We start from the raw sequence: 288,358 nt of genomic DNA, 5'->3' as shown, positions 1-288,358 counted from the left end.
GATATAAAAAGTGACCAAAAATTCACTATTTTGGATTTTGGAATTTTTTTTGCACGTACACCATTGACCATGCAGTTTAATTAACGATATATTTTTATAATTCAGATATTTCCGCACGCGGCGATACCACATATGTTTATTTTTATTTACACAGTGTTTTTTTTTATGGGAAAAGGGGGGCGATTCAAACTTTTAATAGGGAAGGGGTTAAATGATCTTTATTCACTTTTTTTCCCCACTTTTTTTTTGCAGTGTTATAGCTCCCATAGGGACCTATAACACTGCACACACTGATCTATTACATTGATCACTGGTTTCTCATAGGAAACCAGTGATCAATGATTCTGCCGCTTGACTGCTCATGCCTTGATCTCGGGCACTGAGCAGTCATTCGGCGATCGGACAGCGAGGAGGCAGATAGGGAGCCTCCTGCTGTCCTGTAAGCTGTTCGGGATGCCGCGATTTCGCCGCGGCTATCCTGAACAGCCCACTGAGCTAACCGGCATACTTTCACTTTCACTTTAGACGCGGCGTTCAACTTTGAACGCCGAGTCTAAAGGATTAATAGCGCGCGGCACCGCGATCAATGCCGTGCGCTATTAGCCACGGCCCAACCCGCTATTATAGATCGGGAGCGGACACATGACGTTCCAGTACGTCATGTGTCCTTATGGAGTTAACTTACTAAGCGGTGACTAGGGTATTACTAGGGAAGCGGACCCTGACAGGGACTGTGACTTTGGGGCCCCCCCAAACAAGGCACAGTATGAAATACGTGCCAGGACACCACAAACCCCCTTACTTAAAACAAGTAGACCCCGACGCCTGTCCCCTAAGGCAGAGGGACTAGGACAAGGACAGAATTATTAAAGAGTCTATACATCCTGACAACATTTTCTTTTAATTTGCCTAGTATTCTTACTAAACAATTATGAAGCTATCTAACATTTAGTCTCTAGCTCCTTAGAAATCTTTATAGCTCTTTCTATACATTTATGAGGCTAACTAGACGTTGATAAAGCTCACTAGACATTGATGAAGCTGTCTAACATTTAGTCTCAAGCTCCCTGGATTTTTATACAGAGCTCTCTATACATTTAGTCTCAAGCTGTCTAGACATTTTTGAAAACTCACCACATTTTCTTTTGTTTTGCCACGATCAGTCACCTGTTAGTACACAAAAGTTATATTGGCTTGCCTGAGGCTATCTACCAATAAGTTTAGCCACCAGGGTCTATTGGCTACACGCTTCTTACCTCTAGAACACAACAGTATACCCTTACCTAGGTTACCTTTAGAAATATGTGTTAAATTTTAGCACTCGAAAGCATCTACTGGCCAGGTAGAGCATTTCATACACGTAATAAAGAAAAGAGAGATTAGTGTACCTAACAGTGGCAGGAATAGAATTTCAATAGGCTACAATTCCTAAAGTGTTTCTTGAGTGTGAGACATATTTTTATTTTACTTTGTGTATTGAAGAAGACTGAGATAAGTACATTTGAGTGAGCTATTTGAGGTACTATGTGTGCACGTACTGCTTAAAAGTTAGTCTTAATACCTTAAGGGTAGTTCACCCTGAGTAGTCCTTTGAGACTCTCGCAACATCACCCCCGGGCTGGCAGGAGTCTCTTCACATAGAGATTCTGCGGAAACTTCAGTCTCCGAGGGACCAGCTTGAAGGCTGGACACAGGAGCAACATCTTTGGTTGGACTGGGAGATTCTCTGAAGTCAGGTAGAAAAGGTGTAGCAGGACTTGGAGTAGCCACAGGAGCAGGACTGGTGCTGGGGGAAGCAACCAATGGTGGCTGACTGGATGGAGCAGCTATTGGTAGCTGGCTGGGCGGAGCAACCAGTGGAGGCTGGCTAGGTGGAGCAACAAGGGGCGGCTGGCTTGCAGCTGAACATGGCATACCCCAAAACATGACAGGTTGGTGAGAAGAGAATAAAGGAACGTCCATACTGGGATGAATTCCTTCTCCTGGTACATATTCCCTGGCTGGCCTGGCTGGAGGAGGAGTAGGGAGAAGTGCAGGAGGAGGGGGTCCCGGTAAGTCTTCCTTCAAGCACACTTATTCGGTTTTGGTGGACCACCTGTGGCTCAAACCCTTTTTTCTGTATCTCATACACATCTGTGTCGGGATAAGGAATTGCAGTAATAGTATAGGGTTCTGTTTCCCATAGAGAACCCAGCTCATGAGTTCTTGGGAATTTCCTGAGCCAAACTTTGTCTCCCAGCTGCAGGGGTTAAGCCGAGGCATGCCGACTTTTTTTGCTGTCGGCCCTGGGCTTCGCCCATTTTTTCTCCACAATGTCTCGGGCTTCTTTGATTCTCCTGCGATGTTCAGAGACCCAGTCCTGCAAGACTTGAGGGGAGTTATTGAAAGGGGCCTGTAGCCCAAAAGTTCTGTCCTTCGGCAATTGACCATGTCTTCCCATCATGAGAAAGAAGGGGGTATACCCTGTAGAACAATGAGTAGTGTTGTTGTAGATTTCCAATAACTCAGGCAGTAGTCGGGGCCACTCTTCATGTTTCGAGACAGAAGCTGCTCGGAGCATATGGATAAACACCTGGTTGATCCTTTCACAGAGCCCATTTCCTTGAGGATGGTAAGCTATCGTTCCGAGCTTCTTACAATCATGCAGCTGGCAGAGTTCCTGGAACAACTGAGCTTCGAAGGCCGTCCCTCGATCAGTGAGGACTGCTTCGGGACACCCCAAGGGCTGGATCCAGTGGCTGTAGAAGAGTTATGCTACCGTCTTGGCGGTCAGATCCTTGACGGGAACAACAACCATCCACTTAGAGTAATGTACCACCATGGTCAAGGCATAGCAATAGCCAGATCCAGTGGGGGTCAGCTTCACATGGTCAAGGGCAACCATTTGATTAGGCCTCTCAGTATGGATGGGGTGCAAGGGTGCTCTTGCATCTTTTTGGGGGTTCCTGATGAGATTGCACGTGGTGCATTCAGCACACCATATTTCGATGTCTCCTCGCATTCCTATCCAATAAAATCTTCGGCGAATAGTGGCCTCTGTCTAATGGATTCCAAAATGCCCCGACTGGTCGTGATATGCATTCAGGACCATAGCTGCATCTCTTCTGGGGATTACAATTTGATGCACCCGTTCTCCAGACACCGGGTCCAATGAGTTTCTGTATTGCAGCCCCTTATGGAGGAATAGGCGATTTCGCTGTCGCCACAACTGTCTCAGTTCAAAGTCCCCTTGCTGCTTGTGGAGTCGAGTGGGCACCTTCTTGTGGAGGCAGTAATTCAAGAGGTCCCCTATGACCCAGTTTTCATCCTGCAGAGTCTTCCACGTGTATTGGTCTTCAGGGACTTCCAGAGGTCCGGGTTCGTCACCCTCTTGGGCCGTTAGAGCATTCTGGCTCATGAACCGTTGGTAGAAGGGTGGCATTTCCACATCTTCCCATTCGTCCCCTGCGGGGGGTTCTTCACCTGGGGCCATCCGGGAGAGAGCATCCGCATTGACATTGGATTTTCCACTGCAGTACTTAATACTGAAGTTATAATTGGCCAACCGGGAGACCCAGCACTGTTCAATAGCCCCCAACTTAGCAGCGTTCAAGTGGGCCAAGGGATTGTTGTCCGTATAGACCGTGAAGGGGGTGGCCACCAGATAATCCTTGAATTTTTCAGTGATGGCCCAGACCAGGGCCAAGAGCTCCAACTTGAAAAAGCTATAGTTGTCATCGTTCATTTCCGCGCCTCGAAGATGACGGCTGGCGTAGGCTATTACCCTCTCTTTACCATCTTGGAGGTGAGATAAGACGGCTCCCAGTCCTTCGAAACTGGCCTTAGTATATAAGCGGAACGGCTTACCGTAGTCAGGATAGGCCAAGATAGGAGGTTCTGTAAGAAGGTACTTTAAAGCTCGGAAGGCAGTTTCTTGGTCTTCAGCCCATTGTATCGGGAGCCTCCCATTATAATTTTCCTTGGCAGTACCCCTCAGTAAGGCAGTCAAGGGGCCAGCAATTTGTACAAAGTGAGGGATGAAACGTCAGTAGTAGCCGGCAAATCCCAGGAAACTTATGACGTCTCGTACTGTCTTGGGTGTAGGCCAGTTCCTCACAGCACTTCTTTTCTCGGGGTCAGGTTGGACACCATCGGCACTTACGACATGTCCTAGATAGTGCACTTGTGGCTTTAACAGGTGACACTTGGATGGCTTGACCTTCAGTCCTTGCCGTATAAGGACCTGGAAAACTTCTCTCTTTTTTTTTTTTAAATCTGATATTTTTATTAAGATCTTAAACATTTTTAAAACAAAAACAGTACACTAACAGTAACCCCCACCCACCTTACAAACAAACCATTCATCTCTCCCCAATGCAGCATCAATAATACATACTAGTAGTGAACTAATTAATTTAATTTATTTATCAGTGATATAGAGGATGGCATTAACAGCTCTGTTTCTATCTTTGCAGATGACACCAAGCTTTGTAGCACGGTACAGTCTATAGAGGAGGTGTATAGGTTACAAGATGACTTGGATAGACTAAGTGTCTGGGCATCCACTTGGCAAATGAGGTCCAATGTGGATAAATGTAAAGTTATGCATCTGGGTACTAATAACCTGCATGCGTCGTATGTCTTAGGGGGGATTAAACTGGCAGAGTCACTGGTAGAGAAGGATCTGGATGTACTTGTAGATCACAGACTACAGAATAGCACAATGTCAGGCTGCTGCTTCCAAAGCCGGCAGGATATTGTCATGTATAAAAAGAGGCATGGACTCAAGGGACAGGGACATAATACTCCCCCTTTATAAAGCATTGGTACGGCCTCACCTGGAATATGCTGTTCAGTTTTGGGCACCTGTCCATAAAAGGGACACTGTGGAGCTGGAAAGGGTGCAGAGACGCGCGACTAAACTAATATGGGGCATGGAACATCTTAGCTATGAGGAGCGATTAAAGGAGTTACAATTGTTTAGTCTTGAGGAGAGACGTTGAAGGGGGGATATGATAAACGTATATAAGTATATAAATGGCCCATACTAAGAATATGGAGAAAAACTGTTCCAGGTTAAACCCCCCCCCAAAGGACGAGGGGGCACTCCCTCCATCTGGAGAAGAAAAAGTTTAGTCTCAAGGGGCGACACGCCTTCTTTACCATGAGAACTGTGAACTTATGGAACAGTCTACCTCAGGAACTGGTCACAGCAGCAAAAATTAACAGCTTTAAAACAGGATTAGATACATTCCTGGAACAAAATAACATTAATGCTTATGAAGAATATAAAATCCCATCCCTTCCCCAATATCGCGCCACACCCCTACCCTTCAATTCCCTGGTTGAACTATTCGACCGTACTAACTATGTAACTATGTAACTAGAGGTTCAAATATACCCATATCCCGATGAAATCGCTCCCTCACTTCTTGCACACATAACCTCAGCAAGCGGTACCTACAGGCATTCCAACAAAGCCACCAGAGAAGGATAGAGATAAAAAAAAAAAAAAAAAAGCTGATAGGGAAAGGAGAGAAGCCACATACATAAATCATCAGAATTCAAGCCAAGCATACCATGGCAAGTACAGCCCAAGGACTCACAATCATTTAGGAACCAGTCGTCGGGGGGGGTGGGGGGCAAAATGGTGTACCCAGGGTCCCCAAACACCCTCAAATTTCCTTTCAACGTTACGTTTAATATATATCCCTTTCTCCAAGCGCACTGCCGTAATCTTTTAATAAGATCAGCTACTCCCAGAGGTGACGGTCTGATCCAGAACTGCGCGATCAGTTTCCTGGCTTGATACAGCACACGTAAGATCCCCACTTCTCTCAAGGAGGGTTCCTCATCATAACTAATAAGGCCAAGTAAGCACACCTTAGGTTCTCTATGCAGTGTAACCCCATAAACAGCCCTGATAAGATGTATCACATCAGCCCAATATGTATCTAAGATGGGACACGCCCACACCATGTGAAGCAGGTGAGCCTCCAACTCACCACGCCTAGGACAGGCAGAGTCAGACCGCACACCAATACTATGTAAGAACAGTGGGGTCCTATACACCCTGTGCAAAAAGAACAACTGCGACAGTCTATTAGACTCTGACATGGACAATGACGGGGTAAGCGACAAAGCAGTAGACCATTCCTCGTCACTCAGCCCACCAAGGTCTCTCTCCCACTTAGTTCGGATTGTTAAGGGGAAATGTTCATGGTAATAACTCAAGAGCTCACCGTACAGCCAAGAAATAACTCCAGCAGATTCCCTATTAGTAACTACAGATTCCAGGACGACTGTTAGCTTGTACCTCCATCAGCCACAGCCGATTCTGAGATTCGTACACATGACGGAGTTGCAGGTATCGATAAAATGATGAGCGCGGTAAAGCGAACTCATCCTGCAAGTCCTCAAAAGATCGGACTACCCCTTGTACAGCCAACTGCCCCACTTCACACAGTCCCTTTCTCTCCCAATAACCAGCATCCACAAAAGAACAGAAAACCGGCAAGCCCGGGTTACGCCACAGCGGTGTACACGACATGAAACTTGTAATACCCAGTAGCTTACGCGTGTGGCCCCAAAGCTTGCAAAGGAGCTGGGTGGTGGGAGAGGAATCCGGAGGTCTGGTCAGGGCTCCAATTTCCAGAATATACAATGGCACCCTCCCTCCATGTTTGGCCATAAACAATCTACCCGTAGGACCCAGGAGAGACGTCTTCGCCCACCCCCTAACCTGATGTAGTTGCGAGGCAAGATAATACAACCAGGGATTAGGAAACGCCAGTCCACCCGAAGGTTTTCCCCTTTGTAATGTCTCAAATTTGATCCTAGCAGTCGCACCCTCCCACACCAACTGCCTGAAAAGCCGCTGTATCCTATGAAAGTAAAACATTGCTATCCACACAGGTGAGTTCAGCAGCACACACAATAACTGCAACATGAGCACCATTTTTATTAGATTAGTCCGGCGAACCACTGAGATCGGCAATTTACACCAGACAGCTACCTTCTGAGAACTCCTGTCCAGTAGGGGTGTCAGATTCCGGAGTATAAAATCATGTAAAAGGGGTGTGATGGTAATACCCAAATATTTAAATTCCTTAACCACCTGGATATTAGAGAGGGCTATCTGAGGAATACCAGGCAAAGGATCCAGGGGCATCAGTACCGACTTATCCCAATTAATGAGCAGGCCAGAGTAGATACCAAACTCGTTAATAATAGACATAGCAGGGGTCAGGGACCTAGCAGTATCACAAAAAAACAGTAACATATCATCTGCGTAGAGCGCTACTCTCTCGTCCATGGATCCATAACGGAATCCAATTAGATCAGGTGAGAATCGCAGGAGGCAAGCCAGCGGCTCTATAGCTAGTGCAAAGAGTAGAGGCGACAGGGGGCACCCCTGCCGCATACCTCTCCTCAACTCAAATGATGGGGAAAGCCATCCATTAACCCGAAGACAGGCAGTCGGGCATTGATAAAGGAGTTTAACATAGGAAAGAAACCTGGGCCCGAACCCCATAGCCCCCAGCACCTTCCATAGATAATTCCATTTGACGCTATCAAATGCCTTGGCAGCGTCCAATGAAAAAAATCGATCTAGCCCCTGCACCCTCCTGAGTCATCTGCAAATTAAGATACACTCTCCTAATATTATCTACCATAGATTTACCTGGCATTAAGCCAGTCTGATCCCCATGGACGAGAGACAATACAACCTTAATAGTAGGGACCTACAGAATTAAGATAAGGTGACATTTTTACCAAAAAATGTACTACGTAGAAACGGAAGCCACCAAAAGTTACAAAACAGCGTTTTTTTTTTTTCAATTTTGTCTCACAATGATTTTTTTTCCATTTCAGCGTAGATTTTTAGGCAAAATGACTGACTTCATTACAAAGTAGAATTGGTGGCGTAAAAAATAAGCGATCATATGGATTTTTAGGTGCAAAATTGAAAGAGTTATGAATTTTTTAAAGGCAAGGAGGAAAAAACGAAAATGCAAAAATGGAAAAACCCTCGGTCCTTAAGGGGTTAATATTTATAACCATTATCATTGTATATATGTATATTGTATTATTCACTTGTTTGGCGTCGCAGGACCATAGGTCATGTGACCCGTTACTTAGAACTCTATGGTATGTTGAAGGACCTTAGGTGGTTCTTGTGTCACATGTTCACCCACAATGTCTTGTAACGGTGAGTGACAGTTGTTATGGACCAATCCAAAACGGCCGGCCCCTGCCCATATAAGGGAGCTGCGGACATTATTCGCTCTCTTGGGTTGCTGTCACTGAACGAGGTAGGACCTCCGCAACTTTCAAGTACGTTTTCTAGGCCAAAGCCTTGAGGCCTCGGCCTATACCAAAGCGGTTATACTTCAATCATTCACCGCTACTCTCTGCAAGATCACTGGACCTAAATGCACCCCTAAATCCAGCTGATCTATGCTACGGAATCTTCTAATAGCTAAATTGAGCTTATCTGATCCCAACCAACTGTCAATTGCTGATCAACTAGAAATAGAATCTGTTATCTGGACTGTTATTGCTATTGCCTGCTTCAGAAAATCTTCAGTAAATGTTCCTGCAAGTTTTCCGTTAAACAGGGGTTGTGGACAATCCATTTACTATCGCTCTTGGGAAGGGTGGCGATAGGCCCTAGCAACATTACAGTATTTAACCCTCACCCTGGCATCACGAGTGACAAGGGTTATCGCGCCCTTTATTATCCCTAACAGGAACACCCCAACTACCCTACATCCCCACCAAGGCACCACAATTGTTTTTTTACAAATAAGTAACGCAGATCATAAATCAATAAAAGGAGAGTTGAGGAGAGAACATTCACATCCCCTTGTTGAATTAATGAGAGGGCCCCCTGTCCCTAAACCCATGACAAAAATGTATAAAATGTTGATGCTATCAAGGTTAGATGGGAAAGGGACTTGGGGGGGTTTATATTCAGATTCATGGGGCAGAGCCATTGTAAACATGAAATGTACATGATATAATAAGGCCCATGTAATAGTACAGTCTAAGATTTCGTATAGGATGTATTATACTCCATGGGGATTGAAGCGTATGGGCCTCAGACAGGATGCAAGCTGTCCAAAATGTCAAATGGAGGATGCTAACTTTTTGTATCTTATATGGAATTATTTCTATATTCATACATTTTGGAATCATCGATCTTATTGAAAAAAGGTATAACATTAAGATCGAACGAGACCCTTAGATGCTTATCCTTGGAGATGTCGGGGAGTCTATATATAAGAAAAGTTTAATTAGACTATTTCCTTATGCAAAGTTGCTGTCCGGGCATGCTGGGAGTTGTGGTTTTGCAGCGGTTGGGGGTTCACAGCTTAGAGACCACTGCTATAGAGGGTGCAAATGTATCCGAGCCCTGGAACTCAAATAATGTGAAATATGAGATGATCAAAATGGAGGCCCTGCACTAATTACTTGGGTTCTGGGGTCTGTAAGGTCCATAGTAGAAACATCAGGTTCTGTCCATAGCAGATACTAAATCATGGCAGCTCTAAGAAACAAGCAGTCATCGTGACATCAGACATGTGATGTCATAGACAGCTGGAGTCCTGACATTCCACTGACAGCCGCCCGAGCCTTCATTCTGTAGATTGTTACAGTGCGATTAGCAACTTCTATTTCTTCTTCTTGACTGAGATGGAGCTAAAAGGTTTGGGGTTCGTCCCCCTTCTGTTGGCGTTTTGGTGTGCGGCCTGGCTTGCCACCAGCTACATCGTGACGGTCGTCCTCGGCCATGCCGCCTCGCCACTGATGCACATCAGGTAAGATAAACAAGCACAAGATTCTTATTTCATGGGTTGGGAGTGAGGAAATATCCACAATAACATTGGTTTCTTTTCCTTCACAGTGACGTGGGAAATTTCTTTCCCGAAAACATATTATTGAGAATTGGTTTCATAGGGACATCCATTGGCACTTTGGTACTAACCTTTCTTATTTATAAGTATATGGTTATGCATACTGAAGAGTTCAGGGGTCATCAGGTCCTGATCCAGAGGATCCTGCTGGCCATTGTGTGGGCCTCCTGTTTTGGTACAGCTGTCATGCATGTACTGTCCCCCGAAGAATATCCCAGGATACACTTTGTCAGCACGATAATTTCCATTACATGTGAAGCCTTATACTACCTTGGGCAGTCCATCCAGATGTATAAATTACCAGGAGCAAACAAAGTCATCCACCATAGTAGATGCACCTGCTGTGGCCTGGCTTTTACCTGCGCAATTTTCTACTTTGGATATAAAACATTACAGGAATTATTCTATGATGATGAAGACTGGGACGAGATCCGTGAAATCACCACCATAATCATGGAGTGGGTGATGCTTCTACTGATCCTGATAAACACCGTGACCTATTATTCCACCATGCAGAGGTTAATGTTAACCGTCTCCAGGAACAGCTGCAAACTCTCTCTTAGAGTAAGAATTGATGACTTCGGGGTGTAGACCACCACGTGGGCCATCAAGTGGACTTCTGGGAGAGATACTGCACAGGACACGGAAAATCCATAAAAAAAAAAATATGAGCTGGTAATATTACCTATACAAAAAAAATAATATGAGCTGGTGATATTACCTATACAAAAAAATAAAAAAAATGTAAAAAAAAATATTAGTGTGTGATGTGTAATACCTACCGTATTTACTCGAGTATAACCATTTTTCTTGCTGAAAACGCCCCCCTCGGCTTATACTCGAGTGATCTCTCCGCCTGTCAATCCCTTTTCAGTGGTCTTCAACCTGCGGACCTCCAGATGTTGTAAAACTACAACTCCCAGCATGCCCAGACAGTCATCGGCTGTCTGGGCATGCTGGGTGTTGTAGTTTTGAAACCTCTGGAGGTCCGCAGGTTGAAGACCACTTCGGCCTTCGTCATCATCCAGGCCCCCCCCCTCTTTTGTTTTGTACTCACCCCCCCAGTTTGGGTGAGCTGGTCCGGGCCATCTATGCTGCAGGGACCATCCGGTGGGGAGGGATAGTCGTTCCGGGCTGTCCATTTTCACCGGAGGGCCCTCTTCATGCGCAACGTCCCTGTGCGTCGTCGTCAAGGCAACATCACTAGGACCAGCTCACCCTAACTTCCTGCCAAGGGGAGGTGAGTACAAAACAAAAAGGCCACAGTGGTCTTCAACCTGCAGACCTCCAGAGGTTTCAAAACTACAACTCCCAGCATTCCCGGACTGTCTGGGCATGCTGATGAAGGGGGGGATGATGATGAAGGCCGCAGTGGTCTTCAACCTGCGGACCTCCAGAGGTTTCAAAACTACAATCCCAGCATGCCCAGACAGCCGATGGCTGTCCGGGCATGCTGGAGGTTGTAGTTTTGCAACATCTAGAGGTCCCCAGGTTGAAAACCACTGATGAAGGGATTGACAGGCGGTGATGATGCAGGGGGGGGGGGGGGGATAATGACGGGGGTCTGGATGATTACATGGGGGGGATAATGACGGGGGTCTTTCACTTTGGAGCCCTCTCATATTTCAAGGGAACAGTTATGGGTTACAATTTTTTTTCTCTTCTTTTACCCCTTAGGGAAAGGTAAATTTGGGGTCTACACCAGCATGTTAGTGTAAACAAATTACATTTTTTACACTAACATGCTGGTGTTGCCCCATACTTTTAATTTTCCCAAGAGGTAAAAGGAAAACAAAATTGTATATTTTGACGCAAAGTGCTCTGCAGGCGCATAACATGGCTCAGAAGGGAGAGTGTACCATATACATTTGAGGCCGAAAGTCACAGCAGTTCTGACATAAACATAAAAAAACACCCACATGTGACCCCATTTTGAAAACTACATCCCTCACGTACAGTAACAAGGGGTATAGTGAGCCTTAACATCCCACAGGTGTTTGACAAATTGGAGGTGAAAATAAAAAAAAATTAAAATTTTTTTTACTAAGATGCTGGTGTTACCCCAATTTTATCATTTTCCCAAGGGGTAATAGGAGAAAAAGCCCTGCAAAATTTGTAACCCCATTTCTTCTGAGTCAGAAAATACCCCACATGTGGATGTAAAGTGGTCTGCGGGTGAACTACAGGGCTCAGAAGAGAAGGAGCGCCATTGGGCTTTTGGAGAGAGAATCTGTCTGAAATTGAAGGCCATGTGCGTTTAGGCCTCCATGGTGCCGGAACAGTGACCCCCCCCCCCCCTACATCTGACCCCATTTTGGAAACTACACCCATAATAAGAGGTGCAGTGAGCATTTACACCTCACAGGTGTCTGATAGATTTTTTGAGCATTGGTCTGTGAAAATGAAAAATTAAAATTTTTTATTTGTACAGTCCACTGTTCCAAAGATCTGTCAAGTGCCAGTGGGGTATAACCCCTTAAGGAACCAGCCCATTTTCACCTTAAGGACGCAGCCATTTTTTGCACATCTGACCACTGTAACTTTAAGGCTAGGTTCACACTACGGAATCTCTGGGCAGAATTTCTGCTGGAGATTTAGCCGGTGGCACTAAGACCGCACAGACTAGATTGCTGTCCCCATAGATGGCAATGCATTTCTGGGTGGATCTTTAGGGAGATCTGCTCAGAAATGCATTGGCATCTATGGGGACGACAATGCAGTCTGCGGGGTCCTAGTGCTGCCAACTTGATCTCCGGCAGAAATTCTGCCCAGAAATGCCACAGTGTGAACCCAGCCTAAGCGTTAATAACTCTGGGATGCTTTTACTTTTCATTCTGATTCCGAGATAGTTTTTTCGTGATATATTCTACTTCATGTTAGTGGTAAATTTTTGTCGATACTTGCATCATTTCTTGGTGAAAAATTCCAAAATTTGATGAAAAAATTGAAAATTTAGCATTTTTCTAACTTTGAAGCTCTCTGCTTGTAAGGAAAACAGGCATTCCAAATAAATGATATATTTATTCACAAATACAATATGTCTACTTTATATTTTCATCATAAAGTTGACAGGTTTTTACTTTTGGAAGACACCAGAAGGCTTCAAAGTTCTGCAGCAATTTTACAATTTTTCACAACATTTTCAAAATCTGAATTTTTCAGGGACCAGTTCAGTTTTGAAGTGGATTTGAAGGGCCTTCATATTAAAAATTCCCCACAAATGACCCCATTATAAAAACTGCACCCCTCAAAGTATTCAAAAGTGTGTTAACCCTTTAGGTGTTTCACAGGAATAGCAGCAAAGTGAAGGAGGAAATTCAAAATCTCAATTTTTTTACACTCGCATGTTCTTGTAGACCCAGTTTTTGAATTTTTACAAGGGGTAATAGGAGAAAAAGCCCCCCAAAATTTGTAGCCCAATTTCTCTCAAGTAAGGAAATACCTCATATGTGTATGTCAAGTGTTCAGCGGGCGCAGTAGAGGGCTCAGAAGGGAAGGAGCAACAATGGGATTTTGGAGATTGAATTATGCTGAAATGGTTTTTGGGGGGCATGTCACATTTAGGAAGCCCCTTTGGTGCCAGAACAGCAGAAAACCCCCACGTGGCATACCTTTTTGGAAACTAAACCCCAGACGGCACGTAACAAGGGGTCCAGTGAGCCTTAACACCCCACAGGTGTTTGACGAGTCGGATGTGTAAATGAAAAATAAAAAATTTTCACTAAAGTGCAGTTTTTTTCCCCAAGTTAACCATTTTTGCAAAGGGTAATGGGAGAAAATGACCCCCAAAATATATAACCCCATCTCTTCTGAGTATGGAAATACCCCATGTTAGGATGTAAAATTCTCTGCGGGTGAACTACAATGCTCAGAAGAGAAGGAGTCACTTTTGGAAAGTAAATTTTGCTGAAATAGTTTTTGGGGGGCATGTCACATTTAGGAAGCCCCTATGGTGCCAGAAGAGCAAAAAAAAAAATACACGTGGCACACTATTTTGGAAACTACACCCCTTAAGGATCATAACAAGGGGTACAGTGAGCCTTAACACCCCACAGGTGTTTGACAACTTTTTGTAAAATTTGGATGTGTAAAGGAAAAAAAATAATTTCACTAAAATGCTGTTTTTTCCTAAAATTTTACATTTTTACAAGGGGTAATAGGAGAAAATTACCCCCAAAATTTGTAACCCCATTTCTTCTGAGTATGGAAATACCCCATGTGTGGACATCAAGTGCTCTGCTGGCACACTACAATGCACAGAAGAGGAGGAGTAGATATGAGCAAACTTTTCAAAAATTCGATTAGGCCGATTCGCCGAATTTTCCCCAAAAGTTTGTTTCGATCCGAATTTATTCGCGGTGAATCGATATTAAAAAAGACTGTTTCTAGCCTACATACAGCCTCTATAGGGGTATAGAACACTTTGCTGTGTCCTAAAAAGCATATGGAGTGTGCTGGGGTAGTGAAATAATACTGTTATTCAGAATAGCATGCAGATTATCGGCATCGCTCTTAGAATCACTGCCGCACAGCAGCACAATGACAGAGCCTGGTGGTGGCATCAGTGTCAGGAGACCATATAGTGACTGAATGACATAACGTGGACATGTTGGCAGCAAGAGGAGACCATTTAGTGGCTGAATGGACAGCGTGGAGTTGGCTGATGCACTAGTACACTACACACCAGGGCTTCGCAATCCCCCCCAAAAAACAACACAATATATGACATTTTTGACAAAGATTTCTCATAGGTAGCACCCGCTATCCAAAATTTAGAAATTTCCAGACCCAGGCCCCACCTCTGCGGCATCAGGAACCCATATATTGCCTGAAGGACACAGCCTGGAGTTGGCTGATGCAAGAGTACACACCAGGGCTTCACAATCCCCCCCAAAAAACAACACAATATATGACATTTTTGACAAAGATTTCTCATAGGTAGCACCCGCTATCCAAAATTTAGAAATTTCCAGACCCAGGCCCCACCTCTGCGGCATCAGGAACCCATATATTGCCTGAAGGACACAGCCTGGAGTTGGCTGATGCACCAGTACACACCCGGGCTTCACAATCCCCTCCAAAAAACAACAACATTTTTGAAATTTTTTAAAGAAATACCTTTCTATAAGAACAAGCGCATATCCAACAGTTCACAAGACTATATAATGCAGGACGGTGGACCACCCAAAGACATTCTTCTCAAAAATAATAAACCACATAATGTTTGAAATGTTTTTACAAAAACTAATTCAATATGTGTGTAAGCGCATCTGTCTCCAAAAGATCAGATCACCAAAGGACTTTTTTCGCCCAAAATGATAAAGCAGAGTTAAAGGGGTACTCCGCCCCTGGCATCTTATCCCCTATCCAAAGGATAGGGGATAAGATGTTAGATCGCTGCGTTCCCGCTGCTGGGGACCCCGGGGATCACTGCTGCAGCACCCGGCCATCATTACTGCACAGAGTGAGTTCGCTCTGTGCGTAATGACAGGCGATACAGGGGCCGGAGCAGCGTGACATCATGGCTCCGCCCCTCATGACATCACGGCTCGTCCCCTTAATGCAAGTCTATGGCAGGGGGCGTGACGACCGCCACGCCCCCTCCCATAGACTTGTATTGACGGGGGTGGTCCATGACGTCACGAGGGGCGGAACCGTGACGTAACGGTGCTCCGGCCCCTGTATTGCCCGTCATTACGTGCAGAGCGAACTCGCTCTGCGCAGTCATGATAGCGGGGTGCTGCAGCAATGATTCCCGGGGTCCCCAGCAGCGGGACCCTGGCGATCTGACACCTTATCCCCTATCCTTTGGATAGGGGATAAGATGTCTAGGGGCGGAGTACCCCTTTAATCCCTGTCCGTATTATTATTTTTCATTAAAAAATCACACGCAACAAGCGTTCCGTTGTGTAACGATTAGCATTCTGGAAAATGTTATTTTATTACTGATATAATTATCAGTAAATAAAAAAAAAACAACAACACTACCCAAGAGTGTTTAATTACCCCATACATTGCACCAGGAGCAGTCAGGAGTGGGCCTCAGCAGTACCCAAGAGGCTTTAATAACCCCCTACCTTTGCACGATCAATTGCGAGATCGAGCAATACCAGGTGTGTTATGCCCTCTGATTTCCGGGGCCGCAGGCGCGCTCCACTGAACGGATTAGCGTGTCTCTATCTTTCATCGACCGGTGCTGGTAACCTGCTAACTCCCGGAAAGGTAAGCTGCCACGAAGCAGGTAGTCTCCCCCGGGCACGTTTGGCTCCAGAATTTCCACTACTGCCACACCACGCTGACTGCCAACCGTGCTACCGCCTTGCTGACTCAAGGGCAACCTGCAACTCTCTTCTCCCGATGATGAACCCCCTTCTCCTGAGATCGAGCAATAACAGGTGTGTCATGCCCTCAGATGTCCGGGGCCGCAGGCGCGCTCCACTGAATGGAGTAGGGTGTGTCCATCTTTTTTTGTAGCACCCGCAATCCAAAAATGTTTAATTCCCAGACCCAGGCCCCACCTCTGGGGCATCAGGAACACATTTATTGCCTGAAGAACACAGTCTGGAGTTGGCTGATGCACCAGTACACACAGGGCTTCACAATCCACCCCAAAATCAACAAAATTGTATACATTTTTTTTTAAATTTACAACTTTGTGTAAGCACAAGCGCATATCCAACATTTCAGAAGACTCTATAAGGCAGGACGGTGGACCACCCAAAGACTTTCTTCTATAATATAATAAACCACACAATATGTTCAATTTTTTTAAATAATTGAAATTCCTAGACCCAGGCCCCACCTCAGCGGCATCAGTAACCCATAGATTGCCTGAAAGACACAGCCACGAGTTGGCTGATGCACGAGTACACACCCGGGCTTCACAATCCACCCCAAAAAAATGCAATTTTTTTTTTAATTGTCTGACAAAATACCTTTTTGTTAAAACAAGCGCATATACAGCAGTTCAGAAGACTCTATAATGCAGGACGGTGGACCACCCAAAGACATTCTTCTATAATATAATAAACCACACAATATGTTCCATTTTTTTAAATAATTGAAATTCCAAGACCAAGGCCCCACCTCTGCTGCATCAGTAACCCATATATTGCCTAATGGACACAGACTGGAGTTGACTGATGCACGAGTACACACTACACACCCGTCACCCAGGCTTCACAATCCACCCCAAAAAAACGCTAAATTTTATCGAAATTGTCTGACAAAATACCATTTTTTTTAAAACAAGCGCATATACAGCAGTTCAGAAGACTCTATAAGGCAGGACGGTGGACCACCCAAAGACATTCTTCTATAATATAATAAACCACACAATATGTTCAATTTTTTTAAATAATTGAAATCCCAAGACCAAGGCCCCACCTCTGCTGCATCATTAACCCATATATTGCCTAACGGACACAGACTGGAGTTGACTGATGCACGAGTACACACTACACACCCGTCACCCAGGCTTCACAATCCACCCCAAAAAAACGCTTAATTTTTATCGAAATTGTGTGACAAAATACCTTTTTTTTTAAAACAAGCGCATATACAGCAGTCCAGAAGACTCTATAATGAAGAATGGTGGACCACCCAAAGACATTCTTCTCAAAAGTAATAAACCACACAATGTTTGAAATTTGGTTAAAAAAAATATTACATGTGTGTAAGTGCATCTGTCTCCAAAAGATCAGATGGCAAAAGGATTCTATTCACCAAAAATGATTAAGCAGAGTTAATCCCTCTCCATCTATTTTTTTTTTTCATTAAAAAATCACACGCAACAAGCGTTCCGTTGTGTAACGGTTAGCATTCTGCAAAATGCAATTTTATTACTGATAAAATTACCAGTAAATTTAACAATAACACTACCCAAGAGTGTTTAATTACCCCATACATTGCACCAGGAGCAGTCAGGAATAGGCCTCAGCAGTACCCAAGAGGCTTTAATAACCCCTTACCTTGCCCGATCAATTGCGAGATGGAGCAATAACAGGTGTGTTATGGCCTCAGATGTCCTGGGCCGCACTAGCGCTCCACTGAACGGATTAGCGTGTCTCTATCTTTTAAGGACAGGTGCGTGTTGCACCCTGAAACCAGTTCGTGATAGGGATCTGGGATTGCAATTATTTAACCTTAAAACGAGGAATTACCAGTAAGTGAGGGTCATAAGCTGGCGTTTATTAAGTCCCTGCCCTTTGTACACACCGCCCGTCGCTATAAGCGATTGTAGTGAGTTGGTTAGTGAGGTCCTCGGATCTAGTGTTGCTCGCAAATTTTTGCAATGCGAATTTTATTCGCGAATATCGCATATTCGCGAATTTGCAAATATTCTCAAATATAGCACTATATATTCGCAATTACGAATATTCTTTTTTTTTCTTTTTTTTTTTATTCACAGTACACATCACAGTGATCATCCCTCTCTGCTTCCAGCTTGTGTGGTGTAAAGAAGGCTCTAATACTACTGTGTGAGACTGGCGTCCGAATTTGCGCATATGCGAAAATTTGCGTAAGGCCCAAGGCCAGAGGCACCAGGGAGGCAAGTAGTTCCTGAAAGACACAGAATGAGTCCAGCGGATCTTCAACGGTTGTTGGCAGGGTCATGTCGAAGTAAGCCACCACCTGCTGGTTTAGGTCCTGCTCCATGTCCACCTGCTGCTGATGAGTTGCTTCACTATGCGGCTGAAGGAAGCTACTCATCAGCGACTGTAGACTCAGGCTGCTGCTGATTGAGCCGGTACTGCTCCTGCCACCCCTCCCCTCCCCAGCAACCGTGCCAGTGGAAGGTGAGCGCAGAGGGCCCCCCGAGTCAGACCTGCGAGTGGATGGACCATGTGGACGTCATCGCGCTGATGAATTGTGACAATTCGGGGGTCACAACGCAAGCAACTCATGCATCGTGCCATTTGTGACAGTGACTCGCTGTGACTACCTGCCTCCATCTCCACTGCATACTGCCACGGTGTGTCTGGGTCCTCTGTCTCGCCTCCCTCGTAATAACCCTCCAGCTCCTCTGGCTGCTCCTGCTCCTCCTCTCCTGTCCAATGACCAGAAACACTGGCCATCTCATCCACCGTAAACTGTGCTCCGCTCTGCCCCTCATCATCCTCCTCCAGTTCATCCCCCACAGGACTCATGTAGCCTTCTGATGTAGGTGCAACGTCTCCATTGCCATGACCAGCCATGTTTTCAATAATTTTTTGGAGTAAATGTAGGAGTGGAATTACGTCATTCATGGCGTAATTCGAGCGACTAACAAAAATGTGGCTTCCTCAAAAGGCCTCAGCAAACGGCAGGTGTCACGTATGAGCTGCCACTCGTTCACATTGAAGTTACACAGGGGAGTACTCCTATCTGCTTGTATCATCAAAAAATCTGTGATGGCTTTTCTTTGTTCGTATAGTCTGTCCAACATATGGAGGGTGGAATTCCAAAGTGTAGCAACGTCACAAATCAGACTATGTTGTGGGATACCGTTCTGACGCTGCAGCTCAAGCAAAGTGTGCTTGGCGGTGTACGAGTGGCTGAAGTGCATGCACAGTTTCCTTGCCATTGTCAGGACATCTTGCAAATGGGGTAAAGACTCGATGAACTTCTTGACAACCAAATTCTACACGTGTGCCATGCAGGGCGAATGGTTCACACTTCCTTGTCGCAGCGCGGCCACAATGTTCTTCCCATTGTCGGTCACCATGGTTCCCATTTCCAGATTTCGTGGAGTAAGCCATACTCGGATTTCTTCCCTAATGAACTTTAGCAGTTCCTCCCCTGTGTGACTCCGTTCGCCAAGGCAAACCATGTGAAGGACGGCTTGACACCGCTGTGCCCTACACACGTGGTATGATGAAGGGCCACCGAGATTTGGACGTGCACTGGAGGCCGAGGACACGGGGAGGAGGTGGAGGAGGCGCACACTGTAAAAGGACCAACTGCCTGGGAGCCAGAGAGTGGAGGAGGAAGCGGTGTGACCTGTCCAAGTTCCTGTTGTGGCTGTGCAGGAACAACATTTACCCAGTGGGCCGTAAAAGACATGTATTGTCCCTGCCCGTAGTTACAGCTCCACACGTCGGCGCTGCCGTGCACTTTTGAACACACCGAAAGGCTCAAGAACTGGCCCACCTTCTCTTGTACAAACTTATGCAGGGCTGGTACTGCCTTCTTCGCAAAGAAATGACGGCTTGGGACTCTCCACCTCGGCTCGGCACAAGCCATCAATTCCCTGAAAGCTGCAGAGTCCACCAGTTGGAAAGGGAGGGACTGCAACACCAGCAACTTCAGGAGCCCATTCAACTTCTGCGCCGTTGGATGAGTGGGCGCATACTGTTGTCTCTTGGACATGGCTTCGCCGATCGATTGTTGGAGGAATGGCTGACTACGAGCGGAGGAAGCAGGAGCGAAAGAAGGAGGGTTTGACACAATGCTCCCTTCGGCTGAGGTGGTGGAGCCTTGGCTGGATGACGGAGGGAGCGGATGGCCACTAGGTGATGTGGCAGGCTGGACCGGTACCTCGGAGCCACGGTTATCCCAGGCCGCTTTATGGTGGCGAATCATGTGTTGATGCAGGGCCGTGGTGCCGAGATTGGGACCCTGGCCACACTTCACTTTCTGCCCACAGATTTTGCATGTGACTACGCTAAGGTCCTCCGGATTCTTTATGAAGAACAACCACACCGCAGAGTAGCTGATTTTCCCACCCGCAGTTCGCACTATTTCACTGCTATTGGCGCCGTCTCTAGAAACCCCTGTTCCACTACCTCCCTGAATGGTAGCTTGCCGCGAAGCAGGTGGTCTCCCCCTGGCACGTCTAGCTCCTGAATTTTCACTACTGCCACCACCACGCTGATTGCCAACCATGCTACCAACTTGCTGCCTCATAGACAAAGAGCAAATCTCTTCTCCTGATGATGATGAAGCCCGGCTTCTGCACCCGGCTCCCAATTGCGATCGGCTTCATCATCATCATCATCATCAAAAGATTTGTGCACGTCACTGATGTCCTCCTCGTGTTCCACAACAGTGTCTGCCTCAGGACCATGAACAATTGAAACACCGCCTCCCACGTCACTCTCCTCATCACTACTTGCCCGCCTTGCGGAGCAAGGGACGCATGTCTCCTCACATTCTTCGCTGCCCATTAGATGCTAACTGTCCTCTATTACATCATCCTCGCTAAATAGTGGAGCTGAACCCAAAACATGAGATACATCTTTGGGAGAGGGAACAGCATAGGACAAAGGCAATGGGATTACAGGGACTGCTCCCGGGCCATGCCAACTGAGGGTTGTGTCTGAGGAACCCACCGACTCTTGACTGGGGTTGTCAGATGTCGCTTGTGATGATGGGGATGAGTGTGCAAACCAATTGACGAGGAGAGATGGGTCGACGACACGACCGCTGGGTGTTAACGGGAGCTCAGGCCTATTGCTGCGACTCCTGCTGCCGCTCGCCCCAAGTCTGCTGCCAACTCTGCCTGACGTATGTAGGCCTCTGCCCCTTCTCTGTGCACGTCCTGGCACTTCCCTGCCTGACATACTTAGTGCGTTTATGAGGGTATAGAACAGCAGCAGGCGATTACTTACGGCTGTCCTTTCAAAGTATATAGGCCCTAGACAGAATAACAGTTACTAAATAGTACACTAATTTGTTGTATTTAGGCCCTTTGCACTGATGAGCGCACTGTTAAGCGTATTTATACGCAGAAAAAAACAATTTTTTTGTTGTATACACCAGCCAGTGTATACTAATGTGTGGAATAGCACAGAATTTAGCACCGAGACAGAAATACAGGTACTAAATAGTACACTACTTGGTTGTATGTAGCCCTTTGCAATGATGAGCGCACTGTTAAGCGTATTTGTACGCAGGAAAAACTTTTTTTTTCTTTAATACACCGGCAGGTATATAACGTGTGGTATAACACTTAATTTAGCAAAGAGACAGAAAAAAAGGTGGTATATGGTACGCTATTTGCTTGTATTTAGGCCCTTTGCAATGATAAGGCCACTGTTAAGCGTATTTGTACTCAGGGAAAAAAAAAATTCTTTAATACACCGGCAGGTGTATAACGTGGGGTATAACACTGAATTTAGCACAGAGACAGAGTAACAGGTGAAAAATGGTAAAAAGGCACTAAAGTCCACACTAATATGACTTATTTCTGAACAGCAGCAGGACCCAACAGTGCAGCACCACAAAAAAAATAATCCAGGGATTAAACCCTAAATTGCACTCTGTCACACAATTCTGAGCAGCAGAAGATTTGTGGAGAAAAAAAAATCAATAGAGCTGAAAAATGAGGAGATAAGATGGTGGATAAAGTTCAGGCAGCTTGGAGATCTGTATGAGGCAGCTGACAGCTATCTGCCCCTCTCTGCTGCAATGCTCTATAACGTGAATAGGAGGTTTAGCAATCAATGATCCTTCTCAGAGTAACAGCACAGCACTCTGCACTCCTGCCTTTCCCTAATGCTGATGTGACTAGCAGTTTCAGTGTAACGCTGTGGTATGAGCTATTCACACGCACACAGTCCCGTCCTCTCCATCTGAGTGCATAGATGAAATGAAGTGAGACAAGATGGCCGCCGATTATATAGGGGCTGTGACATCACAGGGGTCAGTGAACACTGATAGGCTCCATCTCACATGTGGTTCAGGGTCAGCCCGCCTACCTTCATTCCCGCCGCTGTTTCCCGCCCTCCCATAATCCCCTGCCCCATGTACTCACATGTGGATCCGCCATCTTAGCTCTACAATAGCCTGGAACGCTGTAAAATGGAGTTTAATTAAGCGATTTGTGCGATAGAATCGCAGCGATATTCGTAGCGAATCAAATTTTTCATGAAATTCGTAACGAATTCAGGTTCGTCAAGTTTGATTCGCTCATCTCTACTTATTACATTCTGTGAGGGTTATAGTTTCCAAAATGGGGTCACATGTGGGAGGGTCCACTGTTCTGGCACCACGGGGGGCTTTGTAAACACACATGGCCCCTGACTCCCATTCCAAACAAATTCTCTCTCCAAAAGCTCAATGGCGCTCCTCCTCTTCTGAGCATTGTAGTTTGCACGCAGAGCACTTTACATCCACACATGGGGTATTTCCATACTCAGAAGAAATGGGGTTACAAATTTGGAGGGGCATTTTCTCCTATTACCTCTTGTAAAATTTGAAAATTTGGGGGGAAAAATGCATTTTAGCGAAATTTTTTAAAATTTTATTTACATATCCGACTTCAACGAAAAGTCGTCAAACACTTTTAAGGCTCACTGTACCCCTTGTTAAGTGCCTTGAGGGGTGTAGTTTCCAAAATAGTATGCCATGTGTTGTTGTTTTTTTGCTGTTATGGCACCATAGGGGCTTCCTAAATGTGGCATGTCCCCCAAAAACCATTTCAGCAAAAATTACTTTAAAAAAGCCAAGTGTGCTTCTCTTCAGAGCATTGTAGTTCGCCTGCAGTGCACTTGACGTCCACATATGGGGTATTTCCATATTCAGAAGAGATGGGGTTACAAATTTTGGGGGGCATTTTCCCCTATCACCTCTTGTAAAAATGGTAAATTTGGGGGGAAAATGCATTTTAGTGAAAAATGTATTTTTTTTTTAAGTATACATCCAACTTTAACGGAAAATCGTCAAACACCTGTGGGGTGTTAAGGCTCACTGGACCCCTTCTACGTGCCTTGAGGGGTGTAGTTTCCAAAATAGTATGTCATGTGTTTTGTTTTTTTTGCTGTTCTGGCACCATAGAGGCTTCCTAAATGTGACATGCCCCCTAAAAAAACATTTCAGCAAAATTCACTCTCCAAAATCCCATTGTTGCTCCTTCGCTTATGAGCCCTCTAGTGCACCCACAGAGCACTTTATGTTCACATATGAGGTATTTCCTACTCGAGAGAAATTGGGTTACACATTTTGGGGGGCATTTTCTCCTATTACCCCTTGAAAAAATTTGAAAACTGGGTCTACAAGAACATGCGAGTGTCAAAAATGGAGATTTTGAATTTTCTCCTTTACTTTGCTGCTATTCCTGTGAAACACCTAAAGGGTTAACACACTTACTGAATGTCATTTTGAATACTTTGAGGGGTGCAGTTTTTATAATGGGGTCATTTGTGGGGTATTTCTAATATGAAGACCCCTCAAATCCACTTCAAAACTGAACTGGTCCCTGTAAAATTCCAATTTTGAAAATTTTGTGAAAAGTTGGAAAATTGCTGCTGAACTTTGAAGCCTCTGATGTCTTCCAAAAGTAAAAACTTGTCAATTTTATGATGCAAGCATAAAGTAGACATATTGTATATGTGAATCAATATATAATTTATTTGGAATGTCTGTTTTCCTTACAAGCAGAGAGCTTGTTAGGAAATGCAAAATTTTCTAATTTTTCATGAACTTTTGGAATTTTTCACCAAGAAATGATGCAAGCATCGACAAAAATTTACCACTAGCATGAAGTAGAATATGTCACGAACAAACAATCTGGGAGTCAAATTCATAAGTAAAAGCATTCCAGAGTTATTAATGCTTAAAATTACAGTGGTCAGATGTTAAGGTCATAATGGGCTTGGTGGTTAACCCCTTAAGGACGCAGCCCATTTTCACCTCTAGGACGCAGCCCTTTTTTGCACATCTGACCACTGTCACTTTAAACATTAATAACTCTGGAATGCTTTTACTTATCAATCTGATTCCGAGATAGTTTTTTCGTGACATATTCTACTTTAACATAGTGGTAAATTTTAGTGGTAACTTGCATCCTTTCTTGGTGAAAAATCCCCAAATTTGATGAAAAAATTGAAAATTTTGCATTTTTCTAACTTTGAAGCTCTCTGCTTGTAAGGAAAATGTATATTCCAAATAATTTTTATTTGGATTCACATATACAATATGTCTACTTTATGTTTGCATCATAAAATTGACAAGTTTTTACTTTTGGAAGACATCAGAGGGCTTCAAAGTTCAGCAGCAATTTTACAATTTTTCAAAACATTTTCAAACTCGCTATTTTTCATGGACCAGTTCAGGTTTGAAGTTCATATTAGAAATTCCCCATAAATGACCCCATTATAAAAACTGCACCCCCCAAAGTATTCAAAATGACATTCAGTCAGTGTTTTAACCCTTTAGGTGTTTCACAGAAATAGCAGCAAAGTGAAGGAGAAAATTCAAAATCTTCATTTTTTACACTTGCATGTTCTTGTAGACCCAATTTTTTTATTTTTACAAGGGGGTAAAAGGATAAAATTTATACTTGATTTTGTAGCCCACATAGCTCATATGTCTATGTAAAGTGTTCGTCGGGCGCAGTAGAGTACTCAGAAGCGAAGGAGCGACAAGGGGATTTTGGAGAGTACGTTTTTCTGAAATGGTTTTTGGGGGCATGTTGCATTTAGGAAGCCCCTATGGTGCCAGAACAGCAAAAAAAAAAAAAAAAAACACATGGCATACCATTTTGGAAACTAGACCCCTTGAGGAATGTAAGAAGGGATAAAGTGAACCTTAATAGCCCACAGGTGTTTCATGACTTTTGCATATGTAAAAAAAAAATATTATTTTTTTACCAAAAATGCTTGGTTTAGCAAAAATGTAACATTTAAAAAAAAGGTAATAGCAGAAATACCCCCCAAAATTTGAAGCCCAATTTCTCCCGATTCAGAAAAGACCCCATATGGGGATGAAAAGTGCTCTGCTGGCGCACTACAGGTCTCAGAAGAGGAGTCGTCACATTTGGCTTTTTGGAAGAAAATTTTGCTCTGGGGGCATGCCGCATTTAGGAAGCCCCTATGGTGCCAGGACAGCAAAAACACAACAACACATGGCATACAATTTTGGAAACTAGACCCCTTGGGGAACGTAACAAGGGGTAAAGTGAACCTTAATACTCCACAGGTGTTTCACGACTTTTGCATATGTAAAAAAAAAATTTTTTTTTTTTACACTAAAATTCTTATTTTCCCCCAAATTTTACATTTTGACAAGGGATAATAGCAGAAAATACCCCCCAAAATTTGTAACCCCATCTCTTCTGAGTATGGAAATACCCCATAAGTGGACGTGAAGTGCACTGGGGGCGAACTACAATGCTCAGAAGAGAAGGAGCATCATTGAGCTTTTGGAGAGAGAATTTGGCCATGTGCATTTACAAAGCCCCCCGTGGTGCCAGAACAGTGGAACCCCCCCATATGTGACCCCATTTTTAAAACTACACCCCTCACGGAATGTAATAAAGGGTGCAGTGAGAATGTACACCTCACTGGCATTTGACGGATGTTTGGAACAGTGGGCTGTGCAAATTAAAAATGTTATTTTTCATTTTCACAGACCCCTGTTTCAAAGATCTGTCAGACACCTGTGGGGTGTAAAGGCTCACTATACCCCTTGTTACATTCCGTGAGGGGTGTAGTTTCCAAAATGGGGTCACATGTGAGTATTTATTGTTTTGTGCTTATGTCAGAACCGCTGTAAAATCACCAATTTAGACCTCAAATGTACATAGTGCACTCTCCCTTCTGAGCCTTGTTGTGCGTCCGCAGAGCACTTTGCGCTCACATATGGGGTATCTCCGTACTCAGGAGAAATTGCGTTACAAATTTTGGGGGCTTTTTATCTTTTACCGCTTGTGAAATTTAAAAGTATGGGGCAACACCAGTATGTTAGTGTACAAAAAATTTTTTTTTTACACTAACAGGCTGGTGTAGACCCCAACTTTACCTTTTCATAAGGGGTAAAAGGAGAAAAAGCCCCCCAAAATTTGTTAGGCAATTTCTCCTGAGTACGGCGATACCCCATATGTGGCCCTAAACTGTTGCGTTTAAATACGACAGGGCTCCAGAGTGAGAAAGTGCCATACGCATTTGAGGCCTAAATTAGGGATTTGCATAGGGGTGGACACATGGGTATTCTAAGCCAGTGATTCCCAAACAGGGTGCCTCCAGCTGTTGCAAAACTCCCAGCATGCTTGGACAGTTAATGGCTGTCCGGAAATGCTGGGAGTTTTTGTTTTGCAACAGCTGGAGGCTCCGTTTTGGAAACAGTGCCGTACAATACGTTTTCATTTTTATTGGGGGGGAAGGGGGGGCAGTGTATGTGAGTATATGTAGTGTTTTACTCTTTATTTTGTGTTAGTGTAGTGAAGTGTTTTACTCTTTATTTTGTGTTAGTGTAGTGAAGTGTTTTACTCTTTATTTTGTGTTAGTGTAGTGAAGTGTTTTACTCTTTATTTTGTGTTAGTGTAGTGAAGTGTTTTACTCTTTATTTTGTGTTAGTGTAGTGAAGTGTTTTACTCTTTATTTTGTGTTAGTGTAGTGAAGTGTTTTACTCTTTATTTTGTGTTAGTGTAGTGAAGTGTTTTACTCTTTATTTTCTGTTAGTGTAGTGAAGTGTTTTACTCTTTATTTTCTGTTAGTGTAGTGTAGTGTTTTTAGGTTACATTCACACTGGCGGCGGATTACACCGAGTCTCCTGCTAGGAGTTTGAGCTGCGCGGAAAATTTGCCGCAGCTCAAACTTGAAGCGGGGAACTCGCTGTAATCCGCCGCCAGTGTGAATGTAAATTGTACATTCACATGGGAGGGGGGGCAAAACTACAACTCCCAGCATGCACTGACAGAACGTGCATGCTGAGAGTTGTAGCTTTGCAACAGCTGGAGGCACAATGGTTGGAAAATACTGTGTTAGGAAATAGAACCTATTACCTAACTCGGTATTTCCCAACCAGTGTGCCTCCAGCTGTTGCAGAACTACAACTCTCAGCATGTACTGATTGCCAAAGGGAATGCCTGGAGATGTAGTTATACAACAGCTGGAGGCACACAAGTACAACTCTCAGCATGCCGAGACAGCCTTTTGCTGTTCCTGAATGCTGGAATTTGTAGTTTTGCAAGATGGGGTTCAGGCTAGAGATCACTGACAGTGGTCTCTAAACTGTAGCCCTCCAGATGTTGCAAAACTACAAATCTCAGCATGCTAAGACAGCAAACTGCTGTCTGGGCATGCTGGGAGTTGTAGTTTTGTAATATCTGGAGGGCTACAGTTTAGAGACCACTGTCAGTGATCTCTAGCCTGAACCCCATCTTGCAAAACTACAAATCCCAGCATGCCAACCCAGCAAACAGCTGTCAAGGCATGGTGAGAGTTGTAGTTTTGCAACATATGGAGGGCCACAGTTTAGAGACCACTCTCCAAACTGTCACCCTGCAGATGTTGCTAGGCAACAGACTCCCGGACACACCGCCGCCATACTCACCTCCACCGCCGCCATGATCACAGTCGCCGCCGTCATCTGGAGCTCCGCCGCCAGGTAAGTGACCGCCGCCGCCGCTACTACACGGTTCCCCCCGCTGTGCCCGGACACCGATGGGTGGGCATAGCGGGGGGAACCGAACTTTTATCCTCCCCCCCTGCCCCCAGTCTGCTATTGGTCGGTCGCTCCGGCCGATCAATAGCAGGGATAGGAGGGGTGACAACCCTGCCACCTCACTCCTATCCCTTCAGGGGGATCGAGAGTGTTTTGGACACCCCCGATCCCCCTTATTTTATCGCGGCACCGCCGTTGGTGGGCAGGGGGAGAGCGCTCCCCCTGCAAACACCATAGATGCCGTGATCAGAACTGATCACGGCATCTATGGGGTTAATGCTGCCGGGATCGGCGCGATCGCGGCCCAGGCAACTGCGGTGGGACTCCGGCTGTGATTGACAGCTGAGTCCCACCGGCGATCTCCTGCGCTGCCCACGGCAGAGCAGGAGATTGCTTGGACGTATGCATACGTCCAATAGCGGGAAGGGGTTAAGGGGTTAAAAGAAGTAAAACAAAATCAAACCTATATAAGTTGGGTGTCCTTATACCGTAGGGACCTACAGAATAAAGTTAAGGTGTCATTGTTACCGATAAGTGCGTTGCGTAGAAACGGAAGCCCCCAAATGTTGCATAATAATGGTTGGGTTTTTTTTTCAATTTTTGCCTCACAAAATTTTTTTTATGGTGAAATTATTGATATCATTACAAAGTAAAATTGGTAGCGCAAAAAAAAAACAACCTCATATGGGTCTGTAGGTAGAAAACTGAAAGCGTTCTGATTTTTTAGAAGGTGAGGTGGATGAAATGAAAGTGAAAAAACCCTTAAAAAGTCCTTAAGGGGTTAAAGTATTTTTTTAAATTAAAACATAAGGAAAACTCTACAAGTTGGATGATGATACTGACCTGATGGATAAGTATAACGTCAGTTGTGACATCACGTTGTATGGTAGGTGATGAAAAAATCCCAAATTAGAAAAATTGCATTTTATTTCAATTGAATTTTATCCCACAATTTGTTTTCTATTTCACAGTAAAATTGGTCCCACAAAAAACAAACTCTCATGTGACTCTAGATGGAAAAATGTAAATAAGGTTAATACTCAATTATATAATCTGTGTTATTCTCTGCAGATTCTTGTACCAGGAGATCAGAGGAGAATCTTATATCTTCAGATTATAAAGCAGATGATGATATCACACAAGATACATATGAAGAACATTCCATTATCCCAGATACACCCTCAGCCCTTCACAGCCAAGATCTGTCATCTCATCCTTATATACAGGTCCTGTCTTCTCAGTCATCACAGGATGTTCAGCAAAATAAAGGTCACAGAAGGGGTGTTGGACATCAACAAGCTCATACAGGAAAGAAACCATATTCATGCTCAGAATGTGGGAAATGTTTTACTTTTAAATCAGGTCTTGTTGTACATCAGAGAACTCACAAAGGAGAGAAGCCGTTTTCAGGTTCAGGAAGTGGTAAATGTTTTACTCAGCAATCAAATCTTTTTACACATCAAATAACTCGCACAGGAGAGAAGCCATTTTCAAGTTCACAATGTGGGAAATGTTTTACTTGCAAAGGAGATGTTACTCGACATCAAAGAACTCACACAGGGGAGAAACCATTTTCATGTTCACAATGTGGGAACTGCTTTACTAGGAAATCAAATCTTGTTCAACATCAAAGAACTCACACAGGGGAGAAGCCATTTTCATGCTCAGAATTTGGGAAATGTTTTACTGGCAAATCAAAACTTCTTAAACATCAGAAAGCTCACACAGGAGAGAATGCATTTTCATGCTCAGAATGTGGGAAACGCTTTACTGACAAATCACATCTTGTTCAACATCATAGAACTCACACAGGAGAGAAGCCATTTTCATGCTCAGAATGTGGGAAATGTTTTACTGACAAATCAAGTCTTGTTAAACATCAAAGAACTCACACAGGGGAGAAGCCATTTTCATGCTCAGAATGTAGGAAATGTTTTACTGACAAATCAAGTCTTGTTAAACATCAAAGAACTCACACAGGAGAGAAACCATTTTCATGTTCAGAATGTGGGAAATGTTATACTGGCAAATCAAATCTTCTTAAACATCAGAAAACTCACATAGGAGAGAAGCTATTTTCATGCTCAGAATGTGGGAGATGTTTTACTGAGAAATCACATCTTGTTAGACATCAAAGAACTCGCACGGGGGAGAAGCCATTTTCATGTGCAGAATGTGGGAAATGTTATTCCCAAAAATCAAGTCTTGTTAAACCTCAAAGAACTCACACAGGAGAGAAACCATTTTCATGTTCAGAATGTGGGAAATGTTATACCGGCAAATCAAGTCTTCTTAAACATCAGAAAACTCACATAGGAGAGAAGCTATTTTCAAATCACATCTTGTTAAACATAAAAGAACTCACACAGGAGAGAAGCCAATTTAGAGCAATAAATGATGCAGATAAGACATCTATATATTCACCATGTACATAGGATATCTGACATTTATACATATATCATATACTGCATCTCCAAACTTGTTACCAATTGTTAAGAAAAGTTTTCTTTTAGAACGTAGTCACCGATCCAGCGATGTCATCACTATAGTTTACATGGTAGGAGAAGAGTGTGGTATATGGTTGTGATATTACATAGTTACATAGTTAGTACGGTCAAAAAAAGACAAACGTCCATCAAGTTCAACCAGGGAATTAAGGGGTAGGGGTGTGGTGGGATATTGGGGGAAGGGATGTAGTTTTATAATTCTGCATAAGCATTAATGTTATTTTGTTCCAGGAATGTATCTAACCCTGTATTAAATTTATTAATCGTTCCTGCTGTGACCAGTTCCTGAGGTAGACCGTTCCATAAATTCACAGTCCTCACGGTAAAGAAGGCGTGTCGCCCCTTTAGACTAAACCTTTTCTTCTCCAGACGGAGGGAGTGCCCCCTCGTCCTTTGGGGGGGTTTAACCTGGAACAGTTTTTCTCCATATTTTTTGTATGGGCCATTTATATACTTATATACGTTTATCATATCCCCCCTTAAACGTCTCTTCTCAAGACTAAACAATTGTAACTCCTTTAATCGCTCCTCATAGCTAAGATGTTCCATGCCCCATATTAGTTTAGTCGCGCGTCTCTGCACCCTTTCCAACTCCGCAGTGTCCCTTTTATGAACAGGCGACCAAAACTGAACAGCATATTCCAGGTGAGGCCGTACCAATGATTTATAAAGGGGGAGTATTATGTCCCTGCCCCTTGAGTCCAGGCCTCTTTTTATACATGACAATATCCTGCCGGCTTTGGAAGCAGCAGCCTGACATTGTGCTATTCTGTAGTCTGTGATCTACAAGTCACCCAGATCCTTCTCTACCAGTGACTCTGCCAGTTTAATCCCCCCTAAGACATACGACGCATGCAGGTTATTAGTATACACAGCCCCCCTCTATATACACAGCCCCCCCTCTATATACACAGCCCCCCTCTATATACACAGCCCCCCTCTATATACACAGCCCCCCCCCCACTATATACACATCCTCTATAGACTGTACCGTGCTACAAAGCTTGGTGTCATCTGCAAAGATAGAAACAGAGCTGTTATTACCATCCTCTATATACACAGCCCCCCTCTATATACACAGCCCCCCCACTATATACACATCCTCTATAGACTGTACCGTGCTACAAAGCTTGGTGTCATCTGCAAAGATAGAAACAGAGCTGTTAATACCATCCTCTATATATACACAGCCCCCCTCTATATATACACAGCCCCCCTCTATATACACAGCCCCCCTCTATATACACAGCCCCCCTCTATATACACAGCCCCCCTCCATATACACAGCCCCCCTCTATATATACACAGCCCCCCTCTATATACACAGCCCCCTCTATATACACAGCCCCCCTCTATATACACAGCCCCCCTCTATATACACAGCCCCCCCCCCACTATATACACATCCTCTATAGACTGTACCGTGCTACAAAGCTTGGTGTCATCTGCAAAGATAGAAACAGAGCTGTTAATACCATCCTCTATATATACACAGCCCCCCCTCTATATACACAGCCCCCCCTCTATATACACATCCTCTATATACACAGCCCCCCTCTATATACACAGCCCCCCTCTATATACACATCCTCTATAGACTGTACCGTGCTACAAAGCTCGGTGTCATCTGCAAAGATAGAAACAGAGCTGTTATTACCATCCTCTATATACACAGCCCCCCCTCTATATACACAGCCCCCCCACTATATACACAGCCCCCCCTCTATATACAGAGCTGTTAATACCATCCTCTATATCATTGATAAATAAATTATACAACAGTGGGCCCAGTACTGAACCTTGGGGTACACCACTAATTACCGGGGACCAATCAGAGTACGAATCATTGACCACCACTCTCTGGGTACGATCCATGATCAGTGTTCAATCCAGTTACAAACTAAAGTTTCCAACCCAAAGACCTTAACTTACCTGTCAGACGTCTATGAGGGACAGTATCAAATGCTTTAGCAAAATCCAGAAACACTATATCCACAGCCATTCCTCTGTATACAGAGCCCCCCTCTATATACACAGCCCCCCTCTATATACACAGCCCCCCTCTATATACACAGCCCCCCCTCTATATACACAGGCATTCCTCTATATACACAGCCCCCCCTCTGTATACACAGCCCCCCTCTATATACACAGCCCCCCTCTATATACACAGCCCCCCCTCTATATACACAGCCCCCCCTCTATATACACAGGCATTCCTCTATATACACAGCCCCCCCCCTCTATATACACAGCCCCCCTCTATATACACAGCCCCCCTCTATATCCACAGCCATTCCTCTATATACAGAGCCCCCCCTCTATATACACATCCCCCCTCTATATCCACAGCCTTTCCTCTATATACACAGCCCCCCTCTATATACACAGCCCCCCCTCTATATACACAGCCATTCCTCTATATACAGAGCCCCCCCTCTATATACACATCCCCCCTCTATATCCACAGCCATTCCTCTATATCCACAGCCCCTCTCTATATACACAGCGCCCCTCTATATACACAGCACCCCTCTATATACACAGCCCCCCTCTATATACACAGCCATTCCTCTGTCAAGGCTTCTACTCACATCTTCATAAAAGCAAATTAGATTGGTTTGACAACTTCTATCCTTAGTAAACCCATGCTGGCTATCACTTATAATACTATTATCCCCTATGTATTCCTGTATGTAATCCCTTATAAGTCCTTCAAACAATTTACCCACAATGCACGTTAGACTTACCGGTCTATAATTGCCTGGTGAAGACCTAGAGCCCTTTTTGAAGATTGGCACCACATTCGCCTTGCGCCAGTCCCTTGGCACAATACAAGACACCAGAGAATCTCTAAATATCATGAACAAGGGTACAGATATTACTGAACTTTTATTAGTAGTAAATAAAATATTGAAAACAAATTAGAAATAAATGTAAAAAAAACCCTCCCCTAATAAAAGTTTGATTACACCCCCCCCTTCCTTTTCCCATTTCAGGAATAAAATAATGTAAACAAAAATAAACATATTTGGTGTAAATATCTGAACTATTATAATATAATGTTGTTAATTAAACCGCACAGTGAATGGTGCAAATGTATAAAATAGAAGAAAAAAAGTATAAAAAGCGATACAGATCACGGTGCAAATAAAGACGATCCCTCATACAGGAAAATAAAGTGTTATTGGGGGGGGGGGCAGAAATATTACAAAAAGTTATAATACAATATAATATAAAATTTAAAAATAACAAATAATATAATACAATAATACAAAACCTATATATATTGCACTGCATAAGAATGGAAGCCACAAATGATGTATTTTTTTTGTTTTTGTGGTAAAATGATCTATCTACTTACCACCACTACCTACCTACACCGTCTACCTACCAACTCTATCTACCTACCGCCATTATCTGCCTTCATACTGGCATTATCTACACTATTTAGGGCACTGAGGGTAGGAAAGAATTGGGAAATGTGCTGGAAACGTGCGGCGCCTAACGTGTTTCTCCGGCAGATTCTGTGGGGACGAAAAGGAGAGAGAACGAATTCAGGAAGACGTCCCCTGTGATTCACTACATGTAACTGCACTGTAATCACTTATATGCAGAGGTGGCTCTCTAATTAGGCGATTTAGGCGGCCGCCTAAGGCCTCGCGGCCGCCAAAATGGTGTACTTAGTGACCTGTAGGGCCCCCTGCCACTATACTATACTATGACAGCAGGTCGGACCCTCAGGCACAGTCCGCGGTCCCCGCTGCCAGTACCAGGCCTGGCGCTAGTCTCAACCCCCATTCCCTCCCCCTCCCCCCGGCGCTAGCTTCTACCATCCGCTGCCGAGACGTACACCCCTCCGCCCCCTCTCAGCGTACAAAGCGCACGCAGCGCAGGCACTACAGGCACGCTCCCTTGTAGTGAGCGCAGCACTGCCTCTGCCGGGGCCCTCCTCACTGATCTTCATGGTGGCCGCAGCTGAATGAGGAGGGGTTAATTTAGTTTGGGGTCTGGAGGAGCGGCGGGGGCTTATTGTTTGTTTGTATGTATGATGTGTGTATGTTTGATAGATGTGTGTAAGCTAGATGTGTGCGTGTATGTGTGTGTATGTGTGATGTGTGTGTGTATGTTATGTATGTATGCTAGATGGATGTATCTATGATGGGTGGATGTATGATGTTTGTGTGTGTGTATGATGTTTGTGTGCATGATAGATGTATGCATGAATGATAGGTATGTGTATGTATGATAGATGTGTATATGTATGACAGATGGGTGTATGATGTGTAATTTTATCATACATACACCAGTCTCATACACATCATATGTAAATACATATACTGTTCATCAATGTGGGGGGCCAGGAGGTGATTGGGTATGGGTCAGACTTTGGGGTCTCAAGAGTTTGGCAGGGGAGCCTAGAGCGGAATTTGGGGGGTCTGGGGAGGGGGCAGAGAAGCCTGGAGAGGACTTAGTGGTCTAGGGAGGGGGAAAGAGGAGCATGTAGGAGGACTTATGGGTCCGGGGGGGGGGGGGGGGTTGGAACAGAGGAGCCAGGAGGAGGACATAGGGGTCTGGAGGAGGACAGGTGTGATTCAGCTAAACTTAGAAGAAACAGTGTGTAACAGTATTGGTATTATTATTATGAAGGGATTATTATATTTGGAAGGTTGTGTGTGGCATATGTGAGTTATATTCAGAGGGTACATGTTTTTTTTTGAGGGTTTATATTCAGGGGTACAGTGGGTGGCAGTATTACGTTCATGGGCACAGTGTGGCAGTATTATACTGTATTCAGAGAGTACAGTGTGTGGCAGGATTGTATTCTGCGGGTACAGTAGGTGGCAGTATTATATTCAGGGGGTATAGTAGGAGGCAGTATTATATTCAGTGGGTACAGTGTGTCAGGATTATATTCAGAGAGTACAGTGTGTGGCAGGATTGTATTCAAAGGGTACAGTATGTGGCAGTATTATATTCAGAGAGCACAGTGTGTGGCAGTATTATATTCTGGGAGTACAGTAGGTGGCAGTATTATATTCAGGGGGTACAGTGGATGGTAGTTGTATATTCAGGGGATACAGTGGGTGGCAGTATTATATTCAGGGGGTACAGTGGGTGGCAGTATTATATTCAGGGGGTACAGTATTTAGCAGAATAATAATGATTATTGTCTTCATACAGAGGATGAGGATCTACTGACAAAGTGAGGAGTTAATGATGTCCGGGCGTCAGACTCTGCAGAGAAGATGGAGCTGGAAGATGTCCTGACGTTTGAACCAGTTGGAGAAGAAAAGAAAAGACAACAGAGAAGACGTCACTCAGGTCACTGATATCATTGTGTTTTCTCCTGACTGTCCCATCAGAGCTGTAGTCACTTGTTAGTTCTGCAGTGATGATAGGTGACGATGTAGCCTAATCTGTGGCTCTCCAGCTGTTGCAAAGCTACAACTCCCATAATGCCTGAGGCTCTCCAGACATGAGGGGAGTTATAGTTTTACAAAAGCTGGAGAGCAACTGGAACCAAGGTGATTGGTGGGGGTCCCAACAGTTGGACCCCCTCTAGAAAAATGGGCTGTTTATTCTTAAATGCCTGGGCCTATGTTTTGTCTGTCTGGCCCTGCCTGTTAGTCACTTATATTGTTGTGTATTCCCCTGACTGTGTCCCATCAGTGCTGTAGTCACTGATATCTTTGTATGGCCGAGAAAGGGGAAGGAGAGCAAAGAAACGGGAAGGAGAGCAATAAAAAGTTGACTCCTTGGCTGACATCAGAATTGAAGTTTTAAGCCAATCCAATGCTTTCCTATGGGAAAGTACTGTGATTGACTGAGATCATCAAATTAGATTGTCAGCTAATTTGACGCATCCAGCGCTTGCGGACTTGTGCAACTCTAGAATTAAGGTACCTTTTTTCTAAATTTAAAGGGGATGTGGGGTGCTAAATAGTTTACCACTATAGGGTCAGGAATACACATTTGTGTTCTTTGAGTACCCTGTTGACAACTTTATTTCAGTTTTAGGAGACACCAACAAGAATAACTGAGTAGTCAGACACATTTTTTTTAAATCTATACCCAATGTTGGTGTATAGATATTTTGTAGAATAATTGAATTAGAAAAATAAGATTTCAAGAGCTGTGAATAGCGAGGTAATGATATATATTAAAATTTGCCTTAAAATATGCAATTTATACAGTTAATTTTAATATTGCCTGCTTACTTTTTTTTTCTTTTTATGGCGCTGGGGGGGGCCTCAGATTTATTTTCAACTAAGGCCTCAAAAAGTCTAGAGCTGCCTCTGCCCCTCACGGAACGTAACAAGGGGTATAGTGAGCCTGAACACCCCACAGGTGTTTGACGAATTTACGTTAAAGTTGGATGGGAAAATAAAAAACTTTTTTTACCCTGTTTTACCCTGTTACCCTAAATTTTTCATTTTCACAAGGGAAAGTAGGAAAAAAAAGCCCCCCAAAATTTGTAACCCCATTTCTCCTGAGTAAGAACATACCCCATATGTGGATGTAAAGTGCTCTGCGGGCGAACTACAATGCTCAGAAGAGAAGGAGCACCATTGGGCTTTTAGAGAGAAAATTTGTCCAGAATTGAAGGCCATGTGTGTTTACAAAGCCCCCATAGTGCCAGAACAATGGACCCCCTCCCACATGTGACCCCATTTTGGAAACTACACCCCTCATGTAATGTAAGAAGAGGTACAGTGAGCATTTACACCCCACAGGTGTCTGACAGATTTTTGGAACAGTGGTCCGTGAAAATGAAAAGTGTAATTTTTCATTTGCACAGCCCACATTTCCAAAGATCTGACAAACGCCAGTGGGGTGTAAATACTCACTGCACCCCTTATTAAATTCTGAAAAAAATTCTTATAGAATTGTCATGAAATTTGGGGATTTTTCACCAAGAAAGGATGCAAGTAACGACGACGTTAAAGTAGAATATGTCACGAAAAAACTTTCTCGGAATCAGAATAATCGATAAAAGCATCTCAGAGTTATTAATAAAGTGACAGTGGTCAGAATTGCAAAAAAGGGCTCAGTCCTTAAGGGGTTAAGGACCCAGCCCATTTTAACCTTAAAGGGGTACTCCGGTGAAAACCTTTTTTCTTTTAAATCAACTAGTGGCAGAAAGTTAAACATATTTGTAAATTACTTTTATTAAAAAATCTTAATCCTTCCAGTACTTATTAGCTGCTGAATTCTACAGAGGAAATTACTTTATTTTTGGAACACTGATGACATCACGAGCACAGTGCTCTCTGCTGACATCTCTGTCCATTTTAGCAACCATGCATAGCAGATGTATGCTAAGGGCAGCATGGTGGCTCAGTGGTTAGCACCGCTGCCTTGCAGTGCTGGGGACTTGGGTTCAAATCTCACTAAGGACAACAATAAATAAAGCGTTATTATTATTATAATAACGTCAGCAGAGAGAACTGTGGTTGTGATGTCATCAGAGAGCATTCCAAAAAGAAAAGAATTTCCTCTGTAGTATTCAGCAGCTAATAAGTACAGGAAGGATTAAGATTTTTTATTAGAAGTAATTTACAAATATTTTTAACTTTCTGCCACCAGTTGATTTAAAGGAAAAAAGGTTTTCACCGGAGTACCCCTTTAAGGACCAGCGCATTTTTTGCACATCTGACCACTGTCACTTTAAGCATTAATATCTCTGGGATGCTTTTACTTTTCATTCTGATTCCGAGAGAGTTTTTTTGTGACATATTCTACTTTATGTTAGTGGTAAAAAAAATTGTCGATACTTGCATCATTTCTTGATGAAAAATTCCAAAATTTGATGAAAAAATGCAAATAACTTAGAAACTCTCTGCTTATAAGGGAAATAGACCAAACACATTATATATTGATTCACATATATGTCTACTTTATGTCTTTATCATAAGTTCTGAAGTGGATTTAAGGGACCTTCATATTAGAAATACCCCATAAATGACCCCATTATAAAAACTGCACCCCTCAAAGTATTCAAAATGACATTCAGAAAGTGTGGTAACCCTTTAGGTGTTTCACAGAGAAAATTCAAAATCTTCATGTTTTTAACACTTTCATGTTGTTGTAGACCCAGTTTTTGAACTTTTTTTCATTTTATTTTAAAAGTTTTATTATTTTACAATAAGAAAAACATAAAAGTCCTATACAGTCAGTAAAATACAACCATACCAGACAAACCATAGAACAGTAATACAAAAACAAGATCATATCACGGTCAACACGTAGAAAATGAGGGGTAGTCCCTCAGATATGACCATAAGGATCTCCATCAAATAGGTATTACAACTGTTGGAAGCCAGTCTAAGGCACTTGTGGGGAAAGGAAATAAAGACAAATTCTCATTTGAGATGATGTCTAACCATATGTGAACTTCACAAAAGGTACTAATAACCTCTAAATAGTGGGGTATTGCTCAGGTAGGCTCCCTCATGGGTTGGGGAAAGAAAGAAGGGGGGGGGGAAGAAAAGAAGAACAAAAGTGAAAGAAAAAGAAAAGAACAAGAAAATAGCGTATGAATGACAGTGTCTCAAAAAGGAGAGACGTAGTGGGGGCTCTGCAGCCAAAGCTCCCAACATTTCAAGAATCTCAAATCACCATTACGTGAAAGGGCAGCAGTTCGTTCTAGTTCACAGGTGTGGTTTACACAATGCAGAATTTCGGATAGAGTGGGTACAGAGGAACCGGCTGGTAACCGGCTGTTGCCGGTTGTCCCTGATCAATACAACAGCTGGCTAGCATACAAATGAGTCGCATTGCACAACGGCTTCCTAAAATCCTATCAACTTATTTTTGTTTTGTTATCTCTTCCTTTGCTTCTCTTAATTCAATTCCTTGTTTATTTTTTTTACACTTACCTATTTGTCTAGACTGAACCGGGGGCATTGTCTCCCTGAGCACTAGACCTTATAAGGCTGTTATATGTTCAACTAGTTGACATGCTTTATTTCTATGTATACAACTGTTACTTCTGCTTTATGACAAATTCGAAAACAATAAAAACTTATTGAATAAAAAAAAAGAAAAGAAAAAGATGACCCACACCAAGAGGAATATTTCCTCCACACCTCAGTGTACATTTTAGAGGTAGAAAGCTTATGACTTGCCAAGAGGGTATTGATCACTCTATCTGAGAATCCCTTCTTCTCTAGCAGGAACTTTTCAGAATCCATGCTGATAGATTGAGGTTCTGAACCTGTCTGTGTAGAATTGGTCCCTGAGAGAGCAGGTCCTGGTGAGCAGGGAACATAACTGGCTTGTGCAGCCTCATGGACTGTAGCAGAGCAAATCATCATCCCCTCTTGGGCCAGAATAGAGAAACTAAGATCAGGGTGCACTTCTCTCAACTTAGTTTTTGAAGGACCCTGGGAATTACCGGAATAGGAGGGAAGGCATAGACTAGACTGAAGTTCCATGTCTGAGCTAAGGCATCTGTCACCACTGGATGGTCCCTTGGATTGAGGGGGAAAAAAATTCAGTTTTTTTCAGGTGGCGAACAAGTCGATCTGGGGGACACCCCATTTCTCTGTTATCAATCTGAAAGCCCAGTCTGCTAGACACCATTCCCCGGGATCTAGGGTCTGCCTGCTGAGAACATCTGCCTGTAGATTCCAGACTCCTGTGAGATGTACGGCTGTTATGGATAAGATTCTGTCTTCTGCCCAAGAAAAAATGTTCTTTGCTATTGATTGGAGATGACTGTGTCTGGGGCCTCCATAATGGCAGATAAAGGACACTGCCGTGGTATTGTTGGAGTGAAGAAGAATGTGTCTGCCTCTGCAGGATGGTTCTAGGTGTTGGAGAGACATCCACATGGCTAGAAGCGCCCTTAAGTTTGAGGATTTCTGAGCTAGTACAGGTCCCCATCTGCCCTGAACTGCATGATCCACTGTGTGGGCTCCTCACCCCCACGTGCTGGCATCTGTGGTAATAATTAGGGGATCCTCCTGAAACCAATGAACCCCCTGACTCAGGTTTTCCTGGGAGAGCCACCAAACTAACATTTTTTTTATTTTTTTTTATGGGAATCAGTACATTCTCCAAGGAAAATAGGGATTTGTCTCATACTGCTAGGAGCCATCTTTGTAGTGGTCTTGAGGGAAATTGGGCCCACCTCACTGACGGGATGCAAGACGTTAGGTGACCCAATATGGACATTGCATAATGGATTAAGAAATACCTTCTAGCACAAAATTCTGTTATTAACTGCTGAATCTTCAACTTCTTTGCTGGTGGGAAGAAAGATTGTTGAACAGTAGAGTCTAGGAGGACTCCTAAAAATTGTTTTACTGGACTGGGAGAAAGATCGGACTTTTCTAAGTTGAGTATCCAGCCCAGGATCTGAAGAATCTAAATGTTCCTGTGAATGTGGACCTGTAATCGAGGAACAGAATCGTCCAGATAGGGAATAATAATAATAAACTCCCTCCTCAGAAGGGACACCACCTCCGACATGAGTTTTGTAAATATGGGGGGGCAGAAGAAAGCCCGAAGAGCAGACAAACTAGTAGTGACGGATTCTGCCCTCCCAGGAAACGGCAAACCTCAGGAACTGCTGAGATTCCCTATGAATTGGAAGATGCTAATAGGCGTCCTTCAAATCTATAGTTGCCATTACTGAATTTTTCTTTATTAGAGCTACTGCTGATTTTATTGTTTCCATTTTGAATTTTCTGTACTTTACAAATTTGTTCAGGGGTTTAAAATTTATTATGGTTCTGAACTTCCCACTGTTTGTTTTTTACCAAAAACAGGTGAGCGTAATGTCCCTGTTTTAGTTGATGTAAGAGAACTTAGACAACCGCGCCCAATTTTAATAAATCTTGAACCCCCTGAAGAATCTGCGAGGAATGATTTGAAGTTAGAGTCATTACAATTTTTGAGGAGGAGGGGAGGTAAATTCCACTATGTAGCCTTCCTGTATAATTTTCACAATCCAGGGATTGGGAATTAAAGCTTCCCGATTGTGGGCAAAAGAGGTTAACCGAGCCCCCCACAGGAATGGCATCATTGTTTCTTGGTATCGGATTCAGTCTGGGAGGGATTAAGAATGAATCCTCTACCTCTGCCACCCTTGCTATAAGACCAGCGTCCTGTTTTTCCTTTCCCTCCTCTATAAGATTGACTTGGTTGGCATAGGAGACGAAAAGGAGTCTTCTTTTTAGGTTCTGCTTTCTCCCGAGGAAATCCTTTTTTATTATCAGCTGCTTTAGCTGAGATGAAGTCTAACTCAGGACCAAATACAAACTGACTGTGAAAGGGAAGAGAGCATAACTTGGATTTTGATGCTAGATCCCCAGACCAGGACTTTAACCATAAGACACGTCTTGAGGAGTTCGATAACACAGCTGTACGTGCAGATAATCTGACAGACTCGGCAGAAGCATCCGATAAAAATTTTAGGCCATCTTGAGGAGAGGGAGAGATCCAAGAATCTGGTCACGAGGCGTATCACCTTGAAGATGCAGGGGCAGTTGATCTAGCCACACACCAAGGGTTCTAGCAACACATGTGGAAGCAATGCTAGGACGTAAAAGGGTTGCAGCAGCTTCCCAAGTCTTTTTAAGAAGAGCTGGGTAGCGTTCTCAAAGGGTAAGGAAGTGTGTTTTGCCACCTTCGCAATAGGGATGTCTACTTTAGGTATAGTGTCCCAATCTTCCGAATCCTTATTATCAAAGGGATAGCATCCTTTAATCCCTTTGGAATGAAGGATCCTTTTTCAGGTTTGGACCATTCATCTTTAATGATTTTATGAATGTTGAATTGTTCTAGGCTCCTGAACTTTTTCTATACCAAAGGAGGATCTAATGGCTCAGATTAGTTCCTCAGTATCCTCAGGACTAAACAGGAATGTTCTGAAGCCAAGGTCCTCCTCTACCTCAGGACATTCAACCACTTCTTGTTCTTCAATATCCTAAGTAGCGGTACTTTCCACTGAGTCAAAAAAAGTAATTATCTTAGGCTGTGGCACCTTAACCACAGCTGAGGTAGAAGCGACGGGCTGAGATGATTTAGCAGCTTGAATCTCTGTGTGGATAATCTCCTTAATCTCTCTCATAAGGTCAGGGGTTTCCTCCCTAACTAAATTATCCAAACATCTTTTACATATCGGCTTCTTAACACAGTCCTTATTACACAATAAAAATTTCCTTTTAGTATGTTTAGGTTTAGGGACAGTAACATCCTTTTCTCTCTGAAATAAAAACAAGGGAGGAAAGGATCAGAAAAAAACAACTGTAGATAGGCTTGTGTAAAGACCACATAGCCCTCAGTACTCCCGGATCCCGGATTCTGCAGCATCTCACCCTCAGAGACTTTTGGTGGAGTAGACATCGTGGGCTCTGGAAGCTCCATACAGCGAGCTGAATGAAGCAGAGGACGCTAGACTAAGGATCTTTTAATAGAGGACACTGTCTGTGGTCTGGAAGCGATCCCGTTTGAATTTGCCCACCTCTTAATCCTCTAGGGCAGGCCGGAGCATGTGACACTGCCCCCTCTGCAAGTGACATAAGACACCAACCACGGGACTGGGGATCTGCCCGGAACTGACCCCACGATAGCGGAAATGAGGTCAGACGCCGGCCGGCACTGGCATTACTTCCACGGAACCGGAATAAAGGCCCCGTGCGACGCTGGAAAAAAAAGTCAGCACGGGAGCGGAAGAGAAGCCGGCTCTCTGATCCGCACCCACTCTGCATAAGCCCGACCTGGATGCCGCAGAAGTAGGTAGGGAAAAATAAATATTCTGTCAAGCGGGATCCGTCTCCCGCACCTCTCAGGTTACCTGCCCGGATCGGGACAGGAAAAAACACTGGAGGGGAGAGGAAGGGGAGGGTCTTTTAACCTCTCAGTGTTTTTCCCTATCCAATCAGGCAGAGGCAATCTCAGGGTGCTGTCGTGGAGACGACTATAGAAAATAACAGTATGATGGTATAAGTCACTGCAGTAGTAATATGTTGTCCTGCTGGTTTGGGGTTATTAGTTTATGTTTCTAAACCACAACCTGTGAGAAAATTCTGCATGTGCCCCTGGTGAGCGGCGATACATACACTATATATGCATCACCATTCTCTTACATTCATAGGCTGCAGGTGGATGCACAATATTCTGCCTAGCATGGTGCTTCCAACCCGTGCTGCACCAGTGATGGGGGGGGGGGGGGGGGTACGACCAAATGCACCTTTATCTGTGTAGACAAAAAACATTGCATCGGCCCTGACTAAGATAAAGAAAGCCCACTCAGGACCTCAGGTGCAAATGTTTCCTGACCAGGTTTGACATTATCTGGGCAAAGGGCCCAACTTGCCACAATAAAGAGTCATGGGGGGGTGAGGGGGGCATAGGGGCAAGGGTGGCATGGGGGCGAGGGGGGCATGGGGGCGAAGGGGGCATGGGAGGTGAGGGAGACATGGGAGGGCATGAAAGGAAAGGCGACAATCTGACAGAAGGCCTCCTCGAAGGGTCCCAAAATGGTGATTTCTCTCAGAACCTAGTGGTCGGCATTTATCATTGTAGGTTTAAGGTGCAAATAAACCCTGCTTGCTCCTTTTTTGTGCCTTTTCTAGACACGAAAAAACAGTCTAAAGACAATGATAAACGTCGGCCAGTGTCAATTAGGATAATTAAAGACAAAAGCTCCTCGAGATCTCTGACCACAATCTCATCTTGTATAATATGGGAGAGTCCACGAGAGAACGTGTCCACCAGCGCTTCCTTATCCCAGCACACTTCTGCTGCTACAATACAGAACTCTATTGAATTCTTGGCCACAGTTCCCGTCCCCTGTTACATGGACATGAGCTGCTCTGCCGCAGAGGGAGAACGGACAGGGGGATTAAAAGGGTACTCCACTGCCCCAGTGGTCAGAACATTTAGTTCCAAGCGCTGGGTGTGGGCTGCGGGGGTCATAATGTCACACTGTGCCCCCTCAGTGCAAGTCTATGGGAACGGGCGTGATGGCCTTGTACACATAGGGATATTTCTTGTCCATATTCCAGCTGTAGTATCACATTAGTTTGCATTTTGGGTGAATAGAAGAATATACAGCAAGAGACAGGACAGAGAGATTAAACAATTCTACACAATTATTACAGCAGAAGAATCTGTGACTCTGCTCTATATTAAGTGGTTACTACTCACCTGGGCGGTTACCTGTAGGAACATCCTCCTTATACTGCTCATCACCGCTCACATCTGTCTCTTCTTCTTCCTTTATGTCTGTAGCATTAATATTGTTCAGATCTTTCTCTGTAGGAATGTCCTCCTTATACTGCTGATCAAGAGGACGGGGACACCTCTCTGGTGCTGTTCTCTTACTGGATCTGACTGTAGGGAACACATACAGAGACTGATTTCATTCTTTACATACAAATAATGAGAGGATGTGTGTATATAGTCATGTCTATTACCTGGTGATGTGAGGGGCTGCTGATCCTCCATCATGACCTGATCCTTGTACTGATCCTTGTGTCCTTCTACATACTTCCACTCCTCCATGGAGAAATAGACCGCCACGTCCTGACACCTTATAGGAACCTGACACATAATGATACAGTCATCACCCCGACCCCTCCGGTGGTGTTACTGTATAATGTCCCAGCATTCCCAGCAGTGTCACCTCTCCAGTCATCACCAGACCCCTCCATAACTGTATAATGTCCCAGCAGTGTCACCTCTCCAGTCATCACCAGACCCCTCCATAACTGTATAATGTCCCAGCAGTGTCACCTCTCCAGTCATCACCAGACCCCTCCATTACTGTATAATGTCCCAGCATTCCCAGCAGTGTCACCTCTCCAGTCATCACCAGACCCCTCCATTACTGTATAGTGTCCCAGCAGTGTCACCTCTCCAGTCTTCACCAGACCCCTCCATTACTGTATAATGTCCCAGCAGTGTCACCTCTCCAGTCATCACCAGACCCCTCCATTACTGTATAATGTCCCAGCAGTGTCACCTCTCCAGTCTTCACCAGACCCCTCCATTACTGTATAATGTCCCAGCAGTGTCACCTCTCCAGTCATCACCAGACCCCTCCATTACTGTATAATGTCCCAGCAGGGTCACCTCTCCAGTCATCACCAGACCCCTCCATAACTGTATAATGTCCCAGCAGTGTCACCTCTCCAGTCATCACCAGACCCCTCCATAACTGTATAATGTCCCAGCAGTGTCACCTCTCCAGTCATCACCAGACCCCTCCATTACTGTATAATGTCCCAGCATTCCCAGCAGTGTCACCTCTCCAGTCATCACCAGACCCCTCCATTACTGTATAGTGTCCCAGCAGTGTCACCTCTCCAGTCTTCACCAGACCCCTCCATTACTGTATAATGTCCCAGCAGTGTCACCTCTCCAGTCATCACCAGACCCCTCCATTACTGTATAATGTCCCAGCAGTGTCACCTCTCCAGTCTTCACCAGACCCCTCCATTACTGTATAATGTCCCAGCAGTGTCACCTCTCCAGTCATCACCAGACCCCTCCATTACTGTATAATGTCCCAGCAGGGTCACCTCTCCAGTCATCACCAGACCCCTCCATTACTGTATAATGTCCCAGCATTCCCAGCAGTGTCACCTCTCCAGTCATCACCAGACCCCTCCATTACTGTATAATGTCCCAGCAGTGTCACCTCTCCAGTCTTCACCAGACCCCTCCATTACTGTATAATGTCCCAGCAGTGTCACCTCTCCAGTCATCACCAGACCCCTCCATTACTGTATAATGTCCCAGCAGTGTCACCTCTCCAGTCTTCACCAGACCCCTCCATTACTGTATAATGTCCCAGCAGTGTCACCTCTCCAGTCATCACCAGACCCCTCCATTACTGTATAATGTCCCAGCATTCCCAGCAATGTCACCACTCCAGTCATCACCAGACCCCTCCATTACTGTATAATGTCCCAGCAGTGTCACCTCTCCAGTCATCACCAGACCCCTCCATTACTGTATAATGTCCCAGCAGTGTCACCTCTCCAGTCATCACCACACCCCTCCATTACTGTATAATGTCCCAGCAGTGTCACCTCTCCAGTCATCACCAGACCCCTCCATTACTGTATAATGTCCCAGCAGTGTCACCTCTCCAGTCATCACCAGACCCCTCCATTACTGTATAATGTCCCAGCAGTGTCGCCTCTCCAGTCATCACCAGACCCCTCCATTACTGTATAATGTCCCAGCAGTGTCACCTCTCCAGTCATCACCAGACCCCTCCATTACTGTATAATGTCCCAGCAGTGTCACCTCTCCAGTCATCACCAGACCCCTCCATTAATGTATAATGTCCCAGCAGTGTCACCTCTCCAGTCATCACCAGACCCCTCAATTACTGTATAATGTCCCAGCAGTGTCACCTCTCCAGTCATCACCAGACCCCTCCATTACTGTATAATGTCCCAGCAGGGTCACCTCTCCAGTCATCACCAGACCCCTCCATTACTGTATAATGTCCCAGCAGTGTCACCTCTCCAGTCATCACCAGACCCCTCCATTACTGTATAATGTCCCAGCAGGGTCACCTCTCCAGTCATCACCAGACCCCTCCATTACTGTATAATGTCCCAGCAGTGTCACCTCTCCAGTCATATCCATCTGTTATTACATAGATAAGAATGAGGTCATGTGACATCACTGCCAGAATCCCTCACCTCTCCAGTCATATCCATCTGTTATTACATAGATAAGAATGAGGTCATGTGACATCACTCCCAGAATCCCTCACCTCTCCAGTCATATCCATCTGTTATTACATAGATAAGAATGAGGTCATGTGACATCATTCCCAGAATCCCTCACCTCTCCAGTCATATCCATCTGTTATTATATAGATAAGAATGAGGTCATGTGACATCACTCCCAGAATCCCTCACCTCTCCAGTCATATTCATCTGTTATTACATAGATAAGAATGAGGTCATGTGACATCACTCCCAGAATTCCTCACCTCTCCAGTCATATCATCTGTTATTCCATAGATAAGAATGAGGTCATGTGACATCACTCCCAGAATCCCTCACCTCTCCAGTCATATCATCTGTTATTACATAGATAAGAATGAGGTCATGTGACATCACTCCCAAAATCCCTCACCTCTCCAGTCATATCCATCTGTTATTACAAAGATAAGAATGAGGTCATGTGACATCACTCCCAGAATCCCTCACCTCTCCAGTAAGCCGGAAGAGTAGCTGTACTGTGAGGTTTATGATCCTGTCGGCCATCTTGTTCCTGTCTCCCTCCATGGTTGATGGGTCATCCAGGAGAATTCTCTTATATAGAAGATATCAGCAGAGGATCCTGGATTGGAGAAACCTGAAGGGAAGAAGAGGAGACGATGATAAACCGCACCAGATTCTATGGAGAAATAAAATCCATTTCCTGGAGATAATCTGGAGAAACATCTGAGGAGACATTATTGGAGTTTTCAGATTTCTCTATAAAACAAAATCCATTGTCCGAGGGCTGTAAAATAAGAGACTAGAGCGCACTCCCCTCTCCCGTCCAGTGGTGGCGCTCTGGTCCTCCAGGTCTTCTGAGGTCGCTCTCCCTGCTCTGCTGAAGATGTTGTGAATCCATTTCTCCTAATCTCTGAGGCTGCGGTGTATTCAGAACGTCTTCATCAGAGCAGGGAGAAGAATAGAGGGATTCAATATGACATTGTCCAATGAAGAATAGTGAAATGTGTCCACTAGGGGGCACAATATACATCACAATTACATCAGGATTTTATGTGAATTGTGATATGTCCCCCCGGAAGAACCTGCTATTACCTGCAGCAGAGGCCGAGCATCATATACCGTTACACACGCAGGGTCTGGGCCACCACCGGAGTCAGTGTTTCCCAAGCAGGGTGCCTCCAGCTGTTACAGCATTTGGCTGTCAGGGCATGCTGGGAGTTGTAGTTTTACAACAGCTGGAGGCACGCTGGTTTGGAAACACTGTCTTAAGTAATAATAGGGGCGCGGGAGAAACTTAAAAAACCTGATGCTTACATAGTCCTGTATGGAAGAAGTGGCTGATACCCGGAGAAAAGAGACTGACCAGGTGACAGGATGGGCGGGTAAGTGACCTGATACCTTCACCATCCAGACATCCCCTGGGGGGCAGTATAGGCAGGAAATCAGGAAAACAACCGCTGGTCGGCACGGCGCTCCCTAGAGAAACAACCGCACAGCGCCATGTCTAAGCCACGCCCACCTACATTATTTTATTACAAAAATGTGATATAAACTTATTAGGGGAGGGGCTTCTATTACAAACCCTGAATAACGCTCTGACATAGTGATCAGTGTTATCGGTGCTCGGCTTATACAGGCTGTGGAGGTGTCTGTATACTTAGAGCACCGATCTGAGCACAGAGCACGGTAAGGGGCCCTCCGGCCGTCATCTCAGCTGATCTAGACTCCGCCCCCCAACAACTGCATTTTACTCATTTTAGATCCTGCAATCGACACGAGGCTGAAGTTGGTTTCTTATTCGTCCAGTTTCTTATTCACTGAAGTTGGTTTCTTATTCTCATTGTCTTATAGATGACTGTGACTAATAAACCTTTTCTCCTCTTATTTCTCTGCAGTAAATCTGTTTTTTATACATAAATGTTGAATATTATTTGGGAACAATCAGGTTCAGAAGAAAAAATCTAGATTGTTTGTATTTTTCCTGAAAAAAACAATAGTAAAAAATGGATGAAAAAATTTGCATTTTTAATAAGTAACTGATGATTTCAAAGGGTTAAACGCGATTGGGCCACTGAATTAAGTATGGAAATATAAAGAGTAAGGACCCTCCATAATACCCAACTGTATCCAGCCTGGCCCAAACAGTGGATTGGCATTAATACAGGTGCCAACCTTGCCAACTATATACATTTTCTGCATTTTGAATAAGTAACTGATGATTTCAAGGGGTTAAACACTGTTGGGCCACTTACCTAAGGGATACTAAATAAAGAGTAAGGGCCCCTCTATAATTTCCAACCATATCCAGCCTGGCCCAAATTGTGGATTGGCATGAAAACAGGTGCCAACCTTTCCATTTATATACATTTTCTACATTTTGAATAAGTAACTGGTGATTTCAAGGGGTTAAATGCCATGTCTAAGCCACGCCCACCTACATTATTTTATTACAAAAATGGGATATAAACTTATTAGGGGAGGGGCTTCTATTACAAACCCTGAATAACGCTCTGCCATAGTGATCAGTGTTATCGGTGCTCGGCTTATACAGGCTGTGGAGGTGTCTGTATACTTAGAGCACTGATCTGAGGACAGAGCACGGTAAGGGGCCCTCCGGCCGTCATCTCAGCTGATCTAGACTCCGCCCCCAACAACTGCATTATACGCATTTTAGATCCTGCAATCGACTTTGATCATGGAATCTAAAGGGTTAACGGCGATAAGCGTCATTAGTGGTGAGTCCTGGCTGCTTATAGCTCCTGAGCTCACCTCAAAGTCCCATATGGGGTGGAGAATGTAAATATACATCGTGTCCTTAAGGGTTAATAATAAACATCCCCAATAATCCTGATCTGATGGTGACCACACACACATACCTGTATCTATAGAGGAGCCGTGTGCTTACAGGACCTGCGATGATGTCACCGTCATGTGATCAGTCACATGGAGGAGGAGGAGTCACATGATCAGGGGCTGCTGCTCTGAGAGATCTCCACGCACAACACAACAGCAGTGACTGCCCCACCAGGACCTGCTCTGTATCTGCTACATGCTGGAGGTGTAGGACCTGTGATGATGTCACAATCATGTGACCAGTACATTTGGGGGCGAAGTTTAGCAGTTTAGCTGTGACTGTGGCTGAAGGACCTGTGGGGAGGATCATGTGACAGTAGTGGGCGGAGCTCAACAGTGCAGGATAGAAGAGATTGCGATTGAAGGACCTGTGATAATGGTCATGTGACAGCAGAGTCCTTCATACACTGAGCAGATGAGCCTAGAGCAGCAGCCCCTGATCATGTGACTCCTCCTCCATGTGACTGATCACATGACTGTGACATCATGCAGGTCCTATAAGCGGCTCCCGTACAGTCTGCTGGTGGAGGTATGTGTGTGGTCACATGTGGAGGCTGTCAGATGGGTTTTTGAACTATTAACCCCTTCAGGACTCGGTAGTTTTGAGTTTTAACCCCTTAAGGACACAGTGATTTCTCTTTTAAAAAATGTTTTTCCTTCTAATAGCCATAATGATTGCAAATTCCTCCTTACAAACCCATATGAGGCTTCTTGTACTTGTTGTTTCTTTGCACCACAGATTTGTACTTTGTAATGACATCACTCATTTTACCTCAAAACAAGGGCCAAAAAAATATTAATTGTTGGGTGAAAGTAATTTTTAAAATCTGGTGTCTTCTGTTTGGACGCAGTGCACATTACGGTAATAATTCTCTTTATTCTGTAGGTCCAAACGATTACAATGATAAATGATTTATATAGGTTTTATTTTAACACTTTTAAAATATAAAAAAGTTCTAACTTTTTGTACAAAAATTATTTTGCATCAGCTTACATACACTGATCAATGCTGTGATGCTGAAGCTGCCTGCAGGATTGGAGCGTCGTTCAGACAGCGTGGAGCGAGGTTAGGGACCTCCACCCGTTCTCTCAGCTGACCGGGACCCCGCTATTTCACTGTGGGTGTCCTTATCAGCTCCACTGAGCTACCGGAAATAGATTTTTGGCATTGGTGATGTCCGGCATTAGCAATGAGTCCCAGATGCTGATAGCAGGTAGGACCTAGGGGCTATAAATTGTGCTGAACCCCTGACTGTGCTTCATAGACTGGCAGCGGCCTCCCTCCCCTCCAAATCTTATCACTTTAATGACAGGAGTCCCTGCTCTGAAAAAGGTTTCCTGTAGGGATCGACCGATTATCGGTATGGACGATATTATCGGCCGATAATCACGATTTTGGGCATTATCGGTATCGGCAATTATCTTGCCGATAAGCCGATAATGCCCCGGCCCCCGCGCCGCCCCCACCGCACCGCGACCGCCACCCCCCCCGAACCACCGCACCACGTCGCACCCCCCACCGTGATGCTGGGCGGTATACCGGTATGGATTTTTGCCCATACCGCTATATCGGTCGGGCCCCTCCCCCACCCTCCGAGTCAATAAAAAAATTAAACTTGCCCATAATGGGGGTGGTCCGGGCCATCCATCGTTCCTGTAGTGTCCGGGGGCGTTCCAGGTGAAGAGTGAACCGGTCCGGGCTGTCCTTCTTCTCCGGCGGTCATCTTCTCCACTCCGGGCAGGCTCCGGCCTAGTACGCTGCATAGACGGCGCTACGCCGTGACGTCAGGTGCGTCGCTGTGCAGCGGCGTCTATGCAGCGTACTAGGCCAGAGCCTGCCCGGAGTGGAGAAGATGACCCCCGGAGAAGAAGGACAGCCCGGACCGGTTCACTCTTCACCCGGAACGCCCCCGGACACTACAGGAACGATGGATGGATGGCCCGGACCATCCTGACAGGTAGGGGGAGAGAAGCGGGTGGTGGTGGCGGCGGTGGCCTATGGCCCCGCAAAAGCCACTGCAGATCATTGATTTAAAGCGCCCGCTTTAAATCAATGATCTGCAGCGGTGTCGCAGGGGGTTAAATAGCCGATAACTTATACCGGAATATCGGTATAAGTTATCGGCTATCGGCCCTAACCTCCACCGATTATCGGTATCGGCCCTAAAAAAACGATATCGGTCGATCCCTAGTTTCCTGCACAAGAGCAGAAGGTATGTCAGATTTGAAGCGTCTCCTGCTCTGGAGCTGGGCCCATGGCTATACATTATATACCTCCTGCCCAGTCAGCCATGAAGGAGTTAAATGGTGGTGATGCATTGCCACTTAACTTTTTTGGGGCCACACACTATACAGATAGCTGCTTATTGTCCCTTCTACTCGCTGGGATAAGAACAACCAGTCTATCTAGGGTTAAGTGGCGCACAGCACTGCCAATTCTATCCTTAGGGGCCAGACAGTAAGCAGCCATCTATATAGTCCCGGGGGAGGGGAGCAGTGATACTATGAAATATCACTTAACTCCTTACACTCCATGGGACGGGCGCTTTGGGTATAATGACCTGAACTGACAGCTGGGTCATCAGACTTGCGGTCAGTTGGGGACATGTGACCATAATATAGAGGATCTGCCCCGACAAGTATTCACCTCATCATCCGAGAGCAAGAAGATAAATCATGTGCAGGAATATCCCCTCAAATGTCTCCATATAACATCCTGGAATTGTATAGAATTAAATGTTTATTCACAATACAGGTTCCTATAAGGTGTCAGGACGTGGCGGTCTATTTCTCCATGGAGGAGTGGGAGTATGTAGAAGGACACAAGGATCAGTACAAGGATCAGGTCATGATGGAGGATCAGCAGCCCCTCACATCACCAGGTAATAGACATGACTATATACACACGTCCTCTCATTATTTGTATGTAAAGAATGAATTCAGTCTCTGTATGTGTTCCCTACAGTCAGACCCAGTAAGAGAACAACACCAGAGAGGTGTCCCCGTCCTCTTGATGAGCAGAATATGGAGGACATTACTACAGGGAAAGATCTGATCTATATTAATGCTACAAACATAAAGGAAGAAGAACAAGAGACAGATGTAAGCAGTGATGCACAGTATAAGGAGGACATTTCTACACGGAAATATCTGATCTATAATAATGCTACAGACATAAAGGAAGAAGAAGAGACAGATGTGAGCGGTGATGAGCAGTATAAGGAGGACATTCCTAAAGGGAAAGATCTGATCTATAATAATGCTATAGACATAAAGGATGAAGAGACAGATGTGAGCAGTGATGAGCATTATAAGGGGGGCATTTCTACAGAGAAAGATCTGATCTATATTAATGCTACAGACATAAAGGAAGAAGAAGAGACAGATGTGAGTAGTGATGAGCAGTATATGGAGGACATTTCTACAGGGAAATATCTGATCTATAATAATGCTACAGACATAAAGGAAGAAGAAGTGACAGATGTGAGCAGTAATGCACAGTATAAGGAGGACATTCCTACAGGGAAAGATCTGATCTACATTAATGCTCCAGACATAATAGTAAAAGCAGAAGAGACAGATGTGAGCGGTGATGAGCAGTTTAAGGAGGACATTTCTACAGGTAACCACCCAGGTAAGTAGTGATCACTAAATACAGAGAAGGGTCACAGATTCTATTCAGTCACCGTCTACAATAATGTTTTGGGGGAAGTAGTGGTGTAACTAGAATCTCTGCGACTACAGGGCAAATTTTGGAATACCACCCCCCTCCCCCAAAACATATCTCAGGCTGGGGCCTCCCAGCTCCTCTGGGCACAAGTGACCTCTGCTCCGTGCAGGGATTACTGTCAACCACTGCATGAAGAGGTGCCCGACATGCCTCTCTATAAATCTCTATGGGAGAGCCGGAGATATACAAACGGGATGCAAGGCAGGAAATCGCGGGGGTCTCAGTGGTCGGACCCCTCACGATCAGACATTTATCCCCCCAGGATTCTGTGACTAGGGGATAAGTTCTCATGTACTAGAGTTTTCCTTTAACACGATAACGACCATGGACGAGTATACATGTCCAGGGGGATGCACGTTCCAGCACCTGGAGGAGTATACATGTCCATGATTCTTGTGGGTACTGCCCAGTGCACCCACGAGATCGCGGCAGGGACTCGGCTGTAACACACAGCCGGGACCCTGCCGCACTGCCGGGACCAAAGTAAACTTCAGTCCCAGCAGTTTAACCCTTACAGCCGCGGTCGGAAGTGACTGTGGGCTATAAGTGTTTTGACAGAGGGAGCTCCCTCTGTCTTCCCTGCAGCACCGCACAACGATCATGGGGTGCTGTGTGTAACCCCTGGCAGGCAGGGGCCTGCCGCACTGCCGGGACCAAAGTAATCTTCTGTCCAGGCAGTTTAACCCTTACAGCCACGGTCGGAAGCGACGACAAACTGTAAGGAGTTGTACAGACGGAGGAGGCTCCCTATGTCTCTCTCCTGCAGCACCGCGCAACGATCGCAGGGTGCTGCTTGTTACCTGGACTTACAAGGACCCCCAGGTCTGCCCCGTTTATTGCCAGAGGCACGTTCTGATATGCTGCCTGCTAGTGTAAAACTGACAGGCAGCATATAACTGCAATGCTAAGTATTCCAAAGCATTTACAAAAGTGTAAAAAAAAATATATAAATAAATAAAAGTGTAAAAATAGTTTAAAAAAAGTATAAAAAGAAAAAAAAATTATTAAATAAATATAATGAAAAATAAAAATGCATAATGTGTAGGATTACACGGCGCACATCCCATATTACATGCTGCGGATGCCCGGCAGTCACAATAGTGAGCTCCCTGCTGCGGCTGGGTATCTTTGTGTGTCCACTCATAGCGGTGGATTTCCCGCTGGCAGTCATGAGCGGACACACTGAGCTACCCAGCCGCAGCAGTGATCTCACCCTTGTGACTGCCGGGGGCATCCGCGGTGTGAAATACTCTGCGCTCTATGTGACCCTACACTGCGTCCCGTTCATACTGCGTTTCAGCGTTATGTTACAGGTATCCATCAGCATCACGTCAATAATAATGATGCTGACATATACTGTAGCAGCTCCAGTCATTTCTGAATGAGACGGGTCCAGTATACATTGGATCCCTTTTCTGACATGACAGCGGACACCGATACTGCAGAAATGCCGTATGAATGGGGACGATCACCCAAACACCCAGTGATGGATATATTCACCATGAGCGGATGATTATTCCCACAACATGGCGGATATATCCATCAGGAACTATAACTGTCACAGACAGCCGCGCGTCACTGCTAGAAGACCAAGGACCAATCAGAGCGCTCCCTGGTCCAGACAATACACTTGTGGGGTTCTGTATATATAATGGGGTCACTTCTGGGGGTGCAGTATATATAATGGGGTCACTTCTGGGGGTGCAGTATATATAATGGGGTCTCTTCTGGGGTGCAGTATATATAATGGGGTCACTTCTGGGGGTGCAGTATATATAATGGGGTCACTTCTGGGGTGCAGTATATATAATGGGGTCACTTCTGGGGGTGCGGTATATATTTTGCAGATGACACCAAGCTTTGTAGCACGGTACAGTCTATAGAGGATGTGCATATAGTGGGGGGGCTGTGTATATAGAGGGGGGGGCTGTGTATATAGAGGGGGGGCTGTGTATATAGAGGGGGGCTGTGTATATAGAGGGGGGGCTGTGTATATAGAGGGGGGCTGTGTATATAGAGGGGGGGCTGTGTATATAGAGGGGGGGCTGTGTATATAGAGAGGGGGGCTGTGTATATAGAGGGGGGGGCTGTGTATATAGAGGGGGGCTGTGTATATAGAGGGGGGCTGTGTATATAGAGGGGGGGCTGTGTATATAGAGAGGGGGGCTGTGTATATAGAGGGGGGGGCTGTGTATATAGAGGGGGGCTGTGTATATAGAGGGGGGCTGTTTATATAGAGGGGGGCTGTGTATATAGTGGGGGGGGCTGTGTATATAGAGGGGGGCTGTGTATATAGAGGGGGGGGCTGTGTATATAGAGGGGGGCTGTGTATATAGAGGGGGGCTGTGTATATAGAGGATGTGTATATAGTGGGGGGGCTGTGTATATAGAGGATGTGTATATAGTGGGGGGGCTGTGTATATAGAGGGGGGCTGTGTATATAGAGGGGGGGCTGTGTATATAGAGGGGGGGGGCTGTGTATATAGAGGGGGGGGCTGTGTATATAGAGGGGGGGCTGTGTATATAGAGGGGGGGGCTCTGTATATAGAGGAATGGCTGTGTATATAGAGGGGGGCTGTGTATATAGAGGGGGGCTGTGTATATAGAGGGGGGCTGTGTATATAGAGGGGGGGCTGTGTATATAGAGGGGGGGGCTGTGTATATAGAGGGGGGGGCTGTGTATATAGAGGGGGGGCTGTGTATATAGAGGGGGGCTGTGTATATATAGAGGATGGTATAACAGCTCTGTTTCTATCTTTGCAGATGACACCGAGCTTTGTAGCACAGTACAGTCTATAGAGGATGTGTATATAGAGGGGGGCTGTGTATATAGAGGGGGGCTGTGTATATAGAGGGGGGCTCTGTATATAGAGGGGGGGCTGTGTATATAGAGGGGGGGCTGTGTATATAGGGGGGCTGTGTATATAGAGGGGGGCTGTGTATATAGAGGAATGGCTGTGTATATAGAGGGGGGCTGTGTATATAGTGGAGGGGCTGTGTATATAGAGGGGGGCTGTGTATATAGAGGGGGGGTACAGTCTATAGAGGATGTGTATATAGAGGGGGGCTGTGTATATATAGAGGATGTGTATAGGTTACAAGATGACTTGGATAGACTAAGTGTCTGGGCATCCACTTGGCAAATGAGGTTCAATGTGGATAAATGTAAAGTTATGCATCTGGGTACTAATAACCTGCAGCATTGTATGTCTTAGGGGGGCTGTGTATATAGAGGGGGGCTGTGTATATAGAGGGGGGGCTGTGTATATAGAGGGGGGGCTGTGTATATAGAGGGGGGGCTGTGTATATAGAGGGGGGGCTGTGTATATAGAGGGGGGCTGTGTATACTAATAACCTGCATGCGTCATATGTCTTAGGGGGGCTGTGTATATAGAGGGGGGCTGTGTATATAGAGGGGGGGGCTGTGTATATAGAGGGGGGGCTGTGTATACTAATAACCTGCATGCATCGTATGTCTTAGGGGGGGCTGTGTATATAGAGGGGGGGCTGTGTATATAGAGGGGGGGCTGTGTATATAGAGGGGGGGGCTGTGTATATAGAGGGGGGCTGTGTATATAGAGGGGGGCTGTGTATATAGAGGGGGGCTGTGGATATAGAGGGGGGGCTGTGTATATAGAGGGGGGCTGTGTATATAGAGGGGGGCTGTGTATACTAATAACCTGCATGCGTCGTATGTCTTAGGGGGGCTGTTTATATAGAGGGGGGCTGTGTATATAGAGGGGGGGCTGTGTATATAGAGGGGGGCTGTGTATACTAATAACCTGCATGCGTCATATGTCTTAGGGGGGATTAGACTGGCAGAGTCACTGGTAGAGAAGGATCTGGGTGACTTGTAGATCACAGACTACAGAATAGCACAATGTCAGGCTGCTGCTTCCAAAGCCGGCAGGATATTGTCATGTATAAAAAGAGGCATGGACTCAAGGGACAGGGACATAATACTCCCCCTTTATAAAGCATTGGTACAGTCTATAGTGTATAATACTCCCCCTTTATAAAGCATTGGTACGGCCTCACCTGGAATATGCTGTTCAGTTTTGGTCGCCTGTTCATAAAAGGGACACTGCGGAGTTGGAAAGGGTGCAGAGACGTGCGACTAAACTAATATGGGGAATGGAACATCTTAGCTATGAGGAGCGATTAAAGGAGTTACAATTGTTTAGTCTTGAGAAGAGACATTTAAGGGGGGATATGATAAACGTATATAAGTATATTAATGGCCCATACAAAAAATATGGAGAAAAACTGTTCCAGGTTAAACCCCCCCCAAAGGACGAGGGGGCACTCCCTCCGTCTGGAGAAGAAAAAGTTTAGTCTAAAGGGGCGACACGCCTTCTTTACCGTGAGGACTGTGAATTTATGGAACGGTCTACCTCAGGAACTGGTCACAGCAGGAACAATTAACAGCTTTAAAACAGGATTAGATACATTCATGGAACAAAATAACATTAATGCTTATGAAGAAATATAAAATCCCATCCCTTCCCCAATATCGCGCCACACCCCTACCCCTTAATTCCCTGGTTGAACTTGATGGACATATGTCTTTTTTCGACCGTACTAACTATGTAACTTCTGGGGGTGCGGTATAGTAACATAGTTCATAAGGTTGAAAAAAGACCAGAGTCCATCTAGTTCAACCTATAACCCTAATGAGTCCCTTCTGAGTTGATCCAGAGGAGGCAAAAAACCCTCAGACTAGAGGTAAAAATTCCTTCCTCCAAATATCAGAATAAATCCCTGGATCAACGTTCTGTCCCTATAAATCTAATATACATAACCTGTAATGTTATTATTCTCCAAAAATACATCCAGATCCCTTTTGAATTCTTTTACAGAGTTGACCATGACCTCCTCCTCCGGGAGAGAATTCCACAGTCTCACTGCTCTTACAGTAAAGAACCCCCGTCTGTGCTGGTGTAGAAACCTTCTTTCCTCTAGACGTAGAGGATGCCCCCTTGTTATAGATACAGTCCTGGGTATAAATAGGTCATGGAGAGATCTCTGTACTGTCCTGATATATTATATATATTATTAGGTCTCCTCCTTGTTATATACACAGTCCTGGGTATAAATAGGTCATGGAGAGATCTCTGTACTGTCCTTGTATATTATATATATTATTAGGTCACCTCCTTGTTATAGATACAGTCCTGGGTATAAATAGATCATGGAGAGATCTCTGTACTGTCCTGATATATTATATATATTATTAGGTCACCTCCTTGTTATAGATACAGTCCTGGGTATAAATAGATCATGGAGAGATCTCTGTACTGTCCTTGTATATTATATATATTATTAGGTCACCTCCTTGTTATAGATACAGTCCTGGGTATAAATAGATCATGGAGAGATCTCTGTACTGTCCTGATATATTATATATATTATTAGGTCTCCTCCTTGTTATAGATACAGTCCTGGGTATAAATAGATCATGGAGAGATCTCTGTACTGTCCTGATATATTATATATATATATATTATTAGGTCACCTCCTTGTTATATATACAGTCCTGGGTATAAATAGATCATGGAGAAATCTCTGTACTGTCCTGATATATATATTATTAGGTCACCTCCTTGTTATATATACAGTCCTGGGTATAAATAGATCATGGAGAGATCTCTGTACTGTCCCCTGATATATTATATATATTATTAGGTCACCCCCTTGTTATATATACAGTCCTGGGTATAAATAGATCATGGAGAGATCTCTGTACTGTCCTGATATATTATATATATATTATTAGGTCTCCTCCTTGTTATAGATACAGTCCTGGGTATAAATAGATCATGGAGAGATCTCTGTACTGTCCTGGTATATTATATATATTATTAGGTCACCTCCTTGTTATATATACAGTCCTGGGTATAAATAGATCATGGAGAGATCTCTGTACTGTCCTGATATATTATATATATTATTAGGTCACCTCCTTGTTATATATACAGTCCTGGGTATAAATAGATCATGGAGAGATCTCTGTACTGTCCTGATATATTTATACATAGTTATTAGGTCACCTCCTTGTTATATATACAGTCCTGGGTATAAATAGATCATGGAGAGATCTCTGTACTGTCCTGGTATATTATATATATTATTAGGTCACCTCCTTGTTATAGATACAGTCCTGGGTATAAATAGATCATGGAGAGATCTCTGTACTGTCCCCTGATATATATATTATTAGGTCACCTCCTTGTTATATATACAGTCCTGGGTATAAATAGATCATGGAGAGATCTCTGTACTGTCCTGGTATATTATATATATTATTAGGTCACCTCCTTGTTATATATACAGTCCTGGGTATAAATAGATCATGGAGAGATCTCTGTACTGTCCTGGTATATTATATATATTATTAGGTCACCTCCTTGTTATAGATACAGTCCTGGGTATAAATAGATCATGGAGAGATCTCTGTACTGTCCTGGTATATTATATATATTATTAGGTCACCTCCTTGTTATATATACAGTCCTGGGTATAAATAGATCATGGAGAGATCTCTGTACTGTCCTGATATATTATATATATTATTAGGTCACCTCCTTGTTATATATACAGTCCTGGGTATAAATAGATCATGGAGAGATCTCTGTACTGTCCTGATATATTTATACATAGTTATTAGGTCACCTCCTTGTTATATATACAGTCCTGGGTATAAATAGATCATGGAGAGATCTCTGTACTGTCCTGATATATTTATACATAGTTATTAGGTCACCTCCTTGTTATATATACAGTCCTGGGTATAAATAGATCATGGAGAGATCTCTGTACTGTCCCCTGATATATTTATACATAGTTATTAGGTCTCCCCTAAGCCTTCTTTTTTCTAAACTAAATAACCCTAATTCTGATAATCTTTCTGGGTACTGTAGTCCTCCCATTCCCCGTATTACCCTGGTTGCCCGTCTTTGAACCCTCTCCAGCTCCACTATATCTTTCTTGTACACTGGTGCCCAGTACTGTACACAGTATTCTATGTGTGGTCTGACCAGTACTGTACACAGTATTCTATGCGTGGTCTGACCAGTACTGTACACAGTATTCTATGTGTGGTCTGACCAGTACTGTACACAGTATTCCATGTGTGGTCTGACCAGTACTGTACACAGTATTCCATGTGTGGTCTGACCAGTACTGTACACAGTATTCTATGTGTGGTCTGACCAGTACTGTACACAGTATTCTATGTGTGGTCTGACCAGTACTGTACACAGTATTCTATGTGTGGTCTGACCAGTACTGTACACAGTATTCTATGTGTGGTCTGACCAGTACTGTACACAGTATTCTATTTGTGGTCTGGCCAGTACTGTACACAGTATTCTATGTGTGGTCTGACTAGTACTGTACACAGTATTGTATGTGTGGTCTGACCAGTACTGTACACAGTATTCTATGTGTGGTCTGACCAGTACTGTACACAGTATTCTATGTGTGATCTGACCAGTACTGTACACAGTATTCTATGTGTGGTCTGACCTGTACTGTACACAGTATTCTATGTGTGGTCTGACCAGTACTGTACACAGTATTCTATGTGTGGACTGACCAGTACTGTACACAGTATTCTATGTGTGGTCTGACCAGTACTGTACACAGTATTCTATGTGTGGTCTGACCAGTACTGTACACAGTATTCTATGTGTGGTCTGACTAGTACTGTACACAGTATTCTATGTGTGGTCTGACCAGTACTGTACACAGTATTCTATGTGTGGTCTGACCAGTACTGTACACAGTATTCTATGTGTGATCTGACCAGTACTGTACACAGTATTCTATGTGTGGTCTGACCAGTACTGTACACAGTATTCTATGTGTGGTCTGACCAGTACTGTACACAGTATTCTATGTGTGGTCTGACCAGTACTGTACACAGTATTCTATGTGTGGTCTGACCAGTACTGTACACAGTATTCTATGTGTGGTCTGACCAGTACTGTACACAGTATTCCATGTGTGGTCTGACCAGTACAGTACACAGTATTCTATGTGTGGTCTGACTAGTGATTTGTACAGCGGTAGAATTATTTCCTTGTCGTGGGCATCTATGCCCCTATTGATGCACCCCATGATTTTATTTGCCTTGGCAGCAGCTGCCTGACACTGGTGACTACAGCTAAATTTACTGTTAACTAAGACTCCTAAGTCCTTTTCCACGTCAGTTGTCCCAAGTGTGCTCCCATTTAATATATAACCCCAGCCCGGATTTTTCCTCCCCATGTGCATTACCTTACATTTATCAGTGTTGAACCTCATCTGCCACTTCTCAGCCCAAACCCCCAAACTATCCAGATCCATTTGTAACCGTGCACTGTCCTCTATTGTGTTTACTGCTTTACAGAGTTTAGTATCATCTGCAAAGATTCCACCATCTTTACTCATTTCCTATATCTCCACCCAGTTGGCCCCAGCTAGAAGCCCCGCCCTCCTGTCCTTGTGGCCCTATTCCTGTTATGTCTTTACCTCTAATATGTCAGGTTCTTCTTCTCCTTCTGGTTCTCTCCCGAGTGTCCACATGTCTCCCCGGCCGCCGCCATCTTGTAGAAGGAGGTTTATAGAGAACTGTGGATCCAGGCTCTATGGTGGGGACGGGCTGCACCTCAATAGGTAGGGGGCGCTGTGCTTGGGGAGGAGATAGTGTAGATCAGTGGTTCTTAACCTGGGTTCGATCGATCCCCAGGGGGTTCGGTGAGTCAGGCTTCTTATGCACTACAAAATTCTCAGTTTTTAAACATCCGTATGAAGTTCTGTCTGAAAACCAGCTGAAAACGGCAGTAACAAAATCTTATACGGCCGTTAGAAAATCCCATTATAGTCTATGGGATTTTTCTCATATCCGTTTTAATCCATTATAGTCCGTTATTGATAACGGACGTTATTTTGTGACGGAAGATAGTAACGGGAGAAATAGTTCATGAACTATCAGTCATTTTACCAAAATATCCACGGCGAAACGGAAAAAAAAATCATTGTGCGACAAAATGTAAGAAAAAATTTCATTTTGTAACTTTTGGGGTCTTCCGTTTCTACGCACTGCATTTTTCGGTAAAAATGACACCTTCTCTTTATTCTATAGGTCCATACGATTAAATTGATCCCCTACTTATATAGGTTGGATATTGTCGTACTTTGGAAAAAATCATAACTACATACAGGAAAATAAATATGTTAAAAATTCTCATCTTCTAACCCCTATAACTTTTTTTTTTTCCGGGTACGGGCCGGTTTGAGGGCTCATTTTTTGCGCAGTGATCTGAAGTTTTTAGCGGTACCATTTTTGTATTGATCAGACTTTTTGATCACTTTTTATTCATTTTTTTATGATATAAAAAGTGACCAAAAATACACTATTTTGGACTTTGGAATTTTTTTGCGCGTACACCATTGACCGTGCAATTTAATTAACAATATATTTTTATAGTTCGGACATTTTCGCACGCGGCGATACCACATATGTTTATTTTTATTGTTATTTACACTGTTTGTTTTTTTTAATGGGAAAAGGGGGGTGATTCTATATTTTATTAGGGAAGGGGTTAAATGACCTTTGTAAACTTTTTTTTCACTTTTTTTTTGCAGTGTTATAGCTCCCATAGGGACCTATAACACTGCACACACTGATCTCTTATACTGATCATTGTTATCCCATAGGGACCTATAACACTGCACACACTGATCTCTTATACTGATCATTGTTATCCCATAGGGACCTATAACACTGCACACACTGATCTCTTATACTGATCATTGTTATTCCATAGGGACCTATAACACTGCACACACTGATCTCTTATATTGATCATTGTTATCCCATAGGGAGCTATAACACTGCACGCACTGATCTCTTATACTGATCATTGTTATCCCATAGGAGACTATAACACTGCACACACTGATCTCCTATACTGATCATTGTTATCCCATAGGGGCCTATAACACTGCACACACTGATCTCTTATACTGATCATTGTTATCCCATAGGGGGCTATAACACTGCACAAACTGATCTCTTATACTGATCATTGTTATCCCATAGGGAGCTATAACACTGCACACACTGATCTCCTATGCTGATCATTGCAGGGATCAGTCAGAGAGGCGGTCGATTGTCCCGATCAGCCCGACTGAGCTGCCGGGAATGGTTTACTTTCGTTTTGTTGATCGCCGCGTCTAAGGGTTAATAGCGCGCCACGGGTCCCGGCTGTTGTTAGAGGCCGCGACCCCGCGTTATAGATCGGGAGCGGACTCATGACGTAGCGGTACGTCATGAGTCTTTAAGGGGTTAAAGGGGTACTCCGGTGCTCCAGCATTCTGAAAGCTCAGAGGCAGTGATCATGAAGTTGTGGCCATGCCCCCTCTCACATGAATGGGGTGTGTGCGACATTACAAGGGGGCGTAGCCGTAACATCGCGACCACTGGAATCTGGCTTTTGTTTAGAACGGGGGGTGCTGTGGGAGATCCTGGGGGCCCCAGCAGCCGGACCCCACGATCAGACATCTTATCCCCCATCCTTAGGATAAGAGATAAGATGTCTAGCAGTGGAGTACCCCTTTAAATCCCTTCATTCTTTCCCTCTAATACGGTAATGTTCCGGTTTGGGTCACCTGTGTGGGTCCAAATGGAGGTATAGGTGCGGCTGGCGAGCCGAGAGCGAAAATCATTAAAAATAAAGGTTCCCCTTTTAACTTGGTTCCAGGAAAATTTCACTAACTTTATTGGGACATAAGTCTTTCTATACACATTAATAGACAAAAGACCAAAAATGTTATACTGTCTGCCTAGACAGGATAGGGGATAGGTTATAGATCACGGGGGTCCGACCCTTGGGACTCCCCGCGATCTCCTGAACGGGGCCCCATTACTCTTCCGGAAGCAGCTTTTCCGACCCCCACAGGATGCCGCAGCCGATACCCCCCCCCCATGGGATACATGGAGGGGGAGTGTCAGCTGCCACTCCATGCAGTGTCGGTCCGCCCCCTTCAAGCAGTCCCAAGGGTCGGACCCCTGTAATCTATAATGTATCCCCTATCCTTTGCCTGAATTCTCTGGCTGGCATGAGGATTATAAAGGGGGCGGTTTGGATGACTGTTCCATTATAACCTGCGGGGTCAAGTGGATTGGGGGGCACGGTCATTTGGTCCCTGACCGGGCCCCATAGCAGTGCTTTTCCCTGAGGCTGTGTCCACATGATTGTCATAGACGGGTGTCCCTGCTCCTTGTAAGGCAGTGGTGTCAAACTATGGCCCTTCAGATGTTCCAAAACTTCAACTCCCGGGCATGCTGGGAGTTGAAGTTTTGCAACATCTGGAGGGCCGCAGTTTGAAGACCACTGCACTAAGGGATACCATGAGAGGGAAGCATTGATTTGCCTTTTGGGGACAGTGTGCATCCTCTGGGGGAGGCAGAGAGACCTTTTGGTGTCGAGGCATGCTGGGAGTTGATGTTTTGTAACATCTGGAGGGCCACAGTTTGACACCACTGTTGTATGGCTGCTCCGCTATCATAGTAACTATCTTTCTTCAGTTTTGCAGTAAATCTTATTTAAAAATGAAGGGTACAAAGTACTATTGCTTAGAAATGCAAAAATGTCCTGGGTTGTTAAGGGGTTAATACTGATAATATAATCTGTGTTATTCTCTGCAGATTCTTGTACCAGGAGATCAGAGGAGAATCTTATATCTTCAGATTATAAAGCAGATGATGATATCACACAAGATACATATGAAGAACATTCCATTATCCCAGATACACCCTCAGCCCTTCACAGCCAAGATCCGTCATCTCATCCTTATATACAGGTCCTGTCTTCTCAGTCATCACAGGATGTTCAGCAAAATAAAGGTCACAGAAGGGGTGTTGGACATCAAAGAGATTGTGCAGGGGAGAAGCAATATTCATGTTCAGTATGTGGGAAATGTTTTAATAGCAAATCACAACTTATTCAACATAACAGAACTCACACAGGAGAGAAGCCATATTCATGTTCAGAATGTGGGAAATGTTATACTCATCAGCCAAGTCTTATTAGACATCAAAGAACTCACACAGGGGAAAAGCCATTTTCATGTTCAGAATGTGGGAAATGTTTTACTTTTAAATCAGGTCTTATTGTACATCAACAAACTCACACAGGAGAGAAGCCATATTCATGTTCAGAATGTGGGAAATGTTATACTCATCAGCCAAGTCTTATTAGACATCAAAGAACTCACACAGAGGAGAAGCCTTTTTCATGCTCAGAATGTGGGAAATGTTTTGCTCAGAAATCATATCTTGTTGTACATCAAAGAACTCACACAGGGGAAATGCCATTTTCATGTTCAAAATGTGGGAAATGTTTTACATTTAAATCAGGTCTTGTTGTACATCAACGAACTCACATGCGAGAGAAGCAATTTTCATGCTCAGAATGTGGGAAATGTTTTGCTCAGAAATCAGATCTTGTTAAACATCAAAGAACTCACACAGGAGAGAAGCCATTTCCATGTTCAGAATGTTGGAAATGTTTTACTCAGAAATCAGACCTTGTTGTACATCAAAGAACTCACACAGGAGAGAAACCATTTTCATGTTCAGAATGTAGAAAATGCTTTACTCAGCAATCACATCTTATTCAACATCAAAGAACTCACACAGGAGAGAAGTCAATTCAGAGCAGTAAATGATGCAGATAACACATCTATATATTATCCATGTACATAGGATATCTGACATTTATACATATATCATATACTGCATCTCCAAACTTGTTACCAATTGTTAATAAAAGTTTTCTTTCTTATATGATTTATTATTCTTATATTCATCTCCACACACTGGACTTATAATAAATGTAATATTGTCCCTGACGTTGTATATAGGGAATGTAACGCGTCAGTGTTGTCCCCGCCCCCTTCTCAATATGATTATAGAGACTTTAATTCAAGGCATCAGACAGGATCCGCGCGTCTCCCTTGAAGATCGTCTCTTCTGAACATAAGATGCTGTAGATACTTTTTTTTTTGTTGCAAACTGTTTATTAGATTTTTTCAATTTTATAAGAACAGCAATAAAAGTAAGATTAACTACATTGCACAGGTGTAACAGACATGAGTAGTGCAGTACCCTCAGAGTCAAGAAAGTAAAACACAATAAACAGGTCATAATGGCAAGGTCATAAATGACTTTGATGTTAACCTCTCCACTAGCATCAAATACCGGCATAAATAGGACAGAGCATACAACCACCCATGTGCACCGACAACACAAGACCAATAAGCTGACACACAAACAAACAGACAAGCAGAACAAAATATAACAATACAACACACGAAAAGGGGGAAGAGGGGAGGGGGCCACGAAAGACAAAGAAAAGGAAAAGATAGAAGACCTGCAGACACATGTGAAACCCCAGGAAGCTCACTCCAGACCAGCTGAAAGACGAAGAGGACCAAGGGAATTAGTAAGGGACGCCAGGGAGTACCATTCAGTGTGACGGAAAAGTAACACTATGGCATCAATTGGGTTTTGGTATAGTGAGCGGACAGGAAAGTACGCCACTTTGCAAAGAATTTCCTCGCATTGTGTTCTCTGTGTCCAGTCTGTCCACCTAAAAGAAAGTTTAAGTTCTACCACATGGGCTATGACCGGCATGGGAGTCTTTATCCAGTCACACATAATCATGCGCGCGGCCACCAGGAGAATGACGTGGAGGAATTTTGGGATAAATCGTAGACCCACCTCTGCAACAGAAAGATCAACAGACTGGAACAGAAGTGCCGGAGGAGTCAATGGAACCCGAACGGTCCAATACCTAGTGATATAGTCTACAACGTCCCCCCAAAAGCTCTGCGACTTGGAACAGGACCAAATGCCATGATAAAACTCTGTGTCGGGAGTATTGCATTTCGGACAGGCAGTATGTCTGTCTGGGAATGCAGAGGTAGCCGGGATATTAAAGCCCAAGTAGCCAAAGTGCATAAGCTTAAAAAACGTTTCGCGCCAGCGCTCATTGATGACATTATCCGCTCGCGTACGTCAGGATCCTGAAAAATCGACTCCTATTCAGCAAAAAGTGCATGTTTGGAGACCTTTAAAAGACGGTCATTAAAGTATTTATACAAAGCCGAAATAGACGCCTTCCTAGTTTGTGGACCTACCTTTTCTTCAAAAGAGGAGGAAAACAATTCGGAGGACGGTTCCTGAGCCGGGATGTGCAAAAACAGAGAAGTTGAGACACTTGGAGAAAATGAGAAGGCGGCAGAGAGAAGTTAGTAATTTCCTGCGGGTGGAGCCACCGTCTTTCCTCAGCATGCATCAACTGTCTTGCCACATTTATCCCCTTCCTACGCCAAACCTCAGACAAACTGTTCTCTCTGCCGTGGAGAAATTCCGGATGACCCCAGATATTGAGACGCCCAGATAGCAGAAAAGGTAGACCATAGACCCTATGAACAGCTTTCTACGTTAACATCGTGTCCATAATTACTAATGAATGCATTATATGGGTGGGAAGGCATGGGATGCGGGTATGGAGGCAGGACACCAAATTCCAAGGAGAAGTGAGCTCTTCCACCAAAAAATTGTTGGAATGAAAGCTAGACTCATGGAGCCAGTCCATGACATGTCTAGAGAGGCATGAGAGGTTCTATAAGTCCATGATATGTCTAGAGAGGCATGAGAGGCTCTATAAGTCCATGACATGTCTAGAGAGGCATGAGAGGTTCTATAAGTCCATGATATGTCTAGAGAGGCATGAGAGGCTCTATAAGTCCATGACATGTCTAGAGAGGCATGAGAGGTTCTATAAGTCCATGACATGTCTAGAGAGGCATGAGAGGTTCTATAAGTCCATGACATGTCTAGAGAGGCATGAGAGGTTCTATAAGTCCATGACATGTCTAGAGAGGCATGAGAGGTTCTATAAGCCCATGACATGTCTAGAGAGGCATGAGAGGTTCTATAAGTCCATGACATGTCTAGAGAGGCATGAGAGGTTCTATAAGTCCATGACATGTCTAGAGAGGCATGAGAGGTTCTATAAGTCCATGACATGTCTAGAGAGGCATGAGAGGTTCTATAAGCCCATGACATGTCTAGAGAGGCATGAGAGGTTCTATAAGTCCATGACATGTCTAGAGAGGCATGAGAGGTTCTATAAGTCCATGACATGTCTAGAGAGGCATGAGAGGTTCTATAAGTCCATGACATGTCTAGAGAGGCATGAGAGGTTATAGCCACGGAGGTTGAAAAAACCCACACCGCCATCAGCCCTGCTAAGCATAACTTTTTGTAAGGCAATTCGCGGGCGCTTACCCGCCCATATAAAGTGTGTGAAGGCTGAGTTTAGAGTAGTCACAGCCTTATGTTTCAATAAAACAGGCAGGGTTTGTAACTGGTATAAGAGTAGAGGAAAGCTGATCATTTTCAAATGACATTTGCCTAGGAAGGAGATTGGTAATTGATGCCAGCGACGAAGCTCATCCTGGATCTCCTTGAACAAAGGGAGATAATTCAAGGTGTAGAGGGAAGAGGGGTCTCTACCAATTTTTATACCTAAGTAAATGATATGGGGCTTGACAAGATCCCCGGGTATTCCAAGGGTATTCCAGTAAGAGGTAGACCAAGAGGGTCCCCGCGGGAGTAGTTCACTTTTTAGTTGATTGATTTTATAACCAGAGAAGGTACCAAAATGAGCTAAAGTGGACACTCAGATTGGCTAGGAACATCAAAACATCACCCACAAAAAGGGTCAATTTGACTGTTTTGCGCTGGATTGCAATGCCCTGATACAAATCAGAGTCCTCCAGGTGACAGGCTAAAGGTTCCAGATTGAATAAGAGAGGGGACAGGGGACATCCCTGTCGCATACCTTTAAAAAGAGGGAAGGAGGGAGACAATATGCCTGTGTAAATTTGTGCCTGGGGGGGAAGCATAGAGACCCCCTAAAAATGTATGGAAGTGACCAGTAATGCCAACCTTGTCCAACACCATCCCAAGCCAGTCCCACCTGACATTATCGAATGCCTTTTCGGCTTCAAGTGCCAGTTACAGTGGTTGTTCCCCAAGCTTAGGACGGTGCTGCATCCTATCCACGACAGTTAACAATTTGCAGATATTAGTCACTGATGACCCAAAGCCCACTTGGGAAGGACCTATCAACAAGAGCAGAAACACACTTAAGCGATCAGCAAGCATTTTAGATACTAGCTTAAGGTCTTGGTTAATAAGGGATATGGGATGGTAGGATTGGGGCAGGAGGGGATCCTTGCCGGGCTTTAGAAGGAACTTAATGACGGCTGTGTTTGAGTGCAAAGGCCGAGAGCCAGAATGCAGGAGATGGTTAAAGTAAGACGTTAATGGGGGCTTCACTTCATGAATCAAGACCTTATAAAATTCACCGGAGAAACCATCAGGGCCCGGCCCTTTCGCATTATGGAGACCTTTAATGTTCCGCCGAACTTCGTCTTCAGTGAAGTCTCTATTAAGAGCATCTCGGTGATCGGAGGACAGCGAGGGCAATTGAACAAACTCCAGAAATGTCTTACCAAATACCATATCCACAGGGGAAAATGTCATGGTATCCTGGTACGTAGCGCACTGTGATGTACGTTTACGTTTATTTTTGGTTTCGACATAGATGTGGTGGTGAAATAATTGATGTTATTACAAAGTAAAATTGTTGGCGTATAAAACAAGCCTCATATGGGTCTGTAGGTGGAAAACTAAAAGCGTTCTGATTTTTAGAAGGTGAGGAGGAAAAAATGAAAGTGCAAAAATTGAAAAACCCTGAATCCTTAAAGAGTTAAAGTTGTCCTCTTATGACCCCTATAACTCTTTTATATTCCAGTATACAGGACTATATAAGGATAATTTTTTTGCGCCATAATCTGTAGTTTCTATTTATATCATTTTGTTTTGATGACAATTTTGATCATTTTTTTATAAATTTTTTCCTGGTATATGAAGCGACCGAAAATCAGCACCGACCTTGTACAGGACTGACCGTGCAGTTTAATTATTATTATATTTTAATTTGGACATTTACGCACGCGGTGATACAAGTTTGTTTTTGTTTACATTATTTTATAGAAAAATGGGAAAAGTGGTTCAAACTTTACTAGGGGAGGAGCTTATTCACATTTATTAACACTTTATTTTAGTATATTTTTCAGATTGTTTAGTCCCCTTAGGAAACTATTGCATGTGAACCTTAGATTGCAGTAGGGATCAACCGGTATCGATTTTTTAGGGCCGATACCGATACTCTGTGGAGGTTAGGGCCGATAGCCGATAACTTATACCGATATTCCGGTATAAGTTATCAGCTATTTATCTCCCCCTCCCACCGGCAACACCACTGCAGATCATTGATTTAAAGGGGGCGCTTTAAATCAATGAACTGCAGCGGCTTTTGCGGTGCTAGAGACCGCCGCTGTCACCCGCTTCTCTCCTCCTACCTGTCCTGGGGTCCTTCTGAGTCCTATCACCGCCACTGTGACCGCCCCACCACCACCGCACCCCCCACCACCGCGCCGCACCCCCCCACCGCACTGCCCCTGCCAGAGACCGCCGCCGCTGCCCCATTGCCTTCCCCATTCCCGATCATATAAATTCCGGGGTCCGCGCTACTTCTGGCTCCGGCGGCGTCCTCCTGAGCTGTCACTGTGCGCACTGACTGTGACGTTGCGTTGAGGACGTCACTCGTCATTGCGCAGCGCACAGCGTAACACAGGATGCCGCAGGAGCCAGAAGTAGCGCGGACTCTGGGAACAGGTAACCGGTAACTGGGGATGGGGGAGGCAATGGGGCAGCGGCGGTCTCTGGCCGGGGCGGTGGGTGCGGCGTGGAGCAGGGGGCGGTGCATTATCGGCAAGGTAATTGCCAATACCGATAACGTCCAAAATTGTGAATATCGGTCGATAATATCGGGAAAAACTGATAATCGGTCAATCCCTAGATTGCAGACACTGATCAATGCCGTCATATAGAACAGTGTTATTGGCGCTCTATTACTACAGGCTGCTGAGGCGGTCTACTGTAAGAGAGCGCTGATCGGATGAGCTGGAAGACAGTAGGGACCCTCCGCCTGTCCTCTCAGCTGATCGGGACCCTGCAATTTTGTTGTGATGATTGCAGGATCTAAAGGGTTAGTGTCAGAAATGTGACCAATCAGCGATGTCCGTCATTAGTTGTGGGTCCTGGCTGCTGATAACAACCGGGACCCACCAGGTATGAAGCGTGCTCCGCTTCATTTATGGCCAGTGTCCTGAAGGGGTTAATAGATTCCTTACTATACCCTGTTATAAACCTCATATAGGTAAATATCCTCAGGTGTCACCATGGAGGATTTCCGAGCTCTTTATTATAATCTTCCTGACAACATGGCCGACACTACATAAACAATAAATCTCCATATAATGGCCGTCCTTAGTATAGGTTATTCATATAGGAAGAGTTATATGGGCTTCAATGTCTTTAGTCTCATCTCACCCTCTTGGACTTTCTTCCTAAAGGGCCGGTTACCTCATCCAAAATGGTGGATTTCATCCTTCCAAGATGGCCGCTTCTGTCTCAGCTTCTCACAGCCTCCATTCTTCTCCTTCCTGTCCGTCCGTCCATGTCCCTCCTCTATAATGAACCTATACTAATAGTCATGGGTGTGTCTATTATAATGGAGGGTGTGTCTATTATAATTGGGGGGGGGGGGGTGTCTATTATAATTGAGGGTATGTCTATTATAATGGAGGGTGTGTCTATTATAATTGAGGGTGTGTCTATTATAATTTAGGGTGCCTCCTTTATAAATGAGGGTACGTCTATTATAAATGTGGGTGTGTCTATTATAATTGAGGGTGTGTCTATTATAATTCAAGGTGTCTCCTTTATAAATGAGGGTGTGTCTTTTATAAATGTGGGTGTGTCTATGATTGAGGGTGTGTCTATTATAATTCAAGGTGTCTCCTTTATAAATGAGTGTGTGTCTATTATAATTGAGGGTGTGTCTATTATAATTCAAGGGGTCTCAATTAAAAATGAGGGTGTGTTTATTATAAATGGCCAGTGTGTCTATTATAAAGGGGGGGGGGGGTGTCTATTATAAATGGGGGGGGGGGGTGTTTTTTATATAGCGCAAACAGATTCCGCAGCGCTGTACACTCATATTGGTCCCTGTCCCCATTGGGGTCACATGTTATTGAAGTGTGGGAGGAAACCGGAGGAAACCCACACAAACATGGAAGAACATACAAACTCTTTGCAGATGTTGTCTTCTGTGCTACAAGGTAACAGTGCAAACCACTGAGCCCCCGTGCTACCCCATGAGGGGGGTTTATCCTAATATATATATATCTGGTTCATTACGAGTCCAATCCTCCTCCCTTGTGGGCCGGCATGGTATACATTAGGTGGTGGGTGTTTTCTTATTGGATACTTCATGTGTATATATGGTATATCCTCCGACTGTACTGAAATAGTATTGTCCTATGTCATTAGATTCTATATATACATCCAGCACTGTACAGTGTATCTCAGTGATAACCAGTAACCTTGATAATGAGAACATGTATTGAGAAATATCCCATTACATAATATGTAACATATGTGAATAAAGAGCGATCTGTCAATCATGGCTGGTGGGGGCGGAGTAACTGCGAGGACCCCCCCCCCCCCCCCCGATTCAGGCAGCATGAAAGTGATGAAAGTTCTAGAATCAGAACATTTTCCATACACATCATTATTCCCCCATGTGATCGTGTGGTGCAGACATAGAAGATAACTCACTTCTGTACGGCCGGGTTCACACTGCAGAATCTCCGCGGGCATCACTAGGACGGCACAGAGTAAGCGGATCTGCCGAAAGATCTGATCAGAAATACATCACTGTCTATAGGGATGGCAATGCAGTCCGCGTGGTCTCCTAGTACCGCAAGCAGAGGGATGAGATCGATAAGGAACTCTGAGGGAGATTCTCAAAGAATTTTGCGCCAAAAAAAACCAATTTCTGCCAAAATTTTGGCATGAAAAGTATCGGCCACATTTTCAAAGTGCTTTGTGCTGCGGCTTACACTGTTCACGTCAGTTTTGTAAAAGTGGGCGTGTCCACATATATTGTCTGCTTTACATGATATTTGGGGTGAGAGTCCAGTTTACATCGAAAATTTCACTCCAGCTTTTTGATATCACAGAATTGGTTGTAGGTTTATTGTTTTTTTTTTCTTAGTTTTTTTGGAAAAGGTGTTATTTAAGTAATTATTAAAAAAAAGAAATAATTATTATTGAAAAATGTAATTAAAAAAAACCATATATATATCAAAAGCTGAACTGTGAGCCGCTCACCGATAGCACGCTCACCTCTCCACCTGTGCCCCGGGCCGCCCGGTACCACCTCCGGCTAAGTGCTTGTACGAACAGAACAATAAGGTCCGGCACTAGAGTGATTGCAGGTAAAGACTGTTTGTCGCTTTATTGAAGATATCGCAGTACAAAGCTGGAAGTCTAGACTGCGATATCTTCAATAAAGCAACAAACTGTTTTTACCTGCAACCACTCTAGTGCCGGACCTTATTGTTCTCTTGTGAGATGTTTCTGACAGAATTTTCTGGGATATAAAATTTGGTGCAAAAATCTGCAATTTTGGTTCCAAAATCAGCAATTTTGGCGCAAAAAAAAATCCAATATGGCTGCAACAAGAAAATTTTTTTTTGCCACAAAGAAAAACAAAAGTGGTACAAAAATTAATTTTCACATATTTTCAAAGCAGCACAAAAGGCCTTTGAAATTGTGAGGAGAAAAAAAAAGGTGAATAATATCGCTGGAATAGAAATTACAGTATTAAACATTTGTAACAAGGTTTAATGTATAATATTCTAGTACCAGGTGACGTATATACAGATGTGTTATTTTGATTCTGTTTGCATTTTGTATAACAGACATTTCTGTAGGTGTACAACAAGATGTGCTTTCCGAGTAAAACATTTCCCACATTCTGAACATGGAAATGGCTTCTCACCTGTGTGAGTTATTTGATGTTAAACAAGATTTGATTTCTTAGTAAAACATTTTCCACATTCTAAACATGAAAATGGCTTCTCCCCTGTGTGAGTTCTCTGATGTTCAATAATATTTGATTTAGAAGTAAAACATTTCCCACATTCTGAACATGAAAATGGGTTCTCCCCTGTGTGAATTCTCATATGTCTAACAAGCCGTGATTTAGAAGTAAAACATTTTACACATTCTGAACATGAAAATGGCTTCCCTCCTGTGTGAGCTGTTTGATGTTCAACAAGATTTGATTTCTTAGTAAAACATTTCCCACATTCTGAACATGGAAATGGCTTCTCACCTGTGTGAGTTCTGTGATGTTCAACAAGCCGTGATTTAGAAGTAAAACATTTCCCACATTCTGAACATGAAAACAGTGAGTTCTCTGATGCTGAACAAGCCACGTTTTAGAAGTAAAATATTTTCCACATTCTGAACATGAAAATGGCTTCTCTCCTGTGTGAGTTCTCTGATGTCCAACAAGATGCGATTTCTGAGTGAAACATTTTCCACATTGTGAACATGAAAAGGGCTTCTCTCCTGTGTGAGTTCTCTGATGTACAACAAGATCTGATTTAGAAGTAAAACATTTCCCACATTCTGAACATGAATATGTTTTCTTTCCTGTATGAGCTTGTTGGTGTCCAACACCCCTTCTGTGACCTTTATTTTGCTGAACATCCTGTGATGACTGAGAAGACAGGACCTGTATATAAGGATGAGATGACAGATCTTGGCTGTGAAGGGCTGAGGGTGTATCTGGGATAATGGAATGTTCTTCATATGTATCTTGTGTGATATCATCATCTGCTTTATAATCTGAAGATATAAGATTCTCCTCTGATCTCCTGCTACAAGAATCTGCAGAGAATAACACAGATTTTATTAATAATTGCGCCCATATTTATAGTCTTTTTAGTACAACATTATAAGTGCAGCATGTGACATCATGGAACCTTTTCAACAAGGGAACCACCAGTAATGGCGGACATCAGCGATATCGCTGATGTCCACCATTAACCCCTTAGATCCCGTAGATCAATACAGATCACGGCACCTGTGGCAGTGCGGCACTTGTAATCACTGATCTGATTGTAGGTGGCACAGAGGTGCCCTCACCTGCCTCCACCGCTCTCCCGGGGTCTTCTGCACTGATCTGCCTTCCAGCAGACCAGAGCAGAAGATCGCTGATGATACTGATCAGTGCTATGCCTATGTATAGCACTGAACAGCATTGGTAATCTAATGATTGCAATAGATAGTCACCTATGGGGACATAAGGAGTTAAAAATAAAAGTTAAAAAAATTGAAAAACCCCACCCTAATAAAAATTTTAATCACTATTTTCCCCTATTTTACTCAAAAAAGCATCAAAAAATGATAATATAAACATATTTGGTGTTGCTGCCTGAATAAATATCCGATCAAATAATGTTAATGATCCCGTGCGGTGAACAGCGTAAACGTAAAAAAGTACAAAAAAATTGCTGCTTTTTGGTCACATCACATTCAAAATTAATTTTTTTTTTATAAAAAAGCGACTAAAAAGTCACAAATACACAAAAGTGAAATAAAAAAAAAAATACAGGTCATGATGCAAAAAATGAGCCCTCATACCGCCCGGTATACGGAAAAATGAAAAAGTTATTGGTGGTCCAAGTAGGGAGACTGATTTTGTAAAAAAATAAAAAAAAAGGTTTGTGATTTTTTTAAAAGCAGGACAATAAAATAAAAATATGTGATCACGGGGATCATTTTAATCATTGACCAACAGAATAAAGAAAACGTCATTTTTACCGTAAAGTGTCCAGCAGTGTTTTCATTAAAATTTCCTCACAAAAAATAATAATTTGGGTTCGCTGTACACTTTATGGTAAAATGAGTGATGTCATTACAAAGGACAATTGGTCCCGCAAAAAACAAGTCCTCATATGGGTCTGTGGATGGAAATTTAACCCCTTAAGGACTGAGCGTTTTTCCACTTTTGTTTTTTCCTCCTTACCTTTAAAAAATCATAACTCTTTCAATTTTGCACCTAAAAATCCATATTATGGCTTATTTTTTGCACCACCAATTATACTTTGTAATGACATCAGTCATTTTACCCAAAAACCTACGGCGAAATAGAAAAAAAAATCATTGTGCGACAAAATTGAAGAAAAAACGCCATTTTGTAACTTTTGGAGGCTTCCAAAAGTAAGGGGCGGTATGAATGCTCATTTTTTTGCGCCGTGTTCTGAAGTTTTTAGCGGTACCATTTTTTGTATTGATCGGACTTTTTGATCGCTTTTTATTAATTTTTTCATTATATAAAAAGTGACCAAAAATACGATATTTTGGACTTTGGAATTTTTTTTGCGCGTACGCCATTGTCCGTGCGGTTTAATTAACAATATATTTTTATATTTTTTACATTTCCGCACACGGCGATATCACATGTTTATTTTTATTTACACAGTTTTTTTTTATTTTATGGGAAAAGGGGGGTGATTCAAACTTTTATTAGGGAAGGGGTTAAATGATCTTTATTCACAATTTTTAAACTATTTTTTGCAGTGTTATAGGTCCCATAGGAGGCTATAACACTGCACACACTGATCTTTTACATTGATCATTGTTATCCCATAGGAGACTATAACACTGTACACACTGATCTCTTACACTGATCATTGTTATCCCATAGGAGGCTATAACACTGCACACACTGATCTTTTACATTGATCATTGTTATCCCATAGGAGACTATAACACTGTACACACTGATCTCTTACACTGATCATTGTTATCCCATAGGAGGCTATAACACTGCACACACTGATCTCTTATCCTGATCATTGTTATCCCATAGGGGACTATAACACTGCACACACTGATCTCTTATCCTGATCATTGTTATCCCATAGGAGACTATAACACTGCACACACTGATCTCTTATCCTGATCATTGTTATCCCATAGGGGACTATAACACTGCACACACTGATCTCTTATCCTGATCATTGTTATCCCATAGGGGGGCTATAACACTGCACACACTGATCTCTTACACTGATCATTGTTATCCCATAGGAGACTAGAACGTACAAAAAAGAACAGGACAATGTGAACAAGAGTGAAGGTAATGCAGCAAATAAAGAAAAATCGGAAACCAGCGTAGCTCGGCATTTTTCAGAATACAGACACAATGTGAATGAACTTAGATGGCAGGTACTTGAAAACATAGAGGGCGAGAATAAGGAACAAGTAAAAATGAAACTATTGAGGAACGAGGTGCGCTGGATACAAAATCTGGGTACTTTAAAACCGGACGGGATTAATGAGATCTGCAATTTCAATGTATTTTTATAACTAAGCGTATACTGTAACTGTACTGTTGTTTTCATGTGGTTTTTTATGTGATTTTAATTCCTTTTGATACGTTTTTGTAACTTTTGTATTTCCGCTGTAGAATTAAGATCTCGCGAGAATGTAAACGTATTTAACTTGGTGATGGGCGTTTTTCACATTATGCTGGACAAAGAAGGTGTTTCCTTCAAAACGTTGCATGGACTTACACACCTGCTGGTGTAGGAGATGGCCGTATACAGGTTATACAACTAAAGACAACTTGATGAGCTGATACATATCTCCTGCTGGACACTGCTGATTTATTACTTTGTGCACATGGGTGAATATTCTAATGTTGAAAAATTGTATATCTTCTGAATATATATATATATATATATATATATATATAAAGAAAACTTAAGCATCAATTGAAACATGTGTTACACCCTTTTTTCTATTGGATGCATTTTTTCTGAATACAGAGCACTCGGGTAACCACGTTTACCCCATGCACAGTGAGCCCCCACACTTATGATTGTAATCCCATAGGAGACTATAATACTGCACACACTGATCTCCGACACTGATCATTGTTATCCCATAGGAGACTATAACACTGCACACACTGATCTCTTATACTGATCACTGTTATCCCATAGGAGACTATAATACTGGACACACTGACATTACACTGATCATTGTTATCCCATAGGAGATTATAACACTGCACACACTGATCTTTTACACTGATCATTGTTATCCCATAGGAGACTATAACACTGCACACACTGATCTCGTACATTGATCAATGGTTTCTCATAGGATCGATGATTCTTCCGCTTGACTGCTCATGTCTGGATCTCAGGCACTGAGCAGCCATTTGGCGATCGGACACTAGGAGGCAGGTAAGGGACCCTCCTGCTGTCCTACAGCTGTTCAGGATGCTGCGGTGAAATCGCTGCGATCCCAAACAGCCCGCTGAGCTAGCCAGGGGTAGTTTACTTTCACTTTAGACGCGGCAGTCAACTTTGAACTCTGTGGCTAAAGGGTTAATAGCGCGCGGAACCGCGATCAGTGCTGCACGCTTTTAGCCACGGCCGGGCCCGACCCGCTATAAACAATGGCCGGGCCCTAGCCGCTATGACGCAGGGCCACAGCGTTATAGAACGGGAGCGGACTTAAGGGGTTAAAAGAGTTATGGATATTAGAAGGTGAGGACGAAAAAATTAAAATGCAAAAATAAAATTGGCCTGGTCCTTAAGGCCAAAATGGACATGGTCCTTAAGGGGTTAATGATAAATGCATTCTAAGTATCAGTAAAGGCCACACTTTGAAACCACTGATCTAAAACAAAATCCTGTCCGGCTGCAGCATCATCTTTGTCCCAGCTGAAGCACAGACCTGGCAGGATAAGTACTCCTCTGTGCTCACTCCTGTCCTATCAGACTGCAGCATGAAAGCAGAGAGGAGGGGGTTACAGAATAGCCTGCAGTGATTGGATAAAGAGATCCGGCACAGCAGACCCAGGGAGGAAGTGAATGAATGGTGAGTGAGGGCGGGCTCAGTGCTTGCCTCAGACACTCCCCTTCCTGAACAGTGGATGCCAGAATAGGTGAGCAGCAGAACAGAGGGATTTGTGAGCCAAATACAGAAGACAAATAAAACAGATCTGTATAGTATCTGGATGACCTAGTGAGTAACATATATGAGCATTATATTTTCTGTGATTACTGCAGTCGGTGGCTGAGTAGAATCTGTGACTGTTCTCTGTATTTAGTGGTTACTACTCACCTGGGCAGTTACCTGCAGAAATGTCCTCCTTATACTGCTCATCGCTGCTCATCTCTGTCTCTTCTTCTTTCTTTATGTCTGTAGCATTAATATAGATCATATCTCTCCCTGTAGAAATGCCCTCCTTATACTGCTTATCACTGTTTACATCTGTCTCTTGTTGGTCCTTTATGTCTGTAGCATTAATAGAGCTCAGATTTTTCCCTGTAGGAATGTCCTCCTTATACTGATCATCACTGCTCACATCTGTCTCTTGTTCTTCCTTTATGTCTGTAGCATTAATATAGATCAGATCTTTCCCTGTAGGGCTGTCCTCCTTATACTGCTCATTACCACTCCCATCTGACTCTTCTTTCTTTATGTCTGTAGCATTAATATAAATCAGATGTTTCCCTGTAGGAATGTCCTCCTTATACTGCTCATCACTGCTCAAATCTGTCTCTTCTTCTTTCTTTGTCTGTAGCATTAATATAGATCCGATCTTTCCGTGTAGGAATGTCCTCTTTATACTGTTCATCACCGCTTACATCTGTCTCTTCTTTTTTCTTTATGTCTGTAGCATTAATATAGATCAGATCTTTCCCTGTAGGAATGTCCTCCTTATACTGCTCATCACAGTTCAAATCTGTCTCTTGTTCTTCCTTTATGTCTGTAGTATTAACATAGATCAGATCTTTCCCTATAGGTATGTCCTCCTTATACTGCTCACATCTGCCTCTTCTTCCTTTATGTCTGTAGCGTTAATATAGATCAGATCTTTCCCTGTAGGAATGTTTTCCTTATACTGCTTATTACGGCTCACTTTTGTCTCTGGAGCATTAATATAGATAAGAACTTCCCCTGTAGGAATGTCCTCCTTATACTGCACATCACCGCTCACATCTGTCTCTTCTTCTTCCTTTATGTCTGTAGCATTAATATAGATCAGATCTTTCTCTGTAGGAAAGTTCTCCTTAAACTGCTTATCACCGCTCACATCTGTCTCTGTAGTTTTAATATTGTTCAGATCTTCACCCTGATTCATAAGATGTGAAAGAAATATTGTAAAAGTCATCAGACAGTAGGAGAAGTCACGTGGGATGTTATAGATGAGCAGGAGATGAGGAGTCATGGAGGGTGAGGGGGCTGACCACAAGAGCTTCACAGCCCTTCTACAGATCATAGGGAATATCTCAATCTACCTGATCATCCTGTGGAAGAAGAGGACGGGGACATCTCTCTGGTGCTGTTCTCTTACTGGATCTGACTGTAGGGAACACATACAGAGAATGAATTCATTCTTTACATACAAATAATGAGAGGACGTGTGTATATAGTCATGTCTATTACCTGGTGATGTGAGGGGCTGCTGATCCTCCATCATGACCTGATCCTTGTACTGATCCTTGTGTCCTTCTACATACTCCCACTCCTCCATGGAGAAATAGACCGCCACGTCCTGACACCTTATAGGAACCTGTATTGTGAATAAACATTTAATTCTATACAATTCCAGGATGTTATATGGAGACATTTGAGGGGATATTCCTGCACATGATTTATCTTCTTGCTCTCGGATGATGAGGTGAATACTTGTCGGGGCAGATCCTCTATATTATGGTCACATGTCCTGAACTGACCGCAAGTCTGATGATCCAGCTGTCAGTCCAGGTCATTATACCCAAAGTACCTGTCCCATGGAGTGTAAGGAGCTGATAAGGACACCCACAGTGAAATAGCGGGGTCCCGGTCAGCTGAGAGAACGGGTGGAGGTCCCTAACCTCGCTCCATGCTGTCTGAACGACGCTCCAATCCTGCAGGCAGCCTCAGCATCACAGCATTGGTCAGTGTATGTAATCTATAGATCCCATGTAATAGTCTACTACAGGGACTAAAAAACTGGGAATAAGGTAAAAAGAACATTAACTTACTGTGAATAAGCCCCTCCCCTAATAAATGATTGAATCTTCTCCATTTACCAATTATTTTTTTATAATAATGTAAACAAAAAAAATTCTAAACATATGTGGAACTGCATGGTCAATGGCGTAAACTAAGAAAAATACAACTTCATCGATCAGAAAAAAATTCATAAAAGCGATAAAGTCTCATCAAAACTAAAGTGGTTCCGATAAAAATTACAGATCATGGCGCAAAAAATGACTTTCATACATCCCCGTATACGGAATAATAAGAGAGTTATAGGGGACAAGGTAGGACAATCTGATACAGACTCATTATTGTACAGAAAGTTAGAATTTTTTTATATTTTTAAAGTGTTAAAATAAAACCTATATAAATCATTTATCATTGTAATCGTTTGGACCTACAGAATAAAGAGAATTATTACCGTAATGTGCACTGCGTCCAAACAGAAGACCCCAGATTTTAAAAATTGCTTTTTTTTTTCACCTAACAAATGATATTTTTTTTGGCCCTTGTTGTAGGTTTTACATTAAAATGATTGATGTAATTTTAAAGTACAAATCAGTGGTGCAAAAAAACATCATCAACAACAACAAGACTCATATGGGTTTGTAAAGAGGAAATTACAAGCATAATGGCTGTTAGAAGGCGAGGAGGAAAAAAGTTAAAATAACACAAAAATGAGAAATCGCTGTGTCGTTAATGGGTTAAAACTCAAAACTGCCGGGTCCTGAAGGGGTTAATAATACAAAAAACATCTGACAGTACTCCACATGTGACCACACACATACCTCCACCTGCAGACTGTACAGGAGCCGTGTGCTTACAGGACCTGTGATGATGTCACCGTCATGTGATCACTTGGAGGAGGAGTCACGTGATCAGGGGCCGCTGCTTTAGGCTCATCTGCTCAGTGTATGCAGGACTCTGCTGTCACATGACCATTGTCACAGGTCCTTCAATCACAATCTCCTCTATCCTGCACTTCTGAGCTCCGCCCACTCCTGTCACATGATCCTCCCACAGGTCCTTCATCCACAGTCACATCTCTACTGCTAAACTTTGCCCCTAAATGTACTGGTCACATGATTGTGACATCATCACAGGTCCTACACCTCCAGCATGTAGCAGATACAGAGCAGGTCCTGGTGGGGCAGTCACTGCTGTTGTGTTGTGTGTGGAGATCTCTCAGAGCAGCAGCCCCTGATCATGTGACTCCTCCTCCATGTGACTGATCACATGACGGTGACATCATCGCAGGTCCTGTAAGCACACGGCTCCTCTACAGATACAGGTATGTGTGTGCGGTCACCATCAGATCAGGATTATTGGGGATGTTTATTATTAACCCTTAAGGACACGATGTATATTTACATTCTGTGCCCCATATGGGACTTTGAGGGGAGCTCAGGAGCTATAAGCAGCCAGGACTCGTCACTAATGACGGTCATCGCCATTAACCCTTTAGATTCCATTATCAAAGTCGATTGCAGGATCTACAATTAGTAAAATGCAGTTGTTGGGGGGCGGAGTCTAGATCAGCTGAGATGACGGCCGGAGGGCCCCTTACCGTGCTCTGTGCTCAGATCGGTGCTCTAAGTATACAGACACCTCCACAGCCTGTATAAGCCGAGCACCGATAACACTGATCACTATGGCAGAGCGTTATTCAGGGTTTGTAATAGAAGCCCCTCCCCTAATAAGTTTATATCCCATTTCTGTAATAAAATAATGTAGGTGGGCGTGGCTTAGACATGGCGCTGTGCGGTTGTTTCTCTAGGGAGCGCCGTGCCGACAAGCGGTTGTTTGCCTGATTTCCTGCCTATACTGCCCCCCAGGGGATGTCTGGATGGTGAAGGTATCAGGTCACTTACCCGCCCATCCTGTCACCTGGTCAGTCTCTTTTCTCCGGGTATCAGCCACTTCTTCCATACAGGACTATGTAAGCATCAGGTTTTTTAAGTTTCTCCCGCGCCCCTATGATTACTTAAGAGTTTCCAAACCAGTGTGCCTCCAGCTGTTGTAACACTACAACTCCCAGCATGCCCTGACAGCCAAATGCTGTAACAGCTGGAGGCACCCTGCTTGGGAAACACTGACTCCGGTGGTGGCCCAGACCCTGCGTGTGTAACGGTATATGATGCTCGGCCTCTGCTGCAGGTAATAGCAGGTTCTTCTGGGGGGACATATCACAATTCACATAAAATCCTGATGTAATTGTGATGTATATTGTGCCCCCTAGTGGACACATTTCACTATTCTTCATTGGACAATGTCATATTGAATCCCTCTATTCTTCTCCCTGCTCTGATGAAGACGTTCTGAATACACCGCAGCCTCAGAGATTAGGAGAAATGGATTCACAACGTCTTCAGCAGAGCAGGGAGAGCGACCTCAGAAGACCTGGAGGACCAGAGCGCCACCACTGGACGGGAGAGGTGAGTGCGCTCTAGCCTCTTATTTTACAGCCCTCGGACAATGGATTTTGTTTTATAGAGAAATCTGAAAACTCCTATAATGTCTCCTCAGATGTTTCCCAGATTATCTCCAGGACATGGATTTTATTTCTCCATAGAATCTGGTGCGGTTTATCATCGTCTCCTCTTCTTCCCTTCAGGTTTCTCCAATCCAGGATCCTCTGCTGATATCTTCTATATAAGAGAATTCTCATGGATGACCCATCAACCATGGAGAGAGACAGGAACAAGATGGCCGACAGGATCATAAACCTCACCCTACAGATACTCTTCCGGCTTACTGGAGAGGTGAGGGATTCTGGGAGTGATGTCACATGACCTCATTCTTATCTATGTAATAACAGATGGTTATGACTGGAGAGGTGAGGGATTCTGGGAGTGATGTCACATGACCTCATTCTTATCTATGTAATAACAGATGGATATGCCTGGAGAGGTGAGGGATTCTGGGAGTGATGTCACATGACCTCATTCTTATCTATGTAATAACAGATGGTTATGACTAGAGAGGTGAGGGATTCTGGGAGTGATGTCACATGACCTCATTCTTATCTATGGAATAACAGATGGATATGACTGGAGAGGTGAGGGATTCTGGGAGTGATGTCACATGACCTCATTCTTATCTATTGAATAACAGATGGATATGACTGGAGAGGTGAAGGATTCTGGGAGTGATGTCACATGACCTAATTCTTATCTATGTAATAACAGATGGATATGACTGGAGAGGTGAGGGATTCTGGGATTGCATGTAGGGATATTAATGTGTCTCTCCATACACAGGATTACACAGTAGTGAAGAAGTCCTCTAGTGGGCGCTGTCGGGCCCCTGTGTGTGAAGGATGGGGAAGAACCCTGAGCCCAATCCCGGGGCCCCCACCTCACTCCCTGATACATGAGGAAATGGATGAACAGAAGATCCTAGAACTCATCAACAAGATGATGGAGCTGCTGACTGGAGAGGTGACCCTGCTGGGACATTATACAGTAATGGAGGGGTCTGGTGATGACTGGAGAGGTGACACTGCTGGGAATGCTGGGACATTATACAGTAATGGAGGGGTCTGGTGATGACTGGAGAGGTGACACTGCTGGGACATTATACAGTAATGGAGAGGTCTGGTGATGACTGGAGAGGTGACCCTGCTGGGACATTATACAGTAATGGAGGGGTTTGGTCATGACTGGAGAGGTGACACTGCTGGGACATTATACAGTAATGGAGGGGTCTGGTGATGACTGGAGAGGTGACCCTGCTGGGACATTATACAGTAATGGAGGGGTCTGGTGATGACTGGAGAGGTGACACTGCTGGGACATTATACAGTAATGGAGGGGTCTGGTGATGACTGGAGAGGTGACACTGCTGGGACATTATACAGTAATGGAGGGGTCTGGTGATGACTGGAGAGGTGACACTGCTGGGACATTATACAGTAATGGAGGGGTCTGGTGATGACTGGAGAGGTGACACTGCTGGGACATTATACAGTAATGGAGGAGTCTGGTGATGACTGGAGAGGTGACACTGCTGGGAATGCTGGGACATTATACAACTACGGAGGGGTCTGGTGATGACTGGAGAGGTGACCCTGCTGGGACATTATACAGTAATGGAGGGGTCTGGTGATGACTGGAGAGGTGACCCTGCTGGGACATTATACAGTAATGGAGGGGTTTGGTCATGACTGGAGAGGTGACACTGCTGGGACATTATACAGTAATGGAGGGGTCTGGTGATGACTGGAGAGGTGACCCTGCTGGGACATTATACAGTAATGGAGGGGTCTGGTGATAACTGGAGAGGTGACACTGCTGGGACATTATACAGTAATGGAGGGGTCTGGTGATGACTGGAGAGGTGACACTGCTGGGACATTATACAGTAATGGAGGGGTCTGGTGATGACTGGAGAGGTGACACTGCTGGAACATTATACAGTAATGGAGGGGTCTGGTGATGACTGGAGAGGTGACACTGCTGGGACATTATACAGTAATGGAGGGGTCTGGTGACGATTAGAAAGGTGACACTGCTGGGACATTATACAGTAATGGAGGGGTCTGGTGATGATTAGAGAGGTGACACTGCTGGGAATGCTGGGACATTATACAGTAAGGAGGGGTCTGGTGATGACTGGAGAGGTGACACTGCTGGGACATTATATAGTAATGGAGGGGTCTGGTGATGACTGGAGAGGTGACACTGCTGGGAATGCTGGGACATTATACAGTAATGGAGGGGTCTGGTGATGACTGGAGAGGTGACACTGCTGGGACATTATACAGTAATGGAGGGGTCTGGTGATGACTGGAGAGGTGACACTGCTGGGACATTATACAGTAATGGAGGGGTCTGGTGATGACTGGAGAGGTGACACTGCTGGGACATTATATAATAATGGAGGGGTCTGGTGATGACTGGAGAGGTGACACTGCTGGGACATTATACAGTAATGGAGGGGTCTGGTGATGACTGGAGAGGTGACACTGCTGGGACATTATATAGTAATGGAGGGGTCTGGTGATGACTGGAGAGGTGACACTGCTGGGACATTATACAGTAATGGAGGGGTCTGGTGATGACTGGAGAGGTGACACTGCTGGGACATTATACAGTAATGGAGGGGTCTGATGACTGGAGAGGTGACACTGCTGGGACATTATACAGTAATGGAGGGGTCTGGTGATGACTGGAGAGGTGACCCTGCTGGGACATTATACAGTAATGGAGGGGTCTGGTGATGACTGGAGAGGTGACCCTGCTGGGACATTATACAGTAATGGAGGGGTCTGGTGATGACTGGAGAGGTGACACTGCTGGGAATGCTGGGACATTATACAGTAATGGAGGGGTCTGGTGATGACTGGAGAGGTGACACTGCTGGGACATTATACAGTAATGGAGGAGTCTGGTGATGACTGGAGAGGTGACACTGCTGGGACATTATACAGTAATGTAGGGGTCTGGTGATGACTGGAGAGGTGACACTGCTGGGACATTATACAGTAATGTAGGGGTCTGGTGATGACTGGAGAGGTGACACTGCTGGGACATTATACAGTAATGTAGGGGTCTGGTGATGACTGGAGAGGTGACCCTGCTGGGACATTATACAGTAATGGAGGGGTCTGGTGATGACTGGAGAGGTGACACTGCTGGGACATTATACAGTAATGGAGGGGTCTGGTGATGACTGGAGAGGTGACACTGCTGGGACATTATACAGTAATGGAGGGGTCTGGTGATGACTGGAGAGGTGACACTGCTGGGACATTATACAGTAATGGAGGGGTCTGGTGATGACTGGAGAGGTGACCCTGCTGGGACATTATACAGTAATGGAGGGGTCTGGTGATGACTGGAGAGGTGACCCTGCTGGGACATTATACAGTAATGGAGGGGTCTGGTGATGACTGGAGAGGTGACACTGCTGGGACATTATACAGTAATGGAGGGGTCTGGTCATGACTGGAGAGGTGACACTGCTGGGACATTATACAGTAATGGAGGGGTCTGGTGATGACTGGAGAGGTGACACTGCTGGGACATTATACAGTAATGGAGGGGTCTGGTGATGATTGGAGAGGTGACACTGCTGGGACATTATACAGTAATGGAGGGGTCTGGTGATGACTGGAGAGGTGACACTGCTGGGACATTATACAGTAATGGAGGGGTCTGGTGATGACTGGAGAGGTGACACTGCTGGGACATTATACAGTAATGGAGGGGTCTGGTGATGACTGGAGAGGTGACACTGCTGGGACATTATACAGTAATGGAGGGGTCTGGTGATGACTGGAGAGGTGACACTGCTGGGACATTATACAGTAATGGAGGGGGCTGGTGATGACTGGAGAGGTGACACTGGGAATGCTGGGACATTATACAGTAACACCACTGGAGGGGTCGGGGTGATGACTGTATCATTATGTGTCAGGTTCCTATAAGGTGTCAGGACGTGGCGGTCTATTTCTCCATGGAGGAGTGGGAGTATGTAGAAGGACACAAGGATCAGTACAAGGGTCAGGTAATGATGGAGGATCAGCAGCCCCTCACATCACCAGGTAATAGACATGACTATATACACATGTCCTCTCATTATTTGTATGTAAAGAATGAATTCAGTCTCTGTATGTGTTCCCTACAGTCAAATCCAGTAAGAAAACAGCACCAGAGAGGTGTCCCCGTCCTCTTGATGAGCAGAATATGGAGGACATTCCTTTAGGGAAAGGTCTGATCTATATTAATGCTACAGACATAAAGGAAGAAGAAGAAGAGACAGATGTGAGTGGTGATGAGCAGTATAAGGTGGACAATGACATTCCTACAGGGAAAGATCTGATCTATATTAATGCTACAGACATAAAGGAAGAAGAGACAGGTGTGAGTGGCAATGAGCAGTATGAGGAGAACATTCCTACAGGAAAATATCTGATCTATATGAACGCTACACACATAAAGGAAGTAAAAGAGACAGATGTAAGCGGTGATGAGCAGTATAAGGAGGACATTCCTACAGGGAAAGATCTGATCTATATTAATGCTACAGACATAAAGGAAGTAAAAGAGACAGATGTAAGCGGTGATGAGCAGTATAAGGAGGACATTCCTACAGGGAAAGATCTGATCTATATTAATGCTACAGACATAAAGGAAGAAGAAGTGACAGATGTGAGCGGTGATGAGCAGTATAAGGAGGACATTCCTACAGGTAACCACCCAGGTGAGTAATAACCACTAAATACAAAGAAGGGTCACAGATTCTATTCAGTCACAATAATATTTTCGGAAAGTATTTGTGTAACTAGAATCTTTGGGACTCCAGGGTAAATACTATCCCCCTCCCCCCTATATTGACTCTATAGCAGCGACTTGATCCCATCACCACTACATAGTGACTGAATAATACCGCCATACTGTTCATGAATCACATTATATACAGACTAATATTACTCCATATAGCAGTAGATACCAGCTCTCTGTCTCTCTGAAGTCGCTATCTTTCCTTTTTCATCCTGAGGAGAGGGGATAAGTGTCTGATCATGGGGGTCCGACCGCCGGGACCCCCCCGTGATCTCCTGCCCAGCACCCCAGATCTCTCCAGGCACAGGTGACCTCCGCTCCGTGCAGGGATTACTGTCAACCACCGCACCAAGAGATGCCCGACATGTCTCTCCATGAATCTCTATGGGAGAGACGGAGATACACAAATGGGATGCCAGGCAGGAGATCGCGGGGGTCTCAGTGGTCGGACCCCCCCAGTGATCAGACATATATCCCCTATACACAGGATTCTGTGACTAAGGGATAAGTACTCATGTACTAGAATTTTCCTTTAAAGGGGTACTCCGGTGCTCCAGCGTTCTGAACTTTTTGTTCAGAAGGCTCAGAACCAGAAGCAGTGATCGTAAAGTCATGGCCACGCCCCCTCGTGCCGTCACATAACGAGGGGGCGTGGCCGGGATGTCACGACCACTGGAATCTTTAAATCCCTTTATTCTTTCCCTCTGATACGGAAATGTTCCGGTTCGGGTCACCTGTGTGGGTCCAAATGGAGGTATAGGTGCGGCTGGTGAGTCGTGAGCGAAAATCATTAAAAATAACGGTTCCCCTTTTAATTTTGTTCCAGGAAAACTTCACTGTCTGCCTAGACAGGATAGGGAATAGATTATAGATCACGGGGGTCCGACCCTTGGGAGTCCCCGCAATCTCCTGAATGGGGCCCCAGCAGTCTGTCGGAAGCGGCCGTTCTGACCCCCACAGGATGCCGCGGCTGACACACCCCCTCCATGTATCTCTATGGGATACATGGAGGGGGAGTGTCAGCTGTCGCTCCATGCAGGGGTTGGTCCGCCCCCTTCAAGCAGAGTGCCTGGGCCCCATTCTGGAGATCGCTGGGAGTCCCAAGGGTCGGACCCCCGTGATCTATAACGTATCCCCTATCCTTTGTCTGAATTCTCTGGCTGGCATGAGGATTATAAAGGGGGCGGTTTGGATGACTGCTCCATTATAACCTGTGGGGTCAGGTGGATTGGGGGGCACGGTCATTTGGTCCCTGACCGGGCCCCATAGCAGTGATTTTCCCTGAGGCTGTGTCCACATGATTGTCATAGACTGGTGTCCCCGCTCCTTGTAAGGCAGTGGTGTCAACCTCCAGATGTTGCAAAACTTCAACTCCTGGGCATGCTGGGAGTTGACGTTTTGCAACATCTGGAGGGCCACAGAGTGAAGACCACTGCACTAAGGGATACCATGAGAGGGAAGGCTTGATTTACCTTTCGGGGACAGTGTGCATCCTCTGGAGGAGGCAGACAGACCTTTGGTGTCCCAGCATGCTGGAGTTGAAGTTTTGCAACATCTGGAGGGCCACAGTTTGACACCACTGTTGTATGGCTGTTCCTCTATCATAGCTAGAGATGAGCGAACTTACAGTAAATTCGATTCGTCATGAACTTCTCGGCTCGGCAGTTGATGACTTATCCTGCATAAATTAGTTCAGCTTTCCGGTGCTCCGGTGGGCTGGAAAAGGTGGATACAGTCCTGGGAGACTCTTTCCTAGGACTGTATCCACCTTTTCCAGCCCACCGGAGCACCAGAAAGCTGAACTAATTTATGCAGGAAAAGTCATCAACTGCCGAGCCGAGAAGTTTTTGACGAATTGAATTTACTGTAAGTTCGCTCATCTCTAATCATAGCAACTATCTTCAGTTTTGCAGTAAATCTTATTTAACTCCTTAAGGACTCAGGGTTTTTCCATTTTTGCATTTTCATGTTTTCCTCATAACCTTCTAAAAATCATAACTCTTTCAATTTTGCACATAAAATTCCATATTATGGCTTATTTTTTGTGCCACCAATTCTACTTTGTAATGACATCAGTCATTTTACCAAAAAATCCACGGCGAAACGGAAAAAAAAATCATTGTGGGACAAAATTGAAGAAAAAATGTAATTTTGTAACTTTTGGGGGCTTCCGTTTCTACGCACTGCATATTTCAGTAAAAATTACCCCTTCTCTTTATTCTGTAGGTCCATACGGTTAAAATGATCCCCTACTTATATAGGTTTGATTTTGTCGCACTTCTGGAAAAAATCATAACTACATGCAGGAAAATGTATACGTTTAAAATTGTCATCTTCTGACCCCTATAACTTTTTTATTTTTCCGTGTATGGGGCGGTATGAGGACTCATTTTTTGCGCCGTGATCTGAAGTTTTTAGCGGTACCATTTGATAGGACTTATTGATCGCTTTTTATTCATTTTTTCATGATATAAAAAGTGACCAAAAATACGCTATGTTGGACTTTGAATTTTTTTTGCGTGTACGCCATTGACCGTGCGGTTTAATTAACGATATATTTTTATAGTTCGGACATTTACGCACGCGGCGATACCACATATGTTTATTTTTATTTCACAGTTTAATTTAATGGAAAAAGGGGGGTGATTCAAAGTTTTATTAGGGAAGGGGTTAAATTACCTTTGTTTCATTTTTTTTTTTTGCAGTGTTATAGCTCCCATAGGGACCTATAACACTGCACACACTGATCTCTTATACTGATCATTGTTATCCCATAGGGACCTATAACACTGCACACACTGATCTCTTATACTGATCATTGTTATCCCATAGGGACCTATAACACTGCACACACTGATCTCTTATACTGATCATTATTATCCCATAGGGACCTATAACACTGCACACACTGATCTCTTATACTGATCATTGTTATCCCATAGTGACCTATAACACTGCACACACTGATCTCTTATACTGATCATTGTTATCCCATAGGGACCTATAACACTGCACACACTGATCTCTTATACTGATCATTGTTATCCCATAGGAGACTATAACACTGCACACACTGATCTCTTATACTGATCATTGTTATCCCATAGGGACCTATAACACTGCACACACTGATCTCTTATACTGATCATTGTTATCCCATAGGGACCTATAACACTGCACACACTAATCTCTTATACTGATCATTGTTATCCCATAGTGACCTATAACACTGCACACACTGATCTCTTATACTGATCATTGTTATCCCATAGGGACCTATAACACTGCACACACTGATCTCTTATACTGATCATTGTTATCCCATAGGAGACTATAACACTGCACACACTGATCTCTTATACTGATCATTGTTATCCCATAGGGACCTATAACACTGCACACACTGATCTCTTATACTGATCATTGTTATCCCATAGGGACCTATAACACTGCACACACTGATCTCTTATACTGATCATTGTTATCCCATAGGGACCTATAACACTGCACACACTGATCTCTTATACTGATCATTGTTATCCCATAGGGACCTATAACACTGCACACACTGATCTCTTATACTGATCATTGTTATCCCATAGGAGACTATAACACTGCACACACTGATCTCTTATACTGATCATTGTTATCCCATAGGGACCTATAACACTGCACACACTGATCTCTTATACTGATCATTGTTATCCCATAGGGACCTATAACACTGCACACACTGATCTCTTATACTGATCATTGTTATCCCATAGGGACCTATAACACTGCACACACTGATCTCTTATGCTGATCCCTGCAAAGCCATAGCGTTGCATGGATCAGTGTTCTAGGGGCTCGATTGCTCAAGCAGCTCAGCTGTAGCTCAGGCTTGGAGCAATCAAACGCCGATCGGACATGACAGAGCAAGGTAAGGAGACCTCCGCTCGCGTCCTAGCTGATCGGGACATCACGATTTTATCGCAATAGTCCCGGTCAGCCCGACTGAGCTGCCGGGAAGTTTTTACTTTCAATTTAGACTCGGCGATCAACTTTGATCGCTGCGTCTAAAGGGTTAATAGTGCGCTGCACGACATTCGGATCGGGACCGACCCTGTATGATGCTTGACGGCATGACCCCGTTTTAAATACCAGGACCGGGCGTAAGGCATACAGGTACGCCCTACGTCCTTAAGGAGTTAGGGTGCGTTCACACAGAGTAATTCAAGCGTAATCTACTCTAGTAATTCCTCTTGAATCCTCCGCTCCATATTAATGCTCATCTCCTCTGCCCATTGACTTTAATGTTTTTTCCGCTGTCCTGTTCACACTGTGGAAATTCTGCTAGCGGAATGCCGATGCTGAATTCTGTTCCGCTTGAAGGAAGAGCATGTTCATTCCTCAAGCGGAAACCCCTAGCAGAAATCAGTAGAAGTCAATGGTAAAAAAAAAAATTTCCGTCCGACATCGTTTTCGCGTGGAATTTGCGCGGAAATGGCTGAAAAACCCTTCACTTCTTTCTCCCCCATTTCTGTGCGCTAATTCTGCGTGAAAATAAAATTATTTTTTCCGCCTGTAAATTTTTTGGCGTGAATTCCTCTTGGTTTACTCCTTGTGACCGCACCCTTAAAATGAAGGGTGGATTTACTAAGTACTATTGCTTAGAAATGCACAAATGTCCTGGGTTGTTAAGAGGTTAATACTCAAAAATAAAATCTGTGTTATTCTCTGCAGATTCTTGTACCAGGAGATCAGAGGAGAATCTTATATCTTCAGATTATAAAGCAGATGATGATATCACACAAGATACATATGAAGAACATTCCATTATCCCAGATACACCCTCAGCCCTTCACAGCCAAGATCTGTCATCTCATCCTTATATACAGGTCCTGTCTTCTCAGTCATCACTGGATGTTCAGCAAAAAAGTTACAGAAGGGGTGTTATACATAAAAGAGCTCAAAGAGGAAAGAAGCCAGTTTCATGTTCAGAATGTGGGAAATGTTTTACTTTTAAATCAGACCTTGGTGTACATCAAAGAACTCACACAGGAGAGAAGCCATTTTCATGTTCAGAATGTGGAAAATGTTTTACTGACAAATCAAGTCTTCTTAGACATCAAAGAACTCACACAGGGGAGAAGCCATTTTCATGTTTAGAATGTTGGAAATGTTTTACCCGGAAATCAGACCTTGTTGTACATCAAAGAACTCACTCAGGAGAGAAGCTACTTTCATGCTCAGAATGCGGGAAATGTTTTACTAAGAAATCACATCTTGTTCAACATAAAAGAACTCACACAGGGGAGAAGCCATTTTCATGTTCAGAATGTGAAAAATGTTTTATTGACAAATCAAGTCTTCTTAAACATCAAAGAACTCACACAAGGGAGAAGCCATTTTCATGTTCAGAATGTGGGAAATGTTTTCCTGGGAAAACAAATCTTGTTCAACATCAAAGAACTCACAGGGCGGAGAGGCTATTTTCATGTTCAGAATGTGAGAAATGTTTTACTAATAAATCAGGTCTTGTTGAACATCAGAGAACTCACACAGGTGAGAAGCCATTTCCTTGTTCAGAATGTGGGAAATGTTTTACTAAGAAATCAAATCTTGTTCAACATGAAATAACTCACACAGGGGAGAAGCCATTTTCATGTGCAGAGTGTGGGAAATGTTTTACTCGGAAAACAGACCTTGTTAGACATCAAATAACTCACACAGGAGAGAAACCATTTTCATGCTCAGAATGTGGGAAATGTTTTTCTCAGAAATCAGATCTTGTTAAACGTCGAAGAACTCACTCAGGGGAGAAGCCATTTTCATGTGCAGAATGTGCTAAATGTTTTCCTGATCAATCAAGTCTTATTCAACATCAAAGAACTCACACATGGGAGAAGCCATTTTCATGTTCAGAATGTAGAAAATGTTTTACTCAGCAATCACATCTTGTTCAACATCAAAGAACTCACAAAGGAGAGAAGGCAATTCAGAGCAATAAATGATGCAGATAACACATCTATATATTCACCATGTACATAGGATAGTTGACAGTAATACATACTTATATATATTTATACAATATATGCTTCATCTCCAAACTTGTTATTCATTTTTTAAGAAGTTCTCTATATTATATTATTTATTATTCTTATATTCATCTCCGCACACTGGACTTATAATAAATGTAATATTGTCCCTGACGTTGTATATAGGGAATGTAACGCGTCAGTGTCGTCCCCGCCCCCTTCTTATTATGATTATAGAGATTTTAATTCAAGTCAAATCTCAGCATCCCCCGGGTTCAGTAAACATGGGTGTAATTCTTTTCCTTTTCTTTGTCCTCCCCGGGGTATAAAATCCCTAGAGATCTGATCACATCTGGTACAAGATCTCTTTACTTTACACTTTGCGCCATTATTACACGGATTGAAGACCCAGTTACACGCTCGTAAATTCCCATATATGTCGTGGATTGGAAGGAAAAAGGTTCTTAAATCTTATATTTACCAATAATATTTTATATTTTTACAGTCCGTCCCTATCATAGTACGGAATTGTTATTTTTCTTCTATCCGATGGTTATTTAGTAATTTTGTTATGATTCAGAAGAGACCACGTGTCCCGTATAGACGCTCACCCTGAAGACATTAGACGGCGGTTTTGTGTTTCCGGATTTACACACTTATTATAAAGCTTTTCCTCCGTCTGGATTATTAGAGCTCGTTCGCTCTTCTTTTTCTTATCCTCCCCTTTATATTCCTCCTCATGTGGATATGGAATTCTCCTCAGTCCCTCCTTCTATAGGGCCCATTTTGTGGCCCCCGCACTCCTCCTTGGCCTCTCTAGTTCTTTCCTCTTTTATATATAACTTTGTCGGTATTACGAGACTGCTCTACGACTGATTCTGATTTCCCTTCTCCCCTAACCCCACTTTCTTTACTCCCTATGGTTATTACTAAACACATTTTAAAATGATAAAAAAAAATACAAAAATAAACTAAAGCAGGAAACAGGTCAAACACACAGCCAGGGGTCAGGAACCAAAGCTGGTAATCAGGAATAGCCAAAGTCAGAACCAGGATTAGGAACCAGAGTGGATGTCAGCCAGGCCAGGGACATAAATGGAATCACAAACGAGAACAACAGTAACGCTTGTCAGGATTCGGCAGGCTGGAGGTGGATCCTCTGTGTCAGAGAGGGATTGGCGTGGACCGTGCCGGCGGACCGGTTCTAAGTTGCTACTGGTATTCACCAGAGCCCGCCGCAAAGCGGGATGGTCTTGCAGCGGCGGTAGCAACCAGGTCGTATCCACCGGCAACGGCTCAACCTCTCTGACTGCTGAGATAGGCATGGTACAAGGGATTAGGCAAGAGCAAGGTCGGACGTAGCAGAAGGTCAGGGCAGGCAGCAAGGATCGTAGTCAGGGGCAACGGCAAGAGGTCTGGAACACTGGCTTGGGACATACAAGGAACGCTTTCACTGGCACAAAGGCAACAAGATCCGGCAAGGAAGGGAAGGGGAAGTGAGGTTATATAGGGAAGTGCACAGGTGAACACACTAATTAGAACCAGGCGCCAATCAGTGGAGCACCGGCCCTTTAAATCGCAGAGAGGCGGCGCGCGCGCGCCGGGACAGAACAGACGGGGAACGAGTCTGGTAAGCGGGCCGGGATGCGAATCTCGAGCGGGCGCATCCCGCATCGCGGATCGCATCCCGGCTGGGGACATTATCACAGCGCTCCCGGTCAGCGGTGACCGGGGCGCTGCGAACAGGAAAACGTTGCGAGCGCTCCGGGGAGGAGCGGGGACCCGGAGCACTCGGCGTAACAATGCTCTTGGAGATCAGACTGTCAATGCCCTTACATGGTCTTTGAACTGTTGCTGTTAAATAGCCAGGACTCAGCAGGGAAGGGGCTGACTGATTGAACAGTAGCCAGGGAAATAAGTAGCTGCTCATTAACATCAGCTAAGGTTTTGTTGTCTGAGAAACCAGCAGTGGAGCAAAGGAAAGACAAGAGCCCTAACAGTACCCACCTCCAGGGATGTGGAAATCCTATAGCCCGACGCCCGGGACAAGTAGTTTTGGGTGCCGGGCAGGTGAATTGTTTATAGATTTAGCCCTGTATCGGGCAGGGAGAGACAGACTTCCCCCTTATTTTTCTTTAATGTCGGTGTGAGGCGCAGGAGCTGATGGAAGTCTCCACCTCACACCAACCTCAGAGTGTATGGAGGGGGCGGCGGCCTCCAGCTGACTGCAGAGACCCCCCTTATCTCCCCTCCTGGAGGATGGACGGAGCTCAGAAGACACAGCAGGGGGAGAGAGAGGACGTAGACAGCTCCATGCACAGCTCCATCCCCCGCACACAGCTCTATCCCTCCCCCTCCCCCTGCTCTGTCTAGACAGGACCTAATCCACCACGGGGAGGTTGCTTGTTTGCACGGGGAAAACACAGAGCAGGGGGGGAGGGGGAGGACGGAAATCTCACCTCACACCGGCCGGGACTACAGCTCTGATGTCCACTCATGGCGGCTCAGGTGAGGAGGCCGAGAATACAGGCGGCGGCAGGAAGGGTGGTTGTATATGTATGGTGTGAGTGTATGTGTGATGTGTATATGTAATGTATGATGTGTGTATGATGTCTATGTGTGATGTGTGTAATGTGTGATGTGTGTGTATAATGTCTGTGTGATGTGTATGTATGTAATGTATGATGTGGGGGGGGGGGCAGTGGCAGGTGTGTGTGTGTGTGTATGTATATGGGGGCAGTGGCTGGTGCATGTATGATGTGTATGTATGTAATGTATGATGTGGGGGGGGGCAGTGGCAGGTGTGTGTGTGTGTATGTATATGGGGGCAGTGGCTGGTGCATGTATGATATGTGTATGCATGTATGTTTTGTATAGGAGCGGACTGTCACGTCGGGCATTAGGGCAGTTGTGCCATCTAATTTTATTTATTTTTAGTGGCACCCGCACTAAATTGCACCCCCAGAATCCCACCCCCTTCATACTCACCCGCCAACCAAGAGCCCCACGGATGCAGACAAACACGCCCGAACCAAAACTACAACTCCCAGCATGTTACACCATAACCTAAACTGTAGAACTATAAAGTGTAACATGCTTGGAGTTGTAGTTTTGGTTCGGGTCAGCTGCAGAGCTATAGGCTGCATCAGGGCATGCTGGGTGTTGTAGTTACTAACTGTAATTCCCAGTATTCCTTGACACAGTCTATGGCTCTGCAGCTGACACGAACCAAAACTACAACTCCCAGCATGTTACACAAGAACCTTAACTGTACTATACAGTGCAACCTGCTGCAACACCCACACAACCATAGGCTGTATCAGGGCATGCTGGGAGTTGTAGTTATCTAGTAACTAAATGCAACTTCCAGCATTTTCTGACACAAAATGCACCATATAAACTGGAGAAGCAGAACCCCCCCCCCCCCCCCAGTAACACATAAGTCCCTATTGAGAAATAGTGATTAAAATATTTTAAAAAGTTTGTATACATGTGAATAAGCCCCTTTCCTAATAAAAGTTTCCAATTTTCTTTAACCCCTTAAGGACCGAGCCCTTTTTCACCTTAAGGACCGGAGCGTTTTTTGCAATTCTGACCACTGTCACTTTAAACATTAATAACTCTGGGATGGTTTTAGTTATCAATCTGATTCCGAGATTGTTTTTTCGGGACATATTCTACTTTAACTTAGTGGTAAAATTTTATGGTAACTTGCATCCTTTCTTGGTGAAAAATCACCAAATTTGATGAAAAAAATGAAAATTTTGCATTTTTCTAACTTTGAAGCTCTCTGCTTGTAAGGAAAATGGATATTCAAAATATATTTTTTTTGGGTTCACATATACAATATGTCTACTTTATGTTTGCATCATAAAATTTATGAGTTTTTACTTTTGGAAGACACCCGAGGGCTTCAAAGTTCAGCAGCAATTTTGACATTTTTCACAAAATTTTCAAACTCGCTATTTTTCATGGACCAGTTCACGTTTGAAGTGGATTTGAAGGGTCTTCATATTAGAAATACCCCATAAAAGACCCCATTATAAAAACTACACCCCCCAAAGTATTCAAAATGACATTCAGTAAGTGTATTAACCCTTTAGGTGTTTCACAGGAATAGCAGCAAAGTGAAGGAGAAAATTCAAAATCTTCATTTTTTACACTCGCATTTTCTTGTAGACCCAATTTTTGAATTTTTAAAAGGGGTAAAAAGGAGAACATTTTTACTTGTATTTGAAACCCAATTTCTCTCGAGTAAGCACATACCTCATATGTCTATGTTAATTGTTCAGCGGGCGCAGTAGAGGGCTCAGAAGGGAAGGAGCGTCAAATGGTTTTTGGGGGGCATGTCACCTTTAGGAAGCTCCTATGGTGCCAGAACAGCAAAAAAAACACATGGCATACCATTTTGGAAACTAGACTCCTCAGGGAACGTAACAAGGGGTAAAGTGAACCTTAATACCCCACAGGTGTTTCACGACTTTAGCATATGTAAAAAAAATTATATTTTTTTTTACCTAAAATGCTTGGTTTCCCAAAAATTTTACATTTTTAAAAAGTGTAATAGCAGAAAATACCCCCCAAAATTTGAAACCCAATTTCTCCCGATTCAGAAAACACCCCATATGGGGGTGAAAATTGCTCTGCTGGCGCACTACAGGTCTCAGAAGAGAAGGAGTCACATTGGGCTTTTTGAAAGCAAATTTTGCTCTGGGGGCATGTCGCATTTAGGAAGCCCCTATGGTGCCAGAACAGCAAAAAAAAAAACACATGGCATACCATTTTGGAAACTAGACCCCTCGGGGAACGTAACAAGGGGTAATGTGAACCTTAATACCCTACAGGTGTTTCACGACTTTTGCATATGTGAACATTTTTTATTTTTTTTTACCTAAAATGCTTGGTTTCCCAAAATTTTTACATTTTTAAAAAGGGTAATAGCAGAAAACACCCCCCAAAATTTGAAGCCCAATTTCTCCCGATTCAGAAAACACCCCATATGGGGGTGAAAAGTGCTCTGCTGGCGCACTACAGGTCTCAGAAGAGAAGGAGTCACGTTTGGCTTTTTGAAAGCAAATTTTGCTCTGGGGGCATGCCGCATTTAGGAAGCCCCTATGGTGCCAGGACAGCAAAAAAAAAAAACAAATGACATACCATTTTGGAAACTAGACCCCTCGGGGAACGTAACAAGGGGTTAAGTGAACCTTTATACCCCACAGGTGTTTTATGACTTTTGTATATGTAAAAAAAATTTTATTTTTTTTACCTAAAATGTTTTCCCAAAAATTTTACATTTTTAAAAAGGGTAATAGCAAAAAATACCCCACAAAATTTGAAGCCCAATTTCTCCAGAGTACGGCGATACCCCATATGTGGCCCTAAACTGTTGCCTTGAAATACGACAGGGCTCCAAAGTGAGAGTGCCATGCGCATTTGAGGCCTAAATTAGGGATTGCATAGGGGTGGACATAGGGGTATTCTACGCCAGTGATTCCCAAACAGGGGGCCTCCAGCTGTTGTAAAACTCCCAGCATGCCTGGACAGTCAGTGGCAATCTGGCAATACTGGGAGTAGTTGTTTTGCAACAGCTGGAGGCTCCGTTCTGGAAACAGTGGTGTACCGGACGTTTTTCATTTTTATTGGGGAGGGGAGGGGGGCTGTGTAGGGGTATGTGTATATGTAGTGTTTTTTACTTTTTATTTTATTTTGTGGTAGTGTAGTGTAGTGTTTTTAGGGTACATTCACACGAGCGGGGGTTCACAGTAGTTTCTCGCTGGCAGTTTGAGCTGCGGCAGAAAATTTGACGCAGCTCAAACTTGCAGCCGGATACTTACTGTAATCCTCCGCCCATGTGAGTGTACCCTGTACGTTCACATTGGGGGGGGGGAACATCCAGCTGTTGCAAAACTACAACTCCCAGCATGGACGGTCTATCAGTGCATGCTGGGAGTTGTAGTTTTGCAACCGCTGGAGGCTCCGTTTTGGAAACAGTGACGTACCAGACGTTTTTCATTTTTATTGGGGAGGGGAGGGGGGCTGTGTAGGGGTATGTGTATATGTAGTGTTTTTTACTTTTTATTTTATTTTGTGTTAGTGTAGTGTAGTGTTTTTAGGGTACAGTCGCATGGGCGGGGGGTTCACAGTAGTTTCTCGCTGGCAGTTTGAGCTGCGACAGAAAATTTGCCGCAGCTCAAACTTGCAGCCGGATACTTACTGTAATCCTCCGCCCATGTGAGTGTACCCTGTACATTCACATTGGGGGGGGGGGGACATCCAGCTGTTGCAAAACTACAACTCCCAGCATGTACGGTCTATCAGTGCATGCTGGGAGTTGTAGTTTTGCAACAGCTGGAGACACACAGGTTGTGAAACACCGAGTTTGGTAACAAACTCAGTGTTTTGCAACCAGTGTGCCTTCAGCTGTTGCAAAAGCTACAACCCCCAGCATGTACGGACAGCGGAAGGGCATGCTGGGTCTTGTAGTTATGCAACAGCCGGAGGCATACTACATTGGCTGGGGATGCTGGGGATTGTAGTTATGCAACAGCTGGAGACACACTGGTTTACTACTTAACTCAGTGTGCCTTCAGCTGTTGCAAAACTACAACTCTCAGCAGTCACCGACAGCCAACGGGCATGCTGGGAGTTGTAGTTATGCAACCACCAGATGCACCACTACAACTCCCAGCATGCACTTTAGCTGATTGTGCAAGCTGGGAGTTGTAGTTACACAACAGCTGAAGGTACACTTTTCCATAGAAAGAATGTGCCTTCAGCTGTTGCAAAACTACAAGTCCCAGCATGCCCATAAGGGCATGCTGGGAGTTGTGGTGGTCTGCCTCCTGCTGTTGCATAACTACAGCTCCCAGCATGCCCTTGTTGCATGCTGGGAGCTGTTGCTAAGCAACAGCAGGAGGCTGTCACTCACCTCCAACGATCCAGCAGCACAGGTCAGTCCCTCGTCGTCTCCGCCGCGGCCGTCGCTCCTGGGGCCCCGATCCCAACAGGGACGCCGGGGATCGGGGTCCCCAGCATCGGGGGTCGTCTTCCCGCACCCGCTCACGTCCTCCGGAAGAGGGGCGGAGCGGGTTGCGGGAGTGACACCCGCAGCAGGCGCCCTGATTGGTCGGCCGGTAATCCGGCCGACGAATCAGGGCGATCGTGAGGTGGCACCAGTGCCACCTCACCCCTGCTGGCAATGGCTGTTCGGGGCCGTCTCTGACGGCCCCGATCAGCCAGTAATTCCGGGTCATCGGGTCACTGGAGACCCGATTGAACCGGAATCTGCCGCAGATCGCTGGACTGAATTGTCCAGCGATCTGCGGCAATCGCCGACATGGGGGGACATAATGACCCCCCTGGGCGATATGCCGGGATGCCTGCTGAACGATTTCAGCAGGCATCCGGCTCCGGCTCCCCTCCGGCTAGCGTATCCATACGCCCTCGGTCCTTAAGGACTTGGAAACGGGGGCGTATGGATACGCCCTATGTCCTTAAGGGGTTAAGTAAAAATAATGTACAAAAATAAACATAAGTGATATCGCTGCATGTGGAAATGTCCAGGCTATTAAAATATGATGTTAATTAAACCGTACGGTGAACGGTGTAAATGTAAATAATTGTCCAGAATTGCTCATTTTTGGTCACTTCATATGAGAAATTTTTTATAAGGTGATCAAAAAGTTACATCTAGACTTTTCTGGGCTTGTCTGGGGTGTAAGAGGATCTACAGCTCTCCCTCCTCTAATATCCCGGCATGCTGCGATCACCTATTAACCCATTAGATCACCGCTGTCGGCAGGGTCTAAAGGAATCTTATATCCATCCCTGGTGGTCTAGTGGGGGGGGGGGGGGGGGGGGGATCAGACTATTTTGGTTGAAATTATTTTATCTGCCAGGACAAGTGGATTTTCTTGAGGGACAAGTAGATTGTGTTCCGCTTTAGTCCCTTGGACAAGTAGTTTTTTTTTAAATTTCCACACCCCTGCACCTCTTAATGAACCCTCCACATAGGGGAGCAACAGATTTGTGAAGGAATGTAGCATGAAAGGTACGGAGAAGGGAAGAAGCGCGAACATCTGTAGCTGGAACCCAGGACCGTTCCTCTGGTCCATAGCCTTTCCAGAGGATTAGATACTGGAGGCCGCCCCTGGACATATGGGAGTCACGCATACTGCAGACCTCATAATCCGACCTCGTCAAGGAGGTAGTGAGGTGTAGTGATTGCATAACAACAACTTTAAGAATGAAATGTGGAAGATCTCGGAAGTCCGCATGGAGGGCGCGAGGTTAAGTTCATAGGCAACTGGGTTAACTTGTCAAAGTACGCAGTAGGTCCCAATATACAGGGGAGTCATGGTTTTGGTAGAAGTGCGGGGAGTCACGTTTCCGGTAGACATCCATACCCTCTCTTGGCCTTCAAGGAGGGTGTCACTAATTGCCTTACAGTCAGTTTTGAGCTTCTGCTACATGGACCTCTAGAGCGATACTTGGATTTTAGTATATGCAACTTCAATAAGATTCTGCTGCACTGTGCACACAACGGAATTTTCAGATCAGACTTGTCCAGAAAGACTTGTGTAAGACTTGTATAATCTGCAATGTGATTGAGGCCCCTGCGATTGATACAGGGCCTCAACTCACCAATCCCAGGGGCCTCAACTCACCAATCCCAGGGGCCTCAACTAGATTTTTGGATGAACCCCTGGGACAGTCCATCTGTAACATACCCCTCTATGGCTTGGTTCTCTGCCACAAACAGAGGGTAGACTCGGCCCTTTGGGGGTACAGCACCTGGTTGAAGCTCAATGGTACAATCATGGGGTATGTGGGGAGGTAGTGCCCCCCGCCTACATCTTATCAAACACATTGCTGTACTCCTGGTATACTTTAGGAAGAGAAGATCTTTGTCCTGTACAATTATACGACAGACCGAGGAGATACAAACCAAACAAACCTATCTATATATACAGGTAGAAGCAAACTAATCACCTGATACCCAGAGTTCCTGAGGCACAGGTAACCACAGGCAACCAGCTACCAATGGGCTTTAGTCCAGCCCCTGATATATAAAGGGCTGTAGTCTCCACACTTAGGGGGAGATTTATCAAAACCTGTGCACAGGAAGAGTTGGGCAGTTGCCCATAGGCCTGTGAAAAATGAAAGAGGCGATCTGATTGGTTGCTATGGGCAACTGGAGAAGTTTTCCTCTGGTTCTGATAAATCTTCCCCTTAGTCTCTTGGTTCCTGGACAGTAAAGCACCAGTCCTGTACAAGTTCAGTCCAGTCCAGCTAGGCCAAAGCCTACAAGTCTGCAGCCACATCTAATCTTTAAGTCTTCTATGTCTACAAGTCTCTACTGTCCCTACCAAAGTCCTAACAGTAGTACAGTGACCTCCATCATCATTATTACCACTACAAGTCCAAGCCTGAGAAGTTCTCTGTGTCCCGGTCACCTCTGTAGGAATCTGAATGTATGTACAAATCAAGCCTGTATGTTTGGTGTGCCAGAGATCAATGCTGGGACTTGTAGTGTTACCCTGATGGTGGTGGGATGTCACATTTATGTCCATGGTGGTTTGGAGTCGCAAACAGTAGTCCCTTGTAACTTCCAAAGGCCCCTACACCATCTTGGTAATGGAGGGCCTGGACTTGATAGTGGTGTAGCAGCATCCTCGGCGTGCACCCAAGTTTACTGTGTGCTGGCAGATGGAAGTCGGGGCCCTTGGTGTTTTGGGTTAAAGAAGAAGTTTTTTTAAGTTTTAGATAGCGGGGGGTCCGAGTGCTGTGCCCCCCCCGCGATCTCCTGCTTAGAGCCCCAACATTCCTTCATAGCGGCGTGTCACAACCTCCGCCCCAAGCAAGGGCCGCCACGCCCCCTCCATATATCTCTGTGGGAGAGCCAAGGATAGCCAAACAGCTCTACCATGGAGATAAATGGAGGGGGCCCCCTCTTTGGGCGAGGGGGATGTGGCCGAGGCTCCGTACAGATGATCGCGGGGGGCCACAGCGCTCGGACCCTCATGATCTAAAACTGCAATTCCTTAGTGTGCAGCGGAATCTTAGGGTCTATTCACACGGCAAAATTTCCGCTTGCGGAAATTCAGAAGTTAGATGAATGGGAGTACGGAATCCCATAAATTCTTATAGGTTTTTATTTATTTATTTTTTATATTCTGTTTGACGTAGCGAGATTGTTCTCCCACCTATTATTACAGACTCCTGACTCCAGATATACAAAAACGATGGAAGACGGCGCTCCAAATGGTGTCCAAATAATTTGAGGTTTATTGGTCCATACACATACAGGGGATGCAACGTTTCCACCTGACCATCAGGTCTTTCTCAAGAATAGTGAATACAAGATTTATCAGGTGTTATATAGGATGACAAATTAGTGACATCATAAGGAGGTGTTACCCTCATACATATCAGTGGGAGGGACCAACAGTGACATCATAAGGAGGTGTTACCCTCATACATATTAGTGGGAGGGACCAACAATGACATCATATAATACAATGCATGGACATAGAAGAAGGATCGCACTCACCAGGAATTCAACTCTTTAATCTGTAACCAGTACACCAGGCGAAAACATAAGTGGAGGCGGGGGGGGACAGGAGCTCCGGAATAAGCTTTTTCACGCCTGTTTGGCGCTTCATCAAGCCGGTGAATGACTTCCGTCTCCGGGCGACACCTAAAATAGGCGTCACATCCGGAGACGTCACTCATCACGTGATACATGTAAACAGAGGATATCATGTGACTCCCAAAAGTAAGTCCTGGCTCCGCTCGTACAACAAGCTAAAATACACATTAAATATAAATATGTAGACCAAAACAGAATCATGTAAAAACATAAATGATCTATACTAGCATTGAATAATGGCAAAATGTTCCCAATGATGATATATTATAACAAAGGTGCTAGTTCTACCCGGTCATTAAAGCCCAAACTACCAGTAGCTTCCAATTTAAGGATCCAGTGAGCTTCACGACGTAAAAGGTAAGTCTGACGATCGCCACCTCCTGGGAAATCTCTCACCCTTTCTATACCCGCAAACTTAAGGACACTTGGATCCTTTTGGTGGGTTTCTTCCATGTGGGCAACTAACCTAGGGACACCAACTCCAGTCCGAATTGAACGTAAATGTTCACGGAATCTCACATGGAGGGGTCGAATGGTTTTGCCCACATAGAAGAAGCCGCAGGGACAAAAAATGCTGTAGACCACGAAAGAGGTACGACATGTGATTAAATCAGTTATTTCATGCAAAAAAAAAAACAACCGTAGATTAGTACACAAGAATTGGGAACAATTAGTACACAAGAATTGGGAACAAAATGAGCAATTGCCACATCGGAAATTGCCCTTAGGCATAGAACCAGAAAGCCATTCACAACCCTTTCGGGCTGGTTTTTGTCCAACAGATTGGACGTGCTTCAATTTATCGCCTAGTGTTCGATTTTTCCTATAAGTAATGAGAGGACAATTTTTGGTAACATCCTTGAGATCAGTATCTGACTCAATAATGTACCAATTATTTCTAATGGCATTAGCGACAGTGCGATTCATCTGGGAGTTAGCCAATGAAAATATAAACCTCTTTGGTTTCAGGTCTACTCTACCCTTAGGTCTAAGTAGATCCGTCCGTCTAACTATCATAGCTCTGTCAAAACCGTCTTCAATTACACTTTCAGGATAGTGTCGTTCAGTAAGTCTTTTCTTTAAGTCAGTAGCCTGAGTCAAAAAAGTTGTGTCGTCACTATTTACTTTACGCAAACGGAGAAATTGGGAGTAAGGAATGCCGCGCTTAACATGTAAGGGGTGGGAACTATCAAAATGGAGCAAGGAATTGCGAGCAATCTCCTTGCGGTAGCCCTCAGTGGTAAGCGCGCCATTCCTCACGACCAATTTTACATCCAAGGAACTCAGGTCAAAACCCCCAAAAACAGATGTAAACAACATATTTTCCTCGTTGGTTATGTTCAGAAAATCAACAAAAGAAGCAAAACGCTCTTCGGATCCCTCCCAAACTACCAGAATATCATCCACATATCTTAAATAAAGTTTGATATTCTGAACATAAGGGTTAACTGAGGAAAATATGTAACGTCGCTCAAAAACCGTCAAAAAAAGATTGGCATATGTACAGGAGACCGGGCTGCCCATAGCAGTCCCGGTCTCCTGCCTATACCAAGTGTTTCCATCAATGAATTCATTATGCATCAAAATAAACATTAAGGAATCAGTTACAAAAGTGATAAAGTCTTCAGTCTTGTCCGTCTCTGTCAAAACCTCACGGATTGCCTGTACACCCGCACCATGCGGGATGCGGGTGTACAGGCTCTCGACGTCAATGGAAGTGAGTCTGTAAGTCTCTTGCCATGAAAAATCGTGCAAGTGTGTTAGGAGGTCCCCTGTGTCTTTAACATAAGATGCTGTAGAAGGTAAAAGGGGTTTCAAAAGCCACTCTATATACTGAGAAAGGTATTCAGTCGCCGAGCCGATCCCCGCCACAATAGGGCGACCAGGGGGTCGGCTCAGCGACTTGTGAACCTTTGGTAAATAATACCATTTGGCAAACTGAGGATGTTTGGGTATAAATTTTTCTGCAGTTTTGACATTGATCTGTCCTGTTTCTACTTTAGTTCTCAAAAAAGTACGTAGTTGGATGAGGGTTTTATTAGTAGGATTATTATCTAGGCATTTATAGGTTACTGTATCTCGCAGGAGGTGAGCTTTCTCAGCTTCATACATTGCAAGTGGCATTGCCACTGTACTTCCCCCTTTATCCGCCTTTGTAATCTTCAAGTCAGACCGAGACCTTAACCAACTGAGCGCCCTTCTCTCCTTTAGTGACAGGTTTTGCTCCATACGGGGGTAAACCAAAGCCTTCATGTCGCGTTCAACCGCCCGAATGAACAGATCAATAGAGCTGCCCATAGGGATGGGAGGCGAATACGTGGAAGGGTTACCACCCCTAAATGCCAATATCTCTCTCTGTCAGTTAGGAGGGAAGGAGGCTCAGTGGTATCTTCAGATAGGTGACATAGCAGATCGAGCATTTCAAGGTCACCCGGGGATGCCCCCAAAATCGGGGAGAAACCCAGGGGACCAACAATAGCTGGAATTTCGCCCTCTCTAGGTACCTGTTCATTAGAAAATTTACTCTTGTGGAAAATTTTGTGCAAATTAATTTTGCGTGTGGCTTTTAACAGATCAATTTTAAACTGGACTAAATCAAAAGGTTCCTGCAAACCAAAATTTAACCCCTTGGACAATAGTGAACAACAATCCTTAGGTAATGGAATGTCCAAAAGGTTGACAACTAAATCATTGTCAATAGTCACTGGTCCTTCCTCCATGACACCTCCTTCCTCTTCACTTGGGCACCTCCTTCTCTTGCGGCCCCTACCCCTTCTGGTTCTTTTCCTAAAGGGCCAGAACCAGAGGGGACATTGGTGACATCACATTTGGGGCTTGGATTTTTGTCCATCTTTACAGGACGTCTCCTATCCTCCATTCTTTGTGGACGGGACATATCGTCCGACTGACTAGCGTCAGAATCTGAAGTCCAAAAATCTGACGGTTGACGGCGTTGATTGCCTCTTCTGCGATTGAAAGGAGCCCTTCTACGTTTCTGGTTCTTCTTATTCCATTCAAAAATTTCGGCCGTATCATAGTCGGCCTTGTCTCTAACAAATTTCTCCCTTTTACGTTCCATTATTTCAGACTGAGCAACGGCTATTTTTCTCTCCAACTTCTTAAGGAAAGCATAGTAAATAGAATCACTCACTCTAGTATGATATTCTTTCTTGGTTTTACACAAATCCATGGTAATCATTTCATATTCCAATTTATTCTTGTTTAAAACCAATTTGGTCAGATTGGTAGCATGCTCACAATGCGCCTCATCCCATTCGCCATAAACACTGGATCGTCTGTAAACTATAATATTACAATACTATATAATACAATAAAGTGTTTCATAACAAATAAATATTATTTTCATCACATATAACCTCCCGCCCCTATCAGTTTTTCCCATTTTACCCTAAAAAAGCATAAAAAAAATGAATACACATATTTGGTATCGCTGCGTACGTAAACATAAAAAAATTCCAAAATTGCTGCTTTTTTGTCATTTTATTCCCTCAAAAATATATAAAAAATTAATAAGTCAAACCTAAGCAAAAGTGGCACCAATAAAAACTACAAAGCTACACATCACTGTGCTAAAAATGAGCCCTCATACTGCCCCGTATATGGAAAAATTAGAAAGTTATAGGTGGTCAGAATAGGGCAATTTCAAACATACTAATTTCGTTAAAATAGTTTGAGATTTTTATAAAGCGGTACAATTATAGAAAAGCATATAACATGGGGATCATTTTAATCGTATTGACCCACAGAATAAAGAAAACATCATTTTTACCGTAAAGTGTACAGCGTGAAAACAAAACCTTCCAAAATTGGGTAAATTGCGTTTTTCTTTTCAATTTTCCCACATAAATAATATTTTTTGGGTTGCGCCGTACATTATATGGTAAAATGAGTGCTGTCAATACAAAGTAAAATTGGTGATGCAAAAAACAAGTCCTCATATGGGTCTGTGGATGGAAATATAAAAGAGTTATAATTATTAGAAGGCGAGGAGGAAAAAACGAAAATGCTAAAATAAATTGGCCTGGTACTTAAGGCCAAAATGGGCCTGACCCTTAAGGGGTTAAGGTAGTGCTGGGCGGTATGACCATAAATGCATATCACAGTATTTTTGCAAGTTACGGCGCTTTAAAATGAATGAAATGCGGGCCGCCGGCACTTAAAATTTATGACTTGCGGGCCGCGGCGCCTTAAATGAATGACTTGCGGACCGCACTTTAAATGAATGACTTGCGGGCCTCTGGTGCTTTAAATGAATGACTTGCGGGCCTCTGGTGCTTTAAATGAATGACTTGCGGACCGCGCTTTAAATGAATTACTTGCGGGCCGTGCTTTAAATGAATGAGATGTGAGCCACGGCAAGCTTTCACCTCACTTTAAACCGCGGCCCGCAAGTCATTCATTTAAAGCGTTGCGGCCCGCAAGTCATTTATTTAAAGCGCGGCCCACAAGTCATTCATTTAAAGCGTCGTGGCCCGCAAGTCATTCATTTAAAGCGCGGAGGCCCGCATCTCATTTAAAGCACCGCCGCAACTCAATTCATTCATTTGAGGGGGAGGGGCCTGACGAGTATTGCGGTATAGGAAAAATTCATATCGTGCAGGGAAAAAATTTCAGTATTCGGTATGAACTGGTATACCGCCCAGCACTAGGTTAAGAAATACCCCATAAATGACCCCATTATAGAATCTGCACCCCTCAAAGTATTCAAAATGACATTCAGAAAGTTTATCTCTTTAGGTGTTTCACAGGAATAGTAGCAAAGTGGAGGAGAGAAATCAAAATCTGCATTTTTTACACTAACCTGTTCTTGTAGGCCCATTTTTTCATTTTTAAAAGTGATATAAGGAGAAAAAGCCCCCCTAAATGTGTAGCCCAATTTCTCTTGAGTATGGAAATACCTCATATGTTGACATAAAGTGCTCTGCAGGCGCACAACATGGCTCAAGAGGGAAAGAGCAACTGTGGGATTTTGGAGAGTGAATTTTGCTGTCATGGTTTTTGGGGGCCATGTTGCATTTAGGAAGCTCCCATGGTGCCAGAACAGCAAAAAAAAACTTCACATGGCAACTATTTGGGAAACTACACCCCTCAAGGAACGTAACAAGGGGTACAGTGAGCCTTAACACCTCACAGGTGTTTGATGGGTTTGCGTTAAACTTGGACGAAAAAATTAAAAATTAGATTTTTAACACTAAAATGATGGGTTTCCTCCAAATTTTTCATTTTCACATGGGGTAATAGGAGATAATGGACCCAAAAATTTGAAGCCCAATTTCTCCCAATTATGTACACAATAAGTACACAAAAATAATTTTGCTGGAATTGAAATCGGGGGTCATGTGCATTTACAAGCATCCCATGGTGCTAGAACAGCAGAAACCCCCCACATGTGACACCATTTTTGAAACTACACCCCTCAAGGAATGTAACAAGGGTTACAGTGAGTACTTACACCAGAGGTTTTTGAACAGTGGGCTGTAAAAGTAAAAAATTTGATTTTTAACACTAAATTGCTGGACAAAAAATTGATGGACACACAGGCAGAAATTAAAGAGCGTAAAAGGGAGAAATTTGTACAGGACAAGGCCGACTATGATTCGGCCCAGTTGTTTAAGTGGCACAATACCAACAAAAAAGCCACTAGGTGCCCATGCTTCCCACCTAATTGTAGATGAGGTAATGCCCACAGGCCACCTGCGGACTATTGAACTTCGGACTCGGATGCTACCGGGTCCGATGAGACAATCAGCATGCAGAACTCTTGTCCCCAAGTTCCAGTCTCAGGTTCATTCCCTTTAGAAGGAAAACGAGGAGAGGGAGAGGGAAAAAAGGATAAAAATAGCCTCTACCAAGAGGAAGGGGGTCACATGGAAGGATTAGAGACTGCCCCCGATCCATCTAACGTAATGAATCTGACGGACATCCCTCTCATGGCTGAGTGCATGTTACTCCTATCCAAAGGCTTGAACTTTGGCCTCAACCAGTCCAAAAATTTCAGAGATTCCTAGAGAGGGAGATATTCCAGCTACAATAGGACCTCTAGGTTTTTCACCAATTCTAGATATGACCTCTACGGACAGAGACACCCGTAATACACTATGCAAGCTGGCATATGACAACATACCCAGCACCAGTCCCACCTGGTCTGAGGTATCCCCATTCAGAGGTGGTAACCCGTCTAAATTCTGCCCGTCCGCCCCAGCGGGAAGTTCTATCGACTTGTTCGCTCGGGTGGTGACAAGGGACGTGAAAGCGTTGCTTTACCCCCGTCCTGGGGATAACCTCACTCCGGATGAAACTAGAGCTCTAAAGTGGTTGGCGTCCAGAGCGGACCTCAAAGTAGTCAAAGCTGATAAAGGCAGCAGCACTGTGGTATTGACCACTGCCGCCTATGACGCAGAGAAGCACCGCCTTCTAAGTGACGCCACCACTTACAGACCTATACCAGGGAATCCAACCAACAAAACTTTAGACCAGCTCAGAAGTTTCCTCTGTATTAATTGTGAAAAGGGCATTATCTCTAAAAAAAAACTGCAGAGAAACTTCTCCCTAAGGCTCCACGCCACCCAAAGTGGTATTACTTGCCCAAGGTACATATGTCGCAGAGCCGACCCCCCCCCCCCCCCCCCGGACGCCCTGTTGTGGCTGGGAACGGCTCTGCGACCAAATACCTTTCGCAATACTTACTTAAACCACTCTTGTCTTCCACCCCCACGTTTATCAAGGACACAGGAGCCTTACTTAATACCCTCACCGACTTCCACTGGCCCGAGATGTACCAACTCGCGTCAGTGGGCGTTGAGAGCCTGTACACCCGCATCCCCCATGATGCGGGTGTACAGGCTGTCCGTGAGTTTCTGTCGGAAACAGACAAAATGGAGCAGTTCATATCCTTTCTGTGACGCATTGCGTTTCATCCTTACCCATAACGAGTTCAAGGACGGCGAGGACTGGTACAGGCAGGAGACCGGCACGGCCATGGGCACGCAGGTCGCCTGCACTTATGCCAATTTGTTTCTCACCATCTTTGAACGCAGGTACGTCTTTTCACCCTCGAACCCCTTCTGTAAGTACATCAAAACCTTCTTGCGGTATGTCGACTACATACTTGTAGTCTGGGACTCCACAGAGGACGAGTTTTAAATTTGTCGACTATTTAAATCAGTCCAATAAAGAAAATATGCTGTTCACCGCAGTGTTTGGGGGTTGCGAGCTCGATTTTCTTGATGTTAAGCTGAAGGCAGTGGGGAACACACTTACCACTGATGGTTTTCGTAAACCCACTGCAAGGAATGCGCTATTACATTTTAAGAGCTCGCACCCCCTCCACGTGAAGAAGAGCATCCCCTTCTCCCAATTCCTCCACAGGATTAATAGTAATGACAAAGTCTTTGAGAATCCAGCCTAAGACCTCAGAAAGCATCTTATAGCACATCAATATTAACATCATTGACACCGCCCTCCAACGGGTCAGACACAGGAGTAGATCTGACCTCTTGTTTGACAAACATAAACGTACTGCATCCCCAAAACCTTTCTGTTTCTCCCTTGAAAATTCCAACATGAACCAACACTTAGCTGGTGCCATACGGCGCCATTGGTTCATTCTGGAATCTGACCAGGACCGAAATGAAGTTGTCCAACACCCTCCTTTAATCGCCTATAGAAAGAATGTCACTATAGGAGAAAAACAAAAGAAATTGAAGAGCGTCAGTGACCAGAATCATCCAACTAAAAATTGGCTCACCAGCGGTCCCCTTAAGGGCAATTACCCCTGTAAGACGTGCCACCATTGTAGACACATGTACACGGGTAATACGCTAACAATAGGAGGATGGCACCACCGAGTTAGTGAAATGATCACCTGCAGATCCACCCACGTGGTTTATGCCCTTCTTTGCCCTTGTGGTAGGTTCTACGTGGCCAAGACCATCCGGCAGCTCCAGGTGCGGTTCCGTGAGCATGTTCGCTCTCTCCGGACCAGACTTGGTGCCCCCAGGTTTATTGCCCACATGAACCAGACAGACAATGGTAATCATGATGAACTTAAATTTGTGGGCTTAGAAAGAATATTACCATTCAAAAACGGAGGGGATAGAGGAAGACTCCTCCTCCAGCGAGAAGCCTGCTGGATAGTGTGCCTGAATGCTACAGGCAACGCCGGTCTTAATGACCGGAATTAATGTGGTGCATTTTTGTAAATTTCACGATTGTATTTATTAATAATATATCTTGTCTAATTAATTGTATTTGCACTATAGAGTTAGAAACTTGTTGTAGTACTCACAATAGTATTTTTATATGTTGTTTCGGTGCTCCGGTCATGTGACCATGACTCCATTCACGTGACTTAGACACTCACCATTTTGCCGGGCGACTGTCTGACGCCGCCCCTATATACAGGAGCGCGGCGCCAGAAGATGTCATTCTGGCTACAGGAAGTGCGCATAGATGCACGAAACGGCTTGTTCCGGGTCCCTGCTCTCCATCCCGCTCCCCCACCTGTAACATCGTGTATATGACGTAAGAAAATAAAGACCTGGATGGTGAGTGCGGCTCCTGTTTGTTGTATGTCTTCACTTTATGCTTCCTGTTCAAGCTTCGCACCTCCGCTACAGGCTACTTGTCAGTCCAGTCCCGTCCCGTGTGTCGCTGCATGTCTAAGTGGCTGCTTAGTTTTGTATGTGCCGGCGTTCTGTCCTCCTTTGGCTTACTAAATTGCTGGTACTAACCAAAATTTTTTTGTTTCACAAGTAGTAACAGAAAAAAAAGCTCCCCAGAATGTGTAGCCCAATTTCTCCAGAATAAGGAAATACCCCATAAAAGGCAGTAAAGCACTCTGCGGGTGCAAAACAGGGCTTAGGAGTGAGACAGCACCGAAGAGATTTGAGGCCTAAAGTGGTGATTTAACTGCAAAGGCCGAGGATCTGACATAAAATAAAAATAAATAAAAAAACCTTGACAAGTGACCACAATTTTTAACCTCTTAAGGACCTGTAGGCCCTACGCCCGGTCCCGGTGTTTAAAACTCACACCGGGTCGGTCCCGGCTGCTATTCATAGCAGGGACCCTGGCCTAACAGTGCGCGGCATGCTATTAACCCTTCAGACGCGGCAATCAAAGTTTACCGCCACGTCTGAAAGTGAAAGTAAATGCTTCCCGGCAGCTCAGTCGGGCTGATCGGGACATCCCAATAAAATTGTGATGTCCCGATCAGCTAGGACGCGAGCTGAGGTTCCCTTACCTGTTTCCACCGTGTCCGATATGGGTTTGATTGCTCCAAGCCTGAGCTACAGGCCTGAGCAATCAAGCCCCTATCTTGCTGATCCATGCAAAGCTATGGCTTTGCAGGGATCAGCATAAGAGATCAGTGTGTGCAGTGTTATAGGTCCCTATGGGATAACAATGATCAGTATAAGAGATCAGTGTGTGCAGTGCTATAGGTCCCTATGGGATAACAATGATCAGTGTGTGCAGTGTTATAGGTCCCTATGGGAGCTATAACACTGCAAAAAAAGTTAAACAAAGGTCATTTAACCCCTTCCCCAATAAAACTTTGAATCGACCCCCTTTTCCCATAAAAAAAAACTGTGTAAATAAAAATAAACATATGTGGTATCGCCGTGTGTGGAAATGTCCGAACTATAAAAATATATTGTTAATTAAATCGCACGGTCAATGGCGTATGCGCAAAAAAAATCCAAAGTCCAAAATAGCGTATTTTTGGTCACTTTTTTTATATCATAAAAAAAATGAATAAAAAGCGATCAAAAAGTCAAATCAATAGAAATAAAAACTTCGGAACACGGCGCAAAAAAATTAGCCCTCATACCGGCCCGTATGCGGAAAAATAAAAAAGTTATAGGGGTTAAAAGATGATAATTTTTAACATATAAATTTTCCTGCATGTAGTTATGATTTTTTTCAACCTATATAAGTAGGGGATCATTATAACCGTATGGACCTACAGAATAAAGATAAGGTGTCATTTTTACCAAAAAATGCAGTACGTAGAAACGGAAGCCCCCAAAATTTACAAAATGACATTGTTTCTTCAATTTTGTTGCACAATGAATTTTTTTTCCATTTCACCGTGGATTTTTGGGTAAAATGACTAATGTCACTGCAAAGTAGAATTGGTGGCGCAAAAAATAAGCCATCATATGGAATTTTATGTGCAAAATTGAAAGCGTTATCATTTTTAGAAAGTAATGAGGAAAAAAATGAAAATACAAAAACGGAAAAACCCTGCGTCCTTAAGGGGTTAATAAAGATAGGTTACTTGTAGAATCATATTAGCTGTTGGAAACACTTATAGGGAATATAATTAGAAGTCAATCTTTTTTTAAATTAAATAAAATTATCAATGATACTGACTCACGAAGAATTGAGTTTCTTAGCAAAAAGAAATGGGAAAGGGAAATGGGTGAAATATCTAAACTTGAACGGAGCTCTATAGTAAAAAGTCTGAAAATTGTTTCGAGATTCGAATTGTAATGAGAATCATAAAAAAATAATTACATTCAAAACTATTCATAGGTTATATTATACACCGGAGATGTGGTGTGAGAGCCTCTGCTGAATGTCCTTGTTATATTATACACCGGAGAGTCTATATAATGTGGTGTGAGAGCCTCTGCTGAATGTCCTTGTTATATTATACACCGGAGAGTCTATATAATGTGGTGTGAGAGCCTCTGCTGAATGTCCTTGTTATATTATACACTGGAGAGTCTATATAATGTGGTGTGAGAGCCCCTGCTGAATGTCCTTGTTATATTATACACCGGAGAGTCTATATAATATGGTATGAGAGCCCCTGCTGAATGTCCTTGTTATACACCAGAGAGTATATATAATATGGTATGAGAGGCTCTGCTGAATGTCCTTGTTATATTATACACCGGAGAGTCTATATAATGTGGTGTGAGAGCCTCTGCTGAATGTCCTTGTTATATTATACACCGGAGAGTCTATATAATATGGTGTGAGAGCCTCTGCTGAATGTCCTTGTTATATTATACACTGGAGAGTCTATATAATGTGGTGTGAGAGCCTCTGCTGAATGTCCTTGTTATATTATACACCGGAGAGCATATATAATGTGGTGTGAGAGTCTCTGCTGAATGTCCTCGTTATATTATACACCGGAGAGTCTATATAATGTGGTGTGAGAGCCTCTGCTGAATGTCCTTGTTATATTATACACCGGAGAGTCTATATAATATGGTGTGAGAGCCTCTGCTGAATGTCCTTGTTATATTATACACCAGAGAGTATATATAATGTGGTGTGAGAGCCTCTGCTGAATGTCCTTGTTATAATATACACCGGAGAGTCTATATAATGTGGTGTGAGAGCCTCTGCTGAATGTCCTTGTTATATTATACACCGGAGAGTCTATATAATGTGGTGTGAGAGCCTCTGCTGAATGTCCTCGTTATATTATACACCGGAGAGTCTATATAATGTGGTGTAAGAGTCTCTGCTGAATGTCCTCGTTATATTATACACCGGAGAGTCTATATAATATGGTATGAGAGCCCCTGCTGAATGTCCTTGTTATACACCAGAGAGTATATATAATGTGGTGTGAGAGCCTCTGCTGAATGTCCTCGTTATATTATACACCGGAGAGTCTATATAATGTGGTGTGAGAGTCTCTGCTGAATGTCCTCGTTATATTACACACCGGAGAGTCTATATAATGTGGTGTGAGAGTCTCTGCTGAATGTCCTCGTTATATTATACACCGGAGAGTCTATATAGTATGGTGTGAGAGCCTCTGCTGAATGTCCTTGTTATATTATACACCGGAGAGTCTATATAATATGGTGTGAGAGCCTCTGCTGAATGTCCTTGTTATATTATACACTGGAGAGTCTATATAATGTGGTGTGAGAGCCTCTGCTGAATGTCCTTGTTATATTATACACCGGAGAGCATATATAATGTGGTGTGAGAGTCTCTGCTGAATGTCCTCGTTATATTATACACCGGAGAGTCTATATAATGTGGTGTGAGAGCCTCTGCTGAATGTCCTTGTTATATTATACACCGGAGAGTCTATATAATATGGTGTGAGAGCCTCTGCAGAATGTACTTGTTATATTATACACCGGAGAGTCTATATAATATGGTGTGAGAGCCTCTGCTGAATGTCCTTGTTATATTATACACCAGAGAGTATATATAATGTGGTATGAGAGCCTCTGCTGAATGTCCTTGTTATATTATACACCGGAGAGTCTATATAATGTGGTGTGAGAGCCTCTGCTGAATGTCCTTGTTAAATTATATACTGGAGAGTCTATATAATGTGGTGTGAGAGCCTCTGCTGAATGTCCTTGTTATATTATACACCGGAGAGTTTATATAATGTGGTGTGATAGCCTCTGCTGAATGTCCTTGTTATATTATACACTGGAGAGTCTATATAATGTGGTGTGAGAGCCTCTGCTGAATGTCCTTGTTATATTATACACCGGAGAGTCTATATAATGTGGTGTGAGAGCCTCTGCTGAATGTCCTCACTATATTATACACAGGAGAGTCTATATAATGTGGTGTGAAAGCTTCTGCTGAATGTCCTTGTTATATTCTACACCGGAGAGTCTATATAATGTGTGAGAGCCTCTGCTGAATGTCCTTGTTATATTATACACCGGAGAGTCTATATAATGTGGTGTGAGAGCTTCTGCTGAATATCCTCATAAAAAATTAAATAGGCATATGTGTTTTATGTTAAAGGGGTTCTCCGGTGCTTACACATCTTTTCCCCTATACAAAGGATAGGGGATAAGATGCCTGACCGTGGGAATCGCGCCGCTGGGGACCCCCATGATCTTGCACGCGGCACCTCGTTTGTAATCAGTCCCCGGAGTGATCACAGGGCAGGCGGCGTGTGACGTCACGCTCCGCCCCTCAATGCAAGCCTACGGGAGGGGTGTGATAGCTGTCACACCCCCTCCCACAGGCTTGCATTGAGGGGCCAAGCGGGACTTCACACGGGGGCGCAGGCGTGTGATCTGTGATCGCCCGTAATCAGACCCAGAGCGAACACACTCCGGGGACTGATTACAAATGGGGTGCCGCGTGCAAAATCACGGGGGTCCCCAGCAGCGGGACTCCCGAGGTCAGGCATCTTATCCCCTATCCTTTGGATAGGGGAAAAGATGTGTAAGCACCGGAGAACGCCTTTAACATAAAACACATATGCCTATTTAATTTTTTATGAGGATATTCAGCAGAAGCTTTCACACCACATTATATAGACTCTCCGGTGTGTGATAGAACGAGGACATTACAAACGGGGACTGAGTTCAAACGGGGTGCCGCGTGCAAGATCACGGGGATCCCCAGCGGCGGGACTCCCGCGGTCAGTCATCTTCGTCTAAGCACTGGAGTACCCCTTTAAGTGATTATTTACCCAGGGTCTATGGAAGTGTTGCACATGTCTTTTTTATTTTTTATTTTTTACATATGTATGAAACGTAACATTATGCAATAAAAAAAAGTAATGTAAAAAAAATATATATATTTATCGTTGTGATCGTATGGACCTGATTTATATTTTAATGCACAGCGAATGAAAGGTGTTAATACCATGTAAGATTGGTGTCACAAAAAACAAGCTCTCAAACGGCTCTGTAGATGAAAAAAAAATAAAAGAATTACGGGAATGTGGAGAGGAGGAAAAAAGAAAACACAAAAGTTTAAATTTCCTGGGTTGATTTAATAAAATCTGTGTTATTCTCTGCAGATTCTTGTACCAGGAGATCAGAGGAGAATCTTATATCTTCAGATTATAAAGCAGATGATGATATCACACAAGATACATATGAAGAACATTCCATTATCCCAGATACACCCTCAGCCCTTCACAGCCAAGATCTGTCATCTCATCCTTATATACAGGTCCTGTCTTCTCAGTCATCACAGGATGTTCAGCAAAATAAAAGTCACAGAAGGGGTGTTGGACATAAACAAGCTCATTCAGGAAATAAACCATTTTCATGTTCAGAATGTGGGAAATGTTTTACTTCTAAATCAAGTCTTGTTAAACATAAACAAAATCACACAGGGGAGAAACTATATTCATGTTCAGAATGTGGGAAATGTTTTACTCGGAAATCAACTTTTGTTAATCATCAAAGAACTCACACAGGGGAGAAGCCATTTTCATGTGCAGAATGTGGGAAATGTTTTACTGAGAAATCAAGTCTTGTTAAGCATAAAAGAACTCACACAGGAGAGAAGCCATTTTCATGTTCAAAATGTGGGAAATGTTTTACTGAGAAATCAAGTCTTGTTAAACATAAAAGAACTCACACAGGGGAGAAGCCGTTTTCATGTTCAGAATGTGGGAAAGGGTGTGTTCAAAAATCAGATCTTGTTAAACATCAAAGAACTCACACAGGAGAGAAGCCATTTTCATGTTCAAAATGTGGGAAATGTTTTAGTCGGAAATCAGGTCTTCTTCAGCATAAAAGAACTCATATAGGGGAGAAGCCATTTTCATGCTTAGAATGTAGAAAATGTTTTACTCAAAAATCAGATCTTGTTAAACATCAAAGAACTCACACAGGAGAGAAGCCATTTTCATGTTCAAAATGTGGGAAATGTTTTACTCAGCATTCACATCTTGTTCAACATCAAAGAACTCACACATGAGAGAAGCCAATTCAGATCAGTAAATGATGCAGATAACACATCTATATATTAACCATGTACATAGGATATCTGACATTTATACATATATCATATACTGCATCTCCAAACTTGTTACCAATTGTTTATAAAAGTTTTCTTTCTTATATGATTTATTATTCTTATAATCATCTCCGCACACTGGACTTATAATAAATGTAATATTGTCCCTGACGTTGTATATAGGGAATGTAACGCGTCAGTGTTGTCCCCGCCCCCTTCTCATTATGATTATAGAGACTTTAATTCAAGGCATCAGACAGGATCCGCGCGTCTCCCTTGAAGATCGTCTCTTCTGCACATAAGACGCTTCAGATACTTTTATTTATCACAAACCCTAGACCAGCGTTTCCCGTCTTGACGTCTATTTTCGGTCTCAGATCATAAAATCCATTTTTCTATATGAGAAGTCGTCAATATCTCAGCGTCCCCCGGGTTCAGTAAACATCGGTGTAATTCTTTTCCTTTTCTTTGTCCTCCCCGGGGTATAAAATCCCTAGAGATCTGATCACATCTGGTACAAGATCTCTTTACTTCACACTTTGCGCCATTATTACACGGATTGAAGACCCAGTTACACGCTCGTAAATTCCCATATATGTCGTGGATTGGAAGGAAAAAGGTTCTTAAATCTTAATATTTAATCCCTTCAGGACACAGGGCGTACCTGTATGCCGTAATTTCGGGGAACAGACCGGGATGCCTCCTGAAATCATTCAGCAGGCATCCCATGACAATGCCCAGGGGGGTTCTGAGACCCCCACACCCGCCCATGTCGAGCAATTGCCGCAGATCGCCGGTGAATTCAAACCCGCATCTGTGGCGATTCTGGTCATATGGGTCACGTGTGACCTGATGACCCAGAATTAGAATGTGATCGGCGGAGTACTATACACCACCAATCACCTCCTGTAGCTGGGGGGAGGTGGCGATCCGGTCACCTCCCCAGGAGCGCTACTATTGGTCGGACGATCAATAGCAGCCGGGAGAGGAGGGGTTAATGTCCCCTTCTCTCAGCTCTGCTCGCCCACCGAGCTCAGCCAGTGGGCAGAGCTGAGAGAATAAGCCAGGGACCCCCTTCTCTATGAAGATCTGTGCCCCTCAGGGCTGAGGAATTGATTTTAGTGCAGGGTGATTTTCAGTGCAGGGACAGGTAGGTTAATAAAAAAAATAGGTCCTAAAGGGTCCACCACAGGGCTTCAGGGTGCTGAATTTGGCCCCCTTTGTAATTTTTTTTTTGGGCCACAGCATTTTATTTTTTTCTTATAACGGTGTGTAATTTATAATCACACACCATTATATATATAGGTTACACCAAACACATACACTACACACCTCCCGCCCCCCCCCACATAGGCCCTCCCTTCGCACCTCAAGGTGATGGCCCGCCGGGCATATTCGGCAGAGGAGGCATACGCTTTACTTGCCTCCAACTCCGAATCTGCCAGTGAGGAAGAGGAAGATCCTACTTTTCTGTGTTTTTCCTCGTCATCTAGCACTGATGATGAGCACCCCAGAAGGAGGCGGAGACGCCGTCAGGCGAGGCCACACCCCCTTTGATAGTGACCCATTGGCCGACACTTGTACGAGTGTCCATGCCACTCGTAATAGGAATCCGACCCCCCCAGACAAGCATACTGGAGCCCCCTACTGGTGAACCTGTCTGGAAACCCCCAGAGGGATATCAGCCACGGATTCCTGAGTTTGTTGGTGACTCAGGAATCCGGATTGGCACGGCCGGATACACTGAAATAGACAATTTCAGTTTTTATTTCAGTGACAACGTTGTCAATCTAATGATGGAGCAAACAAACTTGTACGCCCAACAGTTCATTGCCCACCACCCTGATTCGCTTTTGGCCAGGTACAATGAATGGTACGCCATTAATGCACCCGAACTGAGGACATTTTGGGGCCTCTTGATGCATATGGGCCTCTACCAGACCCCACTCTACGGTAGGTCCTCTACCAGACCCCACTCTACGGTATGGCCATGGCACGAGGACGGTTTGAGGCCATTCGGAAATGCCTGCATTACACTGATAATGCGGCATGTCCCCCCTGAGGTGATATGACCGGCTTTACAAAGTGAGGCCGGTCATAGATCACTTTGTGGCCAAATATTCGGAGGCCTACGTACGTACGTACGTACGTACGTACGTACGTACGGGAGCTCTCTGTAGATGAGTCTCTTATCAGTTTTAAGGGGAGGCTTATCTTCCGCCAGTATATTCCCTTGAAGCGGGCGCAGTATGGCGTGAAGCTCTACAAACTTTGTGAGAGTACCTCAGGGTACACTCTCACGATTAGAGTATATAAGGGACAGGATTCCCGTATTGAACCCCCAGATTGTTCCCTCACTCTGGGTGTTAGCGGGAAGCTTGTGTGCGACCCTATGCACCCATTGCTGGATAAGGGTTATCACGTGTAGGTGGACAACTTTTATACCAGCATCCCTCTGTTCACATCCCTTGCCGCCAGATCCACGTCCGCTTGTGGGACCGTGCGGAAAAACCAGAGAGGCCTCCCTCTAAATTTTGTACAGACACCTATCCCCAAGGGTGAATCCCGTGCACTTACCCATGAAAACCTGTCACTGGTCACGTATAAGGATAAGAGGGATGTCCTTTTGCTGACCATAATTCATGGTAACGGCAGCTCACCTGTCCCTTTGCGAGGTACCACAACACCGGTCCTCAAGCCGATTGTATTCTGGACTACAATTGTGATAGATGTATATGTGTGTATATGTAAATTTTATATACTGTACATGTAAAATGCCTATTTAGGATGAGGCCATGCTTCTCTGTTACTTGTCCACCTCTCCCCCATCTTCTCTCTCCCATCTTGCCCCCACCATCGTGTAGAGGAAGCTGCTGGCCACGAGGACAATGCTACTTCCACATCTGCTCTTTCCTGTCTCACCCCTCCCATCGTGTGGAGAATCAGAAGAAATAAGCCCGCCAAACTGTTCAGGAAAGGCATAGTAGGGGGTGGGAACTTATGTTAATTACAAATGTAATATAAGCTTGAACGATTTGAAATAAAGCTCAGTGACGAGCACACAGAACACAGAAGCATTTGAAACTGACAATGGCTCCGTTTGATTTACTTCGGTATATACATTCTGTATAGGGATTTGGCTGGGAGTTAGATAGCTACAAGAACACTGATAAAATCCATGTCACAATCAGTATATGGGGGGGAGTTGATCTCTATGATCAAGTCCTCAAGCCATATAATGCCATGCGGAAAACACGTGTATGATACAAAAAGTTGCACTCTACATGGTACAGGTTGCCATGTATAACTCTTTTGTACTGTCCCAGTATGCTGGCAACACAGGGACATTCCTCCAGTTCCAAGAAGTCAGGCAACCGTGAAAGAGCAGGCCGGAGTTCCTGATGAACTGGAAATATAGGAGCCAGGATCGTCCCCGGCCAGCACTTTCCAGGTGATGTACCCCACACTGTAAATAAGGGCCGATCCCAGAAAAAATGCAGAGTGTGTCACAAGAGGGGGATACGGAAGGACAAGAGGGGGATACGGAAGGACAAGAGGGGGATACGGAAGCACAAGAGGGGGGATACGGAAGGACAAGAGGGGGGATACGGAAGGACAAGAGGGGGATACGGAAGGACAAGAGGGGGATACGGAAGGAGAGGAGGGGGATACGGAAGGACAAGAGGGGGATACGGAAGGACAAGAGGGGGATACGGAAGGACAAGAGGAGGATACGGAAGGACAAGAGGAGGATACGGAAGGACAAGAGGGGGGATACGGAAGGACAAGAGGGGGATACGGAAGGACAAGAGGGGGATACGGAAGGACAAGAGGGGGATACGGAAATACAAGAGGGGGATACGGAAGGACAAGAGGGGGATATGGAAGGACAAGAGGGGGATACGGAAGCACAAGAGGGGGGATACGGAAGGACAAGAGGAGGATACGGAAGGACAAGAGGGGGATACGGAAGGACAAGAGGGGTATATGGAAGGACAAGAGGGAGATACGGAAGGACAAAAGGGGTGATACGGAAGGACAAGAGGGGGATACAGAAGGACAAGAGGATAAGGAAGGACAAGAGGGGGATACGGAAGGACAAGAGGGGGATACAGAAGGACAAGAGGAGGATACGGAAGGGCAAGAGGAGAATACGGAAGGACAAGAGGGGGATACGGAAGGACACCACCACTCAATGTGACACTTGCCCTGATCATCCGGGCATCTGCATTAAGGAATGCTTCAGGGAGTATCACACTTCCATGGACTACTACATTTTCCCTTTTCATTTTAATTTTCCATAATTTGACCCAAATTAAAAATACAGAGTGTGTCACAGGAGGGGGATATGGAAGGACAAGAGGGGGATATGGAAGGACAAGAGGGGGATACGGAAGGACAAGAGGGGGATACGGAAGGACAAGAGGAGGATACGGAAGGACAAGAGGGGGATACGGAAGGACAAGAGGGGGATACGGGAGGACAAGAGGGGGATATGGAAGGACAAGAGGGGGATATGGAAGGACAAGAGGGGGATATGGAAGGACAAGAGGGGGATACGGAAGGACAAGAGGGGGATATGGAAGGACAAGAGGGGGATATGGAAGGACAAGAGGGGGATATGGAAGGACAAGAGGGGGATATGGAAGGACAAGAGGGGGATATGGAAGGACACCACAACTTAATGTGACACTTGCCCTGATCATCCGGGCCTCTGCATTAAGGAATGCTTCAGGGATTATCACACTTCCATGGAGCACTACATTTTCCCTTTTCATTTTAATTTTCCATAATTTGACCCAAATGTACCAAGTCCAGAGTACATTCCAAATTTTAACCCCATAAACCACAAAATTGCCCATAAAAAAAAAATCTCATTAAAAAATAAAAATAAAAAACGGATAAGACCTCTAGGGGTATTTTTTCCAAAAATGGGTCATGCGTCACCGAGTCACTAGCATCGGGGTCTTTTTTTTTTTTTTGTTGCCTCAAATGTGCAGCGCTCTCTCCTTACCTGAGCGGGGTGCACATTTGAGGTAACAGAATAGGGACAGCCACACACATCACATTCCCAGAATGATGATTCAGAGCATAGGGTTTGGGGCGGGCATCATTTTTACTTTTGGCTATACTCTAGGCCATCATTCTGGGAATATAATTGGCACATCAGTAGTTAAATTATAATTTTCATCCCCCCCCCCCCCCCATAGTACACTTCATCCATTCCTGGAAAATAAATTTAGGGAACACCCGTCTAGTTCCCCCTATACACCTTCCCCAGGGGGTGTACTGTCTGTAATGGGGTCACATGTGGGTGTTTCTTTCTTGTATTTTCCTCTGAATATATATAACCGTCAGCTACTGATATACCATAGGCCTCAAATGCAAACAGACCTCTATGACTCTTGAGCCTCTATGACACCCACATATGGGGTATTTCCATACTCGGAAGCAATGGGCTTACAACATTTGGGGGGCATTTGGGGTAACACCAGCATTTTTGTGAAAAAAACCCTATTTTGTCATTTTACGGCCCACTGTTCAAAACACCAGGGAAGTGTAAATACTCACTGTACCCCTTGTTACGTTCCTTGAGGGGTGTAGTTTCCAAAATGATGGCACTTGAAGGGGGGTCCCACTGCTCTGGCTCCATGGTAGCTCTGTAAACGCTTAAGGCCCCTGACAAAATTCTCCCAAAGCCGAATGGCGCTCCTGCTGTTCTGAGACCTGGTGTGCACCCGCAGAGCTGCTAACATCCAAATATGAGGTATGTCCTTACTCCAAAGAAATGTATTTACAAAAATTTGGGGTAACCCGAGTATTTTAGTGTAAAAAATCTAATTTTTCCTTTTCAAATCCCATTTTTATGAACATTTATCAAACACCTGTGGGGTGTTAAGGCTCACCGGACCCCTTGTTACGTGCCTTGAGGGGTGTAGTTTCCAAAATAATAGCCATGTGTTTTTTTTTGTTTTTTTGCTGTTCTGGCACCATAGGGGCTTCCTAAATGTGACATGCCCCCCAAAAACCATTTCAGCAAAACTTGCTCTTCAAAATCCCATTGTTGCTCCTTCCCTTCTGAGCCCTCTACTGCGCCCGCCGAATACTTTACATCCACATATGAGGTATTTCCTTACTCAAGATAAATTAGGTTACACATTTTAGGAAGATTTCTCTCCTATTACCCCTTGTAAAAATTGAACAATTGGATCTACAAGAACATTCCAGTGTAAAAAATGAAGATTGTGAATTTTCTCCTTCACTTTGCTGCTATTCCTGTGAAACACCTAAAGGGTTAACACGCTTACTGAATGTCATTTTGAATACTTTGAGGGGGGGAAGTTTTTATAATGGGGTCATTTGTGGGGTATTTCTAATATGATCCACTTCAAACCTGAACTGGTGTCTGAAGAATTCTAATTTTGAACATTTTGTGAAAATTTGCTGCTGAACTTTGAAGCCTCTGATGTCGTCCAAAAGTAAAAACATCTCAATTTTATGATGGAAATATAAAGTAGACATAGGGGGAGATTTATCAAGAAATGTCTATGTTAGATCACATTTCCACCATTTTTTTGTCTATTCTTTGACTAGCGTTCCCCTTATTCATCAATAATGCGCAGGAGTAATGATGGATAAGGTGCAGCTCTCCTGTCTAAACGCCTTTTCTAAAAAAGAGTCAGACCAACAACCAGAGGCCTGGGTTCCCAACGTACATGTACCTATAGGGTATAAGTACAACAGCAAAAAAAAATTTTTGTATCAATATATCAGAATAATACTTATTACCATCAACCTATTGTGTACTCCTACACAAATATCATAGCAGAAAAAGAGAATGGAGACACTTATAATGTAAAAATTATATAACTTTATTAAATATACATTAAAAATTAATTAATATAAAATCACAGATAGGGAGAAGCATCCACAAAGTGGGAAGACAAAGGCGTTGCTCACAGACAGATCCACATTAGTAAGTTATATAAGGAAAAGTAACATGGTGCATAGTCACACATGTGTGCAATAACAGCACATATATAGGCACAACAATGCTCTAATTATCATACAGTACAATGCACACAGTGAAGACAATAGGCATACCAAACTGTAACATCCAGTTCCTAACAGGGTCTGCTGGAGCAACGCCACCCCAACGCACGTTTCGGCGAGTCCTTCGTCCTGGGGGTGGCGTTAACTCAGCAAGCAATCCTATTTAAGGTGGTGTCCACCAATCAGAATTTGCCATAAAATTACCTTTAGAGGAATCACCTGTCTGTCTGCTATAGTTGGCGCATAGGGTGCAGCCTCGGCCGGGCGACGCCACTTCCGGAATCCGCGTCACACGCCAGATCACATGACCCGGTCACATGACCGCATCACATGACCGACCCTACAGACACAGACCCGGAAGAGCGCCGTCCCCCGGACCGCACTCATGCGCACAGCAGACATGAACATACTGGGTCTATTGATCAGCATTAACCCCGACGGCCCCGAACCCAGAATTGGGCGGAGCCATCGTATCCAGGCAGACCAAGAGATCCAGCATTTGATAGACTTAAGCTTCATATACACTAACATAGGAAACTGTCAATGGGGGTATATAACATTCATCAATAAATAGAAGGGTCATTGTTAATTTGCTGTCATAATTGAAAAATTCATAGATAAACATTTAAAAAATATATATATTATAAAAAAATATATTGCTATATATATATATGTATTCAAAATAACAATAAAAATTATATTAATAAATAATAATTAGTGTGAAAGAATAATAGTATTATAATTGTGAATAAAAATTGTGAATATTAATTAGATGTTAATAGTGGTAATAAGGTGTAACTGTGCTAAATGGTTATAGTGCCATAAGAGGGGAGCATTAATAATAATAGAAAATTATATGGAAAAGTGAATGTATGAGAAGTATATGTGATGTATAAAATATGAAATCAAACCATTATATATATATGCATATCCATACACATAAAATGTGATACTGTGTTTAATATATAATATGAGAAGTGAATGATGATATAAAATAAATAATAAAAAAGGGGAAGTAATAAATTAATACTACTGTAAAGTGCAAGTGCAATATAAAGAAATATATATGTAATGTATGCATAATTATATATATGCATAAAAAACATTTATAAAGAAAATGTGAAAATTATATAAAAGTTTATAATCATAAATGTAATAAAAATTGTTGTGATAATAAAAATGTATTCATACATCAATCAATTAAAAAGATGAAAATTGTTTAGTGAATAATAAATACAGTGCAAAATTATATATATAGAGATGAGTGTATATGTGCATGAGCCCATATTTGCACCTACAAAAATACACTCATAGCGATAGTGAAAAAAGTGAAAAAAATATATATATAAGGGTATCTACATACCCAAATATCAAGTGATACACAAAAAACGTGAATGGTGAAAAACAAATAAGAATTAGAAAAATGAAAAAATTGAATGGAATACAAGGAAATGTATAAAAAAGGGGAAGTGAGAGGAGGAGGGAAAGAGGGGGGGGGGGAAGGTGAAAAAAAGGGGGGGGGGAAGGGAAAAGAGAGGAGGGGGGGGGACAGAAAGGAAGGAGGGAAGGGAAAGGAGGAGGAGGGGAGGGGAAGGAGAAACAGGGGAAAAGGGGAGAGGGGGGAGGGCAGGGGAAAGAGAGGAAGGGGAGAAGGGGGAAAAAAGGGGGGGGGAAGGGAAGGAAGGACAGGGAAAACAGAGAAAAGAAAAAAGGAAAAAGAAAAAGAAGAAGACCACATAAGATCTCGCACACTAAAATAAATAATTAACGACAGCAAGATTAAATCCATACATTATATCCAATCAAGATAAGGTACAATGTCTACCCCATATGTCAGTCCCCATAACATTCATAAATCTTGTTAATAGTCCGCATATAGGATCCCAGGATTCCAAAAAAAGGGGGGGCTATTGGTCACGCGATGATGTAACACCACTGAAATGAAAAAGGGGAAAAATTGGGAAAAAGTTTATTAGTACATAAAACCCATTAAAATAATTAAAAAGCAAAAGCTGCTGAGAAAGACGTCAGGTGGTCAGAGAAATGGCGAGAATGGCAATTACCTCATTTAACCCTTGTGGTTGTAAGGAGTTCAAACGCCAGATCCACTTGCTTTCACATTGTGCTAATATTTTTGGGACATCACCACCCCTCATGCCTAGATCAATCATATCGATGCCCTTTACTTTCAATGCCTTAGGGTCCTCACCATGTTCAGCCAAAAAATGTCTAGGAATAGATTTCAACTCCTCAGGATGTGCTTGTTCGGATGCCAGTCTAATGTCTCTCACATGTTCTCTAATACGAACCTTTAAGGCTCTTGTGGTGAGTCCGACATATATTTTTGAACAAGGACATGATGCGTAGTAGATTACAGCTTTCGAATTGCATGTAATATGATGTTGAATGCTGAAAGTCTTAAGCCCTGATGAATCTATAAAACTATCACTTTTTTCTACATTCGGACACGCAACACATTTTCCACAAGGGAAACATCCATTTTTAGGACCCCTTCCGCCAAAAAGGTTTACAGTACTAGTGATATACTCACTTTTCACTAAGATGTCTTTTAGATTTCTGGCTCTTCTTGCAGTCATCTGAATCCGTGGAGGTATGTAATGCTGGAGGATAGGGTCCGTTCTTAATATAGGAAGATGTTTTTCAATGACCCTTCTCATGGTGTCCCACTGATCATTGTAATCTGAGATATATCTTACTGTGTCGTCCGGAATCGGTTCCTTCTTTCTATGTAATAATTGATGTCTCGATGTTGCTTTGGCTCGTTTGTATGCATATTTTAAGCATCGCTGGCTATAGCCCTCTCTCTTTAAATCTTTTCTGTAACAATTTTTGCTTGTTCTTCAAATCTTTCATCTGAGGAGCAGATCCTTCTAATGCGTAGATATTGTCCCACTGGAATGGCTTTTACAACATGTTTTGGATGAGCAGATGTTGCATGAAGGTAGGTGTTAGTCGCAGTCGGTTTTCTGTAAATATCAGTCTGAAGGAATCCATTGGAGTCTTTAATCAGAGTCACATCTAGAAAAGGAATCGAAGTATAGTCATATGAGTAAGTGACTTTAATATTTTTGGTGTTGTGGTTGAGTTGACGCATGAATGATTCCAATTCATCTGTTGTACCCTGCCAGATCATGAGGACGTCATCAATGTACCGTGCCCAGAAAAGGACACGTTCCATTGAGAGGTCCCCATGATCTGACAGGAATAGATCCCTCTCCCACAGCCCCAGGAACAGGTTTGCATACGAGGGCGCACAAGGCGCCCCCATAGCAGTGCCCTGGAGCTGCAGGTAGAGGGATCCATTAAATGTAAAAAAATTATGAGTAAGGACAAAGTCTAATAGTTGACATATGAACGAAGACATTTCAGATTTGACATTACTACATCTTAGAAAAAATTCCGTAGCTTCCAATCCATCCACATGACGAATACACGTGTATAAAGATTCAATGTCAATGGCTACCAACAGGGTATCCTTTTCGAGATGTAATCCTTCAATTCTCGTAAGGATCATAGTATCTTTTCACAAACGAGGGAAGGCATTCGACTAAAGGCTTTAGTTTATCATCTATAAATCTAGATACATTTTCCGTCAAGTTACCATTACCTGATATTATTGGTCGTCCAGGTGGTCTCTTCAGGTTTTTGTGCACCTTAGGCAATAGATATAACGTGGGTATTTTCGGATGTGAAACAATGAGGGCTCGATGTAATTCTGGTGAAATAACTCTCTGGGTTTCAGCGTGTGTCAGAATCTCCCCCAAACTATTTTGGAAGGAAATAAGAGGGTTAAATGTTAGTTTTTTTATAACACGTACTTTCCCTCAGTTGACGACGAGCTTCAGCCTCATACATATCTTTTGGGCCAGATAACCGTGTTTCCGCCTTTGTCTGCAGGTTTAATTATAGCATCCTTCAAATTTTTTAGTTTCTCAAGGCTTAATCGTTGATCATTAGTGAGGTTGTCATGAGTAACTGTCTTAGAGATCTTTTTGAAATCTTTGTCAACCATTTTGACAAATGTTTCAACGACCGGACAGACAGACAGTGACGGAAAATTTTTTGACTTAGGTTTAATACACGTGGGTACCTGGTCCTCAAGTGAAATTTCTTGTTCCATAAGAAGTTCGTCTAAAGTGCGCAAGGCCTGTCTCTCCAAGGGTGAAGTGAAAATGGTAGCGAATTCATCTTTATGGTACCATCTTTTAAAAATCAGGGATCGTGCAAAAATATGTAAATCTTTCAGGGCTGTAAAATGATTAAAACATGAGCTAGGTGAGAATGTCATTCCTTTAGATAGCACATCAATATCTACCGAGGTCAATTCATATTGAGATAAATTAATTACCTTGGATGTGTCGTCAGTCGGAGTTGGTGTCTCCCTTGAGTCAAATCTTCGTTTGGAGTTATCACGCTGGAATTCCTTCTTACGTTTTTGCTGGTTATTAAAGTGGTTAGATCGATATGACGGGCCACTATACTCACTACTCGACGAGATGGACGAGACAGACATTGCCCTCTGTCGTTGTTGGGGTCGATCTCCCGTGCTCCTTCTCTGCCATTTATAAACTGTCTAAACGCCTTTTCTAAAAAAGAGTCAGACCAACAACCAGAGGCCTGGGTTCCCAACCTACATGTACCTATAGGGGTACGCCACGGGGTGAGCGTTGGTATGCGAAAGCAACGACAAATACTGGCCATGGACTGGCAATTACTTGTCAGCGCATAGCCGGGCAAACCTCCAGCTGTTGCAAAACTACAATTCTCAGCATGCAGTGACAGAAGGGCATGCTGAGACTTGTAGTTATGCAACAGCTGGAGGTTCACTACTATAACTTTCAGCATGCCCTTTGGCTGTCCGTGCATGCTGGGGGTTGTAGTTATGAAACAGCTGGAGGCACACTGGTTGCAAAACACAGAGTTTGTTACATAACTCAACCCATGTGCCTCCAGCTGTTGCAAAACTAAAACTCCCAGCATGCATGGTCTGTCAGTGCATGCTGGGAGTTATAGTTTTGCAACAGCTGGAGGCACATGGGTTGGGAGTTGGAAAACAGATGATGTTTCCCAGACAGTGTGCCTCAACTACAACTCCCAGCATGCCCAGACAGCCGAGGGGCATGCTGGGAGTTGTAGTTTTGCAACAACTGGAGGAGAACAGATTGGGGACCAGATTGGAGACCAGATTGGGGACATCTGCTGGGCCATGTTCTGGCTCCTGCGGCGTCCTGTGCGCTGCGCAATGACAAGTGATGTCCTCAACGCGACGTCACCGTCAGTGCGCACAGTGACAGCTCAGGACGCCGCCGGAACCAGAAGTAGCGCGGACCCCGGGAACAGGTAATTATAAAACCCAGGATGGGGGAGGCAATGGGGCAGCGGCGGCGGTTGGACTTGGGAGGACCCCAGGATAGGCAGGGGGAGAGAAGTGGGCGGCGGCGGCGGTCTCTGGCCCCACTAAAGCCCCTGCAGTTCATTGATTTAAAGCGCCAGCTTTAAATCATTGATCTGCAGCGGCTTCTGAGGGGGGAGGGGGGAGAAATAGCCCAAAACTTATACCAGAATATCGGTATAAGTTATTGGCCATCGGGCTGGTAACAGCGGGACTTCTGTCAGTTAACCCGTGCGATGTCGCGCATCGCGGGGTTAACTGAATGCCGTCTATAGACAGCAGAATGCCTGAGGGACCTGCGCAATTCTCTATAGATGGGATTCTGTGGGAAGGGGTTAAAGGTTGAATTGTGGAAGGTAGAAATTATTCTCACACCTACTGGTAGGTGGTCTAGCTTTGCGCCTAAAAATTTACCTTTACGCACAAAATAGCGACTTTTGACAAAAGTCGCAAATGATAAATATGTGACCACTGCAGGGTCAGAAAGAGAAAGTTCTACGGGTCGGCAAAAAAGAGTAAAACTGTCTATATCAAAAGGCGCATAAAAGTCTCAAAATATGCTGCTTGCGCCTGAACTGCGCCAAAACAGACAAAAACATGCTCTAAAAGCCATGATAAATCTCCCCCTATGTCTCATCTCTAAACATGTCACTTTTCAGATCCAAGTCATTATATAGTCATTTTACCCCATGTTTATCTACTAAGGGAGTATGAAAAGCTTCTAATACCTTGTTACCTAATCCTGGACTCCCCGATTGCTGTAAGAAGTGGGAACAGGATTTAGATAAGACTTTTAGTGAGGAACAATGGATTCACGTCTTTACACTGAGCTAAAAAATTTCACATAATGGCCCCGAGGCGGGACATCGCTGCGTCCGCTGATAGGCTGAAGCTCCGTGTGACGTGCCGGGCTAACAGGAAGTAAGAAGAATACAGCCCGGGGACCGAACACCTGTACCGGAGTGTACCGGAGCTCCGGGGGCGCGTTGGCAGGTAAGAGAAAGTGCGTTTTCTTTTATTTTGCAGCCCGGATGGGATAAAAGGAAAAAAGTGTGCGCCGGAGTACTCCTTTAAATATGAGAAACATTGTTAGAATTTTGAGCAACTTCTTGAAGAGGTAAACTTTATTACTTTGTATTCGTTATGCAATTGTTTATGTAAAAGAATAAATAAAGAACCTTTTTCCTTCCAATCCGCGACATATATGGGAATTTACGAGCGTGTAACTGGGTCTTCAATCCGTGTAATAATGGCGCAAAGTGTGAAGTAAAGAGATCTTGTACCAGATGTGATCAGATCTCTAGGGATTTTATACCCCGGGGAGGACAAAGAAAAGGAAAAGAATTACACCGATGTTTACTGAACCCGGGGGACGCTGAGATATTGACGACTTCTCATATAGAAAAATGGATTTTACGATCTGAGACCGAAAATAGACGTCAAGACGGGAAACGCTGGTCTAGGGTTTGTGATAAATAAAAGTATCTGCAGCGTCTTATGTTCAGAAGAGACGATCTTCAAGGGAGACGCGCGGATCCTGTCTGATGCCTTGAATTAAAGTCTCTATAATCATAATGAGAAGGGGGCGGGGACAACACTGACGCGTTACATTCCCTATATACAACCTCAGGGACAATATTACATTTATTATAAGTCCAGTGTGCGGAGATGAATATAAGAATAATAAATCATATAATATAGAGAACTTCTTAAAAATTGGTAACAAGTTTGGAAATGATATATATATATATTACTGTCAACTATCCTATGTACATGGTTAATATATAGATGTGTTATCTGCATCAATTATTCCTCTGAATTGACTTCTCCCCTGTGAGTTCTTTTCTTTGATGCTGATGAAGACTTGACTTCTGTGTAAAACATTTCCCACATTTTGAACATGAAAATGGCTTCTCTCCTGTGTGAGTTATTTGATGTACAACAAGATGTGGTTTCTGAGTAAAACATTTCCCACATTTTGAACATGAAAATGGCTTCTTCCCTGTGTGAGTTCTTTGATGTTTAACAAGATCTGATTTCTGAGCAAAACATTTTCCACATTCTAAACATGAAAATGGCTTCTCTCTTGTATGAGTTCTTTGATGTTTAACAAAACTTGATTGAAAAGTAAAACATTTCCCACATTCTGAACATGAAAAGGGCTTCTCTCCTGTGTGAGTTCTTTTATGTACAACAAGAATTGATTTCTGATTAAAACATTTCCCACATTCTGAACATGAAAATGGCTTCTCTCCTGTGTGAGTTCTTTGATGTGTAACAAGACTTGATTTAAAAGGAAAACATTTCCCACATTCTGAGCATGAATATGCTTTCTTTCCTGTATGAGCTCGTTGATGTCCAACACCCCTTCTGTGACCTTTATTTTGCTGAACATCCTGTGATGACTGAGAAGACAGGACCTGTATATAAGGATGAGATGACAGATCTTGGCTGTGAAGGGCTGAGGGTGTATCTGGGATAATGGAATGTTCTTCATATGTATCTTGTGTGATATCATCATCTGCTTTATAATCTGAAGATATAAGATTCTCCTCTGGTCTCCTGGTACAGTCATCTGCCAAGAATAAAACCGATTTTATTATCAGTATTAAAGGGGTTCTCCACCATAAGGTTATTTAGTACGTACCTGGCAGGCAGTAATGGACATGCTTAGGAAGGATCTGCGCTTGTTTTGGAGCTAAATGGCTATGTTGTGAGATTACATAACACTGTGGCTTTTTGTGAACTGGTATTTACTGTTTGAGTTTCCTTCTTTGCCTACAAATCCCATAATTCCATTTTCCTCCCTCCCACACATCACCCACCCCACCCATTGAAACATAAATGAGCTGCATCCATTCCAAAGGCCTGTGGTTTTCAATCAGGGTGCCTACAGCTGTTGCATTAGTTGTAGATTGATCTCTCTCCCACCAAGCGATCGCTCCACCCATTGAAGCAGACAGGCTCCCTGTCATCAGGTGACTAGTGATGTCAGGTCTCGGCCGCATTGCAACCTGGGAAAAATCTGAGACAACAGTCATTTTGTATGCTGGTGAAAATAAATATTGGGGTGAAAATCACAGAAGAATTGTGAGAAAACCGTCACACACAGGTACAGACACTATATTATGAACTACACTAACTTTACAGCCCCTGTATCATAGTAAAAAAAATCCTGGAATACCCCTTTAACCCCTTAACAACCCAGGAAATTGTGTTTTCATTTTTTCCTCCTCTCCTCATAGCCATAACTCTCTTATCTTTCCATCTACACTGCGTTTTAGGGCTTGTTTTTTGTGGGACGGATCTTACATTGTATTAATGTGCATTAAGATATAAGTCCGGTCCATATGATCACAGCGATATCTAATTTGCATAGTTTTCGTTACACTTTACTACTTTTTAAAAACAATTACAACAAAAAGCAAACAGTGTAAGTACAGACCATGGAAGTCTATGACAAAATCCCATTCAGCACAGCATGATGTATACAGAGTGAGGACAGCTGCATAACACAGTCACTGACTACAGACACAATACAACCTAAACCGGGGACCTTAAAGGGGTACTCCACCCACAGACATCTTATCCACTATCCAAAGGATAAAATGTCTGATCGTGGGGGAAGAAAGGAAGAAGAAAGACAGAAGAGGAAAGGGTTAAAAGGAAGAGACAAGAGTGAGGAGGACAGAAAAGAGGTGAAACCCGAGGGAGAACCACACCGCCCCCCCCCCCCCCATACCTTATGGAACTTATCAGGACACTTTCTTATTCAAGGTGAGGGTTTTTTTCAAAAATATTGCAAAACTTAACCTATATTTACAATTTAGTTGTTTTCTGTAGATTTTAAGTCTTCAGATTCGTTCACACGTTTCCATGGTTACATGGTTTTTCTGCAATTTGCGCAACTATGGCAATAGCCAAATTTGGAAAATCATGGCAAATATACAATGTATGGACACAGCCTTAGGGAAGGTGTATAACTACCATATATCCTGATCCCATAGAGATAACAGCAGCAGTATACAGATAGAGCTGGAGAGGAGGCATATATCTACTATATATCCTGATCCCATAGAGATAGCAGCAGTATACAGATAGAGCTGGAGGGGGAGGTGTATAACTGCTATGTATCCTGATCCCATAGAGATAACAGCAGCAGTATACAGATAGAGCTGGAGAGGAGGCATATATCTACTCTATATCCTGATCCCATAGAGATAACAGCAGCAGTATACAGATAGAGCTGGAGAGGAGGCATATATCTACTCTATATCCTGATCCCATAGAGATAGCAGCAGTATACAGATTGAGCTGGAGGAGAGGTGTATAACTGCTATGTATCCTGATCCCATACAGATAGCAACAGTATTCAGACAGAGCTGGAGGGGAGGTGTATAGTTACTATATATCCCGATCCCATAGAAATAGCAGCAGCAGTATACAGATAAAGCTGGAGGGGAGGTATATAACTACTTTATATCCTGATAACATAGAGATAGCAGCAGTAGTATACAGACTGAGCTGGAGGGGAGGTGTATAACTACTATATATCCTGATCCCATAGAGATAGCAGCAGTATACAGATAGAGCTGTGGGGGATGTGTATAACTACTATATATCCTGATCCCATAGAGATAGCAGCAGTATACAGAGCACTGTTTCAGACAGAAAAGAAATTCAAAATGAAAAGAACTTCCTCTGTAGCATACAGAGGCCGATAAGTGCTGGAAGGATTAAGATTTTTAAATAGAAGTAATTTACAAATCTGTTAAACTTTTTGGCACCAGTTGATTTAAAAAAAATTGTTTTCCACCGGAGTACCCCTTTAAGCATGAAAGACACAGAGAAAGGCAGGAGCGCGTACATCTGTAGCTGGGACCCAGGACCGTTCCTCTGCTCCATAGCCTTTCCAGAGGATTAGATACTGGAGGCCGCCCCTGGACATATGGGAGTCAAGGATACTGCAGACCTCATAATCCCACCCCGGCAAGGTGTAGTGAGGTGTAGTGATTGCATAACAACAACTTTAACCCCTTAAGGACGCAGGACGTACTCAAACGGCCCCTTTTCCGAGTCCTTAAGGACTCAGGATGTTTGAGTACGTCCTGTCCATACCCGGCCCCCCCACCGCTGCTGAAATCGTTCAGCAGGCATCCCAGCATATCGCCCAGGGGGGTCATTATGTCCCCCCATGTCGGCGATGGCCGCAGATCGCTGGACAATTCAGTCCAGCGATCTGCGGCGGATTCCGGGTCAATCGGCTCTCCAGTGACCCGATGACCCGGAATTACTGGCTGATCGGGGCCGTCAGAGACGGCCCCGAACAGCCAGAGCCTGCAGGGGTGAGGTGGCACTGGTGCAACCTCACGATCACCCTGATTCGTCGGCCGGTTTCCCGGCCAACCAATCAGGGCGCCTGCTGCGGGTGTCACTCCCGCAACCCGCTCCGCCCCTCTTCCAGAGGATGTGAGCGGGTGCGGGACGTGCACACCGGGAGCTGGGGACCCCGATCCCCGGCGTGAATGCTGGGATCGGGGCCCCAGGAGCAGCAGCGACGACGAGAAACTGACCTGATGCGGCTGGATAGTTGAAGGTGAGTGACAGCCTCCTGCTGTTGCTTAGCAACAGCTCCCAGCATGCAAAAAGGGCATGCTGGGAGCTGTAGTTATGCAACAGCAGGAGGCAGACCACCACAACTCCCAGCATGCCCTTATGGGCATGCTGGGACTTATAGTTTTGCAACAGCTGGAGGCACATTTTTTCTATGGAAAAGTGTACCTTCAGCTGTTGTGTAACTACAACTCCCAGCTTGCACAAACAGCTAAAGTGCATGCTGGGAGTTGTAGTGGTGCATCTGCTGGTTGCATAACTACAACTCCCAGCATGCCCGTTGGCTGTCGGTGACTGCTGAAAGTTGTAGTTTTGCAACAGCTGAAGGCACACTGAGTTAAGTAGCAAACCAGTGTGTCTCCAGCTGTTACATAACTACAATCCCCAGCATCCCCAGCCAAAGTAGTATGCCTCCAGCTGTTGCATAACTACAACACCCAGCATGCCCTTCCGCTGTCCGTACATGCTGGGGGTTGTAGCTTTTGCAACAGCTGAAGGCACACTGGTTGCAAAACACTGAGTTTGTTACCAAACTCGGTGTTTCACAACCAGTGTGCCTCCAGCTGTTGCAAAACTACAACTCCCAACATGCACTGATAGACCGTACATGCTGGGAGTTGTAGTTTTGCAACAGCTGGATGTTCCCCCACCTCCCCAATGTGAACGTACAGGGTACACTCACATGGGCAGAGGTTAACAGTAAGTATCCGGCTGCAAGTCTGAGCTGTGGCAAATTTTCTGCCGCAGCTCAAACTGCCAGCGCGAAACTACTGTGAACCCCCGCCCGTGTGACTGTACCCTAAAAACACTACACTACACTAACACAAAATAAAATAAAAAGTAAAAAAACACTACATATACACATACCCCTACACAGCCCCCCTCCCCAACAAAAATGAAAAACGTCTGGTACGTCACTGTTTCCAAAACGGAGCCTCCAGCTGTTGCAAAACAACTACTCCCAGTATTACCAGACAGCCACTGACTGTCCAGGCATGCTGGGAGTTTTACAACAGCTGGAGGCCCCCTGTTTGGGAATCACTGGCGTAGAATACCCCTATATCCACCCCTATGCAATCCCTAATTTAGGCCTCAAATGCCCTGTCGTATTTCAAGGCAACAGTTTAGGGTCACATATGGGGTATCGCCGTACTCGGGAGAAATTGTGTTACAAATTTTGGGGGGTATTTTCTGCTTTTACCCTTTTTAAAAATGTAAATTTTTGGGGAAAAGAAGCATTTTAGGTAAAAAAAACATTTTTTTTTTTTTACATATGCAAAAGTCGTGAAACACCTGTGGGGTATTAAGGTTCACTTAACCCCTTGTTACGTTCCCCGAGGGGTCTAGTTTCTAAAATGGTATGCCATGTGTTTTTTTTTTTTGCTGTTCAGGCACCATAGGGGCTTCCTAAATGCGGCATGCCCCCAGAGCAAAATTTGCTTTCAAAAAGCCAAATGGGTATTTTCTGCTATTACCCTTTTTTAAAAATGTAAAACTTTTAGGAAACCAAGCATTTTAGGGAATTTTTATATATATATTTTTTTTTTTACATATGCAAAAGTCGTGAATCACCTGTGGGGTATTAAGGTTCACTTTACCCCTTGTTATGTTCCCCGAGAGGGGTCTAGTTTCCAAAATGGTATGCCATGTGGGTTTTTTGCTGTTCTGGCACCATAGGGGCTTCCTAAAGGTGACATGCCCCCAAAAAAACATTTTTCGCTCCTTCCCTTCTGAGCCCTCTACTGCGCCCGCCGAACACTTTACATAGACATATGAGGTATGTGCTTACTCGAGAGAAATTGGGTTTCAAATACAAGTAAAAATGTTCTCCTTTTTACCCCTTGCAAAAATTCAAAAATTGGGTCTACAAGAACATGCGAGTGTAAAAAAATTAAGATTTTGAATTTTATCCTTCACTTTGCTGCTATTCCCGTGAAACACCTAAAGGGTTAAAACGCTGACTGAATGTCATTTTGAATACTTTGTGGGGTGCAGTTTTTATAATGGGGTCATTTGTGGGGTATTTCTGAACTGGTCCCTGAAAAAAAGTGAGTTTCAAAATTTTGTGAAAAATTGCTGCTGGACTTTGAAGCCTCTGGTGTCTTCCAGAAGTAAAAACTTGTCAATTTTATGATGCAAATATAAAGTAGACATCAAAAATATTTGGAATATCCATTTTCCTTACAAGCAGAGAGCTTCAAAGTTAGAAAAATGATAAATTTTCAAATTTTTCATCAAATTTTGAGATTTTTCACCAAGAAAGGATGCAAGTTACCACACAATTTTACCACTAACATAAAGTAGAATATGTAACGAAAAAACAATCTCGGAATCAGAATGATAACTAAAAGCATTCCAGAGTTATTAATGTTTAAAGTGACAGTCGTCAGAATTGCAAAAAATGGCCGAGTCCTTAAGGTGAAAAAGGGAACAGTCCTTAAGGGGTTAAGAATGAAATGTGGATGACCTTGGAAGTCTGTATTGAGGGCACGAGGCTAAGTTCATAGGCAACATTCCAGGAATAAAAAAACAGGCCTTTTTTTTTTTCAAAGACCTCTCCCTGTCTGTCTCCAGGTTGGGTGTGGTTCTGCAGCTCAGTTCCATTGAAGTGAATGGAGACAAGTTGTAAAACCACATCCAAAGTGGAGACAAACAGGGCGCGGTCTTTGAAAGAAAAAAAAAAGGCCTGTTTTTTTATTCCTGGAATTCCCTTTAACCTGTCAAAGTACACGGTAGGGCCCAATATACAGGGGAGCCATTTTTATGGTGGAAGTGCAGGGAATCTTGTTTTGGGTGGACATCCATACCCTCTCCCGGATCTTCAAGGAGGGTGTCATTAATTGTCTTACAGTCATTCTGGAGCTTCTGCTACATGGACCTCTAGAGCGATCCTTGGAATAATACCCATGTGGACTGGGATTACTGGAGATGGTTTTCTAATGCCGGAACGTTTACTGGTGGAGAATTCAGAGTAATAAGGAGGGTTCGAAACTGTAGTCAGAAACGGAATCACACTCGAGGATGAATTCACGGCGTTGTTACAGGCAAACTCCGCCCAAGGGTAACCGGTCCGATATATAGAAGAGCAGAAATTACTCCAAGACCTGATTAAAACGTTCCATGGTAACAATAGATTGTGGGTTGTGGGGCGAGGAGAAGAAAAGCTTGATACCCATTTAGTCCAAAAACTCAGTAGGAGGAGCGGCTCTAATCCAATACTGAACAATGAGTTTTCTGGCCAATCCCAGAGGGCTCCGCTCCACATCCTAGAAGACCCAACAGGCAAGTTATAGGCTCCAATAGATAAACCCGTACACTGTATGAATGAGCAGTATCAGGAACTTACAGAGGAGATTCCCAAACCATATGGAACAAGTGGGCAGCCAGATAGCCGCACCTCGTCTGCCCGACCTATTTATTTATTAATCCCAGAGAAAAAACCTACAAAAAACTACAGCTCATGGCGCAAACAATAAACCCTAATACAGATCCGTAGGTGGAAAAATATAAAAGTTATAGAGATCAGAACAGGAGCAGAGCTTAGAGCGGTGAGAATGGGGCCCCCAACAGGCAGGTGACAGTACTACATATAGGGCTAGAATACAGTCAGCAGGTATGACTGGTATGAGACAGGGCATCAGCTTTAGGTTATGTTCACACCGCAGAATTCTGCAGGAATATTCCACACGGACACTAAGCTGCAGCAGAGTCCGCTTGATTTCCATAAGATTTTAGTATATGTGCTGTCGAGGCGACTTCTATAAGATTCTGCTGCACTGTGCACACGACGGAATGTCCAGATTAGACTTGTTTATTCTTTCTGCAGATTCCGCTCAGAAATGAGACGACCATCGGATCCTTCAAATCTGCGGAATGTCGCCCGTGTTTTCTGGGTGTTCATTCCGCACATTTTCAGCCATTTGAACCCGGCCTTAGTGTTCTTAATGCCAAGAAGAAAGGAGACACATAATAAAATGGGGAGAAGAAGAAGAGAGCCCACCTAGCCTGTCCTAGAGATAAACATTTGGCCGCAGGGAGGTAAATGAAGTGTTTGTGGTCCATAAGAATTAGAATAGGTCAGGTAGTACCCACAGACAAGTGCGGCCACTCCTTGAGGGACAAATGATGGCCACTGAGGAAAGATTCCTGGTAATAAAGCTATAAGGATAAAATGGTCTCTCTGGGGTAGGAAGGTGAGACACCTATTCTGTCTCAGACGCATCGTATGAATAGGAAAGCTGGGTTGTGGTGACCCAGGATGGGAGCTGTGGTGACGGCAGCTTTCAGAGTGTAAAACGTTTGTGACCTTCGTGGAATTCACATTTCTCCAGTTTGTAATACAGAACAATCTCTCACAACGTAGCAATGCAGCTAAAGATTACAGCGCCGGAACTCTGCATATACTACACGGATGTGAGTAAGTGACCCCTCTTTGTAAAGCTGTTTACCCCACTATAACCCCGTATATTGGCTTTAGTGTGGAGAACAAGGGGTCAGATTCTCTATAAGTTACTTTGGATAAGACTGTAATGTGATTGTGGCCCCACAGTGCTCTCTGCTGACACCTCTGTCCAGGTCAGGAACTGTCCACAGCAGAAGCAAATCCTCATAGCGAACCTCTCCTGCTCTGACCAGTTTCTGACATGAACAGAGGTGTCAGCAGAGAGCAGTGTGGTCAGACTGGAAAAAACTAGACAACTCCCTCTGGAGCATACAGCAGCTGATAAGTACTGGAATGATTAAGATTTTTAAATATAAGTAATGTACAATACTGAATAAATTTCGAGAACCAGTAGATTAAAATAATTAATTTCCATCGGAGAACCCCTTTAAACAAAATTCCATATAAAATTATTAGTCAGTGACTGAGCAGAATCTGTGACTTTTACTACTCACCTGGGCAGTTCCCTGTAGGAATTTCCTTCTCATTCTGCTCATCACTGCTCAAATCTGTCTCTTCTTCTTCTTCATTTATGTCTGTAGCATTAATATAGATCAGATCTTTCCCTGTAGGAATGTCCTCCTTATACTGCTCATCACCGCTCACGTCTGTCTCTTCTTCCTTTATGTCTGTAGCATTAATATAGATCAGATCTTTCCCTGTAGAAATGTTCTCCTTATACTGCTCATCACTGCTCACATCTGTCTCTGAAGCATTAATATTGTTCAGATCTTCTCCCTGACTCATAAAATGTGGAAGAAATATAGTAAAAGTCATCAGACAGTAGGAGAAGTCACGTGGGATGTTATAGATGAGCAGGAGATGAGGAGTCATGGAGGGTGAGGAGACTGACCACAAGAGCTTCACAGCCCTTCTACAGATCATAGGGAATATCTCCATCTACCTGATCATCCTGTGGAAGAAGAGGACGGGGACACCTCTCTGGTGCTGATCTCTTACTGGGTCTGACTGTAGGGAACACATACAGAGACTGAATTCATTCTTTACATACAAATAATGAGAGGACGTGTGTATATAGTCATGTCTATTACCTGGTGATGTGAGGGGCTGCTGATCCTCCATCATCACCTGATCCTTGTGTCCTTCTACATACTCCCACTCCTCCATGGAGAAATAGACCGCCACGTCCTGACACCTTATAGGAACCTGACACATAATGATACAGTCATCACCCCGACCCCTCCGGTGGTGTTACTGTATAATGTCCCAGCATTCCCAGCAGTGTCACCTCTCCAGTCATCACCAGACCCCTCCATTACTGTATAATGTCCCAGCATTCCCAGCAGTGTCACCTCTCCAGTCATCACCAGACCCCTCCATTACTGTATAATGTCCCAGCAGTGTCACCTCTCCAGTCATCACCAGACCCCTCCATTACTGTATAATGTCCCAGCAGTGTCACCTCTCCAGTCATCACCAGACCCCTCCATTACTGTATAATGTCCCAGCAGTGTCACCTCTCCAGTCATCACCAGACCCCTCCATTACTGTATAATGTCCCAACAGTGTCACCTCTCCAGTCATCACCAGACCCCTCCATTACTGTATAATGTCCCAGCAGGGTCACCTCTCCAGTCATCACCAGACCCCTCCATTACTGTATAATGTCCCAGCAGTCACCTCTCCAGTCATCATCAGACCCCTCCATTACTGTATAATGTCCCAGCAGTGTCACCTCTCCAGTCATCACCAGACCCCTCCATTACTGTATAATGTCCCAGCAGTGTCACCTCTCCAGTCATCACCAGACCCCTCCATTACTGTATAATGTCCCAGCAGTGTCACCTCTCCAGTCATCACCAGACCCCTCCATTACTGTATAATGTCCCAGCAGTGTCATCTCTCCAGTCATCACCAGACCCCTCCATTACTGTATAATGTCCCAGCAGTGTCACCTCTCCAGTCATCACCAGACCCCTCCATTACTGTATAATGTCCCAGCAGTGTCACTTCTCCAGTCATCACCAGACCCCTCCATTACTGTATAATGTCCCAGCAGTGTCACCTCTCCAGTCATCACCAGACCCCTCCATTACTGTATAATGTCCTAGCAGTGTCACCTCTCCAGTCATCATCAGACCCCTCCATTACTGTATAATGTCCCAGCAGGGTCACCTCTCCAGTCATCACCAGACCCCTCCATTACTGTATAATGTCCCAGCAGGGTCACCTCTCCAGTCATCACCAGACCCCTCCATTACTGTATAATGTCCCAGCAGTGTCACCTCTCCAGTCATCACCAGACCCCTCCATTACTGTATAATGTCCCAGCAGGGTCACCTCTCCAGTCATCACCAGACCCCTCCATTACTGTATAATGTCCCAGCAGTGTCACCTCTCCAGTCATCACCAGACCCCTCCATTACTGTGTAATGTCCCAGCAGGGTCACCTCTCCAGTCATCACCAGACCCCTCCATTACTGTATAATGTCCCAGCAGTGTCACCTCTCCAGTCATCACCAGACCCCTCCATTACTGTATAATGTCCCAGCAGTGTCACCTCTCCAGTCATCACCAGACCCCTCCATTACTGTATAATGTCCCAGCAGGGTCACCTCTCCAGTCATCACCAGACCCCTCCATTACTGTATAATGTCCCAGCAGGGTCACCTCTCCAGTCATCACCAGACCCCTCCATTACTGTATAATGTCCCAGCAGTATCACCTCTCCAGTCATCACCAGACCCTTCCATTACTGTATAATGTCCCAGCAGGGTCACCTCTCCAGTCATCACCAGACCCCTCCATTACTGTATAATGTCCCAGCAGTGTCACCTCTCCAGTCATCACCAGACCCCTCCATTACTGTATAATGTCCCAGCAGTGTCACCTCTCCAGTCATCACCAGACCCCTCCATTACTGTATAATGTCCGAGCAGTGTCACCTCTCCAGTCATCACCAGACCCCTCCATTACTGTATAATGTCCCAGCAGTGTCACCTCTCCAGTCATCACCAGACCCCTCCATTACTGTATAATGTCCCAGCAGTGTCACCTCTCCAGTCATCACCAGACCCCTCCATTACTGTATAATGTCCCAGCAGTGTCACCTCTCCAGTCATCACCAGACCCCTCCATTACTGTATAATGTCCCAGCAGTGTCACCTCTCCAGTCATCACCAGACCCCTCCATTACTGTATAATGTCCCAGCAGTGTCACCTCTCCAGTCATCACCAGACCCCCCCATTACTGTATAATGTCCCAGCAGTGTCACCTCTCCAGTCATCACCAGACCCCTCCATTACTGTATAATGTCCGAGCAGTGTCACCTCTCAGTCATCACCAGACCCCTCCATTACTGTATAATGTCTCAGCAGTGTCACCTCTCCAGTCATCACCAGACCCCTCCATTACTGTATAATGTCCCAGTATTCCCAGCAGTGTCACCTCTCCAGTCATCACCAGACCCCTCCATTACTGTATAATGTCCCAGCAGTGTCACCTCTCCAGTCATCACCAGGCCCCTCCATTACTGTATAATGTCCCAGCAGGGTCACCTCTCCAGTCATCACCAGACCCCTCCATTACTGTATAATGTCCCAGCAGTGTCACCTCTCCAGTCATCACCAGACCCCTCCATTACTGTATAATGTCCCAGTATTCCCAGCAGTGTCACCTCTCCAGTTATCACCAGACCCCTCCATTACTGTATAATGTCCCAGCAGTGTCACCTCTCCAGTCATCACCAGACCCCTCCATTACTGTATAATGTCCCAGCAGTGTCACCTCTCCAGTCATCACCAGACCCCTCCATTACTGTATAATGTCCCAGCAGTGTCACCTCTCCAGTCATCACCAGACCCCTCCATTACTGTATAATGTCCCAGCAGTGTCACCTCTCCAGTCATCACCAGACCCCTCCATTACTGTATAATGTCCCAGCATTCCCAGCAGTGTCACCTCTCTAGTCATCACCAGACCCCTCCATTACTGTATAATGTCCCAGCATTCCCAGCAGTGTCACCTCTCCAGTCATCACCAGACCCCTCCATTACTGTATAATGTCCCAGCAGTGTCACCTCTCCAGTCATCACCAGACCCCTCCATTACTGTATAATGTCCCAGCAGTGTCACCTCTCCAGTCATCACCAGACCCCTCCATTACTGTATAATGTCCCAGCAGGGTCACCTCTCCAGTCATCACCAGACCCCTCCATTACTGTATAATGTCCCAGAATTCCCAGCAGTGTCACCTCTCCAGTCATCACCAGACCCCTCCATTACTGTATAATGTCCCAGCAGTGTCACCTCTCCAGTCATCACCAGACCCCTCCATTACTGTATAATGTCCCAGCAGTGTCACCTCTCCAGTCATCACCAGACCCCTCCATTACTGTATAATGTCCCAGCAGTGTCACCTCTCCAGTCATCACCAGACCCCTCCATTACTGTATAATGTCCTAGCAGTGTCACCTCTCCAGTCATCACCAGACCCCTCCATTACTGTATAATGTCCCAGCAGTGTCACCTCTCCAGTCATCACCAGACCCCTCCATTACTGTATAATGTCCCAGCAGTGTCACCTCTCCAGTCATCACCAGACCCCTCCATTACTGTATAATGTCCCAGCAGTGTCACCTCTCCAGTCATCACCAGACCCCTCCATTACTGTATAATGTCCCAGCAGGGTCACCTCTCCAGTCATCACCAGACCCCTCCATTACTGTATAATGTCCCAGCAGTGTCACCTCTCCAGTCATCACCAGACCCCTCCATTACTGTATAATGTCCCAGCAGTGTCACCTCTCCAGTCATCACCAGACCCCTCCATTACTGTATAATGTCCCAGCATTCCCAGCAGTGTCACCTCTCCAGTCATCACCAGACCCCTCCATTACTGTATAATGTCCCAGCAGTGTCACCTCTCCAGTCATCACCAGACCCCTCCATTACTGTATAATGTCCCAGCAGGGTCACCTCTCCAGTCATCACCAGACCCCTCCATTACTGTATAATGTCCCAGCAGGGTCACCTCTCCAGTCATCACCAGACCCCTCCATTACTGTATAATGTCCCAGCTTTCCCAGCAGTGTCACCTCTCCAGTCATCACCAGACCCCTCCATTACTGTATAATGTCCCAGCAGTGTCACCTCTCCAGTAATCACCAGACCCCTCCATTACTGTATAATGTCCCAGCAGTGTCATCTCTCCAGTCATCACCAGACCCCTCCATTACTGTATAATGTCCCAGCAGTGTCACCTCTCCAGTCATCACCAGACCCCTCCATTACTGTATAATGTCCCAGCAGTGTCACCTCTCCAGTCATCACCAGACCCCTCCATTACTGTATAATGTCCCAGCAGTGTCACCTCTCCAGTCATCACCAGACCCCTCCATTACTGTATAATGTCCCAGCAGTGTCACCTCTCCAGTCATCACCAGACCCCTCCATTACTGTATTATGTCCCAGCAGTGTCACCTCTCCAGACATCACCAGACCCCTCCATTACTGTATAATATCCCAGCAGTGTCACCACTCCAGTCATCACCAGACCCCTCCATTACTGTATAATGTCCCAGCAGTGTCACCTCTCCAGTCATCACCAGACCCCTCCATTACTGTATAATGTCCCAGCAGGGTCACCTCTCCAGTCATCACCAGACCCCTCCATTACTGTATAATGTCTCAGCAGTGTCACCTCTCCAGTCATCACCAGACCCCTCCATTACTGTATGATGTCCCAGCAGTGTCACCTCTCCAGTCATCACCAGACCCCTCCATTACTGTATAATGTCCCAGCATTCCCAGCAGTGTCACCTCTCCAGTCATCACCAGACCCCTCCATTACTGTATAATGTCCCAGCAGTGTCACCTCTCCAGTCATCACCAGACCCCTCCATTACTGTATAATGTCCCAGCAGTGTCACCTCTCCAGTCATCACCAGACCCCTCCATTACTGTATAATGTCCCAGCAGTGTCACCTCTCCAGTCATCACCAGACCCCTCCATTACTGTATAATGTCCCAGCAGTGTCACCTCTCCAGTCATCACCAGACCCCTCCATTACTGTATAATGTCCCAGCAGTGTCACCTCTCCAGTCATCACCAGACCCCTCCATTACTGTATTATGTCCCAGCAGTGTCACCTCTCCAGACATCACCAGACCCCTCCATTACTGTATAATATCCCAGCAGTGTCACCACTCCAGTCATCACCAGACCCCTCCATTACTGTATAATGTCCCAGCAGTGTCACCTCTCCAGTCATCACCAGACCCCTCCATTACTGTATAATGTCCCAGCAGTGTCACCTCTCGTCATCACCAGACCCCTCCATTACTGTATAATGTCCCAGCAGTGTCACCTCTCCAGTCAGCAGCTCCATCATCTTGTTGATGAGTTCTAGGATCTTCTGTTCATCCATTTCCTCATGTATCAGGGAGTGAGGTGGGGGCAACGGGATTGGGCTCAGGGTTCTTCCCCATCCTTCACACACAGGGGCCCGACAGCGCCCACTAGAGGACTTCTTCACTACTGTGTAATCCTGTGTATGGAGAGACACATTAATATCACTACATACATTCCCAGAATCCCTCACCTCTCCAGTCATATCCATCTGTTATTACATAGATAAGAATGAGGTCATGTGACATCACTCCCAGAATCCCTCACCTCTCCAGTCATATCTATCTATTATTACATATATAAGAATGAGGTCATGTGACATCACTCCCAGAATCCCTCACCTCTCCAGTCATATCCATCTGTTATTACATCGATAAGAATGAGGTCATGTGACATCACTCCCAGAATCCCTCACTTCTCCAGTCATATCCATCTGTTATTACATGGATAAGAATGAGGTAATGGGACATCACTCCCAGAATCCCTCACCTCTCCAGTCATATCCATCTGTTATTATATAGATAAGAATGAGGTCATGTGACATCACTCCCAGAATCCCTCACCTCTCCAGTCATATTCATCTGTTATTACATAGATAAGAATGAGGTCATGTGACATCACTCCCAGAATCCCTCACCTCTCCAGTCATATCCATCTGTTATCACATAGATAAGAATGAGGTCATGTGACATCACTCTCAGAATCCCTCACCTCTCCAGTCATATCCATCTGTTATTACATAGATAAGAATGAGGTCATGTGACATCACTCCCAGAATCCCTCACCTCTCCAGTCATATCCATCTGTTATTACATAGATAAGAATGAGGTCATGTGACATCACTCCCAGAATCCCTCACCTCTCCAGTCATATCCATCTGTTATTACATAGATAAGAATGAGGTCATGTGACAACCCTCCCAGAATCCCTCACCTCTCCAGTCATGTCCATCTGTTATTACATAGATAAGAATGAGGTCATGTGACATCACTCCCAGAATCCCTCACCTCTCCAGTAAGCCGGAAGAGTATCTGTAGGGTGAGGTTTATGATCCTGTCGGCCATCTTGTTCCTGTCTCTCTCCATGGTTGATGGGTCATCCAGGAGAATTCTCTTATATAGAAGATATCAGCAGAGGATCCTGGATTGGAGAAACCTGAAGGGAAGAAGAGGAGATGATGATAAACCGCACCAGATTCTATGGAGAAATAAAATCCATTTCCTGTAGATAATCTGAGGAAACATCTGAGGAGACATTATAGTCACAATCATGGAGGCTGTAAACCTAGTCAGGGGATCCATCATAGTCTGGGGCGGAGTCATGGGGGATGGGCAGAATATGGAGACAGGAATCCACCTTCCATGTTATCCAGGTAATACCAGAAGCCACGAGTGGTGAGAAGATGGAAATGGTGGACAAAGTGTCTGAGGACTCTTCATCATCCAGTAGATGTGACCTGTGATGGTCGGAGGTCAGGAGGTCACTGTCCTATGTCACACACCTTCTCTTACCATCCTATTTTAACTATAGTCAGTTATTCTGATGCCAACTAGGTGTTTACCCCGACCACTGGAGGGCGCCAAATATCATGACTCCAGACAATAAACAGTTACACATATAAGGGATTTGGTGACACCGCACTGGAATCACTGATAAAGGGATCATCCATCTGGGATATTTCCACACACGATCGAGAACTTCTGCGTCCTACTAATCCCAAGGATTTCCTCACATCACCTTCTGTTATATACATACGTATACGCTTATTGTGAGCGGCTTTACCTCATCTCACCTTCTCTCATAGTGGACTGAGGACATCTAGACCTGATATTCCTTCATTGTATGTATCCCACTGCGAACAAACCATTGTGCCTCCCCTCAGGGGGTGTAAAGACCTTCACTCAGAGCAAACATGGTGGAAACATTACAACAACGAGACACAAACAAACCATTGTGCCTCCCCTCAGGGGTGTAAAGACCTTCACTCAGAGCAAACATGGCGGAAACATTACAACAACGAGACACAAACAAACCATTGTGCCTCCCCTCAGGGGTGTAAAGACCTTCACTCAGAGCAAACATGGCGGAAACATTACAACAACGAGACACAAACAAACCATTGTGCCTCCCCTCAGGGGTGTAAAGACCTTCACTCAGAGCAAACATGGCGGAAACATTACAACAACGAGACACAAACAAACCATTGTGCCTCCCCTCAGGGGTGTAAAGACCTTCACTCAGAGCAAACATGGCGGAAACATTACAACAACGAGACACAAACAAACCATTGTGCCTCCCCTCAGGGGTGTAAAGACCTTCACTCAGAGCAAACATAGCGGAAACATTACAACAACGAGACACAAACAAACCATTGTGCCTCCCCTCAGGGGTGTAAAGACCTTCACTCAGAGCAAACATGGCGGAAACATTACAACAACGAGACACAAACAAACCATTGTGCCCCCCCTCAGGGGTGTAAAGACCTTCACTCAGAGCAAACATGGCGGAAACATTACAACAACGAGACACAAACAAACCATTGTGCCTCCCCTCAGGGGTGTAAAGACCTTCACTCAGACCAAACATGGCGGAAACATTATAACAACGAGACACAAACAAACCATTGTGCCTCCCCTCAGGGGTGTAAAGACCTTCACTCAGAGCAAACATGGCGGAAACATTACAACAACGAGACACAAACAAACCATTGTGCCTCCCCTCAGGGGTGTAAAGACCTTCACTCAGAGCAAACATGGCGGAAACATTACAACAACGAGACACAAACAAACCATTGTGCCTCCCCTCAGGGGGTGTAAAGACCTTCACTCAGACCAAACATGGCGGAAACATTACAACAACGAGACACAAACAAACCATTGTGCCTCCCCTCAGGGGGTGTAAAGACTTCTTTGACATGGTCACATGACACTTCTCTGTGCTTTTTGTACTTTAGTTCACATAAAGCGTTGGAGGGATCATAGGTGAATGGATCCGCGTCACACTGGGAATTATTGTCCCGGAATGTTACATAATTGTCCAGAATCCGGGCAGAAAGCCAATCTGGTCTCCAGGGTTGGGACGACACTATGTCGGGAGTTTGAATCCTGACGTGGATGTTGCCCCTCCAGGTGCCCACGTTATAGACCCTTTTCATCTGGAACACGTTGTTTGTGGTAAAGGGGATGGAAAAGAGGGGCCCCGAGCAGAGAAGGCTGAGGGAGAAGCCTCTGAGGAGAGACCATATGTTACCACTGTGCCTCGTGTGCAGGCTGTGCAGCCGTAAGGAAGGAGGTAGAAGCAGCCACCGGGACAACAGAGGCGGCCATCTTAGATTGCTGTATGGAAGAAATGGCTAATACCCAGAGAAGAAATTAACCAAATGACAGGATGGGCAGGGAGGTGACCTGCAGCCCTTCACCATACAAACACGCCTCCTTCCATAGACCTGCATTGAGAGGGCGTGACGGAACGAGGGGCATGGCTGTGACACAACCCCCTGTGACACAACCACTGGGGCAGCAGAGTACCCCTTTAATGGGTTAATTATTAGCGGTGAGTCCTGGCTGCGTATAGCTCCTAAGCTCTAAATCCCATATGGGACGCAGGGCGTAAATGTACTGCATGTTCTTAACCCCTTAAGGACCAAGGACGTATGAGTACGTCCTTGGTCCCGCTCCTGTGATATAACGCGGGGTCCCACGGTGACCCTGCATCATATCACGGCGGGCCCGGCGTCATAGTGAAGCCAGGACCCGCCGCTAATAGCGCGCGACACTGATCGGGGTGCTGCGCGCTATTAACCCTTTAGCCGTGCGCTAAAAGCTGAGCCACGCGGCTAAAAGTGAAAGTAAAAAGTGCCGGTTAGCTCAGTGGGCTGTTCGGGATAGCCGCGGCGAAATCGCGGCATCCCGAACAGCTTACAGGACAGCCGGAGGGTCCCTACCTGCCTCCTCGCTGTCCGATCACCGAATGACTGCTCCGTGCCTGAGAATTATCGATCACTGGTTTCCTATGAGAAACCATTGATCAATGTAAAAGATCAGTGTGTGCAGTGTTATAGGTCCCTATGGGATAATAATGATCAATGTAAAAGATCAGTGTGCGCAGTGTTATAGGTCCCTGTAAAAGATCAGTGTGTGCAGTGTTATAGGTCCCTATGGGACCTATAACACTGCAAAAAAAAAAAAAGTGGAAAAAAAAAAGTGAAGATCATTTAACCCCTCCCCTATTAAAAGTTTGAATCACCCCCCCCCCCCCTTTCCCATAAAAAAAAAACACAGTGTAAATAAAAATAAACATATGTGGTATCGCCGTGTGCGGAAATGTCCGAATTATAAAAAAATATCATTAATTAAACCGCACGGTCAATGGCGTACGCGCAAAAAAATTCCAAAGTCCAAAATAGTACATTTTTGGTCACTTTTTATATAATTTAAAAATGAATAAAAAGCGATCAATAAGTCCTATCAATGCAAAAATGGTACCATTAAAAACTTCAAATCACGGCGCAAAAAATGAGCCCTCATACCGCCCCATACGCGGAAAAATAAAAAAGTTATAGGGGTCAGAAGATGACAATTTTAAACGTATTAATTTTCCTGCATGTAGTTATGATTTTTTCCAGAAGTCCGACAAAATCAAACCTATATAAGTAGGGTATCATTTTAATCGTATGGACCTACAGAATAAAGATAAGGTGTCATTTTTACTGAAAAATGTACTGTGTAGAAACGGAAGCCCCCAAAAGTTACAAAACGGCGTTTTTTTTTTCAATTTTATCTCACAAGCCATCATATGGATTTTTAGGTGCAAAATTGAAAGAGTTATGATTTTTTAAAGGCAAGGAGCAAAAAACGAAAGTGCAAAAACGGAAAAAACCCCGGTCCTTAAGGGGTTAAAGGAGTTCTGTAGTAAAAAAAATAACCAACGGATAGGGGACAAGTTATAGATCGCAAGGGTCTGACTGCTGGGACCCCCTGCGATCTCTTGTACGGGGCCCCGACAGTCCACAGGAAGGGGGCGTACCAACCCCTGCACATATGGCAGCCAAAACGCCCCCACCATGTATCCCATAGAAATACATGGAGGGGGAGCTTCGGCAGCTGCTTCCAGTGGGGGTCGGATCGCGCGCTTGCTGCAAACTGCCGTGACCCCGTACAGGAGATCGCGGGGGATCCCAGCTGTTGGACACCCGCAATCTATAACTTATCCCCTATCCTTTGGATAGAGGATGTTATTTGTCACTGCACTAGTCTTTTAAGGGTTAATAACATCCCCAATAATCCTGATCTGATGGTGACCGCACACACATACCTGTATCTGTAGAGGAGCCGTGTGCTTACAGGACCTGCGATGATGTCACCGTCATGTGATCAGTCACATGGAGGAGGAGTCACATGATCAGGGGCTGCTGCTCTGAGAGATCTCCACACACAACACAACAGCAGTGACTGCTCCACCAGGACCTGCTCTGTATCTGCTACATGCTGGAGGTGTAGGACCTGTGATGATGTCACAATCATGTGACCAGTACATTTGGGGGCAAAGTTTAGCAGTATAAATATGACTGTGGGTAAAGGACCTGTGGGGAGGATCATGTGACAGTTGTGGGCGGGGTTGTGTAGTGCTGGATAGAAGAGATTGTAGTTGAAGGACCTGTGATAATGGTCATGTGACAGCAGAGTCCTGCATACACTGAGCAGATGAGCCTAGAGCAGCAGCCCCTGATCATGTGACTCCTCCTCCTCCTCCATGTGACTGATCAAATGACGGTGACATCATCGCAGGTCCTGTAAGCACACGGCTCCTGTACTGTCTGCAGGTGGAGGTATATAAGGGTGTGGTGACATCAGGAGCGCTGGGGGAGGGGACATTACTATTAACTCCTTCAGGTCCACAAGGTTTTATGACTTAAGGAAGAAGATCACAAGATCCAGAACTTTCTATGTAGTTGTCTCTTTCTCTGTTGTTGTTTCTATTAGCAGCCGCCATTTCTCATCGTCTCCTCTTCTTCCCTTCAGGTTTCTCCAATCCAGGATCCTCTGCTGATATCTTCTATATAAGAGACTTCTCCTGGATGACCCATCAACCATGGAGAGAGACAGGAACAAGATGGCCGACAGGATCATAAACCTCACCCTACAGATACTCTTCCGGCTTACTGGAGAGGTGAGGGATTCTGGGAGTGATGTCACATGACCTCATTCTTATCTATGTAATAACAGATGGATATGACTGGAGAGGTGAGGGATTCTGGGAGTGATGTCACATGACCTCATTCTTATCTATGAAATAACAGATGGATATGACTGGAGAGGTGAGGGATTCTGGGAGTGATGTCACATGACCTCATTCTTATCTATGTAATAACAGATGGATATGACTGGAGAGGTGAGGGATTCTGGGAGTGATGTCACATGACCTCATTCTTATCTATGTAATAACAGATGGATATGACTGGAGAGGTGAGGGATTCTGGGATTGATGACACATGACCTCATTCTTATCTATGTAATAACAGATGGATATGACTGGAGAGGTGAGGGATTCTGGGAGTGATGTCACATGACCTCATTCTTATCTATGTAATAACAGATGGATATGACTGGAGAGGTGAGGGATTCTGGGAGTGATGTCACATGACCTCATTCTTATCTATGTAATAACAGATGGATATGACTGGAGAGGTGAGGGATTCTGGGAGTGATGTCACATGTCCTCATTCTTATCTATGTAATAACAGATGGATATGACTGGAGAGGTGAGGGATTCTGGGAGTGATGTCACATGACCTCATTCTTATCTATGTAATAACAGATGGATATGACTGGAGAGGTGAGGGATTCTGGGAGTGATGTCACATGACCTCATTCTTATCTATAAAATAACAGATGGATATGACTGGAGAGGTGAGGGATTCTGGGAATGTATGTAGTGATATTAATGTGTCTCTCCATACACAGGATTACACAGTAGTGAAGAAGTCCTCTAGTGGGCGCTGTCGGGCCCCTGTGTGTGAAGGATGGGGAAGAACCCTGAGCCCAATCCCGGGGCCCCCACCTCACTCCCTGATACATGAGGAAATGGATGAACAGAAGATCCTAGAACTCATCAACAAGATGATGGAGCTGCTGACTGGAGAGGTGACCCTGCTGGGACATTATACAGTAATGGAGGGGTCTGGTGATGACTGGAGAGGTGACACTGCTGGGACATTATACAGTAATGGAGGGGTCTGGTGATGACTGGAGAGGTGACACTGCTGGGACATTATACAGTAATGGAGGGGTCTGGTGATGACTGGAGAGGTGACACTGCTGGGACATTATACAGTAATGGAGGGGTCTGGTGATGACTAGAGAGGTGACACTGCTGGGACATTATACAGTAATGGAGGGGTCTGGTGATGACTGGAGAGGTGACACTGCTGGGACATTATACAGTAATGGAGGGGTCTGGTGATGACTGGAGAGGTGACACTGCTGGGACATTATACAGTAATGGAGGGGTCTGGTGATGACTGGAGAGGTGACACTGCTGGGACATTATACAGTAATGGAGGGGTCTGATGATGACTGGAGAGGTGACACTGCTGGGAATGCTGGGACATTATACAGTAATGGAGGGGTCTGGTGATAACTGGAGAGGTGACACTGCTGGGACATTATACAGTAATGGAGGGGTCTGGTGATGACTGGAGAGGTGACCCTGCGGGGACATTATACAGTAATGGAGGGGTCTGGTGATGACTGGAGAGGTGACACTGCTGGGACATTATACAGTAATGGAGGGGTCTGGTGATGACTGGAGAGGTGACACTGCTGGGACATTATACAGTAATGGAGGGGTCTGGTGATGACTGGAGAGGTGACACTGCTGGGACATTATACAGTAATGGAGGGGTCTGGTGATGACTGGAGAGGTGACACTGCTGGGACATTATACAGTAATGGAGGGGTCTGGTGATGACTGGAGAGGTGACATTGCTGGGACATTATACAGTAATGGAGGGGTCTGGTGATGACTGGAGAGGTGACATTGCTGGGACATTATACAGTAATGGAGGGGTCTGGTGATGACTGGAGAGGTGACACTGCTGGGACATTATACAGTAATGGAGGGGTCTGGTGATGACTGGAGAGGTGACACTGCTGGGAATGCTGGGACATTATACAGTAATGGAGGAGTCTGGTGATGACTGGAGAGGTGACCCTGCTGGGACATTATACAGTAATGGAGGGGTCTGGTGATGACTGGAGAGGTGACACTGCTGGGACATTATACAGTAATGGAGGGGTCTGGTGATGACTGGAGAGGTGACACTGCTGGGACATTATACAGTAATGGAGGGGTCTGGTGATGACTGGAGAGGTGACACTGCTGGGAATGCTGGGACATTATACAGTAATGGAGGGGTCTGGTGATGACTGGAGAGGTGACACTGCTGGGACATTATACAGTAATGGAGGAGTCTGGTGATGACTGGAGAGGTGACACTGCTGGGACATTATACAGTAATGGAGGGGTCTGGTGATGACTGGAGAGGTGACACTGCTGGGACATTATACAGTAATGGAGGGGTCTGGTGATGACTGGAGAGGTGACACTGCTGGGAATGCTGGGACATTATACAGTAATGGAGGGGTCTGGTGATGACTGGAGAGGTGACACTGCTGGGACATTATACAGTAATGGAGGGGTCTGGTGATGACTGGAGAGGTGACACTGCTGGGACATTATACAGTAATGGAGGGGTCTGGTGATGACTGGAGAGGTGACACTGCTGGGACAATATACAGTAATGGAGGGGTCTGGTGATGACTGGAGAGGTGACACTGCTGGGAATGCTGGGACATTATACAGTAATCCAGGGGTCTGGTGATGACTGGAGAGGTGACACTGCTGGGACATTATACTGTAATGGAGGGGTCTGGTGATGACTGGAGAGGTGACCCTGCTGGGACATTATACAGTAATGGAGGGTCTGGTGATGACTGGAGAGGTGACACTGCTGGGACATTATACAGTAATGGAGGGGTCTGGTGATGACTGGAGAGGTGACCCTGCTGGGACATTATACAGTAATGGAGGGTCTGGTGATGACTGGAGAGGTGACACTGCTGGGACATTATACAGTAATGGAGGGGTCTGGTGATGACTGGAGAGGTGACACTGCTGGGACATTATACAGTAATGGAGGGGTCTGGTGATGACTGGAGAGGTGACATTGCTGGGACATTATACAGTAATGGAGGGGTCTGGTGATGACTGGAGAGGTGACACTGCTGGGACATTATACAGTAATGGAGGGGTCTGGTGATGACTGGAGAGGTGACACTGTTGGGACATTATACAGTAATGGAGGGGTCTGGTGATGACTGGAGAGGTGACACTGCTGGGACATTATACAGTAATGGAGGGGTCTGGTGATGACTGGAGAGGTGACACTGCTGGGACATTATACAGTAATGGAGGGGTCTGGTGATGCCTGGAGAGGTGACACTGCTGGGACATTATACAGTAATGGAGGGGTCTGGTGATGACTGGAGAGGTGACACTGCTGGAACATTATACAGTAATGGAGGAGTCTGGTGATGATTGGAGAGGTGACACTGCTAGGAATGCTGGGACATTATACAGTAATGGAGGGGTCTGGTGATGACTGGAGAGGTGACACTGCTGGGAATGCTGGGACATTATACAGTAATGGAGGGGTCTGGTGATGACTGGAGAGGTGACACTGCTGGGAATGCTGGGACATTATACAGTAATGGAGGGGTCTGGTGATGGCTGGAGAGGTGACACTGCTGGGACATTATACAGTAATGGAGGGGTCTGGTGATGACTGGAGAGGTGACACTGCTGGGAATGCTGGGACATTATACAGTAACACCACTGGAGGGGTCGGGGTGATGACTGTATCATTATGTGTCAGGTTCCTATAAGGTGTCAGGACGTGGCGGTCTATTTCTCCATGGAGGAGTGGGAGTATGTAGAAGGACACAAGGATCAGTACAAGGATCAGGTCATGATGGAGGATCAGCAGCCCCTCACATCACCAGGTAATAGACATGACTATATACACACGTCCTCTCATTATTTGTATGTAAAGAATGAATTCAGTCTCTGTATGTGTTCCCTACAGTCAGAGCCAATAGGAGAACAGCACCAGAGAGGTGTCCCCGTCCTCTTCTTCCACAGGATGATCAGGTAGATGGAGATATTCCCTATAATCTGTAGAAGGGCTGTGAAGCTCTTGTGGTCAGTCCCCTCACCCCCCATGACTCCTCATCTCCTGCTCATCTATAACATCCCACGTGACTTCTCCTACTGTCTGATGATGTTTACAATATTTCTTCCACATCTTATGAATCAGGGTCAAGATCTGAACAATATTAATGCTCCAGAGACAGATGTGAGTGGTGATGAGCAGTATAAGGAGGACATTCCAACAGGAAAAGATCTGAACAATATTAAGGCTACAGATTTGAAGGAGGAAGAGACAGATGTGAGCGGTGATGAGCAGAATAAGGAGGACATTCCGACAGGAAAAGATCTGAACAATATTAAGGCGACAGATATGAAGGAGGAAGAGACAGATGTGAGCGGTAATGAGCAGAATAAGGAGGACATTCCGACAGGAAAAGATCTGAACAATATTAATGCTACAGATAGTGAGGAAGAAGAAGAGACAGATGTGAGCGGTGATGAGCAGTATAAGGAGGACGTTCCTACAGGTAACCGCCCAGGTGAGTAGTAACAACTTAATATAGAGAAAAGTCGCAGATTCTTCTGCTGTAATAATTGTGTAGAATTTTTTAATCTCTCTGTCCTGTCTCTTGCTGTATATTCTTCTATTCAGCCAAAGTGCAAACTAATGGGGCCCATGAGGCACCTCTTTAACTGTCCCAGGGGATCATTTTACACTGTGGTTTAGGGGTTTATTGTCATTTATTATTCACTGTAACATATGTAATGCCATTTGTTGTTCTTCTGTGCCAATGGTTCTGTTACACCACACCTCTACGGTTCCTTCTAGGGATTGCCTGGTTTTGTACTATTCTTGCTGTTTAAGGGTAGTGGTTGGGTAATCTCCTCCGGTCATGAGTTTCCACGTGTTTCACTGAGGGATCCCGTTCCTATAGGTACCCATCTAGTTATAGTTGCTGTAGGATTCCCCTGGAGGCCCCTCTTTACGTGTAAATTCTTTCCCTTTCGTTTAAGCCCAGTTGATTGGTTTATGTCGGGGGTCTGGGGTGGGAGTTCTAGCCACCCACATATCCGAAAAAAGTGGAGTCCTTTACCCAATTTATGGCCGCCCCTATTCTATTCTGTGGATTGGTCTGTCTGGGGATTTTTTTTTTTCTGTTCTTGCCCTTTTTCGGGTTGTCTTTGTTTGTTTCTGTGTTTTTGCCTCCCCCCCCCCCATGTTCTTCTCATGATGTCAGATCCTTTTCTGTTTTACCTTCCTTGTATTTCTGGTTCCATCCAATGTTTCCTCCTCGCCTTCACCTATCTTTGGTCCTCTTGTCCATCATGCTCTCCTCACCCTCATAGCTATTTTCTCCTCAGTATATGTTCCCCGCTGCTCTCTCTTGCCCCCCGGGGGACGTTATCTCACCATGTGTAAGTTGGTGATGTGGAATGTTAAGGGTTTATGCTCCCTACAAAAATGCATAAAAATTCTGCGCTTTTTGAAACGCCTGCATCCGGACATGGTCCCTCTCCAGGAAACGCATTTAACGGAGCAGGATTTTCAGAGAATGCAGAAGTTGTGGGTGGGCAAGGTGTTTGGCAGCCCAGTGGCGGACGGCAAATCGGGAGTTGTAACGTTGCTTCACAAGTCTTTCTCGCACCACATCCTCTCACACGAAAGGGATGACGAGGGGTGTTTTTCTCATTTTCAACTAGTCCGTAATGGTACCACATATCACGTTTATAATGTTTATGCTCCTAGTGGTGATAACTCTTCCTTCTTTGCATCTTTAGCAGATACAGTCAATAGGTCTAATGGACCGCACACCATCCTGGGAGGCGACTTAAATACAGTGAATAGATCATAGACGCTCAGCTCACATATCTATCATCCCAAATCAGAGTGACAGGGTCCTCCCTCCTTTCCTGACACAGACGGGATTGATAGACTCTTGGCGGCACTTCTCACACGTACAGGGTTCATGGTCTCGCATTGACCATTTCCTAGTCAGTCCTCTTGTGTGCTCTCGCTTGAGAGAAGTGGACATACGGGACCTGGTCATTTCGGATCATGCACTGGTGGTCTTGGAGCTCCTGCCATCATGCACAAAGGGTTCTGACATCTTGTGGCGGTTTTTGTCTTATTTAACGAAAGATGAATCTTTTCTAAGTTTTCTCAGGGGGTGGCGGCTGGAATTTCAAACGGACAATGCATCCCACATTGACAATCCCTCTCTGTACTGGGAAACTGCTAAGGCGGTACTTAGGAGTCAAATTATGTGTTATAGTAACTCCGTCAAAAGGAATACTCTGGAGGGTCATGCAATGGCAAGCGCAGCCTTAGCGGAAGCTTACTCCTGCTTTTTAGAGTCCCCCACCGTAGATCATAAACTCAAGTGGCAGGCAGCAAAATCCTTGTATGAACTCTGGTTGGATAGGAAAGAGAGAATCCATAGGTCTCACTTTGAAGTAGTTATGTTTTGGCAGGGAAATAAGGCGGGACGTTTGCTAGCACGTATAGTGAAGGAGTCACGCATGTGTAATGCATGCGTAATGCAGGTAATGCATGAGCCGCACTCAGTTAATGGCGTCTTGGACTCCTACTATGCTGCTCTCTATTCTTCCCCGCTCTGAGGAAGGGGCGCGGTTTCTGGAGGGGCTCACCCTACCATCTTTATCTGATGAGCAGCAGCAGGAACTCAACGCAATGTTCCAGTGGAAGAAGTAGCCACTAGTATATGCGCTGTGGCAAATGGGAAAGCGCCAGGGCCAGACAGCTTTCCTGGCAAGTTTTACATTAACGTACTCCCCAATCCTGACAAGGACCCTTTAGAACCTGGTTGTTATCGCTCTGATCAACCAGGATGGGAAGTTATTATCTAAGATCCTGGCAGATCGCCTGGCTAGATTTTTACCTTCCCTTATTGGTGACCATCAAGTGGGGTTCGTGAAAACCCGTTCGGCGGTCATGAACATTAGGAGGGTACTGGCAGTATTGGACAGTGTTTGGGGCCAGTCCCAGACAGCAACCCAACCCGCATTGTTTGCTTTGGATGCTGAAAAAGCTTTTGACAATGTTCGGTTTGACTGGCTGCGGCTGGTCCTGACAAAGTTTGGGATTGTAGGTCGATTTAGCTCCTTTACAGACTGCCTATGTGATGGTCTCAGGGCTAGGGTACATACCCCAGGCATCTTATCCACTCCCCTCCAGTTTGCGAAAGGAACACGTCAGGGTTGTCCCTTATCGCCTTTATCGCCGCTATTTGATCTCCTCTGATATCTACAGGGGTATAGCCAGGGGCACCCAGGAGATCAAATTGTCCATGTGTGCCGATGATGTATTACTTTACCTAACCACCCCAAGGAGGCTGTCCCTAAAATTCTGAACTTTCTATCTTATGCCGGAAGCTTTACGGGCTACAGGGTCAATGTCGCCAAGAGAATGCTTTGGGTGCAACTCCTCCTGGGTGGTGTCTTGATACAAATGCCTTGGGTGTTACAGTGGCCTCTGCTTCCATAATGTATCTAGGCATTCGCATTGGGAAGACTCCTGACATGCTTTATTCACTCAACTACACACCCCTCTTTCAGCGTATTTTTGTGGAGTTGAAGCGCTGGGACCCCTTGCCCTTATCTTTCCTGGGTAGATGCCATCTCGTTAAAATGATTAGTTTCCCCGCTTGTTGTACCCCTTGCAAACTCTCCCACTTCTACTTCGGCATGATGACATTAGACGCCTCAACGCAGCCTTTTAATGCTTCCTATGGCAGGGCGAGCTCCCGCGCATAGCTTTACAGAAGCTCATGCTTAGCAAGGTTGAGGGGGGAGTTAATTTCCCAAACATCGGGGGCTATAATTTGGCTTGTTTGTTTCGCCAAGCACTTGATTGGCTGCACTCCTCTGACTACTTCTCCAATCTAGCGGTGGAAACAGCGCTGGCCGCCCCATGGTCTCTACCGACACTGCTTCACACTTCATAAGCTATACTTCGGGTAGGGATCAGGGGCTCAGTGCTACTACGAGATACCATAGTGACGTGGAAGGAAGTGCGAAAAGTTTTTGGCCTTCCGTTTCTGGTATCCAAAAGGATGCCCTTGCTTGACCACCCAGAATTCCTGCAGGGTAAATCTTCTCTGTGGTTGAAATTGTGGCTTTCTAGAGGGTCTCGGACGATGGGGGCAACTGATTTGTAGTGATGACCGTAGATGGCTCACCCCTGGAGAAATGTTCTGTGTGTTTGACCTCCCCCTGTCCCACACTCTTTATGCCAATCAGGTAATGCCTTTTGTTCGTCTAGATATCGGAATCTGTCGAAGCAAGCCCCAAACCACATTTTAGATGACATTATAGGCAATGAATCCCAGAGAAGGTCGATCTCTGACTTGTACGCAGCCTTCCGTAACCGCTTCCTAAAACTTGATCCCAAACATGTATTTCGGACGTGGGAAAGATGGACACGGCACACAAACATTACTGACGTAGTGTTGAGCGGGTCTGTACGGAAAAATGTTATCGATGAGAGGTGGAGGGAGACATACTTCAAGGTTGCTCATGCTGCCCTATATGGCTTCAACATCTTGCCCTCCCATAACTTCCCAGATAGGATCACTCATTGCCCTAAATGAAGTACCCCACTTACAAACATGTATCATGGCATCTGGGAGTGCTAACACTCAGCGATATACTGGCGTCTCATACAATCGTACATATGGGATCATTGGAAGGTGTGGGTCCCTTTTACACCACAATCGCTAATATTTCACCAGTTGCGCCCACCGGAGGGAGGAGGGGAAGGGGAGAAGAGGTTTCCTCGGTTTGTCCATATAGTCCATTTAGTTGCCGTGCGTTGTCCAAATGGTTAGAGACTACCACTCCAGATTTGCCTATGCTGATTGCCCAATTGAAATAGTTTCTAGACGTAGATCACTTAGATGCCGAGAGACATTCAGAAACTGGCACTAAACGTTTTTTCTAAAAATGGAAATCCTTTCTTGTTGCTCACTTTGACTCTCGGGGGATCGTTGAGATTGTACGACCATTTAGATACAACCACATGGTACAATGTGGAATCTCGGAGAGGTTCTCTAGGGGTGCTAAGATTTCCAGATACATAATACTAAATACAGGCTGACCATTTATTTTGAGCACTATGGCTCTCGGTTTGGATGCCCTGGGAGTCAGAGGAGCACCAGCAGGGTCCGAGTGAGGCTCCCGTAGCGAGGAGCTGCACTTTATGCTTGTCTACATGGTTTGGGGCCAGGGGAGGAATGTGGTAACTCTGTCTCCCCATCGACGACACCTATTTCTTACCAGATGATGACTGCGCGGTGATCGATGTCAATTTCTCCTAAGATGCCTTAGTGCACTTTTCAAGGACGTTGAGAGACTATGCTATTTTCTACTTTTCGTTTGGGGGAGGAGGGATTTATATTATAGGGATTATGGTACCTGGGTGAAGAAGCTTTATGCGCTCTTTACATTCTCGGAGATGCCATGTTCTCTGCCTAGGGCAGGGCATACCTGTACGCCCTACGCCCGGTCCTGGTATTTAAAACGGGGTCACTCTAATGATAGCGGGGACCCTGGGCCAATGATCAGTGCCGCGCGCTATTAACCCTTTAGACGTGGCGATCAAAGTTGATCGCCGCATCTAAAATGAAAGTGAAAGCTTCCCTGCAGCTCAGTTGGGCTGATCGGGACCATCGCGATAAAATCGCGATGTCCTGATCAGCTAGGATGCAAGCGGAGGCCCCCTTACCTTGCTCCGTCGCGTCCAATCGCTGATTGATTGCTCCAAGCCTGAGATACAGGCTTGAGCAATCGACCGCCTATAACATTTATCCATGCAAAGCTATGGCTTTGCTGGGATCAGTGTAAAAGATGAGTGTGTGCAGTGTTATAGCCCCCAATGGGAGCCATAACACTGCAAAAAAAAAGTGAAAAAAAAAGTTAATAAAGGTCATTTAACCTTGAATTTAACCCATAAAAAAACTGAGTAAAAATAAACACATATGTGGTATCACCACATGCGGAAATGTCCGAATTATAAAAATATATTGTTACTTAAACCGCGCGGTCAATGGCGTACGTGCAAAAAAATTCCAAAGTCCAAAACAGCGTATTTTAGTTTTTCACTTTTTATATCATGAAAAAATTTATAAAAAGCAATCAAAAAGTCCAATCGATACAAAAATGGTACCAATAAAAACTTCAGATTACAGCGCAAAAAATTAGCCCTCATACTGGCCTGTATGCGGAAAAATAAAAAAGTTATAGGGGTCAGAAGATGAGAATTTTTACGGATACATTTTCCTGCATGTAGTCATGATTTTTTTCAGAAGTGCGACAAAATCAAACCTATATAAGTAGGGGATCATTTTAACCGTATGGACCTACAGAATAAAGATAAGGTGCGATTATTACCCAAAAATGCACTGCGTAGAAACGGAAGCCCTCAAAAGTTACAAAATGGCTTTTTTTTCTTACATTTTGTCGCTCAATGAATTTTTTTTTTACGTTTCACCGTTGGATTTTTTTGTAAAATGACTGATGTCACTGCAAAGTAGAATTATTGGCGCAAAAAATAAGCCAACATATGGAATTTTATATGCAAAATTGATAGCGTTATGATTTTTAGAAGGTGATGAGGAAAATATGAAAATGCAAAAACGGAAAAACCCTGCATCCTTAAGGGGTTAATAAAAATATACTTAAAAAATAAAAGTGACCAAAAAATCAGCCAGGAAGCATAGGAAGAAGTGGTCTGTGGTCACCACCTGCAGAACCACTCCTTTATTGGGTCTTGCTAATTGCCTATATTTTCCACCTGTTGTCTGTTCCATGTGAAATTGATTGTCAGTGTTCTTCCTGAGTGGACAGTGGGATTTCACACAAGTGTCAGTGACTTGGAGTCACATTGTGTTGTTTACGTGTTCCCTTTATTTTTATGTATTCAAATATAGGGGGAGATTTATTAAAACCTGTCCAGAGGAAAAGTTACCCAGTTGCCCATAGCAACCAATCAGATGGCTTCTTTCATTTTTAACCTCTGCAAAATGAAAGCAGCGATCTGATTGGTTGCTATGGGCAACTGGGTAACTTTTCCTCTGCACAGGTTTTAATAAATCTCCCCCATAATGTTTATGATTCCGCATGATGAACATCATAAAGGTAAAAATTACCAAACAACAAAAATGCGGATTTTTGGGCCCATCATATACCGTATATACTCGAGTATAAGCCGTCCCCAATATAAGCCGAGGCCCCTAATTTCACCCCAAAAACCCAGGAAAAGTTATTGACTCGACAATAAATAAGCTTAGGGTGGGAAATACATCATCCCCCCATGTCATCATCCAGACCCCCGTCATCATCGCCCCCGTCATCATCGCCCCCGTCATCATCGCCCCCGTCATCATCGCCCCCGTCATCATCCGCCCCCCCCCCCTTCATCATCTCCGCCTGTCAATCTCTTCTCAGTGGTCTTCAACCTGCGGACCTCCAAATTTTGCAAAACTACAACTCCCAGCATGCCCGGACAGCCATCGGCTGTCAGGGCATGCTGGGAGTTGTAGTTTTGAAACATCTGGAGGTCCGCAGGCTGAAGACCACTGCGGCCTTCATCATCATCATCCAGACCCCCCTTTTGTTTTCTACTCGCCTGCCCTCGGTGACGTCCCTGCGCATGAACGTCCCTGTGCGTCGTCATCAAGGCAACGTCACTAGTCCGGGGCCGGCCCGGAGGAGAGGGCATCCCGGTGAAGATGGACAGTCCGGAACCACTAACAGTCCCCACCAGACGGTCCCTGCAGCACAGATGACGGCCCGGACCAGCTCTCCCTTCTTTCCCACCGAGGGGAGGGGAGTAGAAAACAAAAGGGGGGTCTGGATGATGACAAAGGCCGCAGTGGTCTTTGACCTGCGGACCTCCAGATGTTGCAAAACTACAACTCCCAGCATACCCGGACAGCCGATGGCTGTCCGGGCATGCTGGGAGTTGTAGTTTTGCAACATCTGGAGGTCCGCAGGTTGAAGACCACTGAGAAGGTATTGACAGGCGGAGATGGACGGGCTGCACCATCCCCTCACAGCTAAAGCCAGAAAGTTTTTTTTGTTCACTCGAGTATAAGCCGAGGGGGGCATTATACTCGAGTATATACGGTATCTGAAAAAAAGTTATCAAAAAGTCAGATATATGATGGGTAATGGTCCTGATAAAAACTACAAATCACAGCGCAAAAAAATCCTCCTCATACATCCCAGTATACGGAAAAATAAGAGTTATAGGGGTCAGAATACGGCAATTTTATGAATAACTCATTTTGTAAAAAGTATAATAGTAAAATTTATCGTATTTACCACAGAATAAAGAGAAGATTTTTTTTCCATTTTCCTCACAAATAGTAATATTTTGGTTTTGTCGTAGATTTTAGGACACAATAAAAAAAGTGTTATTACAAAGTAAGATTTGTCCCTCCAAAAAAACAAGTTCTCAAGCGGCTCTGTATACGGGAAAATAAGAGTTATGGCTCTAAGGAGAGGAGGAAGAATGACAAATGCAATAGTTTAAAGGTCCTGGGTCGTTAAGGGGTTAATACTGATAATAAAATCTGTGTTATTCTCTGCAGATTCTTGTACCAGGAGATCAGAGGAGAATCTTATATCTTCAGATTATAAAGCAGATGATGATATCACACAAGATACATATGAAGAACATTCCATTATCCCAGATACACCCTCAGCCCTTCACAGCCAAGATCTGTCATCTCATCCTTATATACAGGTCCTGTCTTCTCAGTCATCACAGGATGTTCAGCAAAAAAACGGTCACAGAAGGGGTGATGGACATCAACGAGCTCATACAGTAAAGAAACCATTTTCATGTTCAGAATGTGGGAAATGTTTTACTTCTAAATCAAGTCTTGTTAAACATAAACAAACTCATACAGGGGAGAAACTATATTCATGTTCAGAATGTGGAAAATGTTTTACTGTGAAGCCACATCTTGTTAAACATAAAAGAACTCACACAGGGGAGAAACCATTTTCATGTTCAGAATGTGGAAAATGTTTTACTCAGAAATCAAATCTTGTTCAACATCACATAACTCACACAGGGGAGAAGCCATTTTCATGTTCAGAATGTGGAAAATGTTTTACTAAGAAATCACATCTTGTTGGACATCACAGAACTCACACAGGGGAGAAGCCATTTTCATGTCCAGAATGCGGGAAATGTTTTACTATGAAATCACATCTTGTTGAACATCACAGAACTCACACAGGGGAGAAGCCATTTTCATGTCCAGAATGCGGGAAATGTTTTACTATGAAATCACATCTTGTTGAACATCACAGAACTCACACAGGGGAGAAGCCATTTTCATGTCCAGAATGTGGGAAATGTTTTACTAGGAAATCAACTCTTGTTAGTCATCAAAGAACTTGCAAAAGCAATAAGCCATTTTTATGTACAGAATGTGGAAAATCTTTTACTGAGGAATCACATCTTGTTGAACATCACAGAACTCACACAGGAGAGAAGCCATTTTTATGTTCAGAATGTGGGAAAAGTTTTACTCAGCAACATCAGCTTGTTAGGCATCACAGAACTCACACAGGGGAGAAGCCATTTTAATGTCCAGAATGTGGGAAATGTTTCGCTATGAAATCAAATCTTGTTAGGCATCAAAGAACTCACAAAGGCAAGAATCCATGGGAATTCCGGTCTGCCTGCTGATATCGCCCCCCCCCCCCCCATGTTGGCGATCGCGGCAAATGGCCGATCAATTCAGATCAGCCATTTGCCGCTATTCCGGGCTGATCGGGTCTCTGATGACCCAATCGCCCGGAAAATAGGGATGATCGGAGCTGTCAGTGACAGCCCCAATCATCCTAAGGGATAGGAGCACGGTTGCAGTGGTGCCATCCCCTCCTATCCCCTGCCATTACTCAGCAATGACTACTGGCCAATGGCAGTTGAAAACAGGGGGTTACCATGGAGATCCCCCACTCTGCCCACCCCTGGATGTCGGGCAGAGCGGGGGGAGAAGATGGCGGCCGGTACCTGGGGACTTTTATGCGGTGGGGACCGCCGATCATCAGTGGCATCAGCGGAGAGCAGCGGCGCAGGTAGGGAGGCGACGGCGTGGAGCATCAAGGAAGGTTGCAGTAAAGCGATATTTACTGCTGACTGCTAGTGGTTGCCAAACTGCAACTCCCAGCATGCCCAGACAGCCAAAGGCAACATCTGTAGAGTCACAGTTTGGAGACCACTATACAGTGGTGCCCAAACGGTATCCCTCCAGATGTTGCAAAACTACAACTCTCAGCATGCCTAGACTGCCCAGGCATGCTGGGAATTGTAGTTCTCTAACATCTGTCCCTTCAGATTTAGCAATTTTCATCAACATTTTGAAAATTGCTGCTCTACTTTGAAGCCCTCTAATGTCTTCAAAAAGTAAAAATAGGTCAATTTTATGAAGCCAACATATAGTAGACATATTGTATTTGTGAATCAATATATAATTTATTTGGAATATCCATTTTCCTTACAAGCAGAGAGCTTCAAAGTTAGAAAAATGCTAAATTTTCATGAAATTTTGTGATTTTTCACCAAGAAAGGATGCAAGTAACAACAAAAAATTTACCGCTATGTTAAAGTAGAATATGTCACGAAAAAACAATCTCGGAATCAGAATAAAAGGTAAAAGCATCTGAGTCATTAATGCATAAAGTTACAGTGGTCAGAATTGCAAAAAAGGGCTCAGTCCTTAAGGTGAAAAAGGGCTCAGTCCTGAAAGGGTTAAAGAAAATAAAAGTCACAGAAGGGGTGTTGGACATCAGAGATTGTGCAAGTGGGGGGGGGGGGAGACATTTTCATGTTCAGAATGTGAGAAATGTTTTGCTTTAAAATTAAGTCTTATTAGACATCAAAGAACTCACACAGGGGAGAAGCCATTTTCATGTACAGAATGTGGGAAATGTTTTACTCTGAAATCAGTACTTATCAAACATCTAAGAATTCACACAGGATAGAGCCCATTTCAGTGTGCAGAATGTGGTAAATGTTTTCCTTAGAAATCACCACTTATTAGACAAGAATTCACATAGGAGTGAACCCAGTTTAGAGCAATAAATGATGCAGATAAGACATCTATATATTCACCATGTACATAGGATATCTGACATTTATACATATATCATATACTGCATCTCCAAACTTGTTACCAATTGTTAATAAAAGTTTTCTTTTAGAACGTAGTCCCCGATCCAGCGATGTCATCACTATAGTTTACATGGTAGGAGAAGAGTGTGGTATATGGTTGTGATATTCACTGCTCCTCATGGAGAAGACCCAACAGGCATAATCCATGGGGAGCTGCTACTGGAGACCCAAACACCTCACAGAGAAGTTCCTCAGGGGCGGAGCTTGAGCTCTTGCAGGAAGGCGGCTTCTGAACTGAGCTTCTTCCTGATCCACTTATAAAGTGACTATAATGCAACTTCCTCAGCTGTAATTCGGCAAAAAAACTAATATCTGGACTGTGGGGAATCAGAGGAACAAACCAACACCTCATTTGTACAATTTAAAGCATTTTTCCCAGATCTAGTTTTGAGGCCTGCAACACAAGCTGAAGCCTGGGACTAAATTTTCAGTTAAATCCTACAATCTGCTCCCACTTACCTTCCTGTGTAGTGAACACCAGGAATCCTCCTCAGCAACACTCCGGAGGCCGGCCTACACTAACTCCAGACTGCTGGGGCAAGAAAACCTCCCCCAAAGGACTGTAATACTAAGTAGTGGTCTCCTCCAGCCCATCCGGGATCTTTGCCTTCATAGCTCGGGGACTCCTCTTCAGAATTAGGACCAATCCTCTTCTTGTCCCCTGTCTGGCTATTTGTGGGGGTGGGGGGCTATTCTGTGCCCCTGAAGTCTGCTCTCCTGCACGTTACACTGTCGCGTTGTTATTAAAGGGGTACTCCGGTGGGGAAAAAAAATTTAGGCTTTTATCTTTGGGGTCATCTGAAGGCAATTGTCTATGCTGTGAAGATACGAGATGGGCAGCACCTGAAACTACGGATACTGGAAGCCTGTGCTAGCATTTCTCCTGCGGTGTATATAGTAGTATATAGCAGTGTATACGGATACTGGAAGCCTGTGCTAGCATTTCTCCTGCGGTGTATATAGTAGTATATAGCAGTGTATACGGATACTGGAAGCCTGTGCTGGCATTTCTCCTGCGGTGTATATAGTAGTATATAGCAGTGTATACGGATACTGGAAGCCTGTGCTAGCATTTCTCCTGCGGTGTATATAGTAGTATATAGCAGTGTATACGGATACTGGAAGCCTGTGCTAGCATTTCTCCTGCGGTGTATATAGTAGTATATAGCAGTGTATACGGATACTGGAAGCCTGTGCTAGCATTTCTCCTGCGGTGTATATAGCAGTGTATACGGATACTGGAAGCCTGTGCTAGCATTTCTCCTGCGGTGTATATAGTAGTATATAGCAATGTATACGGATACTGGAAGCCTGTGCTAGCATTTCTCCTACAGTGTATATAGTAGTATATAGCAGTGTATACGGATACTGGAAGCCTGTGCCAGCATTTCTCCTACAGTGTATATAGTAGTATATAGCAGTGTATACGGATACTGGAAGCCTGTGCTAGCATTTCTCCTGCGGTGTATATAGTAGTATATAGCAGTGTATACGGATACTGGAAGCCTGTGCTAGCATTTCTCCTGCGGTGTATATAGCAGTGTATACGGATACTGGAAGCCTGTGCTAGCATTTCTCCTGCGGTGTATATAGTAGTATATAACAGTGTATACGGATACTGGAAGTCTGTGCTAGCATTTCTCCTGCGGTGTATATAGTAGTATATAGCAGTGTATATGGATACTGGAAGCCTGTGCTAGCATTTCTCCTGCGGTGTATATAGTAGTATATAGCAGTGTATACGGATACTGGAAGCCTGTGCTAGCATTTCTCCTGCGGTGTATATAGTAGTATATAGCAGTGTATACGGATACTGGAAGCCTGTGCTAGCATTTCTCCTGCGGTGTATATAGTAATATATAGCAGTGTATATGGATACTGGAAGCCTGTGCTAGCATTTCTCCTGCGGTGTATATAGTAGTATATAGCAGTGTATACGGATACTGGAAGCCTGTGCTAGCATTTCTCCTGCGGTGTATATAGTAGTATATAACAGTGTATACGGATACTGGAAGCCTGTGCTAGCATTTCTCCTGCAGTGTATATAGTAGTATATACGGATACTGGAAGCCTGTGCTAGCATTTCTCCTGCGGTGTATATAGTAGTATATAGCAGTGTATACGGATACTGGAAGCCTGTGCTAGCATTTCTCCTGCGGTGTATATAGTAGTATATAGCAGTGTATACGGATACTGGAAGCCTGTGCTAGCATTTCTCCTGCGGTGTATATAGTAGTATATAGCAGTGTATACGGATACTGGAAGCCTGTGCTAGCATTTCTCCTGCGGTGTATATAGTAGTATATAGCAGTGTATACGGATACTGGAAGCCTGTGCTAGCATTTCTCCTGCGGTGTATATAGTAATATATAGCAGTGTATATGGATACTGGAAGCCTGTGCTAGCATTTCTCCTGCGGTGTATATAGTAGTATATAGCAGTGTATACGGATACTGGAAGCCTGTGCTAGCATTTCTCCTGCGGTGTATATAGTAGTATATAGCAGTGTATACGGATACTGGAAGCCTGTGCTAGCATTTCTCCTGCAGTGTATATAGTAGTATATACGGATACTGGAAGCCTGTGCTGGCATTTCTCCTGCAGTGTATATAGCAGTATATAGAGAAGAGGGTTGCATTGACAATCCAACACAATGGGCAGCACATTGAACACATTTTATAAGTGGTCAGAAACTTGTAAATAACTCATGAAAGAATAAAGTTACGTTAAATCCAAGCACATCATTGCTTTTCTTGTGAAATTCCCAATAAGTTTGATGTGTCACATGACCCTCTTCCTATTGAAAAAACAAAAGTTGGATTCAAAATGGCCGACTTCAAAATGGCCGCCATGGTCACCACCCATCTTGAAAAGTTCCCCCCCCCCCCTCACATATACTAATGTGCCACAAACAGGAAGTTAATATCACCAACCATTCCCATTTTATTAAGGTGTATCCATATAAATGGCGCACCCTGTACATGTTTGTTATTCAGTGGTGAGCTGGTGCGGGTGTGATGTGAAACAATGTAAAGTATCTTTTACCATTTGTGTAAATTGATCAAATAAAGTTTTAGTACCTGCTTAGATTTCCTTGTATTTCACTGCTGCGGCTGGTAAGCGGGCGAAGATATCCAATTGTGTTTCATCGAGGCAAATGTTCATGAATCTCCCAAAGTGCAAGAAAAAGTGCAAACGTGTTAGGCTGGGTTCACACTACGTTTTGTCCCATACGGGAGCGCATACGGCAGGAGGGAGCTAAAACCTCGCGCTCCCGTATGTGACCGTATGCGCTCCCGTATGCCATTCACTTCAATGAGCCGACCGGAGTGAAACGTTCGGTCCGGTCGGCTCATTTTTGCGCCGTATGCGCTTTTACAACCGGACCTAAAACCGTGGTCAAAACGTAGTGTGAACCCACCCTTACACTAAAAAATAGTGCACAAAGAATTGGCCTATCACAAGCCCTTCTCCGATAGGATAGAGGCCCCCCAACAAACCGTACCCTTCCACTCCGGGACCAAAGGCTCCTGTGAGGTTCCAGGTTCAATGTCCCTTTTCGCCAAAGCTACTAAGAGACCACAAATGCTCCCGGCATCCCCCAGGCGTTAGCCAAGGAATCTGCCCGCAGAGCCCATAACGGTCGGTACCCGGCCCATGCAGGAATACCCAGGGTTTTTTCAGGGAGGTGCGGAACCTGATGGCCACACACACCTCCCCTAGACCGCCAGGAGGGACACCCAGAAGGGCTACCGCACCCTGACAATCTTGTGGACACACAAAAGTGACACAGTGACAAAAATAAATAAGTGAATATGTGCAGGTATACTGGGGGAGATTTATCAAAACCCGTCCAGAGGAAAAGTTGCCCATAGCAACCAATCAGATCACTTCTTTTATTTTTAACAAGGCCTCTGCAAAATGAAAGAAGCCATCTGATTGGTTGCTATGGGCAACTGTTCCTTTGCACAGGTTTTAATAAATCTACCCCACTGCCCGGACATCCTGCCGGATCTATAAAAATGTCCTAACCAGAAGGAAATCAAGAGGCGAGTGCCAAGGGTGCAGAGATTATGGTGTCGGTGCTTCCACTCGGTGAGTTTCGGCACCTCAGGGTCACCACTCCCCGAGTCCCTAAAGTACTTCGGCTCTAGACTCTTCCAACCTCATGACGAGACCCTGAGGAAACAGGTCACATGGGGGCAGCCGTCCAGCTGATTCCTCAGAACCAGCCCCGGAACGCCCTGGTACACCTGCCCCCTCCAGGCAGCATATCCATCCTACATCAATGGCAGAGACTAGAACACTGAGAAGAACAGATACTACACTTGATCTTAGCCAAAAGGCCGAAAAACAATGTTTCATAGGAAATGTTTCAAACGGTGTCCTGGCCGGCGGCGTCTCAACCAAACTCGTCCCGATGGAGTATGCCATGTCCTAGGCCGCTGCTAGTGATGTCACTACAGTATGCTTGAAGGTCCAAAACAGTTTCCGACGTGTTTCGGAAGCTGAGCGGGCTCCTTTGTGGAGGATGGATGTTCTTGGAGTCATCTGTCTTTAAATATCTCCATAGGTACGTGTAAGGCGATGCTCCTGTTCTCTTTCCCTATTTTTGGCACAAAATAGTTTCTATCAGTTATTTAACTGCTTGGAGACGAAGGGCGTATGCATATGTCCTCACGTTCCGTCACTTAAGGAGGGAGGGCGTATCCATACGCCCTCGGCATTTCCGATCACTGCCGCTCGCCGGGCGGTGATCGGACCGGGATGACTGCTGATATCTATCAGCAGGCATCCCATGGCAATGCCTAGGGGGGGTCCTGAGATCCCCCCATGTCGGCGATCGCAGCAAATCGCAGGTCAATTCAAACCTGCGATTTGCCGCGATCCGGGCAAATCGGGTCACTGGTGACCCAATCGCCCGGAAAATAAGACTGATCGGAGCTGACAGAGACAGCTCCGACCATCCTAAAGGATAGGCGCGAGGTGGCAGTGTTGCCACCCCCCTCCTATCCCCTGCCATTGGTTGGTCAGGCTGACCACCAATGGCAGGAGGGGGGCGGGGTTAGATTTCATTTCCCCCGCTCTGGCCACCGATCGGAAGTTGGTACAGAGCGGGGGAACACAGGCGGAGAGGGGGGAGCATGTTCCGGCTTACCCGGACCTTTGGAGGCGGCATCGGCGGCATCCACGGAGCAGTGGCTGCAGCAGGAAGAGCGGCGGCTGGAAAGTGCGGCGGAGAAGGCTGCAGTGAAGATCGCGATAAGTGATCTTCACTGTGGCCTTCTAAAAGCTGCAAAACTACAACTCCCAGCATGCCCACACAGCCAAAGGCTGTCTGGGCAGGCTGGGAGTTGTAGTTTTGCAACATCTGGAGGGTCACAGTTTGGAGACCACTGTGTAGTGGACTCTAAACTGTGGTCCTCTAGATGTTGCAAAACTACAACTTTCAGCATGCACTGACTGTCTGGCCGTGCTGGGAGTTGTAGTTTTGCAACATCTGAAGTGGCACAGTTTGGAGACCACTATATGGTGGTCTCCAAACTGTAGCCCTCCAGATGTTGCAAAACTACAACTCCCAGCACGGCCAGACAGTCAGTGCATGCTGGGCGTGTAGTTCTGCAATATCTGGCCCTTCAGATGTTGCAGAACTACAACTCCCAGCATGCCTGGACAGTCTGGGCATGCTTGGAGTTGTAGTTTTGCAACATCTGGAGGGCTACAGTTTGGAGACCACTACTTAGCGGTTCTTCCCCAGTTGTTGCATAACTACAACTCCTAGCATGCCCGGACTTGTAGTTCTGCAACATCTGAAGGGCCAGATATCGCAGAACTACACACCCAGCATCCCTGACTGTCTGGCCATGCTGGGAATTGTAGTTTTGCAACAGCTGGAGGCTGGTTGGAATCACTGAGCTAGAGTCCGTTTTCTAACTCAGGGGTTCCCCACCAGTGTGCCTACAGCTGTTGTAAAACTACAATTCCCAGCATGTACAGTCTGTCAGTGCATTCTGGGAGTTGTAGTTTTGTAACAGCTGAAGGTTTGGGGTGCCCCCCCCCCCCCCCGGGTTTACAGTGGATTTCCTTCCGCCGCAGCTCAAACTCCCAGCGGAAAACTTACTGTGAACCCCTCCCTGTGTGAATGTACCCTAAAATCACTACACTACACTAACAAATAATAAAAAGTAAAACACTACATATACCCTTACACGTCCTCCGTCCCCCCCCCCCCCCCCCCCCAATAAAAATGAAAAAAAGTCACATACGGCAGTGTTTCCTAAAGGGAGCCTCCAGCTGTTGCAAAACCACAACTCCCAGTATTGCCGGACAGCCATAGACTGTCCTGGCAGGCTGGGAGTCTTGCAACAGCTGGAGGCACCCTGTTTGGGAAACACTGCTGTAGAGTTTTACTGTAGGTAACCGGGTCCACCCCTATTGCTAATTCCTTATTTAGGCCTCAAATGCGCATGGCGCTCTCTCACTTCAGAGCCCTGACGTATTTCAAGGAAACAGTTTAGGGCCAAATATGGGGTATTTCCGTACTCGGGAGAAATTGCACTACAAATTTTGGGGCGATTTTTCTCCTTTTACCCCTTATGAAAAGGTAAAGTTGGGGGCTACACCAGCATGTTAGTGTAAAAAAAAATTAAAAAATGTACACTAACATGCTGGTGTTGCCCCATACTTTTCATTTTCATAAGAGGTAAAAGGAGAAAATGACCCCCAAAATTTGTAACACAATTTCTTCTGAGTACGGAAATACCCCATATGTGTACAGGTAAAATGCTCTGCGGACGAACTACATGGCTCAGGAGTGAGAGAGCGCCATGTACATTTGAGGCCTAAATTGGTGATTTGCACAGGGGTGGCTGATCGTTACAGCGGTTCTGACATGAACGCAAAAAAAAAAAAACACCCACATGTGACCCCAATTTGGAAACTACACCCCTCACGGAACGTAACAAGGGGTATAGTGAGCCTTAACACCCTTCAGGTCTTTGACAAATTTTCATTAAAGTTGGACATGAAAATGTTAAATTTGTTTTTTTTTCATTTTCACAAGGGGTAATAGGAAAAAAGCCCCCCAAAATTTGGCTTTCCGGGCATGCTGGGAGTCTTAGTTTTGCAACAGCAGGAGACACAAAACTACAAATCCCAGAATGCCCAAACAACCTTTGGCTGTCCAGGCATGCTGAGAGTTGTAGTTTTACAACAGCTGAAGGCACCATGGTTGGAAAACACTGGCGTCTGACGTCAGGTGATGTAACTATGCGCAACTTCTATGAAGTGACTGCAGGAGTTCCTGCACTAACTTCATAGCCATGCCATAGATGAACGGCGCTGCACGCTGCAGCGCCATACATTTATAGTGCGCAGGGTTTACTCATACCGGGCGGGATAGCGGGGTACGATAGCGGGAGGGAAGGGAAGCATCCTGCGGGCGGCCGTGCATAAGGGTCCTGCGGGCTGGCGGCCGTGCATAAGGGTCCTGCGGGCTGGCGGCCGTGCATAAGGGTCCTGCGGGCTGGCGGCCGTGCATAAGGGTCCTGCGGGCTGGCGGCCGTGCATAAGGGTCCTGCGGGCTGGCGGCCGTGCATAAGGGTCCTGCGGGCTGGCGGCCGTGCATAAGGGTCCTGCGGGCTGGCGGCCGTGCATAAGGGTCCTGCGGGCTGGCGGCCGTGCATAAGGGTCCTGCGGGCTGGCGGCCGTGCATAAGGGTCCTGCGGGCTGGCGGCCGTGCATAAGGGTCCTGCGGGCTGGCGGCCGTGCATAAGGGTCCTGCGGGCTGGCGGCCGTGCATAAGGGTCCTGCGGGCTGGCGGCCGTGCATAAGGGTCCTGTGGGCTGGCGGCCGTGCATAAGGGTCCTGCGGGCTGGCGCCCGTGCATAAGGGTCCTGCGGGCTGGCGCCCGTGCATAAGGGTCCTGCGGGCTGGCGCCCGTGCATAAGGGTCCTGCGGGCTGGCGGCCGTGCATAAGGGTCCTGCGGGCAGGCGGGCGGCCGTGCATAACGGAAGGAGAAGCAGGACTTCCTGTTGGTGCCGTACGTGCCCTGCCCCTCCTCCTCCACTCACTCAATGCGGCGGAAAGGCAGGGGTGGGATAGTCGCTCAGGTCCCACCCCAGGTCATGTCGACTCCGCTGCTGCCTGACGGACAGGTCTTGTAGCAGCGTCTGTCATACTGATTAATTAACATGATGACGGTGCCGGCCATCATGTGATTATAGCAAAGGAGCCCCCCCTGGCGACCGTTGCAACCTCTATAGCTACGCCACTGCCCCGAAGAGAAGGAGCGCCATTGGGCATTTTGAGGGAATTAGGCGGGAATTGAAGGCTATGTGCGTTTACAAAGCCCCATGGTGCCAGAACAGTGGACCCCCTCCACATGTGAACCCATTTTGGAAACTACACCCCTCACGGAATGTAACAAGGGGTACAGTGAGCATTTACGCCCCACAGGTGTCTGACAGATTTTATGAACAGTTGTCCGTAAAAATTAAAAATGTAATTTTTTTGTTTGCACAGCCCACTGTTCCAAAGATCTGTCAAATGCCAGTGGGGTGTAAATGCTCACTGCACCCCTTATTAAGTTATGTGAGGGGTGTAGCTTCCAAAATGGGGTCACCTGTGGGAGGGTCTGACTGTCAATGGCTCAACTAAGAAGCACAGGACTTCATTTTATTTCATTTTATTAGAAACACATATACAGCTCTACTGTGTACACATACAGCTCAGCTACATGTACATTACACATATACAGCTCTACTGTGTACACATACAGCTCAGCTACATGCACATTACACACATACAGCTCTACTGTGTACACATACAGCTCAACTACATGTACATTACACATATACAGCTCTACTGTGTACACATACAGCTCAGCTACATGTACATTACACATATACAGCTCTACTGTGTACACATACAGCTCAGCTACATGTACATTACACATATACAGCTGTACTGTGTACACATACAGCTCAGCTACATGCACATTACACATATACAGCTCTACTGTGTACACATACAGCTCAGCTACATGCACATTACACATACAGCACTACTGTGTACACATACAGCTCAGCTACATGTACATTACACATATACAGCTCTACTGTACACATACAGCTCAGCTACATGCACATTACACATATACAGCACTACTGTGTACACATACAGCTCAGCTACATGTACATTACACATATACAGCACTACTGTGTACACATACAGCTCAGCTACATGTACATTACACATATACAGCACTACTGTGTACACATACAGCTCAGCTACATGTACATTACACATATACAGCTCTACTGTGTACACATACAGCTCAGCTACATGCACATTACACATATACAGCACTACTGTGTACACATACAGCTCAGCTACATGTACATTACACATATACAGCTCTACTGTACACATACAGCTCAGCTACATGCACATTACACATATACAGCACTACTGTGTACACATACAGCTCAGCTACATGTACATTACACATATACAGCACTACTGTGTACACATACAGCTCAGCTACATGCACATTACACATATACAGCTCTACTGTGTACACATACAGCTCAGCTACATGTACATTACACATATACAGCACTACTGTGTACACATACAGCTCAGCTACATGCACATTACACATATACAGCTCTACTGTGTACACATACAGCTCAGCTACATGTACATTACACATATACAGCTCTACTGTGTACACATACAGCTCAGCTACATGTACATTACACATATACAGCTCTACTGTGTACACATACAGCTCAGCTACATACACATTACACACAGCTCTACTGTACACATACAGCTCAGCTACATGTACATTACACATATACAGCTCTACTGTGTACACATACAGCTCAGCTACATGTACATTACACATATACAGCTCTACTGTGTACACATACAGCTCAGCTACATGCACATTACACATATACAGCTCTACTGTGTACACATACAGCTCAGCTACATGTACATTACACATATACAGCACTACTGTGTACACATACAGCTCAGCTACATGTACATTACACATATACAGCTCTACTGTGTACACATACAGCTCAGCTACATGCACATTACACATATACAGCACTACTGTGTACACATACAGCTCAGCTACATGTACATTACACATATACAGCACTACTGTGTACACATACAGCTCAGCTACATGCACATTACACATATACAGCTCTACTGTGTACACATACAGCTCAGCTACATGTACAGCACTACTGTGTACACATACAGCTCAGCTACATACACATTACACACAGCTCTACTGTACACATACAGCTCAGCTACATGTACATTACACATATACAGCTCTACTGTGTACACATACAGCTCAGCTACATGTACATTACACATATACAGCTCTACTGTGTACACATACAGCTCAGCTACATACACATTACACACAGCTCTACTGTACACATACAGCTCAGCTACATGTACATTACACATATACAGCTCTACTGTGTACACATACAGCTCAGCTACATGTACATTACACATATACAGCTCTACTGTGTACACATACAGCTCAGCTACATGTACATTACACATATACAGCTCTACTGTGTACACATACAGCTCAGCTACATGTACATTACACATATACAGCTCTACTGTGTACACATACAGTTCAGCTACATGTACATTACACATATACAGCTCTACTGTGTACACATACAGCTCAGCTACATGTACATTACACATATACAGCTCTACTGTGTACACATACAGCTCAGCTACATGTACATTACACATATACAGCTCTACTGTGTACACATACAGCTCAGCTACATGCACATTACACATATACAGCTCTACTGTGTACACATACAGCCAGCTACATGCACATTACACATATACAGCTCTATTGTGTACACATACAGCTCAGCTACATGTACATTACACATATACAGCTCTACTGTGTACACATACAGCTCAGCTACATGCACATTACACATATACAGCTCTACTGTGTACACATACAGCTCAGCTACATGTACATTACACATATTCTGCTCTACTGTGTACACATACAGCTCAGCTACATGTACATTACACATATACAGCTCTACTGTGTACACATACAGCTCAGCTACATGCACATTACACATATACAGCTCTACTGTGTACACATACAGCTCAGCTACATGCACATTACACATATACAGCTCTACTGTGTACACATACAGCCCAGCTACATGTACATTACACATATACTGCTCTACTGTGTACACATACAGCTCAGCTACATACACATTACACATATACAGCTCTACTGTGTACACATACAGCTCAGCTACATGTACATTACACATATACAGCTCTACTGTGTACACATACAGCTCAGCTACATGTACATTACACATATACAGCTCTACTGTGTACACATACAGCTCAGCTACATGTACATTACACATATACAGCTCTACTGTGTACACATACAGCTCAGCTACATGCACATTACACATATACAGCTCTACTGTGTACACATACAGCTCAGCTACATGCACATTACACATATACAGCTCTACTGTGTACACATACAGCTCAGCTACATGCACATTACACATATACAGCTCTACTGTGTACACATACAGCTCAGCTACATGCACATTACACATATACAGCTCTACTGTGTACACATACAGCTCAGCTACATGCACATTACACATATACAGCTCTACTGTGTACACATACAGCTCAGCTACATGTACATTACACATATACAGCTCTACTGTGTACACATACAGCTCAGCTCCATGCACATTACACATATACAGCTCTACTGTGTACACATACAGCTCATCTACATGTACATTACACATATACAGCTCTACTGTGTACACATACAGCTCAGCTACATGCACATTACACATATACAGCTCTACTGTGTACACATACAGCTCAGCTACATGCACATTACAGATATACAGCTCTACTGTGTACACATACAGCTCAGCTACATGCACATTACAGATATACAGCTCTACTGTGTACACATACAGCTCAGCTACATGTACATTACACATATACAGCTCTACTGTGTACACATACAGCTCAGCTCCATGCACATTACACATATACAGCTCTACTGTGTACACATACAGCTCATCTACATGTACATTACACATATACAGCTCTACTGTGTACACATACAGCTCAGCTACATGCACATTACACATATACAGCTCTACTGTGTACAGATACAGCTCAGCTACATGTACATTACACATATACAGCTCTACTGTATACACATACAGCTCAGCTACATGTACATTACACATATACAGCTCTACTGTGTACACATACAGCTCAGCTACATGTACATTACACATATACAGCTCTACTGTGTACACATACAGCTCAGCTACATGTACATTACACATATACAGCTCTACTGTGTACACATACAGCTCAGCTACATGCACATTACACATATACAGCTCTACTGTGTACACATACAGCTCAGCTACATGTACATTACACATATACAGCTCTACTGTGTACACATACAGCTCAGCTACATGCACATTACACATATACAGCTCTACTGTGTACACATACAGCTCAGCTACATGTACATTACACATATACAGCTCTACTGTGTACACATACAGCTCAGCTACATGTACATTACACATATACAGCTCTACTGTGTACACATACAGCTCAGCTACATGTACATTACACATATACAGCTCTACTGTGTACACATACAGCTCACCTACATGCACATTACACATATACAGCTCTACTGTGTACACATACAGCTCAGCTACATGTACATTACACACATACAGCTCTACTGTGTACACATACAGCTCAGTTACATGCACATTACACATATACAGCTCTACTGTGTACACATACAGCTCAGCTACATGTACATTACACATATACAGCTCTACTGTGTACACATACAGCTCAGCTACATGCACATTACACATATACAGCACTACTGTGTACACATACAGCTCAGCTACATGTACATTACACATATACAGCTCTACTGTGTACACATACAGCTCAGCTACATGTACAGCACTACTGTGTACACATACAGCTCAGCTACATGCACATTACACATATACAGCTCTACTGTGTACACATACAGCTCAGCTACATGTACATTACACATATACAGCTCTACTGTGTACACATACAGCTCAGCTACATGTACATTACACATATACAGCTCTACTGTGTACACATACAGCTCAGCTACATACACATTACACACAGCTCTACTGTACACATACAGCTCAGCTACATGTACATTACACATATACAGCTCTACTGTGTACACATACAGCTCAGCTACATGTACATTACACATATACAGCTCTACTGTGTACACATACAGCTCAGCTACATGTACATTACACATATACAGCTCTACTGTGTACACATACAGCTCAGCTACATACACATTACACACAGCTCTACTGTACACATACAGCTCAGCTACATGTACATTACACATATACAGCTCTACTGTGTACACATACAGCTCAGCTACATGCACATTACACATATACAGCTCTACTGTGTACACATAGAGCTCAGCTACATGTACATTACACATATACAGCACTACTGTGTACACATACAGCTCAGCTACATGTACATTACACATATACAGCTCTACTGTGTACACATACAGCTCAGCTACATGCACATTACACACATACAGCTCTACTGTGTACACATACAGCTCAACTACATGTACATTACACATATACAGCTCTACTGTGTACACATACAGCTCAGCTACATGTACATTACACATATACAGCTCTACTGTGTACACATACAGCTCAGCTACATGTACATTACACATATACAGCACTACTGTGTACACATACAGCTCAGCTACATGTACATTACACATATACAGCTCTACTGTGTACACATACAGCTCAGCTACATGCACATTACACATACAGCACTACTGTGTACACATACAGCTCAGCTACATGTACATTACACATATACAGCTCTACTGTACACATACAGCTCAGCTACATGCACATTACACATATACAGCACTACTGTGTACACATACAGCTCAGCTACATGTACATTACACATATACAGCACTACTGTGTACACATACAGCTCAGCTACATGTACATTACACATATACAGCACTACTGTGTACACATACAGCTCAGCTACATGTACATTACACATATACAGCTCTACTGTGTACACATACAGCTCAGCTACATGCACATTACACATATACAGCACTACTGTGTACACATACAGCTCAGCTACATGTACATTACACATATACAGCTCTACTGTACACATACAGCTCAGCTACATGCACATTACACATATACAGCACTACTGTGTACACATACAGCTCAGCTACATGTACATTACACATATACAGCACTACTGTGTACACATACAGCTCAGCTACATGCACATTACACATATACAGCTCTACTGTGTACACATACAGCTCAGCTACATGTACATTACACATATACAGCACTACTGTGTACACATACAGCTCAGCTACATGCACATTACACATATACAGCTCTACTGTGTACACATACAGCTCAGCTACATGTACATTACACATATACAGCTCTACTGTGTACACATACAGCTCAGCTACATGTACATTACACATATACAGCTCTACTGTGTACACATACAGCTCAGCTACATACACATTACACACAGCTCTACTGTACACATACAGCTCAGCTACATGTACATTACACATATACAGCTCTACTGTGTACACATACAGCTCAGCTACATGTACATTACACATATACAGCTCTACTGTGTACACATACAGCTCAGCTACATGCACATTACACATATACAGCTCTACTGTGTACACATACAGCTCAGCTACATGTACATTACACATATACAGCTCTACTGTGTACACATACAGCTCAGCTACATGCACATTACACATATACAGCACTACTGTGTACACATACAGCTCAGCTACATGTACATTACACATATACAGCTCTACTGTACACATACAGCTCAGCTACATGCACATTACACATATACAGCACTACTGTGTACACATACAGCTCAGCTACATGTACATTACACATATACAGCACTACTGTGTACACATACAGCTCAGCTACATGCACATTACACATATACAGCTCTACTGTGTACACATACAGCTCAGCTACATGTACAGCACTACTGTGTACACATACAGCTCAGCTACATGCACATTACACATATACAGCTCTACTGTGTACACATACAGCTCAGCTACATGTACATTACACATATACAGCTCTACTGTGTACACATACAGCTCAGCTACATGTACATTACACATATACAGCTCTACTGTGTACACATACAGCTCAGCTACATACACATTACACACAGCTCTACTGTACACATACAGCTCAGCTACATGTACATTACACATATACAGCTCTACTGTGTACACATACAGCTCAGCTACATGTACATTACACATATACAGCTCTACTGTGTACACATACAGCTCAGCTACATGTACATTACACATATACAGCTCTACTGTGTACACATACAGCTCAGCTACATACACATTACACACAGCTCTACTGTACACATACAGCTCAGCTACATGTACATTACACATATACAGCTCTACTGTGTACACATACAGCTCAGCTACATGCACATTACACATATACAGCTCTACTGTGTACACATACAGCTCAGCTACATGTACATTACACATATACAGCTCTACTGTGTACACATACAGCTCAGCTACATGTACATTACACATATACAGCTCTACTGTGTACACATACAGCTCAGCTACATGCACATTACACATATACAGCTCTACTGTGTACACATACAGCCAGCTACATGCACATTACACATATACAGCTCTATTGTGTACACATACAGCTCAGCTACATGTACATTACACATATACAGCTCTACTGTGTACACATACAGCTCAGCTACATGCACATTACACATATACAGCTCTACTGTGTACACATACAGCTCAGCCACATGTACATTACCCATATACAGTTCTACTGTGTACACATACAGCTCAGCTACATGCACATTACACATATACAGCTCTACTGTGTACACATACAGCTCAGCTACATGTACATTACACATATTCTGCTCTACTGTGTACACATACAGCTCAGCTACATGTACATTACACATATACAGCTCTACTGTGTACACATACAGCTCAGCTCCATGCACATTACACATATACAGCTCTACTGTGTACACATACAGCTCATCTACATGTACATTACACATATACAGCTCTACTGTGTACACATACAGCTCAGCTGCATGCACATTACACATATACAGCTCTACTGTGTACACATACAGCTCAGCTACATGCACATTACAGATATACAGCTCTACTGTGTACACATACAGCTCAGCTACATGCACATTACAGATATACAGCTCTACTGTGTACACATACAGCTCAGCTACATGTACATTACACATATACAGCTCTACTGTGTACACATACAGCTCAGCTCCATGCACATTACACATATACAGCTCTACTGTGTACACATACAGCTCATCTACATGTACATTACACATATACAGCTCTACTGTGTACACATACAGCTCAGCTACATGCACATTACACATATACAGCTCTACTGTGTACAGATACAGCTCAGCTACATGTACATTACACATATACAGCTCTACTGTATACACATACAGCTCAGCTACATGTACATTACACATATACAGCTCTACTGTGTACACATACAGCTCAGCTACATGTACATTACACATATACAGCTCTACTGTGTACACATACAGCTCAGCTACATGTACATTACACATATACAGCTCTACTGTGTACACATACAGCTCAGCTACATGCACATTACACATATACAGCTCTACTGTGTACACATACAGCTCAGCTACATGTACATTACACATATACAGCTCTACTGTGTACACATACAGCTCAGCTACATGCACATTACACATATACAGCTCTACTGTGTACACATACAGCTCAGCTACATGTACATTACACATATACAGCTCTACTGTGTACACATACAGCTCAGCTACATGTACATTACACATATACAGCTCTACTGTGTACACATACAGCTCAGCTACATGTACATTACACATATACAGCTCTACTGTGTACACATACAGCTCACCTACATGCACATTACACATATACAGCTCTACTGTGTACACATACAGCTCAGCTACATGTACATTACACACATACAGCTCTACTGTGTACACATACAGCTCAGTTACATGCACATTACACATATACAGCTCTACTGTGTACACATACAGCTCAGCTACATGCACATTACACATATACAGCTCTACTGTGTACACATACAGCTCAGCTACATGTACATTACACATATACAGCTCTACTGTGTACACATACAGCTCAGCTACATGTACAGCACTACTGTGTACACATACAGCTCAGCTACATGCACATTACACATATACAGCTCTACTGTGTACACATACAGCTCAGCTACATGTACATTACACATATACAGCTCTACTGTGTACACATACAGCTCAGCTACATGTACATTACACATATACAGCTCTACTGTGTACACATACAGCTCAGCTACATACACATTACACACAGCTCTACTGTACACATACAGCTCAGCTACATGTACATTACACATATACAGCTCTACTGTGTACACATACAGCTCAGCTACATGTACATTACACATATACAGCTCTACTGTGTACACATACAGCTCAGCTACATGTACATTACACATATACAGCTCTACTGTGTACACATACAGCTCAGCTACATACACATTACACACAGCTCTACTGTACACATACAGCTCAGCTACATGTACATTACACATATACAGCTCTACTGTGTACACATACAGCTCAGCTACATGCACATTACACATATACAGCTCTACTGTGTACACATACAGCTCAGCTACATGTACATTACACATATACAGCACTACTGTGTACACATACAGCTCAGCTACATGTACATTACACATATACAGCTCTACTGTGTACACATACAGCTCAGCTACATGCACATTACACACATACAGCTCTACTGTGTACACATACAGCTCAACTACATGTACATTACACATATACAGCTCTACTGTGTACACATACAGCTCAGCTACATGTACATTACACATATACAGCTCTACTGTGTACACATACAGCTCAGCTACATGTACATTACACATATACAGCACTACTGTGTACACATACAGCTCAGCTACATGTACATTACACATATACAGCTCTACTGTGTACACATACAGCTCAGCTACATGCACATTACACATACAGCACTACTGTGTACACATACAGCTCAGCTACATGTACATTACACATATACAGCTCTACTGTACACATACAGCTCAGCTACATGCACATTACACATATACAGCACTACTGTGTACACATACAGCTCAGCTACATGTACATTACACATATACAGCACTACTGTGTACACATACAGCTCAGCTACATGTACATTACACATATACAGCACTACTGTGTACACATACAGCTCAGCTACATGTACATTACACATATACAGCTCTACTGTGTACACATACAGCTCAGCTACATGCACATTACACATATACAGCACTACTGTGTACACATACAGCTCAGCTACATGTACATTACACATATACAGCTCTACTGTACACATACAGCTCAGCTACATGCACATTACACATATACAGCACTACTGTGTACACATACAGCTCAGCTACATGTACATTACACATATACAGCACTACTGTGTACACATACAGCTCAGCTACATGCACATTACACATATACAGCTCTACTGTGTACACATACAGCTCAGCTACATGTACATTACACATATACAGCACTACTGTGTACACATACAGCTCAGCTACATGCACATTACACATATACAGCTCTACTGTGTACACATACAGCTCAGCTACATGTACATTACACATATACAGCTCTACTGTGTACACATACAGCTCAGCTACATGTACATTACACATATACAGCTCTACTGTGTACACATACAGCTCAGCTACATACACATTACACACAGCTCTACTGTACACATACAGCTCAGCTACATGTACATTACACATATACAGCTCTACTGTGTACACATACAGCTCAGCTACATGTACATTACACATATACAGCTCTACTGTGTACACATACAGCTCAGCTACATGCACATTACACATATACAGCTCTACTGTGTACACATACAGCTCAGCTACATGTACATTACACATATACAGCACTACTGTGTACACATACAGCCCAGCTACATGTACATTACACATATACAGCTCTACTGTGTACACATACAGCTCAGCTACATGCACATTACACATATACAGCACTACTGTGTACACATACAGCTCAGCTACATGTACATTACACATATACAGCTCTACTGTACACATACAGCTCAGCTACATGCACATTACACATATACAGCACTACTGTGTACACATACAGCTCAGCTACATGTACATTACACATATACAGCACTACTGTGTACACATACAGCTCAGCTACATGCACATTACACATATACAGCTCTACTGTGTACACATACAGCTCAGCTACATGTACAGCACTACTGTGTACACATACAGCTCAGCTACATGCACATTACACATATACAGCTCTACTGTGTACACATACAGCTCAGCTACATGTACATTACACATATACAGCTCTACTGTGTACACATACAGCTCAGCTACATGTACATTACACATATACAGCTCTACTGTGTACACATACAGCTCAGCTACATACACATTACACACAGCTCTACTGTACACATACAGCTCAGCTACATGTACATTACACATATACAGCTCTACTGTGTACACATACAGCTCAGCTACATGTACATTACACATATACAGCTCTACTGTGTACACATACAGCTCAGCTACATGTACATTACACATATACAGCTCTACTGTGTACACATACAGCTCAGCTACATACACATTACACACAGCTCTACTGTACACATACAGCTCAGCTACATGTACATTACACATATACAGCTCTACTGTGTACACATACAGCTCAGCTACATGCACATTACACATATACAGCTCTACTGTGTACACATACAGCTCAGCTACATGTACATTACACATATACAGCTCTACTGTGTACACATACAGCTCAGCTACATGTACATTACACATATACAGCTCTACTGTGTACACATACAGCTCAGCTACATGCACATTACACATATACAGCTCTACTGTGTACACATACAGCCAGCTACATGCACATTACACATATACAGCTCTATTGTGTACACATACAGCTCAGCTACATGTACATTACACATATACAGCTCTACTGTGTACACATACAGCTCAGCTACATGCACATTACACATATACAGCTCTACTGTGTACACATACAGCTCAGCCACATGTACATTACCCATATACAGTTCTACTGTGTACACATACAGCTCAGCTACATGCACATTACACATATACAGCTCTACTGTGTACACATACAGCTCAGCTACATGTACATTACACATATTCTGCTCTACTGTGTACACATACAGCTCAGCTACATGTACATTACACATATACAGCTCTACTGTGTACACATACAGCTCAGCTACATGCACATTACACATATACAGCTCTACTGTGTACACATACAGCTCAGCTACATGCACATTACACATATACAGCTCTACTGTGTACACATACAGCCCAGCTACATGTACATTACACATATACTGCTCTACTGTGTACACATACAGCGCAGCTACATACACATTACACATATACAGCTCTACTGTGTACACATACAGCTCAGCTACATGTACATTACACATATACAGCTCTACTGTGTACACATACAGCTCAGCTACATGTACATTACACATATACAGCTCTACTGTGTACACATACAGCTCAGCTACATGCACATTACACATATACAGCTCTACTGTGTACACATACAGCTCAGCTACATGTACATTACACATATACAGCTCTACTGTATACACATACAGCTCAGCTACATGTACATTACACATATACAGCTCTACTGTGTACACATACAGCTCAGCTACATGTACATTACACATATACAGCTCTACTGTGTACACATACAGCTCAGCTACATGTACATTACACATATACAGCTCTACTGTGTACACATACAGCTCAGCTACATGCACATTACACATATACAGCTCTACTGTGTACACATACAGCTCAGCTACATGTACATTACACATATACAGCTCTACTGTGTACACATACAGCTCAGCTACATGCACATTACACATATACAGCTCTACTGTGTACACATACAGCTCAGCTACATGTACATTACACATATACAGCTCTACTGTGTACACATACAGCTCAGCTACATGTACATTACACATATACAGCTCTACTGTGTACACATACAGCTCAGCTACATGTACATTACACATATACAGCTCTACTGTGTACACATACAGCTCACCTACATGCACATTACACATATACAGCTCTACTGTGTACACATACAGCTCAGCTACATGTACATTACACACATACAGCTCTACTGTGTACACATACAGCTCAGTTACATGCACATTACACATATACAGCTCTACTGTGTACACATACAGCTCAGCTACATGCACATTACACATATACAGCTCTACTGTGTACACATACAGCTCAGCTACATGTACATTACACATATACAGCTCTACTGTGTACACATACAGCTCAGCTACATGCACATTACACATATACAGCACTACTGTGTACACATACAGCTCAGCTACATGTACATTACACATATACAGCTCTACTGTGTACACATACAGCTCAGCTACATGTACAGCACTACTGTGTACACATACAGCTCAGCTACATGCACATTACACATATACAGCTCTACTGTGTACACATACAGCTCAGCTACATGTACATTACACATATACAGCTCTACTGTGTACACATACAGCTCAGCTACATGTACATTACACATATACAGCTCTACTGTGTACACATACAGCTCAGCTACATACACATTACACACAGCTCTACTGTACACATACAGCTCAGCTACATGTACATTACACATATACAGCTCTACTGTGTACACATACAGCTCAGCTACATGTACATTACACATATACAGCTCTACTGTGTACACATACAGCTCAGCTACATGTACATTACACATATACAGCTCTACTGTGTACACATACAGCTCAGCTACATACACATTACACACAGCTCTACTGTACACATACAGCTCAGCTACATGTACATTACACATATACAGCTCTACTGTGTACACATACAGCTCAGCTACATGCACATTACACATATACAGCTCTACTGTGTACACATACAGCTCAGCTACATGTACATTACACATATACAGCTCTACTGTGTACACATACAGCTCAGCTACATGTACATTACACATATACAGCTCTACTGTGTACACATACAGCTCAGCTACATGCACATTACACATATACAGCTCTACTGTGTACACATACAGCCAGCTACATGCACATTACACATATACAGCTCTATTGTGTACACATACAGCTCAGCTACATGTACATTACACATATACAGCTCTACTGTGTACACATACAGCTCAGCTACATGCACATTACACATATACAGCTCTACTGTGTACACATACAGCTCAGCCACATGTACATTACCCATATACAGTTCTACTGTGTACACATACAGCTCAGCTACATGTACATTACACATATACAGCTCTACTGTGTACACATACAGCTCAGCTACATGCACATTACACATATACAGCTCTACTGTGTACACATACAGCTCAGCTACATGTACATTACACATATTCTGCTCTACTGTGTACACATACAGCTCAGCTACATGTACATTACACATATACAGCTCTACTGTGTACACATACAGCTCAGCTACATGCACATTACACATATACAGCTCTACTGTGTACACATACAGCTCAGCTACATGCACATTACACATATACAGCTCTACTGTGTACACATACAGCCCAGCTACATGTACATTACACATATACTGCTCTACTGTGTACACATACAGCTCAGCTACATACACATTACACATATACAGCTCTACTGTGTACACATACAGCTCAGCTACATGTACATTACACATATACAGCTCTACTGTGTACACATACAGCTCAGCTACATGTACATTACACATATACAGCTCTACTGTGTACACATATAGCTCAGCTACATGCACATTACACATATACAGCTCTACTGTGTACACATACAGCTCAGCTACATGTACATTACACATATACAGCTCTATTGTGTACACATACAGCTCAGCTACATGCACATTACACATATACAGCTCTACTGTGTACACATACAGCTCAGCTACATGCACATTACACATATACAGCTCTACTGTGTACACATACAGCTCAGCTACATGCACATTACACATATACAGCTCTACTGTGTACACATACAGCTCAGCTACATGCACATTACACATATACAGCTCTACTGTGTACACATACAGCTCAGCTACATGTACATTACACATATACAGCTCTACTGTGTACACATACAGCTCAGCTCCATGCACATTACACATATACAGCTCTACTGTGTACATATACAGCTCATCTACATGTACATTACACATATACAGCTCTACTGTGTACACATACAGCTCAGCTACATGCACATTACACATATACAGCTCTACTGTGTACACATACAGCTCAGCTACATGCACATTACAGATATACAGCTCTACTGTGTACACATACAGCTCAGCTACATGCACATTACAGATATACAGCTCTACTGTGTACACATACAGCTCAGCTACATGTACATTACACATATACAGCTCTACTGTGTACACATACAGCTCAGCTCCATGCACATTACACATATACAGCTCTACTGTGTACACATACAGCTCATCTACATGTACATTACACATATACAGCTCTACTGTGTACACATACAGCTCAGCTACATGCACATTACACATATACAGCTCTACTGTGTACACATACAGCTCAGCTACATGTACATTACACATATACAGCTCTACTGTATACACATACAGCTCAGCTACATGTACATTACACATATACAGCTCTACTGTGTACACATACAGCTCAGCTACATGTACATTACACATATACAGCTCTACTGTGTACACATACAGCTCAGCTACATGTACATTACACATATACAGCTCTACTGTGTACACATACAGCTCAGCTACATGCACATTACACATATACAGCTCTACTGTGTACACATACAGCTCAGTTACATGTACATTACACATATACAGCTCTACTGTGTACACATACAGCTCAGCTACATGTACATTACACATATACAGCTCTACTGTGTACACATACAGCTCACCTACATGCACATTACACATATACAGCTCTACTGTGTACACATACAGCTCAGCTACATGTACATTACACATATACAGCTCTACTGTGTACACATACAGCTCAGCTACATGCACATTACACATATACAGCTCTACTGTGTACACATACAGCTCAGTTACATGCACATTACACATATACAGCTCTACTGTGTACACATACAGCTCAGCTACATGTACATTACACATATACAGCTCTACTGTGTACACATACAGCTCAGCTACATGCACATTACACATATACAGCACTACTGTGTACACATACAGCTCAGCTACATGTACATTACACATATACAGCTCTACTGTGTACACATACAGCTCAGCTACATGCACATTACACACAGCTCTGCTGCAGACATATATAACACACACATACACAGCTCTGCACCACGCACATCACACACACACAGCTCTGCTGCATACACATAACTTCAGCTCATCCAGCAGCGATCACAACCAGCACAGCAGAGTCCTGCATACACTGAGCAGATGAGCCTAGAGCAGCAGCCCCTGATCATGTGACTTCTCCTCCTCCATGTGACTGATCACATGACGGTGACATCATCACAGGTCCTGTAAGCACACGGCTCCTGTACAGTCTGCAGGTGGAGGTATATACGGTTGTGGTGACATCAGGAGCGCTGGGGGAGGGGACATTACTATTAACCCCTTCAGGTCCACAAGGTTTTATGACTTAACGAAGAAGATCACAAGATCCAGAACTTTCTGTGTATTTGTCTCTTTCTTTCTCTGTTGTTGTTTCTATTAGCAGCCGCCATTTCTCATCGTCTCCTCTTCTTCCCTTCAGGTTTCTCCAATCCAGGATCCTCTGCTGATATCTTCTATATAAGAGAATTCTCCTGGATGACCCATCAACCATGGAGAGAGACAGGAACAAGATGGCCGACAGGATCATAAACCTCACCCTACAGATACTCTTCCGGCTTACTGGAGAGGTGAGGGATTCTGGGAGTGATGTCACATGACCTCATTCTTATCTATGTAATAACAGATGGATATGACTGGAGAGGTGAGGGATTCTGGGAGTGATGTCACATGACCTCATTCTTATCTATGTAATAACAGATGGATATGACTGGAGAGATGAGGGATTCTGGGAGTGATGTCACATGACCTCATTCTTATCTATATAATAACAGATGGATATGACTGCAGAGGTGAGGGATTCTGGGAGTGATGTCACATGACCTCATTCTTATCTATGTAATAACAGATGGATATGACTGGAGAGGTGAGGGATTCTGGGAGTGATGTCACATGACCTCATTCTTATCTATATAATAACAGATGGATATGACTGGAGAGGTGAGGGATTCTGGGAGTGATGTCACATGACCTCATTCGTATCTATGTAATAACAGATGGATATGACTGGAGAGGTGAGGGATTCTGGGAGTGATGTCACATGACCTCATTCTTATCTATGTAATAACAGATGGATATGACTGGAGAGGTGAGGGATTCTGGGAGTGATGTCACATGACCTCATTCTTATCTATGTAATAACAGATGGATATGAATGGAGAGGTGAGGGATTCTGGGAGTGATGTCACATGACCTCATTCTTATTTATGTAATAACATGGATATGACTGGAGAGGTGAGGGATTCTGGGAGTGATGTCACATGACCTCATTCTTATCTATGTAATAACAGATGGATATGACTGGAGAGGTGAGGGATTCTGGGAGTGATGTCACATGACCTCATTCTTATCTATGTAATAACAGATGGATATGACTGGAGAGTTGAGGGATTCTGGGAGTGATGTCACATGACCTCATTCTTATCTATGTAATAACAGATGATATGACTGGAGAGGTGAGGGATTCTGGGAGTGATGTCACATGACCTCATTCTTATCTATGTAATAACAGATGGATATGACTGGAGAGGTGAGGGATTCTGGAAGTGATGTCACATGACCTCATTCTTATCTATGTAATAACAGATGGATATGACTGGAGAGGTGAGGGATTCTGGGAGTGATGTCACATGACCTCATTCTTATCTATGTAATAACAGATGGATATGACTGGAGAGGTGAGGGATTCTGGGAATGTATGTAGTTATATTAATGTGTCTCTCCATACACAGGATTACACAGTAGTGAAGAAGTCCTCTAGTGGAAGAACCCTGAGCCCAATCCCGGGGCCCCCACCTCACTCCCTGATACATGAGGAAATGGATGAACAGAAGATCCTAGAACTCATCAACAAGATGATGGAGCTGCTGACTGGAGAGGTGACACTGCTGGGACGTTATACAGTAATGGAGGGGTCTGGTGATGACTGGAGAGGTGACACTGCTGGGACGTTATACAGTAATGGAGGGGTCTGGTGATGACTGGAGAGGTGACACTGCTGGGACATTATACAGTAATGGAGGGGTCTGGTGATGACTGGAGAGGTGACACTGCTGGGACGTTATACAGTAATGGAGGGGTCTGGTGATGACTGGAGAGGTGACACTGCTGGGACATTATACAGTAATGGAGGGGTCTGGTGATGACTGGAGAGGTGACACTGCTGGGACATTATACAGTAATGGAGGGGTCTGGTGATGACTGGAGAGGTGACACTGCTGGGAATGCTGGGACATTATACAGTAATGGAGGGGTCTGGTGATGACTGGAGAGGTGACACTGCTGGGACATTATACAGTAATGGAGGGGGTCTGGTGATGACTGGAGAGGTGACACTGCTGGGACATTATACAGTAATGGGGGGTCTGGTGATGACTGGAGAGGTGACACTGCTGGGACATTATACAGTAATGGAGGGGTCTGGTGATGACTGGAGAGGTGACACTGCTGGGACATTATACAGTAATGGAGGGGTCTGGTGATGACTGGAGAGGTGACGCTGCTGGGAATGCTGGGACATTATACAGTAATGGAGGGGTCTGGTGATGACTGGAGAGGTGACACTGCTGGGACGTTATACAGTAATGGAGGGGTCTGGTGATGACTGGAGAGGTGACACTGCTGGGACATTATACAGTAATGGAGGGGTCTGGTGATGACTGGAGAGGTGACACTGCTGGGACATTATACAGTAATGGAGGCGTCTGGTGATGACTGGAGAGGTGACACTGCTGGGACATTATACAGTAATGGAGGGGTCTGGTGATGACTGGAGAGGTGACACTGCTGGGACATTATACAGTAATGGAGGGGTCTGGTGATGACTGGAGAGGTGACACTGCTGGGACATTATACAGTAATGGAGGGGTCTGGTGATGACTGGAGAGGTGACACTGCTGGGACATTATACAGTAATGGAGGGGTCTGGTGATGACTGGAGAGGTGACACTGCTGGGACATTATACAGTAATGGAGGGGTCTGGTGATGACTGGAGAGGTGACACTGCTGGGAATGCTGGGACATTATACAGTAACACCACTGGAGGGGTCGGGGTGATGACTGTATCATTATGTGTCAGGTTCCTATAAGGTGTCAGGACGTGGCGGTCTATTTCTCCATGGAGGAGTGGGAGTATGTAGAAGGACACAAGGATCAGTACAAGGATCAGGTCATGATGGAGGATCAGCAGCCCCTCACATCACCAGGTAATAGACATGACTATATACACACGTCCTCTCATTATTTGTATGTAAAGAATGAATTCAGTCTCTGTATGTGTTCCCTACAGTCAGATCCAGTAAGAGAACAGCACCAGAGAGGTGTCCCCGTCCTCTTCTTCCACAGGATGATCAGGTAGATGGAGATATTCCCTATGATCTGTAGAAGGGCTGTGAAGCTCTTGTGGTCAGTCCCCTCACCCTCCATGACTCCTCATCTCCTGCTCATCTATAAAATCCCACGTGACTTCTCCTACTGTCTGATGACTTTTACAATATTTCTTCCATATCTTATGATTTAGGGAGAAGATCTGAACAATATTAATGCTCCAGAGACAGATGTGAGCAGTGATGAGCAGTGTAAGAAGGACATTCCTACAGGGAGGGATCTGATCTATATTAATGTTAAAGACATAAAGGAAGAAGAGACAGATGTGAGCAGTGATGAGCAGTATAAGGAGGACATTCCTACAGGAAACAATCTAAACTATATTAATGCTACAGACATAAAAGTAGAAGAAGAGGCAGATGTGAGCGGTGATAAGCAGTATAAGGAGGACATTCCTACAAGTAACCACCCCGGTGAGTAGTAACCACTAAATATAGAGAAGAGTCACAGATTCTACCACCATTCTGTCTTCTGTCAGATTGTTACTTCGGCTTTCAAACCCTCCCCCCATGCCTCCTGGTTCCAGATCATCTTTAAAGGGGTACTACAACCCTAAGACATCTTATCGAAAGGATAGGGGATAAGATGCCTGATCACGGGGGTCCCGCTGCTGGGGACCCCCACAATCTTTCATGCAGCACCCTGTTATCACCAGCCTGCGGAGCGATCATCGCTTTGGGTCTGATGAATCACGATCTCAGGGCCGGAGTATCGTGATGTCACGGCTCCACGACTTTCACCACACCCCCTCCCATAGGCTTGCATTGAGGGGGCGGACCGTGATGTCACACAGGGGCGGGGCCGTGATGTCACACAGGGGCGGGGCCATGACGTCACAATACTCAGGCCCCGTGATCGTGATTCATCAGACCCGGAGCGATGTTCGCTCTGGAGGCTGAAGATAGCGGGGTGATTGCTATAAATAGTCCCCTATGGGGACTATTAAAGTGTAAAGATAAAAGTAAAAAAAAAAAGTTAAAAAAATTTGAAAAACCCCCTCCCCCAATAAAAACGTAAATTGCCCCATTTTCCCTATTTCCCTACCCAAAAAGTATAAAAAAATATTTTATATACATATTTGGTATCACCGCGTGCGTAAATATCTGAACTATTAAAATAAAATGTTAATGATCCCGTACGGTGAGCGGCGTGAACGTAAAAAAAAAGTCCAAAATAGCTGCTTTTTTATAACATTTTATTCAAAAAAAAAAATTATAAAAAATGTATTAAAAGTTTTATATCAGCAAATATGGTATCAAGAAAAAGTACAGATCACGGCACAAAAAAAGAGCCCTCATACCGCCGCTTATATGGAAAAATGAAAAAGTTATGTGTCTTCAAAATAGGGGGATTTTAAACGTACTAATTTGGTTAAAAAGTTTGTGATTTTTTTTTAGCGCAACAGTAATAGAAAAGTATGTTATGACGGGTATCATTTTAATCGTATTGACCCAAAGAATAAAGAACACATAATTTTTACCATAAATTGTACGGCGTGAAAACGAAATCTTCCAAAATTAGCAAAATTGCGGTTTTCTTTTTAATTTCCCCACACAAATAGTATTTTTTTGGTTGCGCCATACATTTTATGGTAAAGTGAGTGATGGCATTACAACGGACAACTGGTCACGCAAAAAACAAGTCCTCATACTAGTCTGTGGATGAAAATATAAAAGAGTTAGGATTTTTTGAAGGCGAGGAGGAAAAAATGAAAAAATAAAATTTTCTGCGTCCTTAAAGGAGTACTCCGGCGCGCACTTTTTTCATTTCATCCCGTCCGGGCTGCAAAATGAAAGAAAACGCACATTCTCTTACCTGCCAACGAGCCCCCGGAGCTCCGGTACACTCCGGTACAGGTGTTAGGTCCCCGGGCTATATTCTTCTTACTTCCTGTTAGCCCGGCACGTCACATGGAGCTTCAGCCTATCAGCGGACGCAGCGATGTCCCGCCTTGGGGTTAAAGGGGTACTCCGGTGAAAAACTTTTTTTTTTAAATCAACTGGTGCCAGAAAGTTAAACAGATTTGTAAATGACTTCTATTAAAAAAATCTTAATCCTTCCTGTACTTATTAGCTCCTGAATACTGCAGAGGAAATTATTTTCCGTTTGAAACAGAGAGCTGTCTGCTGACATCATGGCTACAGTGCTCTCTGCTGACATCATGGCTACAGAGCTCTCTGCTGACATCTCTGTCCATTTTAGGAACTGTCCAGGGTAAAAGGAAATCCCCATAGCAAACATATGCTGCTCTGGATATTTCCTAAAATGGACAGAGATGTCAGCAGAGAGCACTGTGCTCGTGATGTCAGCAGAGAGCTCTGTGTTTCAAAAAGAAAATAATTTCCACTGTAGTATTCAGCAGCTAATAAGTACAGGAAGGATTAAGATTTTTTAATAGAAGTAATTTACAAATCTGTTTAACTTTCTGGCACCAGTTGATTTAAGAAAAAAAGTTTTTCACCGGAGTACCCCTTTAAGGCTTTTCCGAGTAGATTTTGTAGGGTTTATTGTGTCACATGTGTGTTGTGCCAGAATTTCCAACAAAAAAAATCCAAAAACCCCACTAACTCTCCACTTTACTCAGAAAACCCTACAAAGGGGACGTGGCCATCAGGGAAAAATATATATTTTCAAATGAAATCTACAAATTTAGTAAAGTTTCTGCATAAAACGTGGTGAATTTGAGCTCAGAGCAATTGTAAGAAGAGGAAAACGTAGGGAAATGGCGAGTATGTGCGTCTGTTACTAATGGGGATCACACTAAGGGCTCGTTCACACGAGAGGATTTATTTGCAGGTTTCCCGCTACTTGTTATAAAGGGGGCGGGCTATCCACAGGAGATTTTCGGCTGTGGAATTTCCGATGCGGAAAACTCGCCGCAAGCCCCATTGAAGAGCCCATCCCCCTTTCTAACACGAAGCAAGAACCATGTATATAAATCAGCTCGTGTGAATGAGCCCTAAGTGTGTGCGGCAAGATGGTAAGACGCACTACTAGCTCCACTATTTTCTATTTTATTTACTGTATTTTTATTAATTAAAAAGTTATTCCTAAAATTTTATATTTTTTACGTTTTATTTAATGTTTCAACTAATTACATTTTTTTTCTATTTCCTTTTTTTTTTAAATTTTACCAGATTTTTTTTTATTTTATACATTTTTTTAAACTTTTTTCATGTTTAATTTATTTATTTTTTAATTTTTCTGTCATTCCTTTTTTTTTTATCTATCCCATTCTATCTATATTAATGTCCCATTATAGTTCTGTTAATATCTAACCACAATACATCATAATTTTTTTGTTGATTTTTAAGTTTAATAATTTCACCTTTTTATCCCCACAATCCTAGAGAACTAATTTTCCACTATAAACTACAATACGTCACGTAAAAACAATATCAGAGTCGCTTCAGTCAGTAAAAGCGCCCAAAGGTAATACAACATAGAGAGACATTTGAAAATGGGTCTTGGTAATTAAAGGGGAACTCCAGTGGAAAACAATTATTATTTTTTTTTTTTTTTTAAATCAATTGGCGCCAGAAAATGAAACAGATTTGTAAATTACTTCTATTAAAGTAAATGAATAGGACTTATCAGCTGCTGTATGCTCCACAGAAAGACGTGTAGTTTTTTCAGTCTGACCACAGTGCTCTCTGCTGACACCTCTGTCCATGTCAGGAACTGTCCAGAGCAGGAGAGGTTTCCTTCAAAGACTTCAAGGAAAGTAATTATAACTATTTGCACAACTATGTTTTTTGACAAGTACTACAACATTACATAGGGTCTTTAAGATGTGAATACCCCTTTAAAGTTATTAAAATCTGTGTTATTCTCTGCAGATTCTTGTAGCAGGAGATCAGAGGAGAATCTTATATCTTCAGATTATAAAGCAGATGATGATATCACACAAGATACATATGAAGAACATTCCATTATCCCAGATACACCCTCAGCCCTTCACAGCCAAGATCTGTCATCTCATCCTTATATACAGGTCCTGTCTTCTCAGTCATCACAGAAAGGTCACAGAAGGGGTGTTGGACATCAACGAGCTCATACAGGAAAGAAACCATATTCATGCTCAGAATGTGGGACATGTTTTACTTTTAAATCAGGTCTTGTTCAACATCAAAGAATTCACACAGGAGAGAAGCCATTTTCATGTTCAGTATGTGGGAAATGTTTTACTCAGAAATCAGACCTTGTTGTACATCAAAGAACTCACACAGGGGAGAAGCCATATTCATGTTCAGAATGTGGGAAATGTTTTAGTGTTCAATCACATCTTGTTCCACATAAAAGAACTCACACAGGAGAGAAGCCATTTTCATGTGTAGAATGTGGGAAATGTTTTACTGCGAAATCAACACTTAAATATCATCTAAGAACTCACACAGGAGAGAAGCCAATTCAGATCTATAAATGATGCAGATAACACATCTATATATTATCCATGTACATAGGATATCTGACATTTATACATATATCATATACTGCATCTCCAAACTTGTTACCAATTGTTAATAAAAGTTTTCTTTCTTTATATTATTTATTATTCTTATATTCATCTCCGCACACTGGACTTATAATAAATGTAATATTGTCCCTGAGGTTGTATATAGGGAATGTAACGCGTCAGTGTTGTCCCCGCCCCCTTCTCATTATGATTATAGAGACTTTAATTCAAGGCATCAGACAGGATCCGCGCGTCTCCCTTGAAGATCGTCTCTTCTGAACATAAGACGCTGCAGATACTTTTATTTATCACAAACCCTAGACCAGCGTTTCCCGTCTTGACGTCTATTTACGTAATTTTTTTATCAGGTTATAAAATACATTTTTCTAAATCAGAAGCCGTTAATAATATTTGCCGCTTGTTCTATATGGTAAAATCTGAAGAGAAGTTCCTATTAAATAATTGTTTAGGTAAAGGGGTATTTCTGTGCTCAAGCGTTCTTGAATTTTGTTCAGACCGCTGGGAGCCGGTGGCCGTGGTAGTGATGTCATAGCCACGCCCCCTAGTGATGTCATGCCACATCCCCTCCATTTATGTCTATAGAGATGAATAGAGGGGGCGTGGCCTGAGGTCACCACCACTGCTGCACGAACCCGGCGTATGTTTAGAACAGCAGCAGGACCCCCACAATCAGACCTCTTATCTTCTATACTTTGGATAGAGGATTAGATGTCTAGCAGCGGAGTACCCCTATAAATAATTGTTAGTTACGTTTTAGGCGAGATGTCGGGATTTTGTATTTATTTTCCTATCTATTTCTTCTTTTTTTTTGTCGTCTTTCTTGTTCTCTTTATAAAGTGTTTATATTCATCTTTTTTTATTGTGGCAATATGAATATTACTGTTTGGCCCTTTTCACACTACAAAATTACTCCGTTTTATAAATCTGTTTGAAATTCCTTTAGAGAATGTTAAAAAAAGGATGTTCTACGTCTGTTACAAAATCCCATTAAAGTCTATGGGATTTTTCTATTATCCGTTATGACCTGTAATAGTTCGTTATAACTAACGGAATTTAGTGGTGACGGAACATGTGACGGGACTTCCACTCATTATTTTTCTGTTTCAAGAAACGGATAAATTAACGTCCGTTATATTTTAACATTGAGGTCTATGGCTGAAGGACGTTACCAAATACATCCGGAAATGTCCGTTATTGTAACGGACATTGGTTTTACTGAGCATGCTCAGTAAAGCCTTCTCTACCCTGAAGTCACATGGTGTAGTGCTCACACCCCCCTGTTAGGACATCCTAAAGATTACTATGTTATCCCCGATTAAATACATTTATTTCTCTACCTTATATTTTAGCTCCTTTAAAGTACAAAACAATAAAGGGAACACTAAGACAACACATCCTAGAGCGATCATCGCTCCTTAACCCCTTCCCACAAATGGACTTAATAGGACGTCCATTTTTTTCTGTGCGTTCCCGCAAATTGACGTACAATCGCGTCCAGTCACGATCACAGCGCCGCGGGTGTGCGGTGGTGATCAGCGGCGGGGGCGGCGATCTACTTTACAAGTAGAGAATCTGAAATTCAAAAAAAAATGCTAGATTTTAAATTTTTCATGAAATTTTTGGTGTTTTTCACACTAAAATGCAGAATGTATGGACCAAAATTTACCACTAACATTAAAGGGATATTCCAGGAAAAAACTTTTTTTTATATCAACTGGATCCAGAAAGTTGAACTGATTTGTAAATTACTTCTATTAAAAAATCTTAATCCTTTCAATTATTATCAGCTGCTGAAGTTGAGTTGTTTTCTGTCTGGACACAGTGCTCTCTGCTGACACCTCTGCTTGTCTCAGGAACTGCACAGAGTAGAAGGTTTCCTATGGGGATTTGCTTCTAAACTGGGCGGTTCCTGAGACACGTGTCATCAGAGAGCACTTAGACAGAAAATAACTCAACTTCAGCAGCTCATAAGTACTGAAAGGATTAAGATTTTTTAATAGAAGTAATTTACAAATCTGTTTAATTTTCTGGAGCCAGTTGATATATAACAAAAGTTTTTCCTGGATAACCCCTTTAAGTACAACGTGTCATGAAAAACCAATCTGAGATTCCCTTTGATAATTTAACGTTCCCGCAGTTATTACGACATAAAGGGGGACAGGACAGGATTATAAATGAGCCTTGGTTACCATCAGACTGGATTCCCTTCAGTTGGTATCCATAGAGGGCGCTCTCTGTGTACACTACTTTCCCTCTCTCACATATGCACCAAGCACATAGCAGGCTGCATTAACTGTCAAAAGCATCAGCCAATCAGAGTGCTGGGCCAGTGCAATATGCAAATGAGCTGCAACAGGTGACGTAACCGCCCCCTTTCTGCCCTATTATAAAAGAAGGAAGATGATTAGTCGGTGAGAGGGCGGAGGAGGGGCGGGCAGAGGAGGTCGTTCTCTTGTCAGGTCCTTTTCCATTCACTTGTCATATACACCTCTCCCCAAGTACAAGGTCTCCCCCCCCATGGGCCCATAAATAGAGCGGCTGTTATAGTAGAGTACGGTAGGTGAGATGTGGACAGTCATCTAGGAGCCACAGAGCCTCTTTGCTGGTGGACAAACAATGTCACATCCCTTGTGGGCAAACTGAGCCGCACTCTCATTGGGTACCTACCTTATTAAGCTTAGGATTCACACCCTAATTCCTACCAACATTATTATTGCTTTTGGAACACAACAGGTTGGGGGGGGGGCAGAGTTTACAAAATCCCGGGGTCCAGCCCTTTGGAATGACATCTACATGTTATCCGTTTGGGCTTCGCTGGTAGGATTGGCCGCACCTAACACAACCACAAGTAGGACCCATCTTAGTGTTCTCCAATCTAATATGTGGCAGGAGGCCTGATAGTCCCCTGAGGGGCAGAGACATTGATCTGGGTGAGAGGAGGAGACAGGGGCCTGTGTACAGAGATGGACAATGCACAGTCCCACTTACCTGGCTGCCGTGATAGAGACATGGCGCCCCCACTGGCCCCCGCACACACAGTCGGTGTGATGACTGTGTAATGTCTGATGTCTGCCATAAGTGGTGAGTCACGGCTGCTTGTAGCAGCTGATACACAGAGTCTATAAGGCAAGTGCAGGGAAAGTGTCCGGTGTCCAGACAGAGTTTGGCGAGAGGAGTCTTTACTCTTTCTGGTAGCCAGGACTGTGAATAAGTGACCCTGAGCCCATTGTATGTGCAGACTATTAGGTAGAGTCCTGAGCACTTGGATATGACTACCTTACCGGCTGGCACCCGTATGGTGGCGCTAGTGAGCAGTTCTCCAGTGTAATCCAGGTAATAGCGATGATGACTGTGATGATGTCATGTCCCGGGCAGAGAATGAAGCGCTGACTGTGAGATCTTGCCGACTTCTATACGGCAAGATGGCTGAGTGGTTAGTGCTCTTGCCTTACAGCGCCGAGGTCGTAGGTTCAAATCCAACCAAGGACGACATCTGCAGTGAGTTTGTATGTGTTTACATGGGCTTCCTCCAGGTCCATCCACTATGATCCCTTTCACCTTCTCACAATGTGTAATGTACATATAGCTGAGCTGTATGTGTACACAGTAGAGCTGTATATGTGTAATGTACATGTAGCTGAGCTGTATGTGTACACAGTAGAGCTGTATATGTGTAATGTACATGTAGCTGAGCTGTATGTATACAGTAGAGCTGGATAGGTGACTACGTTCTAAAAGAAAACTTTTATTAACAATTGGTAACAAGTTTGGAGATGCAGTATATGATATATGTATAAATGTCAGATATCCTATGTACATGGATAATATATAGATGTGTTATCTGCATCATTTATTACTCTGAATTGGCTTCTCTCCTGTGTGAATTCTTTGATGCTGAAGAAGAGCTGATTTCCAAGTAAAACATTTCCCACATTCTGAGCATGAAAATGGTTTCTCTCCTGTGTGAGTTCTTAGATGACTGATAAGGTTTGGTTTGCGAGTATAACATTTCCCACATTTTGAACATGAAAATAGTTTCTCCTCTGTGTGAGTTCTTTGGTGTTTTTTAAGATTTGATATTTTAGTAAAACATTTCCCACATTCTGAACATGAAAATGGCTTCTCCTCTGTGTGAGATTTTTCATGTTCAGCGAGAGTTGATCTGTAAGTAAAACTTTTTCCACATGCTGAGTATGAAAATGGCTTCTCCCCTGTGTGAGATGTTTAAGAAGATTTGCTTTCTCAGTAAAACATTTCCCACATTCTGAACATGAAAATGGTTTCTCCACTTTGTGACATCTCTGATGTTTAAGAAGATTTGCTTTATCAGTAAAACATTTCTCACATTCTGTACATGAAAATGGCTTCACCCGTGTGAGTTATTTGATGTTGAACAAGATGTGATTTCTGAGTAAAACATTTTCTACATTCTGTACATGAAAATGGCTTCACCCCTGTGTGAGTTATTTGATGTTGAACAAGATGTGATTTCTGAGTAAAATATTTCCCACATTCTGAACATGAAAATGGCTTCTCTCCTGTGTGATATCTCTGATGTCTAACAAGACTTGATTTAGAAATAAAACATTTCCCACATTCTGAGTATGAATATGGTTTTTTCCCTGTATGATCTCTTTGATGTCCATCATTCCTTCTGTGACCTTTATTTTGCTGAACATCCTGTGATGACTGAGAAGACAGGACCTGTATATAAGGATGAGATGAGAGATCTTGGCTGTGAAGGGCTGAGGGTGTATCTGGGATAATGGAATGTTCTTCATATGTATCTTGTGTGATATCATCATCTGCTTTATAATCTGAAGATATAAGATTCTCCTCTGATCTCCTGCTACAAGAATCTGCAGAGAATAACACAGATTTTATTATCAGTATTAACCCCTTAACAACCCAGGACATTTTTGCATTTCTAAGCAATAGTACTTTGTACCCTTCATTTTTAAATAAGATTTACTGCAAAACTGAAGAAATATAGTTGCTATGATAGCGGAGCAGCCATACAACAGTGGTGTCAAACTGTGGACCTCCAGATGTTGCAAAACTTCAACTCTCATTATGCCTGGACACCAAAAGTTTTGTCTGCCTCCTACAGAGGATGCACACTGTCCCCGAAAGGTAAATCAAGGCTTCCCTCTCATGGTATCCCTTAGTGCGGTGGTCTTCAAACTGCGGCCTTCCAAATGTTTGTCAAAACCCAGCATATCCGGGAGTTGAAGTTTGCAACATCTGGAGGGCCACAGTTTGACACCACTGCCTTACAAGGAGCAGGGACACCCGTCTTTGACAATCATGTGGACACAGCCTCAGGGAAAATCACTGCTATGGGGCCGGTCAGGGACCAAATGACCGTGCCCCCCAATCCACCTGACCCCGCAGGTTATAATGGAGCAGTCATCCAAACCGCCCCCTTTATAATCCTCATGCCAGCCAGAGAATTCAGGCAAAGGATAGAGCAGTGGTTCTCCCCCAGGGGTACTTAGCAGTTCTCCAGGGGGTACTTGAAAAAACTCAGTAATGGCAGCCACAGCCACTGGTTACTGGTCTGGACAAGTTTGAAAGAAATGGTCGGCTGACATCACTGCACCGAGGAGCGGAGGACAGCAAAGGGGAAGCGCGGGCACTGGGTGCTGTGGGCAGGAACTACCATCAGCTTTGTTGCTCCACTGTCCCTGCAGACCGGGGACCTACTGCTCTGAGCCATAGGAATAGGTCCACAGACCAGAGGAGCAGTGGACACCAAACCGGGACAGTATGGTGGCCTACAACTATATATGGGGACAGTATGGTGGCCTACAACTATATATGGGGGCAGTATGGGGGCCTACAACTATATATGGGGACAGTATGGGGGCCTACAACTATATATGGGGACAGTATGGAGGCCTACAACTATATATGGGGACAGTATGGGGGCCTACAACTATATATGGGGACAGTATGGGGGCCTACAACTATATATGGGGACAGTATGGGGGCCTACAACTATATATGGGGACAGTATGGGGGCCTACAACTATATATGGGGGCAGTATGGGGGCCTGCAACTATATATGAGGACAGTATGGGGGCCTACAGCTATATATGGGGGCAGTATGGTGGCCTACAGCTATATATGGGGACAGTATGGTGGCCTACAACTATATATGGGGACAGTATGGTGGCCTACAACTATATATGGGGGCAGTATGGGGGCCTGCAACTATATATGAGGACAGTATGGTGGCCTACAACTATATATGGGGACAGTATGGTGGCCTACAACTATATATGGGGACAGTATGGTGGCCTACAACTATATATAGGGACAGTATGGTGGGCTACAACTATATATGGGGACAGTATGGGGGCCTACAGCTATATATGGGGACAGTATGGGGGCCTACAACTATATATGGGGACAGTATGGGGGCCTACAGCTATATATGGGGACAGTATGGTGGCCTACAACTATATATGGGGACAGTATGGTGGCCTACAACTATATATGGGGGCAGTATGGTGGCCTACAACTATATATGGGGACAGTATGGGGGCCTACAACTATATATGGGGGCAGTTTGGGGGCCTACAACTATATATGGGGCAGTATGGGGGCCTACAACTATATATGGGGACAGTATGGTGGCCTACAGCTATATATGGGGACAGTATGGAGGCCTACAACTATATATGGGGACAGTATGGGGGCCTACAGCTATATATGGGGACAGTATCGTGGCCTACAACTATATATGGGGACAGTATGGGGGCCTACAGCTATATATGGGGACAGTATGGTGGCCTACAACTATATATGGGGACAGTATGGGGGCCTACAACTATATATGGGGACAGTATGGTGGCCTACAGCTATATATGGGGACAGTATGGGGGCCTACAACTATATATGGGGCAGTATGGGGGCCTACAGCTATATATGGGACAGTATGGTGGCCTACAGCTATATATGGGGACAGTATGGTGGCCTACAACTATATATGGGGACAGTATGGGGGCCTACAACTATATATGGGGACAGTATGGTGGCCTACAACTATATATGGGGGCAGTATGGGGGCCTACAACTATATATGGGGACAGTATGTGGGCCTACAGCTATATATTGGGACAGTATGGTGGCCTACAACTATATATGGGGGCAGTTTGGGGGCCTACAGCTATATATGGGGACAGTATGGTGGCCTACAACTATATATGGGGGCAGTATGGTGGCCTACAGCTATATATGGGGACAGTATGGTGGCCTACAACTATATATAGGGGCAGTTTGGGGGCCTACAGCTATATCTGGGGGCACAGAGGGGGACCTAACAACTTTATGGGAACACAATGCGGGTCCTATTACTGTGTGTGACAATAAACATGGGGAGTTAGTAAATAGGTGGGTATTGTACTGCAGAAAGGAGCCTAAAATGTCTGTTTGTCTGGTTCTGTGGAGACGTCTTGGAGAAATCTTCATGGCGGTCTAGGCCAGATAGTGAACATAAGAAAAGTAAACAACTCCGGTTAGAGAAGACGTCACCTGTAAATCAGGGACTGGGGGGAGGAACAGGGGCCTGTTATAGAGGAAAGTATATGAATTATACTATAATTATTACAAATGTCTCTAATATGGGGGGACAATTTTTTGGGAATGGGCTGTTAAGGGGAACTCAGGCAAAAAAGAACCAGTGGGATAGGGGATACATTATAGATCACGGGGTCCGACATTTGGGACTCCCAGCGATCTCCTGAATGGGGCCCTGGCAGTCTGCTTGAAGGGAGCGAACCAACCTCCGTATGGAGCGGTGGCCGACACGCCCCCTCAAAGTATCCCATAGAAATACATGGAGTAGGTGTGTCGGACGCGGCATCCTGTGGGGTTGGGAACGGCCACTTCCGACAGACTGCCAGGGCCCCATTCAGATCGCGGGGAGTCCTAAGGATCGGACCCCCGCGATCTATAACCTGTCCCCTATCCTGTCTAGGCAGACAGTATCACATTTTGGTCTTTTGTCTATTAATGTGTATAGAAAGACTTATGTCCTAATAAAGTTAGTGAAATTTTCCAGGAAACAAGTTATAAGGGGAACCTTTATTTTTAATGATTTTCGCTCTCGGCTCGCCAGCCGCACCTATACCTCCATTTGGACCCACACAGGTGACCCGAACCGGAACATTTTCGTATCAGAGGGAAAGAATGAAGGGATTTAAAGGGGTTCTCTGGTCCTAGACATCTTATCCAAAGGATGGGGGATAAGATGCCTGATCGTGGGGTCCGGCTGCTGGGCCCCCCAGGATCTCCCGCAGCACCCTGCGTTCTAAACAAAAGGCAGATTCCTGGAGCAGTGGTTGTGACGTCACGGCCACGCCCCCTCGTGTTGTTGCGCCCCCTCCCATAGACATGAATGGAGGGGGTGTGGCCCTGTATCTCCGGCTCTTCCATAGATCTCCCAGCAGCAGGACCCCTGTGATCAGACCCTAGTTGTCTAGGGGCGGAGTACCCCTTTAAAGACCAGTGCACATACCATTCATCAGAAAAAGGCTCATGCACGGAACTTGCTGGGTGTCCTACAGTGGCCTCGAGTCCTGTGGATAGTGGATATACGTTTGATCACTGGGGGATCCGTCCACTGAGATCCCCGCCATCTCCTGCCTGGCATCCCGTTTGTGTATCTCCGTCTCTCCCATAGAGATTCATGGAGAGACATGTCGGGCACCTCTTGGTGGGGCGGTCGACAGTAATCCCTGCACGGAGCGGAGGTCACCTGTGCCTGGAGAGATCTGGGGTGTAGGGCAGGAGATCATGGGGGTCTCGGCGGTCGGACCCCCACAATCAGACACTTATCCCCTCTCCTCAGGATTCTTTGGAAGGTACCAGCGCCATCTTGTGTAGCGGTTCGGACATAAGTTTGCAGCTTCTTTGTCGCTGACTGACCCCTGGTAGGACCTATAGCTGGGCTAACTGAACTAAGGCTTTTTGGGGTCTTTGGGGCAGAAGAAAGTGTCCAGGACAATTAAAGACATGGGATCTATGCAGAGTTACTGCAACATGAGTCCGCTCAGCGTACAAAAGGGAAGAGAACGACTCCAGGAAGACATCACCTGTTTGCCCGGAAGTCCCAAAGATTCCAGTTACACTAATACTTTCGAAAAATATTATTGCAGCCGGTGACAGAATGGAATCTGTGACCCTTCTCTGTGTTTAGTGATTACTACTCACCTGGGCGGTTACCTGTAGGAATGTCCTCCTTATACTGCTCATCACTGCTCCTATCTGCCTTTTCTTCTACTTTTACTATTATGTCTGGAGCATTAATATAGATCAGATCTTTCCCTGTAGGAATGTCCTCCTTAAACTGCTCATCACCGCTCACATCTGTCTCTTCTTCCTTTATATCTGTCGTATTAATATAGATCAGATCTTTCTCTGGATGAATGTACTCCTTATACTGCTCATTACTGCTCACATCTGTCTCTTCTTCTTCTTCCCTTAAGTCTGTAGCATTAATCGAGATGAGATCTTCCCCTGTAGGAATGTCCTCCTTATACTGCTTATCACCGCTCACATCTGTATCTTCTTCTTTTATATCTGTAGGATTAATATAGGTCAGAGCTTTCCCTGTAGGAATGTCCTCCTTATACTGCTTATCACCGCTCACATCTGTCTCTACTTCTTTCTTTATGTCTGTAGTATTAATATAGATCAGATCTTTCCCTGTAGTAATGTCCTCCATATTCTGCTTACCAAGAGGACAGGGACACCTGTCTGGTGCTGTTCTCTTACTGGATCTGACTGTAGGGAACACATACAGAGACTGAATTCATTCTTTACATACAAATAATGAGAGGCCGTGTGTATATAGTCATGTCTATTACCTGCTGATGTGAGGGGCTGCTGATCCTCCATCATGACCTGATCCTTGTACTGATCCTTGTGTCCTTCTACATACTCCCACTCCTCCATGGAGAAATAGACCGCCACGTCCTGACACCTTATAGGAACCTGACACACAATGATACAGTCATCACCCCGACCCCTCCAGTGGTGTTACTGTATAATGTCCCAGCATTCCCAGCAGTGTCACCTCTCCAGTCATCACCAGACCCCTCCATTACTATATAATGTCCCAGCATTCCCAGCAGTGTCACCTCTCCAGTCATCACCAGACCCCTCCATTACTGTATAATGTCCCAGCAGTGTCACCTCTCCAGTCATCACCAGACCCCTCCATTACTGTATAATGTCCCAGCAGTGTCACCTCTCCAGTTATCACCAGACCCCTCCATTACTGTATAATGTCCCAGCAGTGTCACCTCTCCAGTCATCACCAGACCCCTCCATTACTGTATAATGTCCCAGCAGTGTCACCTCTCCAGTCATCACCAGACCCCTCCATTACTGTATAATGTCCTAGCAGTGTCACCTCTCCAGTCATCACCAGACCACTCCATTACTGTATAATGTCCCAGCAGTGTCACCTCTCCAGTCATCACCAGACCCCTCCATTACTGTATAATGCCCCAGCAGTGTCACCTGTCCAGTCATCACCAGACCCCTCCATTACTGTATAATGTCCCAGCAGTGTCACCTCTCCAGACCCCTCCATTACTGTATAATGTCCCAGCAGTGTCACCTCTCCAGTCATCACCAGAACCCTCCATTACTGTATAATGTCCCAGCAGTGTCACCTCTCCAGTCATCACCAGACCCCTCCATTACTGTATAATGTCCCAGCAGTGTCACCTCTCCAGTCATCACCAGACCCCTCCATTACAGTATAATGTCCCAGCAGTGTCACCTCTCCAGTCATCACCAGACCCCTCCATTACTGTATAATGTCCCAGCAGTGTCACCTCTCCAGTCATCACCAGACCCCTCCATTACTATATAATGTCCCAGCAGTGTCACCTCTCCAGTCATCACCAGACCCCTCCATTACTGTATAATGTCCCAGCAGTGTCACCTCTCCAGTCATCACCAGACCCCTCCATTACTGTATAATGTCCCAGCAGTGTCACCTCTCCAGTCATCACCAGACCCCTCCATTACTGTATAATGTCCCAGCAGGGTCACCTCTCCAGTCATCACCAGAACCCTCCATTACTGTATAATGTCCCAGCAGGGTCACCTCTCCAGTCATCACCAGACCCCTCTATTACTGTATAATGTCCCAGCAGTGTCACCTCTTCAGTCATCACCAGACCCCTCCATTACTGTATAATGTCCCATCAGTCACCTCTCCAGTCACCACCAGACCCCTCCATTACTGTATAATGTCCCAGCAGTGTCACCTCTCCAGTCATCACCAGACCCCTCCATTACTGTATAATGTCCCAGCAGTGTCACCTCTCCAGTCATCACCAGACCCCTCCATTACTGTATAATGTCCCAGCAGGGTCACCTTTCCAGTCATCACCAGACCCCTCCATTACTGTATAATGTCCCAGCAGTGTCACCTCTCCAGTCATCACCAGACCCCTCCATTACTGTATAATGTCCCAGCATTCCCAGCAGTGTCACCTCTCCAGTCATCACCAGACCCCTCCATTACTGTATAATGTCCCAGCAGTGTCACCTCTCCAGTCATCACCAGACCCCTCCATTACTGTATAATGTCCCAGCAGTGTCACCTCTCCAGTCATCACCAGACCCCTCCATTACTGTATAATGTCCCAGCATTCCCAGCAGTGTCACCTCTCCAGTCATCACCAGACCCCTCCATTACTGTATAATGTCCCAGCAGGGTCACCTCTCCAGTCAGCATCTCCATCATCTTGTTGATGAGTTCTAGGATCTTCTGTTCATCCATTTCCTCATGTATCAGGGAGTGAGGTGGGGGCCCCGGGATTGGGCTCAGGGTTCTTCCCCATCCTTCACACACAGGGGCCTGACAGCGCCCACTAGAGGACTTCTTCACTACTGTGTAATCCTGTGTATGGAGAGACACATTAATATAACTACATACATTCCCAGAATCCCTCACCTCTCCAGTCATATCCGTTATTACATAGATAAGAATAAGGTCATGTGACATCACTCCCAGAATCCCTCACCTCTCCAGTCATATCCATCTGTTATTACATAGATAAGAATGAGGTCATGTGACATCACTCCCAGAATCCCTCACCTCTCCAGTCATATCCATCTGTTATTACATAGATAAGAATGAGGTCATGTGACATCACTCCCAGAATCCCTCACCTCTCCAGTCATATCCATCTGTTCTTACATAGATAAGAATGAGGTCATGTGACATCACTCCCAGAATCCCTCACCTCTCCAGCCATATCCATCTGTTATTACATAGATAAGAATGAGGTCATGTGACATCACTCCCAGAATCCCTCACCTCTCCAGTCATATCCATTTATTACATAGATAAGAACAAGGTCATGTGACATCACTCCCAGAATCCCTCACCTCTCCAGTCATATCCATCTGTTATTACATAGATAAGAATGAGGTCATGTGACGTCACTCCCAGAATCCCTCACCTCTCCAGTCATATCCATCTGTTATTCCATAGATATAAATGAGGTCATGTGACATCACTCCCAGAATCCCTCACCTCTCCAGTCATATCCATCTGTTATTACATAGATAAGAATGAGGTCATGTGACATCACTCCCAGAATCCCTCACCTCTCCAGTCATATCCATCTGTTATTACATAGATAAGAATGAGGTCATGTGACATCACTCCCAGAATCCCTCACCTCTCCAGTAAGCCGGAAGAGTATCTGTAGGGTGAGGTTTATGATCCTGTCGGCCATCTTGTTCCTGTCTCTCTCTATGGTTGATGGGTCATCCAGGAGAATTCTCTTATATAGAAGATATCAGCAGAGGATCCTGGATTGGAGAAACCTGAAGGGAAGAAGAGGAGACGATGATAAACCGCACCAGATTCTATGGAGAAATAAAATCCATTTCCTGTAGATAATCTGGGGAAACATCTGAGGAGACATTATAGTCACAATGATTTCGGATGAGTTCTCCTCTATGATGACGTCCTCGGAAATTTACCAGAAAATCTTTCAGAATCTTCGGCGGCAAAGAATCAAATACAGAAGAACAAACACCGAGAACACGAAAAGAAAGACAAGAAGGTAAACGTAAAGAAAAGAGAAGGAAAAGGGAGGATAGAGGGTGAAGGGAAACAAGGGGGGAGGAGCATAAGGCGGGAATGGACGACCAATCACATGACCCAGCAATATAGCAGAGAACACGCTGGAGGACACAACAGGACGGCGACTCCACAGGATCCTGGAATCACATCCACGGGGGCCACGTCTGGTAGAATCTATCATGAGACTCATGGATGGCGACTAATCTATCACCTTGGACACCAGAGCCGGAGGAGATGGGAAGATTTATAGGATGTGGGAGATGAAGGGTTAATGTATCATTTTACTATATTTTATCTATAGATCAATGTCTGACCCCTCCCCCAGAGAGAGGAGAAGATGTCTGGGGGCGGAGTCACCTTTATAAGGGTTCATTGTGTCACGTCACAGCCATACCCCCTCGTGATGTCACAGCCACACCTCCTCATGATGTCACAGCCACACACCCTCGTGACGTCACAGCCACACCCCCTCATGATGTCACAGCCACACCCCCTCGTGATGTCACAGCCACACCCCCTCATGATGTCACAGCCACACCCCCTCGTGATGTCACAGCCACACCCCCTCATGATGTCAGAGCCACACCCCCTCGTGATATCACAGCCACACCCCCTCCTGATGTCACAGCCACCCCCCCTCCTGATGTCACAGCCACCCCCCCTCGTGATATCACAGCCACACCCCCTCCTGATGTCACAGCCACCCCCCCCCCCCCCCCCCCCCATTCATGTCTATGGGAGGGGGGGTGTGGGCAGAGCCTGGATCCACAGAGGAGTCGGCCCAGTTCTCCATAAACCTCCTTCTACAAGATGGCGGCGGCGGCCGGGGAGACATGTGGACACCGCGGGGAGAGAACCAGAAGGAGAAGAAGAACCTGACATATTAGAGGTAAAGACATAACAGGAATAGGGCCACAAGGACAGGAGGGCGGGGCTTCTAGCTGGGGGCCAACTGGGCGGAGATATAGGAAATGAGTAAAGATGGCAGAATAACACAAACAGCAGCAGAAACAAGACAATATATTAACCCTTCTCTCACCAGGAGCAAAGATAAAATTATATTATAGTAAAAAACACAAAAAATACATAAAAATAATCCCCAAAGGAGAAATCACAGGATGAGGGGATCGGCCTCTATATAGGGGAGGGGGTGCGATTAACCCTTGTAAGGTTTTATTGTCAGTACAATGCATGGGTCATACCAGTGTGCGGGGGGAGGAATATACCATCTGTGCTGCTGGAGGGAGGTAAGAGAATCCTGACAGGGAGAGAACACACATACCTGTATCTGTAGAGGAGCCGTGTGCTTACAGGACCTGCGATGATGTCACCGTCATGTGATCAGTCACATGGAGGAGGAGGAGTCACATGATCAGGGGCTGCTGCTCTAGGCTCATCTGCTCAGTGTATGCAGGACTCTGCTGTCACATGACCATTATCACAGGTCCTTCAACTACAATATCTTCTCGACAACACTGCTGAGCTCCGCCCACTCATGTCACATGATCCTCCCCACAGGTCCTTCAGCCACAGTCACATCTTTACTGCTAAACTTTACCCCCAAATGTACTGGTCACATGATTGTGACATCATCACAGGTCCTACACCTCCAGCATGTAGCAGATACAGAGCAGGTCTCTCAGAGCAGCAGCCCCTGATCATGTGACTCCTCCTCCTCCGTGTGACTGATCACATGACGGTGACATCATCGCAGGTCCTGTAAGCACACGGCTCCTCTTTTCCATCCCCTTTGTTACCACAAACAATGTGTTCCAGATGAAAAGGATCCATAACGTGGGTACCTGGAGGGACAACATCCACGTCAGGATTCAAACTCCCGACATAGTGTCGTCCCAACCCTGGAGACCAGATTGGCTTTCTGCCCGGATTCTGGACAATTACGTAATATTCCTGGACAATAATTCCCAGTGTGACGCGCATTCAACTATGATCCCTCCAACGCTTTATGTGAACTAAAGTACGAAAAGCACAGAGAAGTGTCATGTGACCATGTCAGAAAAGTCTTTACAACCCCTGAGGGGAGGCACAATGGTTTGTTCGCAGTGGGATACATACAATGAAGGAATATCAGGTCTAGATGTCCTCAGTCCACTATGAGAGAAGGTGAGATGAGGTAAAGCCGCTCACAATAAGCGTATACGTATGTATATAATAGAAGGTGATAATGTGAGGAAATCCTTGGGATTAGTAGGAGGCAGAAGGTCTCGATCCTGTGTGGAAATATCCCAGATGGATGATCCCTTTATCAATGATTCCAGTGCGGTGTCACCAAATCCCTTATATGTGTAACTGTTTATTGTCTGGAGTCCTGATATTTGGCGCCCTCCAGTGGTCGGGGTAAACACCTAGATGGCATCAGAATAACTGACTATAATTAAAAGATGGTAAGAGAAGGTGTGTGACATAGGACAGTGACCTCCTGACCTCCGACCATGACAGGTCACATCTACTGGATGATGAAGAGTCCTCAGACACTTTGTCCACCATTTCCCTCTTCTCACCACTCGTGGCTTCTGGTATTACCTGGATAACATGGACAGTGGATTCCTGTCTCAATATTCTACCCATCCCCCATAACTCCGCCCCAGACTATGATGGATCCCCTGAATAGGTTTATAGCCTCCATGATTGTGACTATAATGTCTCCTCAGATGTTTCCCCAGATTATCTCCAGGAAATGGATTTTATTTCTCCATAGAATCTGGTGCGGTTTATCATCGTCTCCTCTTCTTCCCTTCAGGTTTCTCCAATCCAGGATCCTCTGCTGATATCTTCTATATAAGAGAATTCTCCTGGATGACCCATCAACCATGGAGAGAGACAGGAACAAGATGGCCGACAGGATCATAAACCTCACCCTACAGATACTCTTCCGGCTTACTGGAGAGGTGAGGGATTCTGGGAGTGATGTCACATGACCTCATTCTTATCTATGTAATTACAGTTTGGATATGACTGGAGAGGTGAGGGATTCTGGGAGTGATGTCACGATTCGGCAGGCTGGAGGTGGATCCTCTGTGCCAGAGAGGGATTGGCGTGGACCGTGTCGGTGGACCGGTTCTAAGTTGCTACTGGTATCCACCAGAGCCCGCCGCAAAGCGGGATGGTCTTGCAGCGGCGGTAGCAACCAGGTCGTATCCACCAGCAACGGCTCAACCTCTCTGACTGCTGAGATAAGCGCGGTACAAGGGAGTAGACAAGAGCAAGGTCGGACGTAGCAGAAGGTCAGGGCAGGCAGCAAGGATCGTAGTCAGGGGCAACAGCAGGAGGTCTGGAACACAGGCTAGGAACACACAAGGAAACAGGAAATAAGAGAGATTCTTGTGATCAGTGTATATAATAACTGGATATTTGGATCCCTCCAGCAGGTGCCTCCATTCTTCAAGCACCAATTTTATGGCCAGTAGTTCTCGATCATCAATAGAGTAGTTTTTCTCAGCCGGAGAGAAGGTCCTAGAAAAGAAACCACAAGTAACAGCATGTCCGGAAGAATTTTTCTGTAGGAGTACTGCTCCAGCTCCCACCGAGGAGGCGTCTACCTCCAGCGAGAAGGGCCTAGATGGATCAGGTCTGGAGAGTACGCTTGAGGAGGCCAGGTCTTAGGGTTGGCGTTTTTCTTGGTTAGGGCCACGATAGGGGCCACAATAGTGGAAAAATGCGGAATAATTTGTCTGTAATAATTGGCAAACCCCAAAAAACGTTGGATAGCACGGAGTCCGGAGGGGCGTGGCCAATCCAATACGGCTGATAGTTTATCTGGGTCCATTTGGAGTCCCTGGCCAGAGACTAAGTATCCTAGGAAGGGAAGAGATTGACATTCAAAGAGACATTTTTCCATTTTGGCATATAATTGATTGTCCCGAAGTCTCCGAAGAACCATGCGGACATGCTGGCGGTGTTCTTCTAGGTTAGCAGAAAAAAATCAAAATATCGTCTAGGTAGACCACAACACAGGTATATAGAAGGTCACGAAAAATTTCATTTACAAAGTCTTGGAAGACGGCAGGGGCGTTGCAAATCCCAAAGGGCATAACCAGATATTCAAAGTGTCCATCTCTGGTGTTAAACGCGGTCTTCCACTCGTCCCCCTCCCTGATGCGGATGAGATTATATGCACCTCTTAAGTCCAGCTTGGTAAAGATGTGGGCGCCTCGTAGGCGGTCAAAGAGTTCCGAGATAAGAGGTAGGGGATAGCGTTTTTTTACAGTGATTTTATTAAGTCCGCGGTAATCAATGCAAGGACGTAAGGAGCCGTCTTTTTTGGAAACGAAGAAAAATCCAGCTCCGGCAGGGGAGGAAGACTTGCGGATAAACCCCTTTTTTTAAATTCTCTTGGATGTACTCCGACATGGCTTGTGTTTCCGGAGCAGACAGAGGATAGATTCTGCCCCGGGGTGGAGTAGTACCCGGGAGGACAGTCATAAGGCCTGTGAGGAGGCAAAGTCTCTGCTTGTTTTTTGCAAAAAACATCAGCATAGTCCAGATAGGCCTTGGGGAGACCAGGTATCGGAGGAGCCACAGGGTCTTGACTGACAGTACAGGGAGCAGGCTTAAGACAATTCTTGTGGCAAGTAGTACCCCAGTTCTTGATCTCCCCAGTGGACCAATCAAGGGTTGGGGAATGGCCTTGAAGCCACGGTAGTCCAAGAAGAATTTCCGAAGTGCAGTTAGAGAGGACCAGAAATTCAATCTTTTCGTGATGGGGTCCAATGCACATTAAGAGGGGTTCCGTGCGGTAACGCACAGTACAGTTCAATCTTTCATTATTAACAGAGGCGATGTAGAGGGGTCTGGCGAGACTGGTCACCGGGATGTTGAACCTGTTGATGAAAGAAGCCAAAATAAAATTTCCTGCAGATCCGAAATCCAAGAAGGCCACAGCTGAGAAGGAGAAGGTAGAAGAAGAAATCCACACAGGCACAGTAAGACGTGGAGAAGCAGAGTTCACATCAAGAGCTGTCTCACCTTTGTGCGGAGTCAGAGTGCGTCTTTCCTGAAGTGGAGGTTGGATAGGACAATCCTTCAAGAAATGTTCGGTACTGGCACAGTACAGGCAAAGGTTCTCCATGCGGCGTTGTGTCCTCTCTTGAGGTGTCAAGCGAGACCGGTCAACTTGCATAGCTTCCACGGCGGAAGCCACAGGAACGGATTGCAGTGGACCAGAGGAGAGAGGAGCCGGGGAGAGAAACCGCCTCGTGCGAACAAAGTCCATATCCTGGCGAGCTCCTGGAAAAATGCATGTCAATGCGGGTGGCAAGATGAATAAGTTCATGCAGGTTAGCAGGGATTTCTCGTGCGGCCAGCACATCTTTGATGTTACTGGATAGGCCTTTTTTAAAGGTCGCGCAGAGGGCCTCGTTATTCCAGGACAATTCGGAGGCGAGAGTACGGAATTGGATGACGTACTCGCCAACAGAAGAATTACCCTGGACCAGGTTCAGCAGGGCAGTCTCGGCAGAAGAGGCTCGGGCAGGTTCCTCGAAGACACTTCGAATCTCCGTGAAGAAAGTGTACAGAGGCAGTGACAGGATCATTGCGGTCCCAGAGCGGTGTGGCCCATGACAGGGCTTTCCCAGACAGAAGGCTGACTACGAAAGCCACCTTTGACCTTTCAGTTGGAAACTGGTCCGACATAATCTCCAAATGCAGGGAACATTGTGAAAGAAAACCACGGCAAAATTTAGAGTCCCCATCAAATTTGTCCGGCAAAGATAAACGAAGGCTGAATGCGGCCACTCGCTGCGGAGGAGGTGCAGGAGCTGGCGGAGGAGATGGTTGTTGAAGCTGTGGTAGAAGCTGCTGTAGCATCACGGTCAGTTGAGACAGCTGCTGGCCTTGTTGCGCTATCTGTTGCGACTGCTGGGCGACCACCGTGGTGAGGTCAGCGACAACTGGCAGCGGGACCTCAGCGGAATCCATGGCCGGATCTACTGTCACGATTCGGCAGGCTGGAGGTGGATCCTCTGTGCCAGAGAGGGATTGGCGTGGACCGTGTCGGTGGACCGGTTCTAAGTTGCTACTGGTATTCACCAGAGCCTGCCGCAAAGCTGGATGGTCTTGCAGCGGCGGTAGCAAGCAGGTCGTATCCACCGGCAACGGCTCAACCTCTCTGACTGCTGAGATAAGCACGGTACAAGGGAGTAGACAAGAGCAAGGTCGGACGTAGCAGAAGGTCAGGGCAAGCAGCAAGGATCGTAGTCAGGGGCAACGGCAGGAGGTCTAGAACACAGGCTAGGAACACACAAGGAAACGCTTTCACTGGCACTATGGCAACAAGATCCGGCAAGGGAGTGCAGGGGAAGTGTGGTATAAATAGGGAAGTGCACAGGTGAAGGTACTGATTAAAACCCATGCGCCAATCAGTGGCGCACCGGCCCTTTAAATCGCAAAGACCCGGCGCGCGCGCGCGCCGGGACAGCACAGACGGGGAACGAGTCTGGTAAGCGAGTCGGGATACGCATCGCGAGCGGGCGCGTCCCGCATCGCGAATCGCATCCCGGCTGGGAACATTATCGCAGCACACCCGGTCGGCAGGTCTGACCGGGGCGCTGCGAATAGGAGAACGCTGTGAGCGCTCCGGGGAGGAGCGGGGACCCGGAGCGCTCGGCGTAACAACCTCATTCTTATCTATGTAATTACAGATGGATATGATGGAGAGGTGAGGGATTCTGGGAGTGATGTCACATGACCTCATTCTTATCTATGTAATGACAGATGGATATGATTGGAGACGTGAGGGATTCTGGGAGTGATGTCACATGACCTCATTCTTATCTATGTACTAACAGATGGATATGACTGGAGAGGTGAGGGATTCTGGGAGTGATGTCACATGACCTCTTATCTATGTAATAACAGATGGATGTGACTGGAGAGGTGAGGGATTCTGGGAGTGATGTCACATGAATTCGTTCTTATCTATGTAATAACAGATGGATATGACTGGAGAAGTGAGGGATTCTGGGAATGTATGTAGTGATATTAATGTGTCTCTCCATACATAGGATTACACATTAGTGAAGAAGTCCTCTAGTGAGCGCTGTCAAGCCCCTGTGTGTGAAGGATGGGGAAGAACCCTGAGCCCAATCCTGGGGCCCCCACCTCACTCCCTGATACATGAAGAAATGGATGAACAGAAGATCCTAGAACTCGTCAACAAGATGATGGAGCTGCTGACTGGAGAGGTGACCCTGCTGGGACATTATACAGTAATGGAGGGGTCTGGTGATGACTGGAGAGGTGACACTGCTGGGACATTATACAGTAATGGAGGGGTCTGGTGATGACTGGAGAGGTGACACTGCTGGGACATTATACAGTAATGGAGGGGTCTGGTGATGACTGGAGAGGTGACACTGCTGGGACATTATACAGTAATGGAGGGGTCTGGTGATGACTGGAGAGGTGACACTGCTGGGACATTATACAGTAATGGAGGGGTCTGGTGATGACTGGAGAGGTTACACTGTGTCACGATGCCGGCTGGCAGGAGGTGGATCCTCTGTGCCAGAGAGGGATTGGCGTGGACCGTGCTAGTGGACCGGTTCTAAGTCACTACTGGTTTTCACCAGAGCCCGCCGCAAAGCGGGATGGTCTTGCTGCGGCGGTAGTGACCAGGTCGTATCCACTAGCAACGGCTCAACCTCTCTGACTGCTGAAGATAGGCGCGGTACAAGGGAGTAGACAGAAGCAAGGTCGGACGTAGCAGAAGGTCGGGGCAGGCAGCAAGGATCGTAGTCAGGGGCAACGGCAGGAGGTCTGGAACACAGGCTAGGAACACACAAGGAAACGCTTTCACTGGCACAATGGCAACAAGATCCGGCGAGGGAGTGCAGGGGAAGTGAGGTATAAATAGGGAGTGCACAGGTGAACACACTAATTAGAACCACTGCGCCAATCAGCGGCGCAGTGGCCCTTTAAATCGCAGAGACCCAGCGCGCGCGCGCCCTAGGGAGCGGGGCCGCGCGCGCCGGGACAGGACCGACGGAGAGCGAGTCAGGTACGGGAGCCGGGGTGCGCATCGCGAGCGGGCGCCACCCGCATCGCGAATCGCATCCCGGCTGGAGGCGGTATCGCAGCGCACCGGGTCAGTGGATCTGACCGGAGCGCTGCAGTAGCGAGAGTGTAGCGAGCGCTCCGTGGTAACACACTGCTGGGAATGCTGGGACATTATACAGTAATGGAGGGGTCTGGTGATGACTGGAGAGGTGACACTGCTGGGACATTATACAGTAATGGAGGGGTCTGGTGATGGCTGGAGAGGTGACCCTGCTGGGACATTATACAGTAATGGAGGGGTCTGGTGATGACTGGAGAGGTGACACTGCTGGGACATTATACAGTAATGGAGGGGTCCGGTGATGACTGGAGAGGTGACACTGCTGGGAATGCTGGGACATTATACAGTAATGGAGGGGTCTGGTGATGACTGGAGAGGTGACACTGCTGGGACATTATACAGTAATGGAGGGGTCTGGTGATGATGGGAGAGGTGACACTGCTGGGACATTATACAGTAATGGAGGGGTCTGGTGATGACTGGAGAGGTGACACTGCTGGGAATGCTGGAACATTATACAGTGATGGAGGGGTCTGGTGATGACTGGAGAGGTGACACTGCTGGGACATTATACAGTAATGGAGGGGTCTGGTGATGACTGGAGAGGAGACACTGCTGGGACATTATACAGTAATGGAGGGGTCTGGTGATGACTGGAGAGGAGACACTGCTGGGACATTATACAGTAATGGAGGGGTCTGGTGATGACTGGAGAGGTGACACTGCTGGGACATTATACAGTAATGGAGGGGTCTGGTGATGACTGGAGAGGTGACACTGCTGGGACATTATACAGTAATGGAGGGGTCTGGTGATGACTGTAGAGGTGACACTGCTGGGAATGCTGGGACATTATACAGTAATGGAGGGGTCTGGTGATGACTGGAGAGGTGACACTGCTGGGAATGCTGGGACATTATACAGTAATGGAGGGGACTGGTGATGACTGGAGAGGTGACACTGCTGGGAATGCTGGGACATTATACAGTAACACCACTGGAGGGGTCGGGGTGATGTCTGTATCATTATGTGTCAGGTTCCTATAAGGTGTCAGGACGTGGCGGTCTATTTCTCCATGGAGGAGTGGGAGTATGTAGAAGGACACAAGGATCAGTACAAGGATCAGGTCATGATGGAGGATCAGCAGCCCCTCACATCACCAGGTAATAGACATGACTATATACACACGTCCTCTCATTATTTGTATGTAAAGAATGAATTCAGTCTCTGTATGTGTTCCCTACAGTCAGATCCTGTAAGAGATCAGCACCAGAGAGGTGTCCCCGTCCTCTTCTTCCACAGGATGATCAGGTAGATGGAGATATTCCCTATGATCTGTAGAAGGGCTGTGAAGATCTTGTGGTCAGTCCCCTCATCCTCCATGACTCCTCATCTCCTGCTCATCTAACATCCCACGTGACTTCTCCTACTGTCTGATGACTTTTACTATATTTCTTCCACATCTTATGAATCAGGGAGAAGATCTGAACAATATTAATGCTCCAGAGACAGATGTGAGTGGTGATGAGCAGTATAAGGAGCACATTTCTACAGGAAAAGATGTGATCTATATTAATACTACAGATATAAAGGAAGAAGCAGAGACAGATGTGAGCGGTGATGAGCAGTATAAGGAGGACATTCCTACAGGGAAAAATCTGATCTATAGTAATACTACTGATTTAAGAGAAGAAGAAGAGACAGATGTGAGCAGTGATGAGCAGTATAAGGAGGACATTCCTACAGGTAACCGCCCAGGTGAGTAGTAACCACTATATGCAGGGAACAGTTTCAGATTCTGCCCAGTCACCGGCTGTAATAATTTATTTATGGAATCTTTTAAAGGGGTACTCCGATAGAAAAAAATTTTTTACTCAACTGGTGCTATAAAGTTATTCAGAATTGCAAATTACTTCTATTTAAAAATCTTAATCCTTCCAGTACTTCCACAGGAAGTTGTGTAGTTCTTTTCAGTCTGATCACAGTGCTCTCTGCTGCCACCTCTGTTTGCTATAGGTATTTGCTTCTGTTCAGGAAAGTTCCTGACATGGACAGAAGTGGCAGCAGAGAGCACTGTGGTCGGACTGGAAAGACCTACACAACAAAAAGAACATACAGCAGCTGATTATCCTTTCAGTACTTAAGATTTTTAAATAAAAGTAATTTACAAATCTGTTTAACTGTGCTCATCAGACCACATGGACCACCCAAAGGATAGGGGATAAGATGTCTGATCGCGGGAGTCCCTCCACTCGGACCCCCTGCGATCTCCATGCAGAGATTTCACGGCGGCGGTCCCGACCAGCCCACTGAGCTAACCAGCATGTGTCTTCTTCTTTTTTAGATGCGGCGACTTTGATGCCGGACACCAGCCTGATCGGCGATGTCTGGTATTAGCCGCTGGTCCTGGTTGCTGATAGAAACAGAGACTCATCGGGTATGAAGCGCGATCAGCTCCTGAGCGCGCTTCACATAATGGGAGCCGGAAATGGATGTAAACATAAGTCTATTGTGTTTAAGGTTCCCGGTTTAGGTTGTATTGTGTCTGTAGTCACTGACTGTGTTATGCAGCTGTCCTCACTCTGTATACATCATGCTGTGCTGAATGGGATTTTGTCATAGACTTCCATGGTCTGTACTTACACTGTACGTCTCTTTACTCACTTTTATAGTAAAATGAGTTTAAATTAAAAAAAAGAGTTAAAGATAACGCTATGTTATACATAGGGATCGTACCAACCTGATCTATGAGGATAACAAGTCAATTTTACGGCACATAACATGATTGTTACCGCAAAAAACAAGCAACAGGGTCTGGAGATGGAAAAATGAGTGATGGCTCTTAGGAGAGGAGGAAACAAATGAAGATGCAAAAATGTATTTTCCTGGATCGTTATGGGATCTAACTAGTGTAAGGCACCATTGAAATTGTGCTGTGGAGCAGGGACAACTGTCAAAGACAATGTCTCTGTTCCTTGTAAGGTGTCTCTGCATCAGAGATGCTTTGTAATAGAAGCAGCAGAGACCGATACCTGCAGATATTAGCAGAGAATAAGAGACAAGAGATGAAGCAGTGATTTATGGGACGACTTATATATTACACAATGGAATCAGATGGTTAAAAGTGATTGATAAGTCCATAGGTCATGTGATCTGTACATGGGGGAGGGGAGGAGAGAGCGGCCGACATGGGGAGAATCCACTGAAGACATAAATGGGGTGTAGGTATGAAAGTGAATGTAATGAAGAAGACCTATGGTGTATACAGGGGTAGGGGCACATACATGGGAACAAGGATAGAATGACAGAGGGAAGGAGACAGGGAACATGGAGGAGCTATACACAGCGAGGAGGAGATTATCATGGAGACATTACAGGACTATACACAGCGAGGAGAAGATTATCATGGAGACATTACAGGAGACTATACACAGTGAGGAGGAGATTATCATGGAGACATTACAGGAGACTATACACAGCGCGGAGAAGATTATCATGGAGACATTACAGGGACTATACACAGCGAAGAGAAGATTATCATGGAGACATTACAGGAGACTATACACAGCGAGGAGAAGATTATCATGGAGACATTACAGGAGACTATACACATCGAGGAGAAGATTATCAAGGAGACATTACAGGAGACTATACACAGCGAAGAGAAGATTATCATGGAGACATTACAGGAGACTATACACAGCGAAGAGAAGATTATCATGGAGACATTACAGGAGACTATACACAGCGAGGAGGAGATTATCATGGAGACATTACAGAGACTATAAACAGCGAGGAGAAGATTATCATGGAGACATTACAGGAGACTATACACAGCGAGGAGAAGATTATCATGGAGACATTACAGGACTATACACAGCGAGGAGAAGATTATCATGGAGACATTACAGGAGACTATACACAGCGAGGAGAAGATTATAATGGAGACACTACAGGAGACTATACACAGCGAGGAGAAGATTATCATGGAGACATTACAGGAGACTATACACAGCGAGGAGAAGATTATCATGGAGACATTACAGGACTATACACAGTGAGGAGAAGATTATCATGGAGACATTACAGGAGACTATACACAGCGAGGGGAAGATTATCATGGAGACATTACAGGAGACTATACACAGCGAGGAGAAGATTATCATGGAGACATTACAGGGACTATACACAGCGAGGAGAAGATTATCATGGAGACATTACAGGAGACTATACACAGCGAGGAGAAGATTATCATGGAGACATTACAGGAGACTATACACAGAGAGGAGAAGATTATCATGGAGACATTACAGGAGACTATACACAGCGAGGAGAAGATTATCATGGAGACATTACAGGAGACTATACACAGCGAGGAGAAGATTATCATGGACACATTACAGGAGACTATACACAGCGAGGAGAAGATTATCATTTAGACATTACAGGAGACTATACACAGCGAGGAGAAGATTATCATGGAGACATTACAGGAGACTATACACAGCGAGGAGAAGATTATCATGGACACATTACAGGACTATACACAGCGAGGAGAAGATTATCATTTAGACATTACAGGAGACTATACACAGCGAGAAGAAGATTATCATGGAGACATTACAGGAGACTATACACAGCGAGGAGAAGATTATCATGGAGACATTACAGGAGCCTATACACAGCGAGGAGAAGATTGTCATGGAGACATTACAGGAGACTATACACAGCGAGGAGAAGATTATCATGGAGACATTACAGGAGACTATACACAGCGAGGAGAAGATTGTCATGGAGACATTACAGGAGACTATACACAGCGAGGAGAAGATTATCATGGACACATTACAGGACTATACACAGCGAGGAGAAGATTATCATTTAGACATTACAGGAGACTATACACAGTGAGGAGAAGATTATCATGGAGACATCACAGGACTATACACAGCGAGGAGAAGATTATCATGGAGACATTACAGGAGACTATACACAGCGAGGAGAAGATTGTCATGGAGACATTACAGGAGACTATACACAGCGAGGAGAAGATTATCATGGAGACATTACAGGAGACTATACACAGCGAGGAGAAGATTATCATTTAGACATTACAGGAGACTATACACAGCGAGGAGGAGATTATCATGGAGACATTACAGGAGACTATACACAGCGAGGAGAAGATTATCATGGAGACATTACAGGAGACTATACACAGCGAGGAGAAGATTATCATGGAGACATTACAGGAGACTATACACAGCGAGGAGAAGATTATCATGGAGACATTACAGGAGACTATACACAGCGAGGAGAAGATTATCATGGAGACATTACAGGAGACTATACACATCGAGGAGAAGATTATCAAGGAGACATTACAGGAGACTATACACAGCGAGGAGAAGACTATCATGGAGACATTACAGGAGACTATACACAGCGAGGAGAAGATTATCATGGAGACATTACAGGAGACTATACACAGCGAGGAGAAGATTATCATGGAGACATTACAGGAGACTATACACAGCGAGGAGAAGATTATCATGGAGACATTACAGGAGAATATACACAGCGAGGAGAAGATTATCATGGAGACATTACAGGAGAATATACACAGCGAGGAGAAGATTATCATGGAGACATTACAGGAGACTATACACAGCGAGGAGAAGATTATCATGGAGACATTACAGGAGAATATACACAGCGAGGAGAAGATTATCATGGAGACATTACAGGAGACTATACACAGCGAGGAGAAGATTATCATGGAGACATTACAGGAGACTATACACAGCGAGGAGAAGATTATCATGGAGACATTACAGGAGACTATACACAGCGAGGAGAAGATTATCATGGAGACATTACAGGACTATACACAGCGAGGAGAAGATTATCATGGAGACATTACAGGAGACTATACACAGTGAGGAGAAGATTATCATGGAGACATTACAGGAGACTATACACAGCGAGGAGAAGATTATCATGGAGACATTACAGGAGACTATACACAGCAAGGAGAAGATTATCATGGAGACATTACAGGACTATACACAGCGAGGAGAAGATTATCATGGAGACATTACAGGACTATACACAGCGAGGAGAAGATTATCATGGAGACATTACAGGAGACTATACACAGCGAGGAGAAGATTATCATGGAGACATTACAGGACTATACACAGCGAGGAGAAGATTATCATGGAGACATTACAGGAGACTATACACAGTGAGGAGAAGATTATCATGGAGACATTACAGGAGACTATACACAGCGAGGAGAAGATTATCATGGAGACATTACAGGAGACTATACACAGCGAGGAGAAGATTATCATGGAGACATTACAGGACTATACACAGCGAGGAGAAGATTATCATGGAGACATTACAGGAGACTATACACAGCGAGGGGAAGATTATCATGGAGACATTACAGGAGACTATACACAGCGAGGGGAAGATTATCATGGAGACATTACAGGAAACTATACACAGCGAGGAGAAGATTATCATGGAGACATTACAGGACTATACACAGCGAGGAGAAGATTATCATGGAGACATTACAGGAGACTATACACAGCGAGGAGAAGATTATCATGGAGACATTACAGGAGACTATACACAGTGAGGAGAAGATTATCATGGAGACATTACAGGAGACTATACACAGCGAGGAGAAGATTATCATGGAGACATTACAGGAGACTATACACAGCGAGGGGAAGATTATCATGGAGACATTACAGGAAACTATACACAGCGAGGAGAAGATTATCATGGAGACATTACAGGAGACTATACACAGCGAGGAGAAGATTATCATGGAGACATTACAGGAGACTACACACAGCGAGGAGAAGATTATCATGGAGACATTACAGGAGACTATACACAGCGAGGAGAAGATTATCATGGAGACATTACAGGAGACTATACACAGCGAGGAGAAGATTATCATGGAGACATTACAGGAGACTATACACAGCGAGGAGAAGATTATCATGGAGACATTACAGGAGACTATACACAGCGAGGAGAAGATTATCATGGAGACATTACAGGAGACTATACACAGCGAGGAGAAGATTATCATGGAGACATTACAGGAGACTATACACAGCGAGGGGAAGATTATCATGGAGACATTACAGGAGACTATACACAGCGAGGAGAAGATTATCATGGAGACATTACAGGAGACTATATACAGTGATCATTAACACAAGGTAGGATGATGATTGTTCCATTACATCATATTCTGGACAAGATTTAACTATGAGTATATGAAACGTTTAACTCCTTAATGACCCATTATGTTTATTTACCTTATGGGGCAGTTAAGGGTGTATGGGGTGGGCCCGGGACCTGTGCCCCCTCTGACATAGAGCAATCTCTGGTGCTGGCTATTAACCAATTAGATGCTACAGTCAAAGCTGACATCAGCATTTATACAGCCTTAGAGATAATCATTGGTGAAGCAGTGGTAAGTATTGGCTCCCCACAAAGCGAATATGGGGGGCCTATCCATCGTCATGGCAGCCCGAGGCCTTTGCTAGGACTCTGCTATTGATACAGCCTGTCTATGGTCGGCTCTAATGGGTCAATGTAGTAAATATGTACTGCACTGATCTGTATGAGCAATCCAATGACTGCTTATACAAGTCCTATAGAGGGACCAAAAAGTGTAAAAAATAAATAAATTCAAAAGATGTTTTTAAAAATGTAAATGAACCCCCTCCAATAGTATTTTGACATTATTTTGTTGTAATTGTTTTTAAAAAGTAACGCGTAACGAAAACTATGCAAATTAGATATCGCTGTGATCATATGGACCTGACATATATTTTAATGCTTGTTAATACAATGTAAGATCGGTCCCACAAAAAACAAGCTCTTAAACACAGTGTAGATGGAAAAATAAAAGAGTTATGGCTATGAGGAGAGGAGAGAAAAAGAAAACACAAACGCTTAAATGTCCTGGGATGTTAAGGAGTTAATACTAATAGTAAAATCTGTGTTATTCTCTGCAGATTCTTGTACCAGGAGATCAGAGGAGAATCTTATATCTTCAGATTATAAAGCAGATGATGATATCACACAAGATACATATGAAGAACATTCCATTATCCCAGATACACCCTCAGCCCTTCACAGCCAAGATCTGTCATCTCATCCTTATATACAGGTCCTGTCTTCTCAGTCATCACAGGATGTTCAGCAAAAAAAACGTCACAGAAGGGGTGTTGGACATCATCAAGCTCATACAGGAAAGAAAACATATTCATGCTCAGAATGTGGGAAATGTTTTACTAAGAAATCACATCTTGCTGGACATCGAAGAACTCACACAGGAGAGAAGCCATTTTCATGCTCAGAATGTGGGAAATGTTTTACTTTTAAATCAAATCTTGTTGTACATCAGAGAACTCACAAAGGAGAGAAGCCATTTTCATTTTCAGAATGTGGGAAGTGTTTTACTCGGAAACCAAATCATATTGAACATCAAAGAACTCACACAGAAGAGAAGCCATTTTCATGTTCAGAATGTGGGAAGTGTTTTACTCGGAAACCAAATCTTATTGAACATCAAAGAATTCACACAGAAGAGAAGCCATTTTCATGCTCAGAATGTGGGAAATGTTTTACTTTTAAATCAAGCCTTGTTGTACATCAAAGAACTCACACAGGAGAGAAGCCATTTTCATGTGCAGAATGTAGGAAATGTTTTACTGAGAAATCAAGTCTTGTTGTACATCAAAGAACTCACACAGGGGAGAAGCCATTTTTATGTTCAGAATGTGGGAAATGTTTTACGTTAAAATCAAGTCTTGTTAAACATCAGAGAACTCACACAGGAGAGAAGTCAATTCAGAGCAATAAATGATGCAGATAACACATCTATATATTCACCATGTACATAGGATATCTGACATTTATACATATATCATATACTGCATCTCCAAACTTGTTACCAATTGTTAATAAAAGTTTTCTTTCTTATATTATTTATTATTCTTATATTCATCTCCGCACACTGGACTTACAATAAATGTAATATTGTCCCTGAGGTTGTATATAGGGAATGTAACGCGTCAGTGTTGTCCCCGCCCCCTTCTCATTATGATTATAGAGACTTTAATTCAAGGCATCAGACAGGATCCGCGCGTCTCCCTTGAAGATCGTCTCTTCTGAACATAAGACGCTGCAGATACTTTTATTTATCACAAACCCTAGACCAGCGTTTCCCGTCTTGACGTCTATTTTCGGTCTCAGATCATAAAATCCATTTTTCTATATGAGAAGTCGTCAATATGTCAGCGTCCCCCGGGTTCAGTAAACATCGGTGTAATTCTTTTCCTTTTCTTTGTCCTCCCCGGGGTATAAAATCCCTAGAGATCTGATCACATCTGGTACAAGATCTCTTTACTTCACACTTTGCGCCATTATTACACGGATTGAAGACCCAGTTACACGCTCGTAAATTCCCATATATGTCGTGGATTGGAAGGAAAAAGGTTCTTAAATCTTATATTTACCAATAATATTTTATATTTTTACAGTCCGTCCCTATCATAGTACGGAATTGTTATTTTTCTTCTATCCGATGGTTATTTAGTAATTTTGTTATGATTCAGAAGAGACCACGTGTCCCGTATAGACGCTCACCCTGAAGACATTAGACGGCGGTTTTGTGTTTCCGGATTTACACACTTATTATAAAGCTTTTCCTTCGTCTGGATTATTAGAGCTCGTTCGCTCTTCTTTTTCTCATCCTCCCCTTTATATTCCTCCTCATGTGGATATGGAATTCTCCTCAGTCCCTCCTTCTATAGGGCCCATTTTGTGGCCCCCGCTCTCCTCCTTGGCCTCTCTAGTACTTTCCTCTTTTATACGTAGAACAAACAGGAGCAAAAATACCAATGAGGCCCAATAAGATAAAACGTGACTTTTACTGCTACATTAGAATATTACAAAAATACACAATATAGTATTTACAGTAAATGGAAATACAGATACATCAAATGTCAACAAATGTATAATAGTAGTAACAATGAATGAAATTATGCCATCAATAAAGAATCAATAGGGGGTGGGGGCAGGGGTACAGGTGACCATCCCTAATCTCCGCCCACTAGAGGCTATCCCTACCTAACCGATACTTACCCTTACCTAATATAATGTGTGGAAGGGTATAGGAAAGTTAGTATTGAGTGGTTATATGGTCTCCGAGATAACTATATGGTTCACACAAAACCGTATCACTAAATCTCTGACTCCTTCTTCCAACGTGTTTCTCTCATAATACCATTTGTGTTCATCAGGGATGGAGGAGATATACATAGAACTGTATACAATGTGAGTGGAGAACATACACAAAAAACATACAATAGACTATTATACAAAAACAAAGGAATATTGAAGATTATTAGTAAATAACCATCATGTGAATACATTTCCTGTAATTAGATACTAATGAGGACATAAGATCGGTAACAAATGATCATTGGTGAAGATTCCATCCAGTATTCATAGTATGGTCCAGTATATAAGAATTAAGAGCCAGTACAAAAAGGTAGAATATATTATTCACAAATCCTTATTAATAGAACCTTAGGATATAGAGAGAATAATACCAAGTAGTTCTCATATATCCCAAGTAGAGGAAAATTCCACAATAGGAACAATCTGCAGCAGCTATTCCTGCAATTCCTTATTATGGTTCCCACATAGTGATAGAGGCTCCGCACAAACTCACAGAAGTGATGGAGTATAGAGAGGTATATGGGAAGAAAGACGCCATTAATGAGGAGACAATATATAGAGATCCTGAAGTCACACAGGATAGTGGGAATAGATAGATGGACAAATAGTAAGAAGAAAACAACAATATCAAGGACTCAGGGGATGTTAGGGACCAAACTGCTAAATATAAGATGTACAGGAATGGTGGATGGAATAGATAGAAATGATGGGAGCCACCTGAGAAATGGGAAGGACCATAGAAAATGTCCCAAAAATACATCATGATGGACCTGAGGACACATTACACATATACAGCTCTACTGTGTACACATACAGCTCAGCTACATGCACATTACACATATATAGCTCTACTGTGTACACATACTGCTCAGCTACATGTACATTACACATATACAGCTCTACTGTGTACACATACAGCTCAGCTACATGTACATTACACATATACAGCTCTACTGTGTACACATACAGCTCAGCTACATGTACCTTACACATATATACAGCTCTACTGTGTACACATACAGCTCAGCTACATGCACATTACACATATACAGCTCTACTGTGTACACATACAGCTCAGCTACATGCACATTACACATATACAGCTCTACTGTGTACACATACAGCTCAGCTACATGTACATTACACATATACAGCTCTACTGTGTACACATACAGCTCAGCTACATGTACATTACACATATACAGCTCTACTGTGTACACATACAGCTCAGCTACATGTACATTACACATATACAGCTCTACTGTGTACACATACAGCTCAGCTACATGTACATTACACATATACAGCTCTACTGTGTACACATACAGCTCAGCTACATGTACATTACACATATACAGCTCTACTGTGTACACATACAGCTCAGCTACATGTACATTACACATATACAGCTCTACTGTGTACACATACAGCTCAGCTACATGTACATTACACATATACAGCTCTACTGTGTACACATACAGCTCAGCTACATGTACATTACACATATACAGCTCTACTGTGTACACATACAGCTCAGCTACATGTACATTACACATATACAGCTCTACTGTGTACACATACAGCTCAGCTACATGTACATTACACATATACAGCTCAACTGTGTACACATACAGCTCAGCTACATGTACATTACACATATACAGCTCAACTGTGTACACATACAGCTCAGCTACATGTACATTACACATATACAGCTCTACTGTGTACACATACAGCACAGCTACATGCACATTACACATATACAGCTCTACTGTGTACACATACAGCTCAGCTACATGCACATTACACATATACAGCTCTACTGTGTACACATACAGCTCAGCTACATGCACATTACACATATACAGCTCTACTGTGTACACATACAGCTCAGCTACATGCACATTACACATATACAGCTCTACTGTGTACACATACAGCTCAGCTACATGCACATTACACATATACAGCTCTACTGTGTACACATACAGCTCAGCTACATGCACATTACACATATACAGCTCTACTGTGTACACATACAGCTCAGCTACATGCACATTACACATATACAGCTCTACTGTGTACACATACAGCTCAGCTACATGCACATTACACATATACAGCTCTACTGTGTACACATACAGCTCAGCTACATGCACATTACACATATACAGCTCTACTGTGTACACATACAGCTCAGCTACATGCACATTACACATATACAGCTCTACTGTGTACACATACAGCCCAGCTACATGTACATTACACATATACAGCTCTACTGTGTACACATACAGCTCAGCTACATGTACATTACACATATACAGCTCTACTGTGTACACATACAGCTCAGCTACATGCACATTACACATATACAGCTTTACTGTGTACACATACAGCTCAGCTACATGCACATTACACATATACAGCTCTACTGTGTACACATACAGCTCAGCTACATGTACATTACACATATACAGCTCTACTGTGTACACATACAGCTCAGCTATATGTACATTACACATTGTGAGAAGGTGAAAGGGATCATAGTGGATGGACGCTATGTGTCACCAAGGCTCCTGTCCTTGGTGAAGTAAAGCCGAGTTTTTCTCTAGTGTCTGCTGATGCAGCTGGACACTAGGGCTGTCGTGTGGCTGGAAGGCCCATATGGGACGGCTTTACTGGAAATGACCAAGTGTAGGGTGGGGGTCATTCCCCACAATCCAGGCCAGCTTTTTCCTGGCTTTAAAAGGTAGCCTACCTCACCAGGTGAGGGGGATTGTCTTTTGGCAGCTGACACTGCATGGAGAGGCTGTGTGTGGAGCTCTGCTCTGGAGGTCAGGAAAAGTCCTTGCTGTGTGCCACACCGCACAAACCCCAGGTGTGAACAAACACCAAATAGATTGAAGGTGAACTTTGTTATGCTGTTTTCCTTTATCCTACATTAAAGACTGTGTTTGCTGTTTATTTAAGTGTCAATAAAACACTGGACTTTGATTTAAAAACGCTGTCTCCTTACCTCAATACTGCAACCGCATCTATTTGCAAGAGCGAGTCTTCACATTTGGTGGAGGATGCGGGCAATGCAGTGAGGCCAGCGTTGAAGTTGCAGTACGCTGTTGACAAGAGCCACTGATGGTGTTGCTAGGGCCAACTGCATGATAAAGACACTGCAATTTAATTCTGTGGACATTTAGAAGGCCAGAAGCGTATGTCCTGGGTGAAAGCTGCTGCTGCACTTCAGGGCCCATCCAACACCATGGAAGAGGCGATTAGACAGCTGATACAAGCACAACAGCAGTCCATGGCACTCCAGCAGGAGACCACCAGGCAACACCAGCAGACCATGGCAAAACAACAGCACACCTGCATGAGACCAACCAGCTACTGTTGCAGCAGATGATGGCGCTGCAGACCGCAGCAGCGACAAGGACCTACCCTGACGCCCGGAAGGCTGTACGGATGTCGATGCCAAAGATGACAGCGGCCAATAATGTAGAGGCTTATTTCGCGGTGTTCGAGAGAGTGGGCTGAGAGGGAGACGCTACCCCATGACCAGTGGGCTGAGGTCATCACCCCCTTCCTGACTTCTCAGTCCCAGCAGGCCTACTTTGATTTGCCAGATGACCAAGCGGCAGACTACAGCACGGTGAAGGGTGAAATACTCGCAAGACTGGGGGTTACTGTGTAGGTCTGGGCCCAGCGTGTGAGGGAGTGGGAATATAAGCTGGCTGAACGTGCCCGGCCACAATACTATGACTTGTTGCAGCAGCTCCAGAAGTGGCTACAGCCAGAGGTCCTGCTGTCCCCCTCTGCTATGCTTGACCATTTCCTGGCCGACATGTTCTATAGGGCTTTGCCCACTCCCCTCCGGAGTTGGGTTGGCCAGATATCCCCTAGCAATGCCCTGGGCATGGTGGACTTGGTGGAAAGGTATGAGGCCACCACCAGACTGTGGGAGGAGGCGGTTAAACCCCGGAGGACCCCATCCTTGCCCAAGATGTCACTAGTCCCTAGGGTTCCCCGGGAGGTATTACCTAAAAACCCTGCCCCGTTGCTGTGTTGGGGCTGTCATGAACCGGGACATGTCAAGGCCAATTGTCTTAACCTGGGAGAACCTATGGACGTGAACTTTGCCCACTGCCCCTCCATGTATGCCCAGAGACTATGTGCCGCAGGAATCCCCAAGGCAGGAGAGTCGGGACACCTGTGCAGGGTGGAGTTGGGAGGGCTTGAGGTGGAGGCACAACTGGACTCGGGCAGCATGGTGACTCTGGTGAGGTCGGAGTTGGTACCCCGCATAGACTATACAGGATGTGCATACTCGGGGACTTGAGAGACTACCCCACCGCCCTGGTGACTGTAGCACCCGCATCCGGCCAGTGGACCCATGAAATGGCTGTGGCTACAAAATTCCCTCACAAACTGATCATTGGGAGAGACTTTCCAGGTTATGTGTTTTTGTGGCCCCAGATAAAAGTCCCCCAAACCTGTGAGGCAGGTGCTGTCCCCAATAGATTGGCCTTATTCAGGGATGACCCCAGAACCTTGAGAATCTGATCCTGATGTACCCATGGTAGGGGTGACCACTCACAGAGAAGAAGACACACAAGCGTCTCCCTTGCATGTAATGGTGGGAGATGTAGAGGAGCTGCCTCCAGGGCCCGAGTTGGCAGACCTCAACGTCTCTGGGGGCAATTTTGGTACTACCCAACACCAAGACCCAACGTTGTCTTGGGCCTGGGAAAATGTCTTAGTGGTGGAAGATGCACCCCAACAACCGGGGGCCGAGACGGTATATACCCATTTTGTGGTTCACCAAGGGATGGTGTACCGGGTAAATCAGGTACAGGGTGAGAATGTGCAACACTTGGTGGTAAAACAGCTACGGACCTCGGTGTATCACCCCCAGACAGATGGCCTGGTAGAAAGGTTCAACCAAACATTAAAAAATATGTTAAAGTGAGTGGTGGCTAAAGATGGGAAGAATTGGGATCTTTTGCTGCCCTATCTCATGTTCGCAGTAAGAGAAGTGCCCCGGGCCTCTACTGGGTTCTCTCACTTTGAACTGTTATACGGGAGACATCCACGTGAACTATTAGACATAGCTAAAGAAGCATGGGAACAACAGCCTACCCCGCACAAAAGTGTAGTTGAATATGTCACTCAGTTACGGGAACGAATGGAAACAGTGTTGCCCTTAGTCAGGGTTACATATGGAGGCCGCTCAGCGAGCTCAGAGCAGGGTTTATAATCATCAGGCTAGGGTATGGAATTTTAACCCAGGAGATCGGATTCTGGTTCTCGTACCAACGGTTGATAGTAAGTTCCTGGCTAGGTGGCAGGGTCCCTACGAGGTGGTTGAAAAGGTAGGGGAAGTAACCTACAAGGTACACCAGCATGGATGAAGAAAGCCAGAGCAGGTATACCATGTAAATCTCCTAAAACCTTGAAAAAATAGGGAGACTGGTGAGAATGACAGCCGCCGGCCAGACTTATTAGGGGTAGAGGTTCCTGTTCCTGTCCCTCAGTCTTGTGCAAGGGAAGCGGCGGCCACAGTAAAGATGGCTGACAGCCTTTCCACTGCACAAACTCTGGAGGTCATGGAGTTCGTCAGTAGGAACACCGATGTGTTCTCAGATCTCCCGGGATGTACTTGTGTCATCGCCATGACATTGTCACTGAACCTCAGGTGAAAATACGGTTGAAACCATACCGGGTACCTGAGGCGCGGTGACAAGCCATCGCGGAGGAAGTACAACAAATGTTGAAGTTGGACGTTATTGAGGAATCGAAAAGTGAGTGGGTTAGCCCGATAGTCTTAATACCCAAACCAGACGGTACGTTATGGTTCTGTAACGATTTCCGGAAACTGAAGGAGGTTTCCAAGTTTGATTCGTATCCCATGCCCAGAGTGGATGAGCTTATTGAGAAGCTGGGACAAGCCCGGTCGTTTTCTGTTTTGGACCTCACAAAAGGGTACTGGCAGGTACCCTTGATGGAGGCTGCCAAGGAGAAAACCACATTTGTTACACCAGAGGGCCTGTTCCAATACAAGGTGTTACCCTTTGGTCTACATGGTGCTCCCCCTACGTTCCAAAGGTTAATGGACATTGTGCTCCGACCACATCGTCGGTATGCTTCAGCCTACCTGGACGATATTGTCATTTACAGAGCAGATTGGGAAAGTCATCTTCCAAAAGTGCAGGCCGTGGTAGACTCCCTCAGGAAAGCTGGGTTAACAGCTAACCCAAAAAAAATTGCCATTGGTCTGGAAGAGACCAAATACCTGGGGTACATCATTGGGCGTGGGGTTGTTAAACCTCAGGTAAACAAAGTGGAGGCCATACGGAATTGGCCACGTCCTGTCACTACCCGACAAGTGAGGCCGTTTCTGGGGATGGTGGGATATTATGAGGTTCATCCCCATTTCGCTATAGTTGCTGCGCCCTTAACGGACCTCTTGAAAGGACGCAAGTCGGTAATGGTGAGGTGGAATGAACAAGCAGAGCAGGCTTTCTCCGCTTTAAAGCCGGCCCTATGCGGGTCTCCGGTTCTAGTGACTTCCGACTTCAAAAAGGAGTTTATAGTGCAGTCCGAGGCCTCTGACGTAGGTCTCTGTGCTGTACTCTCACATGAAGTCAATGGGAAGAACATCTCGTTGTCTTCCTCAGTCGCAAACTTGCCCCGGCCGAGACCAGGTATAGTATAGTGGAGAGTACCTGGCCATTAAGTGTCTGGCCACAAAATTTTAAATTCACAGTTGAGCACAGGACTCGGTTGCTTGGCAATGCCGATACCATGTCCCGGGTACACTGTTACATGAGTGTTCACCCCCTCAGGCTTGAACAAAGGGGGGGGGGGGGGGGTATGTGAGAAGGTGAAAGGGATGGTGATTGATGGACGCTATGTGCCACCAGGGTTCCTGGCCTTGGTGAAGTAAAGCCACATTATTTATCTAGTGTCTACTGCGGTGCAGCAAGTCGATAGTTCTGTAGTGTGGCTGGAAGTGTGGCCAACCTGGGACGGCTTTACTGGGAATGAGTAGGGTGGGGGTCATTCCCCACAATCCTGGCTTTAAAGGGGCGGGGGATTGTCCAGTTCGGCAGCTGACAGAGCAAGGACAGGCTGTGTGAGGAGCTCTGCTCTGGAGTCCAGGAAAAGCCTTGGAAAAGCTAATGTACATGTACCTGAGCTGTATGTATACACAGTAGAGCTGTATATGTGTAATGTACATGTAGCTGAGCTGTATGTGTACACAGTAGAGCTGTATATGTGTAATGTACATGTAGCTGAGCTGTATGTGTACACAGTAGAGCTGTATATGTGTAATGTACATGTAGCTGAGCTGTATGTGTACACAGTAGAGCTGTATATGTGTAATGTACATGTAGCTGAGCTGTATGTGTACACAGTAGAGCTGTATATGTGTAATGTACATGTAGCTGAGCTGTATGTGTACACAGTAGAGCTGTATATGTGTAATGTACATGTAGCTGAGCTGTATGTGTACACAGTAGAGCTGTGTATGTGTAATGTACATGTAGTTGAGCTGTATGTGTACACAGTAGTGCTGTATATGTGTAATGTACATGTAGCTGAGCTGTATGTGTACACAGTAGAGCTGTATATGTGTAATGTTATGTACATGTAGCTGAGCTGTATGTGTACACAGTAGAGCTGTATATGTGTAATGTACATGTAGCTGAGCTGTATGTGTACACAGTAGAGCTGTATATGTGTAATGTTATGTACATGTAGCTGAGCTGTATGTGTACACAGTAGAGCTGTATATGTGCAATGTGCATGTAGCTGAGCTGTATGTGTACACAGTAGAGCTGTATATGTGTAATGTGCATTAGGCTGAGCTGTATGTGTACAGTATAGCTGTATATGTGTAATGTACATGTAGCTGAGCTGTATTTGTACACAGTAGAGCTGTATATGTGTAATGTACATGTAGCTGAGCTGTATGTGTACACAGTAGAGCTGTATATGTGTAATGTACATGTAGCTGAGCTGTATGTGTACACAGTAGAGCTGTATATGTGTAATGTAGCTGAGCTGTATGTGTACACAGTAGAGCTGTATATGTGTAATGTACATGTAGCTGAGCTGTATGTGTACACAGTAGAGCTGTATATGTGTAATGTACATGTAGCTGAGCTGTATGTGTACACAGTAGAGCTGTATATGTGTAATGTGCATGTAGCTGAGCTGTATGTGGACACTGTAGAGCTGTATATGTGTAATGTACATGTAGCTGAGCTGTATGTGTACACAGTAGAGCTGTATATGTGTAATGTACATGTAGCTGAGCTGTATGTGTACACAGTAGAGCTGTATATGTGTAATGTACATGTAGCTGAGCTGTATGTGTACACAGTAGAGCTGTATATGTGTAATGTAGCTGAGCTGTATGTGTACACAGTAGAGCTGTATATGTGTAATGTACATGTAGCTGAGCTGTATGTGTACACAGTAGAGCTGTATATGTGTAATGTACATGTAGCTGAGCTGTATGTGTACACAGTAGAGCTGTATATATGCGTAATGTGCATGTAGCTGAGCTGTATGTGTACACTGTAGAGCTGTATATGTGTAATGTACATGTAGCTGAGCTGTATGTGTACACAGTAGAGCTGTATACGTGTAATGTGCATGTAGCTGAGCTGTATGTGTACACAGTAGAGCTGTATATGTGTAATGTACATGTAGCTGAGCTGTATGTGTACACAGTAGAGCTGTATATGTGTAATGTAGCTGAGCTGTATGTGTACACAGTAGAGCTGTATATGTGTAATGTACATGTAGCTGAGCTGTATGTGTACACAGTAGAGCTGTATATGTGTAATGTACATGTAGCTGAGCTGTATGTGTACACAGTAGTGCTGTATATGTGTAATGTGCATGTAGCTGAGCTGTATGTGTACACAGTAGAGCTGTATATGTGTAATGTGCATGTAGCTGAGCTGTATTTGTACACAGTAGAGCTGTATATGTGTAATGTACATGTAGCAGAGCTGTATGTGTACACAGTAGTGCTGTATATGTGTAATGTACATATAGCTGAGCTGTATGTGTACACAGTAGAGCTGTATATGTGTAATGTGCATGTAGCTGAGCTGTATGTGTACACAGTAGAGCTGTATATGTGTAATGTACATGTAGCTGAGCTGTATGTGTACACAGTAGAGCTGTATATGTGTAATGTACATGTAGCTGAGCTGTATGTGTACACAGTAGAGCTGTATATGTGTAATGTACATGTAGCTGAGCTGTATGTGTACACAGTAGAGCTGTATATGTGTAATGTGCATGTAGCTGAGCTGTATGTGTACACAGTAGAGCTGTATATGTGTAATGTACATGTAGCTGAGCTGTATGTGTACACAGTAGAGCTGTATATGTGTAATGTACATGTAGCTGAGCTGTATGTGTACACAGTAGAGCTGTATATGTGTAATGTACATGTAGCTGAGCTGTATGTGTACACAGTAGAGCTGTATATGTGTAATGTACATGTAGCTGAGCTGTATGTGTACACAGTAGTGCTGTATATGTGTAATGTTATGTACATGTAGCTGAGCTGTATGTGTACACAGTAGAGCTGTATATGTGTAATGTACATGTAGCTGAGCTGTCCAGCGGGTGAAATTGAAAGTATTGAACACGTCACCATTTTCCTCTAAATATATATATGTTACTATTGAAGTGAAACTTTCAGCAGATGTTGGTAATAATTTAAGTGATTTATAAATAATAAATAATATCAGAAATGATGTGTAATATATGTGAAATGATACAGGGATAAGTATTGAAGACTTCCGGATATTTCTGTAATCCTTTGTACAGACCCTTTGTTGGTGATGACGTCTTCATCTTCCTGTATGGAGACTGTAGTGTTCTGCATTGTTCTGGGGGGATTTTGTCCCATTCTTTAATACAAACTGTTTTCAAATCCTGAAGGTTCCGCGGGCCACTTCTATGAATCACGATCTTCAGTTCTTTCCATACATTTTCTATGGGATATAAGTCATGTGATCGGCCCTTATAGAGCTTTATGTTCTGTGGAACCATTTGAGAGTATCCTATGTGTTTGGGATCGTTGTCCTCTTCTCGCCCTTGTCTCATCATCATCCCGGTAGATGGCAGCAGAGTTTTGTCAAGATGAGTCTGTAAATTTACCCATTCATCCTTCACCAGTACCAGGGGCCTTGATGGGTCTTTAACCCCTTAAGGACTGAGCGCTTTTTCACCTTAAGGACTGAGCCCTTTTTTTGCACATCTGACCACTGTCACTTTAAGCATTAATAACTCTGACGCTTTTACCGATTATTCTGATTCTGAGTGTTTTTTTGTGACATTCTACTTTATTTTGGTGGTAAATTTTCGTCGTTACTTGCATCATTTTTTGGTGAAAAATCCCCAAATTTCATGAAAATTTTGCATTTTTCTAACTTTGAAGCTCTCTGCTTGTAAGGAAAATGGATATTCCAAATAAATTATATATTGATTCACAAATACAATATGTCTACTATATGTTGACATCATAAAATGGACATATTTTAACTTTTTGAAAAAATTAGAGGGCTTCAAAGTAGAGCAGCAATTTTCAAAATTTTCATAAAAATTGCTAAATCTGAAGGGAGAGATGTCACAGAACTATAACTCCCAGAATGCCTGGGCAGTCTAGGCATGCTGAGAGTTGTAGTTTGACAACACCTGGAGGGCCACTGTTTGGGCACCACTATAATAGTGGTGTCCAAACTGTGACCCTCCAGATGTTGCAAAACTACAACTCCCAGCATGCCTAGACAGCCTTTGGCTGTCCGGGCATGCTGTGAGTTGCAGTTTGGCAACCACTAGAAGGGCAGCAGTAAAGATCGCTTTACTGCCCCCTTCCTCCCCCCGACCCCCACCATTGCTTCCCTACCTGCGCCACTGATTTCCGCAGTCTCCACCGATGATCGGCGGTCCCCACGGCATCTTCTGTTCAGGTACCCACCGCCATCCTCTCCCCCCGCACTGCCCAACATCCAGGGGTGGGCAGAGTGGGGGGGGGGGGTTTCCATGGCAACCCCGTCTTGCGCTGCCATTGGTCAGAATTAATTTCTGACTAATGGCAGGGGATAGGAGATTGCAGCACTGCAATCTCGCTCCTATCCCTCAGGATAATCGAGGCTGTCACTGACAGCTCCAATCATCCCTATTTTCCGGGTGATCGGGTAACAGAGACCCCATCAGCCTGGAATAGCAGAAAATCGCATGTTTGAATTGAAATGCGATTTTCTGCGATCGCCGACATGGACCCCCTCAGCAATGTGCCGGGATGCTTGTTGAATCATTTCAGCAGGCATCCCGTTCCGGTCCCCCACCGGCTAGCGGCAGGAACCGGAATTCCCACGGGCGTATGCATACGCCCTACGTCCTGAAAAAGTTAAAAGATCAGGGGCACAGGCCATGGCTGAGGGCAGAGCCACAAAAAAGAGGTGCTAGAGGAGGGAGGGGCTAGTCCTACGCCCACTCTGTGCCCACATACATATAGTTTTAGGCTCCACATAAGTGACAGGCCCATGTCCAATTTAAACTGCGCGTCCTACGACATGATACCAGTATCAGCGCTATAAATGGGTTTCTCACCACCTTGTGCACTTTCATTCCCCCCTTCATCACCCCCTCAACCATTTCATACCCCTTGTGCCATTTCATTCTCCCTCTTGATCCCTCCAATGCCACGTTGTTCCTTCCCTGTTAACCCTCCAGTGACATAATTTTCCCCCCTTTATCAGGCCCTGTGCCTCATAATTGACCAACCCCCCTAGTCTTCCCCCCCCCCCCCCGAGCCACATAATTTCCCCACCAAAACCTAGGGCAGGGCCTTCCAAACTGGGTACCGTGACCCATTAGTGTGTTGGCGGCAGTCCACGGGTGTGTTGCAAGACCCGTCCCACAGCAGCTGCCGTTGGTCACTGTTCTTAAAGGGGCACTCCAGCGTTCTGAACATTTTCTTCAGAACGTTCGGAGGCCATGATCATGATGTCACAGCCACGCCCCCTTGTGATGTCACGCTACGCCCCTTCCATTCATGTCTATGGGAGGGGGCGTGTCGGCAGGAACAGTCCCTCTCATAGACATGAATGGAGGAGCGTGGCGTGTCATCCCGATCAGACATCTCCTCTCCTTTGGATAGGGGATAAGATGTCTAGCAGCAGAGTATCCCACCGCTGTGAACCCCCCCCCCCCCCCCCCGATCTCCATGCAGCACCGGGAATTCTAAACAATATGTCTGGGTTCCCGCGGCGGGAGATGTGATGTAACTACACGCCCTATCGTGCCGTCACGCCCCACCCCCTCCATGGTGGATTCCCCACTGTAAACATCCATCACTATGAGGCACCCTTGTTGGGAAACACTGCCTTACACACTGCCATGACCACCTTATTGAGATCAGGAATCAGCAGCAGCTCCCCATGGATTATAACCATTGGATGGAGAAGAAACTAATATTGAAAAGCAAATTTTTATTTAATATTTGTAACAAGGTTTGGGACCAGTTTATATACATTAAGGTAGAATATTCTAGTACCTGGTTGAGTATTTTTTTATAATTATACTTTTTCAATGTTAGTTTATTGCTCTCTCTTATGACTCGGACTGCAATGGGTGAAGTATTTGTACTATTTCACAAGATGGAAGGTTACTTTCCAGTGTGAGCTCTGCTGTCCGAGTAAAACATTTCCCACATTCTGAACATGGAAATGGCTTCTTTCCTGTGTGAGTTCTTTGATGTTCTACAAGATCCGATTTCCACATAAAACATTTTCCACATACTGAACACGGAAAAGGCTTCTCTTCTGTGTGAGTTCTCTGGTGTTCAACAACCTGCGAGTTACTAAAAAAAAAATTCCCTCATTCTGGGCATGAAAATGGCTTGTCCCCTGTGTGAGTTCTGTGATGTCTGAAAAGATTTGATTGCTGAGTAAAACATTTTCCACATTCTGAACATTCAAATGGTTTATCTCCTGTGTGAATTTTTTGATGCCTAATAAGACTTGGCTGATGAGTATAACATTTTCCACATTCTGAACATGAAAATGGCTTCTCTCCTGTGTGAGTTCTTTGATGTTTAACAAGATATGATTTATAGATAAAACATTTCCCACATACTGAACATGAATATTGCTTCCCCCTTGTACAATCTCTTTGATGTCCAACATCCCTTCTGTGGCTTTTATTTTGCTGAACATCCTGTGAGGACTGAGAAGACAGGACCTGTATATAAGGATGAGATGACAGATCTTGGCTGTGAAGGGCTGAGGGTGTATCTGGGATAATGGAATGTTCTTCATATGTATCTTGTGTGATATCATCATCTGCTTTATAATCTGAAGATATAAGATTCTCCTCTGATCTCCTGCTACAAGAATCTGCAGAGAATAACACAGATTTTATTAATATCTGTTCCCATATTTATAGTCTTTTTAGTAGAACATTATAAGTGCAGCATGTGACATCATGGAACCTTCTCCCCGTCCTCCAGATAATAAATAGTTAATGCGCACATAATATAGGTTGCCTATTATCTAGTCAGCAGTACAATGATGGGGTAACTCCGCCCCTGTGTACTAGCAGGACCTTAGAATAATTAAAGTGTTACTCCACCCACAGACATCTTATCCTCTATCCAAAGGATCGGGGGTAAGATGTCTGATCATGGGGGTCCCATTGCTGGATCCCCTGCAGCACCCGGGATTCTACACACTGGCCCTCATTTACTTAGAGAATCGGGTTGTAAGTCTATGTTGCTTTCTTACCCTGGTATTTATTATTATGTCGCATCCTGTTTGTCGCACGTGGGTTTTGTTGGTTTTGGTTTCCAATTCCTTTGGTTTCCAACTCCTCCTCTGAATTCAACAAATTCGGGTTGGAAACCTTTATAAATACGTGGGAAAGCTCAGAAATGTCGGGTTACGCCCCTTTTTCGGGTTTGGGAGAATCCACATCGGGTCCGTCGGGAAAAGATGTTGCATCGTGTCGGAGACTGGCGCACGATGTCTGCGACATGGCGCAGACAAAGATGCGCCAAAAAAAAACGACAAAAGAGGTCGGGTTTAGAATAGTAAATGAGGGTCATTATGTTCAGAACACTGGGTCTGGGCGGCCAGAGACGCCACGCCCCTTCGTCACACCACGCCCCCTCCATTCATGTCTATGGGAGGGGCCGTACTGTGATGTCTCCAGCCGCCATAACCCAGCGGTATAAACGTATCCCCCGATCCACAGGATAGGAGATAAGATGTCTGTGGGTGGAGTACCCCTTTATAGGAGGCTCCCATAGGGGATATAAGGCTCCAGTAAACCACACCCCTACAGTTTATTTTGTCCTATGTAGTCGGCCTTTTGTTACTGTCCCTGTTTTGGACGCTTCTCTTTTGGGGAAGGATTTTGGCCGCGTTTATCATTGTGTTTACCTGTTTTTTCCTGTCTATATTTGGCGCTATTTTGGCACAAATGCTTCACTTACACCTACATTGATGAATGCCTCATCTTTTCCCAGATATATATATATGTTGTTAAGATGTTATTTTTTTTCCTATCAACTGGCTCAAGAAAGTTAAACAAATTTCAAAATTGCTTCCATTAAAAAATCTTATTCCTTCCAGTACTTATCCGCTGCTGTACACTACAGAGGAAGTTGAGTTGTTCTTTTCTGTCTAATTACATTGCTCTCTGCTGACACCTCTGCCCATATCAGGAACTGTCCAGAAAGAATAGGTTTGCTATGGGGGTTTGACCTGCTCTGGAAAGTTCCTGTCATGGACAGAGGTGGCAGCAGAGAGCACTGTGGTCAGACTGGAAAGAACAACAACTTCCTCTGTAGTATACAGCAGTTGATAAGTACTGGAAGGATTAAGATTTTTAAATAGAAGTCATTTACAAATCTGTTTAACTTTCTGACACCAGTTGATTTAAAAAACAAAAAAAAAGTGTTCTATTGGAGTACCCCTTTAACGACGCAGGACGTATATTTACATCCTGCGCCGGCTCCCGCGATATGAAGCGGGATCACGCCGCGATCCCGCATCATATCGCTTCGGTCCCAGCGCTCATCAACAGCTGGGACCCGCGGCTAATACCACACATCGCCGATCGCGCGATGTGCGGTATTAACCCTTTAGAAGCGGCGGTCAAAGCTGACCGCTGCTTTTAAAGTGAAAGTGACCCGGCTGCTCAGTCGGGCTGTTCGGGACCGCCGCGGTGAAATCGCAGCATCCCGAACAGCTTTCAGGACACCGGGAGGGCCCTTACCTGCCTCCTCGGTGTCCGATCGGCGAATGACTGCTCCGTACCTGAGATCCAGGCAGGAGCAGTCAAGCGCCGATAACACTGATCACAGGCGTGTTAATACACACCAGTGATCAGCATAGGAGATCAGTGTGTGCAGTGTTATAGGTCCCTATGGGATAACAATGATCAGTATAAGAGATCAGTGTGTGCAGTGTTATAGGTCCCTATGGGATAACAATGATCAGTATAAGAGATCAGTGTGTGCAGTGTTATAGGTCCCTATGGGATAACAATGATCAGTATAAGAGATCAGTGTGTGCAGTGTTATAGGTCCCTATGGGATAACAATGATCAGTATAAGAGATCAGTGTGTGCAGTGTTATAGGTCCCTATGGGATAACAATGATCAGTATAAGAGATCAGTGTGTGCAGTGTTATAGGTCCCTATGGGATAACAATGATCAGTATAAGAGATCAGTGTGTGCAGTGTTATAGGTCCCTATGGGAGCTATAACACTGCAAAAAAAATGTTTAAAAAAAGTGTTAATAAAGGTCATTTAACCCCTTCCCTAATAAAAGTTTGAATCACCCCCATTTTCCCATAAAAAAAAAAGTGTAAAAAAAAATAAATAAACATATATGGTATCGCCGCGTGCGTAAATGTCGGAACTTTAAAAATATATCATTAATTAAACCGTACGGTCAATGGCGTACGCGTAAAAAAATTCCAAACTCCAAAAAAGCGTATTTTGGTCACTTTTTATACCATTAAAAAATGAATAAAAAGTGATCAAAAAGTCCGATCAAAACAAAAATCATACCGGTAAAAACTTCAGATCACGGCGCAAAAAATGAGCCCTCATACCGCCCTGTACGTGGAAAAATTAAAAGTTATAGGGGTCAGAAGATGACATTTTTAAACGTATAAATTTTCCTGCACGTAGTTATGATTTTTTCCAGAAGTGCGACAATATCCATCCTATATAAGTAGGGGATCATTTTAACCGTATGGACCTACAGAATAATGATAACGTGTCATTTTTACCGAAATATGCACTGCGTAGAAACGGAAGACCAAGTGTTACAAAATGGCGTTTTTTTTTTTTCGATTTTGTCGCACAATGATTTTTTTTTCCGTTTCGCCGTGCATTTTTGGGTAAAATGACTAATGTCACTGCAAAGTAGAATTGGCGACGCAAAAAATAAGCCATAATATGGATTTTTAGGTGGAAAATTTTAAGGGTTATGATTTTTAAAAGGTAAGGAGGAAAAAACGAAAGTGCAAAAACGGAAAAACCCTGAGTCCTTAAGGGGTTAAAGGAAATCTGTCATCAGAATCACCCGCACTAAACCTGTTACACGGGCTTGTAGTGCGGGTGATCCTGATTAAAACGCTCCTTACATGGTTAAAAATGGTTCAGCGCTTCTTCAGATATCTATATTTTTAGTTTTCTGTTATTCCCTGGCTCGGGACTCAGTGGGAGGTGTTATCATCTGGGACTCGGCCACACGTCATTCTAAGTGGGCGGAGCTGCCACCCGGCTCATGAATATTCATGACCTTATCCTCCTGGTCTAACTCCTTGCGCCGTGTTCCGTACACCCGGAAGCGGCATTCTCCCCCCGGCTTCACTCAAGCTGCGGCCCTATACAAGTAAGAAGACGGGCTGCATGAGTGAAAAGCCGGGGGTGGGAGGAAGGGAGGGACTTGTGTATTTATTCACAAACTGAAGGAACAAGCAGGTTATATATAGATATATTTGTGTGGATAAGTTCATGAATATTCATGAGCCGGGTGGCAGCTCCGCCCAGCTAGAATGACGTGTGGCCGAGTCCCAGATGATAACTCCTCCCACTGAGTCCCAAGCCAGGGAAATAACAGAAAACTAAAAATATAGATATCTTAAAGGAGTAGTCCAGTGGTGACTCAGTGGTGAACAACTTATCCCCTATTCTAAGGATAGGGGATAAGTTGCAGATCGCGGGGGGTCCGACCGCTGGGGCCCCCTGCGATCTCCTGTACGGAGCCCCGACAGCCCGCGGGAAGGGGGCGTGTCGACCTCCGCACGAGGCGGCGGCCGACACAACCCCTCAATACACCTCTATGGCAGAGCCGAAGCGCTGCCTTCGGCAATCTCCGGCTCTGCCATTGAGATGTATTGAGGGGGCGTGTCGGCCGCCGCCGCGTGCGGAGGTCGACACCCGCTATCTCGGCGGAGAGCCGGGGCCCCGTACAGAGAGATAGTAGGGGGCCCCAGCGGTCGGACCCCCCGCGATCTCAAACTTATCCCCTATCCTTAGGATAGGGGATAAGTTTTTCACCACTGGACTACCCCTTTAAGAAGCGCTGAACCATTTTTAACCAGGTAAGAAGCGTTTTAATCAGGATCCCCCGCACTACAAGCCCGTGTAACAGGTTTAGTGCGGGTGATTCTGATGACAGATTTCCTTTAACCCCTTAAGGACAGACCAATTTTTTACCTTAAAGAGTACCTCTCATCAAAAAAACTTTTGATATATTATAGATTAATGTATGCAGAATAACTTTACAATTACATGTTATTAAAAAATATGCTTCTTTCTATTTAATTTTCCACTTTGAAGAAATGACCACTAGGGGTCTCCCTACCAGTCCTGGCAGCAAGCATTTCAGACTCATGCTGGAGTCCTAAACACTACGAGCTGCCAGTCTGCTTTGTTCACAAAGGAGAACACTCAGAGCTGCCAGCCTGCTTTGTTCACAGCCTGTTTGGCTGTGAACAAAGCAGGCTGGCAGCTCTGAGTGTTTAGGACTCCAGCATGAGTCAGAAATGCTTGCTGACAGGACTGAGCGGGAAAAATACAATAGAAAGAAGCATATTTTTCATTAACATGCTATTGGAAAGTTATTCAACATTCATTAATCTAAAATATATCAAAAGTTTATTTGATGAGAGGTACCCTTTAATGACCGACTATTTTTTTTATTTTATGTGTCTCATTAAATGGTAATAGCTTTAGAACACTTTTTCTGAGCGGAGCGATACTGAGATTGTTTTTTCGTGACATATTGTACTTTATATAAATGGTGCATTTTTGTTGACACATGCAGCATTTTTTGTGAAAAACTCCAAAATATTGTGAAAAACTGGAAGATTTCTGGTGTATTTTTCTGGTGTACACTGTGCGGTAAAAGTGATGTTATTTATTCTGTGGGTCGGTACGATTATGGCGATTCCCATTTTATGGCGCTTTCTATGTTCTTTTTCTGAGCAAAATCCTTTTTCTGCCGTTCATTTTCCAACAGCCGTAACTTTTTTTTTTTTCGTCCGATGCCATTGAGTGAGGGCTTATTTTTTTGTGGGATGAGCTGTACTTTTTATTGGTATAATTTTTGCTATACGTGCTACCTTTTCATCTTTTTTATTCTGCTATTTGTACCAAAATTGGCAAATTTTGCGGGGTTTTTTATGGCGTTCACCGTGCGGGGTAATTTACATGATAGTTTTATAGTACACGTCATAACGGACATGGCAATATCTATTATGTATATGGTTTGTGTTTTTGATCTTTTTTGGTGATAATACAGGGATTTTATTGGGAAAGGGGCATTTTTTTATTTATTTTTACACTTTACTTTTATTGAAGAATTTTATTTCATTTTTTACACTTTTTACAGGTTATACTATGAATACATTTGTACTGCAGCACAGTATGACCCGATCAGCTGCACACAGTACAGCCTCTGGCTGGATCTCACAGGCTTCCGTAGCAGGCAGACAGGAGGTCATGATCTGACCTCCAGCTGCCATAGCAACCAACGGTGACCCGCGATTGTAGCGCGTTCCCCCTGTCAACACCATAGATGCCGTGATCAGGATTGATCAAGGCCTCAATGGGGTTAATGCTGCCAGGACCGGCGCTATAGCGGCCCCGGCAGCTGTGGTGGGACTCCGGCTGTGATTGACAGCCGGGTCCTGCCGCCAATCTCCTGCGCTGCCCGCGGCAGTACCTGAGATCGCTAGGACGTATGAATATGTCCCAGCGTGCGAAGGTGTTGGGTGCTGGGAAGTATGCATATGTCCTATAGCGGGAAGGGGTTAAGGATCGAGGGCCCACGTTCTGCTGCCCTTCTATGAAGCAGGGTCACAAATTGTCAGCCGCCAGGACCTGTGGCTAATACCGGATATTTTTTGGCTACTGAGGAATGTGTATAGCCTCTATTTCTAATTATTATTTGAGATAATCCATCTTCATTTGCTCTACATCTACTCTTGGCAGCGCTGGAGCATCGCACTTGAATGCCCACTGTGCGGCTCGCGCGCAATTCACACGAGGGACGCTGACCGCTTATCTCCCTCTGCTGCACGGAGCGCAGCTCTCAAACCATTCTAACACACATACCAGCTGGACTATTTGCCGGGTCACCAGATCTTACTGCTGTGGCTGCCGCTGTCACTATGGACACCTTAAAGGCCGGACGCTGAACCGAGCCACTGTGACTACCTGTCACCATCAGCAACATCTGCTACCGTGAGAAGGTCGGGCGCAGGACTGTACCAGCACAGATCCCTACATCCACGGAGCACGCCACTCTGAGGGAGACTTACTGCTTTCACCACGGTAACATCTGGAAATGTTTCTATACTATTTATCCCATTTATGCACTGTAGGAAATTTCAATCAGCGGCGCCTCTCTTTGATAAATTCTTGAAAAGTTGGCCGCCACTTCTCTTAATTGAACTGCGTTGAACTTTGTTGAAATTGGAGCCGGCAACTACATCTCTTGCCACTATTGCTACAATTGAACTCAATTGAACTCTGAAACAGATCTTAGAGATTATCGATTTTTATGACAGCTTCATTTTTATTATCATGATGGATTAATTATCTCTTAATTTTATCAGCTAATTTTTTATTATTTCTAATTATTTCTATTTCTTGGTATACCTGGAGCAAGGGCCCTGCCCAGGTATATTTTACTATTGTCTAATGAATGTAACTTTTATTTTAACTGTTCATTCTCAGGTTGTTTGTTGTTATCTTATTTTTTTTTATTCTTCTTTCATTTGTGGGTGCTCGCTCTGTGCACATACCTGCTGGTCCACGCGTATGTCCGTTAGGTCCATGTGTGGGTGGGTTGTTGTGCGCATAGACTGACACATCCAACATTTTCCATTATTATCTATATTTACATATCCTTGTTATTTATTTTCTATCAAATTTCCATTAACAATTATATTTTCTTCACCTTATCCCTAACACATCATTTCTTTGTCCTCCTCTTTCCACTACTTTATTTCCCCTTTCTTGCCTTTTTTCCTTTCCCATTTTGCTCGTCTTCTTTTCTGCTATCCCTATAGGACTGGTATATACTAGGGATCGAACGATTATCGGTATGGCTGATATTATCGGCCAATAATCACGATTTTGGGCATTATCGGTATCGGCAATTACCTTGCCAATAAGCCGATAATGCCCCGCCCCCCGCACCGCGACCGCCCCCCCCCCCCGACCCACCGCACCGTGTCGCACCCCCCACCGTAGTGCTGGGCGGTATACCGGTATGAACCGGATACCGTTTTTTTTCTCCCACAGTATGGATTTTTGCCCATACCGCTATACCGGTCGGGCCCCTCCCCCTACCTCCGAGTCACTAAAAAAAATTAAACTTACCAGTAATGGGGGTGGTCCGGGCCATCCATCCTTCGTGTAGTGTCCGGTGGCATTCCGGGTGGAGAGTGAACCGGTCCGGGCTGTACTTCTTCTCCGGGCGTCCTCTTCTCCACTCCGGGCAGGCTCCAGCCTAGTACGCTGCATAGACGCCGCTACGCCGTGACGTCAGGTGCGTCGCTGCATCAGCGGCGTCTATGCTGCGTTACTAGGCCGGAGCCTGCCCGGAGTGGAGAAGAGCACCCCCGGAGAAGAAGGACAGCCAGGACCGGTTCACCCTTCACCCGGAATGCTGCCGGACACTACAGGAAGGATGGATGGCCCGGACCACCCTGACAGGTAGGGGGAGAGAAGCGGGTGGCGGCGGTGGTCTATGGCACCGCAAAAGCCACTGTAGTGCATTGATTTAAAGCGCCCGCTTTAAATCAATGATCTGCAGCGGTGTCGCGGGGGGATAAATAGCCGATAACTTATACCAGAATATCGGTATAAGTAATCGGCCCTAACCTCCACCGATTATCGGTATCGGCCCTAAAAAAACGATATCGGTCGATCCCTAGTATACACCCTTTGTATTTTTTTTGCTGCCTAATACCGGACATCACTGATCCCGGTGATGCCCAGCATTACCCCTTTAGATGCCGCAATCAAAGTTGCTCGTGGCGTCTAAAATAGAAAAAAAATCTATCCCGGCAGCTCAGCGGAGACGATCAGGACCACCGCGGTGAAACCTGCTTAGAGGACGGCGGGAGGGCCCTTACCTGCCGTCCAATCATTGGCTGGAGCAATTGAGCACCGATAACATTTCTGCAATCAGAAGATTACATGTAATAGTCTCCTATGGGGACAATAAAGTTGTGTAAAAAAAAAAAAAAAAAATGTGATTTAACCCCTTCCCTAATAAAAGTTTGAATCACCCCTCTTTTCCCATTTAAAAACAAGTATGTAACCAAAAATAAACATAAACATATGTGGTATTGCTGCGTGTATAAATGTCCAAACTATAAACATGTAACATTAATTAAACCGCATGGTCAATGGCGCACACATAAAAAAATTCCAAAGTCCAAAATTGCCTATTTTTGGTCATTTTCTATACCCTAAACAAATTTTTTATGAAGAGATCACAAAGTCCCATCAAAACAAAAAAGGAACCGATAAAAACTACAGATCACTGCGCAAAAAAAAGCCCTCATACCGCCCCGTATGCGGAAAAATAAAAAAAAGTTATAGGGGTCGGAAGAGGACAATTTTAAACATACTAATTTTTGTGCATGTGGATATAATTATAAAGTAGTAAAATAAAATAAAACCTATATAAATAAAAACAGGTGAGGAGGAAAAAATGAAAAAACCTGTGGTCCTTAACTCTTTCAGGACTCAGTTTTCCACTTTTGTTTTTTCCTCCTCACCTTCTAAATATCCTAACGCTTTCAGTTTTCCACCTACAGACCCATATGAGGCTTGTTTTATACGCCACCAATTTTACTTTGTAATGACATCAATCATTTCACCACAAAATCTAAAGCAAGACCAAAAAAGAAAATTATTTGTAGGACAAAATTGAAAAAAAAAATGCCATTTTGTAATTTTTTGTGGCTTCCCTTTCAACACAGTCCACTTTTCGGTAAAAATCACACCTTATACTGTATTTATTCTGTAGGTCCCTACGGTTACAAGGATACCTAATTTATGTAAGTTTTATTTTCTATTACTTCTTTTAAAAAAAAATCATAACCACATGCACGAAAATTTATGTTTAAAATTGTCCTCTTCTGACCCCTATCACTTTATTTTTCTGTATACAGGGCGGTATGAGGGCTCATTTTTTGCACCGTGATCTGGAGTTTTTATTGGTACCATTTTTGTTTTAATGGGACTTTTTGATTACTTGTTATAAATTTTTTTAGGGTATACAAAATGACCAAAAATACGCAATTTTGGACTTTGGAATTTTTTTTTACGTCCACGCCATTGACCATGCAGTATAATTAACAATATACAGTGGTCCGTCAACATACGATGGTAATTCGTTCCAAACGAGCCATCGTTTGTCGAATCCATCGTATGTTGAGGGATTCGTGCAATGTAAAGTATAGGAAGCTGTACTCACCTGTCCCCGCCGCTCGAGATGGTGTCCTCACCGCTCCCGATGGTGACCCTGGCCTCCGCTGGGCTCTCCGCTGTCTTCTCCGGTCCTCCGCTGTCTTCTCCGGTCCTCCGCTGTCTTATCCGGTCCTCTGCTGTCTTCTCCGGTCCTCTGCTGTCTTCTCCGGTCCTCTGCTGTCTTCTCCGGTCCTCTTCTGTCTTCTCCGGTCCTCTTCTGTCTTCTCCGGTCCTCTGCTGTCTTCTCCGGTCCTCTGCTGTCTTATCCGGTCCTCTGCTGTCTTCTCCGGTCCTCTGCTGTCTTCTCCGGTCCTCTTCTGTCTTCTCCGGTCCTCTTCTGTCTTCTCCGGTCCTCTTCTGTCTTCCGCAAGGCCTTACTGGGCCTGCATAGCGACGTCATTACGCCGCTGCGTACGCCATTCCTATTGGATGACGTGTGCAGCAGCGTATTGCCTTCATCGGAGAGGGCCTAGAAGACACCGGAAGACCAGCGCTGGACCCGGAGCATCGTGGAGGGGCAAGTAATACTTACCGCACCACACGGGGAACATTAAGCTGCTATCCGGCAGCAGCTTAAGCATTTGGCGCTGCCGGATAGCACTTAATGCGATGGCCCCGACATAAAAAAGCATCGTATGTCGATTTCATCATATGTCGGGGCCATCGTAGGCCGGGGGGTCACTGTATTTTTATAGTTCGGACATTTACACACGCGGTGACACCACATATGTTTATGTTGATTTTTGTTTACATATTTTTTTTTTTTTAAAGGATTTTAAAATCACATTTATTACCTTTTTATTTTTTTTAAACACCATTTTTTTGTCACCATTTTTTTTCGTCCCCATAGGAGACTATAACATGTAATCTTCTGATTGTATACACTGTTCTGTGCCATAGCATAGCATTGATCAGTGTTATCGGCGCTCTGCTGCTCCAGCCTGCTGAGCAGGCATGGAGCAGCAGAACCCCGATCAGACAGAGATGCAGGTAAGCACCCTCCCCCGTCCTCTCAGCTGTTCGGGATGCCACGATTTCACCGATCCCGAACAGCCCGTCTGAGCTGCCGGGAACGTTTTACTTTCACTTTAGACGCGGCGATAAACTTTCATTGCTGCGTCTAAGGGGGTTAATGCTGGGCATTACCACGAATGATGATGTCCGGCATTAAACACGTCTTATAGCCGCCAGGACCACCCGGCTCTTACTCTGTGTCAGCACGTGAGCCCAGGTCATAGCAGGGGAGCGGGCGCAGGGTGTACAGGTTAAAGATACATGCCCCATGTAAAATGCTCGTCAACAAACGTGGAATTGAAAACAACGGGGGATGTAGTAAAAACTTAGTGGGCCACAAAATTTTGTGGAAACACTAACACATGACCGAAAAGTGATGGATGTGCGGGGATACAGTCTCGATTACAGGACATCGTTGTAATGTCCGTTTATTTGCTTTTGTATTTTTCTGTTTAGGTGTGTATTCACACACTAGCATGTTCAGAGCAGTTTTCTATTTTCCCTGGCTAGGGAATGGTTAATGCTCTGAACGAATGAGAACTCCGGTGTGTCTAGAAATCTCCAGCTCTGTCTAGCTTCTGGGCTAGTGATTGACATGCTGCTGTGAAGCTGTTGGTGAAACACCCTTTGTTTATTTGAGTCTTTAAATCTACTATTTTTGCCAAAGCATGCACTCTGTATTTATCTTTGAGATGTTCTGGGTTTTAGCCATGGTTATGTAGCATGCTCATAGTACATTTTAATCTGTGTTTGATTAGTCGTTTTTTAGGATTAGTATGTCCTTTCTGCTAAGTAGCTGTGTCACACTGTGTGTTTTCTTGTATCCGTTTTCTGAGTTTTTGTAACAAGACATCCCTGTTACCTTTTCATGGGGTATCCGGGGAATTGAGAATTAGGACAAGAGATCTCCGTGCTCCATGGCAGACTTGGGGAGATTGCGTTCTGTTATCAAGACATTCCTGTGTCTACTGGAGGTTATCTAGGGGATTGAGTTATAATTCCTGTTTGTTCCTGGAGTCTGTGCAGACTCATCCGTTTCCCAGTCTTGTGTTCTGTACCTAATCTGTTTGTTGGTTATCTGTGTCCAGTGTGAACAGTGTCCTATATTTATATCCTGTTTGGTTGATATGATCTTTAGAGTTTGTTAGTATTTGCACTGATCATACAGTTCATGATCACTTGATTAGTGTTTCCTCTGTGCTTTACCATTGGTCTATAGTGTCCTCTGTGCTTACTGTCTGATCTGTGTCCTCTGAACTTTATCTGTTTATGTTAGTTATCTGAGTCCAGTATTCATAGTGTTCTATGTTCGCGTAAGGTTTCTGGCTAGTGACCGACTGTGTATTATTATGTGTTTTTTCGCCACTGCACTTTAGCGCAGGAAGAGACCAGCGCTCAGTTGTCGAACCATCGTTTAGGATAGATGGGCAAGTAGGCAGGGAGAGTGTTTGTTTTTTAGGGTCAGTTTAGGGCTCAATCTCCCTGTCAAACCCCCCTTCCCCAGTCGGTCCTGATAATCGTACTCGTGTTTACAGAGGAAAATTAGGAGGCGGAAATTGTTTTTGCATTATAAGGGGTTAAAGGTATTTTTCTAATCTCTAATATTTTCAATGTTTTGAGGTAATAACACCCGACCCTTCACCTTTCCCTAATAAATTACAATTCTTCTTGAAATTCTACTATTGGGTCCTCCCTTAACTCGTTTGCGACCAACGACATACATTTACATCATAGGTCGGGTGAGGAATTATGGGCGGAGCTAGCGATCTGCCGGTAAAGACCGACATGGAACACCACTCCGGTGCTGGTTTTCATTTAAATGTTTAAATGCCGCATTCAATAATGACCGCAGGACTTAAACTGTTTTGCTGGGCATTTCTGGTGTTTAGAGGTCCAATCACCCTCTCCCCCACAATGGTACTTTGTGCACCCGGTCGTGACTCTTCTCTGCATTTAGTAGGTAATACTCACCTGAGAGGTTACTTGTAGGAATGTCATCTTTATACTGCCCATCACCTCTCACATCTGTCTCTTCTTCTTTCTTTATGTCTGTAGCATTAATATAGATCAGTTCTTTCCCTGTAGGAATGTTCTCCTTATACTGCTCATCGCCGCTCACATCTCTCTCTTCTTCTTTTTTTATGTCTGTAGCATTAATATAGATCAGATCTTTCCCTGTAGGAGTGTTCTCCTTATACTGCTCATCGCCGCTCACATCTGTCTCTTCTTCTTCCTTTATGTCTGTAGCATTAATATTGTTCAGATCTTTCTCTGTAGCAATGTTCTCCTTATACTGCTGATCACCGCCCATATCTGTCTCTGGAGCATTAATATTGTTCAGATCTTCTCCCTGATTCATAAGATGTGGAAGAAATATTGTAAAAGTCATCAGACAGTAGGAGAAGTCACATGTGATGTTATAGATGAGCAGGAGATGAGGAGTCATGGAGGGTGAGGAGACTGACCACAAGAGCTTCACAGCCCTTCTACAGATCATAGGGAATATCTCCATCTACCTGATCATCCTGTGGAAGAAGAGGACGGGGACACCTCTCTGGTGCTGTTCTCTTACTGGATCTGACTGTAGGGAACACATACAGAGACTGAATTCATTGTTTACATACAAATAATGAGAGGACGTGTGTATATAGTCATGTCTATTACCTGGTGATGTGAGGGGCTGCTGATCCTCCATCATCACCTGATCCTTGTACTGATCCTTGTGTCCTTCTACATACTCCCACTCCTCCATGGAGAAATAGACCGCCACGTCCTGACACCTTATAGGAACCTGACACATAATGATACAGTCATCACCCCGACCCTCCAGTGGTGTTACTGTATAATGTCCCAGCATTCCCAGCAGTGTCACCTCTCCAGTCATCACCAGACCCCTCCATTACTGTATAATGTCCCAGCAGTGTCATCTCTCCAGTCATCACCAGACCCCTCCATTACTGTATAATGTCCCAGCATTCCCAGCAGTGTCACCTCTCCAGTCATCACCAGACCCCTCCATTACTGTATAATGTCCCAGCAGTGTCACCTCTCCAGTCATCACCAGACCCCTCCATTACTGTATAATGTCCCAGCAGTGTCACCTCTCCAGTCATCACCAGACCCCTCCATTACTGTATAATGTCCCAGCATTCCCAGCAGTGTCACCTCTCCAGTCATCACCAGACCCCTCCATTACTGTATAATGTCCCAGCAGTGTCACCTCTCCAGTCATCACCAGACCCCTCCATTACTGTATAATGTCCCAGCATTCCCAGCAGTGTCACCTCTCCAGTCATCACCAGACCCCTCCATTACTGTATAATGTCCCAGCAGTGTCACCTCTCCAGTCATCACCAGACCCCTCCATTACTGTATAATGTCCCAGCAGTGTCACCTCTCCAGTCATCACCAGACCCCTCCATTACTGTATAATGTCCCAGCAGTGTCACCTCTCCAGTCATCACCAGACCCCTCAATTACTGTATAATGTCCCAGCAGTGTCACCTCTCCAGTCATCACCAGACCCCTCCATTACTGTATAATGTCCCAGCAGTGTCACCTCTCCAGTCATCACCAGACCCCTCCATTACTGTATAATGTCCCAGCAGTGTCACCTCTCCAGTCATCACCAGACCCCCCATTACTGTATAATGTTCCAGCAGTGTCACCTCTCCAGTCATCACCAGACCCCTCCATTACTGTATAATGTCCCAGCATTCCCAGCAGTGTCACCTCTCCAGTCATCACCAGACCCCTCCATTACTGTATAATGTCCCAGCAGTGTCACCTCTCCAGTCATTACCAGACCCCTCCATTACTGTATAATGTCCCAGCAGGGTCACCTCTCCAGTCATCACCAGACCCCTCCATTACTGTATAATGTCCCAGCAGTGTCACCTCTCCAGTCATCACCAGACCCCTCCATTACTGTATAATGTCCCAGCAGTGTCACCTCTCCAGTCATCACCAGACCCCTCCATTACTGTATAATGTCCCAGCAGTGTCACCTCTCCAGTCATCACCAGACCCCTCCATTACTGTATAATGTCCCAGCATTCCCAGCAGTGTCACCTCTCCAGTCATCACCAGACCCCTCCATTACTGTATAATGTCCCAGCAGTGTCACCTCTCCAGACATCACCAGACCCCTCCATTACTGTATAATGTCCCAGCAGTGTCACCTCTCCAGTCATCACCAGACCCCTCCATTACTGTATAATGTCCCAGCAGTGTCACCTCTCCAGTCATCACCAGACCCCTCCATTACTGTATAATGTCCCAGCAGTGTCACCTCTCCAGTCATCACCAGACCCCTCCATTACTGTATAATGTCCCAGCAGTGTCACCTCTCCAGTCATCACCAGACCCCTCCATTACTGTATAATGTCCCAGCAGTGTCACCTCTCCAGTCATCACCAGACCCCTCCATTACTGTATAATGTCCCAGCAGTGTCACCTCTCCAGTCATCACTAGACCCCTCCATTACTGTATAATGTCCCAGCAGTGTCACCTCTCCAGTCATCACCAGACCCCTCCATTACTGTATAATGTCCCAGCAGGGTCACCTCTCCAGTCAGCAGCTCCATCATCTTGTTGATGAGTTCTAGGATCTTCTGTTCATCCATTTCCTCATGTATCAGGGAGTGAGGTGGGGTCCCCGGGATTGGGCTCAGGGTTCTTCCACTAGAGGACTTCTTCACTACTGTGTAATCCTGTGTATGGAGAGACACATTAATATCCCTAAATACATTCCCAGAATCCCTCACCTCTCCATTCATATCCATCTGTTATTATATAGATAAGAATGAGGTCATGTGACATCACTCCCAGAATCCCTCACCTCTCCAGTCATATCCATCTGTTATTCCATAGATAAGAATGAGGTCATGTGACATCACTCCCAGAATCCCTCACCTCTCCAGTCATATCCATCTGTTATTACATAGATAAGAATGAGGTCATGTGACATCACTCCCAGAATCCCTCACCTCTCCAGTCATATCCATCTATTATTACATAGATAAGAATGAGGTCATGTGACATCACTCCCAGAATCCCTCACCTCTCCAGTCATATCCATCTGTTATTACATAGATAAGAATGAGGTCATTTGACATCACTCCCAGAATCCCTCACCTCTACAGTCATATCCATCTGTTATTACATAGATAAGAATGAGGTCATGTGACATCACTCCCAGAATCCCTCACCTCTCCAGTAAGCCGGAAGAGTATCTGTAGGGTGAGGTTTATGATCCTGTCGGCCATCTTGTTCCTGTCTCTCTCCATGGTTGATGGGTCATCCAGGAGAATTCTCTTATATTGAAGATATCAGCAGAGGATCCTGGATTGGAGAAACCTGAAGGGAAGAAGAGGAGACGATGATAAACCGCACCAGATTCTATGGAGAAATAAAATCCATGTCCTGGAGATAATCTGGGGAAACATCTGAGGAGACATTATAGGAGTTTTCAGATTTCTCTATAAAACAAAATCCATTGTCCGAGGGCTGTAAAATAAGAGACTAGAGCGCACTCACCTCTCCCGTCCAGTGGTGGCGCTCTGGTCCTCCAGGTCTTCTGAGGTCGCTCTCCCTGCTCTGCTGAAGACGTTGTGAATCCATTTCTCCTAATCTCTGAGGCTGCGGTGTATTCAGAACGTCTTCATCAGAGCAGGGAGAAGAATAGAGGGATCAATATGACATTGTCCAATGAAGAATAGTGAAATGTGTCCACTAGGGGGCACAATATACATCACAATTACATCAGGATTTTATGTGAATTGTGATATGTCCCCCGGAAGAACCTGCTATTACCTGCAGCAGAGGCCGAGCATCATATACCGTTACACACGCAGGGTCTGGGCCACCACCGGAGTCAGTGTTTCCCAAGCAGGGTGCCTCCAGCTGTTACAGCATTTGGCTGTCAGGGCATGCTGGGAGTTGTAGTTTCACAACAGCTGGAGGCACACTGGTTTGGAAACACTGTCTATAATAATAATAGGGGCGCAGGAGAAACTTAAAAAACCTGATGCTTACATAGTCCTGTATGGAAGAAGTGGCTGATACCCGGAGAAAAGAGACTGACCAGGTGACAGGATGGGCGGGTAAGTGACCTGATACCTTCACCATCCAGACATCCCCTGGGGGGCAGTATAGGCAGGAAATCAGGAAACAACCGCTGGTCGGCACAGCGCTCCCTAGAGAAACAACCGCACAGCGCCATGTCTAAGCCACGCCCACCTACATTATTTTATTACAAAAATGGGATATAAACTTATTAGGGGAGGGGCTTCTATTACAAACCCTGAATAACGCTCTGCCATAGTGATCAGTGTTATCGGTGCTCGGCTTATACAGGCTGTGGAGGTGTCTGTATACTTAGAGCACCGATCTGAGCACAGAGCACGGTAAGGGGCCCTCCGGCCGTCATCTCAGCTGATCTAGACTCCGCCCCCCAACAACTGCATTTTACTCATTTTAGATCCTGCAATCGACTTTGATCATGGAATCTAAAGGGTTAATAGCGATGAGCGTCATTAGTGGTGAGTCCTGGCTACTTATAGCTCCTGAGCTCACCTCAAAGTCCCATATGGGGCGGAGAATGTAAATATACATCGTGTCCTTAAGGGTTAATAATAATAAAAAAAACAATAATCCTGATCTGATGGTGACGCACACACATACCTGTATCTGTAGAGGAGCCGTGTGCTTACAGGACCTGCGATGATGTCACTGTCATGTGATCAGTCACATGATCAGGGGCTACTGCTCTGAGAGATCTCCACACACAACACAACAGCAGTGACTGCCCCACCAGGACCTGCTCTGTATCTGCTACATGCTGGAGGTGTAGGACCTGTGATGATGTCTCAATCATGTGACCAGTACATTTGGGGGCAAAGTTTAGCAGTATAGATGTGACTGTGGCTGAAGGACCTGTGGGGAGGATCATGTGACAGGAGTGGGCGGAGCTCAGCAGTGCAGGATAGACGGGATGGTGATTTAAGGACCTGTGAGAATGGTCATATGACAGCAGAGTCCTGTATACACTGAGCAGATGAGCCTAGAGCAGCAGCCCCTGATCATGTGACTCCTCCATGTGACTGATCACATGACGGTGACATCATCGCAGGTCCTGTAAGCACACGGCTCATGTACAGTCTGCAGGTGGAGGTATGTGTGAGGTCACATGTTGCTGTTAGATGTTTTTTTGTACTATTAACCCCTTCTGGACCCAGCAGTTTTGAGTTTTAACCCCTTAAGGACACAGTGATTTATCTTTTTAATGTTTTCCTCCTCGCCTTCTAATAGCCATAATGATTGCAATTTCCTCTTTACAAACCCATATGAGGCTTCTTGTTCTTGTTATTGTTTTTTTTCACCACCGGTTTGTACTTTGTAATGACATCACTCATTTTACTGCAAAATCTACAACAAGGGACACAAATTTTTATTTGGGGGGGTGGGGAATAGAAAATAAAGCTATTTTTTTACATTTGGGTTCTTCTGTGTGGACGCAGTGCACATTACAGTAATAATTCTCTTTATTCTGTAGGTCCAAACGATTACAATGATAAATGATTTATATAGGTATTTTTTTAACACTTTTAAAATATAAAACAATTCTAACTTTTTGTACATAAATTATTATGCATCAGATTTCCCTACCTTCACCCCTATAACTCTCTTATTATTCCGTATACGGGGATGTATGAAAGTCATTTTTTGCGCCGTGATCTGTAATTTTTATCGGAAACACTTTAGTTTTGAGGAGACTTTTTTATCGCTTTTTAAGACATTTCTTTTGGACCATGAAGTTGTATTTTTTTACGTTTACGCCATTGACCGTGCGGTTACACATATGTTTAGAATTATTTTTGTTTACATTATTTTATTTTAAAAAATTATTGGTAAATGGGGAAGATTCAATCGTTTATTAGGGGAGGGGCTTATTCACATTAAGTTAATGTTCTTTTTACCTTATTCCCAGTTTTTTAGTCCCTGTAGTAGACTATTACATGGAATCTATAGATTACATACACTGATCAATGCTGTGATGCTGAGGCTGCTTGCAGGATTGGAGCGTCGTTCAGACAGCGTGGAGCGAGGTTAGGGACCTCCACCCGCTCTCTCAGCTGACCAGGACCCCGCTATTTCACTGTGGGGGTCCTTATCAGCTCCACTGAGCTACCGGAAATAGATTTTTGGCAGTGGTGATGTCCGGCATTAGCAATGAGTCCCAGATGCTGATAGCAGGTAGGACCTAGGGACTATGAATCGTGCTGAACTCCTGACTGTGCTTCATAGACTGGCAGCGGCCTCCCTCCCCTCCAAATCTTATCACTTTAATGACAGGTGTCCCTGCTCTGAAAGGGGTTTCCTGCACAAGAGCAGAAGATATGTCAGATTTGATGTGTCTCCTGCTCTGGAGCTGGGCCCATGGCTATACATTATATACCTCCTGCCCAGTCAGCCATGAAGGAGTTAAATGGGAGTGATGCATTGACACTTAACTTTTTTGGGGCCACACACTATACAGATAGCTGCTTATTGTCCCTTCTACTCGCTGGCATAAGAACAACCAGTCTATCTAGGGTTAAGTGGCGCACAGCACTGCCAATTCTATCCTTAGGGGCCAGACAGTAAGCAGCCATCTATATAGTCCCGGGGGAGGGGAGCAGTGATACTATGAAATATCACTTAACTCCTTACACTCCATGGGACGGGCGCTTTGGGTATAATGACCTGAACTGACAGCTGGACCATCAGACTTGCGGTCAGTTCGGGACATGTGACCATAATATAGAGGATCTGCCCCGACAAGTATTCACCTCATCATCCGAGAGCAAGAAGATAAATCATGTGCAGGAATATCCCCTCAAATGTCTCCATATAACATCCTGGAATTGTATAGAATTAAATGTTTATTCACAATACAGGTTCCTATAAGGTGTCAGGACGTGGCGGTCTATTTCTCCATGGAGGAGTGGGAGTATGTAGAAGGACACAAGGATCAGTACAAGGATCAGGTCATGATGGAGGATCAGCAGCCCCTCACATCACCAGGTAATAGACATGACTATATACACACGTCCTCTCATTATTTGTATGTAAAGAATGAATTCAGTCTCTGTATGTGTTCCCTACAGTCGGATCCAGTAAGAGAACAGCACCAGAGAGGTGTCCCCGTCCTCTTGATGAACAGAATATGGAGGATAATACTACAGAGAAAGATCTCATACATATTAATGCTACAGACATAAAGGAAGAAGAAGAAGAGACAGATGTGAGCAGTGATGAGCAGTATAAGGGGGGCATTTCTATAGAGAAAGATCTGATCTATATTAATGCTACAGACATAAAGGAAGAACAAGAGACAGATGTGAGCGGTGATGAGCAGTATAAGGAGGACATTTCTACAGAAAAAAATCTGATCTATATTAATGCTACAGACATAAAGGAAGAAGAAGAGACAGATGTAAGCAGTGATGAGCAGTATAAGGAGGACATTTCTACAGGGAGAGATCTGATATCTATTAATGCTACAAACATAAAGAAAGAAGAAGAAGAGACAGAAGTGAGCGGTGATGAGCAGTATAAGGAGGACATTTTTACAGGGAGAGATCTGATATGTCTTAATGCTACAGCCATAAAGAAAGAAGAGACAGATGTGAGCGGTGATGAGCAGTACAAGGAGGACATTTCTACAGGTAACCACCCAGGTGAGTCACAGATGAGTCACAGATTCTACTCGGTCACCAGCTGCAGTAATCACAGAAAAAAATAATGTTCATATATGTTACTCACTAGGTCATCCAGATACTATACAGATCTGTTTTATTTGTCTTCTGTATTTGGCTCACAAATCCCTCTGTTCTGCTGCTCACTTATTCGGGCATCCACTGTTCAGAAAAGGGAGTGTCTGAGGCAAGCACTGAGCCCGCCCTCACTCACCATTCATTCACTTCCTCCCTGGGTCTGCTGTTCTGGGTCTCTTTATCCAATCACTGCAGTCTGCTCTGTAACCCCCTCCTCTCTGCTTTCATGCTGCAGTCTGATAGGACAGGAGTGAGCACAGAGGAGTACTAGTCCTGCCAGGTCTGTGCTTCAGCTGGGACAGAGATGATGCTGCAGCCGGACAGGATTATGTTTTAGATCGGTGGTCTCAAAGTGTGGCCCTTAATGATTGGGAGCATGTGTTTTGTCTTTAACCCCTTAAGGACCAGGCCAATTTTATTTTTCCTTTTTTGTTTTTTCCTCCTCACCTTCAAAAATCCACAAAATCCACAGTTTTAAACGTGACCTTCAGACACTTCTCTTCAAGCCTATAACGTTCCCTCGTTGCCTCCATTGCTACCACTTTTCTCCTTTTTGAGACCTCTGTGTCTTGGAGACATCAGAAGCTTCATATTAGACCGTCTCCCCCTCTTCTCTCTGCACTTTAGACCTTTAGAGATTATCTGGTGACCGGTTCACTCTCCTGTATGTCACCTGATTATTAATGAAATATGGCCGCACCATTGTATCAATAAAGCCCTTTATGCCTTCTGCCTTGTCTTTATTTGTACCCCAAAATTATAAAGTGCTGCGGAATCTGTTGGCGCTATATAAATAAAATTATAATTATTATTATGTGATTATATAATCTTATCACATATCAGATGATCCTGGCAGCTCCCAGAAACCTCCCCTTTAAGCTCTATCTGTATACTGCTGCTATCTCTATGGGATCAGTATATATAGAGTTATACACCTCCCCTCCAGCTCTATCTATATACTGCTGCTATCTCTATGGGATCAGTATATATAGTAGTTATACACCTCCCCTCCAGCTCTATCTGTATACTGCTGCTATCTCTATAGGATCAGGATATATAGTAGTTATACACCTCCCCTCCAGCTCTATCTGTATACTGCTGCTATCTCTATGGGATCAGTATATATAGAGTTATACACCTCCCCTCCATCTCTATCTGTAAACTGCTGCTGCTGCCTCTGTGGGATCAGGATATATAGTAGTTATACACCTCCCCTCCAGCTCTATCTGTATACTGCTTCTGCTATCTCTATGGGATAAGGATATATAGTAGTTATACACCTCCCCTCCAGCTCTATCTGTATACTGCTGCTATCTCTATGGGATCAGGATATATAGTAGTTATACACTTCCTATCCCAGCTCTAAATGTATACTGCTGCTATATCTGGGATCAGGATATGTAGTAGTTATACTCCTCCCCTCCAGCTCTATCTATATACTGCTACCGCTATCTCTGTGGGATCAGGATATATAGTAGTTATACTCCTCCCCTCCAGCTCTATCTTTATACTGCCGCTATCTCTGTGGGATCAGGATATATATAGTAGCTATACAGCTCCCGTAAGGCTGTTTTTGATTTTCCAAAATTGCTTAAAAAATCATGCTATTCCCATAGTTGTGCAAATTGCCGAAAAACACATGTAAACATAGAAACATGTGAACAAGTCTGAAGACTTCAAATCTTTAGAAAACAACAAAAATTGTGAATATAGGTTACATTTTGGGAATATTTATGTAAAATACACTCACCTTGAATAAGAAAGTGCCCTGATAAGTTCCATAAGATATGGGGGGGCCGATGTGGTTCTCTCTCGGCTTTCACCTCTTTTCTGTCCTCCGCACTCTTGGCTCCTCCTTTTAACCCTTTCCTCTTCTGTCTTTCTCCTTCCTTTCTTCCTTTTCTGGGGGGTAGTGTGGGGGGTCCCTCTGCCCAAGTCTAGTGTCCTACCCTATCCGTGGTGGCTCAGGAGGCGTTACCTGCTCAAGTTTAACCTCTTAAGGACACAGACAATTTTATTTTTGCATTTTCCTTTTTTCCTCCTCGCCTTCTAAAATCCATAACTCTTTTATATTTCCATCCACAGACCGTATGAGACTTGTTTTTTGCGCGACCAATTGTACTTTGTAATGACATCCGTCATTTTACCATAAAACGTGCGGCAAACCCCAAAAATGATTATTTGTGGGAGGAAACTTAAAAGAAAACCTCAATTTTGCAGATTTAGGAAGGTTTTGTTCTCGCGCTATTTTATGGGACAATATGATTACAGTGATCCCCATGAATATTTACTTATTGGACTTATTGTACTGCTTAAAAAAAAATCTCAAACTTTTTTTTTTTTAAGTCGCCCTATTTTGACCACCTATAACTTTCTCATTTTTCCGTATATGGGCTGTATGAGGTATAATTCTTTTGCGCTATGAACTGTATATTTTTAGTACCACTTTTGTGTATATATGACTTTTTAGTCACTTTTTTGGGAATGAGATGTGACCAAGAAGCAGCATCGTGTCCTTTGTCCTTAAGGGGTTAAAGTGTTACTCCGCCCACAGACATCTTATCCCCTATGTAAAGGATATGGGATAAGATGTGTGATCACAGGGGGGATAAGATGTGTGATCACAGGGGGGATAAGATGTGTGATTGCGGGGGGATAAGATGTGTGACCACGGGAGATAAGATGTGTGACCACGGGGGATAAGATGTGTGATCGCGGGGGGATAAGATGTGTGACCACGGGGGATAAGATGTGTGACCACGGGGGATAAGATGTGTGATCGCGGGGGGATAAGATGTGTGATCACGGGGGGGATAAGATGTGTGACCACGGGAGATAAGATGTGTGACCACGGGGGATAAGATGTGTGATCGCGGGGGATAAGATGTGTGATCGCGGGGGGATAAGATGTGTGATCACGGGGGGGATAAGATGTGTGACCACGGGGGATAAGATGTGTGACCACGGGGGATAAGATGTGTGACCACGGGGGATAAGATGTGTGATCGCGGGGGGATAAGATGTGTGATCACGGGGGGGATAAGATGTGTGATCGCGGGGGATAAGATGTGTGATCGCGGGGGATAAGATGTGTGATCACGGGGGGATAAGATGTGTGATCGCGGGGGGATAAGATGTGTGATCACGGGGGGGATAAGATGTGTGATCGCGGGGGATAAGATGTGTGATCGCGGGGGATAAGATGTGTGATCGCGGGGGATAAGATGTGTGATCACGGGGGGGATAAGATGTGTGATCGCGGGGGATAAGATGTGTGATCGCGGGGGATAAGATGTGTGATCGCGGGGGGATAAGATGTGTGATCGCGTGGGGATAAGATGTGTGATCGCGTGGGGATAAGATGTGTGATCGCGGGGGATAAGATGTGTGATCGCGGGGGGATAAGATGTGTGATCGCGGGGGATAAGATGTGTGATCGCGGGGGGATAAGATGTGTGATCGCGGGGGATAAGATGTGTGATCGCGGGGGGATAAGATGTGTGATCGCGGGGGATAAGATGTGTGATCGCGGGGGGATAAGATGTCTGATCGAGGGGCTCCCGCCGCTGGGACCCCTGCAATCTCCGAGCAGCACTCTGCATTCTACAGTATGTTTAGAACGCTGGATTTGGGCGTCCGGAGATGTGACATCACACCAAGCCCCCTTGCAATGTCACGTCACGCAGCCTCCATTCATGTCTATAGGAGGGGGCGTGAGGTGACATCATGAGGGGGCGTGGTGTGACGTCACAACCACGCCTAAACCAAGCATTCTGAAAAAAACTTTCAGAATGCCGGTTGCTGCACGGAGATCAGGGGGTCCCAGTAGCAGAATCACGATGATCACACACCTCATATCGTGACCTTATATCCCGATCTCATATCCTGTCCTCATATCCTGTCCTCATATCTCGACCTCATATCTTGACCTTATATCCTGTACTCATATCCCTTCCTCATATCCCGTCCTCATATCTCGACCTCATATCTTGACCTTATATCCAGTCCTCATATCCCTTCCTCATATCCTGTCCTCAACCCGTCCTCATATCTTATCTTGACCTTATATCCAGTCCTCATATCCCTTCCTCATATCCTGTCCTCATCCCGTCCTCATATCCTGACCTTATATCCAGTCCTCATATCCTGACCTCATATCCCGTCCTCCTATCCTGACCTTATATCCAGTCCTCATATCCCATCCTCACTCATATCCTAACCTTATATCCAGTCCTCATATCCCATTCTCACTCATATCCTGACCTCATCCCGTCCTCATATCCTGACCTTATATCCAGTCCTCATATCCCCTCCTCATATCCTGCCCTTATATCCAGCCCTTATATCCCATCCTCACTCATATCCTGACCTCATCCCGTCCTCATATCCTGACCTTATATCCAGTCCTCATATCCCGTCCTCACTCATATCCTGACCTCATCCCGTCCTCATATCCAGCCCTTATATCCAGTCCTCATATCCCATCCTCACTCATATCCTGACCTCATCCCGTCCTCATATCCTGACCTTATATCCAGTCCTCATATCCCATCTTCACTCATATCCTGACCTCATCCCGTCCTCATATCCTGACCTTATATCCAGTCCTCATATCCCGTCCTCACTCATATCCTGACCTCATCCCGTCCTCATATCCAGCCCTTATATCCCATCCTCACTGATATCCCGACCTCATATCCCGTCCTCATATCCTGACCTTATATCCAGTCCTCATATCCCATCCTTATATCCAGTCCTCATATCCCATCCTCACTCATATCCTGACCTCATCCCGTCCTCATATCCTAACCTTATATCCAGTCCTCATATCCCATCCTCACTCATATCCTGACCTCATCCCGTCCTCATATCCTGACCTTATATCCAGTCCTCATATCCCATCCTCACTCATATCCTGACCTCATCCCGTCCTCATATCCTGACCTTATATCCAGTCCTCATATCCCGTCCTCACTCATATCCTGACCTCATCCCGTCCTCATATCCAGCCCTTATATCCAGTCCTCATATCCCATCCTCACTCATATCCTGACCTCATCCCGTCCTCATATCCTGACCTTATATCCAGTCCTCATATCCCATCTTCACTCATATCCTGACCTCATCCCGTCCTCATATCCTGACCTTATATCCAGTCCTCATATCCCGTCAACACTCATATCCTGACCTCATCCCGTCCTCATATCCAGCCCTTATATCCCATCCTCACTGATATCCCGACCTCATATCCCGTCCTCATATCCTGACCTTATATCCAGTCCTCATATCCCATCCTCATATCCCGTCCTCATATCCTGACCTTATATCCAGCCCTTATATCCCATCCTCACTGATATCCCGTCCTCATATCCCGTCCTCATATCCTGACCTAATATCCAGTCCTCATATCCCGTCCTCATATCCTGACCTTATATCCAGTCCTCATATCCCGACCTCATATCCCGTTCTCATATCCTGACCTTATATCCAGCCCTTATATCCCATCCTCATATCCCGTTCTCATATCCTGACCTTATATCCAGCCCTTATATCCCATCCTCACTGATATCCCGTCCTCCTATCCCGTCCTCCTATCCCGTCCTCATATCCTGACCTTATATCCAGTCCTCATATCCCGTCCTCATATCCTGACCTTATATCCAGTCCTCATATAACGACCTCATATCCCGTTCTCATATCCTGATCTTATATCCAGCCCTTATATCCCATCGTCACTGATATCCCGACCTCATATGCTGACCTTATATCCAGTCCTCATATCCCGTCCTCATATCCTGACCTTATATCCAGTCCTCATATCCCATCCTCATATCCTGACCTTATATCCAGTCCTCATATCCCGTCCTCATATCCTGCCCTTATATCCAGCCCTTATATCCCATCCTCACTGATATCCCGATCTTATATCTCATCCTCATATCCAGCCCTTATATCCCATCCTCACTGATATCCTGACCTCATATCCCGTCCTCATATCCCGTCCTCATATCCCGTCCTCATATCCCGTCCTCATATCCCGTCCTCATATCCCGTCCTCATATCCCGTCCTCATATCCCGTCCTCATATCCTGACCTTATATCCAGTCCTCATATCCCATCCTCATATCCTGACCTTATATCCAGTCCTCATATCCCGTCCTCATATCCTGCCCTTATATCCCATCCTCACTGATATCCCGTTCTTATATCTCATCCTCATATCCTGCCCTTATATCCCATCCTCACTGATATCCCCACCTCATATCCTGACCTCATATCCTGACCTCATATCCCGTCCTCATATCCCGTCCTCATATCCCGTCCTCATATCCCGTCCTCACTCATATCCTGACCTCATCCCGTCCTCATATCCAGCCCTTATATCCAGTCCTCATATCCCATCCTCACTCATATCCTGACCTCATCCCGTCCTCATATCCTGACCTTATATCCAGTCCTCATATCCCATCTTCACTCATATCCTGACCTCATCCCGTCCTCATATCCTGACCTTATATCCAGTCCTCATATCCCGTCCTCACTCATATCCTGACCTCATCCCGTCCTCATATCCAGCCCTTATATCCCATCCTCACTGATATCCCGACCTCATATCCCGTCCTCATATCCTGACCTTATATCCAGTCCTCATATCCCATCCTTATATCCAGTCCTCATATCCCATCCTCACTCATATCCTGACCTCATCCCGTCCTCATATCCTAACCTTATATCCAGTCCTCATATCCCATCCTCACTCATAACCTGACCTCATCCCGTCCTCATATCCTGACCTTATATCCAGTCCTCATATCCCATCCTCACTCATATCCTGACCTCATCCCGTCCTCATATCCTGACCTTATATCCAGTCCTCATATCCCGTCCTCACTCATATCCTGACCTCATCCCGTCCTCATATCCAGCCCTTATATCCAGTCCTCATATCCCATCCTCACTCATATCCTGACCTCATCCCGTCCTCATATCCTGACCTTATATCCAGTCCTCATATCCCATCTTCACTCGTATCCTGACCTCATCCCGTCCTCATATCCTGACCTTATATCCAGTCCTCATATCCCGTCAACACTCATATCCTGACCTCATCCCGTCCTCATATCCAGCCCTTATATCCCATCCTCACTGATATCCCGACCTCATATCCCGTCCTCATATCCTGACCTTATATCCAGTCCTCATATCCCATCCTCATATCCCGTCCTCATATCCTGACCTTATATCCAGCCCTTATATCCCATCCTCACTGATATCCCGTCCTCATATCCCGTCCTCATATCCTGACCTAATATCCAGTCCTCATATCCCGTCCTCATATCCTGACCTTATATCCAGTCCTCATATCCCGACCTCATATCCCGTTCTCATATCCTGACCTTATATCCAGCCCTTATATCCCATCCTCATATCCCGTTCTCATATCCTGACCTTATATCCAGCCCTTATATCCCATCCTCACTGATATCCCGTCCACCTATCCCGTCCTCATATCCCGTCCTCATATCCTGACCTTATATCCAGTCCTCATATCCCGTCCTCATATCCTGACCTTATATCCAGTCCTCATATAACGACCTCATATCCCGTTCTCATATCCTGATCTTATATCCAGCCCTTATATCCCATCGTCACTGATATCCCGACCTCATATGCTGACCTTATATCCAGTCCTCATATCCCGTCCTCATATCCTGACCTTATATCCAGTCCTCATATCCCATCCTCATATCCTGACCTTATATCCAGTCCTCATATCCCGTCCTCATATCCTGCCCTTATATCCAGCCCTTATATCCCATCCTCACTGATATCCCGATCTTATATCTCATCCTCATATCCAGCCCTTATATCCCATCCTCACTGATATCCTGACCTCATATCCCGTCCTCATATCCCGTCCTCATATCCCGTCCTCATATCCCGTCCTCATATCCCGTCCTCATATCCCGTCCTCATATCCCGTCCTCATATCCCGTCCTCATATCCCGTCCTCATATCCTGACCTTATATCCAGTCCTCATATCCCATCCTCATATCCTGACCTTATATCCAGTCCTCATATCCCGTCCTCATATCCTGCCCTTATATCCAGCCCTTATATCCCATCCTCACTGATATCCCGTTCTTATATCTCATCCTCATATCCTGCCCTTATATCCCATCCTCACTGATATCCCCACCTCATATCCTGACCTCATATCCTGACCTCATATCCTGACCTCATATCCCGTCCTCATATCCCGTCCTCATATCCCGTCCTCATATCCCGTCCTCATATCCCGTCCTCATATCCCGTCCTCATATCCCGTCCTCATATCCCGTCCTCATATTCTGACCTTATATCCAGCCCTTATATCCCATCCTCACTGATATCCCGATCTTATTTCTCATCCTGAGCTTATATCCCGTCCTCATATCTCATCCTCATATCCTGACCTTATATCCAGCCCTTATATCCCATCCTCACTGATATCCCGATCTTATATCTCATCCTCATATCCTGACCTTATATCCAGCCCTTATATTCCATCCTCACTCATATCCCGATCTTATATCTCATCCTCATATCTCTTAGGTGGGGCTGAGTTATGATGAAGAGATTGTAGGCCAAAAATAGGAGGCGTGGTTTTGTGGAAGTGGGCATGGCTTGCAAGCCAGACCGATTCACAAAAAGCGTAGAAAAATAAATGGGGTGTGGCTTTGTGAGATGAGGCGTGGCATGTGGGAGGGGTGTGGCCAGACTGACGCCCTAACCAGGAGATGCAGAGCTTGTAGTAGGGTAACATAAGTCCTATAGACTTGCATGGGACTTATGACAAAAACCCCATCCTTCACATAGGAGGGTAGGTAAGGGTTAATTTAGATATCATATATTTTTATTTGACATAAAAGTAACATGTGACTAAGTTTCATTCAAATATCTCCAACCATTTGGAAGTGATGCTGAAACATTCACACATACATACATATATACATATATACATACACATATATATATATATATATATATATATATATATATATATATATATATATATATATACATACCTACATATATAAATACACATATATACATACATACACATATATATATACATACATATATACATACCTACATATATACATACATACACACATATATACATACACACATATATACATACATACACATACATACATACATACACATACATACATACACATACATACATACATACACACACACACATACATATATATATATATATACATACATACACACATCTATATATATATATATATATACATACCTACATATATAAATACACACACATATACATACACATATATACATACCTACATATATACATACACACACACACATACATACATCTATATATACATACACATATATACATACCTACATATATATATATATACACACACACACATATATATATATATACCTAAATATATAAATACACACATACATATATACATACACATATATATATACACACACACGTATACATACACATATAAATACACACATGCATATATACATACACACATATATATACACACACATATACATATATATACACATATATACACACACACATACATACACACATATATACATACACATACATACATACACATATATACACACATATATACATACACATATATACATACACATACATACATACACATATATACATACACACATATATACATACACATACATACATATATACATACACACATATATACATACATATATACATACATACACATATATACATACCTACATATATAAATACACACATACACATATACATACCTACATATATACACACATACATATACATACACATATATACATACATATATACATACACACATATATACATACACATATACATATACACACACACATATACATACCTACATATATACACACACATACATATATATATATACATGCACATATATAAATACACACACATATATACATACACATATACATACCTACATATATACACACATACATACACATATAAACAAACATACATAAATACATACATACACATGTATGTACACACATATATATATATATATATATATATATACACATAAATACATACATACACACATCTATATATACATACACATATATACATACCTACATATATATACACACACACATATATATACATACACACATACATATATACACACACATATATATACATACACACATACATATATACACACACATATATATACATACACACACACACATATATACACACACATACATATATACATACACACACATACATATATACACACATATATACATACATACACACATATACATATATACATATATATACATACACACATATACATATATATACATACATACACACCTATATACATACACACATATATACATACACACACATATATACACATCCATACACACATATATACACACACATATATACACATCCATACACACATATATATACACACACATATATACATACATACACACACACATACATATATACACACACATTCATACACACATATATACATCCATATACACATATATACACACACATACATACACACACATATATACATACATACACACACATATATACACATCCATACACACATATATACACACACATATATACACATCCATACACACATATATACACACACATATATACATACATACACACACACACACACATATATACACACACATTCATACACACATATATACACATCCATATACACATATATACACACACATACATACACACACATATATACATACATACACACACATATATACATACATACACACACACACACATATATACACACACATTCATACACACATATATACATCCATACACACATATATATACACACATACATACACACATGAAGTTAACCCCCAATTTTTTGTTGTAAAAATGTAAAAGCTATTTTTGTTGTAATTGTTTTTAAAAAGTAGGAAAGTGTAACGAAAACTATGCAAATTAGATATCGCTGTGATCATATGGACCTGACTTACATTGTATTAACTGTGCATTAAAATATAAGATCGGTCCCAGAAAGAACAAGCTCTAAAATACAGTGTAGATGGGAAAATAAAAGAGTTATGGCTATGAGGAGAGGAGGAAAAAATGAAAACACAAGAGCTTAAATGTCCTGGGTTGTTAAGGGGTTAATAATAAATGTGTTATTCTCTGCAGATTCTTGTAGCAGGAGATCAGAGGAGAATCTTATATCTTCAGATTATAAAGCAGATGATGATATCACACAAGATACATATGAAGAACATTCCATTATCCCAGATACACCCTCAGCCCTTCACAGCCAAGATCTGTCATCTCATCCTTATATACAGGTCCTGTCTTCTCACTCATCACAGGATGTTCAGCAAAATAAAGGTCATAGAAGGAATGATGGACATCAAAAAGCTATTACAGGGGAAAAGCCATTGTCATGTTTAGAGTGTGGGAAATGTTTTACTTATAAATCAAAACTTGTTAGACATCAAGGAACTCACAGAGGAGAAAAGCCATTTTCATGTTCAGAATGTGGAAAATGGTTTACTGAGAAATCAAGTCTTCTTCTACATCAAAGAACTCACACAGGAGAGAAGCTATTTTCATGCTCAGAATGTAGAAAATGTTTTACTCAGCAATCACATCTTGTTGCACATCAAAGAACTCACACAGGGGAGAAGCCATTTTTATGTTCAGAATGTGGAAAATGTTTTACTAATAAATCGCAACTTGTTAATCATCAAAGAACTCACACAGGAGAGAAGCCATTTTCATGTGCAGAGTGTGGGAAATCTTTTACTGACAAATCAAGTCTTGTTAATCATCAAATAACTCACACAGGGGAGAAGCCATTTTCATGTGCAGAGTGTGGAAAATGTTTTACTTATAAATCAGAACTTGTTAGACATCAAAGAACTCACACAGGAGAGAAGCCATTTTCATGTTCAGAATGTGGAAAATGTTTTAATCAGCAATCACAACTTGTTAAACATCAAATAACTCACACAGGAGAGAAGCCATTTTCATGTTCAGAATGTAGAAAATGTTTTACTCAGAAATCACATCTTGTTAAACATCAAAGAACTCACACAGGGGAGAAGCCATTTTCATGTGCAGAGTGTGGGAAATGTTTTACTGAGAAATCAAGTCTTGTTAACCATAAACTAACTCACACAGGGGAGAAACCATATTCATGTTCAGAATGTGGGAAATGTTTTTCTCGAAAATCAAGACTTGTTAAACATGAAAAAACTCACACAGAGGAGAAGCCATTTTAATGTGCAGAGTGTGGGATATGTTTTACTGTGAAATCTGATCTTCTTAAACATGAAGAACTCACACAGGTGAGAAGGCATTTTCATGTGCAGAATGTAGGAAATGTTTTACTGAGAAATCAAGTCTTTGTAAACAAACTCACACAGGGGTAAAACCCTATTCATGTTCAGAATGTGGGAAATGTTTTTCTCACAAATCAAGTTTTAAACATGAAAGAACTGTTCAAGACCTTGAGCCCCAATGTATTTCTATTTATTTATTCATTTATTTTGTCACCTTGGGTATAGGTGTCTTAATTGGGCAGCCCAGGTCACATGGTCGCTTGAGTGACAAGAGCCTCTCCAAATCTGTTTTGTAATATTTATATTAAAAATTTAATGGAAAAAAAAAGTTTTTATGTGTTGTAAAGTAAGCTATTTCTAACAAGTTCCAAAATGTATGTTATTAAATTTTTTTCTATAATTACCATGTTTCTTTTCATTTTTGAAAACCCACCACTAGGGGTCTCCCTACATGTCCCGTCCGCTAGTCTCTTATTGATTTCAGACTCATGCTGGCCTGGCATGAGTCCAAAATCTCAGGCTGCAGCCGGGACACGTGACTGCTGCTCCCTGCCTGTCAATCACGCAGCTCAGCTATTGCTCTCACATACCCCCCCGCCGACCGCTCCCAGTCACTGTGGCTGACCCCTGCCCCCGCCTCATGTTGTTATACAGCAGCAGACAGCACAACTACATCTACCAGCATGCACTTTGGTAGTTTGTGCAAGCTGGGGGGGTTATAGTTAGTTTTTCTATGAAAAAGTGTGCCTCCAGCAGTTGCATAACTACAACCCCCAGCATGCACGGACAGCCAAAAGGCATACTGGGAGTTGGAGTAGTGTGCCTCCAGCTGTTGTATAACTTAGTCCCAGTGAAGTGGAATGACTTCTTCAGATACTCAGTGCATATCTGTTCCCGTCCAGATTGATTATCTAAGTAAAGTTTGATGCATCGGAGTGAAGTGACAGACACTGACGCTCTGTTCAGGTTAAAGGGGTTATCCAGGCAAAACCTTTTTTTATATATATCAACTGGCTCCGGAAAGTTAAACAGATTTGTAAATTACTTCTATTAAAAAATCTTAATCCTTCCAATAGTTATTAGCTTCTGAAGTTTTCTGTCTAACTGCTCATTGATGATGTCACGTCCCGGGAGCTGTGCATGATGGGAGAATATCCCCATAGGAACTGCACAGCTCCTGGGACGTGAGTCATCAGAGAGCAGTTAGACAGAAAACAACAACTCAACTTCAGAAGCTAATAACTATTGGAAGGATTAAGATTTTTTAATAGAAGTAATTTACAAATCTGTTTATCTTTCCGGAGCTGGTTGATATATTAAAAAAAAGTTTTGGCCTGGAATACCCCTTTAAGCAATTCTCTGGTGTTTATTACGGCAGAGTTCACAGGTTATATAGCCTCCAGAATTAACATAAATTACCACCCACATTATCCATCATTATCCGTGACGTGTGTGTACGTGCGTGTGGTTTTGTTTTATAGACTTTTATAGACTTGTTTTTCTCCTAAGCGTTAATCATAATCTTGCTCCTCTTTTCCTCCAGATGGTCACCTGACACAAATACTTTATTAGTCGGACATTATCAGGTGTTGTCCAGGATACGGATCCTGGTACAGACATCACTATCTCTTTACAACATTAATATTGGTAATAATAAAAGTTCAGTCTTGATTGTCAGACTCCACGGGAAGAAAGGCTGATGTGAAATAGTCATTTTATCCCAATTATATATATGATTATTGATATTGAATCCATTACAATTCCCACTTGAAATGGCTATTTTACACCAGCTCAGAGAAAGCGCCGGCTGGCGCGAAACTAGTTGCAAGACTCCTTCTCTCCTCCACGTCCCACACCTGCTGGATCTCCTAATATCATCTGAAAATAAACTTTCTCCGGTTTGTGAATTTTGACAGTGGGTGAGTGCAGTTTCTGCTTTTTCCTTCTACTTCGTGGAATTATATATAACTACTATAATACTGCTCCTATATAGAAGAATATAACTACTATAATACTGCTCCTATATACAAGAATATAACTATTATAATACTGCTCCTATATACAAGAATATAACTACTATAATACTTCCCCTATATACAAGAATATAACTACTATAATACTGCCTCCTATATACAAGAATATAACTACTATAATACTGCTCCTATATACAAGAATATAACTACTATAATACTGCTCCTATATACAAGAATATAACTACTATAATACTGCTCCTATATACAAGAATATAACTACTATAATACTGCTCCTATATACAAGAATATAACTACTATAATACTGCCTCCTATATACAAGAATATAACTACTATAATACTGCCTCCTATATACAAGAATATAACTACTATAATACTGCCTCCTATATACAAGAATAGAACTACTATAATACTGCTCCTATATACAAGAATAGAACTACTATAATACTGCTCCTATATACAAGAAGATAACTACTATAATACTGCTCCTATATACAAGAATATAACTATTATAATACTGCTCCTATATACAAGAATATAACTACTATAATACTGCTCCTATATACAAGAATATAACTACTATAATACTGTCTCCTATATACAAGAATATAACTACTATAATACTGCTCCTATATACAAGAATAGAACTACTATAATACTGCTCCTATATACAAGAATATAACTACTTTCTTCCTCGACTTCCGGCAGCACAGAAGGAATAGGCCTGGCCTCTTTTATTCATCCTAGGACCGCCCACCTAAAAAAAACTCCACAATAATCAACCAATGGCATGACATCCTACCTTATAACTAGTCATTCAACATACATACAAACTGTGTTTTTTTTCTGTCCTCTTTTCTTCCTGACAGGTGACCTTGCCCACCACTAACTATGTTTGTTTTTCTTTTTCCTAGCCAACCTCAGAGAGTTAAGAGCGATCAGATTAGCCATAATACATTTTTCTCCTCAGATTGCGAATTCTTCAGTCCTGATCCAATCAGACAATCTAGTCTCAGTGTACTACATCCAGAAGGAAGGTGGGACAAGGTCTGCAGCTTTACAGAAGGAATGCAGCAAGATAATGTCCTGGGCAGAACAACAGGGCATCTCCCTGATGGCGCTTCATATAAAAGGAACGCTAAATTCTCAAGCAGACTGGTTGAGCCGACAGGTTAGATCCCAACGAATGGGAATTAAATCCCAAGTACTTTACTCAGATAACCCACAGATGAGGATTACCCAAATGGGACGTGATGGCCACGAGATGCAACAGAAAACTACAGAAGTTCTGCTCAAGGTATCGCACAGATCTCCCGGACCATCTGGATGCTTTCACCATGAGCTGGAAAGATCGGTTCATTTATCTCTTCCCTCCAATTCCGTTAATCAGCAGAGTACTGAACAAGATTATTCTGGACAGCCCCTCAGTCCTGTTAATTGCACCTTTTTGGCCCCGGAGGGCTTGGTTTCCTCTATTGTTTCGTCTCTCGAAGGGAGAATATTGGAAGCTACCTCTAGAGGAAGATCTTCTGTTACAGAAAGGGCTATTTCATCAACATCTGGACAGATTGCATCTGACTCTCTGGATTTTGAGAGGGAGAAATTCAGACAGAAAGGTTTATCTGAAGAAGTTATAGAAACCTTGTTAGCAGCCAGAAGACCATCCACTAACCTACTGTATGCTAAGCTTTGGAGGAAATTTGTCTCCTGGAAGGAACAGAAGGGTCTGACAGAGAATTCTGTGTCTATTATTCTTCGGTTTTTACAAGAAGGATATCTAAAGGGTTTGAAACCAAATACTCTCCGTGTTCATGTCACGGCAATCAACGCTTATACTGATGGAAAATTTATGGGTCAACCCCTTATCGCAAGATTTTTCAAAGCGCTGAGAAAATTAAGACCTACGGTTAAACCTCCGGTTTCTTCTTGGGACTTATCACTGGTATTGTCTAGACTGTCGATTCCTCCCTTTGAGCCATTACAGGATGCAGAAATGAAGTGGTTATCCTTTAAGGTGCTCTTTTTAGTCGCCATCACATCTGCCAAGAGGCTGGGGGAATTACAAGCCCTATCAGCGAATCCTCCATACACTAAGTTTACTCCGGATGGAGTTCTTCTCAGGACAATACCTTCATTTATTCCCAAGGTAGCTTCGGTACAAAACATCAATAGAGAAATATTCCTTCCTACCTTCCTACCATCTGAAAATTCTCCTCTGGATGTCAGAACTGCTCTCTTAATCTATCTACAAAGAGTGAAGTCTTTCAGAATTGATGAGAATCTTTTTATTCAATTCTCCGGTGTAAGGAAAGGAAAGAAAGCCGCTAAAGATACCTTGTCAAGATGGATCAAATCGGTAATTGTGGAATGTTACAAGTTGGAAGATAAGGAACCCCCTTTTCAGATTAGAGCACATTCCACAAGAGCCACAGCTACCTCTTGGGCAGAGAGGGCACAAGTTCCCCTGACAGATATATGTGATGCAGCTTCATGGTCATAGTCTTCCACATTCATCAACCATTACAGGCTTAACCTTCAAGCAGAGAATCCAGCCTTTAGCACTGGGGTACTGTCTGCAGCTCTTCATCTATAACCCCACCCCTGTTCTCTAAGCTAGCGAGAATTCCTTCTGTGCTGCCGGGAGTCGAGGAAGAAAGTTAAAATTGTATACTTACCGTAATTTTTCTTTCTTCGAGACAGAAGGCAGCACATATAACCCTCCCAATAAATGATTTAAGCATCAGAGAAAAGAGTCTAGTTATTTACACAGTTTGTATGTATGTTGAATGACTAGTTATAAGGTAGGATGTCATGCCATTGGTTGATTATTGTGGAGTTTTTTTTAGGTGGGTGGTCCTAGGATGAATAAAAGAGGCCAGGCCTATTCCTTCTGTGCTGCCTTCTGTCTCACACCCTCTGGAAGGACCTTGAGAAATGGATCCCTAGAAGACAGTGCCTGTAGTTCTCCTACTCGTTTTGCTGAAGTTATGGCAATAAGAAAGATTAGCTTCATGGCAAGCCATTTAAGATCCACTTCTTCAACAGGTTCAAATGGAGCTTCTGTAAGGGCATTCAGAACTAAAGTTAAGTCCCACATGGCGACTGGAGGTTTCAATGTTGGTCTCAACTTCCTCAGTGCTTTAAAGAATCTGGAAACAAGAGGGTGATTTGAAAACTTCCCATCGGACATAGCATTAATAGAGGTCATATGAACCCTTAGAGTGTTGATTTTAAGACCTTTATCAAACCCTTCTTGTAAGAATTGCAGAATGGCTTTAACTGAAAACTGTAGGTTTGATGCTGATAACCAACTCAAAAACTTTTTCCATAACTTTGAGTATACAAAATTTGTAGATGGCCTCCTGGATGACAGCAAGGTTTTCACAACTTCTTCAGAGAGCCCAAGATTTCTCAGTCTTTCCCTCTCAGAAACCAGGCAGTTAGATGTAGCCTGCCTGGCTGCGGATGCAGGAATCCCTTCTGTACCAGTAGATCCGGAGACGCAGGAAACCGGAAGAATTCCCCCTTCGCCAATTGAAGCAGTAGAGGGAACCACACCCTGCGAGGCCAGAATGGCGCTATCAAGATGGCTGATGGACCTTCCCTCAAGATCTTGCACAGGACTCTTGGTAGCATAGGCAGCGGAGGAAACAGGTAGATGAACATTCCGTTCCACGATATGGAAAAAGATCCGAACTTTTTCAACCTGGAGTTCTCCTTGGTTGCCATAAGGTCGATCTCCGGGTATCCCCATCTGAGGAATATTGGTCTGAGATGTTCCATCTTGAGAGACCATTCTGTGGCCAGAAGGGCTTGTCTGCTCAGGATATCCGCTTGCTGGTTTACTGCCCCCTTTATGTGTATGGCCCTCAAGTCCTTGACTACCAGTTCTGCCCAGTGCATGATCTGGGCACACAGCTGTTGCAGTGCCACACACCGAGTGCCTCCCTGTTTGTTTAAATAGAATGCCGCGGTCGCGTTGTCGGTCCGCAGCAGCACAGATCTCTTGAAGACATAGGGTTCGAAGTGTAGAAGGGCAAGATGGACGGCCTTCAACTCCCGAAAATTGGAGGATCTTGATCTCATCTCTGCTGACCAAGACCCTTGGGTCCAGAGATCTTTCAGATGAGCACCCCAACCTGAGGCAGAAGCATCGGTGGTTATAATGATCTGGTGTTCTGAGATGAAGCTCTTTCCCTGATCTAGATTCGACCTGATGGTCCACCACAGCAATTTCCTCCTGACGACTGGGGAGACTTTCATGAAGGAGTTCAGAGATGATAACTTCCTGTTCCACACCTTCAGGATCTCCTGCTGGAAACTCCTTAGATGGGCCTTCGCCCACGGTACTGCCTCTATTGAGGCTGTTAATAATCCTAGTGTGCTCATTGCTTCCCTGATAGATAGTCTTGGGTGATGCTGGAGCTTCATGATTCTTTTTCTTATACGAAGAATTTTCTCTTCTGGCAGAAATATCTTCATTTGCTGAAGGTCTATCAGAAGTCCCAGAAACTGCATACGGGAGGAGGGATTTAACCTGGACTTTTGATG

General features: G+C 44.2%; 5 protein-coding genes and 1 pseudogene across 5 annotated transcripts; 4 read left to right on the top strand and 2 right to left on the bottom strand.

Annotated features, from left to right (window-relative positions):
* The first annotated feature begins 3,739 nt into the window (after positions 1 to 3,739).
* On the top strand, positions 3,740 to 30,909 carry LOC130297919 (oocyte zinc finger protein XlCOF22-like). The gene is made up of 4 exons (XM_056550768.1): positions 3,740 to 3,784; positions 6,572 to 6,726; positions 6,820 to 6,894; positions 29,341 to 30,909. Exons 1-4 carry the CDS (start codon positions 3,740 to 3,742, stop codon positions 30,698 to 30,700), a joined length of 1,635 nt encoding a protein of 544 aa, XP_056406743.1. The 3' UTR covers positions 30,701 to 30,909.
* Positions 30,910 to 50,747: 19,838 nt separating this feature from the next.
* Positions 50,748 to 95,676, top strand: LOC130297910 (oocyte zinc finger protein XlCOF7.1-like). The gene is made up of 5 exons (XM_056550761.1): positions 50,748 to 50,860; positions 53,087 to 53,213; positions 53,297 to 53,965; positions 65,757 to 66,770; positions 94,409 to 95,676. Exons 1-5 carry the CDS (start codon positions 50,804 to 50,806, stop codon positions 95,443 to 95,445), a joined length of 2,904 nt encoding a protein of 967 aa, XP_056406736.1. The 5' UTR covers positions 50,748 to 50,803; the 3' UTR covers positions 95,446 to 95,676.
* On the top strand, positions 83,202 to 286,307 carry LOC130297916 (uncharacterized). The gene is given in 24 exon segments (XM_056550764.1): positions 83,202 to 83,454; positions 155,765 to 155,912; positions 156,707 to 156,886; positions 159,679 to 159,805; positions 159,889 to 159,953; positions 160,120 to 160,492; positions 168,566 to 169,664; positions 171,637 to 171,727; positions 196,611 to 196,709; positions 197,871 to 198,017; positions 199,218 to 199,344; positions 199,428 to 199,492; positions 199,659 to 199,938; positions 203,365 to 203,942; positions 212,998 to 213,170; positions 226,897 to 226,967; positions 233,264 to 234,095; positions 234,872 to 234,885; positions 240,145 to 240,180; positions 265,383 to 265,401; positions 265,523 to 265,530; positions 280,900 to 281,805; positions 281,808 to 282,103; positions 284,778 to 286,307. Coding segments are annotated over 23 exon segments (7,194 nt in total). The 5' UTR covers positions 83,202 to 83,454; positions 155,765 to 155,834.
* On the top strand, positions 113,704 to 120,913 carry LOC130297918 (gastrula zinc finger protein XlCGF17.1-like). The gene is made up of 2 exons (XM_056550767.1): positions 113,704 to 114,172; positions 120,141 to 120,913. Exons 1-2 carry the CDS (start codon positions 113,704 to 113,706, stop codon positions 120,812 to 120,814), a joined length of 1,143 nt encoding a protein of 380 aa, XP_056406742.1. The 3' UTR covers positions 120,815 to 120,913.
* LOC130297917 (oocyte zinc finger protein XlCOF7.1-like) lies at positions 134,515 to 155,735 on the bottom strand. Its single transcript, XM_056550766.1, has 4 exons — positions 155,672 to 155,735; positions 144,278 to 144,342; positions 143,829 to 144,111; positions 134,515 to 135,894 (listed from the first exon to the last, which is right to left on the bottom strand). The coding sequence occupies exons 1-4, from the start codon at positions 155,733 to 155,735 to the stop codon at positions 135,122 to 135,124; spliced, it is 1,185 nt and encodes a 394-aa protein (XP_056406741.1). The 3' UTR covers positions 134,515 to 135,121.
* LOC130297930 (U2 spliceosomal RNA) lies at positions 175,352 to 175,523 on the bottom strand (annotated as a pseudogene).
* Positions 286,308 to 288,358: the final 2,051 nt, after the last annotated feature.

Source organism: Hyla sarda (assembly GCF_029499605.1).
Source record: "Hyla sarda isolate aHylSar1 chromosome 1 unlocalized genomic scaffold, aHylSar1.hap1 SUPER_1_unloc_1, whole genome shotgun sequence".
In the NCBI taxonomy this organism is placed as follows: Eukaryota; Metazoa; Chordata; class Amphibia; order Anura; family Hylidae; genus Hyla; species Hyla sarda.
The sequence above is the reverse complement of the archived record's forward strand: the minus strand, read 5'-3'. Positions and strand labels throughout refer to the sequence as shown.

Bases quoted from the DNA above. Each gene is read 5' to 3' on its own strand.
- LOC130297919 (XM_056550768.1), top strand. From the start codon at position 3,740: ATGACGGCTGGCGTAGGCTATTACCCTCTCTTTACCATCTTGGAG. The intron at 3,785-6,571 runs GTGAGATAAGAC...GTGGCCCCAAAG, and splicing joins CTCTCTTTACCATCTTGGAG to CTTGCAAAGGAGCTGGGTGG. The intron at 6,895-29,340 runs GTGAGTTCAGCA...CTCTGCAGATTC, and splicing joins AAACATTGCTATCCACACAG to TTGTACCAGGAGATCAGAGG.
- LOC130297917 (XM_056550766.1), bottom strand. From the start codon at position 155,735: ATGGCGGCTGCTAATAGAAACAACAACAGAGAAAGAGACAACTACATA. The intron at 144,112-144,277 runs GTAGATGGAGAT...TTTATGAGTCAG, and splicing joins TTCTTCCACAGGATGATCAG to GGAGAAGATCTGAACAATAT. The intron at 135,895-143,828 runs GTGAGTAGTAAA...TATTCTTGGCAG, and splicing joins TCCTACAGGGAACTGCCCAG to ATGACTGTACCAGGAGACCA.
- LOC130297910 (XM_056550761.1), top strand. From the start codon at position 50,804: ATGACTGTGACATCATGCAGGTCCTATAAGCGGCTCCCGTACAGTCTG. The intron at 50,861-53,086 runs GTATGTGTGTGG...TTCACAATACAG, and splicing joins CGTACAGTCTGCTGGTGGAG to GTTCCTATAAGGTGTCAGGA. The intron at 66,771-94,408 runs GTAAATGATGCA...GAGCTCAAAGAG, and splicing joins AGAGAAGTCAATTCAGAGCA to GAAAGAAGCCAGTTTCATGT.
- LOC130297918 (XM_056550767.1), top strand. From the start codon at position 113,704: ATGAACCAACACTTAGCTGGTGCCATACGGCGCCATTGGTTCATTCTG. The intron at 114,173-120,140 runs GTAATCATGATG...AAGCTCATTCAG, and splicing joins CATGAACCAGACAGACAATG to GAAATAAACCATTTTCATGT.